Source organism: Budorcas taxicolor, chromosome 2, assembly GCF_023091745.1.
Source record: "Budorcas taxicolor isolate Tak-1 chromosome 2, Takin1.1, whole genome shotgun sequence".
Lineage (NCBI taxonomy): Eukaryota > Metazoa > Chordata > Mammalia > Artiodactyla > Bovidae > Budorcas > Budorcas taxicolor.
Window position 1 is genome coordinate 61916692 of NC_068911.1, and position 227819 is coordinate 62144510.

General features: G+C 38.6%; 1 protein-coding gene across 1 annotated transcript; it reads left to right on the plus strand.

Annotated features, from left to right (window-relative positions):
- The first annotated feature begins 64948 nt into the window (after window positions 1-64948).
- Window positions 64949-197314, plus strand: SESTD1 (SEC14 and spectrin domain containing 1). Its single transcript, XM_052662482.1, has 18 exons — window positions 64949-65081; window positions 113453-113544; window positions 116762-116870; window positions 129597-129687; window positions 133496-133609; window positions 151938-152051; window positions 153179-153276; window positions 158070-158125; window positions 161084-161295; window positions 174127-174249; window positions 182232-182426; window positions 182948-183062; window positions 184525-184684; window positions 189475-189556; window positions 190270-190392; window positions 191186-191377; window positions 194041-194162; window positions 196691-197314. The coding sequence occupies exons 2-18, from the start codon at window positions 113490-113492 to the stop codon at window positions 196818-196820; spliced, it is 2091 nt and encodes a 696-aa protein (XP_052518442.1). The 5' UTR covers window positions 64949-65081; window positions 113453-113489; the 3' UTR covers window positions 196821-197314.
- Window positions 197315-227819: the final 30505 nt, after the last annotated feature.

Sequence of the window (227819 nt, forward strand, 5' to 3'; positions counted from 1 at the left end):
AATGCTAGGGATATAGTACAAAAAAGACAAAGTCTCTGCTCTGGGGAAACGGACATCTAGCATGTGAAAGAGGAGAGAGACAACAGCCAAAGGAGCAAAGATTAATTCTGTTAGTTACAGAAGAAGGGAAAGCTGGGTGATGCGATTGTGTACGTGGACCATGTGCAGACTTAGAATGAATCAACCGGCAAAGAGTCTAAGAATGTGACATTTGCTCCAAGACTCGAATGGGAGTTAGCAGAGCAAGCCTTGCTGGAAGAGTCTTCTAGCAGAGATCAGCTACAAAAAATCCCCAAGGCAAGAACATCGTGTTCAGCATGTTTGAGGAACAAAAAGAATATCAAACTATGTCTGTATCAAATCGATTAAGGTGGAGTGGTGTGTATAAAAATATACTCACGAAAGTTCAATGAGCAGATACATTTATGTGTAGTGGAGGGTATAGGGAATGTGGAGATACTTGATAGCACAGTATAATGAGCCCGGAAAGCCCAGGCTCTGCTGTGATTCTACTTGTTCATACTACCTGTGCTTAATTGGTGGTTGTAGGGAAAGAAAGATGCTTTGCATTATTGGGGCTGCGTTGACTTGAGTTTTGTTGATGCTCAGAAGTGGACCTATTGGAATAGACGTCATCATGAGCCGCACTGGTGTCTTATCCTATCAATTTACGTTGTTACTTTGTATACTAAGTTATTTTGGAAGCTGCTCAATCATGGTGGCTCTTAAAGAGAAAACTGCAATATAAAATTCCAACCCACCCATGAAAAGTTTTGGATATTAAATTTTTGAGACCTATCAGTAACTGTTATAATTAGCTCCTGCTGAAAATCTGTATTTTTTCAGAGCATCATTGCTCTTCATAATTAGTTCTATAATTTCCCCATAGAATATGATCCATTTTATCTGAAGTGCTAAAATCAAACACAAGTAGTTGATCACTGTCTATCTGTAATTTGTATTGCTCTTTATCCAAGAAAATATTAGTTTTTGTTAGCCAGATAGAAATCTATTATGAATGTCAATGTAATTTAATTAAAGCATAATATTAATCATAAGACTATCTTCCAGACTCAAATATGTCCTCAATGATGTTTACTTGTCTAGGACTTAGCTGATGAAATGCAAAAATAAAATTGGATAAAGGCATTTTGGTGAGTAGGGAGATTTAACAAAAGCCTTTCTTAATGAAAAAATAATGTAATAGAAAGTACAGAAATAATTGTACCTACTAAATTACATTCGAAAGACTATCACAGTAAAATAAGTTGTTTTGCTCATTTTATATCTAAACATTAAGTAATATTTATTAAATTTCTGCATTTCATTGCACTGTTCTGTAAGTTAGTTAACAAGACATAGGTCATACCCTCTATTAGTTTTTGCAAATTTTATTCATTTTAATATAAAATACCCGAGCAGTTTTAGGCATTAGAAAACGTTCTGCCATAATCACTATTTTTTGCATAATTTTAATGTATGTAATAGCGTAAAAAACTGAAGTGTATTCTATATTAATGAGGGTGAGTGCAACTTCTTTGGGGAAAGTTGTCCATTTCTTTAGAGAAATATTTTAATGGATCTCTGGTTATGCAAGATAAGGCCCCAAACTTGGTGCTAATGTGGTAATTTTGAGGTCGTGGGCATATTCAGGTAATGAAGTATTACGGAGAGACAGTAATTCTCTCTGTAATTAAATAAAAGTCTGTCTTCCACAAATGTAAAGATTGTTATAGTAACTAATTTGGAACTTCCTGGCTGGGGTTGTACTTGTCCTAGAAACAGAGTTGTCGTCGTCAAACTAAAGAGGGAAAGAGAAAACTTAGCCAATGAGAGGGGCCCCAGCCATGAGAGAGACAGTGACAAGAGAACACCCACAGAGAACCATTTCCGAGCCATCCTCAGAGCATTCGGAAACCGCGCAGCCCCACTAGCGTTCTCCCGGGGTGAGGGCCAGATTACGGTATTAAAGGAAAGAATGACTCCAGAAGGTCGAAGTTGGTGTGCACTCAGATTGCACCCAAAATTGTGTCAGCTGAAATGCTTTCGGATGGAGACAGCAAAAAACCTCAAGCCAAACTGAATTAAACAGTAAATGGGAATTTGGGGCTCAGAAGGCTAAATCTTCATCCAGAGATTGTGTGGGGGTTGAGGCAAGATTCAGGGTACAGGAACCTTCGAGAGATGGTTCTTCAAGTTCCTGCCTTCCCTCAGGTTGGCTGTCAGCCTCAGCTGCTTCTCCTCATTCACACCCAAGGTAAGGGAAGAGGCAGGCTTCCCCAGCAACTTAACAAGGCAAAGGTCATGTGCTGATCACCTAGGCCTGAGTTCAGTTCGGTTCAGTTCAGTTGCTCAGTTGTGTCCGACTCTTTGCGACTCCATGAACTGCAGCACGCCAGGCCTCCCTGTCCATCACCAGCTCCCGGAGTTCACTCAGACTCACGTCCATCGAGGTGGCCAAAATACTGGAGTTTCAGCTTTAGCATCATTCCTTCCAAAGAAATCCCAGAGCTGATCTCCTTCAGAATGGACTGGTTGGATCTCCTTGCAGTCCAAGGGACTCTCAAGAGTCTTCTCCAACACCACAGTTCAAAAGCATCAATTCTTTGGCGCTCAGCTTTCTTCACAGTCCAACTCTCACATCCACACATGACTACTGGAAAAACCATAGCCTTGACTAGATGGACCTTAGTCAGCAAAGTAATGTCTCTGCTTTTGAATATGCTATCTAGGTTGGTCATAACTTTCTTCCAAGGAGTAAGCGTCTTTTAATTTCATGGCTGCAGTCACCATCTGCAGTGATTTTGGAGCCTGAAAAAATAAAGTCTGACACTGTTTCCACTGTTTCCCCATCTATTTCCCATGAAGTGATGGGACCGGATGCCATGATCTTTGTTTTCTGAATGTTGAGCTTTAAGCCAACGTTTTCACTTTCCTCTTTCACTTTCAACCAGAGGCTTTTTAGTTCCTCTTCACTTTCTGCCATAAGGGTGTTACCTGAACTAATAAAGGTGTCAAGGGAACAGGATCACTCCAATTGTTTTAGCTATATCAGGTCTAAGCCCTGTACCTGGAAATGGAGTCAAGCCTGAAAAAGAAAGTCGCTCAACTGTATCTGACTCTTTGCAACCCCATGGACTGTAGCCCGCCAGACTCCTCTGTCCATGGAATTCTCCAGGCAGGAATACTGGAGTGGGTAGCCATCCTCTTTTCCAGGGGATCTTCCTGACCCAGGGATTGAACCTGGTCTTTTGCATTGTAGGCAGATTCTTTACCATCTGAGCCAACAGGGAAACCCAGGAGTCAAGCCTACTGAGGCAGAATAGTATTAAGGGAGCCAGAGAGGATGTTTGGAAGACAACTTTGATGTTCTTTATAAGATCTAACAAGCTTCCTGAACTTTGCCTTCTGGAAGAGTTTCAGGAATGAATTTTCAGTTCAGTTCAGTTCACTCGCTCAGTCGTGTCCCACTCTTTGCAACCCAATGAATCACAGCACACCAGGCATCCCTGTCCATCACCAACTCCCAGAGTTCACTCAGACTCACGTCCATCAAGTCAGTGGTGCCATCCAGCCATCTCATCCTCTGTCATCCCCTTCTCCTCCTGCCCCCAATCCCTCCCAGCGTCAGAGTGTTTTCCAATGAGTCAACTCTTCTCGTGAGGTGGCCAAAGTACAGGAGTTTCAGCTTCAGCATCATTCCCTCCAAAGAATGAATTTCAGGTCCACTCAAATTTCAGTGACTAGTCAAGAAAATTTAGTTTTAATTCTCTTTCCATAGCTGGTATACAGTAAAATCATGTTAAATTTAACAATTCCATTTTCTTGGAGTTAAATAATACCCATTTAAGCTATAGTTTTTTGGGGTTTTTTTTTTTTTTTTTTTTAGTGAAACCTACTATACTTAGAGCTAAGTGTTAATGAGCAATTTGAAAGCATTTAAGAATCAGTAAACTCAAGAATTCTCATGAAGACGGCAGGTGGGTACTGAAGAGTTTGACAGTCTTGGGACAGCACGGGGCACTGGCTTCTCATCCCCACAGACAGAAGCTACGGCACACTGCCCACATATACCAGCTGTACAGCCTGAAAAGAAAGCCCAGCTGGGAGCTGCAAAGGATTTTCCAGGACTCCCTCTGGGCATCCTTGCACCCACACATGGGGCTCTCCCAATGAAATAGCAAAAGTCAGAGCAGCAGGAAGCCTACCAGCAGTGCACAGTTGGAGTGATGCTTCAAGCAGCAAGCAATATTTTCCAGATGTGGAGACTCAGTGTGCTTAGAGATTTGCATGGGAACTATAGAGTAGCTGTCTATTGCTGCTGACGAAAGAGCATACGTATGTGGCTGGAGCCCTTCTAGACGTGAATGAGAGGATTTGGTTTGTATTTGCTTTAGCACAGTGAAGAAAACTAAAGAATAATAAAGGTGAAGTTTTTAAGACTCAGGAGACCCTGGACTCAATAACAGGGGGAGACGGAGACTATTTCACTTTCGTGAAAGATCTCCTTTAGACTTACACTGAAATCTGTCTGGCCAATGCTCTCCTTCTAAAGTCTTCCGTGAAATACACCTGGTAGAAATTTATTGTCTATTTAGCAAGGTCTCCAAAGACATGAGTTTTTGCATTTTAAAGAATGTTAACTCCCTTGATTATGAAAGCCAGAAAAACAGGACAAAGTTGGGTGGCAAATGCATTATGTATGTGAGTTTGTTTTTAATTGATTGATTTGAATAATCTTCATCATGCTGGTTCAGATTGACAGATAACACATGCTATTCTGTAGCTGCTGCTTTAAACTGTATTAGCCTTTTCTGATGGAGCAGGAAATGGCAACCCACTCCAGTATTCTTGCCTAGAAAATCCTGTGGACAGAGGAGCCTGGTGGGCTGCTGTCCATGGGGTCGCACAGAGTCGGACACGACTGAAGCGACTTAGCAGCAGCAGCCTTTTCTGAAAGAAGTTAGTTTTTCACCTGACACCCTGACCTTTGACAGAATAGACTCGGCTGTAAACTCATCTCAGCTGTTGCACCGATTCTCTACCTCAAAAATTCCTGCCTTGCAGGTGCTAAAATCACTACCCATATGCCTCACAGCTTCGGAGAAGGCAATGGCACCCCACTCCAGTACTCTTGCCTGGAAAATTCCATGGACGAGGAGCCTGGTAGGCTGCAGTCCAGGGGGTCCCTAAGAGTCGGACACGACTGAGCAATTTCACTTTCACTTTTCACTTTCATGCACTGGGGAAGGTAATGGCAACCCACTCCAGTGTTCTTGCCTGGAGAATCCCAGGGATGGGGGAGCCTGATGGGCTGCCATCTATGGGGTCGCACAGTGTCAGACACGACTGAAACGACTTAGCAGCAGCATACCTCACAGCTTAGAAGAATTAATTTTCTTTTAAGAAAATGAAGGCAACTTCTAAGAGTTGCCTTCTAAAATGCAAATATTACTGGCAAAACTTATATTTAGCCAACTCACATCTGGTTTATATAGAATGTCTCAAGTTTTAATTTGTTGTCTTACACATTCCATCTGGGGGTGGTACCTAAGATTTTTTTTTCCCCCATTCTATTTGAATTCTTTATATTTGAGTTGCTCCTCCTTCCTATGGGCTTCCTTGTGGCTCAGCTGGTAAAGAATCTCCCTGCAATATGGGAGATCTGGGTTCAGTCCCTGGGTTGGGAGGATCCCCTGGAGGAAGGCATGGCAACCCACTCCAGTATTCTGGCCTGGAGAATTCTATGGACTGTATAGTCCATGGGGTTGCAAAGAGTTGGACATGACTGAACAATTTTCACTTTCATTCCTTCCTATAGACTTGCCTGTAAAATTTTAACACACATTTGCACACACCTGTTCATGCAACCAATCCCCTCAAGTATGTGCCACAAAGCACCATTTTATATTGATGTAATTATAAACTTATTGATAATAGTCATGCATTTTAGCCCTTCTGAGATCAGTGTCACATCCTATTCTTGCTATTCTGTTTTGCCATTTTCTAACAAGAACAACAAAATGTTACTCTGTTACTAGGCAACCGTGGCAATTTTGTATGTGGCCCTCTACTTTCATCATTCTTCCGGCTTCCTTCTTGTGGCTAAAATATAATTGCTTTTCTTCTGAAACTTTTTTCCCATTCCTGGCTGCCATTGTCATCGGATAACTGTCATCCTATTATTCTCACTATTGAATTCAGTGATGAGAAGCCACAATTTGCTCATCCTTCCACAGAATAGAAAATTGACATGTTCTTATGATGCATCTGTGTGCTTTCAGAGAGAGTTCCTCTTTTAGAGGTCACATTCCGAAAGAAGGCTTTCAGCACTTGGCAACCCTCCCTCTCTAATTCGCCTCCTCTTTACAACCCCTATTATAATCCCTTTCTTTCCAGAAGTATGTTTGTGGCTAGAGTATGGTCATGTTTTGTCCACAATGATTACATTCTGACAGAAAGTGAAGCTATTTTGTAGATGCTTCACCATGAATGATGCTCAGTCTGTGAATTGATATACATCAGCAACAATAAAAACAACAATAACTCTGACTTCAGCTGTGGGCCTATTGTGTGCCAGGCACTGCTCAGTGATTAATATACATTATTTGGTAAATCTCCATAAACTCTATGAGATACTATCACTCCCATGGTGTACATGAGGCAGCTGAGATGAAACTCAGAGAGCCCAGATCATACGCTTAGTGGGTAGCAGAACCAAGGTTTCTTAATTGACCATGTTGTTGATTATGAGAAGTAACATCAACTTAATAACAGCTTAAGTATAGATGAAAACTGGAAGATGAATCTTACATTCAGAAATATTAAATTGGAAAAACGTGCACATTAGAACCAAGAAAATACTACACATATGTATGTACTTAATCACTCAGTTGTGTCTGACTCTTTGCGACCCCACGGACTGTAGCCCGCCAGGCTCCTCTGTCCATGGGGATTCTCCAGGCAAGAATACTGGAGTGGATTGCCATGACCTCTTCCAGGGGATCTTTCCAACTCAGGGAAAGAACCCAGGTCTCCCACATTGCAGGCAGATTCTTTTCTGTCTGAGCCACCAGGAAAGCCAAATATATATATATGCGTGTATATATATACATATATATATATATGTATATACACATGTATATATCCCTGGACTAGGACATGGCAACCCACTCCAGTGTTCTTGCCTGCAGAATCCCATGGACAGAAGAGCCTGGCGGGCTGCTGTCCATAGGGTCGCAAAGAGTCAGACACTACTGAAGCCACTTAGCACACATAGTAAATATATACACGTGTATAACGTACTACCATTCTCTTGCTTACAAACTGGAATTGTTTTCCCCTAATTATTGTTCCAAGTAAATCACATAACAGTGCCATCTAATTTCATTGTTTCCCTTCCCCACACCCCAGCTCCCATCTCCCTGCTACCATTTAATGGGGTTCTTTCCAATACACGCATGCCTAATGAGTATTTTTTAAGTTGTGAAGAGGTGCCTTTACAATTAGTAAATCTGGAGTCAACACCCACCTCTGCTGCTGCTGCTGCTGCTAAGTCGCTTTAGCCATGTCTGACTCTGTGACCCCATAGACAGCAGCCAACCAGGCTCCTCCATCCCTAGGATTCTCCAGGCAAGAACACCCACCTCTACCACATGCAAAAAAAATCACCTTAAGGAAGATAATTCTCTGACCTTATGTCTTTGGGTATATTTTGTTTATCCTTATCAAATTTTTGATAGAGATAGATAAATCTATGTGAATGGTTAAGTCTCCCACTAGCCATGACTTCTTTGATAACAAAGTCTTTCTTTATTTATCCAGGTATTTCTCTATAGTATCTTGCACATACTGAAGTAGGTGTTCAATAAATATTTATTTAATCACATTTGTTAATACACTTCTTTTCCCCAAATGGTTAATCACAGCATGCTGGTATTATGAGAACTAATCAAGTAATTTGGGGAGAACTTTCCATTTCTTCCGAAAGCAGTATCACCTCAGAGCTGTGTTTTCACTTGTCCCTTGAGGATTTGCTTCAAGAGGCAAAGACCCTGCCCTTTCTGAAGCAAACCTGCCTTCTCAAAAGTTGGATTTCTACCTTCTTCCTTAAAGAAGAGAGAAGGCACAAATCAATGATGTAGAGAAAGGTTGAGCACAGAGTTAATTTTACTAAGCTTGACTCTTTAGTAAATTGAGTTTTTAAGAAGTTTCATGTAATGAAAAGAACAGATTATGCCTGAGTTCTAGAAAAGAGTTGAAATTTTATTTATCAAAGATGGCACATTAAACTTTTTAAGAAAATAGACATTTTCTTTTCCCCATTTTAAGAAAATGGCCAGTTCAAATGCATAAATTAAGCCACATAAAATGTGGTAGGAGACATCTATTTCCTAGATGCTTCTACTTAGCCAGCAGTGAAACAAACAGAATAGCTTAATTGTGGCATTATTGTTTTGCAAAGGTGCCAGCCTACTAGAAGGAAAGAGATAGGAGATAAGCCTTTAATTTAAATAGGTGATTAGTCATTTAATTTCCTTTGTCTTTTCTTTGTTTTCTATTACATTTCATCTCAGAGTTGTATATAAAGTAAACCTAATTAAACTGAAAGAGAAAAGTGGAGAGATAGCCTGATTGACAAGTTGGGAGAAAAGCTCTACTTTGAATCAGCATTAAAATAAAGACAATCTAAGACTGAACATCAAATATTTGTTTACAGTTTGGGCTTATATTTCATAGTTTTGAATGTTAGGTTTGGTGGAACGAATCAGTGATGTTTAGGTCATGCATCTCTGGATGATAGGCATGTGCATTTTCCTTGTTTTGATACCTAGATTCTCTGTTCCTTATTTGGTAATTTACCTCTTATATCACGCTATTTCAACAATATCAATGTTCACAAATTCCAGCCATTACTAAGATGCAGAATTTCCTTCAAGGGCTATTAATTATCTCTTCCCATGGCAGACATTGTCTTTTATCTAATCAATGTTTTACCCATTTTGTGGGGGTTGCAATTTTTCCTTCCATTTTCAGGAATCATGTTTACATCACAAGTGCCACACTCCCTTTCAGCATGATGATGCCCTTAAACTCTGGTTGGTAAATACATGGGTGGGTGCTATCAGTCCTCAACTCCACACCCAAAGCAAGCATCACTCATTGATCCTTCCTGTTCAGCCTGTTTTTAAACTTGGAATTCAATGCCACAAAACAGACATCTGCTGCTGAAGCAATCTCAGCATAAATCTGTTTGCCAATCTATACTAGACATTAATCTATCCCCTTCCTTTTCTTTAATGTTTCCAAGTGCTGTCTTCTTAACTAAATTGTTTTAGTATTCCTTCTCTACCTGATCCAGTGTCTCCTGCCTTAATATATTTTCTCCTGAATTACAAAGTAATATTCATTCACTAGGACAAAGAGGATTCCTTCATGGAATTTCCAGTAGAAATTCCAGTCTTGTGGTTTGTTTTACACTTTGAAAGCAATGGGCAAAATTTTAATCTGAGAATTTTGTAAGTGAAAACATGGAATCAGAAGTACAAGGTAAACATGCAGTCTTAGATCTTTCTATCTTTGGTATATACTTGATTCATGCCTTCTTAGAACATTTTGAAATCAGTTGAATCGCTGTCCCTCTGATGTTCTTATAATGTGTTCATTTGCTCAGGTCAGAGTATGGAAACTTCTTCAGAGTTCATTTAGCAATGATGCAAACCATGTCAATTTTCACTCATAACAAATTGTGGTGGGAAAAGGACAAATATTTCCAGCACTTAATTTGGAGTTTTATATGTGTTCTTTTCCTCTGCATCAATTTTATCAAAGTTCCAACTAGTTTTATTAAATTTGGCAAAGTCCAGCAGATCCTACTGGAATTGTTGCCGATTCTTTTCTTCCCTTCTTTCCTCCTTTCTTCCTTGTTTCCTTCCTTCCTTCCTTTCTTTCTTATTTTTATTGGGGTATGGTTGATTTATAGTATTATATAAGTTGCAAGTGTACAACATAGTGATTCACAATTTTTAAAGGTTATACTTCATGTATAGTTTTGTAGTATATGTTGACTATATTCTTTGTATTGTATAATATATCCTGTAGCTTTCATTTAAGTAGAAGATGTATTTCCAGGCAAATTTCAGCAAGATGTGGTCAAAAGAGTGCTTTGAGTGGCCAATTACCATGTGATAAGCAGACCTGTCCTGTCACCATGTGGCTGGAAATCTAAATACGAAGTTCAGACAGAAATATGAGAGCTGAAAATGTAGCTTGATCACCTTCACATCCCTGCAGGAGGTATGGGCCATACCTATAAGTGTTATGCAAAGATATAGAGTGAGTAAGATGGGAGAGAGAGAGTGCATGTTAAACATTGGGAAATGGCCACATCGTCATCTCAGAGGGAAACGTTTTCATTGGTAGATTAGCTCAGAGAAAGAGTCTGAAAAGTGGTCTGAGAGGTTAAGAAGAAAAGCAGTAGGTAATGGAGAAAGGGAACTCAAGGGAAAAAGAGCTCCAAGAAGGAGAGAGGGACTCACCCTATAAAAACGTCTTTTGAATAGAAAACGTAATGTATAACAGGCTCAAATTGAGACTATAAAGAAAGGAAGTGCCAAAGAAAATAGAGACACTTGCAGTTAGAATTGTGGGAAGCTGAGAAATGATTTATTGCAATGCTTCCATTTTCATGAGAAATTGAAGGTAAAAGTCATTGAATAAATATTCTTGGGGTGAATTATGAGACTTTGGGACAGCTGCAATGCAGATGGAAAAAAAGAGACAAGCAGGAACAAACAGAAATATTTTAGAGAGCTTTGAAACCCAGGTAAGGCTGGAGACAAATGGCAGTGGCGCCAATTATGTTGCTATACTAGCTTCTCTAACAGCTCGGGGACACACACCAACAGGGAAAGACTAGAATGAATTCATCCTTACTTATAACACGCTGACTTCAAAAAACAGATTGAAGGGGCTTCCCCGATGGCCCAGTGGTAAAGAAGCTGCTTGCCAGTGTAGGAGACACGGGTTCAGTCCCTAGTCCGGGAAGATCCCACACGCCACGGAGCCACTAAGCCCATGCTCCGTAACTGCAGAGCCTGTGCTCTAGAGCCCAGAAACTACAGGTCCTGAAGCCCGTGTGCCCGAGCGCCCAGGTCCGCAGCAAGAGAAAGCAGGGCAATGAGAGAAGCCCGTCCACCAACTGAAGAGAAGCTCCTGTTCCTGCAGCAACAAAACCCGCGCAGCCAAATTAAATAAAAAATACTAAAAATAAAATGGATTGGAAACCAGTAACAGCCAGAGTCAGAACTAAAATTCTATTCAAAAATATCAAAGAAGTATGGAGTATATTTGAAACTATAAGGCAAATAACCTAGATTGTATCACTGACTCTGCCACTAACTAGCTATGTGACTGACTAGCATAAATGACTAGCTTGCCTGCCCTTCACCTTTCTGGAACTGAACCCATCTATAATATGCAAAAGCAGAAATGATTAAAGTCTCTTAAAACTCTAAAGTCTGAGATCTATGAGTCTTTGTGATATTCATTTATTTACTTAACAACTATTAATTATCAATATGTGCCAAACACTGTTTAAAATATGGATTATAATAATGAACAAGTTGTTGAGTTACATTCTAGAAGGAGAAATCAACAATTAACAAGTTAAATATATATAATTGAAAATAGTAACAGGTAAGATGAAAGGAAAAGAAAAAGAAAATACAGCTGACCCTTGAACAACCTGTGGGTTAGAGGTGCTGGCCCTCCACACAGTTGAAAATCTGCATATAACTTATAGTTGGCCCTCTGGATCCATAATTCCTTTATATCCTGGGTTCCTCTGCATCTGCAGATTCAACCAACCAGGGATTGTGTGGTACTGTTCTATTTACTATTGAAAAAAACCTCTGTGTAAGTGAGAACTCACAGTTTAAACCCCTGTTGTTCTTGTTAACTGCAAGGTGAATGGAAGGTAATATGAGAGAAATAAGGGGTAAACTATACAGGCAATGACATTTGAGCAGTTATACCAATGACAAGAAAGAGTCAGCCATACAAATACGTAAGGGAATAAACACTCTAGGCTGAACAAGCAGCTAGTACATAAGCCCTGAGTAGAACTGAGCTTAGTATATTTGGAGAATAAGAAGACCAAGTGTGCCTCACTTCTGTGATATCCTTCCTCCAAATTCATATAACTCCAGTCTAATCATGAGAAATATGAAACACTCAAATTGAGGGGCATGGGACATTTCACCAAACAGCTGACTCAGTTCAGTTGCTCAGTCGTATCTGACTGTTTGCAACCCCATGGACTGCAGCATGCCAGGCCTCCCTGTCCATCACCCACTCACGGAATTTACTCAGACTCATGTCCATTGAGTTGGTGATGCCATCCAAACATCTTATCGTCTATTGTCCCCTTCTCTTCCTGCCTTCAATCTTTCCCAGCATCAGGGTCTTTTCAAATGAGTCAGCTCTTCACATCAGGTGGCCAAATTATTGGAGTTTCAGCTTCAGCATCAGTCCTTCCAATGAATATTCAGGACTGATCTCCTTTAGGATGGACTGGTTGGATCTCCTTGCTTCAAGAGTCTTCTCCAAAACGACAGTGCGAAAGCATCAATTCTTCGGTGCTCAGTTTTCTTTATGGTCCAACTCTCACATCCATATATGACTACTGGAAAAAACCATAGCTTTGACGAGACAGACTTTGTTGACATAGCAATGTCTCTGCTTGTTAATATGCGTTCTAGGTTGGTCATAACTTTTTTTCCAAGGAGTAAGCTTCTTTTAATTTCATGGCTGCAGTCACCATCTGCAGTGATTTTGGAGTGCCCAAAAATAAAGCCTGACACTGTTTCCACTGTTTCCCCATCTATTTCCCATGAAGTGATGGGACCAGATGCCATGATCTTCATTTTCTGAATGTTGAGCTTTAAGCCAACTTTTTCACTCTCCACTTTCACTTTCACCAAGAGACTTTTTAGTTCCTCTTTGCTTTCTGCCATAAGGGTGGTGTCATCTGCATATCTGAGGTTATTGATATTTCTCCCAGCAATCTTGATTCCAGCTTGTGATTCTTCCAGACCAGCGTTTCTCATGATGTACTCTGCATAGCAGTTAAATAAGCAGGGTGACAATATACAGCCTTGACGTCCTTTTCCTGTTTGGAACCAGTCTGTTGTTCCATGTCCAGTTCTAACTGTTGCTTCCTGACCTGCATATAGGTTTCTCAGGAGGCAGGTCAGGTGGTCTGGTATTCCCATCTCTTTCAGAATTGTCCACAGTTTCTTGTGATGCACACAGTCAAAGGCTTTGGCATAGTCAATAAAGCAGAAATAGATATTTTTCCGGAACTCTCTTGCTTTTTCCATGATCCAGCAGATGTTGGCAATTTGATCTCTGGTTCCTCTGCCTTTTCTAAAACCAGCTTGAACATCTGGAAGTTCACAGTTCACGTATTGCTGAAGTCTGGCTTAGAGAATTTTGAGCATTACTTTACTAGCATGTGAGATGAGTGCAATTGTGCGGTAGTTTGAGCATTCTTTGGCATTGCCTTTCTTTGGGATTGGAATGAAAACTGACCTTTTCGAGTCCGGTGGCCATTGCTGAATATTCAAATTTGCTGGCATATTGAGATCAGCACTTTCACAGAATCATCTTTCAGGATTTGAAATAGCTCAACTGGAATTCCATCACCTCCACTAGTTTCGTTCATAGTGATGCTTTCTAAGGCAATCTTGATTCCGCTTGTGCTTCATCCAGCCCACCGTTTCTCATGATGTACTCTGCATATAAGTTAAATAATCAGGTGACAATATATAGCCTTGATGTACTCTTTTTCCTATTTGGAACCAGTCTGTTGTTCCATGTCCAGTACTAACTGTTGCTTCTTGACCTGCATACAGATTTCTCAGGAGGCAGGTCAGATGGTCTGGTATTCCCATTTCTTTAGAATTTTCCACAGTCTGCTGTGATCCACACAAGTCAAAGGCTTTGGCATAGTCAATAAAGCAGGAGTCGATGTTTTTCTGGAACTCTCTTGCTTTTTCAATGATCCAACGCCTGACTAGCATTCTTCAAAAGTGTCAAAGTCATTAAAAATAAGGCAAGATTGTGAAAATATTTCTCAGATATATGTCAGAGATTTGAGGAGACTGAGGTGATGTGATGACTAAATACAAGGTGATATTCTGGATAGGAACCTGGAATAGAAACTGGTGAAATCTGAGTCTGTAGTTTAGTAAAATAGTCTCGCATCAAGGTTAATTTCTCAGTTTTGATAAATGTATTAGGGTGATGTATAAGATGCTGACAGTAGGAAATGCTGAGTGAAGAGTGTAGAGGAACTCTGTTACTCTTTTTGCAACTCATCTGTAAATAAAAAAGTATTTCAAAATAAATTTTTTAAGTTGATATATTAATAACTTGTTTCTTGGCAATAAGACATGGAGGAATTAACATATGTTGAGTATGACCCACAGTTCAAGAAACTAATAAAAATTTGAACTTTTCAATGAAAAAAACAATTACTTGGGTTGATAAGTATAGAAGGAGGAAGACCAGTTGGGTTATTCCTTATCCCATGTGAAAGATGAGGTTGCTTGAACATTAATATTATGGTCACAGTGGAAATGAAAGAACGTCAATGAATTTGGGATATATTTTGGAGGTAGAACTGACAGGACTAGATGAAACATTAGGCAGGAAGGAATTATATAGTCAAGAGTTTAGTTTGGTTTTGTTTGGTTAAAATGCATGTCCTACAAACTCAACTCAAGCATTGTTCAGCCAAGTTGCTGTGAATTGCTATTTATGTCTTCTGTCTGGCTTCTATGTCATTTCCTTTCTTTCTGCTTATCATAGTTCCTTGATTATTTTCACCCTAGAACTTGTTGTTATTCAGTTCATAGCAGGCAGGTGAATAAACCAACTTTTTCCCATTTTAAAATTCTTGAATTAAATTCTAGAGAGAGATTTCAAATATTTAATCCAATTGTTTTGTGTCTAGATGAGGAAATTGAAGCACCAAGAGCCCAAGTAGAATGCTTCAGTGATGGATCCAGAAATAATAACCAATGTTTTTATTGTCAGGTAAGACATACATTTCTCCTCCTTGAATTTACATCTGAATTTGCATCTGAATTTACATCTGAATTTACATCTAAATACATCTAAACAGTATTATAGTCCCAGGTGCAGTAACTGGAACATCTGAGTGCTGTAAAGCATCTTACCCTTAACCACTGAGACTGGAAAGCTGTCATTTTATACCACACCCAAAGCAACTGCTATGAACACTTGATATTTTTTTGTTAATGTAGCTAAGAAATCTTTCGAAACTTTGAATTGGGCAATAAGAGGTATTTCATTACAAACGGTAGGAGATGCCTTGTTCTTACAGATTAGGAGCTCTTGTTCAGTCATGAGTCCATGAAGGGCAGCATGTGACTCTGAATTTCCAGTGCCTCGCTCAGGGTAGATGTCCAAGAAATCCTTATTTCTTGATGGAAAGAATGAATTGAATCGTTGCTGTTCAGTTTGCTACTTAGAAAAACACACTGCATTAGGACTCACAAATCTGGTTCTTGGCTGCCTTTCACTGGTTTAGTCTTTAGGACTCACAATGCCTTTCACTGTCTTTAGATTAACATTAATATTTTAGGTCATGTTGTTCATCTCCATCTTTCTTTGGTTAGTTCTACATAACAACAGTTTCCTCTCTTCCCTGTTTTGTAAAGTTAGGTATCTGTGTATCACCTTCTCTTATCCTTGATCTAGTAAGTGGCTTAATATCTAATCATTTTTTGAATCTGAAGATATATTTGAATATTAATACTAGTCCTAATTTATGAATTAAAAATTGAGAACTTTGTCTTTTTTACAGGCATTAGAGAAACATCAGAAGTATTTAAGGAAACTATTTTACTATGTACATCATTTTCTATATTCTTTACAGAACTATATGGTTCAGTGATCTAAGCTTTGAGTATAAGAACTGACTTTTAAGTCTGTTTCTGAAGCTCATGCTGTAGAACTGATTTCATCTGAAAAATGAAAAGTGACTCCTGTTGAATAGTTGATGTAATGGTGAACATTTCCAAAACCATCTGAAATATAATTTTGAATAGAAGATAAGAGAAAAATAGTCAAATTCCAATTGAGGAAACTGTACTTAAAAGGATATTCTTTAAGGTAAAAGATGAAAATTTAGTATAAAACTTTAAAGAGGAAAAAAATTTCTACTATTTCTAACTGTTTTTGAAATGTTCTGTAATGTCCAGAGAGATTAGACTCAGCCTTAAGGAAAATCTATTTAACTTAACAATAATTTAAAGTGATTTTTTAAATCTAAATAGGGAAAAACTCAAAGGAATAAGCAAAATATTCAAATTCAAGGAACCTATGTTTCCCTGACAACTTTTAGGCAAGTTACTTTATTTTCCTGTGACACATTGCACATCTGTAAAATTATTTGCCAGTAAGGATTTTAATAAAGGTAAGCTTCAGTGTCCGATAAAGTGTTCTGTGGAAAACTATGGAAATCTGGAATTTTAAAATCTAATTTTCCTTTAGAAAGGAAATTAATATCCCACTGGAGACTAGATCAGTTTTTTATTGGCATGATCCTAGTCATAGCTAAGCCAGAAACGAAGAGAGCTGAAATAATTAGACTCAACAAAGCAAATACAAAATACCTAACTGGAAGCATGCAAGGAAATTTATGATGTTTGAGATTTTTCCACTAGAGTGAAACTCAAGATTTGTGGCAGAGTTTGACTCCAAAACCACCAAGTCACACCTAACGGCTCCTTTACCACATAGGAACCTGTGGAGCCCAGCCCCAATTCAGACTAGTCACTTTATGCTCACACTTAATATGTATAGGAGTTTCCACTTTACAATTCATGGTAAAATCATAAAAGAGGAGCCAAGATTTTTTCCACCACTGAGAAGAGTTGGTGGGTGCTAGTTGGTGGGTGCTAGTTTGGTGGGTGCCACCACTGAGAAGAGTTGGTGGGTGCTGGTTCTTAGCAAGCACCCACATGTGGTGTCTAGAGGCTGCTGCAAACCTTAAGTTCCCAAAGGCAAAGGGAGCAACTAAATCATCGACGGTTTGGAGTTCAGCCCCTGGTTTGTAGTTCAAACCATGCTCAAGAGGTTTTTGAGTTAAACAATGGCTAAAGCAGAGTACAGAAGAGAGGAAAGGCTGGTCAAGAAGACAGACTCCAGAGTAATGACTAAAAAGGTTGTTTTATAACATTTTGAAATTTTCTAAATTTGAAAATTCAACCTACAATTGAGCCTTGAACAACACGAGTTTGGACTGCATGGGTCCACTTATATGAGGGTTCTTTTTTCCATTAGTAGGTACTACATTTACCATTAGTAGGTACTATTATATAATTCACAGTTGATTGAACCAACAGATAAGGAGGGCAGACTGTAAATTGCACTTGGATTTCCGAGTGGGCAGAGAGTCTGCTCCCCTAACCCCTATGCTGGTGAAAGGTCAGCTCTGCTTCGGGTACACCAATGGCTTCTCAGGCACTTGGAGAAATGTCTTTGTAAGGTGATAGCTAGAGGCCTTTTAGGGTTCCACTGATGGTTTTGAAGTAAGAACCAGATGATAATATTCTTTTAGTTTCAACTTGTGCTTTTCAGTGTGCATGGTCGAGAGTGGGTGGATGAAAATTTTATAGATGCTTTTGTATCATCTTACAGTTCTTCATTTTATGTGATAAATTGTGGGAAAGCTGTGTGCAAACCAAATTATATTTTAAATGCACTCACTGAGCGTGCTGAACAAAGAGATACAAGCATGTATTCTCCAGTAAAGTCAGCAATCACCCTGCAGTCTCCTTTGTGGGAATCTAGACATTCCCAATTGGGTTTGATTAAAGCTAGGTCCATGTGCCTTATTAAATTCCGCATTTGTGTAGAAATTGTACTTCTTTGATGCAAAATCACTAATTACTTCTTCCAGTTCTCCTTTGAGGTTGAGATAGAAGCATTATTAATCCAATTTTGTTTCTATATATGATTAACATAAACCACTTTGACTCAAATGAAAGATAGTCATTTTCTTTCTATCATCCTGATACACGGTTTTGGAACATATAAATAGGTGAATTAAAAACTGTCAAAAGCTTACCTATGAAATGAGATTTCTGTCTGCTAACACTGTAAAGTTCATTCTTTTCCAATAGAAATGAATGGGAACATTATGTTAAAAATATTTAGAGTATGTGTGTATATCATAGTATTAATACATGAGTTGTCAAAACCATGGCCCACCGGTCAAATCCAGCCCATCATTTGTTTCTGTATGGCTCACAAATGTGTCCATACTCTTTTTAATGCTTGAGAAACTTTGACAAAAGAGTAATATTTTGTCACACATAAAAATTATATGAAATTTAAATTTAATTGTCCATAAAAATGTTTTATTGGCATAGAGCCATAGTCCTTGTTTATATAATGTTTCCACTGCTGCTTTCTTGCCACAAAAGTAGAAACAAATAATTTTGACAGAAACTGTATGACTCGTAAAACCTAAAATATTTGCCAGCTGACCCTTTACCAAAAATGTTTGCTGAAACCTTATATATAATATATGAGATGATTTGCATCCCAATGATAAATAGTCCAACAATGAAAAAGTGTTCATGTTTGATTAAAATAAAATATAAAATATAACAAAGTTGTCTGAGATTGCAATATGTTTAAATTATGTAGACATAGAAAATCTAATATTCTAAAGAGAAAAGATACATGTTGAGATAGTAGGTGATTTAAAATGAAGTTAATTCACCTTTTAATAAAATAAAAATAGTTTATAAATAGAAGTGGATTGAATCTATACATCATTTTCATTTTGGAACACTCTAATTTATGATACAAATTTCTTTTAGCTGTAACTCAAGCAAAGGACAGAAAAAAATCAGTAAATAAATAACTCCAAAATATGGAGAGAGAAATGATAATACAATCAGAAACCCAATTAGTGAGTCACAGTAGAGGAAACATGTTTAGTTAAGTTATTAAATGCCTCCTGAATTTCATTCATCTACACAGTTTTTCATTGTTTGGTTCTATTTTGGAAGTGTGGGCATTCTTTTTGATGACTACAGACTAAAGAAATAATTTTGTATTCTGCTAAGTGTAGAGGGATTTTACAGTGCTACCTGGATAACTGGTGTGATTCCTTAGCCTATTTAATGAGACTGACATTAGGCTGCGGCCATACTTGGGCTTCTGAGGTAGAGCAGCATTCTGAGATAACAGAGTTTAGAATTATATGTATTTTAAGGCAAGGAAGGTTAGTGAATCAGGAGGGGAAATAAGGTCACTTCTTGTTCATTGACTATACTTACTTGAAAATAAATGTTAGTATTTCGTCAATCACACCCTAACTGATCCTTTAATTCTAAATGTCTTGTGCGTGTTCTGGTCTTTTGCTGTTGTTCAGTGGCTAAGTGGTGTCTGACTCTTTGCCACCCAACAGACTGTGTCATGCCGGGCTTCCCTGTCCTCTACTATCTCCTGGAGTTGGCTCAAGTTCATGTCCGTTGAGCCGATGAGGCTATCTAACTATCTCATCCTCTGCCACCTCTTCTCCTTTTGCCTTCAGTCTTTCCCAGCATCAGGGTCTTTTCCAATGAACCAGCTCTTTGCATCAGGTGGCCAAAGGATTGGAGCTTCAGCTTCAGCATCAGTCCTTCCAATGAATATTCAGGGTTGATTTCCTTTAGGATTGACGGGTTTGATCTCTTTGCAGTCCAAGGGACTCTCAGGAGTCTTCTCCAGCACAGTTCAAAAGCATCAATTCTTTGGTACTTAGCTTTCTTTATGGCCCAATTCTCACATCCGTACATGACTACTGGCAAAACCACACCTTTGACTATACAGACCTTTGTCAGACAAGTGATATCTCTGCTTTTTAATATGCAGTCTAGGTTTGTCGTAGCTTTCCATCCAAGGAGCAAACATCTTTTAATTTCATGGCTGCAGTCACCATCTGCAGTGATTTTGGAGCCCAAGAAAAATAAAATCTGTCACTGTTTCAACTCTTTCCCCCTCTTATATGCCATGAAGTGATGGGGCCAGATGCCAAGAACTTAGTGTTTTGAATGTCGAGTTTTAAGCCAGCCTTTTCACTCTTCTCTTTCACCCTCATCAAGAGGCTCTTTAGTTTCCCTTTGCTTTCTGCCATTACAGTGGTACCATCTGCACATCTGAAGTTGTTGATATTTCTCCTGGCAATCTTGATTCCGGCTTGTGATTCATCCAGCCTGGTATTTTGCATGATGTACTCTTCATATACTTTAAATAAACAGGGTGACAGTGTATATCCTTGATGTACTCCTTTCCCAATTTGGAACCAGTCCATTATTCCATGTAAGGTTCAAACTGTTGCTTTTTGACCTGCATGCAGCTTTCTCAGGAGACACGTAATGTGGTCTGGTATTCCTGTCTCTTTAAGAATTCCCCACAGATTGCTGTGATCCACACAGTCAAAGGCTTTCTTGTAGTCAGTGAAGCAGAAGTAGACATTTTTCTGGAACTCCCTTGCTTTCTGTATAATCCAACAAATGTTGGCAATTTAGTCTCTGGTTCCTCTGCCTTTTCTAAACCCAGCCTGTACATCTGGAAGTTCTTGGAATACATACTACTGAAACCTAGCTTGAAGGATTTTAAGCATAACCTCACTAGCATGGGAAATGAGAGCACCTGTCCGGCAGTTTGAACATTTTTTACACCGCCCTTCTCTGGGATTGAAATGAAAACTGACCTTTTCTGATCTTCAGACATATTCAGATTACCTCCAATAATTTACAGTAAGGTAACATATGGCAATAAAGAGAACAGGACTCTCACTGAAGAAATAAGAGTGGCATCACAGGAGGGCCTCAAGGAGACAAGAGAGGCTTGGCTAACCAGAACACCCACAGTAACTAATATGCTAATAAACAGCAAATATACTAATATATAAATAAATAACATGTAAATATTTGATATAAATATATATAATAAATATATAATAATAAATAAAATGAATTAAAATAAATAATAAATATATATAAATATTTGATATAAATAAATAACATGTAAATATTTACTAACAGGCAAATATATAATATGTAAGTATATAAAATATCAATATATATAAATATGTAAATATATTAAGCATGTGAAAATAATCTCTACCTGATTATATAATAAAAAGACACTAAAAGAAAGCAAAAGCAAAATAAATGTCAAAGTAATTTTGAAAATTAAAACAGAATGATATAAATATCTAATATTTGAAATGATTATTCTTAAAACTTCAAAATGCACCTAGAATTAATTGCTTGCTCAATGTAGAAATCTTTCATTTATTTTACATTGCTATTGTCAAATTGCTAAAAGTGTGTTCAAAAGTGTCTTCAGATTGGGTACTTCTGTTTCATAAAATTTGTTTAATGGTGATAATATTATATCTTCTTGCCTTGGTTTTGGCTTTGCTGTTGAAATCAATATTGCTTTTGATAATTCAGATCTTAGATCTTTTTCTAATTTCATACTAGTATTCCACAACATATGCATCTTTTTCTCGCTGTATTTTTCTATTATAGAATTTGCAAAGATCTGTGAAATTTGCTTAGTCATGTCTGACTCTTTGAGACCCCATGGACTGTACAATCCATGGAATTCTCCAGGCCAGAATACTGGAGTGGGTAGCCTTTCCCTGCTCCAGGGGATCTTCCCAACCCAGTGGCTGAACACAGGTCTCCCACTTTGCAGGTGGATTCTTTACCAGCTGAGCCACCAGGGTAGCCTAAGAATACTGGAGTGGGTAACCTATCCTTTCTCCAGCGGATCTTCCCAACCCAGATATCAAACTGGGGTCTCCAGGATTGCAGGTGAATTATTTACCAACTGAGCTACCAGGGAAGCCCCTGTAGCTTATGGTAAATATTCCAACACCAATGAGCAAATAATTTGAGGCTTCCTGATGGCTCAGTGGTAAAAAGAATCTGCCTATAATGCAGGAGACATGGGAGATTCAGTTTTGATCCCTGGGTCAGGAAGATCCCTTGGAGGAGGAAATGCAACCCACTCCAGTATTCTTGCCTGGAAAATCCGATGGACAGAGGAGCCTGGTGGACCACAGTGCAAAGGGTCGCAAGAGTCGGATATGACTGAGCGACTGAGCACAAGAGCACATTTAAATAACTTAGCATTCAGATCTCCTAGCAAAGTTCATAACCCTTCATTGAATTATGCATGAAAATTGCCAATTTAAGGACTCATTTTGCTTCCAAAACTTATTTTTTGGAACGCTATTCACAGAATATTTAGTAACAGTACTATACACGTAAACTTCTTAATTTCTTTCTATTTGCAATAATAACTCATCATGAACAAGAAATGGGGTCACAGAAATAACTTACAACATAGCCCCAGCAGCAAGCAGAAGTGACTGGCTGGATTGTAACCTGGCTACTGCTGTATGTTCCTGTCCTATCCTAATGCTAACCTAAACCTTTGTTTCCTCATGTCGGCATTTCCTGTTCCTTTTGTCCACCGTGATCTCAGTGGCTTGTACGGATCCAGTGATGTTTCCAGGTTGATTTCTCTGCTTTAATTCTCACAGCATAACTGTAGTGCCTGTCCCTGTTTTCTCCGTTTCTCAGGTGATTTTTCTTGGGATTCAGCATTAAGAAAAATATAGATTTCCTCAGAAAGGCTGGGTAGGAATTTCCAGAAGGAAATATGAAAGCAGCCAACCTTCCTCTTTCTATTGATGCATCTTTATTGGGCCTCATAGCTTCCTTACTTAGGGCTTTCTGCTTGCCTTCACAATGTTTTCCAACTGGCCCAGCTCACATTGATTATCACCTCTTTGGGCTGCACTATTATCTCCAGGCTTTTCTTAGATCAGATGCTTATCTCTGGTCCAACTGGTTGCGACTTGGAAGAAATGGGGTCCAAGACCTATAAACTGCTGCCTCAGCTCCAGGTGAGCAATAGGACAGTTTCCTCAAACAGAGTTTGTAGGTAAACAGCACAGTGAGTAATGGGTGTCATGCCATCCCTGTGACTTGCCATAGCTTCCTTTTAGGGAAAATACTGTCTGTAGACTGAAATAACAAAAACCATTGCCTTGTGAAGACAATCACGTGAATTCCCTTGTGAATTCCCTTACCCTCTAGCTCTTTTTGCTGCTCAGCTCCTGTACACATACTGAAGGCCAAACCCAAGGCAGAGCTTAACTTCTGTGCCAAATAAAAGAGAGGAGAAGGCACACAGGATTTGAGTATCTGGGGAGGGAAACCCAGAAGGCAGGAACTAGAGAAGGTAAGCACAATGTGAAGAGAAGGATGCAGGAAAGAGGAACTCTTCTTGGCAGCACAACCAAGGAAGGAACTTCAAAATCAACAAACAAAAAAAGCAAAAGTACGAACTGAGTGTCTTGTTTTTGTCAGGGACATACTCTCTTCTATTGGTTCATTTCCTTCCATTCTTTTCACTCTGCTTTTTTACATTTTTATAAGATGGTGTTAAAATGTAGACTTTTTTTCTCCTCCAAAGTCTCTTTTCTTTCTTCTATGGTGATTGAGCCCCTGACTTTTGGCTACACATATGGCCATCTAGATTAGAAACAACACTTCCCACCTTTCCTTGCAGTGAGGAGGGGTCATTTGACGGAGAGTTCAGGACGGAGGGATCTAAGCAGGAGGAAGGGTCATGTGATAACTTCTGGGAATCATGCCTCAGAGACAGCATGAGTGCCCTTTGCTTTTTTCCCCCTTCATCTCTTTCTTCATCCTACTGCCTGAGATAGAGACATTTCCACCTTCAGCTTTGAAGTTGAGTCCATGCATAGAGGAACAACAGCAGTAATATCTGTGTAGTCTCATGTATTATATACTAAAATATTATATATTGTGCCGTACCAGCCTCAGACAGGCAAATAGACTTTCATTTAACAGAAAAATTGGCTTCTACTTACTTTAACCCATGGTATTTAGAAGTTTCTTCACATACATTTGTACTTAAGTAATGTACTTGCATAGATTTTGCTATAATCCACCCTTTTCACTTAACAATGTATCATACAGTTTTAATGCCAATATTGTTTGTAACTGCTATAGACTGAATGGCTGTGTCCCCCACAACTCATGCTGAAATCCTAACCCCAGTGTGATGCATTAAAAGGTGGGGCTTTGGGGATGTGATTAGGTCACAAGCAATTCTCATGAGTGGGATTAGTGCCATTATAAAAGGGACCCCAGAGAGTGCCTTCACTACTTCCATCATTGACCTTGGCAGCGTCTGGAATTGTGAGAAATAAATTTCTGAAGTTTATAAACCATTCAATCTATAGTGTTTTGTTATAGCAGCCTGAACAGATTAAGATAGTAATCATAATTTTTGATGACTGTTTATAATTTCATCTCATAAATGTGCCGCAGTTTATGTAAGCAATCCCCCCTTATTACATGTTTAAGTTGCCATTAATTAATTTATATATTTAGCTCTTAAAACTCCCTAGTTTTAATTCAATCATCCATACTAGAAACACTACTATATAGAACAAGATGAGGATAATTAATTTTGTGGCTATCCAGTAACCATGATACGAATTATTCAATTTATTTCCCATCCCATTTAGATTTGTGCTGCTGCTGGTGAAGTGAAGTGAAGTGAAGTCGCTCAGTCGTGTCCGACTCTTTGCGACCCCGTGGACTGTAGCCCACCATGCTCCTCTGTCCATGGGATTTTCCAGGCAAGAGTACTGAAGTGGGTTGCCACTTCCTTCTCCAGAGGATCTTCCCGACCCAGGAATCGAACCCAGGTCTCCTGCATTGTAAGCAAGATGCTTTACCGTCTGAGCCACCAGGGAAGTCTATGCTGCTGGTATCTGATATTAAATTCTCATTTCATTCATTTCTGTTTTATTTATTCTGTTCTGTTAATCTATATATCCTTGGGCCAATGCTCTATGTTAATTATCATACCTATAAAGCAACCTAACTACAAATAATATGTTAAAATACTTATGACTTTCTTTTTTCACTTGGGTCAGTCTATTTTTACCCATGTGTCTTATAACCATGATATTCTTTTTAGAGCTGAGTCTGTTATTCAAAAAAAATACTAGTAATAGTGATACCTTGCTTTGAAACAGTATTTATTTCTCAGCTCCTTCAAATGTATTGTTTCAGTTGAGTTCTAAATAGAACTATTATGACATTCATTAGTCAGATTAATCACATTCAACTACTGTCTCCAAAAATTTGAAACCAGAGGATTTTTAAAAAGAGGTTACAATCAGGCTGTCTGAAAATTTTCTGAAATGCTCCTAAGGAGACAGCTGTCAACTCCTTTGGCTGCAGCCTGCAGTGTTTGCTGCAGATTATTGATGGCATTCTGCAGTCAGGTCAGAGCCTGTGAGCCTCTTGCTAACTATGGTTGCAGCTGTCTGCAGTCACGCTGAGCATGTGAGGTCCAGCAGCACAGACCATCAAAAAGCTGTTCTCCGCCTGCTTTAAAAATAAATCCCTATAAAGTAGAACAAGTAATTGATGTTTTGCAATTTTTCTACTTGGGCACTCGAATCTGATCTTAAGTTGATGAAGCATTAGTAGATCTGCTTAGAAAAGAAGTGAAAAGCTGTTGTTTGAATAATAAAACATGAGAGAGACGTTTTAAAAGATTTTCAGTCTGTACTGCTGACATCAGGATGATATACCATACTCAGAGTTCAGAGGACTTCTCAGAATAGCATCTGTTATGTGCAAAGAGATATGGAAAGAATATATTCCATACTTTAAGTGCTTTAACTACCAATAAGATATGGTTCAAGTGTGATAAGGCAAGAAATTCAAGCAATTTCTAAGATCATGTATTTTTTAGAAAAGCTTAAGTGCCAACTAGATTAGCTTGGAAATGTTCCATAACTATACATCTATAAAAATGTTTTAAAATGTTGTAAAGTTACAGCCACTCTAATCAGTAGCAAGAAAGTAAAATGGAAGACTTAAGAAGTGTTGTGTAGCTAACTTTAAGAAATTCCATAGAAATTAACTTTTACATTGAGGCAGATCCAAACAGAAAAATGGATTATGTGGGGATAACAATCAGATTGGAAAGGAATCGTCAAGGGCATTCTTTGAGCCGTGAAATAGTTGTAGCTTAAATCAAGCTGTTTAATATACTTAATGTCAATATATCTATGCATATCATATATGCTTAGTCCTGTGCTTATATTATAAAGTCACAGGAACTTTATGGAAAAAAAAACAAAAGCAAAAATAAGCAGTAGAAAGGTTGCTCTAAGTCAGTTTCCGAAGTTGGTTCCATCAGAACAAATTGCCACAGGATATGAGCACATGTGACATGAAAAAAAGTGTCCCATGCTAATGTATCTAGAGAAACGCTAAAGTGAAAGAAAGTGAAGCTGCTCAGTCATGTCTGACTCTTTGCGACCCCATGGACTGTAATCTACCAGCCTCCTCTGTCCATGGGATTTTCCAGGCAAGAGTACTGGAGTGGGTTGCTGTTTCCTTCTCCAGGGGATCTTCCCAACCCAGGGATCAAACCTGAGTCTCCTGCATTGCAGGCAGACGCTTTACCATTTGAGCCAGCAGGGAAGCCCTAAGTGCCTATTTATATTGCTAAGCACATAGCTATATTGCAGGACTCCTCTGAGCCTTCAATAAACCATGATAGATTGTGCACCTCAAAAAGGGTTTTAGGAGGCAACAGTTTCTCAAACTTGATCTCTACTGAGGTGACCTATTTCAACCTCCTGGAACACTGGTCTGGAGAATGAATCTAAAAAGAAACATGTAGTCATTCAGACTTTTTCCCCAAAAACGTCAAGCGTGCCAAGAGAACAAATGAAAACTTTCTTTGATACCTTGCAGACAGAAATTTGGGGACCCTGATTCTAGGAAATTGTGGAATAAATTTATAATATGCAAAGAGCATATAAAAATTAAAACAGAAGAAGGGAACTCAGGTTTCCATTATAAAGTAGTTCATTCTTTCCATTTGTAAAATTGAACTTTAAACCTCAGAGAGATCTTAAAATAACACCTCATTTAGCCAATTGTCTGATTTTACAGATGAGGAAATTGAGGCCCAGATCAGTAAAGTGGTTTGTCCAGGATTATTCAGTTAGTTAGAACTCTAGTGTGGGATGAGAGCTTGGTTCTTATTGCACTCATTTCGTGTTCTCTTTGGGGGTTTTTGTTTGTTTGTTTGTTTGTTTTAATTAAAACACATAAAGAGAAAAATTTAAATTCTTCCTTTTAGTTCAGGTCAGTTCAGTCACTCAGTCATGTCTGACTTTTTGCGACCCCATGGACTGCAGAACACCAGGCTTCCCTGTCCATCACCAACGCCCAGAGCTTGCTCAAACTCATGTCCACTGAGTCAGTGATGCCTTCCAACCATCTCATCCTCCATCATCCCCTTCTCCTGCCTTCAATCTTTCCCAGCATCAGGATCTTTTCCAAGGAGTCAGTTCTTGAATAAGGTGGCCAAAGTATTGCAGTTTCAGCTTCAGCATCAGTCCTTCCAGTGAATATTCAGGACTAATTTCCTTTGGGATTGACTGGTCAGATATCCCTGCAGTCCAAGGGACTCTCAAGAGTCTTATTCAACACCACAGTTCAAAACCATCAATTCTTCAGTGCTCACCTTTCTTTATGGTCCAACTCTCACATCTGCACATGACTACTAGAAAAAGAAAAACGTTGACTATACAGACCTTTGTTGGCAACGTAATGTCTCTGCTTTTTAATATGCTGTCTATGTTGGTCATAGCTTTTCTTCCAAGGAGCAAGCATCTTTCAATGTCATGGCTGCAGTCACCATCTGCAGTGATTTTGGAGCTCAAGAAAATAAAATCTGTCACTGTTCCCATTATTTCCCCACCTGTTGGCCATGAAGTGATGGGACCAGATGCCATGATCTTAGTTTTTTGAATGTTAAGTTTTAAACTAGCTTTTTCACTCTCCTCTTTCACTTTCATCAAAATGCTTTCTTTACTCAGTCCTTTATTCCACAGCTCTCTCCAGAGTTAATAGTTTTGTTGCCTTTTTATTTTGTGTGCAGGTTTCTGTACTTCTCTAATTTATTCAGAAGTATATTGCTCATCTGTAAATTTATTCAGTAAACATTCAGTGAGCACACACTCTGTTCCAGCCATACACAGTTGGCGTTTCTGCTCTCAGATTGCTCAATCTAGTGTGAGAAATAGAACATTCTATGATAAGCGCCATGACAGAAGCTAGATAAAAACTTACGGACCACATTTCTTGAATTGTGAGAAGTAAAGAGAGATTTTCTAGAAGGGACGACACCTTAACTGAATCTCTCTGGGGGCAGATAGGTGTAAGGTGGATACATAATGGATGGCTGTTCTGAGAGCAGTACAGCTAAAGCAGGGAAAGTGTACAGTGTGTCTGCTGACAGGAGTGTAGCAGGGAAATAAGTTTGGACACACAGAGAAACACCGGATCATGGAAGGCCTTGTATCCAATGCTAATGATCTGGATCTCACATGTTAAAAAGATCCAGCTGGCAGCAATGAAGAGAAAGGATTAGAGCAAAAGAAGGCAAGAGGCTATGGCAGTGGTCCAAGGAAAAAGTGATGAGAGCCTGAAATATGACATGCAAGTAAGAATAGAAAGGGAGCCTCTCCTCTCAAGAGAATGAATGTGGCCTGGAACTAGGAGACGAAAGTGCAAACGGACAGTGGATTGGTGTGCAACTTGTTTTGGAGATAATATCCCAGGATTGTTATTGGACTAGATGATGTGGGCGTGGACCCAGAGAAGGGGGAGTTGAAGATAACTTACAGTGCTGGCTTAAACATCTAAGTAGAATGGCCCTGATCTGAGTTACAGAAATAGGAGACAAGCAGGATTAGGAGAAAATGTTTGGACATGTTAAGTAAGACATTTAAGAGTGTGGCAAGTTGACAATTGGATATATGTGTGTTGGATGCAGAGGAGAGGTTTGGCCTAGAGATATTAATCTGGAAACCCTAAGCATATAGTATAGATACTGTGTTTAAGGTTATTAAATGGACGAGATTCTTTCCAGAGAACAAGCACCAAAAAAAGAGTAAGTTCAAGATACAGAATATGGAGGGCAGGAAAAGAAGAAGGCACCAACCGAGGAGACCTAAGAATGATCCAAGAGACAACAGTGATATAGGATGAGAGCTGAAAGGTCTGTGGATGTATAAACTAAAAGCTCTGGAACTGAGCTATACACAGGTGAAGAAAATAGAGATTTAGGAAGTGCAGGGGAAAGGTACAATTCTGGAGTTGGCTGGGAAATAGGGAAAGATTCAGAGTGGTAGGGTCACACATAAAGTTGACTTGAGAGGGCAGGAAATTGAGGAATTTTTCCCCCTGAAAATTGTGGGTTTTTTTCTCTATAAAATAGAAGCAAGTTTATTTTCTGAAACGAAGAGGGGGTATTGTACTTGAGAGGATTTAACTAGACTAGGGAAGAGTTACAGATAAATGTTGTGGGGAATGAATGAGGGAGTCAGCCACAGTGGTCTCATGGAATGATTGGCGCACATCATTAATGGTCGAGCTAAAATGAAACTCCAAGATGCTAAGGGGGCACTGATTCATTCTTTTATTTATTTATTTATTTGGCTGTAGGGACTTAGCTGCAGCACATGGGATCCTCCCTGAGGGTCATGAGTTTTTTTCCAGTTGTGGCCCACAGGCTTAGTTGCCCCACAGCATATGGCATCTTCCCAGACCAGGGATTGGACCTGTGTCCCCTGCATTGAAAGGTGGATTCTTACTGGTTCATTCTTTTTAAATATGTAAGAGACAAACACTGGCATTTAGGAAAAGAGCTCACTTTTATAGAGAACTGATGAGCTTCTGAACTAGTCTTCCTTTTGGTTAATTACCCACATCACAGGTAAGCCGGGATAACTCAAAACAGCACTCTTCACTTGATACTCCTGTTCCCTGAACTGTGGTCTGAGTGCAGAGCACGAAGTATGTAGACTAAATCCTGTGAACTTGGAGATCAAAGTTAGCCAAGGGTCATAATCTCAGGATAATATATTTCACTGGATTGTGACATTACCTGATCAGATGATTGATATTTTTACCTTCTTTGTTGAATACTATAAACCTAAAAGTTAATCATGTGAAAATTCTTTTCTGATAAGAAGGCTTGTTTTGTTTCTTTAGCTGTAACTAGACGCCAAAGTATAAAATGGAAACATTAAAGAATGTATTAAAGCTTTTAGACATGATCACGTTTGTGAGGGAATTTAAGCAATAAAGAATAAGAAAGTCCACTTAAGGGGGAAACTTGAGACTAAATGAAAGAAATTTTCAAATAAGGCATTAATTATACTCCCATTAAAATCAGAATCTATTGTTTACTATTTAAATAAACAATGTATATATAGATATACATCCTATTGCAACTTTGGGGATCTTAAAAAAGTGGAGAGGCCAGTTGCTTATGGGGCTGTAACACAGTGGCTTGAAAATCAATATTCATCAAAAAAAGACTGTATAAGATAGCAGTTATGAGAACAGGCTGTGGGCTCAGATTGCCTGGGTTCACATTCTATTCATCATTTCTAGAACAAGATCCTTGAACAAGTTATTTAATTTCTCTGTCATTCTGTTTTCTAATCTGTAAAATGAAATTTAAATAGTATATATCTCATTGGGTTTTATGGAAATAAGATAATCCATGATATTTTATAAGTACTTGATAAATGCTAGAATAAACTTTTGAATTTTTTTCCAATTTCTGGACTAAACAATACAGATAGTCTCATGGGATAGGAGATACATTTTCAAACATAAAATTTTAGAACATACATTGTTTATTAAAAAAATATACTGTCAGCTATCAATGAGAGGCAAAAATCCTGTTTCATTTAGTCATTCAATATTCAACAAATATTTATTGACTAGCTCAGTTCAGCTCAGTCGCTCAGTCGTGTCTGACTCTTTGCGACACCATGAATCGCAGCACGCCAGGCCTCCCTGTCCATCACCAACTCCCGGAGGTCACTCAGACTCACGTCCATCAAGTCAGTGATGCCATCCAGCCATCTTGTCCTCTGTTGTCCCCTTCTCCTCCTGCCCCCAATCCCTCCCAGCATCAGAGTCTTTTCCAATGAGTCAACTCTTCCCAAGAGTTGGCCAAAGTACTGGAGTTTCAGCTTTAGCATCATTCCTTCCAAAGATATCCCAGGGCTGATCTCCTTCAGAATGGACTGGTTGGATCTCCTTGAAGTCCAAGGGACTCTCAAGAGTCTTCTCCAACACCACAGTTCAAAAGCATCAATTCTTCAGCGCTCAGCCTTCTTCACAGTCTCTCACATCCGTACATGACCACAGGAAAAACCATAGCCTTGACAAGATGGACTTCAGGTGGCAAAGTAATGTCTCTGCTTTTGAACTGGTCATAACTTTTCTTCCAAGGAGTGAGCGTCTTTTAATTTCATGGCTGCAGTCACCATCTGCAGTGATTTTGGAGCCCCAAAAAATAAAGTCTGACACTGTTTCCACTGTTTCCCCATCTATTCCCCATGAAGTGATGGGACCGGATGCCATGATCTTTGTTTTCTGAATGTTGAGCTTTAAGCCAACTTTTTCACTCTCCTCTTTCACTTTCATCAAGAGGCTTCTTAGTTCCTCTTCACTTTCTGCCATAAGGGTGGTGTCATCTGCATATCTGAGGTTATTGATATTTCTCCCAGCAATCTTGATTCCAGCTTGTGTTTCTTCCAGTCCAGCGTTTCTCATGATGTACTCTGCATAGAAGTTAAATAAGCAGGGTGACAATATACAGCCTTGACGTACTCCTTTTCCTATTTGGAACCAGTCTGTTGTTCCATGTCCAGTTCTAACTGTTGCTTCCTGACCTGCATATAGGTTTCTCAGGAGGCAGGTCAGGTGGTCTGGTATTCCCATCTCTTTCAGAATTTTCCACAGTTTCTTGTGATCCACACAGTCAAAGGCTTTGGCGTAGTCAACAAAGCAGAAATAGATGTTTTTCTGGAACTCTCTTGCTTTTTTCATGATCCAGCAGATGTTGGCAATTTGATCTCTGGTTCCTCTGCCTTTTCTAAAACCAGCTTGAACATCAGGAAGTTCACGATTATGTATTGTTGAAGCCTGGCTTGGAGAATTTTGAGCATTACTTTACTAGCATATGAGATGAGTGCAATTGTGTGGTAGTTTGAGCATTCTTTGGCATTGCTTTTCTTTGGAATTGGAATGAAAACTGACCTTTTCCAGTCCTGTGGCCACTGCTGAGTTTTCCAAATTCACTGGCATATTAAGTGCAGCACTTTCACAGCATCATCTTCCAGGATTTGAAGTAGCTCAGCTGGAATTCCATCACCTCCACTAGCTTGTTCGTAGTGATGCTTTCTAAGGCCCACTTGACTTCACATTCCAGGATGTCTGGCTCTAGGTGAGTGATCACACCATCATGAGTATCTGGGTCTTGAAGATCTTTTTTGTACAGTTCTTCTGTGTATTCTTGCCACCTCTTCTTAATATCTTCTGCTTCTGTTAGGTCCATACCATTTCTGTCCTTTATCGAGCCCATCTTTGCATGAAATGTTCCCTTGGTATCTCTAATTTTCTTGAAGAGATCTCTAGTCTTTCCCATTCTGTTGTTTTCATCTATTTCTTTGCATTGATTGCTGAAGAAGGCTTTCTTTTCTCTTCTTGCTATTCTTTGGAACTCTGCATTCAGATGCTTATATCTTTCCTTTTCTCCTTTGCTTTTCGCTTCTCTTCTTTTCACAACTATTTGTAAGGCCTCTCCAGACAGCCATTTTGCTAGCCATTGACTAGCTATTATGAATCAAATATATTCCAGATGTTTGGCACAGAGGATAAATCAGAGAATAACAACAAAAAAACCCTCCAAATACCCGTGTTGTTATGGAGCTTAAATTCTATCAGGGAGAGATAGTAAATAGAAAATAAACACAGTAAATGAGTAATTTTAGAGTGTGTTGAAAGGTGATTAATATTATTAAAGTAAAATAAAATGTAATGTATAGGGTATTATGAGTGGGGATTGGAAGGTTGAGAATGGACAGGGAACAAAGGAAAGTTGTAATTTCAAGTAAGATCATTGTGATTAAAAAATGGGCAGAGGAACTGAATATTTTTCTGAAGAAGACACAAACACCAAGCAGCCATGAAAAGTTGCTCAGCATCACTAATCATCAAGGAAATGCAAATTAAGACCACAGTTAGATACTGCCTCACACTTATCAGGATGACTATCATCAAAAAGACAGGAGATGTATGTTGAAAGGATCTGGAGGAAAGGAAGGCTTCATGCAGTATTGGTGGGGTTGTTAAGTTGGTGCATCCACTATACGGCAAACAGTGTGGAGGGTCCCTGAAAGATTAAAAATAGAACTGCCATATGATCTAGCAATTTCACTTCTGGGTATTTACCCCCCAAAGCACCAAAAACACTAATACTAAAAGATATCTGCACATTAGCACATATATGCAGCATTATTACAATAGCCAACCCAAGTGTCCATCCATAGGTGAATGGCTAGAGAAGATGTGCAGCACACTTGCGTGTGCACACACTCATACACACACACACACACAGGAATATTACTCAGCTATTTAAAAAAAATGAAATTTGCTGTTTGGGACAATACCGATGGATCCAGAGGGTATTAGATTAAGGAAAATAAGTCAGATAGAGAAAGACGAATATTGTATGATCTCCCTTATCAGTGGAATCTAAAAACAAAACAGATAAACCAAAATGAAAATAGACTCATAGATACAGAGAACAAATAAGTAGTTGCCAGAAGAGAGGGAAATTGGAGAGTGGGCAAAGTAGGTCAAGGAGATTAAGTTGTACAGACTTCCAGTTGCATAATAAATAACTCATGGGGATGTAATATAAGCATAAGTAATGTGTATGGTCTAAACTTACTACAGTGATCGTTTCATAATGTGTATGTACATTCTCAGTCACTTCAGTCGTGTCTGACTGTGCGATCGCATGGACTGTAGCCCACCAGACTCCTCTGTCCATGGCATTTCCCAGGCAAGAATACTGGAGTGGGTTGCCATTTCCTTCTCCAGGGGGTCTTCCTGACCCAGGGATCAAGCCTGGGTCTCCTGTGGCTCCTGCATTGGCAGGCAGATTCTTTACCACTGAGCCACTAGGAAACTCCATTTCATAATGACTATGCAAATGTCAAATCATTATGGAGTATACCTGAAACTAAATAATATCAAATATCCACTTTATTCAGTTTTTAAGATACCAAAAACTAAGTTCTATATAGCTTTTAAAAAAAATTAAGTAATCAGAGTATGTCTTATTGAAATGGTAACATTAAAAAGAAAAAAAAAAAAACCATGAGAAAGTGACCCCTGGGGATTATATAGGTCGCTAGCAGTGCCATAACAAAGTACCACAGACTAAGCCACTTAAACTACAGAAATTTACTTTCTCACAATTCAGGAGGTTAGAAGTCCAAGATCAAAGTGTCTGCAGAGTTGTTTTTTCTGGGCCTCTCTTCTCAGCTTATAGATGGCCGTGTTCTCCCCACGCTCTCACATGGCCTTCAAACTGCATGCCTGTGTCCAAATGTCCTCTCTTTGGTGGATTAGGGTCCACCTTATTTGCCTCATTTTAACTTAATCACATCTTTAAAGGTCCTATCTCCAGTCACATTTTGAGGTACTTTAGGGGGCTAGGAGGCTTCCCAGGTGGCACTAGTAGTAAAGAACCCACTTGCCAATGCAGGAGACCTAAGAGAGGCGGGTCCAACCCCTGGGTTGGGAAGATCCCCTGGAGGAGGGCATGGAAACCCACTCCAGTATTCTTGCCTGGAGAATCCCTTGGGCAGACGAGCCTGGAGGGCTACAGTCCAGAGGGTCGCACCGAGTCAGACATGACTGAAGCGGCTTAGCATGCAGACATGCACAGGGACTTAGAACTTAACACATGAATTTGAGAGAGACACAAACTCAGTCCATAGGAGGGATATTCCACAAAGGAAACAGCTAGTTCACAGGCTCTAAAGTAGGGATTTACAAGAGGTCCTCGAGGAACAGCAGGGACAAGCATGGAGTGGAATGGGTGAGGGTTGAGGGCAAGGCAGTTTGCGTGGGGCGTTGCACACCATTTTAAGATCTTTGTGTGTTACTCTGAGTGAAATGGAAAATCGTGACCTCACTTTCAGTGAGATAGTGACACATTTACTTTATTTTTAAAATTAATTTATTTTTAAATTGAAGGATAATTGCTTTAAAGAATTTCGTTGTTTTCTGTCAAACCTCAACATGAATCAGCCATAGGTATACATATATCCCCTCCCTTTGGAACTTCCCTCCCGTCTCCCTCCCCATCCCACCCCTCTAGGTTGATACAGACCCCCTGTTTGAGTTTCCTGAGTCATACAGCAAATTCCCGTTGGCTGTCCATTTTACACATGGTAATGTAAGTTTCCATGTTACTCTTTCCATACATCTCACCCTCTCCTCCCCTCTCTCCATGTCCATAAGCCTATTCTCTATGTCTGTTTGCCACATTTACTTTATATTCCAAGTCACCGGCTGCTATGTTGAAAACGTACCATCAGGAATAAGAGGAGAAGGGTGACCAGCTGAAAGACTCTGCCATGAGCCAGAAGGAGGCTCAGAGCAGGAGTACAGCAGTACGGATGGTGGAGAATGTCAGGATGCATTTTGATATTTATATATTCATTTATCAAGCATGCGTTGAGTGTCTTCTATTTGCATGGCTGCCAATGGGGCAGAAATGGTCAGAAATGTGTCGAGAAAGATTCATAGGAAAAAAATGAGGTATGAAAGGAAAAACTGCATTGCCTTCTTCAAAGAGAAAGAAACAAGAGACAGAAATGCTTATAAAGATAGTAAAATGTAAAATCATTAAGTGGTTATTAAAAAGGTCTTTTAATTAAATGTCTATTCTATTCAATATCAAGAAATTTGTGTATAAGATGGTGGAGAATGCCATCCCAGTTCATTTAAGCTCTGGAACCATCTATTTCCCCTTACCTTTCAGCTTGTCTCTACATTCCATGTAAAATAAAACTTGACATTTCCCCTTGTCATAATCCAGACATCTGGTTGCAGCATGTGGGGCATTTTTAAGGCACGAGAAGGGGAAGCGCTGATGTGAAACAAAGGGCAAGATGAAAAGGAGGGAAGAATGGGCGGGAGGAAAGAAACAAGGGAGGTTTGGTGAAGGGGATGGGCAAACAAAACTCATCCAGCCCTCATGCCAGGGTCCACAAACAAGCAAACAAACACTAACTTCAAATTGCATTTAGTCAGGAACTAAATGGAAAGGGACGTAGCTGTTACAATCAGGGTTAACAACTACCACACTTTAAAAGCATGATGTATTAATTTGCTAGGACAGCCATTACAAAGCACCAGAGACTATACAGTTAAACGAGAGAAATTTATTTTCTCTCTGTTCTGGAGGCTGGAAGTCTTAAGATCAAGAGGTTGGCCAGGCTGACTTCTGGGCTTTGCTCTTCGGCTTGCAAGTGACTGTCTTGCTGCATCCTCACGTGGCATTTCCTTTGACTCATGCATCTTTTGTGGCCTTCTGTGTGTCAAAACTGCCTCTTCTTATGAAGACACAATTCAATCCATGACAGTACTCATGCAATTTCATTTAATATTTTAAAAATTATTCATATATTCCTTTAATCTGTATTGGAGTTTAAAACTTTAAAAGAATGCAGAGAATGAGATGGTTAGATAACATTGTCGACCCAGTGGACATGAATTTGAACAAACTCCCGGAGATAGTGAAGGACAGAGGAGCCTAGCGTGCTGCAGTCCGTGGGGTTGCAAACAGCTGGACACGGCTGCGACTGAACACCACCAGCAAAGCTTATTAATGAAATATAGGGTAAAATACTTTAGTCTTTAGTACAGTTGCAACAAATATACAATAAACGTTATCTGAACTTACTACCTTTTCATCATTAGGAAACAAAAGTTTGATTAGCAAAATGAGCCTGATTCAGGCCATGTGTTACAACCATAGGTTTTTCAAGTAAAGTACTTAGGTAAACAGACTTAGGTTTACAGTACTTCTGTAAACAGAACAAAGATACAGAATATACTTTAAATCTATAATATCATATGTGAATACATGTATAAATCATCGGAAACTAAATGCATAAATAATTCCTATCATGATATAGTGTGTTCAGTTAGATCCCATTTATTATGTTGTCTTAAAATGTCTCAGAAATAACATTAAAAGGGAATTTTCTACATATTTGGTTTCAAAAATTCTTCAGAGATTGAGAATAATAATTATGTCTATATCAAAGATAGGCTGATAAACTAATTTGGAAGGATCTTAATTCTTTACTAAAACCAAAAGTAAAAAAAAAAAGCTCATTTAAAATACTCTGTGAAACCAGTTCATATTTCTTATCATATTTCATTTTTTTGTGGAGCAGAGGGAATTATAATTTGGGCTAAGTTCTTAGGAATAGAAGTCAAAACATTTATTACATTTTATGGAAATGGAAATGTGTGTTTGAGTATCTGTTATATTTTCTAAAATTTCTTCTCTCAAGTACAAATAGATATTTATCTCCTCAAAAGGTACTGTTAATTTTCCTTTGCCCTTCTCTTTGAAGAAACCTATGGCTCACTGCAAAATCTGATGCTTTGACTTTACAGCTGTTGGAATTTCAATCTCATAGCTATCCTGTGTGCCTGTTTAAACACTTGTTTATAAAGATGTGTTAAAGTAATGGCTGCTACCATGTGTTAACTTCACAGTGGGCAAAGCTGTCAGTCAGTTAGACTGCTCTATTTTTTTCCAGTCTATTTTTTCAAGTTGCAAATTCTAAATAAGTAGTCTGTTAAATTATTTCACATAATTTAAAAATAGCATGTCATTACCATCAACCACCAAAAGTAGAATGATTTAATTTTAAATCCCTTCTCTATTCATTTACTGAAGAAATGATTCTGTGATCAATTTGACCTTTCACCAGCCTAATTGCCAAGTAATTAACAATGATAAATGATTACCATTTGAAAATCTTAACTAATCATTAAAGGATGGCATACAGTTGGTACAAGCCAGGAACTGTTTTCTACAAAATATTAGAAACACTTATTTCACCCATTCAGTGCATACTTTTGAAATGTCTATTATGTGCCAAAATTGTCCTCAAGTTTATTTTCCTAAGCTAAATGAAAGAAATAGATGATGTATTAGAAGGTATTAAGTGGTGCAGAAAATAATAAAAGTAGGAAAGGGAAGCTGGGAATATGTATGTGAGATTTAAAGGGTGCAATTATAAGTAGGATGTTTAGAAAAGATGAGTGAGACATGTGGGCTTCTGGAGGAGGTGCGGCTGACCTACCATCCTGACTTGTCTGGGACTAATGGTTTCCCAGGATGCATCCTGTTGCTAAAACCAGGGCCGTCCCAGCATAGGCAAACCAGACAACAGACCGCCTGAGGTGTGTTTCAGGTAGAGGAAGAAGACAAAGGTTCTGAGAGGAGAGCATGTCTGGCAGTTTCAGCGACTAGTAAGGAGACCAGTGTGGCTAGAGAGGAGATAAGTTCTGTCATGGGAAGGGATCTCATCATTCAGGGCCTGGCCATGGATGCCATGCAGCCTGAACCCACTCCTCAGCCTTGATGCACTCAACCCCAAATGCTGCTGATAAGCTTGCCCGTGTTCTTTCCAGGGGTCTTGCCATCAGCTGTAGAGACTTGCCTCCTCCAAGCTGTGTTTCTTTGAGGGAGCAGCCCGTGACTAATGACTGGCTAAGATGGGACTACAATGGCCTGGCCCCCTGTCCTCAACCTGGCTCAACTCAGCCTGGACCTCCCCCTAAAATTGATCGAGGCCTCATCTGTAACCTACTGCAATTCAGCTTTTCCCTCCACCTCAGTTCCTTACCCTGGTGCCTCAGATGGTGAAGAATCTGTCTACAGTGCATATTCGATCCTTGAGTCAGGAAGATGCCCTGGAGAGGAAAATGGCTACCCCTCCGGTATTCTTGCCTGAGGAATCCCATGGACAGAGGAGTCTAGTGGCTACAGTCCCATGGCTACAGTCCATGGGATCACAAAGAGTCAGACACGACTAACAATTTCACTTTTCTTTTCAGTTCCTTTCAGGTGGGTTTCCTGAGAGCACTCCTCAGTAAGCTTTCCAGCTGCGTCTCCATTGTAGAATCTGTGTCGAACAAACTCAAGCTAAGACAGGACTTGAAAGTGATTTTGAGAGACAAGTAAAACCTCTGAAGGCTTTTGAAAGAAACTGAAACCAGAAATGGTTTCTCTTCTCTCTCTCATTAGTCGTAGAAGACTACAGAACTTTCTTAGTTGCCTATTTCATATTATTCTTCTGAATTTTGTTGTGGTTATTGCAGAGGGTGAGAGAACTGGGCTATAACCCAACTGGAAATTGTAGATTTGCTGAATGGTTGGCATTTCCCCCTTTGTTTCGACATGTGGGCAGTGGGAGGACCAACTCCTCAGTTGATGCAGAGAACCCATATATTTCTAGATGAGTTACATCATACGTTGAATTCCATTGTGTTATTGGGACTGTGGTGGTTGTTTTAAATAAAGTAGGTACACCAAAGTGAAACAAGCAGAAGGGAAATCTTTGCCCTCAAGGATTTGATTCTACTCTCTCTGATCCATTTTATTGAAACTGTTGAATAATAAATAGCTTACCCCAGCATACCTCAGGACCTTAATTTCCTGTGGAGCCAGCAGTAGTAGGTAGTGGTTGGGGAGACGAGGAAATATCAAATGGGAAAACAGTGATCTCCTTTCTAGTCACACACAGCCACTTAAGTGTCCAGCTACCCGGGACACGTATTAGGTGTATTTATTATGTCCAGCATTTTCATATTTCAGGCTTCACTGTAGAGTTTCTAGGCCAACAATAGGCTCCAAATTCATATTACTTGGGAAAACAATGACTAGGAAAATATTAAGTAGGTGGTAGCTCCATTCTTCATCTTGTGTTTGAAGAGGCCCTTTGTCCCACGGTTCAAATGTTGTTTTTAACAAACTTGTCCAGTGTAAAAGTCTCCCTGACATATGAATTTTTCCTGAGGATGTGTGAATTTTCTATATGATTAAAATTTTTTAGAGATGGACTATGGTTAATTGTGTTTATGGTCTGTGTGTACAGTCTTAGCTATTCAGATTCAGAAATGAAAAAAAAAAAGGATGTTTTGCTTGATAAAACATTTATAAAGCTGTGAAAAGTACAGTTCTTTGAAAGTGGATCTGAATTTATTCCTGACTCTAAAACTGCTTCAGGTGTGACAGACTTTAGAGGGGAGAGGTCCTGTAACACAATGAGGTTCTGAAACAATCAAGCAGGTTTTGAATGAATCTTTCACATGAATTTTTAAAAAAATAATTGTATTTATTTATTGGTTTCTGACTGTGCTGCATTGTCATTGCTGTGCAGGCTTTCCTCTAGTTTGGGCAAGCGAGGACCACTTTCTTGTACTGCATGGGCTTCTCACTATGGGGCTTCTTGTTGCAGAGCGGGAGCTCTAGGGTGCATGAGTTTCATCAGTTATGGCTCCGGGGCTTAGTTGCTCTGCAGCAAGTGGGAGCCTCCTGGATGAGGGATTGAACTTGTGTCTCCTGCATTGGCAGGCAGACTCTTTACACTGAGTGACCAGGGAATCCCCTCTTCCACATGAAGTGAATTTAAAAAGTAGATGGTGGTGGGGACCCAACTGCGGATTCTGGGGCTCACTAAATAGATCTACAGCCTCTAGTAAATCCCTTAATCCTTCAGAGCCTTGGCTACCTTATCAATTTAATAGGGCTGATTCCTACTCTGTCTGTCTCTAAGAGAGAACCCTAAGAGATGGAGGTTCTATCCCTGGGTCAGGAAGATCCCCTGGAGGAGAACATGACTCCCCACTCCAGTATTCTTGCCTGGAGAATCCCATGGACTGAGGAGGCTGGTGGGCTACAGTCCATAGGGTCACAAAGAGTCAGATAACGACTGAAACAACTTAGCATGTATGCCTGCTATCTATCTCAGAACTGGGTACACGTATTCATAGATGTGAGCATGACTTGAAACCCATTCTTATTCTCATTACGTGCCTTATTAACCAACTATTTCAGCTGAAAATGATGATGTAGAAGGAAAGGTGAAGATAGGGTAATCCATAGTTGCTTTCCTTTGTACTCCTTCCTTACATATCAGTATGCCCAAAGTATACAGTGGGGGTAGATGCATGAGTACCAAGAAGTGAAATAAAAACAGTGGAGTTAGTTTTGTGCAGTATTTCCACTGTCCTCTTAAGAACAGAATGTGCAAATTGTGTCATTTCTGTGATTCTGCATACGTTAAATGCTCTATTTCTGTTTGAAACTGACATTGCACAAAATGAAGATGAATGGTAAAATGCACAGTAAGTATTAAAAGTTTTGATTTTTCTTTCTGTTGGATGATGTTACATGTCAAACAAAAACATACAAATTGAAAGAGAGAGCAAGGGTTAGGGTTATACTTCAGCAACTTTAATAGTACTTTTTTCCTGCTTTCCAACAAAGAGCCCTTCCTTTTTATTTTGCACTAGGCCCCACAAATTATGTAGCTGGCTTTCAGTATGTGTGTGTCTGTATGACAAAGAGAAAGAGAAGTAGGGAAAGATAAAGAGAGGAAGCACATACGCAAGTGTGTCCACTCAGAAGCTGTATATAAACCTACTATGTGCCAGGTATGTGTCCCTGTATTAGGCTCTGATGCAGAAGTGAAGAACACAGACTACATTTGCCTGCTGAAGAGTGATGAACCAAATTTGACACTTGCTGAAATTAAAAGACGCTTACTCCTTGGAAGAAAAGTTATGACCAACCTAGATAGCATATTCAAAAGCAGAGACATTACTTTACCAAGAAAGGTCTGTCTAGTCAAGGCTATGGTTTTTCCAGTGGTCACGTATGGATGTGAGAGTTGGACTGTGAAGAAGGCTGAGTGCCGAAGAATTGATGCTTTTGAACTGTGGTGTTGGAGAAGACTCTTGAGAGTCCCTTGGACTGCAAGGAGATCTAACCAGTCCATTCTGAAGGAGATCAGCCCTGAGATTTCTTTGGAAGGAATGATGCTAAGCTGAAACTCCAGTACTTTGGCCACCTCATGCGAAGGGTTGACTCATTGGAAAAGACTGTGATGCTGGGAGGGATTGGGGGCAGGAGGAGAAGGGGACGACAGAGGATGAGATGGCTGGATGGCACCACTGACTCGATGGACGTGAGTCTGAGTGAACTCCGGGAGATGGTGATGGACAGGGAGGCCTGGCGTGCTGCGATTCGTGGGGTCGCAAAGAGTCAGACACAACTGAGTGACTGAAATGAACTGAACTGAACTGAGTTTGAAATAATAGGAGAACCTTCAGGTGAAAACAGTCTAAAAAACAGCTGGCCATGTATGTGTGGTGTTTTTAAAAGATATGAAGGTAAACATATCAATTTGAAAGTCATTTTCATAGGAGCAATAGATGTTATAACAACAGTGAAAAGATGAAATATATAAGGATAAACTTTAAGATACCTGTGTACCATTTACATGAAAAACACTACTGAAAGACACAAAAGAAGACTTTAAATCAAAAACATTCTATGTTCTTGATGGAAATAATCAGCATGATAAAAGTGTTAAATCTTCCTAAATTAATCTGTAAATTAAACCTGATCCCAATCTGTATAACAATAAGAATGCTTAAATTTTAGAACTAGACAAGCTGATTCTAAAGTTTATATGTAAAAATACATAAGCAAGAATAAAGAGGAAATTTTAAGAAAACAAGGAAAATGAGAGTAGATTCCCTATTACATAAAAGTACTCTCTGTTTAAAGTACAATAATTAAACTAGGTTGGAGCGTGTTCATCAGTAAAACACAATAGAATGTCCAGAAATAGACCAAAAAATGCAAGGAAGTGATTTTAAAAAAACAGCATTTCAAATTAAGGAGGAAAGTAAAATTATTCAACAAATGGTTTTGCAATGAGTGGATAGCAGTTGGGAAAAAATAAAACTTGGATTCCTACCTTACACTTTGCATGTAAATGAGTTCCAAATAGATCAAAGATCTAGACGTAAAAATAAACCCATAAAGGTACAAATGTAAAACTTGGCAAATTTTGCTTTAAATATCAGCATGGGAAGGGTTTTACAAGTATAACATAAAACACAGAAGCCATAAAGCAATGATTGGTGAATTTGTTTCCATAATAATCAGAAATTTTATAGGAAACAAAACACAACATTACTAACACAAACTAAAATTTGAGAATATATACAACACGTATTAGAAGCAAATTCCTATAATTCATAGGAAAAAAGGCCAACTATTCATACAAAATAGGAGTAAGGGGGGAAAAGGAATGAAAAAGTAGTTTATTAAGAAGGAAATACAAATTACTCTTAAATGTATAGAAAAGATACCAATCCTCACCCAGTTATATACTACATTAGAAGCTACATTTCACTTACCAGACTGGCAAAAAAAAAAAAAAAAAATTATAATAGAATTATCAAGCATTGCTGGAGAGGTTGTAATTGGAATAACCTCAATAAAAGGCAATTTCACAAGAGTCAGTCAAAATAACAAATGCACATACTCTTACTCTTCATAGACAAAGCGAGGGAATTCCAGAAAATCCTCTACTTTGGCTTCATTAAATACACTAAAGCCTTTGACTGTATGGATCACAATAAACTGTGGAAAATCAAAAAAGAGATAGAGATACCAGACCACCTTACCTGTCTCCTGAGAAATCTGTATGCAGATCATGAAATAACTGTTAGAACTGGACATGGAACAATGGACTGGTTCAAAATTGGGAAAATCAAAGCTATATATTGTCACCCTGTTTATTTAACTTATATGCAGAGTACATCATGCAAAATGCCAGGCTGGATGAATCCCAAGCTGGAATCTAGATTGCTGGGAGAAATATCAATAACCTCAGAGATGCAGATGATACCACTGTAATGGGAGAAAGCAAAGAGAAGCTAAAGAGCCTCTTGATGAGGATAAAAGAGGAAAGTGAAAAAGCTGGTTTAAAACTCAACACTCAAAAAACTAAGATCATGACATCTGGTCCCATCACTTCATGGCAAATAGAAGGGGGGAAAGTGGAAACAGTGACAGATTCTATTTTCTTGGGCTCCCAAATCATTGCAGATGGTGACTGCAGCCATGAAATTAAAAGACATCTGCTCCTTGGAAGGAAAGCTATGACAAACCTAGACAGCATATTAAAAAACAAAGACATTACTTTGCCAACAAAGGTCTGTCTACTCAAAGTTTTGGTTTTTCTAATAGTCATGTACAGATGTGAGAGCTGGACCTTAAGGAAGGCTGAGCACTGAAGAATCAATGTTTTTGTATTGTGGTGCTGGAGAAGACCCTTGAGAGTCCCTTGGACTGCAAGGAGATCAAACCAGTCAGACCTAAAGGAAATCATCCCTGAATATTCATTTAAAGGACTTACGCTAAAACTTCAGCTCCAATACTGTGGCCACCTGATGGGGAAGGGGTTACTCACTGGGAAAGACCTTGATGCTGGGAAAGATTGAAGGCAGGAGGAGAAGGGGGTGACAGAGCATCCCTGATACAATGCACATGGATCTGAGCAAACTCAGGGAGACAGTGAAAGCCAGAAAAGTCTGGCGTGCTGCAGTCTGTGGCGTCCCGAAGAGTTAGACACAACCGAGCGACTGAACAGCAATACTCTTAGCAATTCTAGTCCTAAGTACCTATTCTGTAAGTACAAAATGATGTTTATAAAAGATTGTAGTATACTTGAAGCAGACTAAATGTTTAGCATTAGAAGACTGGTTTAAAAAATATATATTTAAATAATGCAATTTAATGTGTCTCATGTGTACTGGGAAAAAATCCCCAAAATCTATTGAGTGCAAAAAGTAATGTGTAGATCAGGGTAATAACATGTGGGGGAAAATTATATATATAGTATATATATAATATAGTGATATATATTATAATTACAGGCTTTCCTGGTGGGTGGCTCAGCAGTAAAATATCTGCCTGCAATGCAGGAGATGCAGGAGACACAGGTTTGATCCCTGGGTCAGGAAGATCCCCTCGAGGAGGAAATGGAAACGCACTCCAGTATTCTTGCCTGGAGAATCCCATGGAGAAAGGAGTCTGGCGGGGTATAGTCCATATGGTGACAACACACACAGCCTACTCTTAGAAGGTTCTGCAAGAGACTATAATCGTGGTTGCCTCCTAGGAGATAAAGTGGATGAGTGTGGGTCAAGGAGAAAAATAGATTTTTTTTTCACTTAAAATTACTTTGTACTTTTGAATTTGATACTATGTATATTACTGGAATCAAGATTGCTGGGAGAAATATCAGTAACCTCAGATATGCAGATGACACCATCCTTATGGCAGAAAGTGAAGAGGAACTAAAAACCCTCTTGATGAAAGTAAAAGAGGAGAGTGAAAAAGTTGGCTTAAAGCTCAGTATTCAGAAAACAAAGATCATGGCATCCGGTCCCATCACTCCATGGGAAATAGATGGAGAAACAGTGAAAACAGTGTCAGACTTTATTTTTTGGGGCTCCAAAATCACTGCAGATGGTGATTGCAGCCATGAAATTAAAAGACATTTACTCCTTGGAAGAAAAGTTATGACCAACGTAGATAGCATATTCAAAAGCAGAGACATTACTTTGCCGACTAAGGTCCGTCTAGTCAAGGCTATGGTTTTTCCAGTAGTCATGTACGGATGTGAGAGTTGGACTGTGAAGAAAGATGAGCGCCGAAGAATTGATGCTTTTGAACTGTGGTGTTGGAGAAAACTCTTGAGAGTCCCTTGGACTGCAAGGAGATCCAACCAGTCCATTCTGAAGGAAATCAGCCCTGGGATTTCTTTGGAAGGAATGATGCTAAAGCTGAAACTCCAGTACTTTGGCCACCTCATGAGAAGAGTTGGCTCATTGGAAAAGACTCTGATGGTGGGAGGGATTGGGGGCAGGAGGAGAAGGGGACGACCGAGGATGAGATGGCTGGATGGCATCACTGACTTGATGGACGTGAGTCTGAGTGAACTCAGGGAGTTGTTGATGGACCGGGAGGCTTGACGTGCTGCGATTCATGGGGTCACAAAGAGTCGGACACGACTGAGCGACTGAACTGAACTGAACATTACTCAGGAAAAAAAAAATTTAGATTAAGAGGGTCAATATTTAAAACCAGTAAAAGATTTGAAATAGGTTAGATCTCTGAGTGTAACGACATTAACATAAGAAAGCGAAAGGCTGTGACAAATATCTATTTGAAGGAGGGAGATGTATCAGCTAGACACTAAAGCAAAATGGACTAAGAAATAGAAAACAATAAAACAGTGTCACAGACAATGAAAGAAAAATGTTTAAAAAGGAAAAGATCTATATATTTGGCTATAAAATAGCTATAATACTTTGTATATTAATATATGCAAAAAAGGATGGCATATTAGAAAAGATCAGTATACTTAACATAAATCAAGAAAAAACAACATTCTAATGGAAAAAATGATCAAAGAACATGAATGGATAATTCCCAAAATAAGAAAATACAAATTTCCAGTAAATGTATTAACTTGTAATTCTGGAAATGCAAATTAAACATAGAGGAAATGTTTGACTATACACTTAGAAAATTTTTCTTAAATTTAATGCAATTCTTGGTGCTAATGGAAACATCTACTGAGACAGTTATTTGGAAAGCCATTTGTCAATATGTATCAAGCAACTTTGTAATTGTTAACAAATTTGGTACTGCAATTTCTACTTCCAGGAATTTCTACCAAGTAAATAATCAGAGTGATATAACGCTAATGTTATTTTACAGCATTATATCTGATGGCAAACGGAAGTTAATCTCAATGTTCATCAGTGGGTCAATGTTCTCAATGTCTCCTTTCTCCAGTTTTAGAGCCTTCCAGTTAAGACTTCCTGCTAGAGTGTTATTTCTAAATTATACAGATAGTAAAAAGAAGAAAAAAGAAGGAGGAGAATCCTTTCAGCACTTTGTTGAATGCTGATAATAGTCCAGACTCCTTGGAAAGTTTAAAGTCTTCTGTGATTTTGTATTGCTCTTCATTTTGGCCCTAATGGTCAACTTGTGTCTTCTGTCCCATGCAAACTGTCCTGTTTGCATAAATCAAAAATAAACTCGACTCACTTGGATGTTTAATGCTCATGTGTTTACTCTGCTTTGAATGATGCCTGAGTCTGCACACTTTCACCTAATCAACACATACTGTCTTTCAAAAACTCAAGTGTAAAGTCTTTCCTGATTCCCCTTCTCCTACCTCCAGCCCCTCCCCCAGCCCCACCAGAGAGAAGTGATCACTCCCTCATCAGTGCTTTATTTCATTTTGTTGTGCACATGTCTTCTCTGATAAGTAAACTGTAAACCACTTGACGTCAGAGAATTCTCTTTCTATTTTCAGGATCTAGTTTAGAGACTAGCAAAATTTTAATAAATATTTGTAGATTTTTGAAAAGAAGGGAATGAGTTATCAAATACTGCATAGAGGGAAAAGAGGAAAATTCGTTGACTATGATGAGCAGTCACTGTTAACTTTGAAAGAACTGTTTCAGTTGATTAGCTGGGAGGCAGCAAGTAGTGAATGAATAGAGAACAAATATTCATTTCAAGTCTAGATGATCTCATTTTTTCCCAAGAAATGTATTATTGAATGGAAGGGGAAAGAAAGACAATAGCTTAAAAGAATTATTTGAATTTTGTTTTGTATAAATAAATAGAAACTTAAGCATGTTTGCAGGCAAAGAAGAAGAAACTACACCCAAATGAAAGTTCTGTCGCATGGCAAGATTAGTCTGATATTAAAATATGAGTATAATGAGTGACTCCATAGTTTATGCATAACATTTATTATTGGTAACTAGGATGAGGAACTTTTGTTGGCTCTGTCATTTTCCCAACCCTTTTCCCAGCCTCCCCCAAAGGAAGAAATACTAATCAGATCAGTCTAACATTTGATGGTACCAGTCAGGTTCAGAGTCAGTGATTATGAACCCTGTGGGTTTTATGTATCTTCTTGCCTACTTGGTGCTAGGTATGTGGCACAAACAAGCTTTCTCTTCCTTTCTTCCTAGCAATATCATATGACTATTTCTATATCTGTTAACCTTTTATATTTTCCATCTGCTCATCTTCTGTAAAATTTCTTCAGATCTGTCCTTTAAATTTACCATATTTTTATTCCACTGTGCATAATATGTGTTTTAACTAATCAACTGAGACTTGTTTAACGGTTGTATTTTAAAAAATTTTTATTGGAATATAGCTGAACTATAATGTTGTGTTAGTTTCTGCTGCAGAGCAAAGTGACTCAGTTGTATGTAGACATGTACTATTTTTTAGATTCTTTTCCCACATAGGTTATTACAGAGCATTGAGTAGAGTTCTATTTCTATTTCGTAAAGTTTTGTCTGTTTTTTTTTTTCCTCCCAAAATGTTTCTGGTTTTAGACGTGAAGCTTCTTGTTACTTACTCACCTTATTTATCATTTTTTAATTTTTCAACATGTTATAGTAAATTTTTGTTTGTTTGGTAACATGAATATTTGAAACTTTTGGGAGACTAGATCAGATGTTTGCTGCTTCTGATTCTCTCATGCATTTTTTGCTTATATATTTCTTATACTGATTGATTTAGTTGATATTAATTTGTGGGATTCTCAAAGTTTTAAACAAAAGATATGTTTCTCCAAAACCCCTCTTCTGTGTGAAACCACATGTACCACTCACCTGGGACCACTGGGACTTCTTTTCAGGTCTCCAGCTTCAGGAGAGAGCTGATCTCCTTTAGGTCCCTGTCTTGTCCCTAGATTGCTTCTCTGGGTGCTGGCAACCAGCACCAGGTCAGTCTGCCTTGGTGGCTTAACACTGCTGTGTTTTCTTTCCCCCATGTCCAATGAATCCAGAAGTACATGGCATTCCCCCTCCTATTTTCTTGTAGACTCCTTCCAATCAAGCTTTCTCCCATCATTCTATCAAACCTGCTCTTCCTTGGGTCGCCAATAGCCTGGTTGTTGCTAATTACACCTGCCATTTCTCAGCCTCATCTTTGTTGCAGTGACAATTTTACGTGTCGCCTTCTCTGGGTCATAGTACCCAGATATTTGGTCAGACATTTATTTGGATGTTTTGGCGAAAGTGTATTGGGAAAAGGTTTACACTTAAATTGGTGGACTTTGAGTAAAGCAGATTGCCCTCCATAATGTGGGTGGGCTTCATCCATTCAGCTGAACCCCTGACCAGAACAAAAGATGGACATTTCCCCCAACAAGAGGGATTCCATAGCAGAAGGTCCTGGGGCTTGAACTGCAGCATCAAGGCTGCTTGGGCCTCTAAGTTACCAGTTCCCTCTGCAAATTGTGGACATGCCAAACTCTGTAATTGTTTAAGCCAATTTTTTTAAAAAACAAACACAATACATACATCTATCCTACCTATGGGTTCTCATTCTCTGAAAACCCCAGCTAATACACTCACCCTATTAGTAGTATTAGATTGAGTTGGTCATTCTCCTCTTTTAAAAATAGTTCTTTACTTGATTTTCATAATAATACATGCTCCTGATATATATATATATATATATATATATATATATATATATATTTTTTTTTTTTTTTTACAGCCTCGTGATAGTTAAGTTTCCTTTGTTGATTCTGGCTCATCTTCCCAGTCTCTAAATGTTGGATGCTCCAGAATGGATAGCGGAGGCTTTAGATCTCTTCTCTACATTTGTTCTCATTAATCTCACCGAGTCTCATAGTTGCGACATTACCTTTACATTGATATACCAACATATTCCAAATGTATGTTTCTAGTCCAGACCTCTCAACTCATATTTCCAGCTGCTTTACTCCAAATTTATGCTTATTATCTGATATGTATCTCAAAGTTAACATTTTCAAAACCAAATTATTAAGCACTCCTCCCTTTCCATCCCCCTCAAGCCAAAGTGCTCCTCCCTACAATTTCCACATAGTAAATATAGAGTATTACTGTTCTAGTTGCTCAGGCCCCAAACCCAAGAGTTATCACTGGATTCTTTTCTTCCTAAACATCTACATCTGGTGTGGAATCCTGGTGCCCTGCTTTTATCTTATAACCAGAATCTAACCACTACTTACCACCTCACCTGCTTTCCCCACACTGTGACAAGCCACAGTCACATCAGTCCTGAGTATCGGGTAGGCCAAAAAAGTTCGCTTGGGTTTTTCCATCAGATATTACCAAAAAATCCAAAGGAACTCTTTATTTTTTTTTTTTTTTAAGATTTATTTATTTGTATTTATTTTTGGCTGTGCTGGATCTTTGTTGCTGTGGGATTTCTGTAGTTTCAGTGAGCAGGGGCTACTTTTGGTTGCTGTGTGCAGGCTTCTCATTGCAGTGATTCTCTTGTTGCAGAGCGTGGACTCTACGTGCTGCTGCTGCTGCTGCTGCTGCTGCTGCGGCTCCTGCTGCTGCTGCAGCTAAGTCGCTTCAGTTGTGTCCGACTCTGTGCGACCCCATAGACGGCAGCCCACCAGGCTCCCCCGTCCCTGGGATTCTCCAGGCAAGAACACTGGAGTGGGTTGCCATTTCCTTCTCCAATGCATGAAAGTGAAAAGTGAAAGTCAAGTCGCTCAGCTGTGTCCAACTGTTAGCAACCCCATGGACTGCAGCCTACCAGGCTCCTCCATCCATGGGACTTTCCAGGCGAGAGTACTGGAGTGGGGTGCCATCACCTTCTCCGGGACTCTAGGTGCAGGCTTCAGTAGTTGTGGCACACAGACTTAATTGCCCCATAGCATGTGGGATCCTCCCAGACCAGGGATGGAAGCCATGTCCCCCGGCATTAGCAGGTAGATTCTTAACCACTGGGCCACCAGGGAAGCCGGAAAATCAACTTTTTAATAACATACAACAACCAAAAAAACTCCCCAGTAAAGGAATAACTTCTAGCTTGATACATTATATCTTTCCTTTCCTCTCCTCCCTGCTCCCCCAAAGGAACTTTTTGACCAACCCAGTAGTTCTCCTCTCTCAGCTGGTCTCTGGGTTTATATCCTTCCCTTCAAGGCACTCTACACTCAGCAGCCAGAATGAGTCTGTAAAAGTACAAACCCCACCTATCACTCCTCTGCTCAAAACTCTGAAGCTTTTGCAGTTTGCTTAGAGGAAGAACCGCAATCAATTCCCTAAAAGACCCAGCACAATCTCTCTCCCTCTCACATTATTCCCTTCCCTCTCTGCTCTGGCAGGTGTTTTGTTTGTTGTTTCTGCTGCTTGAAACACTTTTCGCGCAGAATTCTGCCCTCTTTCAACTTTTCCAGTCTTTCTTTCATGGCTACCTCCTTGGTGACACACCTTCCTGGTTATCTATCTAAAATCCAACATATCTCCCATCCTCTATTTGTCGTCCTTCCTTTATTTTTCTCCATAGCATTCATCTAGCAGCTACACATTTTACTTTACTTTGTCTGTCTGCCCTTCAACTAGTGTATCAGTTCAATGAGGATAAAAATTTTGCTTTATTCACTGCTGTATCCTCAGTTTCTAAAAATACCATTCCTCATAATAGGAGGCACTCAATAAATATTTGTTGAATGAATGAAAAATATTGCTGTAAATACCCATTCTTGGCAAAGGTATGGGGAAAGATGCAATCTGTCATATTTGGGGAGGTAAGTCATTTGGTGCCATATTTTTAGAGGTTTTTCGTTCTGCAGTGAGCCATTCACTCACAGTGAATACATTTGCACCTAGACCTGCTCAGCTTCTATCATTTTCATTACTTGCCTGGCCTGTGCAGTTGTTAAATTTTCCACCCTTGTCCCACAGTTGTTTCTCACTTCCATCTTCCCTTAATTGACCCTCTCGCTGCTCATGTAGCCACAGTAAGAATACTCAGAATTCTTCAAGTAGCATGTTCTTTAGTGCTTCTTAGCCACTGTATATGGGGCTTCCTCGGAGGAGGCAATGGCACCCCACTCCAGTACTCTCGCCTGGAAAATCCCATGGAGGGAGGAGCCTGGTGGGCTGCAGTCCATGAGGTCATGAAGAGTCGGACACGACTGAGCCACTTCACTTTCGCTCTCCACTTTCATGCACTGGAGAAGGAAATGGCAACCCACTCCAGTGTTCTTGCCTGGAGAATCCCAGGGACGGGGGAGCCTGGTGGGCTGCCGTCTATGGGGTCGCACAGAGTTGGACACAACTGAAGCGACTTAGCAGCAGTAGCAGCAGCATGGGGCTTCCTCAGTGGCTCTGTGGTGATACAGGTTTGATCTCTGCATCCAGAAGATCTTTTGGAGAAGGAAACAGCAGCCCACTCCAGTATTCTTGCCTGGGAAATCTCATGGACAAAGGAGCTGGCAGGTTACAGTCAGCTTTTGCAACCCTATGACACCACCCTTATGGCAGAAAGTGAAGAGAAACTAAAAAGCCTCTTGATGAAAGTGAAAGTGGAGAGTAAAAAAGTTGGCTTAAAGCTCAACATTCAGAAAACAAAGATCATGGCATCTGGTCCCATCACTTCATGAGAAATAGAAACAGTGGAAACAGTGTCAGACTTTATTTTTGGGGGCTCCAAAATCACTGCAGATGGTGATTGCAGCCATGAAATTAAAAGACACTTACTCCTTGGAAATAAAGTTATGACCAACCTAGATAGCATATTGAAAAGCAGAGACATTACTTTGCCAACAAAGGTCTGTCTAGTCAAGGCTATGGTTTTTCCAGTGGTTATGTATGGATGTGAGAGTTGCACTATGAAGAAAGCTGAGTGCCAAAGAATTGATGCTTTTGAACTCTGGTGTAGGAGAAGACTCGAGAGTCCCTCGGACTGCAAGGAGATCCAACCAGTCCATTCTGAAGGAAATCAGCCCTGGGTGTTCATTGGAAGGAATGATGCTAAAGCTGAAACTCCAGTACTTTGGCCACTTCACGCGAAGAGTTGACTCATTGGAAAAGACTTTGATGCTGGGAGGGATTGGGGGCAGGAGGAGAAGGGGACGACAGAGGATGAGATGGCTGGATGGCATCACCGACTTGATGGACGTGAGTCTGAGTGAACTCCGGGAGTTGGTGATGGACAGGGAGGCCTGGCGTGCTGCGATTCATGGGGTTGCAGAGTCAGACATGACTGAGCGACTGAACTGAACTGAACTGAACTGAGCATTGCAAAGAATCAGACACAACTGAGCATGAGCCACTGAATTTGTTGTTTCTTCTTTTTTCTTCTGTTTCCAGCCTAGACACTGCCCACTCTTTCTTCTAGACTTAGTTTAGGTGTCAAAGCCTCCTAACGTATCACTAGACACCTTGGCAGCAGCTCTTTTCTGGATCCGTATAATGTTTGTGTAGAATTTAATGATAACTCTAGTGTGTGTTGTATTGCAATGAGTGTTTGATTGGGTTGTGTCTCCCCATGAGACTGAGCACAAACTTAGAATGTCTTCAACCTTGTCTCCAGGACTCTAAAGCAGGGTTGTTGCTGTGGTTCAATCACTAAGTCTTGTCTGCCTTTTTGTGACTCCATGGGCTACAGTAAGTAAACCAGGCTTCCCTGTCCTTCCCTGGGGTTGGCACTACAGATTTGGTTGTCTCAAAAAACATCATTGAATGTCTTTTCCCATGTTTCTGTTCATGCCCACTTTTTTTTCCACCTAAAATGCTTGAAAGTTGCTCGTAGGACATTAAAATGACCATCGAAGCATGTTAGCATAATTTCAGTACAGATCAGATACCTAGGGTTGTTTCCCAGAAGGGTGAGCTGAGTGCCAGCAACAGCTCTTGTGCCAGACTTGCTGCCACACTTTAACTGAAAAAGTGTAAACTGTAATTGTTTTCACCTTAAGAACAGTGATAAGATACTGATAAGATATCTTATCAGTATCTTACAGTAATCAGATTTATTGGCTTATTTGCACATTTTTATATATAAAAGTTAAGGTTTCGGAATACAGTGGTCAACTAGAATTGTGTGACTCCCTTTCTTCAAGTCCCCATAGGGAAACATGCCTTTTATTCTGTTCTTCTGAATCTAAGATAATATTAGTGAGGCACGAACCTAGATTGTGTAACATGTTTTGAGCACTGATCCACAGTGCGGGAATCAAGTAACTCCACACCCTAAGAAGTGACTGTAACCCAGGATGACACAATCTGTATTTGTCAACTTGCCAATTTAAAAAAAAAAAGAAAGAAATTGTTTAAAGGCCCTTTGTTATATAATAATGTTTTATTCAGAAGGAGAGCCAGAAGGAGAGGAAAAGTTGGATTGCTACAAAAGGCAATTCTTTCCATTTCCCACTTTATCCCACAAGCAAATCAATCCTTTGCTTTAGTATTGTTAGTGCCTCCTCCAACTTGATGCAATGGGCCTTCTCCCAAGCTGCCATTCAGCTGCTACAGTCACAGCCGAGTTTCTCCACCTCTCCAGACCAACTGGACAGTGACAGAGTGGAAGGATCCTGGACAATGGCTGGAGATTATTTTTAAATGTGGTTTCCCTATTTTGTTCAAGAACACAGAATTAAAACACACACATACACAAGAAGCAAACACACAGGCAAGAGAGCCTTTTCTGATCATGGAAGAACTGAAGCTAGGAGGGAACACTGTGGTCTCTCGCCTCAGATTTTGAGAGTCCAGAGCAAAACACATTATTTGATTGCTGAGGTAAACGTTGATGCTTGTAGTCAGGCTGATGACTGAAACACACTGAAAAACAAAAGTAAATCTTATGACTTGGACCCAGCTTGTTTTTAACATTCTTTTCTGTCTTACTAATAGTAGGACCTAGCCCCATACTGAAATACCATGTAACAGAAACTAGAGAACTTTCTCCATAACTTAAATAATAATGCCGTCTAAATGAGATCTGATTCTTTCACTATGCAGATTAAACTTGACAATCAAGTGCTTTTACCTCTTCAGCTTTGAATAAAATATTTTTAGATGTAATTTTTTTAGACCTTATAATGCACATAATAAGTAAAAATATTCTGATCAAGCAAAATTGTATTTTTCTATCCTAATCATGAATAATCATGAATCCTAAACATTCAAAACACTAAGATCATGGCATCCGGTCCCATCACTTCATGGCAAATAGATGGGGAAACAAGGGAAACAGTGACAGACTTTCTTTTCTTGGGCTCCACAATCACTGCAGATGGTGACTACAGCCATGAAATTAAAAGACGCTTACTCCTTGAAAGAAAAGCTATGACCAACCTAGACAGCATATTCAAAAGCAGAGACATTACTTTGCCAGCAAAGGTCCATCTAGTCAAAGCTATGGTTTTTCCAGTAGTCATGTATGGTTGTGAGAGCTGGACCATAAAGAAAGCTGAGAGCCAAAGAATTGATGGTTTGGAACTGTGGTGCTAGAGAAGACTCTTGAGAGTCCCTTGGATTAAATCAGTCAATCCTACAGGAAACCAGTCCTGAATATTCATTGGAAGGACTAATGCTGAAGCGCCAATACTTTGGCCACCTGGCTAATACTTTGGCCATGTGAAGAACTGATTCATTGAAAAAGACCCTGATGCTGGGAAAGAATGAAGGCAGGAGGCGAAGGCCACAGCAGAGGATGAGATGGTTGGATGGCATCACTGACTTGATGGACATGAGTTTGAGCAAGCTCCGGGAGTTGGTGATGGACAGGGAAGCCTGGCATGCTGCAGTCCATGGGGTGGGTTGCAGAGTCAGACATGACTGAGCAACTGAACTGAACTGAATCATGAATAAACTGAAGAATTATTGCAGGGTAGGGTTTTAAAGGTGCGTCAACAAACCAGAAAATAAGGTACTTGAATGTATGTTTTTAATATACTGTGATTAACATAATTTTAGTATTTGGGTGGGTAATAAGATATTTCACAAAAACTGCGCTTTTAGTCTGAGGTTTAGAGAGGCACACATCATGCAGTGACTATTCTTTTTTGTCAGTCTGGTTCCCCATTCTCTTCTTTTACTGGTCATGCCTCACCTTTTTTTGAAGGAGACTTCCTCCCATGATGGGAGCTGCCTGTGATGATACCCAGCCCTCCACCCTCTAGGGGGTTGTTCTACCGTTCAGTGTTTGACCATTCATCTGACCCAAAATTTTCACTCCCCTGATGTTATTCTACATGAACAATCCATCAGATAAAGGATACCCACTCAGTGCAAACAGTAGCTCTTCTCCTTATAACCTAAAACAAACTAGTTTGAAGCTGTACAGACTGAAGACAGGCCAGAAAGAAACTGGATTGGGAGAAGGGGCTCTGAGAAAGATGTTGACTTTGATTTGGTTTCTGGTTCTGGCTCAGAAGTCCTCAGAAATGCTGTTCTTCTGTCCGTGCCCTTAAGCTATATCCAGAAAATCCATCATGCCTCCACCCCAGTCCAGTTCAGACTGCCTCTGATACTTGCCACCAAAGAGTTTTGATAGCTATTGGAGCATATACTGTACTGACATTTAATGGTACTGATTGGAAGAAAATTTATTGGACAGAACTATAAAAATTTCATAGCCAGTTTACTGTACTCTATTATGGAATGTATTGTATATTGCCAGAAGCATTTAAAACAATTTGCCTTTAACCTGACCTCCTTTGTTAAGCTCTATTACAAAGTTTATATTAATTAGGATTGACAGTAAATTGATGGCTAAAATTAGGGACTTTTCCTTAGTCTGAAATTTTATTTCATTTTCTATTACTCAGAATACTTTTAAAGCACTATTGATATTCAAGAAATAAACTTGTATCATGCCTAAATTATGCACCACATCTATTTACACACATACAGATGGTACTGCAAATCTTCATACACTTTTAGCTTATAGCAGCTAGTAGGAGAAGGCAATGGCACCCCACTCCAGTACTCTTGCCTGGAAAATCCCAGGGACGGAGGAGCCTGGTAGGCTGAGTCAGACACGACTGAGCAACTTCGCTTTCACTTTTCACTTTCATGCATTGAAGAAGGAAATGGCAACCCACTCCAGTGTTCTTGCCTGGAGAATCCCAGGGACGGGGGAGCCTGGTGGGCTGCCGTCTCTGGGGTCGCACAGAGTCGGACACGACTCATGTGACTTAGCAGCAGCAGCAGTGCAGAGGCCTGGACTCTAGATGTTTCATTAGCTAAGTCTAGTATTAGGTATGTTGCTTAATTTGTCCAGGTCATGGGAAAATGAGGATGCTGGGACAGATGGGGCGGGGGTGCGGTGGGGTTGTCTTCCAGCTTTAAAATCCTAAGATCTCACTAGAAGAAGAATCAGTCCTATTAGAAAGAAAAAACCTGCTGATTTCATAAAAAATAAAACATTATTTTTTACTCTTTCCTTTGGCCTGTTTACATTGTATGAAAGTGTCTTTGGGGGAAAAAAATCCTACCTGATACAAATGAATACAAACTATGCTGACCTTGGAAAAAGTTCTGTTGTCTAAAGGACTCGAAATACATTGGCCTAGATGATGGATGAATAGGTGGCACAACAAAGCTACAAACCAAAACAAACAAACAACAACAACAAAAACAACTCCACTCTTTAAAGTGTTATTTTTATAATTTCAGAAACATGAAAGTACATTTTTCAAAAACCGTATCTTTTTAACTTCCTCAATAAAAGACAGAAGTCTTGCGCTTGGAATTAAACTGTCAAAAACTGATGAAATAAGTACTCGTAGTCATTTTAAGAGTCGGACATGACTGAGCGACTTCACTTTCACTTTTCACTTTCATGCATTGGAGAAGGAAATGGCAACCCACTCCAGTGTTCTTGCCTGGAGAATCCCAGGGATGGGGGAGCCTGGTGGGCTGCCGTCTGTGGGGTCGCACAGAGTCGGACACAACTGACTCGACTTGACTTGGCAGTAATTTTAAAAGAAAATTATTAAAGATCTTTCCTAAAAATTCACTAATGTATTAAATGTACATTATTAAAAATAAATGTTATATTCCTTTAGATTTAAAAATACAATACCTTGATAATTTTTCTAATATTGATTTTGAAATGCTAAATACTCCCAAAGAGTTGCTCAGTGCTGCAGCTTTGGCACCATATCACAGCTTTGTGACTGTGGTTTGTTAGGCAATTCTACTTGCAAGATATGGAAACTCAAACATGTGACCTCAGGGAATAGGGTTTGGTTCTTGTCGGTTGGGTTTGTGAAGAATACATATGTTAATCAGAAAAACTGAAATCTCAGCCATGATATTAGCTTTCCTTCCTAGGAATAACAGGAAAGTTCAACAACAAAGCCTCTTAGGAGGAGAGGGGTGCAGACTGAGTTGAGCTTTATGGAACACAGAATTTGAAGGAGATTCAGAGCCCAGTGTATCAGTAGGAATTTTGTGTATTTTAAGAGCCAGAGTTCTCATCCTGCTGGAACATCCCAATCACCTGAGGACTGATTTAAAAATACAGATTTAGAGGCCCCCTCTGCCAAGATCTGGTCCAATACACCTGGGAATGTGCTGGGAATGTTTTGTTTTTACAAAGACCCAGCTAGAAATAGCTGAGAAAGGAAGAGAAGTAAAGGAGAAAAGGAAAGATATAGCCAATTGAATGCATCATTCCAGACAACAGCAAGGAGAGATAAGAAGGCCTTCCTAAGTGAACAGTGCAAAGAAGTAGAGGAAAACAATAGAACAGGAAAAACTAGAGATCTCCTTAAGAAAACTGACAATATTAAGGGAACGTTTCATGCAAGGATGGGCCTAATAAAGGACAGAAATGGAAAGGACCTAATAAAAGCAGAAGATATTAATACGAGGTAGCAAGAATACACGGAAGAACTGTACAAGAAAGGTCTTAATGACCTGGATAACCACAGTGGTGTGATCACTCACTTAGAACCAGACATCCCGGAGTGTGAAGTCAAGTGGACCTTAGGAAGCATTACTAACTCAGTGTTGGCCACAGGACTGGAAAAACATCAGTTTTCATTTCAGTCCCAAAGAAAGGCATCTCCAAAGAATGTTCAAACTACTATACAGTTGCACTCATCTCACATGCTAGCAAGGTAATACTCAAAATCCTTCAAGTTAGGCTCCAACAGAATGTGAACCAAGAACTTCCGGATGCACAAGCTGGATTTAGAAATGTCAGAGGAACGAGAGATCAAATTGCCAACACAGAAAAAGCAAAGGAATTGCAGAAAAACATCTGCTTCATTGACTACACTAAAGCCTTTGACTGGGTATCACAACAAACTGGAAAATTCTTAGAGATGGGAATACCAGACCACTTTACCTGTCTCCTCAGAAAATTGTATGTGGGTCAAGAAGGAACAGTTAGAATTGGACATGGAACAATGGACTGATTCAAAATTGGGAAAGGAGTATGTCAAGACTGCATATTGTCACCCTACTTATTAACTTCTATGTAGAGTACATTATGTGAAATGCCAGGCTAGATGAAGCTGGAAGCTGGAATCAAGATTGCTGGGAGAAATGTCAACAATCTCAAAATGCAGATGATACCACTGTAATGGCAGAAAGTGAAGAGGAACTAAAGAGCTTCTTGATGAAGGTGAAAGAGGAGAGTGAAAAAGTTGGCTTAAACTCAACACTCAAACAACTAAGATCATGGCATCCAGTCCCATCACTTCATGGCAAATAGATGGAGAAAAAGTGGAAACCATGACAGATTGTATTTTCTTGGGGTCCAGATCACTGTGGATGGTGACTGTAGCCATGAAATTAATACTCTTGCTCCTCGGAAGGAAAGCTATGGCAAACCTAGACAGTGCATTAAAAAGCAGAGACATCACTTTGCCCACAAAGGTCCATATAGTCAAAGCTATGGTTTTTCCAGTGGTCATGTACGTGAGTTGGACCATAAAGAAAGCTGACTGACAAAGAATTAATGTTTTGGATTGTGGTGCTGGAGAAGACTCTTGACAGTCCCGTGGACAGCAGTCTATCCTAAAGGAAATCAACCCTGATATTCATGGTAAGGTCTGATACTGAAGCCCCAATACTTTGACCACTTGATACAAAGAGCAGACTCAATGGAAAAGACCATGATGCTGAGAAAGACTGAGAGCAGGAGGAGGAGGGGGAAACCGACGATAAGATGGTTGGAAGGCATCACTAACTCAATGGACATGCGTTTGAGCAAACTCTGGGAGTTACTGAAGGACAGGGAAGCCTGGCCTGCTGAAGTCCATGGGGTCGCAAAGAGTCAAACATGACTTAGTGACAGAACAAGAAGAAGATTTTGAATGCCCTGCTCTCCAGTTTGCCTAGTTTTGCCCTGTACTTGGTGTCTGCTTTCTGATTAGCACGCTACCTGTTGACTCCTCCAGCTTCTTTACTAAGGGCTCAGCGCCTCACTTCCTTCAAGCCTTAGCTCCAAAATAACCTTCTACTGACACTTTCTCTATTCCTGTGATAGAAAGTTGCACCCCAGCCTCTGGCACTTTCTAGTTCTTTCCCCAGCATAATGTTTATCCAACATTTACCACCTTCTAATACTGTTTGGTATGTTAATTTTTTTTTATTGCTTGTCCCATCCACCAAAATGCATGATCCTTGCAAAAATTTTGTGTATTTTCTCCCTACATACAGTATTCCCAGCACCTAAAATAGGAAACTCTTGATAAGTATTCATTGTGCAAATGAGTGAATGGATGTGCAAATGGATGTTTTTTGTGTAGTCATTTGGCTAATGTTAGCTTCTGCTCACTGGAGATGTCAGTGCCCTTCTCACATGTGGCCACCCTCTCTGCCTCTTTTTGTATCCAGCTTCCCCAGTTGATTGTCTGATTGGGCTGGTTTTTTGGATTGAGTTTTTTCCCAGGTCATTTTGAATGAGTGTGCATTGACTGTTTACAGGTCAGGTACCCTCCCAGGGGTAATCCACAGTGATTCAGGGATTACAGGGCAGGAAAGAGTACTGCCTGGGGCCATCCCTTCAACAGGGCCTGTGGGTGGAGCAGTTTCTCCGAGAAGCCTATTTTGGGGCAGTGAGTGTTCAGCAAATTACCTGACTCAGCTCAGCTTCAGTGTAGGTCTACCTTATCTCAGTGCGTTCTTCAGAAGTTCCAGAGAATGATGCTTGGGAAACATTTGTACATAAAATACTAGGTTATAATGAAGCAAAATGAATGTGAGACGTTATATAATTTTAGGGGAGAAGTTATATAATTTATAATTAAGTTGTAGGGGAGAACTTAGGAATTTAGGAAGAAGTTGCTTAAAGTGCTTTGGGGATTCTCCCTGCCCCTCCACTCCTGAATGCCTTTCAAATGTTATTCTTATTTCACATTATTCTCTGTTTGGCAGGGGATCCTGATACATAAGTTCCAAAGTGATATTTAAGATGAATACATGCAAAAGTGCACACTCTGTCTCCAAAAACAAATTGCACAAATTCAGTTTGGAGGAATATGCTTAAATAGGTATGTATGTGTTAAGGTCCTAGAAAAGGTTTGAGTTTTTGTTTTTAGTTGGCCAAAAAGAACATGACATTTATGAATAGTGCAGGTTGGTAGAAAAATATAAATGTGATATCAAGCTGAATTTTGAAACATCATCATAAGAATGTATAAAGTTGTATTTCTCTCTTTTCTCTTTGTACCTGGAAGGCTGGACTCAATTCTAGACGCCACCTTTTAAGAGGCACTAGAGTATGTTTCAAGGTGAGTGTGTGGGGGAGATGCATAGGGCATGTGTGTCAAGGCTGTGTGAGAAGGCACACGCCCTGTTTGCTGACTTAGGCGGTATAAAAGGCTATGTATGGAAGGGGGCTTGGACACTTCTGTACTCAGTACATCTAAGTACTACATTTACGTTCACTGGATGTTTTAATTCAGTTGTATTCCTATTAATGCTAATGATCTAACATGTTATTATTTTCCTCTTTTAAAGTCAAGCAAACCAATACTTGGAGCTGTTTTGTGCTGGTCCAAGGTCATATAATTGTGTCACGTGAGTGTATGTTCCTCGGTTCTTTGTCTCGTCACGACAAAGATTTGGAGCAATGGACATTAAAGCCCTCGGCGCGTCACAGTTCTTGGGTCTTGGACAAACTGTGTTATAGCTCTTAGGCAAATCAGTGTTACAGCTCTATTTTATTTAGAAGATAGCAGGAGAATCCATCCTCGAAGCGTGAGGGCATGCCAACCCAAAGATTTGAAGGGAAGAGAGTGGAGGATCGCGTGGGAGAGGGGGAGAGAGAGAGGGAGAGAGAGAGAAAGAGCGCAAGCACGCGGGAGAGGAAGGGAGAGAGCGCGCTCTGGCTCCTCCTTTTATATGTTTCCTCCCCCGGGCCTGCCCTGTGCAAACTGGGCTTGGCCAGGAGAGCTGTTTGTTCTGCCTGAAGTCTTCACTCTGGTCCTCGGACCTTCTTTTGTTCTATTTTTGTGGGCTTTTCCCTTCCTTGTCTTTTAGCCACCACCATTTTAGACTCCTTTTCCCTATTCTACCTACCTAACAGATGGAAGTTATAGAACTAGGACCTGACCACACTACTTTGGAGTTTAAATCCAGTGGTGTTTTCTACTAATACCATTGTTACCTACCAAGTTTACAGGGAGACACATTTCAGTTCAAAGTAGGGACTAGCAGGGCTGTTCAAAGATGAACACTATTGTGAGATAGGAGTGGTTCCCTATCATTCAGAGTTCAAGCATATGCTGGACAGCTGCTTTGGAAGGATCTGGCTGTCCCTTCACTTTATAGATATATAAAGAAGGATATGTTTACCTTATTAACAAAATACTAAAAATGAATAGAGCCAAAGGAACTCCAGAGGTGAGGCCTAGTGGATTTAAGTGATTGAGCTATGTTCAATCTGTTGTCATTGGAAAATACAGCACCCAAACACCAGCATTTATAGCCTAATGTGTTTCCTGTTGCAATAGTTGTCCTTTATGTAAGAACTGGGTCCTCACTGTTGTGGAACTAGTGGGTATGGAAAAAGGAAGGGCAGGGATGTTTGGTGACTTACTATAATAGATTGCTTGGCATTATCCTGCTTTATTAAAACAAGCAAAGAATGCCAGTGGTAGTAGGAAAGGGTTTAAAATGATAATCAGAGAATGCCATATGGTAAAGGAAAGAATACTGTGGAAGGTTAAGTAAGGAAGGCAGGGACTGTGATTGCACTGTATTTCCCGCTTGTTGAGTAGATGCTCAACATATATTTATTGAAATGAATAGTAGCATCAGTACTTGAACAAATATTTAAAGAGAACTTTCCTAGTGCTGAGTATTATGCTCTGTCCAAGAGCCAAAACAGAACTAGACAAAAATCTCTACCCTTTTAAGGAATTCCCAGTCTAGTAAGAAAAGACCACCAATCAAAGCAATAGGAAAAATGAAAGCACTAAGGATTATTGTAGAGAATAGATTGAAATTTGCATGAAAGCAGAAAGGAAAGAGTAATTCAGTGTAAGTGTGTCGGGTGAGGATGTGGTTGTGGAAAAAGGACAGGATGTCAGGGAAGATTCCAAGAAGAAAAGGTGCACTATCTTTATTATCTTGAAGGACAGTAGATGTTCACTGGTTAAATGAGGGATGAATTTCAGATGGAGGAAAGCATACAAAGGCACAAAGACAGCCTGAACGTGAGATGTGGTGGGAATTAAAGCTGGAGTTGAAAAAGGTCTGGGGATCAGATCATAAATGACCTTGGATATCACAGTAATTGCTTGAGCCTGATTATCCACGTGACAAGCCTTTGAAAGACTTTAAAGCCGGAAGTTTAGTGTTTTTGAAGCATTCCTAGTAGTCCTTAGGAACAGAAGCAGAAACAGTTGACAAGGCTTGACCTAAAGGGTTGCAAAGAGGCTAAAGTCACGGACACAGATTATCAGTCACAGAAGTAAGAGGAAATATTAATCCTTGGGACTTTCAATCAGAGAACTTTAGTAGAGAGATTTAGTTGCCTAGTTGTTGAAATGGTACTTTTTTTTTTTTTTTCAGGGGAATTAGGTGATACTGAAGTGAGTGGCACAGTGAGTAATAAGTAAGGCCTGAGATTGGGACCACATGCCTGCCCTGAGCTTGTATTAGCTGATGACTCTTTTGAACTGAATTCAGGAAATGACATAAAAACAATTTGCGCAAGAAAACTGGAAGAACAAGGACTCTGAAGTCATTACATTTGGAGAAAAATAACTAGGGGTGGTGAGGATGGGCAAGTAGCCATTGTCAGAGGGCCATTTGTGGATAAATTCTGGACTGCCCAAAGGAAAACAAACGTCCTGAATCCAGCCCTTTCTCGCTGCAAGCCATTCCTTTCCAACTGCCTTATCCTTCAGCTCCATCACACACCTCTGTGTGGGAGAGTCGTCTCCTGGCAGTGGGTACTTGGAACTAAAGGAATCCCAACCAACCTAGGATGACAGTGTCAGAATTTTGGAAATCTTGGATACCATATACATATTTCCGTATGAGGGCAGAGACAACAAATGACTTGCGAGGCGTCAAGTGGTCGTCGGGGTGTCTTTCCTTAAGCCCAGGCTTCCCGACTCTAGGCCCAGTCGTCCTTCCACCACCCCACGGTGCCTGTGGGCTTGGGAGGCGGGAGCTCCGCGCCTGCTAAGGATCACCGGGTGGGCCTGGTGGCTTCGGAGGCCCCCGCCTCGCCCAGCCCCCAACCCCCCAGCCCCAGCCCCAGCGGGACTCCCAGCCCCGCCCCCTTCCCGTGCCGGGCGGGGTCGCCGCGCCGCCGCTCCCCGGGCGCGCGCTGGCAGCGCGGACTCGGGTCGGGCCGAGGGTTCCGGGAGGTCTCGCCAGGCCGCCCGCGCCGCAGCCCCTGGCCTGACGCACAGAGGGGCCGGGACGCAGTTTGCCACGGGCGACCGGAGCCACCGCCGCCCGGGCCCGCTCCGCCCCCAGCCCGCCTTCCTCCCTCCTCGCCCTCCGCCTCCGCCCGCGCCTCACTCGCGTCCCCGCGTCCTTCCCACCGCCCCGGAGCCGCCGGCCCCCAGCGCCAGCCAGGTGAGAGTGGCCGCCGCGCGGCCCGGGCTGCCCGGGCGGGACGACCGCGCAGGCCCCGGGGCCAGGCGGGGAGCGTGGGCGGGAGGAGGCGGCGGCGGGCCCAGCTCGCTAACCCCCGCGCGGCCGCGCGACTGCGGGAGGGGGGCCCCCGCCCCTCGCTCCCGCCGCAGCCCCCGCCGCCACCGCAGACAAAGCGCCCGAGGTGGGAGTCCCGCGGGCAGCCCCTGTCTCCGCGCCGCCAGCCGGGTGCGGCCGCGGCCCTCCGAGCCTGGGCGGCCCGCGTCTCCCCTCCCGGGCGCCCTTGCTCATTTCTGGGTGAAAGGGACCCGAAACGTGCAACAGGTACGGGCGGTGATCATTATTTTCCGGCGGGTCCGGTCCGCCCGGCGTGCGGGGACCAGATGTGGCGGCCGGCTCCGGGGCGAGTCCCCGCGTCCAGCGCCCGCGGCTGGCTCCTTTGTGTGGCCGGTGACCGGCCCTGGCCGGCGGGTGGGGGACGCCGGCCAGAGACCCCCGGGCTGCAGGAGCCTTCTGGCCGGCTCCCTTGAGGCGTGGGGGCTTGGCTTACCCCGGGTATGCGGGCCGGTAACATCCCTCCAGCCTTTGCAGGAGTCACAAAGGGACGGGAGAGCGGGTTGGCAGGGATATCTGGACGTGTATTTATTTTTATATGTGAGGTAGACATGTATTGGAAAGGAACCGCAGTCTGGCAGGCTCTTGAGGGTTTCTGTGGCATTTCACCCCGCGATGCACCATTTGGACATGGCAGCTGCTGCTACGCCCCCGTGGTTCTCCTCTTGGTGCTTTGACATCTTTCTTAAACAGACATCACCTGAGAAGTTGGAAGTGCTGTCGAGTGTTTGACAGGTCTTCCGTCTCTTCACGTTTTGTCTGTGCCAAGTAGACCCACCGTGTATGCTAGCATAGGTTGGCAAACCCTCAAATTAAGATCACCGCTCAAAAATACCCCCATATTGGGGAATATTAACCTGTGTGGTTTACTTTGGCTTGATGAACCTTATTTTCTTAGTTGTGAGAAACTTTTTATTTTTTTACCCCCAAAGAAAGAATACAAAGTAAAGAACAATTTATCTTTGTTTACATACCTTGGGTCGGGCTGTTACCTAGCTGGTTTCATTGGTATGCTATTTTAGTATAACAATACTAAATGGAAGGAAAATATCTTTTTTGCTTTGAGCAATAAAATACTTCTTTGTTCTAGAACCAGGAAGCTTTTATACATAAAACTTTGTGTGGCCAAAAGTTAGCGACTTGTCTTTACCCCATGACCAAATACATGAAAAAATACCCAATCATGAAAAATACCCAAAGGACTTAGAAAGCATTACCCAGCTCTATAGATTGTTTTTATATTCCAAATTCCAGGAAATCATTTTGTTGTATATTTATTCAAACAAGCTAGACTAAATTTAATCTTAAAAATTGGGACTACTCCGTAAATTCCCTAGTATTAGGGAATGAACTGGCTGCATTTAAAGAATTTACCAAGCATTTTGATTTCTGTGTATAATAGTTGGAAGGACCTGGTGATGGACATAGAAATACGACAGCAAAATGCAGAACATGGAAACAGGTAGATCAAGCTTGCGAAGTTCCATCTACTTGGGTTTTAGTTGATTCATGGGTATATCTGAAAACTAAAAGTCCACTAATTTAAAAACAAAGTACTGCGTTTTGACCTAGCTTTTAAAATGAACTCTCTAAAGATTCCTTGACACTCTCTCTACTCCCTAAAAACAAATGATACTAATAAGGATTTTCTTTTGAAGAAATAAACTAATATCAAATTAATCTGATCTGTAAAAAGTTTCTCTGACATAATTAGTAGTTTCACTTTACTAAAAATAGCACTCATCTGTGTAACATCTAACTTCAAAGAGCTTTCATAGCTGTTACAAGCAACAGGAATAACCTCCTGAAAAAAGTAATGTCTTTACTATTAAAAAGTAGGAGAAACTTAAATTTCTACAATAGTTTTATTAAAATATAACTCATATACTGTAGAATTCACTCTTTTAACATGTACAATTCAGTGGTTTTAGTTTATTCATAAGGTACTGCAAACATCATCACTAATTCAAGGAGCATTTTCCACATCCTAAAAGGAAGCCCTCATACCGTTAACTGCCGCTCCCATTCTTCCTCATTGACACTTGGCAGGCACCAGTCTACTTTCTGTCTCTGTGGATTTGCTGATTTAGGACATTTCCTATAAATGGAATCACATAATATGTGGCCTTTTGTGTCTTTCACTAAGTGTAGTGTTTCCAGATTTCATGCATATTATGCGTGTATTAAGATACCTCCTTTTTATGGCTCAATAATATTCCACTGTATGGATATGCCACGTTTTGTCTATCTGTTCATCAGTTGATGGAAATTTAGGTTGTTTCCACTTTTTGGCTGTTATGAGTAATGCTGCTATGGCTGTTCATTTACAGGTTTTTGTGTGGCCTTATGTTTTCAGTGATCTTGAGTATATATTTAGATGTGGAGTTGCCTAGTCCTAAGGTAACTCTATTTGAGGAACTGCCAAATTATTTTCTGTAGTGACTGCATTTTACATTCCCATCATTAAAGTATGAGAGTTACACTTTCTCCAGCCTTATTAAGGGTGTCTTTTTGATGATAGCTATTCCAGTATGTGTGAGGTGGTATCTTATGGTTTTTGTTTGCATTTCGGTAATGGCTAATGATGTTGAGCATCTTTAAATTCTTATTGGCCATTTATATATCTTTGGAAAAAAAGTTTGATTTATAATTTTTCAGTTTATGTTTTTACATGTATTTTTCTCATTTAGTCTTTGAAATAACCCAGTTAAATAGGTTTACTCCTATTTTGCTGCTAGGACACTGATGTTAAAGAGGTTAAATAATTTGTTCATTTTTTAATCTTATGGAGTTAATAAGAGTCAAGGTCTGAATGTAAACTCAGATCTTCTGACTCTGCTTCCTGCATTCTTTCCACTTTATGAGGCATACAGAAGTTAAATTGTGTTTGCAGCTTTGCTTGGTTAATCATCGACAAGAGTAGGGGTAAAATAAATAAATCAATGAAACCAAACAACAAAAAGCAGGTGTCGTGTCCACACTGCCTCATGTTCTCCAATTTTGTTATGCTTTTTCAAATAAATTCTTTGATTTCTCTTATCCTAGTAAGGTAGATATCATTTCCATATTTTCTTTGGGGAAACAAACCTAAAAACAGCTCCTTAGTGGCAATGCTAAACCTAAAACTTATTCACTGAGACATTGCACTTTCTGTTCCCCTGGAGCTTCCATGTTCTCTATTTCTATTTTCCCACTAATTTATACCCTTTAACCATAGAGTAATTGAATGATTTCACAGTTTTCATAAACATTAAGTTATTTCTAGGTTACACTGAAATTAATTTTTATTTTTGGACAGGGCAGTTTGCCAGATTCACTTTGCAGTGTAGGATTACTGAGGTGTGTATTTCGGTTGTTATGTGTTATTTTCTCTGAAATTCTCGTCTCCCTAGAGGGCAGGTAGAGGCCATATGTTATTTATTTGTCGTTCATATCCATTGTCCACCATTGTGCCCAGACATGTAAGAAGGACTCTAACCTTTGTTGGATGAATGAATACAAATACATTTTTTCCACTTGCCCCTCCAAAAAAAAATCCAATAAAAAATAAAATAAAATAAAAATAAAAATTTTTAGAATAAAGGCAGTACAAATTCTAGATAAAGAATTTCTTATCCCTCGCATATGACCTGAAAAATAGTAAATGATAATTAAAACTTGACTTAAAACAGTACTATCTGATGGAAGAAACTAAATGTTCAATGCTGGGTTTAAAAAAATTGGCTGCAGGTATCTGGAGGCTGGCACAAATCCTCAGTGCCCACACATAGGGTTATACTTTGAGTGTGTGTTAGATAAATGAATGCCCAATGAGTGAATAAAATAATTAATTTTGACTGTGATAGCTAGAGGAGATAACGTCAAATGGCTATCAGGTCCTGCTTTTCGTTTGTATATTTTGTCAAATATGATACATGTTAATTATAAAAAATTAAAATAATATACAGGAGTATAGAGTAAAAGCTTTTCCTGGTGGCTCAGATGGTAAAGAATCCACCTGCAGTGTGGGAGACCTGGGTTCAATTCCTGGATGGGGAAGATCCCCTGGAGGCGGGCATGACAACCCACTCCAGTAATCTTGCCTGGAGAATCCTCATGGACAGAGGAGCCTGGTGGGCTATAGTCAGTCCATGCGGTCACAAAGAGTCAGACCTGACTGAGCAACTAAGCACATGTAGAATAAAAGGCAAAAATGTCACTTCACTATTTGTCCACATCCCTTCCTTCACCCTCAAGACTACTCCTGTCACAGGTCACCTTGTTAGCAGTTTGGGGTTTATATTTCCAAATGTACACGTTTGCATTTATGTGTATCAGTTCAGTTCAGTTGCTCAGTCGTGTCCGACTCTGTGACCCCATGAATCGCAGCACGCCAGGCCTCCCTGTCCATCACCAACTCCCAGAGTTCACCCAAACTCTTGTCCATCGAGTTGGTGATGCCATCCAGCCATCTCATCCTCTGTTGTCCCTTTCTCCTCCTGCCTCCAGTCTCTCCCAGCATCAGAGTCTTTTCCAATGAGTCAACTCTTCGCATGAGGTGGCCAAAGTATTGGAGTTTCAGCTTTAGCATCATTCCTTCCAAAGAAATCCCAGAGCTGATCTCCTTCAGAATGGACTGGTTGGATCTCCTTACAGTCCAAGGGACTCTCAAGAGTCTTCTCCAACACCACAGTTCAAAAGCTTCAATTCTTTGGCACTCAGCCTTCTTCACAGTCCAACTCTCACATCCATACATGACTACTGGAAGAACCATAGCCTTGACTAGATGGACCTTTGTTAGCAACGTAATGTCTCTGCCTTTGAATATGCTGTCTAGGTTGGTCATAACTTTTCTTCCAAGGAGTAAGCGTCTTTTAATTTCATGGCTGCAATCACCATCTGCAGTGATTTTGGAACCCCTCAAAATAAAGTCTGACACTGTTTCCACTGGTTCCCCATCTATTTCCCATGAAGTGATGGGACCAGATGCCTTGCTCTTTGTTTTCTGAATGTTGAGCTTTAAGCCAACTTTTTCACTCTCCACTTTCACTTTCACCAAGAGGCTTTGTAGTTCCTCTTCACTTTCTGCCATAAGGGTGGTGTCATCTGCATATCTGAGGTTATTGATATTTCTCCCAGCAATCTTGATTCCAGCCTGCGCTTCTTCCAGTCCAGCATTTCTCATGATGTACTCTGCATAGAAGTTAAATAAGCAGGGTGACAATATACATCCTTGACGTACTCCTTTTCCTATTTGGAACCAGTCTGTTGTTCCATGTCCAGTTTTAACTGTTGCTTCCTGACCTGCATATAGGTTTCTCAAGAGGTAGGTCAGGTGGTCTGGTATTCCCATCTCTTTCAGAATTTTCCACAGTTTATTGTGATCCACACAGTCAAAGGCTTTGGCATAGTCAATAAAGCAGAAATAGATATTTTTCTGGAACTCTCTTGCTTTTTCCATGATCCAGCAGATGTTGGCAATTTGATCTCTGGTTCCTCTGCCTTTTCTAAAACCAGCTTGAATATTTGGAAGTTCACGGTTCACGTATTGCTGAAGCCTGGCTTGGAGAATTTTGAGCATTTCTTTACTAGCGTGTGAGATGAGTATATGTATGTGCAAATAGACATTTACATACCCAGCCATACTTAGTACATACATATATATTCAGTGGTTTTTCTTATACAAAAGAGATCATACTACACATGTTTGTTTTTCACTCAACCTATTAAAGACATTTGCATATGTGATCCCAAAAGATAAACATAATATTTATGTTTCACTTTGTGTTTGCTTTTCTTGACTTATTTGGTATCAAGATTAAGCTAGTCTCTGAGCATGAATTGGGAAACTTTTTTATTCCTCTATGCTCTGGAATATTTGCCCTATAAACGTTTATTGACAGTCACCTAACAATCTTGCAGGGAGGGAAGAGAACTCTAGGACAACCTTTCTGTGATATTTTTCTGTTTTTATTGTTTTATCAGGTTTTGACCTTTATTTTCTGTTCCCTTTTTGGTTAAAGTCCTTCCCCCCAACCCACCCTTTCCCCCAGCTCTGATGAGTAAATTGACAAAAGCAAGCGCCAGTGATTACATGAATCATTGCATGCAGGTATGTGTGCTTTTCTCTTAGAAAGATCCAAGGTAGAGTCCTGCTGTTAGTAATTGTATAGCCTAAGCAAGTTACTTACCTTTTTAAAGCTTGTTTCTTTATCTGTAAAATGGTGATAATCCCTATATCACAGAAATCTTAGAAGTATTAAATGAAATGTGAGCTAATACGTGAGAAATTTCAGTGGTTGGATCCAATAAGAATGAAAAAATTTATACTACTAACCTATAGCATGCTATACAAAGGTACATTGTCACTGTGGCCATTATAAATTGTTTTAGCCTAATACAGATAAATTTAAGGAGAATAGATGGTGGTGTTAGAGACAATTTCTACTAATACATTGGAAGGATCTATAAAAATTTCCAGGCCATTTACAATTTAATTTTGGTAGACAGTTATTTCTAAACACTTGTATGCTTCTGAGGCAAGGTAGTAGGAGAAAGTAGTAGACTAAATAGGCCTGGATTGATTTTGTATTATCACATGTGACTTTGATAAATTAATTTCTCTCAGTGAAATTGAATGAATGTACCTACTTTGCAGGGTAGTCAGAAGGAAAGAGGTTAAGATAGTGCTTGGCGTCTAATAGATGTACAACTGGTTAGTTTTTTCTTTGCATGTAATGAGTGCCCAACAGTGATGAACATGAAGTGTTGGGTTCTGCTATTTTAAGACTGCTTGATGTAGTGGCAAGAACCTTAGTCCCTAAATTAGAGCCTTGGTCCCTAAATTTAGACTGTATATCACACTGACTAGGCACTGACCTTGGACAAGGCACCTGCTAAGCTTCTGTTTCCTCACCTATAAGAAAAGAGCAAGAAAACTGACACTTACTGAGGATCTGTTTTACATACAGTTTACTAAAGTGAAAGTCGCTCAGTTGTGTCCAACTCTTTGCAACCCCATGGACTGTATAGTCCATGGAATTCTCCAGGCCAGAATACTGGAGTGGGTAGCCTTTCCCTTCTCCAGGGGATCTTCCCAACCCAGGGATCAAACCTAGGTCTCCCGCACTGCAGGCAGATTCTTTACCCTCTGAGCCACAAGGGCTTACAGTTTACTAAGTAGATTACAAATCATATTTAATCCTCCCAATAATCTTATAGACATTATTGTCATTTCTCAAGTTTTATAGGTGAAGAAACAAAGGCACAGGAATTAGACTTTCTGAGGTCCACTTGGTGGACTCCCAACCCCTACCCCCCATCCTGTCCACGTTCTTTCACTCATTACAGCTATTTCCTCCTGGGGTGGTAGGGTGTTCCCCTGCATACAGGGAATACCAAATGAGGAACTTTCTGCAAACTGAAATACTAGATGTATTAAAAAGCTAGGCCAGTGTAAGATGAAACTACTTATTTATTAATGATTTCCATTAATAAAATACAAACAGAATTGTTAATGTGTCCTAATGCCTCTGCCTAAGAATAGTAATTTAAGTTTTATAATACTGTGTTGCTCATAATCGCTTTACCTAAATAATTTATTAGGCTTCATTCATTTCCAATTTGACCAGGTAAAGAAGAGGGGGTAGGGAGTAGTTGTAAAGGAAAGGATAAGCTTTATTTTGGTGTTTGATAGTGGTGTGTGTGTCTGTATTTATGTATGAATGCATGTATGGAAGAATTGGGAAAGTTCCCTGACAGTTTGGCATTTACAGAAACTACAGGTTCTTGAAAAGAAGTAGAGAGAATCTGCATTATAATTCATTGTCTGCTAGAGGACTTGCAGAGTCATTTAAAATATGAACCTGCCTTTCTCAGCTGGTTTGTAAAGAGCTATTGATTATATTCTTGAAAGATAGTAATGTCTTTCCTTTTATAGGAGTTGCCATTTTATTTGATAGATTCAGTGATATTGATTTGGCATTTCTGCAAGCCTTGTGCCAGGGATATGCAAAACAAAAAATGCTGTTGGAACATCACAAATAAATTGTGATTCAGTAATAGTATAGAAGGTTTTAGAGATTATCTCTTGAGGCTTCAGATATCATTTTTATTCTATTTGGTAGGAGTGGGAATTCCTATGTTTAGATTAGAGAATTTTTCAGAGTAGGCTTGAATTGCTCTTGGTAAATCTCACTGTTACTGAATGCTTGCTATTTTGCAGAATACGTTGTGTAAGAGTTACCGAACATGGTTCTTGTCTTCAAAGAGTTTATATTTAGTCAGGGAGGCAATGAAGGAGGAAACCAAGCAAAAGGACACAGAGTTCTTAAAGCTTATATCTGCTCCTTGTAAAATCAGTTTTGCTGCAGTGAACTTTGGTGAGACATAGATTCTCCTAATGGATACTGTAAGAAACATCCCAACCCTTGAAAACTGATAGTTGTGTATCTTGTTCTTTCTCTGTATAGTGTTCTCTTTGCTTTGTAAAAATTACTGTTTGATCTTAGTACCAAGAATAGTTCCCCTTCTGAGTACTTTTCTGTTTATCTCCTGAACTGTGAACTGGATTTTCCCTTAGGTGATGGCTGTTAGAAAGCCAGACCAGATTTGTAGCCTACCCCAGAGCAACGTTACAGATTTTATGCTGTATATTTTTTCAGCTTTTTTCTTGGCATCATTTTTGGTGTTTTCCTTATTCTTTTCTATTATTTTATATGTTAATTTCTTATAGTTCATGTATTCCTATAAGTTTCATTAATCCTTTCAGAACAAAGTAGGAGTAAATGTAAATAAATACATGTGAAATTCATGGAGGAACTTATCAAGGCAACCAAATCAATATGACAAATAGGTTTTGTTTCACGGGCCTGCTGAGATTGATAATGATGGCTGCCTGGAGCCCTGCATTAAGAAGTATCAGTAGCTGGAGTCTGTTTCTGTTTTGTAAATAGTGCATTTGTATCATTTATTTTTAGATTCCCCACATCAGCGACATTTCTCTTTCTCTGACTTCACTCAGTATAACAATCTCTAGGTCCATCAGTGTTGCTGCAGATGGCATTATTCCATTGTTTTTAATGGCTGAGTAATAGCCCACTGTATACGTGTACCACATATTCTTTATCCAGTCATCTGTTGATGGTCATTTAGGTCCATTCCATGTCCTGATTACTGTAAAGTGAAGAGTGAAGTCGCTCAGTCGTGTCCGACTCTTTGCGACCTCATGGACTATATAGCCTACCATGCTCCTCCATCCATGGGATTTTCCAGGCAAGAATACTGGAGTGGGGTGCCATTTCCTTCTCCAGGGTTACTGTAAACAGTGCTGCGTGAACACTGGGGTGTGTGTATTCTTTCAGACGATGTTTTTCTTTGGATATATGCCTAGGGATTGCAGAACTATATGGTAGCTCTATTTGTAGTGTTTTTTTTTTTTTTTTTTTTAAGGAACCTCCATACAGTTCTCCATAGTGGGTGTACCAATTTACATTCCCACCAACAGTGTAGGAGGGTTGCCTTATCTCTGCACACTCTCCAGCATTTATTGTTTGCAGATTTTTGATGATGGCCATCGTGAAGGTGTGAGATGATAACTCCTTGTAGTTCTGATTTGCATTTCTTTAATAATTAGACTTGGAGATTCCTAGGTGGCGCAGTGCTAAAGAATCCGTCTGTCAATGCAGGAGACGCAAGAGGTGCAGGCTTATTTCCTGAGTCCAGAAGATCCCCTGGAGTAGGATATGGTACCCCCACTCCAGTATTCTTGCCTGGGAAATTCCATAGGCAGAAGAGCCTGGCAGGCTAGAGTTGGACACGACTGAGCAACTAAGCGCCCAATAATTAGAGAACCAACTTAATGGTTGTGAGGTGGGGGAGGGGAAGATAGGGAGTTTGGGATTGACATGTTCAGATTGCTCTGTTTAAAAATGGATAACCAACTATACGTACTGTATAGCACGGGAAACAGCTGAAATATTACGTAACAACCTAAATGGGAAAATAATTTGGAAAAAATAATAGATACAAGTATAACTGAATCAGTTTGCTGTACACCTGAAACTAACCTAACATTGTTAATCAACTCTACTACAGTATAAAATAAGTGAAGAAGCCCCGAACAAACAAAAAGCATTTACAAATGCAACCAAAAATTTTAAATACTTAGAATATAAAGTACGTTCATGATCTTATAATCAAAAATTTAAAAAGAGGTAGTTGGAGGCAGTGTGAATTTAGTGGGAAAGGCTGCTGTGGCCGTGGAGCACTGCCATCGGCAGAGCAGGAGTAGCGGGGGCCCGAGTGCCTGTTTGCATCTCTGTTACAAAGTGTACCGGGTGCTGGGATAGGCGGGTGGCTGTGAAGTTTATAGTCGGTTTTGCTAGGAGGGACGCGAAGCTGGGGAAGAAGCTGACTTGTTGGGGTTGGTTTGGTTAGAATACAAGGTTTGCGCTGCGTAAAGGAGAAACGAGGCTGGTGGGAAGCTCTAACGGGTAGATGGATGAGATTAGGTTCTTTTAAATCTTCTTAAGTTCTAATTATTGCCCTATGTTATTTCCAGGGCTTTGCCTGAGTTCAGGTCCATGTCATACTTATAAATTTAAAAGTTAATTGGAAAAAAAAAAGTTAATTGAGTAGGTAATTCACTCGTTTCAAAATTTAAAAAGTGTAAGAGAACACAGGAAAAAGTCTTATTTCTGTTCCTCAGCTACTGAGTTCTCTCTGCAGTCAACCATTGTTATTAGATTTTTATGTATCCTTCCAGAAATAGTTTGTGTATGTATGTGAGCTTTCCCAAATGTTTCACACGAATGCTATTTCTATACCTGTGCCTATACTGCTTCTTCCATACTAGACACTGTATTCTTTGCCTTAATCGTTCACTTCTTAGAGGGTTTTTTTAATAGCAGTGCACAAAGAGCTTTCTTCCTTCTTTTAAAAATTTTTTATATGTATTGTTTTGGCCCCACTACTCGGCGTGGTGTGTGGGATCTTAGTGGCCTGCCCAGGGGTGGAATTTGTGCCCCCTGCTGTGGAAGTGCAGTCTTAATCATTAGACTGGGAAGTCTTTTGTTCCTTTTCTGTTTTAAATAAACTTTTTACTTTGGAATAATTTTAGACTTACAGAAAAATTGCAAAAAAGTTTCCATACACACTTCACCCAGTTTCATTTCCCTTTAATGTTGTCATCCTCCTGTGGTACACAGTCAAAACTAAGAAACTGACTGTTTGTTACTGTTTACAGAGTTTATTAGATATCACCCGTTTTTGCATTCTTTTCCTGTTCCGTGAGCCCATCCAGAATACTATAATTGCATTTAGTTGTCATCTCTCCTTGATCTCCTCTCACAGGTTTTCAAGGCTTCTTATGACCTTGACAGTTTTTGGGAGTACTGGTCTATAGACTGTCTCTCAGCATGGGTTTGTCTGATGTTTTCCTCAGTAGCATGGGGCTATGGACTTTGGAAATACTGCAGAGTTGAGCTGTCTTACTCATATCTCCGTGAGGGAGTACTACATGATATTTACAAGACATCGCTGGTGGTGTTTAACTTAGATCCTTTGTATATCGTAGTGTTTGCCAGATTTCTGCACTGTAAAATTGCTGCTTTTCCCTTTCTATTATAGGTGAATTACTAAGCTTAGCCTACCCTCAAAGTGGGAGGGGGAATTAAAGGAATATTTTTTTAAAAATGTAATACTCCTTTAGATGTGTTGAGAGAGTGTGTAATTTCCTCGGCACTGTCTCACTGCAACAAAGATTTGAAACGGTGGACCAGTGTTAACAGCAATGTTAGAGCTCAGAGTTTTATTCAGTAAACAAAGGATAGTATACCCTTGAGGTGTGAGGGCAGGCCGACCCCAAAGGAGAGGCCCCAACCCATCTTGGCTCCCTCTTTTTTAACGTTTTGTCTCCTTACCCCTGAGCCTGTCCTATGCAAATTAGGGCTAGCCAGGAAGGGGGTGTGTTTGTTTCACCTGAGGTTCTCACTCAGATCCACGGGTTTTTCCTTTGTTCCCTTTTCTGGGCTTTTCCCTTTGTCTTTTAGCCACCACCATTTTGGACTCCTTTTTCCTACTCTTTTTCCTAACTACCTAACAAATGGATGTGTCCTGTAGTCAGCTGTTCTCCTTGTTGATGTTTTAGGTTGGCCAAAAAGTTTGTTTGGGTTTCCCCATAGCATCTTATGGGACAGAGAAAACAAACTTTTTGCCCAGCCCAGTATTTAGATGATTTAGTATATCGTAATAGTTAAGAGAACAGGCTCTGGAGCTACACTGCCTAGGTTCAGGCCTTGGCTCACACTAGCTATGTGGTGTTGGGCTGCTTTTATTTGGCTTCTTAGTTTTTCCACCTGTACAATATGAATGTTAATAGCACCTGCCTCAGGATTGTTCCGAAGATTGAAGAGCATATGTGTTAAGTGCTTGGAACAGTATTTGGTGCTGTGCTAAGTGCTAGATAATTTTTTGCTATCATCATTATTAATTTTTTTGTCCTTATAATAATACTGCAACGAGTAACTTGTTATTTCAATGCAGTGGTGGGATAGGCAAGTATACTATAAGATAAATCCCTAGAAATGAGGACTTGTATTTGCAATTTTGATAAATATTGCCAAATTTCTCTCCATAGAGGTTGTAGCATTCTGCACATTCACCCAGAATATATGAAAACATCTGTTTCGATCTCCCTTTTACCAGATTATTTGATCTTTGCCAGTCCATGTATATCACATATTACGAATTCATTTGACCATCTTTTTGTTGTGAAACAACTTGTGCTCCATCGACTAGGAAGTGATAAAAGTTGTTTGGAGGAAATAATTATAGTAACTAGAAAAGGAATAGTTTGGCCCTGGGAGAGACTAGAGGAAGTACTGCTGTTGAAAGGTGGACAGTCTGTGAAGTGGAATACCAAACTGTTGGCCTCTCTTCTGGTGTGACAGCGTGGTGTCTTGATAATTGTTGTGGAAGGAATCACCATCTTACATTTGTAGCCAGTGATGAATGAAGGTGCAAGGGTGGAGGTTGGAAGGAAAGACTATAGTTGCATTAAAATAAAATTGAAAGTTAATCTGACACATTGTTTTATGATATGGATGCTTATTATATAATGATCAGGCAGAAATTAAAAGCAGGTCACGCATAAAATTGTAATTAGCATCATGTTTTAGAGGCTTTTCTTTCTCAGTCTGTTCTCCAGTATGTAGTCATTGCTTGTTGGTAGTTTTTCCCTAATATCATATATTGTGTACTCTTGTTGTTGCTATTAAAATGCTTCCCCTTCCCCCACAACTGCAGTGTTAAAAACGGAAGTGTTAAATCTTGCTTCACATGAGCTGGGTGTACTGTGCGGTGCTTAGTCGCTCAGTTGTGTCCGCCTTTGCAACCCCTTGGGGTGTAGCCTGCCAGGCTCCTCTGTCCATGGGATTGACCAGGCAAGAACACTGGATTGGGTGCCATGCCCTCCTCCAGGGGATCTTCCCAACCCAGGGATCGAACCCAGGTCTCCTGCGTTGCAGGCGGATTCTTTACCGTCTGAGCCACCGGAGAAGCCCTTACGTGAGCTGGATGGGGATGGTAGTGCCGTGATGGTTCTTAGCTGTTTTCCTTAGTTTGAGTTTCCTGTTTTGGAGTCCATCAGCCCAGCCTACCCACTCCAGATTAATAATTTCTTTACCTCTTATGCACTGGAGGCTGCTAGAACTCTGGGGTGAGAGCAGATTGCTGGGAGGTTGCGGCACGGAGAAAATGACCACTGTTCTGAAAGAAAGAAGGGATATTAAACCAGGAGAAGGAAGTAGTGGACACCTTGAAAATGGAATCTGAATCCTTGGAATTTGAGATTCTTGGACTCTGAATAATTAAGGTTAATAGAGTGAGCAGGGCGAAGGAGAGCTCAAGTGACCTGTTAACTCTTTTGACCCGGTTCTCCCAGGCATGGTATCAGCCTTGATAACCATGATATCAGTCAGGAAAACTCAAGCAGTCTTCCTAGTGGCCTCTGCAAAATAAAAACAAAGCTCTCCAGCCCTCAGTCAGCCCAGGTCAACCAAAAGGTGAACATTCCTCCTGACTGCCTTAAACTGCAAACAAGGCTCTTGAAAGGCTGAGCTCAGTGCTTGCTGAAGTCCTTCACCATGTTGGGGCAGCTGGAAGAGGTGGCCTCTGGAAGGAAGGATACTCGGGAATGTAGAGAAGTTGGAAGGCAGGAGAAAGGAACACTTAGAGGCAGCTGTGAAGACAGACGTGGATTTTTCCAAGTTTCACTGGTCCTGGATTATCTTTACTCAAAGACAAGAAAAGCTGTTAGAAATATTTTCTCCTTCTAGGCCAAGCACCCAACAGACAGGCATCGTGAGTTGCAGTGAGATGGAAACTATTACTACTACCTAGAATTTGTATCCAATTAACCTCCAGAATACCTGAAAACTCCATGATTAGGATGGGGAGTGATGCTTTAGGGCATCTGAATTAAACAGATGACAACACTTGGTCTACAGTTTAATTCTGTCTTAAACATACAATTTTTGTTAAAATCTCAATTGAATTAACCTTGTTTTGTACATTGTGATGATACTTAAATCTATCAGTTACTTATACCTTAAGTGTGAAACATTTAAGCAGATGATTATTGCTTTTCTCATTAATACTTGACTGAGATCAGATAGAAAATAAGAGTGCTGGTAGGAGAGGTAATTTTATAATTTACATCTTTTGTCCTGGATCATGCTGGACAGTTGTTATCTTTGGGTGACATTTAACAGTTGAGTGTAGCTTGATGAAGTCAAGCACAGTGTTGGAGCCAGCCTAAGTCTGAATTAGCACAGAGCCTGGCACGCCTTAATCATTCCACATATGGTAACTAGTATCTCCCCATCCAACCTATTTGATTGTTGTCTAATTTATTTTGGAGCACATCATTCAGATATTAGAAAGTGGAAAAAGGTTCAGTGTTGTTTCTTACCCATCTGTAGCAAGACATAAAGAGTTCCCTTTTGTAGTCATACCTACTACTTCCATCGCACCTACCCCCTTTCTCCTTAACACCCGGCAACCATTAATCCAGTCTCCATTTCTGTAATTTTATCATTTCAAGAGTGTTGTATAGATGGAATCTACCAATATGTAACCTTTTGGGATTGACTTTTTTTTTCCATTCAACATTCAAAAATTTTTCCATTAAATTTTGTGGATAGTCATTTGCATTATTCCATATTTAAATAGTTTGCTTTTAATTGCTGAGTAGTATTCCATTGTATGGATGTGCCACAGTTTGTTTAAACATTCGCCCGTTGAAGGACATCTAGGTTGTTCCTAGTTATAGGTTGCTCTGACTAAAGCTGCTGTAAACATCTGTGGATAGTTTTTTGTGTGTGTGTGAACACAAGTCTTCGTTTTTCTGAGAAAAATATAATTGCTGGGTTGCTTGTTTACTTTTTAAAATAAATTTCCAGAATGTTTTCCAGAGTGGTGGTGCTATTTTACATTGCCAGTAGACGGCGTGAGCGTTACGGGCTGAATTTTGTTGCCCCCTCAATTCATAGGTTGAAAGCTTAACTCCCAAACACAACACAAGGTGACTGTATTTGGAGGTACACCTTTAAAGAGCTGATTAAGATTCTCTAGAGGAGGCCCTGGAGAAGGCAATGGCACCCCACTCCAGTACTCTTGCCTGGAAAATCCATGGACGGCGGAGCCTGGTGGGCTGCAGTCCATGGGGACACGACTGAGCGACTTCACTTTCACTTTTCACTTTCACGCATTGGAGAAGGAAATGGCAACCCACTCCAGTGTTCTTGCCTGGAGAATCCCAGGGACGGCAGAACCTGGTGGGCTGCCGTCTGTGGGGTCGCACAGAGTCAGACACGACTGAAGCGACTTAGCAGCAGCAGCAGCAGCAGCAGAGGAGGCCCTAGTCCAGTCTGACTGATGTCCGTATAAGAAAGAGAAATTTTGGTTTTGGACTTCAGCCTCCAAACTGTTATGGCCCTAGCAGACTAATACAGTGAGTGGTCTAGTTTTTTTTCCCTTTTTGCGTCCTGGTCAGCATTTGCTTTTTGAATTTTAATTGTTCTACAGTGATGCTGCATTGTGGTTTTAATTTGCATTTTCCTAATGGCCCACGAGACTGAAAAATTTTACATGTACTTACTCACCATCTGTAGATTCTTTTTGGGAAATGTATGTTCATGTTTTCTGTTCATTTTCCGCTTGAATTGTCTGTGTTATTGTCATTTTACTGTTGAATTTCAAGCATTCTTTCATATATTTCATATACAAGTCCTTTGTCAGATATGTGGTTTTGGCATCAAATCTAGCCTACCTCTAGACCTTGAAAATTGATTCCTAAAGTTTTAGAAAACTTTTTGAAGAGAGAAGTTTTACAGTTTTCTACTTATGTAAGTCCATGATCCATTTTTTGTTGATTTTTGTATAAGATGTGATCAAGGTTTGTTACTTTTACCTGTGCGTACCCAGTTGTTCCAGCATCATTTGTGGGAAAGGCAGTCTTCATTGAATTGTTTCTGAAGCTTTGTCAACAAACAGTTGAGCATATTTGTACTATGTTTCTAGGTTCTCTGTTCTGTTCATTGAGCTGTGTGTTTATCCCTCTGCCAAGATCACAGAATGGCTGCTAACAGTGCAGTTCAGTTCAGTCGGCTGCTCAGTCGTGTCCGACTGCGACCCCATGAATCACAGCACGCCAGGCCTCCCTGTCCATCACCAACTCCCGGAGTTCACCCAAACTCATGTCGGTGATGCCATCCAGCCATCTCATCCTCTGTTGTCACCTTCTCCTCCTGCCCCCAATCCCTCCCATCATCAGAGTCTTTTCCAATGAGTCAACTTTTCACATGAGGTGGCCAAAGTATTGGAGTTACAGCTTTAGCATCAGTCCTTCCAATGAACACCCATGACTGATCTCCTTTAGAATGGACTGGTTGGATCTCCTTGCAGTCCAAGGCACTCTCAAGAGTCTTCTCCAACACCACAGTTCAAAAGCATCAATTCTTCGGAGCTCAGCTTTCTTCACAGTCCAACTTTCACATCCATACATGACCACTGGAAAAACCATAACCTTGACTAGATGGACCTTTGTTGGCAAAGTAATGTCTCTGCTTTTCAATATGCTGTCTAGGTTGGTCATAACTTTCCTTCCAAGGAGTAAGCGTCTTTTAATTTCATGGCTGCAGTCACCATCGGCAGTGATTCTGGAGCCCCCCAAAATAAAGTCTGCCACTGTTTCCACTGTTTGCCATGACATGATGGGACCAGATGCCATGATCTTTGTTTTCTGAGTGTTGAGCTTTAAGCCAACTTTTTCACTCTCCACTTTCACTTTCACCAAGAGGCTTTTTAGTTCCTCTTCACTTTCTGCCATAAGGGTGGTGTCATCTGCATATCTGAGGTTATTGATATTTCTCCCAGCAATCTTGATTCCAGCCTGTGCTTCATCCAGCCCATAGTTTCTCATGATGTACTCTGCATAGAAGTTAAATAAGCAGGGTGACAATATACAGCCTTGACGTACTCCTTTTCCTATCTGGAACCAGTCTGTTGTTCCATGTCCAGTTCTAACTGTTGCTTCCTGACCTGCATGCAGGTTTCTCAGGAGGCAGGTCAGGTGGTCTGGTATTCCCATCTCTGGAAGAATTTTCCAGTTTCTTGTGATCCACACAGTCAAAGGCTTTGGCTTAGTCAATAAAGCAGAAATAGATGTTTTTCTGGAAGTTTCTTTTTCCATGATCCAGCAGATGTTGGCAATTTGATCTCTGGTTCCTCTGCCTTTTCTAAAACCAGCTTGAACATCAGGAAGTTCACCGTTCATGTATTGCTGAAGACTGACTTGGAGAATTTTGAGCATTACTTTACTAGCATATGAGATGAGTGCAATTGTGTGGTAGTTTGAGCATTCTTTGGCATTGCCTTTCTTTGAGATTGGAACGAAAACTGACCTTTTCCAGTCCTGTGGCCACTGCTGAGTTTTCCAAATTTGCTGCCATATTGAGATCAGCACTTTCACAGCATTGTCTTTCAGGATATGAAACAGCTCAACTGGAATGCCATCACCTCCACTAGCTTTGTTCGTACTGATGCTTTCTAAGGCCCACTTGACTTCACATTCCAGGACGTCTGGCTCTAGGTGAGTGATCACACCATCGTGATTATCTGGCTCGTGAAGATCTTTTTTGTACAGTTCTTCTGTGTATTCTGGCCACCTCTTCTTAATATCTTCCGCTTCTGTTTAGGTCCATACCATTTTTGTCCTTTATCAAGTCCATCTTTGCATGAAATGTTCCCTTGGTATCTCTAATTTTCTTGCAGAGATCTCGAGGCTTTCCCATTCTGTTCTTTTCCTCTATTTCTTTGTATTGATCGTTGAGGACGGCTTTCTGATATCTTCTTGTTATTCTTTGGATCTCTGCATTCAGATGCTTATATCTTTCCTTTTCTCCTTGGCTTTTCACTTCTCTTCTTTTCACAGCTATTTGTAAGGCCTCCCCAGACAGCCATTTTGCTTTTTTGCATTTCTTTTCCATGGGGATGGTCTTGATCCCTGTCTCCTGTACAATGTCACGAACCTGAGTCCATAGTTCATCAGGCACTCTATCTAACAGATCTAGGCCCTTAAATCTATTTCTCACTTCCACTGTATAATCATTAGGGATTTGATTTAGGTCATACCTGAATGCCCTAGTGGTTTTCCCTACTTTCTTCAATTTAAGTCTGAATTTGGCAATAAGGAGTTCGTGATCTGAGCCACAGTCAGCTCCCGGTCTTGTTTTTGCTGACTGTATAGAGCTTCTCCATCTTTGGCTGCTATAGGTGTATAATGTCTCGAAATCTGGTAGATTGATTCCTTCTGTTTTATTCTTTCTAAGATTATTTTAGCTATTCTAGTTCGTCTGCCTTTCTATATAAATGTTAGAATAATCTCTAACTACAAAGAGTCTTACCAGGAAGGATTTTGTTGGAAAGTGCATGAAGCCCAGTATCAGTTGGCTTCCCCCATGGCTGAGCTGGTAAAGAATCCACCTGCCGATGCAGGAGTCACAAAGAGGCTGGCTCCATCCCTGGGTCGGGAAGATCCCCTGGAGAAGGGAATGGCAGCCACTCCAGTATTCTTGTCTGGCAAGTTCCATGGACATAGGAGCCTGGCAGGCTATAGATCATGAGGTCACAAAGAGTTGGACATGACTGAGCATGCACAGGCATAGTATCAGTTTGGGGAGAATTGATATCTTTGTTCAGAGAAGGCAGTGGCACCCCACTCCAGTACTCTTGCCTGGAGAATCCCATGAACAGAGAAGCCTGGTAGGCTACAGTCCATGGGGTCGCGAAGAGTCAGACATGACTGAGCAACTTTTGTACTATACACTGTTCCATTTTGGGGGTGATTATAAATGGTGTTGTTCTTCAGTGTTCCATGTTCCTGCTAGTATATAGAATATAGTTGGTTTTTGTGTGTTAATCTTGTACCCCACAACCTTGCTGGACTCATTTATTAGTTCTAGGAATTTTCAGTAGATTCCTTGGAATTTCCTACATAGATATCATCTGCAGAGAGGGGCAGTCTTTTTTCCTTTTTGATCTGTATGCTTTATCTTTCTTTTTCTTGTCTTGCACTGATTAGAGCTTTCAGTGCAATATTGAATAAGATTGGTGAGAATAGTCATACTTGCCTTCTTCTTTATCTTAGGGAAGAACTTATTCAGTCTTTCTCCATAAGTGTGTTAGCTGTAAGCTTTTTGTATAAGCTCTTTATCAAATTGAGTGTGTTCTACTCTTTTCATAGATTTTAAAGAGTTTTATCATGTATCAGTATTGAAATTTGCCAGTTGTCTTTCTTACAACAATTGGTATGATTCTGTGATGTGTTCATGGTATTCCCTTATTCTTTTTGCTCTGTACAGTCTATAGTGATATCCCTAATTCACTCCTGATACAGGTAATTTGTGATTTTTCTGTTTTTGCTCATTTTTACTATTTTTTGAAGTTTTTTGCTCTTCTTTTGAGATATGGAAGCTTAGATTATTGATCTGAGATTTTTCCTCTTCTAATTTATGCATTTAATAATTTTCCCTTCACTTCTTTAGTGATGTTCAGCATTTTTGATACATTGTATTTTTGTTTTCATTTAGTTCAGTGTATTTTTTTTTTTCCCTTGAGACTTCCTATTAACCGCATGAGTTATTTAGAAATGTGTTGTGTAGTTTCCAAGTAGTCAAGAGTTTTCCTTTTATCTGTTATTTCTCGTTTGATGTCTGTTTTGGTCAGAGAAGATATTAGGTTGTCAAAAAAGTAATTGCAGTTGCCACCTGTGAATTTGAAATCCTTTTAATTAGGTGCAAATACATCTTTATTAATGGAAGTAGGAGCCATTATAATCAACACATTGTTGCCAATGAGAAATAAGTTTGTTTATTCTTGTAGCATAAAAATCTGTGCTTCAGGATTCCACGAACTCTTGGAAAGTATTTTCTGCCTCCTGCTGGCTGTGGAAGCATTTTTCCCTGCAAAAGTTGTTGAGATGCTTCAAGAAGTGGTAGTCGATTGGCTAGAGGTCAGGTTAATATGGCGAATGATGCAAAACTTCCTAGCTAAATTTATTCAACTTTTGAAACATTGGTTGTGTGATGTGCTGTCAGAAGTTCTTGTTGAGAAGAATTGGGCCCATTCTCTTGACCAGTATTGGCTGCAGGTGTTGCAGTTTTGGGTGCATCTCATTGATTTGCTGAGCATACTCCTCAGATGTTGTGGTTTCGCTGGGATTCAGAAAGCTGTAGTGGATCAGAGTGGCACCAGACCACCAAACAGTAACTGTGATCTCTTTTTGGTGCAAGTTAGGCTTCGGGAAGTGCTTTGGAGCTTCTTGGTCCAGCCACCGAGCTTGTTGTCCCCGATTGTTGCATAAAATCCACTTTTCATCTCAGGTCACAATCTGATCGAGAAATAGTTCGTTATTGCATAAAATAAGAGAAGACAACGCTTCAAAACGATTTTTTGATTTGCGGTCAGCTCATTAGGCACCCACTTTTCAAGCCTTTTCACTTTTCCAGTCTGCTTCACATGCTGAATGTCTGTAGAATGGTCAATGTTGAGTTCTTTGGCAACTTCTCATGTAGTTGGAAGAAGACCAGCTTTGATGATCCTCTGGGTTGTTGTCAACTTCCTAAGGCCGACCACTGTGCTCCTTACCTTCAAGGCTCTCGTCGTCTTTGCAAAACTTCTTGAACCAACACTGCACTATATGTTCTTTAGCAATTCCTGGACCAAAGGTGTTATTGATGTTGTAAGTTGTCTCTGCTGCTTACAGCCAATTTTGAACTTGAATAAGAAAATTCCTGGAATTTGCTTTTTGTTAGCATCATTTCCCTAGCCTAAAATAAATAGAAAATAGACATCAAGTAGTAAATCATTAGCAAAAAAAAATAAAGCAAGAAATGCACGTTAAAATGATGTATGACATAACCGCATCTATTTAAGAATGTATTTCAATCAAACAGCAAAATTCAACAATGCCAAATCGCAGTTACTTTTGCACCAACCTAATACTTTGTGTGATTTTGGTTACTTTTTAATTTGTTGGGATGTATTCTGTGGCCCAGGATCTACAGTAATACGGTTTATCTTGGTACACATTCCATGCGATTTTGGAAAGAACTATGTATTCTGTTATTGTCTGGTGGAGTGTTCTGTACATGTCACCGAGTCCTGTCGGCTGATAGTGCTGCTGAGTTCTGTAGCCTTGCTGATTTCTCTCTAGTTCTACCAGTCGTTGAGAGACGGATGTTAGTCTCCAACTAAGATGGTAAAGTTATCTGTCTTTTCAGTTCTTCCAGTTTTTGCTTCACATACTTTTTAATTCTTCAGTTGGTACATTTAGGATTGCTGTGTCTTCTTGATGGATTGACTCTTTTGTCATTCAATAACATGCTTGTCCTTCTCTGATCATATTCTTTGCTCCAAAGTCTACTTTATCTGATGCTAATACAGCAATTCCTGTTTTCCTTTGATTAATGTTTATATGATTTATCTTTTTCAGTCCTTTTACTTTCAGTCTGCCTTTATAGTTATATTTGAAGTGAGTTTCCTATAGACATACATAGTTCCTTGTAGACATTATATACTTGAATCATGTTTTTTAATTCACTCTGCTAATATGTCTTAATATATATAGGCTTTTATATATTATGTAGCTTTAGATTTGTTTGGGCTCCAAAATCACTGCAGATGGTGACTGCAGCCATGAAATTAAAAGACACTTACTCTTTGGAAGAAAAGTTATGACCAACATATGCCATTTTATTTTTTGTTTTCTCTTTATCTCCGTATTTTTCCTTTCTCTCTTTTATTCTCTTTCAGAGGGTTAACTTGGCCAAATTTTAGAATTGCATTTTGATTTATCTGTTGTGTTTTGGATTTATCTCTTTATATATTGGATGTTTGGTGTTTGTTGTAGGTATTATATATGCATAACTTATTACATTCTGCTGTTACATTTTACCAGTGAAGTATTAAAACCTTAAATTCCTTTGTATCCCTATACACCCTCCCTTTTATTATATAATTGTCTTAAAGTGTTTCCTGTATGTACATTTAGAACAACATCAGACAGTTATAACTTTTCTTTCAACTATCAAGCATCATTTAGGAAACTCAGGAGGATAAGGAAAGCCTGTTGTATCTACCCACATATACATATGTGTATGTGTGTGTGTGTTATTATTTTTTCTTTTTGCCCTGCTGCATGGCATGTGGGATCTCACTGACAAGGGGTCAAACCTTTGCCCCCTGCAGTGGAAGCATAGAGTCTTAACAACTGGACTGCCAGGGAAATCCACTACCATATTTTTGCTTACTGTTTTCCCTTTCCTAATATTTGGACCTTCCTTCTTTTATTATTTTCTTCTCTTCAGAGAACTTACTGTAGTTATTATTTTAGGGTTCATTTGTGGGGGATGAATTGGCTTAGTTTTTTCATATCAGAAGGTCTTGATTTCTTCCTCATGACTGAAGGACTTGTGACTTGGTGTACATTTCTTCAGGTTTATCCACCTTAGGGTTCACTCAGCTTCTTGAACCTGTAGGTTTCTGTCTCTTGCCATATTTCTTCAAAGATTGGTTAGGCCAAAATTTTGTTGGGGTTTTTCCATACCTTACCATGAGATTTCCAATCTTCCATAAGATTTCCATAAATTTCCATAAGATTATGGAAAAACCCAAACATACTTTTGGAAAAAGTACTTTATGTTAAAAAAAAAAAAGTACTTTATGTAAAAGTACTTCCATACTTTATGGAAAAACCCGAACATACTTTTTGGTCAACCCAGTACTATTTCAGTCACCTCTTGTCCCTTTTTTCCTTTACTTCTGGGATTCCAGTGACACAAATATCTTTTGTTGTAGTCCCACATATCCCTGAGGATCCCTTCATTTATTTTACATTCTGTTTTATTTCTGTTGTTAAGATTGGGTCGTTTCTACTCTCTCCTAGTTTTTTGATTCTTCCTTCTGTCCCCACCATTCTGCTTTGAGTCCATATGCTTAGCTTTTTTATTCAGTTATTGTATTTTTCTGTTCTAAAATTTCTGGTCGGTTCTTTATGTCTTCTATTTCTTTGCTGAGCTCTTCTGTTTCTTTTTCTGAGGCTTTCTGTTTTTCCATTACTTTTGTGCGTAGTTGCTCGTTGAAGCCTTTTCACCATGGCTGCTTTAAGGTCTTTGTCAGATGATTCTGGCAGCTTTCCACGTGGCCTCCACTGGCACAGCAAGGGTGGGGGTGCAGGAATACGGGGGCTCATCATGAGGTGACGGTCTTAAATCCCTCCTTGACGTTCCATGACACTAGTGCCAAACGTGCCTCGTCACAGCCTGGTGAGGGTGGGAGCCTAGGCTTCCCATTCAGCCTTCGCGGGCATGAGTGGGGATGGGGTCATGGGCTTTTGCACAGTGGTTAGCTGGAGTGGTACTGTTACTGCCTAAAAGTTTCTTGTCTTACTAGACTGTCCCTACCTGGTCTTTTGGCTAAAGAGAACAAGCTTTTTTGGGTTTCTTTTCGTCTCTGCCTGTTGATGTTTCTAAATTGTCAGATTTTCAGTGTGAGTCTGAGATACATGAGGCATAAAGAAAACTCAGGGGTCTCCCCATATGACTTGTTCCTCAGGTCTTGAGGTTCCTAGGCAGTCTTCGTTCTTCTCTCTGCCTTTTACAGATTTCTAATATTAGTTTTATGTCTAATGTTTGTAATGTCTTAGGGCTTTCAGTTGCCCTAGAAGAATAGGGGAAAGTACTTTATTCCATCTTCTTGGAAGTGAAACATCCTGTCGTTTCTTTTTAAAAACTTCCAATGACTTCATTGCCTTTTAGATGAATATCTAAGTTTTTTAGTTGGTCAGAGACCTCTCCAGTCCATAAACAATCATAGCTTTTCTTTCCATTTCCAACCACTCCTGTTTGTCTCCAGCACACATCATATTGAATTCTCCCTTCTGTTTTAAACAGATTCTGTACTTACTGTCTTTATGCCAGGAAAGTGAAAGTGTTAGTCACTCAGTCCTGTCTCGACACTTAGTGACCCCTTGGACTGTAGCCAGGCTCCTCTGTCCATGGAATTTTCCAGGCAAGAATACTGGAGTGAGTAGCCATTCCCTTCTCCAGGGGATCTTCCTGACCCAGGGATCAAACCCCAGTCTCCAACATTGCAGGCAGATTCTTTACCATCTGAGCCACCAGCAATGGCTTATACCACGGTCTTCACCAGTTTGTTCGTTGGCCTGAAATGCCCCAATTTTTCATCTCATGGCTACTTTGTAACTTGCAAACTTTGCTACGTGGTTGACTGCATCATCAGTTCTTTCAGAGGATTTGAAGCTGGAATGATTATAAAACATTATATGTTCTATGTTATACTAATTATGTATTCCTTCTAAAGTAAAGTAAGTTATAATTTTAATTGGTAAAATATCTGCATCACCAGCAAATGATTGTGAGAGACTTACTCTGTTGAATAATGGACTTAAATGTTGGTATTTTGAATGATGTTTCTTTTAAAATACAATATTATTAGTGCTAAATGATACTTTAGTATTTTAGTCTGTGTTAATAATTATAAAGACCTGGCCAGTGGTTTTGAATCTTAGCTGCATATTATGGTCAGCTGTGGAAGTTTGAAACCTTTTTCCTAGGACCAAAGTCTAGAGATTCTGATTCAGCTAGCTTGGAGTGGATATTTTTTAAAAGGTCCCATAGTGGTCCTAATACATAGCTGTGTTGAGAACCACTGGTCTGGTCTAGAATTAGATTATCAAAAATGTAAGTGGGCATCAGTGATTTCAGTCACTGTTCAGGTTTTGTCCTGGGATCTTTCCAGTTACGTAGCTTTGAACTTTGTCTTTCAGTGTTTTTACCTTAGCAGAGTTTTAAAAAGCTTGCTGTACCTCCTGCAGATGACTCATGCATGTGAGTACGGGATAAAACATTACATGAAATAGGATCTAGTTTGCAAAGAGAAGATGACACTTTGTGAAAATATTTCCTTAAGTCATTTAGAATTACTAGGTCTAAGATGTTTTTGAAGATTTAATTCACTTTTTTTTCAAACAAAGGATTGTTTTTAGAACAGTGACGTAATGTAGCGTCCTGTTACACAGTCCATTTAAACTAGTTCAGTTCAGTTCAGTTCAGTCGCTCAGTCGTGTCCGACTCTTTGCGACCCCATGAATCGCAGCATGCCAGGCCTCCCTGTCCATCACCAACTCCCAGAGTTCACCCAAACCCATGTCCATCGAGTCAGTGATGCCATCCAGCCATCTCATCCTCGGTCGTCCCCTTCTCCTCCTGCCCCTAATCCCTCCCAGCATCAGAGTCTTTTCCAATGAGTCAACTCTTCGCATGAGGTGGCCAAAGTACTGGAGTTTTAGCTTTAGCATCATTCCTTCCAAAGTCAAATTAATAGTATTAATCTGACTTTGAGGTTTTTTTTTTTTAAGGGAGGGGGATCAAACTAAGATACGTAGAAAGAATATAGTATCTTAGCCTGATTGTAAACAAGGAATGTGTACTAAAACTGACAAATCAGACATTGGTAGTGATTGGGAAGTACAGCAGTCTTGAATGTCCTATGTTAAAATTGATGTAGACATTTGACATTTAGGTAGGTAGTTTGCTTGACTAAAATGGTTAACAGGGCTTTTAATTTCAATAATAAAAGCGGTTACAACTAAGGAAAAGAAAAGCAACTCAAAGGAAGAAAAAAAAAGAGGTCAGTTAATAGAAAATACAGAGGGAAAAAAATAGGATCAAAGACAAGAATTCAATTAACTTTTGTGACAACAAAGCCTTTTCTCTGAGGAAGAAGAAATTAGGCGGTCTAGTTCATTCTTTATTTTAAGGACACTTACTCAGTTTGGCTTATTATGTATGACCTCTATAAGAAGAATATAGAAAGAATTATAAAATAACACTGACTTTTCTCCTACAGTTAGTAATTTGTTAAGTAATAAGGTTGCAGTTTTATATAGGAACTGGTGTGGCTGAGGGGACTACTGCAAAAGAACTGATACTTTATATTTTAATGAATGATGGTGACAAAGTTATTGGTTCATTTTCAAATTAGTGCTTGTCAGGTCTGTTTTTCTAAATGTAGTTTATTCTGTAAATGTAATGTCTTATTTAATGTATATTTTAATGGAGTCTAAGAATTTTGAAGGAAAATAATGAAGGATTCTAGGATATCTAAGGGAAAATCAAGAGAAGATACTAGTTTTTATCATTATGCCAACAGTTTTCTAGAGGCTTGTTAATATCATTATACATATAGATTCATTTCAAAATCTATTTACCATGGTTGTGTCTTGGTTCTTTCTGGTAGGAAATAAAGATGCCAACTCCCATGGGCACTTTTGTCTGGTGAGCAGGCCTGGGGGACATCTTTGTACTCCCAAACCCTGGGGAAGAGTGAGGATTGATTCCTTATAGCCCGTTTCCATTTTTGGCATACATGTCTGGTTACCAGCACTTGCTATCCTTCCAGACTAACTCAGCCATTTGTCTTCCATTTACTGAGTTCCTCTGTGCTCTGGATGCTGTACTTGGTACATGTAGGAAAGCGGTGGTTGCATAATAGAAAGTTAAACTGCCTCAGTCCCTGACATTCTGGAATACATACTTTTAGTAGATGTTAAATTTTATATTTGGAAATGCAGGCTATGATAGAAACATGTAGGAACGGCAAGGCAAACAGGGGTTGATCCCATGCTAGGTCTCCAAGACAGTCTAAGACAAAGTGATCATTAGAAAGCTATTAGAAAAACCAGGAGGGTGAGGTATTGAAGACATCAGTAACAGTCATGATTTTGCATATTTGTACATGATAGTATTTTCTTCATGGGAGCTTTCACATGTATTATTATGTGATTAAGGATCCATTTCTTAAGAGAGTTATTCATCCCTGTAATGTTTATATTGGAAAGGAGGATGAATGAACCAATCTTCTGTAATATTTTCCTTTAAACTTTCTGATACAAAATTATGTAATTGGCTTAGTTTCATATCAGGAAAAGTAAGATTAAGCAGTGATTAGATTTTTTATAGAATTCAGTTTAAATAAAAACTACTGCATTTAAAGCACTTTGACCAAAATGATGTTTCTTGTACATAAGTATTATAGAGGGAAACTATTTTTGGTTTTGTACTGTTTCATGTCTATAAGTTTATTTTAGTCACAGTTCATAACTTAAAAGGCTGTGAACAACAATGTGTTCTTTATCAAACTACAGAAAATAAAAAATTGGAAAATTGTGTCAGATTATTTGTTTTCTAGAGATAACTGCATAAAAGTTAAGTCTAGGGCTTGTTCTGATTTATATAACAAGCAAAAGCATATGTCATCTCCCTGTAAAAGGTATATTAGTCTTAAAATTTCATTTTCATTTTTTGTTAGCTTTTACTGTTCAACATGTAGATAGAGACTTTCTTAACATTTCCTACTCTTGAGGACCTAGTCTAGTCTAAGTAGTTCAGGAAATAAATATGACTTGGTCCTTCTGTCAGTGAATCCCCAGAATGGGAGTTATACTGTGTGATAAGTGTAATAGAGATGTGTTGTTGTTCAGTCAAAAGTAGTGTCCAGTTTTTTGCAGACCCCACAGACTTCAGCACACCAGGCTGCTCTGTCCTCAGTTTGCTCAAATTCATGTTCATTGAGTCGGTGATCCTATCTAACCATCTCATCCTCTGCTGCCGCCTTCTCCTTTTGCCTTCAGTCTTTCCCAGCATCAGGATCTTTTCCAGTGAGTCAGCTCTTAGCATCAGGTGGCCAAAGATTGAAACTTCAGCTTCAGCATCAGTCCTTCTGATGAATATTCAGAGTTGATCTCCTTTAGGATTGACTGGTTTGATCTTGCAGTCCAAGGGACTCTCAAGAGTCTTCTCCAGCACCACAGTTCGAAAGCATCAAGTCTTTGGTGCTCAGCTTTCTTTGTGGTCCAACTCTCACATCCATACCTGACTACTGGAAAAATCATAGTTTTGACTGTATGCACGTTGTCAGCAAAGTGATGTCTCTGGTTTTTAATATGCTGTCTAGGTTTGTCATAGTTTTCCTTCCAAGGAGCAAGCAAATGTCTTTGAATTTCATGGCTGCAGTCACCTTCCACAGTGATTCTGGAGCCCAATAAAGTGAATTCTTAGTGGAGCTATTAGTAATAGAGATATTATAGTATAAGATTAAATATTAGCACTAAGGAACCAGAGAGTGGTTACATCTTCACCCTGTGTATTGTGTCAGGGAAGGGAAACTAAGATAAGATTTACAGAATAAATAGGAATTTCTTTGATTGGATATATAAGGATATTTCAGCATAGATAGCGTATACCAAAGCACAAACAGTGCAAGTGCATTGCAGGCTCAAAGAACTGCATTTGTTTTCTTCCAGGTGAGAAGGGCACAAAATAGAGAGGCAAGGGCATGATCTGGAGAAAACTTAAGTCTATGTAGAAGGGTTGCCATGGAGACCATTTAAGATTTTAGACTAGTGAGACAGAGAAGGCAATGGCACCCCACTCCAATACTCTTGCCTGGAGAATCCTATGGACAGAGGAGCCTGGTGGGCTGCAGTCCATGGGGTCGCTAAGAGTCGGATTCGACTGAGCAACTTCACTTTCACTTTTCACTTTCATGCACTGGAGAAGGAAATGGCAACCCACTCCAGTGTTCTTGCCTGGAGAATCCCAGGGGCGAGGGAGCCTGGTGGGCTGCTGTCTATGGAGTCGTACAGAGTCGGACATGACTGAAGTGACTTAGCAGCAGCAGTGAGACCGAGAAGGCAATGGCTCCCCACTCCAGTGCTCTTGCCTGGAAAATCCCATGGACAGAGGAGCCTGGTAGGTTGCGGTACATGGGGTCGCGAGAAGTCGGACACGACTGAGTGACTTCACTTTCACTTTTCACTTTCATGTATTGGAGAAGGAAATGGCCACCCACTTCAGTACTCTTGCCGGGAGAATCCCAGGGTCGGCGGAGCCTGGTGGGCTGCTGTCTATAGGATCGGACAGAGTCGGACACGACTGAAGCGACTTAGCAGCATCAGCAGCAGTGAGGTGGTTTATTTTGCAAGTGTGTCAAAGAGGAGAGTGCAGAGATCAGGAAATCATTTAGAGGTTATATGATAATTCAATCAATAGTGCTTTTGAAAAGAAGAGATGGATTCGGCAGATTATGTGGCCATTTGGATAGAGGTTATAAGAAGAGGAAAACCTCTCAGGTTTTTGGCTTTGGCTTTAATATGTGTGTGTGGGTGCACACATATGGTTGGGGAATAATGTAAAAAAGCATTATTATCAAATACTACTGTATTTTTACCCAAATAAAAATATTTATTTCAAACTTGGAGAAAAGTTGCAAAAATAATTCAAAGAATTGCCATGTACTCTTTCTTCACCATAGATTCCCCAAGTGTTAACTTTTTACCACAGTTGCTTTTCATAAAGCAATAAATAGTTGGTTTTTTTTCTGAACCATTTGAGAGCAATTTGCTAATTTTGTAGCCCTTTGCCCCTAAATCCTTCAATTTACACTTTACAAAAAACAAGGATATTTTCTTATATAATCACAGTATCATCATCAAAATTGGGAAATTGACATTGGTATAACACTGTCAGTTTTATTAAAATTTTTCTAAATTTCCTAATGTCCTTTTGATTAAAAGAGAAAAAAGCTTGTTTTCTGGGTAAATGGTTCAGTCTAGGATCATTTGTTGCTTTTAATTGCCATATCTCTAATCTCCTTTTAATCTAGAACACTTCCTTGGTCTTTATTTCTTGGTAATAAATTTTTAAAGAATACAGTTTAATTATTTTGTAAAAATATTCCACCATTGGGATGTGTCTGGTGTCTCCTCCTGATTAGATTTAGGCTGTGCAGTTTTGACTGGAACGCTACACAAGTGAGGGCTTCGCAGATGGCTCGGTGGTAAAGAATTCGCCTGCTAATGCAGGAGATGCAGATTTGACCTCCAGTTGAGAAGATCCCCTGGAGTAGGAAATGGCAACCTGCTGGAGTATTCTTGCCTGGAAAAGTCCATTTACAGAGGAGCCTGGTGGGCTACACAGTCCCTGGGTTTGCAAAGAGTTGAACACGACTGAGCAATTGAGCATGTGCTACACAAGTGTATCAGCGAACAGTATCTGAAGGTCCGTACTATTGTTTCATTCCTGGTAGTATAATTTTTTATTACCTGGTGTGATGTCCTCCAGGTTTTTTCACTAAAAAATCAGGTTTTTTTCTTTGTAATTGATAGGCATCCTTTGGGGAGATACTTTGAGAGTCTGTAAATACCCTGTGTCTCATAAAATCTTGCTTAATAATTTTAACAGATGACAATATTTTTTACCTGAGTCATTCTGTGTCCTTCTGATGTGTACTCATAAATCAAGATGTTTCAGGGTTCTTTTGTACTCTGTACAGATTCCTGCCCTGGAATTTGCCATTTTTCAAGGAGGCTTGATTCTTTATAGTAGCAGTAGTAAATAGAAATCATGATCTAGACATTTGTGCTCATTGCTACTGAGAGGTCATAGATTTTAGGCTCCTGTTAGGATCTTCCAGAGGAACAGAACTCATAGAAAAGAGGTATAAGGAGATTTATCACCAGGAATTGGCCATGTGATTAAATTGGCAAATCTAATCTGTAGGGTGAGCTGGCAGGCTGAGAGACCCAGGGAGAACTAAGGTTTACTGGTCCATTGAACTAATATTCCAAGGCCATTAGGCAAGAAGAGATGATATTGCAGGTTAAGTCCAAAGGCAGTCTAATTGGAGAATTCTTTCATGTTAGGAGAGAGTCCGTCTCTTTGTTCTGTTCAGGCCTTCAGCTGGTTGTATGAGGCCCACTGGTGATATGAAGGGCAGTCTGCTTTACACTATTGATTGAAATGTTAATCACATCTAAAAACATCCTTGCAGAAACAAAGTAATGTTTCATCAAACATCTGGCCACTCTGGGCCAGTTGACACATAAAGTCAACTGTCTGAGCCTTCTCAGTGGGCAGAGCTAGGGGACACACATACACATCCCCTATATTAAGTGAAAACTCTGAGTACATACTACTTTTTTCCAGCCGTGATTATGGGCTTCATTGTAATCTCCCTCCCTAGTTTCCATATTTGTAACTCCCTTCTTTGACAGTAAAAATTCTAGGTCCTGTTATCCACAATTTACTTACTTATTTGTTCCATCCTGGAATACACATCGAGCAATTCAGAATTGTTAATCTTTTTTTTTTTTAATATTCATTTGGCTGTGTGAGGTTTAAGATTAGGGTGAGTTGTTGCGTCTCAGTTGCAGCACACAGGGTCTTCCTTGCAACTTGCGGGGTTTTTTGTTGCAGCCCGTGGACTCCCTAGTTGTGGTACTCCCTGGTTGCTCAGAGGCTTGTGGTAGTTCTCTGACCAGGGAGTGGACCACATCCTTTGCACTGCAAGGCAGATCCCTAACGACTGGACCACCAGAGAAATCCCCAGAACTGCTTCTCTTTAACACAGTGAAAAAGCATTTATTGGAATTCAGTGTTCATTTAGGTTTTTTGTTTGTTTTCTTTATAAGCTGAGAGTTTAGCGTTAAAGTTACTTGGATTAGTCCCCCCCCCCCCCCCCCCTGCCCTTTCCTCTTTACTGTGATGTTTGTCAATTCAAATGCCATTAGAGACATCTCTTTTTGTTCAGTTTCTCTTTTAGGGTTGTTTTTTTTTTTTTCTTTTCTGTCATTGTGATTAATTTTGTTATTTGAGTATGCAGATTTAGAGCTTATACACACTGAGAACTATACAGAAAGAGGAGTGTTAGTTTTCCCTCCATTCTCTTCTGCTCCTTTTCCAGTCCTCCACCCTTTCTACTCATTCTCCCTTCCTTCCCATAGGCAGTTAGTCTAAATTTGTCTTTGCACAAGATGAGCATGTACGTGTATATATTCTTCTTTTCTCTCTGTACAAAAGGTAGCACACTGCAGTTATTCTTTTGCACTTTGTTTTTTCCACTTAGACTGTATTATTTCATGGAGATCTCCATTCATTTTTAGAGTGTGACTGTTGTATGGCTTTACCAATTGTTTACTCAGTTCTTACACTGTGGAAATTCATGTTATTTCTAACTGTATTTTCTAATAACAAGTAATACTGAAATGAATAATCTTGCAAAACGTGTTAAAAATGTATCATCCCAGTTATTTGGTATGTTTATGTTTTCTCCTTTTTTCCCCTGTATTAATTTTGTCTGTTTCCTTAATTTAAAGAAGTCTAAGGTTTTGATTTATTTAGAAATTACCCATTTCCATCCTTGTGTTTTGCTTTGGTTTATTGTTCTTGTTGAATGAGGAATTTATTTTTATTATTGTGAGTGTTTATTTTAAATGTAATAGGTTTTCCTCTTTTCAGTGAATTAAATGTATCATTTTTTAGAAAATTGTAATTTTGATTTGTACTTTCCTGTGTCACTCAAAGGTTTTAATAGTTGACAACTAAACATTTTTGGAGTGGAAGGACCCTTTTGTTTTTCGATTCTGTTGGTAATTTGATTTTATTGGACTTGTGATCTGCCTTTGCATCATTTCTTCCGCATTTCTTTGAGGAGAGTATATGATTCCCTTGCCCTGTGCTCTTGGTCATTATTCAGATCCACCTGAGGATGAGTTTACTATCAAGGTATAAAGGTTGATGGGCTTTCCTGGTGGCTCACTGGTAAAGAATCTGCCTGCCAATGCAGGAGACACGGGTTCCATCCCTGGGTTGGGAAGACCCCCTGGAGAAGGAAATGGTAGCCCACTCCAGTATTCTTGGCTTGGGAAATCCCAGGGACAGAGGAGCCTGCAGGGCTACAGTCCATGGAGTTGCAGAGAGTCAGAAATGACTTAGCAACTAAACAACAACAACAACAAAGTGTAATATAGAAGATTTATCTTTTTATGTCAGTTGTTTGCATTCTCAGCTAAATTCATGAGTGTTAGTTTTACATATTACTCAAGTTATTTTTCTGAGTTTTATTGCTTGTAGTTGTACTTTTTGCCTTTGAAGGTAGTTACTGTGGCATTTGATGCATAAGCATTCTTAATTTTATATTTTAATTGTATAATATGGCTGCTAACATTAGATGTTTCTTTTTGCCATGTTTCAGCTGCTTTTTCGACTTGAAATCTTCAGTATCAGGATCACTACTTTTGCTTTTTTTTCTTTTTCTTACTCTGTTTTTTTTTTGATATGCCATGGCCTCTTTAATTTTTAGTCTTTTTGATTTGCTTTGTTTTAGGTTATCTTTTTTTTTTAATTGAGGTATACTTGATGTACAATATTATGTAAATTTTAAATGTAGAACAGTGATTCACAATTTTTAAAGATTGTATTGCATTTATGGTTGTTAAAAAATAATGGTATAGTCTCTATGCTATACAGTATATCCTTGTAGCTTATTTTATACATAGTAGTTTGTACCTTTTAATCCTCCACCCTTATTTTATCCCACCTTTCTTAGGTTATCTCTTGCGTACAGCATTAGTTCCTTTTTGTGAGCTGTATTAAAAAATTATTTTCTGTTAATGATTGTGGAATTCGATCTCAGTTTTGTCATTGCATGTTATGTGCTCCTGTATGCATTGAGCCTGGCATGGGGTCACAAAGACTCGTACACCACTGAGCGCGTTTCACAGGCATTGTTGTATTTTCTTTATTTCTTTGTGATGTGCTTTACTTGCATTTCCATTTTAAAAATGTCTTTAGACATTTGGATTTTTTGTTTTTGTTATAGAAGCGACTTGTGTGCTTACGCCTTTTAAAAACACCCTCTTCCTTGTTCTCATGTTTAACTTTCTACTGTCCTTTATTTTAGTTTTTAATGGTGTGCTTTGATCCTTATCTTATATGCTGTTTCAATAATCAATGAGTTTATTCTGTGCTTTTCTTTTTTTTCTCTTCTCCCTTGTTTTTAGTTGAATTATACCTACTTTGCCTTCAAACCGAACTGCAGATTTGTTTTTGCACTTAGGTTTACAGTTAAATTTGTTAAATCCTCACTATCAGTTTTTGGCTGAAGTTTCCCAGTCACCTACTGGTTAGATCTATCTCAATTTTTAGTAGATTTTTAAAGAAGAGCTTGTGAACACAATTTCCCTGAGTTTTTACATATTTAAAGTTGTTTTTTGGTAGCCTTGATACTGGAAGGACAGCTTGGTTCACACTTTGTTTCCTTACTTACAAATGTGGCCTTGTTCTTTATGTCATTTTTTTTGAGAAATCTGATCCCATTCTTAATTTTCTTGCACTTACAAGTCATTTGATCCTTTTGTTTGAAATTCCTGGTTTTATTTTCCCTTTTATTTTTACAGTCTGAATAGTTTCATTGTGATTGATGTCTTGGAGTTCCCTATAGCAGGTCAGTCTTCTACCTACTGGATTCTTTTAATATATATAATTGGGCCTTTTGTTTCTGAGACACTTTCATTTGGATTATAGTCTTAAATATTCTAATGTTTTGTTTTTCTTCTGTTGGTACTCTAGTTACACATAATTATATCTTTGTCTATCTTTCATTTCAAAAGCTTTCTATTTTTTACTTCATCATGTCATTTTCGTCCTCTTCTTTTACTATTTTCTTCAATGCCTTTTACAGGTTTTATTTGTATTTATTCTTGAGCACCTTGTGATTTGACCTTCAATTTTGATAGAATTTTATCTTCTTCACCTTTTTTTCATTTCTGTTAGCTTTTGTTCATTCTGCTTTTCAGCTTTAAATTTGTGATCCAAAGTGGTTTTTGTTGTTGTTGTATATCAAATTCGTGTTTAAGGAGATAGAGTTGAGCCTGGAATGTTTATTAACATTTTTTGCTTTGTTTTTGATTTGGAGAGGTATTTTTCATCAGCATAATTGTTCTGATTTAATTTTGTATTAGTTTTATATAGATGAAGATTGCTCATGGTTCTGCATTTCTGTGAGCAAGGCTGATTTTCTTAGGGACTTATGAGAATACTAATTTAAGAATACTCCCTCTGTTACTGTCGCAAAGTGCGCTTTTTTTCTCTGTCTGTATTTCCTCTTGTAGGGGAAAGGATTGTGCATCCCTCAGTTTGCCTTGGTGTTCGGTTGATGGGTATCAAGGGAGATTCCTGGGAGTGGGGAGGCTCTTAGGAGGGAGTTCAGGAGGGTGATTGTCTTAGTTTTAGTCCCTGTAATTGTAAGGATTGAAGCCATTGTAATGAATGTAAGCTAAAAAGGGATTTATTGAAAGAATTCTGGGATTTCACCCTATACAGAATGGCAGCTGGGCCTTCTTGAGGTATGAAGCCAGAGTGAGTGGTGAAGCCACCTGCTTCAGGTCACGCAGCTAATAAGGAGCAGAGTTAGGATCTGACCCCAGCTCAGTCTGACTCTGGTTCTTGCTCATGATACCCTGCTGCCTCTGCTTGTTTTCAGGGCTTCCACACACACAGTGCAGAAGTCATTAAAAATGGGAAGTGGCTGCTTTGTTGCCTCCTGCCGAACTTTGTACTAGAAGCAGCGGCCAGTTTAAGAAAGCCCTTTTAAACTTACATCTTTTTTCTGTAAAGTGAATAATTGATATATCTTCTCACTTAAAAAAATTAATTTTGTATTTTGTGTGTCCCAACAGAAAAATAGTATTCTTTCTAATTGCTGTTGCCATCATCTCCCTTCCAGAGTATAGTATTAGTTGATGGCAGACATGATATTGTTTCAATTATCAGAAATACTTACTGTCAAAAGCTTCTTCTTTGGCTATCCAGAGGAGTCTGAAGTTTCTTCTGTGGTTGCTTTGTGGATTCTACAGATCAGATGATCCGCCAGGTGAGATGTGGGTGCCAAGTCAGGAGCCATTTAAATATAGCAAGAAAGAACTAGGAACTGGGAAGTATTTTATAGATGTTAAAGGGAGAAAGTGAGGTGGAGGAGGGGCTGATGATGAATGCTGTGATTAAAGTGGAGATGCAACTTCTGAAAATGAAAAAGTGTTCATGTTAAATAGTGATTTTTCCCAAGTGTTGAAAATAGATAATGAAAACTCACTTGGACTATAAATGTGGTAAAGTTAAACAAGCCATTTCTAAAAGCCAAAATTAAGAGTTGGCTCAGCATAAAGAAGGCTTTATAAAATGCCTCTCTTCATTCATGATCCCGATGGGCCAGGCCCCAAGATGTTTCAGTAAGGATCCCTGAACTAGGTAATTTAATATTCTCTACAGAGTAAATGCATGCTCTATTCATAGTGCTTTGTCAGGTAAAATTATTAAGCTTGTTTTTCCCTTGCTGCTGCTTCTCCTTCCTAATTATTCTGCCCAGTGACACCTAAATGAGAAAGCTGGCAGGATTGTAAGAAGGGAGTTTATTCAACGGTTATTTATTGTGCGTTGGTCATGTGCCAGGCTTTGTCCTGGGCAAACAAGTAGACACATTCAAACGGCCTAGCTAACACCTACTTTAGATTTCAGAAGTAAGTTTTTTGGCTCTATTGACTGTATAGGCAGAACAAATTGTTATTAAATTTGAAACATGCTCTTATGTGTTAATATGTTATACACAAAACCTTTGGACTCTCATTCTTTTCTGAGTCAAACAATATGGTACTTAATTGAGTCTCCACCAAAGAGCTCTTCCTGTCTTCTGACCAGCCATTCTGTTCATCCATCACAGTGAATGCCTATTGTGGACATAAATTTTGCTTTTCTTAATAATTTAATTACTTATAAAAGAGTATGATACAGTGAGAGGGAGACTTCTGAAAAAAATGCCTCCAGTCACAAAGTGAGACACGTATAGGGATAGGAAGTAAGTCTGCACTGCCAACACTGGTGAAAGTAGGCATTCTGCCTGCCTGCCTTCTTTATCTTCGGTTATTGCCTGTGTCAGAATTGGTCTCTTCCTCCTCAGCAGTCTTAGTTGGAGACCAAATACTTAGATCTTTCTACATAAAGAATTTTAGGATATGATGGTCAATATGTGAAATTTTTTTTAAATTATGGGTAGCCTGTTTCCTGTCTCTTGACTTTGAAATAAGGAAAATATTGCTAAATGTAAAAAAAGTTGTTAAGGATTGTGGCTTCCTCTTTTACAGTATTGATAGGTTTAAAGACTTAGTTTTCTTAATTGTATCTTGGACATTTTCAAAGATGTAAGAGCAGAGAGAGTAGTAAAATGAACCACTGTTTACCCGTCATCTGTTGACTGCCAACAGTTGTCAATGTGACCAGTCCTACTCCATGCATATCCCCCTCCCCATCATTGATGCAGATCCCAGTCATATTGTGTTTGTGAATGTTAAAGTGTCATCAATAAAAGATAAGGCACTTGTTTTTAATAAACATAAATTTACTGTCATTACATCTAAAAAAAATGAGCAGTTCTATTTGAGAAATGTTGAAGACCCTCCTTATTCATATCATAATATAGGTCACTGTGTTAAACAAGAGCATGAGAAGTAATGGCACTTAGGCCTTGGATTCAGCATTAGGTTTAAATGCCAGTTTTGCTGCTTGTTAACTGCATGAGCTTGGGCTGGTTAAGCTCTCTTCATCTCACTTAGCCTCAGTTTCCTTAGCTGTTAAATGGAAATAACAGTAATTCTGGCCTCAGAGTTCTGAGTTACAAATGAAGCAGTGAAGGTGAAGTGACTAGAATATTGTTTTATTATTACACATAGAACATTTTCAGTAATACTAGTCTTTTTATTTGGAGATATAAGGAAATGGACCTTATATACCTAGGCTTCCCAGGTGGCTCAGTGGTAAAGAATCTGCCTGCCAGTGAAGGAGACGCAGGAGTTATGGGATCAGTCCCTGGGTTGGGAAGATCCCTGGAGTAGTAAGTGGCAACCCACTCCAGTATTTTTGCCTGTAGAGTCCCATGGACAGAGGAACCTGGCAGACTGCAGTCCATGGGGTTGCAGAGAGCTGGACACGACAGAGCATGCATAAGGAAATACACAGATAACTAATTTCACATTCCACCTTTCAAGTGTAGGTGATGTTTTAAGGTGATTTGCATTCAGTGATACTCTAAGCCTCTGATTTTTATGGGATGCTAAAAAGTCTTAGTATTGTTTTAATTCAGAGGCATATTTTACACTTTTCTCGAAAGCAGATGATTTGTTTTAGGACATATGATGCTGTTGAAAGGAATAAGTATTTAATCTTTACTCCAGTCTTGGATGTCTTTATGTATATTTGTATGAAAGCTTTGAGATACCCTAAGAGACCATTCTTTATTTTTAAAATTGTGTTCATGTATTTATTTCGGTTACACTGTATCTTCATTGTTTTCTGCAGTCGCAGCGGACAGGCGCCCCTCTTCACTGCAGTGCTCAGGCTTCTCATTGCTGCGGCCTCTCGTGCTGCAGAGCGCCGGCTTTAGGCGCACGGGCTTCAGCACTTGCAGCGTGTGGCTCAGTAGCTGTGGCTTGTGGGCTGGAGAGCACAGGCTCAGGAGTCGCGCGGCACAGGGACTTAGTTGCTTCATAGTGTGAGGGATCTTCCCGGACCAGGGATTGAACCTATGTTCCCTGCACTGGCAGGTGGATTCTTATCCACTGCACCACCAGGGAAGTCCAAGAGCCCATTATTTATAAATCTCCCCATAGCTTAAAAATAAAAAGCAGATCTAAATGCCCTTCTGTAGTGCCAGTTTCCTTAAAGTGATAGTTTGGGCAACTGTAAAGTAAAAGTGGTATCAGTATTATTGCTTACACTCTCCTTTCTCCCCTCTATTTAATCCACTTAATCTTTTCTTATTTTACACCATCCAGAAGGTACAATGTTGAAAGAAATTTGTCTTTGTAGCTGAAGTTCTTTCATAGCAGGGTATTCTGCTGCTGCTGCTAAGTCGCTTCAGTCGTGTCTGACTCTGTGCGACCCCATAGATGGCAGCCCACCAGGCTCCTCTGTCTCTGGGATTCTCCAGGCAAGAACACTGGAGTGGGTTGCCATTTCCTTTTCCAATGTATGAAAGTGAAAAGCGAAAGTGTAGTCTCTGAGTCATGCCTGACTCTTAGCGATCTCATGGACTGCAGCCCACCAGGCTCCTCCGTCCATGGGATTTTCCAGGCAAGAGTACTGGAGTGGGGTGCCATTGCCTTCTCCGAGGGTATTCTAATTGTAGTAAAAGTTGGGGATAAATTGTTCAGCATAAACAGTTCAGTTTATAGACTTTCTGGAACAAATTGCTTACATATTTTTAGTTTTAATTTTTAATACTTGAAGTGCACATCATTTTCATTCAGATTTTCCTGATTTATAAAATGTTCAATTCAGGTTTTTAAATTATTTTTTGATAGCTTTATTAAAGTAAAATTTATGGTCATAAAATTCACCCATTCTAAGGTTGCAATTCAGTGATTCTTTAACACATTTTTTGACTAGGGGCTTTTTGCAGAAACTGATGCTTGTGGCTGGTGATTTGTTATGAAAGTGAATATTGAAATGTCTGTGGTCAATAACATTTGGGTAACAAAAGATATAGTAATACATCTCTGATCAATAATATGTTAATAGAGTTAGAGAATCATCACTGCAATTTGATTTCACATTTCCATCACCCCAAGAAAGAATCCTTGTACCCATTGCCAGTCATTCCCCATACCTAACCCAGATCTAGGCAACCATTAATTTGCTTTGTTTCTATGGATTTGCCTGTTTTGGATATTTCATTTAAATGGAATCATACAATTTGTGACCTTTTGTGTCTGGCTTCTTTCACTTAGCGTAATTTTTTTTAGCATAATGTTTTATGGTTCATCCATGTTGTATCATGTATCTATATTTCAATCCTTTTTTAATTGCTGAGTAATGTTCTATTGTATGGATGTACCTTATTTTGTTTATTCATTCAGAATTGATGGACATTTGAGTTGTTTTCATGTCTTTAGTGTTATGAATAATACTGCTGTTAACATTTGTGAGTAAGTTTTTGTGGGGACATTTATTTTAAGAAATTCTTCACATATGTAGAAATAATGGTTCTCTGTTAATTCATGTATTTTTAATTTTGATTTTATTATGTGACAGTATAGTGGAGAGAAGCCCTGTGCAGGGTTTTAGGAGTCTGGGTTTCATGATATTACTCAGCGTTCAATGTTATTACTCAGTGTTAGAACAGTGAATCTGTGTTTATAGATCTCAGTTTCTGCTCTAGATTGAATCTTTTTATCCTTCCCAAAATTCATGTATTGAAAACTAATTGCCAGCATGATAGTATTTGGGTAGGCCTGGAAAATCCCATGGACGGAGGAGCCTGGTGGGCTGCAGTCCATGGGGTCGCTAAGAGTCAGACACGACTGAGCGACTTCACTTCACTTTACTTTTTAGAAGGTGATTAGTACACTTCTAAGAGAAACCCCAGGGAGCTCCCTTGCCCTCCTACCAAGTAAGGATGTAGAGGATGGCCCCGCAAGAACCAGGAAGGGGCCCTCATCAGACGCTGGATCTGTCTGTGCCTTGATCTTGGACTTCTCAGACTCCAGAACCATGGGAGATAAATTTATTTATAAGCACCCCTTTATGGTATTTTTGTTTTAGCAGCCTGAATGAAACTGTGAAAAATAAATTTCTATAATATTTCTATTATAACAGCCCGCATGTACTAAGACAGTTTCCTTATAAGTAACGTGAAAAAGTTGAAGTAGATGCCCTCTATGGTTCTAATCACTGGTTCTGAATCTATTAGTTTTTGTCTGACCTTGGGCAAATTACTTAATTTCTCTGTGCCTCAGTCTCCTCATCAGAAAAAATGGGGATATTAATGTAATTCTGGCTTCCCTGGTGGCTCAGGCAGTAAAGAATCTACCTGCAATGCATATAATTATGTTGTTTTGAGGGGGAAATTATATTCTGGAAACTTGAAATAAATGCCAAGATGTGTTAAGCTACTTGTAGTATGTTTGTTTCCATTTTAGTGTGTTGTACCAAGAAGGCCTCAGTGGGAATGCTTTGGCTGTGGCCTCTGTAAAGAATCAGTGGTGGAAAGCTAAATAGTAGCTGGTGGAGGAAGGAAAACTGAGCTGCTAATAATAGATGCCGTTGAGTGCTTACCATTGTAGAGTGTACTGACCACTGCACATGTATTAGTTCACCTAATCCTGGGTCTGATGAGTTAGATTCAGTGACTATGCCCATAAAAGAAAAGTTAAGGAATTGTCCAAACCACCTAGCTAGTAAGTGGCTGCGTCCTAGTCACACCCTTGCCCTAGGCCATGATGCTTAACACTGCACGAAACCACCTTTCTGGGAGAACACCTCCCCACCTCCCCGGGACAGAGTCCCAGGGCAGAAAGGTGTTCAGTTGGGGAGGACTTTGCTTGGGAAAGATTCCTAGTATTGCTAGCAGGCCTTCTGAGGGCAAAGAGGTACTTGTGTTGCACATAGCTTTCCGTATGTCTTATATTACTTGGCTGCCTGTACAACTGTGATGTGACTGTTTAGTTACTGAACAAGTTAAGGGATTTGCAGTATGATCAGTATTGTTTTTGTGTTTTTGGCTCAAAAATACATTGTAACATACATTGTTGTGTGTGTTTTTTTTAATGGACTTTTTGTCTGATGGAAAACAACTTTCACGTGTTCCACTGGCTTCTTTCTACTTGGGTAATGCCATAATAATTTCCATTTTGTGAACAGTTTTCCATATCTTTAGTTAACTTGTTTTTTAAACTTTTGTTTTGTACTGTTATACATTTTTAACTTTTTTTTGCAGTGTGCTGTTTGATGTACCAAATATTTTCATCATATAAACAAAAATTAGGAACCTAATGATACTTCTGTTCAGTCCGTTAGACAATTATATGTCTGAGTTAGATTTAAAAGCCTGAGATTATCTCAATGAAAGGTATGTATGTCTTTGCAGAGTATAGAGTAGGAACACTTCTTTCTGGGATAAAGGTCAATAGAGAACAGATTTAATGATGACCCAGAGAAATTTTGAGATAAAGAGAGGATGGGAGCTAGAAATACAATCAGGAGTTTGTTATCACGTGCTTCCCCTGATGAATGAGACAGACCTATTCCGCAGCAAGTGAACTCAGTGGACACATCTGTTGCCCTGGGGAAGGAAGTGGTCCAGGCTTCTTGGAGCTCAGTGTGATACAAAAGCTGTGCGTGAAGAGAGTTCACATCAGAGAGCTCTCGTATCAGGTAAAGACTCTCTAGCCATGGGGTACTCTAGAGCTGGGGATGCCAGAAATGTCTTTACTGGAATTCCATCAGCCTCATTCACTTCTCTAAAGCAGTATTCCTTTTGCTGCCCCAGTTTTGGCGAGGAAGGATTTACTTATAAATTAACACAGATAGGAAAAGCCAAAAATTTGAAAAAGTCATACAACCAAGGACCTTCTGAAGCTGAACCTTCAAAAAATGCAGGTTTGCAGTTGCTAAGGACTTGGTAGACTAGCTCAAGAGGTGAGGAGGTCCTTAAAGAACTGAGTTCCCTCGTGTCTGGCTCCTGAGGAGAAGGGGCAACAAGGATGATGTAGGGCACTGCTTGTATTGTTTTTGAGAAGGGTTTTGAAGTGGCAGGCTATCATTAATATTAGCTTTAAATCTTTGGACATTTAAATACAGTGTAGGACTTTTCATGCATTGGACCTTTACTGTAGAATTTTCTTGTCTTTCAAAGTAGGTTATGTTTTCATAGAAAACTTAGAACTTTCTCTGTCTGCTTCATCCCTTTCTTCTTTTCTCCGTCCCTCATGGAATAAACTAGGTCTTGACCCATCTGTAAAAATGTGTCAAACGAGGATACTTCAGGTTTCCATTTTATTTAGAAGAATTACTGTTTTGGATAGATCTGTATTGTTGTGAAAGTTAAGCATTTTATCATTTTCATTTGAAGTGTATCCCAAAAGCTTGGTTTTCTTTCAGAATTGTCAATGTTATTGTAAACCCAGATTAATAATCATACATTGGCACCTACAGTGACAAAAATGACACATGTTTTTAACTGTTGATCTGCTTTATTGATATATTTTTGTAAAGTTGAGTAATGTTTATTTCTGCCTAATTTTACACATGGATATGTGGGTGATGTGTCCAGCTAGGTTATTAATACTTAGTACCTCTGCGTGTGCTTATTTGTTTTCATCTAAGGTTGCTCTTGCTTTGTAACAATAGTTGAAAGTATTTGTAATCTGAATTCAAAGACAACTATAGTATTTCTTCCGGAAATAGAAAGCTAAGGGAGCGAGCGTGCATTCTGGCTTTGTTCATTGCCATTATGTGTCTGCGTGATGTAGACTCATTAGAGATGATTTAGTTAGCCTTCGGCTATCCTAATGGGTTTTCACTGGTTGTTAAAAATGCTCTTCGAAGAATAACTAAATTTTCCAAATAAACTGGTTGATTTATACTCAGTGAAAGAGGAGTTCCAGTGCACCCATTCATATCATCAATTACAGTCTCTTATGAAGTGTAATTTGCCCAGTCTTGATTAAAAGGCCCGAAATTCTCTTTTCCTGCTGCTTAACACATCCTCTGCTGCCCTCTAACGGCTGCCCATTGCTAGAACCCATCGTGGTCCCCCTTACCATCACATAGACCTGCCTTTCTCCAGCATCTGGTGATTATGGAGCTGCTGGATCCCTGGGAAACTGTCCCAGTAGAAGCTGGAAGGAGCTGCTTTGAAGGAAGATCAGCTCATGTGACCTGTGATCACACCACCGGGCACTGATGGTCAGGTAGTTGTGATGATGTTAGGACTCCTAGGCTGTGTGTTTCACTTTGCTGTTTGTCACATGTGTTTGTTCATTTGTTCACTGATTTATCCATTCATCAATGAAATATATTATGAATGCCAAGGACATCCAGAGCATCTGGCCTTGTTTCAATCTAGTAGATGCTTAGTGTAGATTTGTTAAATGAATGAATGAATAAATAAATATGAAAATAAATAGGACAAGTCTTTCCTTTGGGGAGGCAAAATATCACTTTAACTACTTAGTTGCCCCAGCTTTCCTTTTTTTACCTCTTCAAGATCTTGAGAAAGATGTTCAAACTAGAAGACAGATACAAATTTCCATTGAAACCTAGTCTCTCTATATTTTTCAGAATTTCTCAGAATTCATCATCTCTAACTGTAGACGGGCTATTTTCAGATAGGATTTATTTTGCACCCAGGAATGAGAATTTACTTTGATGTTTCTTGCTTTTGGTTGGTGGCAACATGCAGTCATGGTTGCACATTTTCCTGTATATTCACCACTCTCCAAGGCATCTCACCTGCTATGAACTGGCTTTCTGCTTCTTTTATGAATAATAAATTGTGACTTAATTTACCCAGATTGTTTTAAATACCATATATGAAATATGACATGTTTGTGTTAAGCACTTTGTGACTTGTTGAATTTTCTGCTAATTTTTTTAGCCTGCTTCATTTGGCAAGTTTTTTAAAAAAACTTATTTTCCTTGCCACCTTCCATTAACTCATATCAGGTATATGCCTGTCATTGACTTCATTCCTTGTTCAAGAAATATTTCACTCAGATATGTTTAGGTTCAGTAAGTTTCTAGTGAAAAATCAGTGATCTGGCTCTACCCACTGGAGAAAAGTATCAGCAGATACCCCATATTTAACACTTATTATGGTGATAGCAGTGGACAGTGATATTTTGCAGGATTTTCTCTTTATTTTGTTTTGTGTTGTATTAGCTGTGAAGATGTCTTGTGGAATAACCTGAAGAATCTTTTTGGCCAACCCAATATGTTAACTATTTTATGAATTACATATAAGATAACTACAGATAGGCAGATTTGCTTTTTTTTGTTTGTTTCTGATGACTGTGCTAAGGACTTGAAAACTCTTAAATGACTTCTGTAAAATTAAATTTAATTGGAACTAGTAGTACAGAAATCATGACTTTTCATTACCCTCCTCTTTTATGATAACAATGCAAGAGATTGATGGAAAGGAGACTCTAGAAGGGAGGAAGATATAAAAAGTAAACATTACAGCTTTCATCTCGTTGACTGCTTCACATTTTATTCATCAGTTTGGTCTTGGCCCACACATCCAAAACCTACGTTTCTCATTGCTTTAGATTACTTTTTCATCACTTTCAAGATGTTATTTAAAGAAAAGGGCTATTGGACTAAACGAAAATCAGTGTTTTGCCATGCTGAGATGGTTTTGTGAAGTCATGGAAAGTTTAGATGCTGCATCTATGTCTCAGGAGAATGACCAAATGTACTCTTGCTTCTGGATGTTACAGTTTTCCAAGATAAATCTATACCAGAAATTGAACCATCTCCCTTTTGTGCTTTAAGTATGTGGAGAACACAGTGGTGAAAAATTTGGCACTTGTTGGCGTAAAATTGATAACCTGACTTGCAAAGCTCACATAACACAGATTTACTCAAAGGGTCACCTTCAGGTATTATTTCTTATGCCTTAAGAATTCCCGATCTTCCATTTTCTTAGGTACTGATTAATTGTTATTTTTAAGATTTTTAAATTTTTTTATGGCTGTGCTGGGTCTTCGTTGCTGCATGTGGGGTTTCTCTAGTTGGGGTGAGAGGGGCCCATTCTCTAGTTGTTGCAGGCAGGCTTCTCAGTGCCGTGGTTTCTCTTGTTGCGGAAAATGGGCTTTAGGCATGTGGGCTCAGTAGTTGTGGCTCGTGGGCTCTAGAGTGCTGGCTCCTGCACTGTGGTACATGGGCTTGGTTGCCCCACGGCATATGGGATCTTCCTGGACTGCGGACTGAACCCGTGTCCCCTGCATTGACAGGCAGATTCTTTACCACTGAGCTGCCAGGGAGGCCCTGATTTGTTGGGCTTTATTGTGACAAGGCTTCAAATGTCAGTGTTCATTCAGAATAGATAACAGCAGGTTGGAGGGCTGAAAACCCACAAAGAGCAATCAGTGCCATTGAGTGATTGTATATATGACCTACCAAACTCTAAACTGCAGTTTTGCTTCCTGTACTGGTCAAGTTTCTCCACTGACTAAAAGAGAAGTCTGCTCTGGGAACTTAAGCAGAAATGGATTTATTAGGAGAATAACTCACAGAATTTGTGAGGCTCAGAAAAGTAGGAATGACCCAAAGGCAGCTGAGAAGTTGTCTGTGCTTTATACCATAGGAGAAGTGTGGTGAGGAAGCCAGTTCTGTTGATGCTTCTATGACTAAGTTGCTCCTGTATCTTCATTACTCCCTCATGTTTGAAATTCCTTTGTGAGGGCATCCCACTGACGGCCTCGATCAGCAGTTCTCTTTTTTCTAGGTTTCAGGGTGTCTGTAAGTTCAAAATTATTTTTTAAATAATTTTTAGTACGTCTTAATAGTGGGCTTTCACTGCATTGACATTTGCACTGATGATACAAAAGCTAGACTCCATCTTGTTCACTTGGCCTAACGTCACTGGATATTTTCAGGCCTGTTTTATTGGTAAGGTGATGATGTGATATAAGAACAGTGTTACTGGAACCAGATTCCCAGGGTGTAAGTCCTAACATCTCCACTTACTAGGTTTGAGATGTTGGGCCACATTTAACTTCTCTCAACTCCAGTTTACTTTTCTGTAAAATGGGATTAATAATAGTACTTACCTTATGGAAATGTTTTGAGCAGTAATCAAGTTAATACGAGTAAATCAGTGTATGCCTTGTAATAATCACTTGCTAAATGTTAGCATTCATAATCATTATCCAACGTTCACATCTGATCTTTGACAAGCTGGTCACAAGAGAAAGGAGCTTAGACATGAGCCTGAGCTGTCTGGTTCTTGTAGAGCTGAAGAAAAGACTCATCAGATCAAGATACTGATCTAGAAACATGAAGTGCTACTATTTTAGGTTAAAAATGTAAAACATGAACCTTTCCCTCATTCTTCCTACTGTTTGTATGTTAGCCTGGGCTGATGTAGAACAAAAATGAATGACCAAATTGCAAGCAAATATTCAAGGATAAAACTTAAAGAGAACATATCATGTTACTTTGACAACATGTTTTCTTTTGTAGACAGGTGCCAATAGTAGTGATTTTGTTTTTTTTAGTTGTATATGCAAAAGCTGTAAAATAATATGCTTCTTTTAGGTAGTCATGCTTAAATAGTCATTATCTGACAAGTGTTAAGATTACATTTCTTTCTCCAAATAATCTCGGATTTCTTTTCAAAAGACTACATTTTTTTCAGGGCAAGGCTGTAACTTGAGATTTTAGCTTTAGCTGAAAGCAAAGAGCTTGAAATGGAATAGGTTTATAGCAAGTATTTGCTGAATAAGTAATGTTTTGGTTTTCCAGTACTTATAAAAGTTATACTTACACAATATTATAGTCTGTTAAGTGTGCAGTAACATGTCCAGAAAAACAAGGTGTGTATCTTAATTGAAAATATTTTATTGCTGAAAATGGCTAACCATCTTCTGAGCCTTCAGCGAATTTAATCTTTTTTGCAGCGATAACATCAAAGATCACTGATCACAGACCATCATTATAAATTAGTAATAGTGAGAAATAATAATAATGGTGAGAATACTTAGTAATAGTGAGAAACTTTGAAAAGTTGCAGGAATTGCGAAAATGTGACACAACAATCAGGAAATAAGCAAATGCTTATGGAAAAATGGCATCAATAGACTTGCTTAATACAGGGTTACCACAAGCCTTCTATTTGTAAAAAAAAAATACAATAAAGTGAAGCATAATAAAAATGTATGCCTGTATATATTTCATAGAGTAATTATTGCTATGCAGTTGACACTTAACTTTCTGTGTTTTCAGAGAGAAAAATTTATTGGAGGAAGGTTACTGGAGTAAAATGGAGGCCTCAGTAATATTACCCATTCTGAAGAAAAAACTAGCTTTCCTTTCAGGTATGTTTCTTCTTGAAATTGGAAGTGTTTGATGTATAAACTTGCTTAATCTTTTTTCTTTGATAATGCAGAAATCCATTTCCTTTTTCTAGGAAGGTTCTGTTTTAAAGGTATTTCTGAGATACCTTTTACTCAGAATGAATAGCAGTGCAAGCCAACTCTGTCACTTTTGGTGCTTGGCAGGCCAATTTTTATTCTGTTCTGTAATTTGATTAAAATGACCTCCATAAGGTAGATATCATGATGTCTCACTTCTCATATGAAAAATGAAATAATTATTACAGGCTGAGAATAATTGACTAGCCAACATCTAACTTACTGTTTCTGAAATACAAAATAATTCATTTTTGTCATATCCTCTGTCCTAGCTTTTGTCTTCCATCTTTCTAGGAAGAAGAGTTATGAAATATGTTATATGATTTTCTCTTTTTACTACTTGAACTTGGTTTATGCAGGCTTGAATTTACCTTCAGGTATTAACCCAAAGGCTGCATCAACAAAGAAGAGACAAAGAGAAGCTTTGAGATGTTTTACTAGTGTGAAAGCAGTGGTAACACTGGGTGTAGCAACTTTATAGAATTTTGGATCATTGAGTAAATTTGCACATGCTGTAGAATAGGTACTATGGCCCCCCTGTTGAAGATTAGTTAAATTATTTAGTTTTGTTTTTTTTCTCTTATTCTCTTTAGGTTCTATCAGAATTGTCTTGATATTGAGACTATCATGTCTTTTTTCAATGTATATTAGCACTAGATGTATACAATGTACAATGTATATTGTATCTCTGTGATTGGCATGCTTTTTTAGTGTATGTTATAAAGGACAAAGATATTGAATTTCATTGGTAATATTGTTTCTCTAATATGTGTTTCTTTTTTTAAAAAATAAACTTCCTCCCTTATCAGTTGACACTTAGATGTTTTCTCTATTTTTTTTAATGATATGAATGGTGTTGTAGGAAGCATTCTTAACAGTTTGTGAGTTTTGTGCAAGTTCAGCAGTATAAATTCCTCCAAGTGGAAGTGTTAAAGAGAATTTACATTCAAATTTGTGTTACATCTCGTCAGATTGCCCTTCAAGAATATTGTTTCAATTGTTATTTCTTTTCTCCCATCAGTGTATGAAAATAGACCCACAGACGTAAAAAATAGACCCACAGGTGTAAAAAACAAATTTGCAGTTACCAAAAGAGAAAGGGGAGTGATAGTTTGAAATTTGGAATTAAAAGGTACACACTACTATATATGAAATAAATAAAAACAAACTCCTAATGTGTAGTCCAGTGAACTATATTCAATATTTTAAAATAACCTATAAGGGAAAATAATCTGAAAGAGAAGAGATATATATGTGTATAACTAAATCACTTGGCTGTGTGTCTAAAACACTGTATATCAACTATACTTAAATTTAAAAAAAAAAAATGCTTATTTGCACATACTGTTGCAAAAAAGAAATCTTTATCAGTGATGTTTTTGCATTCTTATTACACTTGTCTCTGCAGCATTTGACCTTGTTTACCGTACCCAACTTGAAAGGATGTTCCTTCTTGGCATCTGCCTTCTTTTGCATTTACGCTGGTGATTATTTTATTGTCCCTTACTGAAAGCTAAGGGCATAAGGTTAAATCTAGTGCTAAATGTTAGACCTGTCATCTGCAGGCAATTTCACAGTGGTTTAGAGTGCTACACTTCAGATATGAACCTTTTTGCAGATTTGGTTTAATGCAGGGATAAAGCTTAGCGGTTTTTGAGGAGCAGATGAAACTTTTCTGAACCCAATCCCTCTTGACTTTCTCTACTGACTGTTAATTATTTCAGTCAGTAATATTCAAGCTTTTTGAATAACAGACAAAAACTTTTCAAACCAACAAAGTCCTTCAGGGAATACAGTTTGAAAACTATGGGTGTAGTTCTTTAAAAGAAAAGAAAAAAACTTCTATTCTAAACAAAAAACATTTGCAGTAAGGCACTATTGATTATTAAGTTAACCATTTGAAATTGCCATTTATTGAGATTAAACAAAGTACTTGAATATCAGTAATTTATATGGTTAACCTGATAAAGGATCATTTATGGTTTGTACTTGCTAAATTGTATCCATGTTATTCATAGGCTGGAGAAGGAAATGGCAGCCCACTCCAGTATTCTTGCTGGAGAATTCCATGGTCAGAGGAGCCTGGCAGGCTACAGTCTACGGGGTCGCAAAGAGTCAGACATGTCTGAGCGACTAACACCACACTTTATTCATAGAAATCTTTTTTTTTTTTTCTTTTCATTTCACTTTGTTCAGTTTTTAGTGAAAGAGATCATATAAAATTGTTTCCTTTAGTATTTACTGGCTTTTACATTTCTAAAATTGCCGTAAATGTCGGTTGGGTTAAAAGATGGACTTCAGTGCGAAAACCAGTCATGTGGGAAGCTTTGAAAGAAGCTATGTGTATATAAAGTACTAGGAATATTTTCATGTTTATGGAAAATCAATGAGGACTTGAACGTCTATGAAATACACACATACTCCACTTCCTGGCTTTCAGGCTTCTATATGAGAGCCCATACACTCTTCTTAGCTGGACAGCGCTTTCCCTTTATTGCCTCATGAACAGAGAATCCTATATGACCTTTGTGAGTTACCTCAGATCATTCCACAGAATGCTCTTTTGGCTCTAAATTCTAAACATTTTTCTTAAGTTTTTAACTTTTCTATGAACCATTATACATATATTATGGCTCTTATGTTCTCCAGTTTCTGAATCCCTATTTATAATATTTTATATTTTGTACAGCACAGACTAGCAAGCTGTCATATTTCATACTATTATTTCTTGTGACTTAAAGTTTTTCTTCCTAGATTGATTAGAAATTTATTTTGTTTTACTTGTAAATGCTTACTATGCTGGGCACACAATAGGTGTTTGATGAATTGATTACAATCAGGAGCAGATTGAATGGAAGAAATTAAATGAAATGGTAATTGCTATGTTTAAGTGAAGAGTTCATGGGTGAATTTTTTTCCTCCTATTTTTTTCTAAATTTTGTACAATTTTACTGCACTACTATAAACATTTATAATATATAAAATAAACAGCCATTATATTGTTTTTTACTTATGTCTTAACCTTGAAATTGTTTTTTAACTTTGAACTCAAGTATATATTATTCATGTAGTGCTTCAGTATCTCTTACATGTTAAATTTACATATTTTTTTCTTTAATAGGAGGAAAGGACAGACGAAGTGGCCTCATTCTGACAATTCCATTATGCCTAGAACAGACAAATATGGATGAGCTGAGTGTCACCTTAGACTACCTGCTCAGCATTCCAAGGTGACTCTAAAGGTGTCTTTTCTTAAATTTCAGTATGTTTTCATTTACTTACTAATGATTCCTGCCATTGTTAAGCTATAGTTTGTTGTCTTATTTGCTTTTATTATCAGTGAAATTATAGTCAAAACACAAGAATCAATAATATATAATGCCATAGCAGATGAAATAAAGACATTTTATATTCCTGGAACACTGAATGATAACAGATTTCTAAAATGTATGTGCTGTCACCTTTTAAGGAATACAGAGATTGAGCATCTGTCTGTATACCATGTAAGCTGAGAAAACTTGAATCTTGTATTTAGGAAGCCATTTAGACATAACGGAGCCTCTGGTGGCTCAGACAGTAAAGCGTCTGCGTGCAGTGCTGGGAGACCTGGGTTTGATCCCTGTGTCGGGAAGATCCTCTGGAGAAGGAAATGGCAACCCACTCCAGTATTCTTACCTGGAGAATCCCATGGACATGAGGTTGCAAAGAGTCAGACACGATTGAGCAACTTCACTTTCACTTGCTTTAGATAGAACTATATAGATATAAATATATCTGTGTTTTTTTAATATATTGGATGAAGGCTGTTTGAAGTTAAAACATTTTTTAAAATGTGAAAATGTTTATATTTTAATCCAAACAGGTTGGATTTTAAATTTTTATATTTCTTGGGTGAAGACCAACCTTAACCCTTTGTATATGCTAGAACCTTACCCATCACTACAACAGCAACAGACAAACCCCTCCCCAGCTTCCCTTCCCACATGTGACATTTGGGGGCTGAAGTCGGACTGCACATTAGACTCATCTGGAGATTTTTTTCAAAATTTTTATGCCTGAGCATCCACCTCCAGAGAGTCTGATTCAGTTGTTCCTGGGAATGCTTATCAGAAAAAAAATTCTTTTAAGTTTCCCAGACAATTCTTATATGCAGTCAGAGTTGCAAATCATTGTAGTAACGAGGGCAGAATTTTTATGTGTGTTTGTAGAATGTAGAGGTCGTAAAAGGAACAAAGTTATCTCTTAAATAATGCTGGTAAGCTTCAGATGCATTTTAAACATTTCAGTCAAAGCAGACAATTTTTTATATCTTTTTCCTGTACTTGAATTATTGACATAATAAATTATTTAATTTTAAACCACGTTGCAGAATACAAGGTTAATATTGTGTTTTGGAACAGCTGACTTTAATCCCATCTGCTTCCAATATTGGTCTATAATGTAATGATTCTATTGCTGAATGTTTTTTCAATATTAGGGGAACAGAGGTCTCCAGGTAAAAATTTTCAATTTTTTTGTTTTTGCTTTCTGGAAAGGAAAGTTATCAGACCTCACAATGGATTAGTACTAAATAACCTTGCTAATTCTCTGAGCTGCTGACTGCTAATTTGTATTATTCTTTATTAGATTGTGAACTGCTTTTTAGGTAAACAACACTGGTTAAACATATAACTGGCAAATTATCAAAAAAAATTCATGGTTTCATAGGTGGTTAAAAGTGCTGAGGGAATTAGACACCATCTGAACCAACTGCCTTATTTTCCAGTTGAGGGAGTTGAGACTCAGAAGTTAGTTACTTGCCCAGGATTACACAGTCAATTAGCAGTAGAGCTGGGGTTAGAATCCGCAGTTCTGACAGCAAGCCAGAGATCTTCATACTTCAAATGAATAGAATACAATGTAGTTGCATCTTACCTGAGGTGAGGTTCCAAAGTATAGAATGTAATGCAAAAATGACTGATAGTCAAAATCACCCTTGAAAAATGCCTAAGGAAGAATTAGAGACTTAGGTGAACTATTGTTTTGTGAGCATGCTAGGTTTTCTTCCAGCATTAGAACATGTCATGAAGACTAAGTTCCAGGAGACACAGTTGTCCTGTGGTTGGGTCTGTGATAAAAAAGTGCATGCTGGTGTATACTAGGATCACACTCAGCCTCCCAGGATGCTCATACTATACGAGGCACTGGGTAACTGAGGCTAAGGGACGAGGGGTTTCACTCATGTCTCCTGTCTGTTCACTCTGGGTGTGCAAACAAGAAGTACAGTAGAGGGCAAAAGAGCCTGCACTATTTAAACGTTCTCTTTCTCTCTTTCATTGTTGTATAGGTATGGTGGCTCAGCGGTCAAGAATCCACCTGCCAGTGCAAGACACCCAGGTTTGATCCCTGGGTCGAAAAGATCCCCTGGAAAAGGAAATAGCAACCCATTCCAGTATTCTTGCCTGGGAAATCCCATAGACAGAGGAGCCTGGCAGCCCACCATTTATGGGGTCACATAGAGTCGGACATGACTTTGCAACTAAACAACAATACGTATAATACTGTGCATGCTGAGGCCCTTTAGTTGTGTCCAACTCTTTGTGACCCTGTAGATCGTAACCTGCCACGCTTCTCTGTCCATGTGGTTCTCCAGGCAAGAATATTGGAGTGGGTTGCCCTGCCCTCCTCCAGGGCATCTTTCCGACCCAGGGATCAAACCCATGTCTTTTAGTCTCTTGAATTGGCAGATGGGTTCTTTACCACTAGCTCTACCTGGGAAGCCCACGTATAATAACTATTGCAGTGTAAATTATGAATCAGTTTCTACATACGTACACATACCTACCTGCCAGCTAATAGAGAAAATACAAGTTGAAATAAGGTGAAAGAATTTAATTTAGCAAGACAAAATAGAGATCTGGATACTTTATTTTTGATAATTGTTCTGCTAAATTTTGACCTTCTCAAATATTTGCAAATGGCTGTGAATTTTTAGCCTTCTGCTTTTCTGGACCAACCTCCTATAACTTTGGCTTTTAAAAACATAGTTGACAACTTTAATCAGTTCTTGCTATTTCATTAGTGAGCTCAAGTGTTTTTGAGGTCTTCTTTGCAAGCCTGAAGAGTAATTTATTAGGTGTAATCCTAAAAAGTTGTTTTTCTCCTTCAGAATGCCTGCTATTCAAAACTACTTTTAAATTGTGTTATGAGAAGTTTCAAATATACAGAAAAGTTGAAGGAACTGTGCAGTAAACATCATTACGCCCATCACTTAGAAGCCTGCACCCAGTGTTGTAATGCTTTATCACGTATCTATGTGTTTATCCATCCCCCCAGTGTTGTAATGCTTTATCACGTATCTATGTGTTTATCCATCCCTCTTTCCATCCCAGAACTGTTTTTAAGTTTACCCTATCAGATCAGGCTCAGCCTCAGTCTAGAAGGGTTTTCCTTTTTTTAGTATATCTGCATTTTTTATATTTTATATTTATATTTTTATAAGTATATGTATAACTTTATTTATAGGTTTATATATTTTTTTCCAATTTTGATTTGATTTTTATTTTATTTATTTATTTTTATTATTTATTTTTTACTTTACAATATTGTATTGGTTTTGCCATACATCAACATGAAGCCGCCACAGGTGTACAGGTGTTCCCAATCCTGAACCCCCCTCCCACCTCTCTCCCCATACCATCCCCCTGGGTCATTACAGTGCACCAGCCCCCGGCATCCTGTATCCTGCATTAAACATAGACTGGCGATTCGTTTCTTATATGATATTAAACATGTTTCAATGCCATTCTCCCTCTCCCTCTCCAGCAGAGTCCAAAAGACTGTTCTATACATCTGTCTCTTTTGCTGTCTCGCATACAGGGTTATCGTTACTGTCTCTCTAAATTCCATATATATGCATTAGTATACTGTATTGGTGTTTTTCTTTCTGGCTTACTTCACTCTGTATAATCGGCTCCAGTTTCATCCACCTTATTAGAACTGGTTCAAATATATTCTTTTTAATGGCTGAGTAACACTCCATTGTGTATATGTACCACAGCTTTCTTATCCATTCATCTGCTGATGGACATCTAGGTTGCTTCCATGTCCTGGCTGTTATAAACAGTGCTGTGATGAACATTGGGGTACACGTGTCTCTTTCAGTTCTGGTTTCCTCGGTGTGTGTCCCCACCAGTGGGATTACTGGGTCATGCAATGGCAACCCACTCCAGTACTTTTGCTGGAAAATCCCATGGATGGAGGAGCCTGGTAGGCTGCAGTCCATGGGGTCGCGAAGTTGGGCACGACTGAGTGACTTCACTTTCACTTTTCACTTTCATGCATTGGAGAAGGAAATGGCAACCCACTCCAGTGTTCTTGCCTGGAGAATCCCAGGGATGGGGGAGCCTGGTGGGCTCCCGTCTCGGGTCGCACAGAGTCGGACACGACTGAAGCAACTTAGCAGCAGCAGCAGCAGCAAGGCAGTTCTTACACTGTTGGTGGGAATGCAAACTAGTACAGCCACTATGGAGAACAGTGTGGAGATTCCTTAGAAAACTGGAAATAGAACTGCCTTATATCTGCATTTTTATGTGTGTGACTTGCTTGTTTCTCCAAGCCCCTGCTGTTAAAGTTTAGCTCCGTTCAGTTGCTGATGTCTCTGGACAGCTTCAGCAATATAACTAGCTAATGTGGCCTCTTCTTTATAGGAGATGTCCAAAAGGAGTCTGTCTTTGTAGTGAAAATGTTAGCATTTTGAATATTACTAAAAGTTATTTAAAAATGGAAAGGAACTATTTAGTTTCTTATCTTGAAAGTTAAAGTCGCTCAGTTGTGTCCAACTGCTTGTGACCCCATGGACTATACAGTCCATGGAATTCTCCAGGCCAGAATACTGAAGTGGGTAGCCTTTCCCTTCTCCAGGGGATCTTCCCAAGCCAGGGATTCAAGCCAGGTTTCCTGCATTGTAGGTAGATTCTTTACCAGCTGAGCCACAAGGGAAGCCCTTCTTATCCATATTTTATGCTTATTTTAACGACCAGGGGCAGGGTGTGATACCTACCTATTTCAAATGGGTAACCCAGCACCGCTGAAAATGAGAACATCTCCTGATTCTTTGTCGCACACAGTTTGGCCCTAAGCTTGTGTTTTTGTTCCAGACTCTTGATCAGAGGGGCTGAGAAGAAAGGAGAGGTTCAGGTTAATCACTGACTTCCCAGGTGGCGCAGTGATAAAGAATCCACCTGCCAGTGTAGGAGACACAGGAGATGTGGATTGATCCCTGGGTTGGGAAGGTGCCCTGAGGAGGTCATGGCAACCTACTCCAGTGTTCTTGCCTGGGAAATTCCATGGATAGAGGAGCCTGTCAGGCTTCAGTCCACAGGCTTGCAAAGAGTTGAACACAACCTAGCGACTGAGCACAGTCATGACCTGAATATAAGTTTATGGCCAGGTCTGCGTGAAGTTCAAGGCTAACCCTTACTGCCCCATTTTCTAGAAAAGATTTTTAATGAAAAATAATATAGACTGAAACCGTTGGACCAACCTGAGTGCTGAGTTTTAGGAGAGGTAAATGGAGTTTTTCATTTGTTTTTCCAGCAATTGCTGTACATTTTAAAAATAAACAACATGGTCAGAAATTGAATCCATGATTCAGAAAGCATAATCAAATTCAAGATTCCCTTACGGAGGTAAAGACAAGACATATAAATTAATTTGCAAATCTTTTCATTAAAAAAGTAAATACTGAGATTAGCTTTATCTTATTTCTTTTTATATTTCAAAATTTAACATCAGAAGCATGTTTACCTTCAAAGTATAAAATGAAATTTGTGTCAGTACTATTATACAAAGTATGATAATAGATATTGAGGCTGCCTGCTTTTTAAAAGGGTTTCCCAGGTGACTTAGTGATAAACAATCCACCTGTAATACAGGAGACCTAGGTTCAACCCCTGGCTGGGAAAAATCTCCTGGAGAAGGAAATGGCAACCCACCCCAGTATTCTTGCCTAGAAAATTCCATAGGCAGAGGAGCCTGGAGGGCTACAGTCCATGGGGTCACAAAGAGTCAGACGTGACAAAGCCACTGAGCACGCATGCACATGTTTTAGAAACGTGTGACAAAACATTATATCAGTATTTCTCAGCCATTTTTTGTTATTGTTGTCTTTGTGAGGAGCCCTTTTAAACAGTTTTTCCTATTCACTTCTGCTTGATGTCATAGAGTTCACTGTTTAATCAGTTAGTTATTAGATTCTAAGGTTATGTCTTCTTTATCCCCATGTCCACAATGCCAATAAAAATGATTTGGATACCTTAGGTGTTTCTTATACGGATACTGAAGGAACCAACCAGAATGAAGGCATGGAAACTACCCAAAATACATCATGAAAGGAGCTATAACAGTTGTGTAGTTCTTATTTAGAATAGTGAAATTTTAATTTGAATCCCATATAGGTAGTTTCATAATTTCCAGAATTCTATGGGCTACATATTCTATGCATTCAGAATGAAAAAATATCTTTGGGTATTTTTATTCAAAGAAGATCTTACAGAGAATCTAAATTTATGAAAGAGTTAGAAGTCAGGCCCACAGCCTTTTCTGCTCACCCCTGCCTTCTCAGACTCCACTTCTGCTGCAGCGGCCCCTTACAGAGCACTTAGAGGATGATTTGAATATGTATGCAACACTGATTGGTCATTGGTTTGCCTTAGACTTTAGAAAGCTCAGTATAGTCTGCAAGGGTGCCTTGGATGGCTCTTCTCTATTTCTGTTTTTTATGGGGCATGCTTCTAAGAAAGTTTGAGCCAGTGCCTTCCTTTCCTCCTTAGCAAAAGCACTTCTTGCAAATGAAGTATAATTGTGTTGACCTATAGTTAAGTGCTCTGGACATGCTTTATGCTGTTGATGAGTGCTTTTTTAAGATTAATTTCATTCGTTCAATGACTATTGAAAACTTACATTGTCCCATTTTAAAATGTGAGAGCCAAGTTAGTATTTCCTTTCTTTGCCATGAATTTTTAAATTTGTTGTCTTTTCTGTTCCCTTATGCTTAAGTTCACGTCGAGGAATGGCTTAGCTGTCAGGCTGGGCTAGTACAGCAGTATCCAGGCTAATTTCTCTATCTCCAATCTCTCCCCGATCTGTACACAAGAACAAAATTAATTTCGCCAAAACAACAGTTCTGTCATCCTCAGTTTTATAGACCTCCTCTTTCACACAGTGAACTTTAATGCAATAGTCTGTTTATTTTGTTGATACAAAGTGCAGATATTGTTCACCATGCTTTGTGAAGACAAAAACACTATGTCTGCACTCTCGATGAGGGTCTTACAGTCTTCTCAACTGCTTTGCTGAGACTGTGTGTGGTTTAACCCACTCTTGCAGTTCCTATTTCTTGAGTGCTTACTTACCATGCAAGACACTTTTATAGCACTTGCATTAACTCAGTCTTCAAAATAATGATATTATCTCTATTTCGTGCATGAAAAAATTGAGGGCAGAGAAATTAAGAAATTTTCCCAAATTGATGAGGTTCCTTTGCTTATATTCCTCTTGCTCTGTTTCCTTTTATGTTAATTTTCCTTAGCTGCTTATATAGGTATTTCCCAGAATCTGCCAGCATTTCTTCAGACTTACAGCACTTGCCGTTTCTGACTCTTTAGGCGTTCAACCAGAATGTGTTTAGTGATAATTCTTGAAATTTTCCATTTATTTGTCTTATATTTTAAAAAATTTCAAAGATGTATGTTGCTTCCCTTGTAACATTAAAAAGGGAATGTCAGTGAACAGAGATTGGACACTAACTAAAATACTTGCTCCCCACCTTTTCATCTTTCTAGATGGTCTTAAGCTTCTTAATGGGAGACACTGTCTTATGTATTTTTTCATAGCCCTGGGCAGTACCTCATACTTAGTGATCCATAGCCAGTGGATGTGGGTTTCTGCTCTTATCTGACTACTTCACTTTCTTCAGAGCTCTGTGTTCTCAGGCTGACTGAGCATTCTCACAGCATCTTACGTTTTGTTGGAAAAATCAAACATGTAGAAGTTGCAGCTCAGTAGACGCCATTTTGATGGAAACGACACTGTCTAGGCTCGTCCTGCTTTCCTTTGAGAGCACTAAATTTGAAATGGACCTGAGAATTTACTTACGGATGATAAAGTGCATTAGTTTACTTATGGATGATTGGGATGCATATGTGAAAAGAATATTCTGTACTTAAAGAAAAAATAGGTAACAGGAAGTCATTTAATTCTCATAAGAGCCCTGTTAGACGACCACTGTTATCCTTGGCTGGCCCTGTCTTACATGTAAGGGAGCGGAGGCTTAGAAAGTGTGTGGAATTTAAGTATCTTGATTAAGAACCTGGGGCAAGTTAGGATTTGGACCTGGTGGCCTAACTGAAGCCTGTGTTTCTAGTCACTGCTGTACTCACCTCTGTTACAATCACAATGCCATTGCGATTGAAAACTCTAATAACCATTTACATGTACCCTGCATCTATTACAACTTAGGGTTGACATATAAAGATAACTGTGGTGAACCTAGTGGAACATAATGTAAATCTTTCAGATCTTTTTTGTTTTAACATTTTCTTTCAACCATGTATTCAAGGCACATTTAAAATCATAGCATTTTCTAGGTCTCAGGGAAATTGTCGGTCATGGAATGTCAAGATTGGAAGGTACCTTAACAGTAAGCTAGACCAACATCTTCTATCACCTAGACTAACACTTTACCCATACTTAAATCCTCTTTTAGAAAATGCTGCCAAGTAATTGCCCAGATTAATCTAATTCTGTAGTCACCACTTATAGAAGTTACCTTTCTGTTTCTTTCAAGTTTTGTTTTGTTTTGAAATTGGGTTTTAGGTCTATTCTTCCTAATTGTAGAAAAACTCATTTATATTACAGAAAAAAGCTTCATCATACAAGGGTTTAATGAATGACTTGTCAAGAGTCACACGGAAATTAAGCTCATAAGTCTTCAGTCACTCAGTAAATACATGGGATCCTGTAATGAGTTCCTCATCTTCCTAGATGCTGAGGTAGTGGGTGAACAAAGGCCCAGTCCTTGCGTTCATGGGCCTTATATGCTAATGATGAAACGAATATTATACACAATACATTGGCTGTCCATAAGTACTGTCGAACAGAGCATGGAAGGAGTTGAGGGAGGGATGGAGTGGGAAGGAGTGTGTAGCAGTACTGTACAAAATGATAAGATAACATTTTACCAGAGATGAGTGAAGTGAAGGCCAGGCTGTATAGATAGCTGATGAAAGAGCATTTAAGAAAGACTATTTTAGACAGAAGGAGAAGTAAGTGGAAAGAAAGACGCTGAGGCAGTACTGGCTCAGTGTGCTGCGGGGTCAGTAAGGAGGGGAGTGTGGGTGGAGCAGTTTGAGAGAGAGAGAGAGAGAGAGTGCGGGGGGAACGTCCAGAGGGGCTGGAGTCAGACCTTAGAGGGCCTGATGAGAAAGAAAGCCATTGTTATGTTCTGACCAAGGAGTGGTGTGATGTGTGGCTTCTGACATTTTTAGGGGCCCTCTGTATTTAAAGCAGTGAGCTGGAAGCTTCCCAGATGCCAGTAAGACAATAATATCCTTGCTTTCTGGAAGCATGGTATCTAATGAAGATGGATTATAAACAAGCAATTGTAAGAAAAGCATAAGTGAAATTAGTGCCATGGTGGAAGTATAAGGAGAGCTCTTTGAGGGGGAAAAAATGGAGCCTTTAGTTGTAATCAAAGAAATTAGTAAAGAGCTACAGAATACTGAATCCAGAAAATCCACTGATCGTCTCTTTCTTGCCAAAGTGAATGAACTAGTTTAGGAGCCACTTCTCTTTTAAAAGCTGTTTTAATTCAGCCACCAGACCCTTGAAAGGCTCTAATGGAGTATGAACAACAAGTTAGGGTCTTAATGGATTTTTTTTTTTTTTTTGTATATTGGTCTTAAAACTATGAACATGTTAATAGTAGTATAGGAGTTTACTAATACAGCACTTCAGCTACTCCAGTACACCATTTGTAAGGGATATGATGTGCTTCTAAATCTAAGTATATTCTCATTAAACACAGTTTACACTGTGAGTCTACTTGTAGGATTGAAATTTTAAAAAAAATTCCTTTCAAGTAGTTTGTAGTATCAGTTGGTCTTGCAGTTTTCAAATATGTAGTATCTTAGCACTGTGTCTATTTTCTTTATCTATCTTAGTAAAATGTGAGAAAATTATGATTAAGGCTGTTTTTAAGTACTCTAAAAGATAAATTTAGAGTATTTTATGCCCTTAAGTTCCTACAGATGGTATTTGCAAGCTTCATTACTTTCTTTGTCGTAGTATACAGATTAATTTATTGTGCTTTGAAATATAAATGTGTTTGTATAAAACTTGCTTGTTCAACAAATTGATTGTGCAACCTGTGCCTCAGAGATACAGATGCCAGTGACAAGAAAGTGCCAAATTGTGGGGATGACACATTTTTCTTGGCTCCAGTCCCAACCAGGGAAGGTGCTTCACTGGGAACCGCCACGTATCATAGCTCCCCTTCTTGCAAACTTCCATTCTGCACTCGTAGAGTCCCTGCCACTCCTCTGGTGACCCCTTGCTGACAATTACTCTGTTAGGCTGGTCCTTCTAATGCTTGCATCCCCCCTCAGTCACAGTGGTCTTTCTTCCTACCTGGTCCCACACCTAGCAATTAGATAATCAGAGTTGCTTCCCCAGCAAGTCTTTATGTTGCCAATATGAAAGTGATCATTGTATTCCCTTACCCCCACCCTTCAAGAGTGGTTAGTGGATCTTTTATTTTATAATGCAAAATCCAAGTCACATACCCATCACTTTTTTAAAGTGTTTATTTCAGTGGTTTTCAGTATTTTCACAAGATTGCATAACCATCACTCTAATACTAGAACATAGCCATCAACCCCAAAAGAAAAGCTGTACCCATTGGCAGTCACTCCTCATCCTGTTCTCCCCTCCTCCCAGCCCTTGGTACGCACTAATCTGCTTTCTGTCTCTATGGATTTACCTATTCTGGAAATTTCATATAAATGGAATCATCGAGTATATGGACTTTTGACCTGGCTTTCTTTTCACTTAGCATAATGTTTTCAAGGTTTATCCATGTTGTAGTACATATCAGCACTTCTTTTCATGATTTGAATAATACTCTGTTGAATGGTTTACCATTGCATTCATCAGTTTTTGAAGATTTGAGTTGTTTCAGATTTTGGCTCTTATGAATTGTATAGCTGTGAACATCTGAGGGCAAGTGTTCTGTATGGACATGTGCTTCCATTTGCCTCACCTCTTGAGGTGCCTCTCTCTTCTCTTTAAAGCTCAGCTTCTGTCCCCACTTACTGAAGCACCTGTTCTTCCAGGTCTTTAGCAATATTGTCCTCATTCTTGTTGCCTTACTGTTTCTCAGTAGAATTGGATGTCACTTCTCCAGTAATCCTCTAGAGGTTAGTATGAGTGCTTGGAGAGAGTAAGGAGAATTAGTAAAATTCCATAGACTGTTGGATTTAAATCTCAGGAGAGGTCTCCTATTAACCTTTCCTATAATGTAGGCAATTGGAATAACTTTGGGGAGAATTTTTACTACCAAATCCTTGCTCTGCTAGGCACATCTGCAGTTTCTTCCACTATATTAGAGGGAGGGCAGTTGAGATCCTTGCATTAAGTTGATTTTATAGTAATACAAATAGTAATAATAATAAAGCTATGTAGTTTTCCACTTATGATAGTTTTTCCATGTAGTTGTTGCATTTTACTAGGGCAGGCTTCTGGGAGGTGTTTAGTTGGTACTTGAATAATTGAATATGATGTATAAGCAATAACACATTTTCCACCACTCAGGATTTTCTGGTCAGCGACTAAGAGGCAAAAGTGAGAACAGAGGTGGGTCCGATATGGTGTGTTCGAGCTTTGAATTATTATATACACCAAATTTTTACCTCTTTAAGTTTCTCCCAAAGACACAAGAACCTCATTTCCAATGGTTTAATAATCAGAGTTCAGTTCAGTAGCTCAGTCGTGTCCGACTCTTTGCAGCTCCGTGGACTGCAGCACGCCAGGCTTCCTTGTCCTTCAGCAGTTCCTGGAGCTTGCTCAAACTCATGTCCGTCGAGTCGGAGATGCCATCCAGTCATCTCATCCTCTGTCATCCCCTTCTCCTCCTCAATCTCTCTCAGCATCGGGTCTTTTCCAGTGAGTCAGTTCTTCTCATCAGGTGGCCAAAGTATTGGAGCTTTAGCATCAGTCCTTTCAATGAATATTCGGCGTTGATTTCCTTTAGGATTGACTGGTTGTATCTCCTTGCAGTCCGAGGGACTTTCAAGAGTCTTCTCCAAAACCACAGTTTAAAAGCATCAATTCTTTGGCGCTCAGCTTTCCTTATGGTCCAACTCTCACATCCATACATGACTCCTGGAAAAACCATAGCTTTGACTAGATGGACCTTTGTCGGCAAAGTAATGTTTCTGCTTTTTAAAGGTTTAATAATAGCTTACTTTATTTTCCACCTGATTTTGAAATATCACTTCACAACCTTATACTCTTGGCGGGAAGGAGAGATAAGAAGTACATCCACACTTGGCAGTCATTAGTTACTTATCACTGTGATCCCATTTTACAGATGAGGAGGTTGAGGGGCCAGTGAGGCTATTTGAATGTTAGTTTGATTTTTTTCTCATATTAAGATGTTGAATTTACATGCTTTTAGAGTAATTTTCTCACCAAATTAACTTATAAATTGTCGATGTTTCCTGAAGTGAGAAAAGTAAATTGCATGAGAAAACTGAAAACTGAAAGGACATCCTGAAGAATTTTGTTGATGGTGCAAACCAAATCAAGTGAAATTAATGCTGTGCCATATATGATTCAGCTGTAAGCTTTATTTAGGGTTTTGAAGAATAAAATAGGAAGCTTATTTTAATATACCCTGTAATTTTGTTTTGTTTCAGTGAGAAGTGTAAGGCTCGAGGATTTACCGTGATTGTGGATGGCAGAAAATCCCAGTGGAATGTGGTGAAAACAGTAGTCTTAATGCTACAGGTAATTTTATTTCTGGCTCTCAGGAAGCGGTTTTATTTTACAGCAACAGATTAGATGATAGCGGCAAATGCATTTCGTTTATTGGACTGTGCCCAAGCTTCTAAGCAGTGACCGAGCTCTGAAATGCACAGATGAGTGTTGAATTGTTCAGATTTGATCTTTATAGGTTTTGCTTGAGTAGTAAAATAAATTTCGGCCCTATTCTAAAGGTATGTAAATTACCAAAAATAACATGTCATGTTTAAGTAATTTAAGCATTGAAGCCAGTGAGTCTCAAAATGTGAGGGCAGAGGTTATCAGACTCATCCGGGCACTCTGGCACGCTGTAGTATTTGCATCATCCCACCTCAGGGAGGGAATAGGACTGGGTAAGTCTAAGCTGAGAATTCTGATAGGTTTCTCCTTTCTGTTTCCCTCTTTCCTCCAAAAATCATCCGGATTTGTGATAGTCATATCTGTTTCTAATCTAGAAGAAATGTACTCAACTTTAGCTGTTTCCTTGGGGACTTTAGCAGCTCACAGACAAGCATTTCATAAACAGCTGTGGCTACAGAATCCCTGGTCTGGGTGGGTCATAGTCTTTTGCTTTTATTTCCTTGTGTTCCTCACAGAATGTTTCTGTAATCCCTTGCATGTAGTAGGTACCTAGTAGATACTTGCTGATTTATTATGAGAGTATTGAGGATATTGAGAAAAATACAGCAACTGAGTGAGTGAAAGGGGACAGATTGCCCTCATGTACCTGGGTTTCCTTAGAAGGGCTTGTGTAGAAAGTTAAGGTTAAGTGAGTTAAAGAGATTATCGAATCTAAAATAAAGAAAGTGGAAAGGGCATTCCTGGCTGATTTAGTGATAGCTCAAAAATTAAGTGAATACAGTAAAAGGAGCTGATGGCAGGCTAGTTTGGGGAAGGTGAACATTCGATTAAGTATCAGTGATATTGAAAGAAAGATCAAGAATTTTGAATGACCTGGAAAATGATTAGTAGGTACTTTAGGGTTCTGTGGAAAGGAATATAATTAAAAATTTTAAATGACAACGAGGGAGAATGATTGTTAATGGATTATTTTTTGTTTAAGATAATTAGAAAAAGAATCTCAAGGAATGGGTACTCATAATTTTAGTTTTAATGCTTAGTATGGTTCAGGTGCTATGTTCTAAGCTTGTTATATAAATGATCTCATTTAATTTCATCCTCACAAACTTGGGAAAGAAGTTCTGTTATCCTCAAAAGTCTTCAAGGATTTTAAATAACAACCTATGTTCTTGTGGTGAACATGGGAGAAAATCACAGTTGGAACCTGGAACAGCCTAAGCCCCTTTAAAAGTGTATGTTTAGCAATGGGATGTATCTGAGATGGTTCCCAAATTTTCTGCACAGTACCTTATTCTTGATTGGTTGGCCTAAACCTTCATCATTAGACTCCCTCCTTTGCCTCCAGTGGGTCAGTTTTTAAGGGAACGCAGATTGGTGTCCCATTAATAACTCTTTCTGTTAAACATGTTCCCACCGCTTTTATATTCTAAACCCTGAAGATAAACTCTTCTTTGTACAAATTGTTAGAAACCCATTAATTACAGCCTTGTGTTCTTCCATTCAACTGTGTCACCAGTGAGCTGTTTGGGATCAGTGGCAAGCTTTGAAGAACAATCAATGGATGATTAAATCCCCTCTTGTTTTTTTTTTTGTGTGTGTGTGTTTGATTTCTATTCTGATAGGTGTTTTAACGACTTTTGGATTTTGTTGATAGTTACATTTTCAGAAATTGCAATGGCGTGTTGTTCACTCCTCCTCAGATAGTTTCTGCATACAGAGTTAGTTATGTTGCTTTTATTTCAGAAGGTGCTGGAACCAGCTGTTTGGGAGCCCAGAGTTTAAGTGCTAGCTCTGCCTATACATGACTGGCTTGTTTCCTTTTGTTCCTAACAGCTTTAATACTCAGTGATTTTGAATATTTGATTTCCATAATCATTATGTAAATAAACCTCATTCTACTCTAAATTTCCCACCCCTTCTGATAAAGTTTTGATAGCACTGAGTTTTCTTTTTTAACTTTATTCATAACCCAGTCATTGCAGGGGGCACTAGATTTGTGACATGTCCAGTGAGATATTTAAATTGAAAGGCTTTCTATTTTCCCCTGATCAATAATAATAATACTTATTATCGTATAGCATTATTATTATTCAGTAGTGCTATTTGTGGTCTAGAACAGTGGTTTACCCCTAGAGTTTGTAAACAGAGTTTTGTTTACATATTGTTTATGGCAGCTTTCACACTACGTGGACAGAATAAAAATAGTTGCAACAGAGACTGTATAGGCTTTAAAACCTAAAATATTTTTTATCTGGACCTAGAGAAAGAATTTACTGACCCCTGGTCTAGAATGTTTGGAATGTTATGGTAAAACTTGAAAGTCAGACTGACATGGTTTTTGTTCTAGTACTATTCCTTCAAACTCTGTTCCTTTAGACAAGGTACTTTAGTTCTCTGAAGCTTAGTTTATGCTTCTGTAAAACTGGAAGGATGAGATCCACTTGTTCATGTGCATTCATTTATTCAGCAGAGATTCATGGAGTATCTTCTGTATGCCAGGCACTGTCATAGGCCCTGGAGATACAGGAATGCCGTGATAGATGAGGTACCTGCCATTGGGAAGCCTAGGTTCTGTCGGAGGAGTCAGACTATAAGCAGTTAGTTACATTACTAAGTAATGTAACATCATATACTGATAAATGCTATTTAGAAAAGTAAATTGATGAAAGGGGACTGAGTCAAATGTTGCTGCTTTACGTAGGATGGTCAGAGAAAGTCTCTAAAGAGGAGGGACTATTTGAGTAGAATCCTAAATAAACTGAGAAAGTGCTCCTAGGTATAGGGCAAAGAACATTCCAGGCAGAGGAAACATCAAGGGCGTAGTCTTGAGCTGGGAACAGACCTGTCACTTTCCAGGCGCAGCAAGAAGGCCAGCGTGGCTGTGGTAGAGGAGTGAGCTAAGAGGGGAGAGGCATGTGATGAGGTCTGAGGTCATGGGGCCTTGAGCTGGGCAGGCTTCCTGGCTTTGCTAGGGGTTTTTTATTCTGAGTATGAAAAAATGCAAAACTGGGAGGCCTGCTAAGAGGGTTTCAAAAAGCTGACTTATTTGGTGATATCAGCAGTGTAGGTGGTAGAAATGGGTAGGTTTAATTAAGATGTATTTTAATAATAGACTCTATGGGACTTGCTGATAAGATATATATGGAATATATATTAGCTCAGTAAATGTTAATTTCCATTCTTTAGGTGATGATGTGAATAACTATATCTAGCAAATGTGAAATTGTATTTGTGGAGGTTTAGCTTTGTCTTCTTCTTCAAGTTAATAATCATGTAGAATCTTGGCTTCTTTATATAATGGAATAAGAAGCTTATTTTGTTAGAAAATTGATTTACATTATTGGGAGAAATTCTCTAAGATGATTGTGTTAGACAAAATTTTTTTCATATCATAGAAAAGCCAAATTTAATAATTTCTGAACTAAAAGTTATCTTGCAGTTTAAATATATTCCTATTAGAGATTCAGTAAAACACAAAAATCATTCACATGTGCTGTCTTTAAACATTATTTTCTGAATCAGCTTGTCTTTCAAATATTTCTTTATTGCCTTGTATGTTTTGCAGTTTGCAGCGTTTCTTGTGTTTTATCACTTTAACTATTTTCCAGAGGTCTCTTACTCTGCTCAGTCATGAATACCTAATAATTTACAACTTCAGTAAATTACTAACTTTACATGTATAATTTTTTCTTTTTTTTTTTGTATTTTATAGAATGTTGTTCCAGCTGAAGTGTCCCTTGTTTGTGTAGTGAAGCCAGATGAATTCTGGGATAAGAAAGTAACACATTTTTGTTTTTGGAAAGAAAAGGATAGACTTGGCTTTGAGGTAAATATACTCTATGAAAAAGCAGAAGTGTGCTGTATCTTTAAAAACAGCATTTTGCTGGTATTATTCTGTTTGTTCAGCATTAGATGCTATGCAGTGCTTACACAATGCTCAGCCTAAGTAATGATTAATATTTAGTCAGCATTCTTGTTGAATGAATTATTCTTTGTCAAGGCCACAAATGCTTTCTTGTTTTCATTTTTATTAATCTTTGTGAATTCTTTTGAATAAGTAGAACCTTTCCATTAAAAACATTTTTGGGGACTTTCCTATTGTTCCAGTGGTTAAGACTTTGTGCTTTTTGATCCCTGGTTGGGGAACTGAGATACCATAGGCTGTGCAAAATGGCAAAAAAAAACAACAACAAAAAAAAAACATATATATATATATATATATATATATATATATAAAACATTACCAAGAAGGCATTTAGCTAATACTAGGAAATCCTAGGGAGAAGGCAATGGCACCCCACTCCAGTACTCTTGCCTGGAAAATCCCATGGATGGAGGAGCCTGGTAGGCTGCAGTCCATGGGGTCGCTAAGAGTCGGACACGACTGAGCGACTTCACTTTCACTTTTCACTTTCATGCATTGGAGGAGGAAATGGCAACCCCACTCCAGTGTTCTTGCCTGGAGAATCCCAGGGATGGGGGAGCCTGGTGGGCTGCCGTCTATGGGGTCACACAGAGTTGGACACGACTGACACGACTTAGCAGCAGCAGCAGCAGGAAATCCTAGACATTTAGAAATTGAAGTCAGAGCCTATTTGGTATGATGTCATAATTATTTCTTAGTATCTGGTTTGGTTTTGATATATAAAAAGTTATTCATCCTTCCCTGTTTACAGTATGCTCTCCCTCTTACTTTTCTTGTGTGAAACTTCAGTTGACCCTTGAACAACATGGGTTTGAACTGCACAGGTCTGTTTACAAGTGGAGTTTTTCAATAAGTACATGTTAACCCTCCATATTTACAGGTTTAACATGCACAGATAGAGAGGGCCATTCATTGTACTTTGGCATTTTGTGTAAGGAACTTGAGCACCGTGGATTTTGGTGTCAGTGGAGTGTCCTAGAACCAGTCCCCTGTGGACATTGAGGGAAGGCTTACATATTATTATTGTGGGTCAGAAAGAAGTCTCAAGGTAGAATGCAAATTTAAACAATTCTCTCACATTTCCTTCCACAGCCTATTAATCCCAGCTTCCTAGTTGGAGAGTCCATAGATGTTAACCTTTATGTTAGCTAGAGTGTGGAAGCACTGAAGGGTGCCAACGCCTAACCCAGCCCTGTAAAACCTAGAGCCTTGGAATGTTTCCAAGAGTCACGCAATGAAGACACGTTGTGGACTTTGCCATACAACAATAGTCATTTTTATTTTCAATAAAATCAATGTATTTTTTGCATGAAATATCTTAAAAATGTGTAACATTTTTCCTGCACTTTAAAGTTAAGTATAATATTCATCTATTTTAGTGTACAGTTCTGAGAGTTCTGATAAACGCAGACTGGTCTGTAATCACCACAGTGAAGAAATCCAGGGAATATTACGTCACTCCAAAAATTCATGTTCTTTAGTCAGCTCCTTCTTCCATCTTTAGGCCTGACAACCACCGATCCGTTTTATGTTCTGTGTTTTTTGCCTTTTTCAGAATCCCGTATAGGTAAAATGACGAAGTATGCAGCATTTTACGTTTGCTTCTTTCATATACATATCTGCATCTGGGATTCATCTGTGTTGTTGGGTGTGCTGGTGGTTCCTTTCTTATTGGCAGGTAGTAATCCACTATGTAGATGGACCACAGCCTGTTTATTCATTCCCTGATTGAGGGACATTTGGGATTGTTTTCAGGTTTTGGTAATTACAAGTAGTCACTGTAAATATTCGTGTATAGATTTTGTGTGAAATTTTTTTTAAGAGATAAAATATCTAGGAGTGGGATTATTGGGTCGTATGGTAAGTGTATGTTTATTTACTTTGTAAGAAACTTCCAAACCAACAGTTTTAAGGTGGCTGTATCACCTTGCATTCCCATAAATTGTGTGAAGTTCCAGTTGCATCTTGGCGGCACTTAGTATTATCAGATTTTGTTTCTACATTATAGTTACACCTAGTAGGTGTGTAGATGTTTATCAGTATTGTTTTACTGTGCGTTTCCCCAATGGTTAATGATGTTAGTATATTTTCAAGTATTCGTTAGCCATCCATATACTTTCTTTCATGATGTCTGTTCAACTCTACTCATTTTTTAAAAAGTAATTAAGGCTTTTGAGAATTATGTATGTGTTTTGGATAGAAGTCCTTTGTCAGATATGCCATATGCAAAAACTGCATCTCAATTTGTTGTTTGCCTTTTCATTCTCAACAGCGTTTTTAGAGAAGATTTTTAATTCTGATGAAATCTGGATTTTAAATTTTTTCTTTTATGAATCAGGCTTCTGGTGTCATAGCTGAGACATCTTTGCCTCAGCCAAGGTCACGAAGATTTTATGTTTTGTTTTAGATGTTGTATAATTTTAGGTTTTATATTTAGATCGGTGATCTATTTTGGGTTAATACTTGTGTGAATTATTGTCTGACAGTATATATTTAATGGCTTCAGTTATTTTATGTTTGTTAAGATTTGGTTTTTGAGCCAGTAGATGCTCTACTTGCTGACTTCCTCACGCGCGTGTATTCTCCATGTACTGCGCGTGTGTATTCTGCTTCGGGGGTGGTGTGATCTGCAGCCATCAAGGTTGTTCATGGTGGTGTTCATGGGCTTTTTAGTGTTCTGTCTGCTTATTCTACCAATTACTGAAAGAGGAATATTACACTCTTCCAGCTATGATTGTGTGTTTATCTGTCCTGTCATTTCTATTGGTTTTTGCTTTATGTATTTTGAAGTTCTTACTGAGGTGCCTAGTTAAGATTTCATTACTAAATGCCCTTTTTTTTAATCCATGATGATACGTCTGGTTCTGAGGTACACATTGTCTGATACTACTGTAGCTATCCCAGCTTCTTTTACATTTACAGGGGGGTTTTTTTTTAATAGATTTAGTATAGTTGAGTCTTGTTTTCATATCCAATCTGACAGTCTCTGTCTTTTTAGTGATTTGTGAGACCAATTATATTTAATTAATTGTTAATATGTTTGGATTAAAATCTTCTATCTTGCGAGATTTTATGTAGTTTTTCTTTTTCTGCCTGCTTTTGAATTATTTTTATAATTGCATTATATCTTCATTTAGTTCAGTTTCAGTTCAGTAAGTCAGTCGTGCCCGACTCTTTGCGACCCCATGAATCGCACACAGCACGCCAAGCCTCTCTGTCCATCACCATCTCCCAGAGTTCACTCAGACTCACGTCCATCGAGTCCGTGATACCATCCAGCCATCTCATCCTCGGTCGTCCCCTTCTCCTCCTGTCCCCAATCCCTCCCACCATCAGAGTCTTTTCCAATGAGTCAGCTCTTCACATGAGCTGGCCAAAGTACTGGAGTTTCAGCTTTAGCATCATTCCTTCCAAAGAACACCCAGGACTGATCTTTAGAATGGACCAGTTGGATCTCCTTGCCGTCCAAGGGACTCTCAAGAGTCTTCTCCAACACCACAGTTCAAAAGCATCAATTCTTCGGCACTTCTTCACAGTCCAACTCTCACATCCATATGTGACTACTGGAAAAACCATATCCTTGACTAGATGGGCCTTTGTTGGCAAAGTAATGTCTCTGCTTTTCAATATGCTACCTAGGTTGGCCATAACTTTCCTTCCAAGGAGTAAGCGTCTTTTAATTTCATGGCTGCAATCACCATCTGCAGTGATTTTGGAGACCCCCAAAATAAAGTCTGACACTGTTTCCACTGTTTCCCCATCTATTTCCCATGAAGTGTGGGACCAGATGCCATGATCTTTGTTTTCTGAATGTTGAGCTTTAAGCCAACTTTTTCACTCTCCTTTTTCACTTTCATCAAGAGGCTTTTTAGTTTGTCTTCACTTTCTGCCATAAGGGTAGTGCCATCTGCATATCTGAGGTTATTGATATTTCTCCCGGCAATTTTGATTCCAGCTCGTGCTTCTTCCACCCCAGCATTTCTCATGATGTACTCTGCATAGAAGTTAAATAAGCAGGGTGACAATATACAGCCTTGACGTACTCCTTTTCCTATTTGGAACCAGTCTGTTGTTCCATGTCCAGTTCTAACTGTTGCTTCCTGACCTGCATATAGGTTTCTCAAGAGGCAGGTCAGATAGTCTGGTATTCCCATCTCTTTCAGAATTTTCCACAGTTTATTGTGGTCCACACAGTCAAAGGCTTTGGCATAGTCAATAAAGCAGAAATATATATGCAGGGCAAAGGCTAATAGAATTTTGCCAAGAGAACACAGTGGTCATAGCAAACACCATCTTCCAACAACACAAGAGAAGACTCTACACATGGACATCACAAGATGGTCAACACCGAAATCAGATTGATTATATCCTTTGCAGCCAAAGATGGAGAAGCTCTATACAGTCAGCAAAAACAACACCGGGAGCAGACTGTGGCTCAGATCATGAGTTCCTTATTGCCAAATTCAGACTTAAATTGAGGAAAGTAGGGAAAGCCACTAGACCATTCAGGTATGACCTAAATCACATCCCTTATGACTGTCTTCATTATTGACTGGTAATTTATATCTCTCAACTCTTTCCAGTGGTTGCCCTGGGTTTATCATATGCATCTTTAATTAATGGAGTCTTATCTTCAAATAATATACCATTTAACACTGGTAATCCCTTAGTACAGTATATCTCTAATACTTTCCTCCATTGTTTTCATGCATTTTACTTTCACTATACTGTAAGCACACAATATACTGCTACTATTTTTGCTGTAATATCTTTATAGAAATTAAAATAAAAATGAATTTCATATGTCTTCACTTATGATATTTCCAGTATTACTCATTTCAGCTTTTTGGCTGGTGTAGTCCTTCTGCCTAAAGAACTTCCTTTAAACATACCTAGCATTGCAGGTCTGTTGGCTTTGAATTTTCTTAGATTTTGTTTGCCTGAAAAAAATGTTTCTGTTTCAGGTCTGAAAATTATTTTCAGTTGGTATCGTTTTTTTTTTTCCATTATTTGACTTTTTTTTCTTTCAGCATGTTAACTGTATCACACCTTCTATATCATATCTGTATCATTGCCTTCTCACTTCCTTGGTGTCTGAGAACTCTGCTGTCACTTGTATCTTTGGTCCTCTATAGGTTATATATCTTTTTTTAATCTCCTTAGCCACCTTTAAAATTTTTGCTTCATTTTTAATTTTTAGCAGTTTTATTTGGTGTTAATTCTGTTAGTTGTTTGCTTCACTTCTTGGACCTCTGATTTGACTTCTGTCATCAGTTTTGGAAAATTCTTAAGACATTTTCTTTTCAAATATTTCCTTTGCCTCATTTTATTTTTCTACTCTTTCTAGAACTCCTATTGCATGTATGTTAGACGGTGTGAAAATTTCTCACCGTTCTAGGTTGGTGTTCTATTTTATTTTTTTCTTTTTGTGTTTCAGTTTGGATATTTTCCTGTTGATCTGTTTTCAAGTTCACTGCCTGCTTCCTTAGCTGTGTTGAGTCTGTTGATGAGCCATTTGTAGATGGACTTTATCTCTTTTTATCATGTTTTTGGTTTGTAGCATTTCTTCTGGATTCTTTCTGATGGTTTCCGTCTCTTTGCTGTAATCCCTGTGTGTTTTGCCTGTTGTCTTCCAGATCTTCCATGAGAACTTCAAGCATAAATAATAGTTATCTTAGTTCCCTAGCTAATAGTTTCAGTATCTGGGTCTCTCTTACTCCAGTTATATTATTTGGTTTTTGGTCTTGGCAGTATGTTGCTTCCATTCTTGCTTTTTGTATGTTGCATTTTGGACATCTTGTTAGGACAGTAAAGATTGAGATAAACTGTATTTGTGCCTGTACGTGAGCCCCTCTTGTTTTTGCTGGGCTCTTGGTGGGACAGGGACGGGCTTGAGTTAGTCTAGACAGGAGTTGAACTGGCTCTGGCTGTTTCTCTTCTTTTCCTCAGGGCATGACAGGCTTCAGACTCCTCTAGAGTGGATGTTTGTTTCACCCTCAGCTGTAGATCTTTCTTTTGTGCCTGTGTGTCTCAGAAAAGGTTTCTCTTTGCACGCCGCTCAGCAATAGACTACTGTTACTTGTTAGTCAGTGTTTGTCAGTGGTTCATTTTTTTCTTGTTCTGATTCAGCTTCGGTCTTAGGAATGCTTTGGGACCCAGGGTCTAGAGGGTCTAGGACCCGCTTTCCCAGCTTTAGGAAGACTGGCAGTCTGGGTTCATAATATATCCCTGCCTCCACTAGGATAGAGGGCCTTTCTTTCCCCTTCTCCAGCTGCAGTGGGGTTTTGCGTTCAAAGGGCTTCCCAGGTGGTTCAGTGCTAAAGAATCCACCTGCCAAGAAGGAGAGGTGGGTTTGATCCCTGGATCAGAAAGGTCCCCTGAAGAAGGAAATGGCAACCCACTCCGGTATTCTTGCCTGGGAAATCCCACGGACAGAGGAGCCTGGCGGGCTATGGTCTGTGGGGTTGCAGAGAATCTGACACAATCGAGTGATTAAAAAACAAAACAGCACAGGTCATCCTGTCTCACTGGCTTCCCTCAGCACCTGGAAGTTCTTGTCCCTTAGGGATGACAGAGTTGAGGAATCTGGGCTGTGCTTCAGCTTCCTGCCTTTCCCTTGGTGGTTGCTGTCCCTTACCCCAGGTCTTTTTTGTAATTTCTTACCTCCCTATCCACCATCTTTCTCATGAGTCTCTGAGAGGTCTGTGGAGAAGAATCTGCAGGTACTTTTGAATTCTTCTTGTATCTTTGTTTCCAATAGGTTCAGTACCTTTATAACAAACCACATTTGGCCTTTAGCAATTAATTCACTGGAAAATTTGGCTGGATTCTTAATCTGACTTGTATCATACCTGGTATTTTCCCCAGGTAAGCAAGTGTTCCAGCTCCATTTGTCCTTGAAGGAGGGTCTTTACTGGTTTTCCTGTGGACTTAACTCTGTGATGTGTTAAAAAAATTTCATTTTTCAGATTAATTTGCATTACTTTGTTGTTCTTGTAAGGATTGGAGCAATGCTCTTTCCATCTTTCTACATATCCTAAGCAGAAGACAGATGTTTTGTTTTCCAGTGTTATCTGGCAAACTTTTGTCATGGGCTGATTTGACTGTGATGTAGACTTCCTAGAAACTGTTCGCCAGCAGTGCAAGGGAAGGCAGCCCTGGCTGTTGGATAGGAAAGGTGTTAGCCTAATTGCCAGATGCAAAACTGCATCCCATGGAGGAGAGTCAAAAGTGGACTGAGGGAAGACAGTAAACGCTGAATGCAAGAGGCCTGCATGTAGCCCTGGTGAGCGAGTATTTCATTCAGGCAGGGAGGGCTGCCTTATATGCCAGGGCCATGCAGGAAGTGTTGCTCTGATGGAATGCAGAGTGGACAGAGGCCAGTAGTTCAGAAGCTAACACTGTGAACACCAAGTAAGAGCCGAGATCCCTTTCGTGAGGAACTTGTCACATCCTGCTTAAGTGAGGCATCTGCTCAGAAATGGTATGCCTAGTTGGGTTTCATGCTATATGAATTTGTAATGGCTAAATACCTTGCATCTTAGAGGGTAAAATGGAAGACAGAATTCCTATCTGCCTTGAACTGATATCGTAGATAGTTAGTTTTAACTTAGTTTTAAAACTGTGGTTTTATGGCTTATTGTATCAGTATATTTCTTTCACATATTGAAGAGATCCAGCTATTTTTCTAGCTAGATAAGTAAATAAGCACTAGACACTTATTTAAAAGCCTGATGTCTTAATGAGATGAGAGTAATTTCAAATGCTGGCTAATATACCACCAAACATAATCTGCTCTAAGGGGCAATTCAAAACCAGTCATTAAATGATACTTAGAACTACATATCATTATAGATGTTTGTTTGATTAACAGTTACTTTCCTTGATGTTATTTTGGATCATTTGAGTTGTCATAATTGAGCTTATGTTTTTGTATATATTCTAAATATTTTTAAAAGAATAACTGTTATGAGTACTGATATTCCTATAAGCAAAAGTTTATGTTTTACCTTACTGAATTATTCATCACAAAAATTTATTACCAGCTGTCCACAGTATTCATCAAATAAATATCCGGTTGTCATTTTAATGACAGCTTGTTACCATGATTTCATATTTTCCTGCCTATTATCCTTTCTATTTTTTTTTTTTTCCCCCCTCTGGATGACCTTCCTCTTGTCCAGTTTCCTAGTGTTTTTCATCAGCCATTGAATATTCCTCATCTCAGGACATCTCATTGGTCATCTAAATATTTCTTTATATATTCTTCCTGTCTCTGAAATAGATACCTACCTGTTCCTTGTTAGCAACTCATATTCCAGGGCTTTCTGACCTTCAGTAGCATTATACCTGGTGCTTTGGTACCTTTTGCTGGTTAGTTGATAGTATCTATATAGTCTAATGACAAGGTAGAATTGAAGTAGTGCTGGGATTAATCTTAAATTGAGAAACTAATAATCAAAAGGATCTTATTTTCTCATTCTTTATTGTCATTCATGAAGGTAAATTTTTTTTTTTTTTTACTAGTAATGTTAACCAGTAAGAGCAGTAATGTTAACCACCAGTGATGTTAACCACTGTTCGTCTTCTTGTCTTATTTCTTCTATTACGTCATCTGATCCTTTTTTCTTTTTGAGGCCATACCAGTGTTAGGATCCAGGACCAGACTTCCTTCATGTTTCTGTCGAGAATACCTGTGGTACCATCACTTCTGACTTCTTTCTAGTTTTTGCAGAAAATTATTTTCTTTAGTGAGAAAAATATTCCCCAGCCAACAGATACAACCAAATATTCACATTGAAATAGTATAACGGATAACATACACGTGAATCTGTATTAAGCACTCAGAGACACACTTGCATTTTAGATCTTGCACACACATTTTTAGCATGAATCAAATTTAAAAAGTAAAAGCATCTGAGTGCCTACAGAGTGAAAGTTTCAGTGTTAGATTCTTTGAGAATTTTTTATTAGGGAAGGATAAGTATTTTAGTTATAGATGGAAGAGTAGGAGTAAAGGAGAATTACGTTTTGGGTCTTTCTGTAAATTAGATTGCAGTAAACCTTCATAAATCTTTGATTAAAAACTTTATGATAAATACCTTTTTCCTCAAACTTGTTGAACAGTGGTATGTACTAGTTAGCAAAATATTGTGGTTTAGTTGTTTAATTTGTCTTGTCTTAACCTCTCTCTAACATATGTAAAATAAAGGAAAAAATATTTATGTAGGACATTACTGTTTTTAAAATGTTATGTTTTTATTTCCTTTGAAAGGACTTGGCAAAAGTTTGAAAAACTCTCGTAGGTAGTATTTTTCCCTCCATCTTACAGTTCTTCCATTTTACTCTGGTTCACTTTGCACTTGTTACCAGGTGTCAGATTTCCCTGGAGATATATCTAAAGTTTAAATTTCTGCTTATTAAAGTGATAACTACTTTAAATATAACCAATAACCCTTTTCTTTAAGATTTTAATTATATCTGTACATACTAAGATATTCATGGAGATGAATATTTGAGGATAATTAACATTGGTTGGATAATTAACATTGGTTGTGCTTACTCAGTCGCTCAGTCATGCCTGCCTCTTTGCAATCCCATAGACTGTAGCCCTCCAGGCTCCTCTGTTCATGGGGATTGTCTTGGCAAGAATACTGTAGTGGGTTGCCATTTCCTCCTCCAGGGGGTCTTAACAATCAGGACATGATCCCCACCACATCCCTGAATAGGTGAGATAAAGCATATGCTAAAGAGTGATTTTCATAAGGCTAGAGTCAGGACACCCATGTGACTATAAAATAGCCGTAAGTGAGACACATCCTGCAACTCATTACCTAATGAAGTCATCGGCAACTTGTGAGGTGTGGTTCAAAGAGCACTTGAGGAATTTAGGACTTTCATAGACAGATAAGATTGCCAGAGTAGACACAATATTAGCTAATGTCCTAATCCATAAATTCTAAACTTTAAGATTCTGTTACCCTACTGAACATAAATTTATGCTATTGAAATAGTATGTGTATAACATATAGTATCCGCGTGAATTTGTACTAAGCATACAGAGACACATTTTCATTTTAGATCTTGCACACATAAATAAAATTATTTTAGCATAAATAAAATTTTTAAAAATCCACCAATCATATATCATTTGCATTTCTCTTGAACAAAATCTAAAATTTACCCTTGTTCCTACCGAGATTAGTACCTATTGAAAGAGAAAGTCAGTTAAAGTCACAAGTCTAGCTGTGCGTGAACAAACGCCCAAGAATATCTTTTGCCCATTCCCTAAGATTTAGATAGTGTTTCTGATATGTGAAGTATATTTTTAATAGAATTATATTTTGTAAAATTTGAATTTGAACATTAGTGACATCAGTTCAGTTTAGTTCAGTCACTCAGCCATGTCCGACTCTTTGCAACCCCATGAACTGCAGCATGCCAGGCTTCCCTGTCCATCACGAACTGCTGGAGTCTACCCAAACCCATGTCCATTGAGTTAGTGATGCCATCCAACCATCTCATCTTCTGTCATCCCCTTCTCCTCCTGCCCTCAATCTTTCCCAGCATCAGGGTCTTTTCCAATGAGCCACTTCTTTGCATCAGGTGGCCAGTATTGGAGTTTCAGCTTCACCGTCAGTCCTTCCAATGAACACCCATTACTGATCTGCTTTAGGATGGACTGGTTGGATCTCGTTGAAGTCCAAGGGACTCTCAAGGGTCTTCCTGAACATTCAAATCATTGCAGAATAATAGAAGCTATTTTCTGAAATTTGGTACTACTGATTTTAGTACCAATCTCTCTATAAGCTTTGTATTCCTAACCAAGACTAGTGGGGGTTTTTTTTTTAATGTTTTCCCATATTATTTTCCAAATTATTAAATACTTAAAGGAAGAATTCACTTTTTAAAATTTCCCCTTTTCAAAAATATAAGCAATTTCTTTTCCATTGGAAGTGTTGCTGTTGTCCAGTTGCTCAGTTGTATATGACGCTTTGCAGCCCCATGAATGGCATCACGCCAGGCTTCCCTGTCCTTTGCGATCTCCCTGAGTTTGTTCAAACTCATGTCCATTGAGTTTGTGATGCTATCCAACCATCTCATCCTCTGTCACCCCCTTTTTCTCCTGCTCTCAGTCTCTCCCAGCAACAGGGTCTTTTCAAATGAGTCAGCTCTTCGCATCAAGGGGCCAGAGTATTGGAGCTTCAGCTTTAACATCCATCCTTCCAGTGAATATTCAGGGTTAATTTCCTTTAGGATGACTGGCTTGATCTCTTTTGCTGTCCAAGACTCTCTAGGGTCTTCTTCAGCACCATAGGTTGAAAGCATCAATTCTGTGGCACTCAGCCTTCTATATGGCCAACTCTCACATCTGTACCTGACTACTGGAAAACCATACGGACCTTTGTTGGCAACGTGATGTCTCTGCTTTGTAATGCCTGTCTAGGTTTTTTTTTCCAAGGAGCAGTCATCTTTTAATTTCATGGCTGCAGTCACCATCCACAGTGATTTTAAAGCCCAAGAAAATAAAGTCTGTCACTGTTTGTATTTTTCTCCCCATTTATTTGCCTTGAAATGATGGGACTAGATGCCGTGAACTTAGGTTTTAGAATGTTGATTCTAAGCCAGCTTTTTCACTCTTCTCTTTCACCTTCATCAAAGACTCTGTAGTTCTTTGCTTTCTACCATTAGGATGATGTCATCTGTATATCTGAGGTTATTGATATTTCTTCTGGCAATCTTGATTCCAGCTTGAGCTTCATCCAGCCCAGAATTTCGCATGATGTACTCTGCACATGTGTTAAATAAGCAGAGTGACAATATACAGCTTTGATGTACACCTTTCCCAGTAATACATTAGCTTTTTTTTTCTTTATACCTTTTGATCCCCTTAACACATTTCTTCACACCCCGCCCCACCTAGTAGTTCTCTGTATTTATGAGCTTGTTTTTGTTTGCCAACTTAGATTCCCCATATGAGATGCTATTTATCTTTCTCCTTCTGACTTAGCCAGAAGGTAAAGAGGTTTTGGAGAAACTTCCATGCTGTTTTTTTATTTAGATTTAAAAAAATTTCATGTTGGGTTGGTTTTTGCCATACAGTAATGCAGATCAGCCATAATTACACAGACATTGCTTCCATTTCCTCTCCTCCTCTCCCACCTTCCCTCCCTCCAAGTCATCACAGAGCTTCAGACTGGGCTCCCTGTGCTACACAGCAGCTTCTCACTCGCTGTCCATCGTACACCCAATAGTCTGTGTATATTGATGCCACTTTCTCCATTCGTCCCACTCTCTTCCTCCCCTGCTGTGTCCACAAGTCCATTCTCTGCCTGTGCATCGCCTTTCCTTCCTTGAAAATAGGTTCAGGAATATCATTTTTCTAGGTTGCATATATATGTTAGTATAGTAGATTTGTTTTTCTCTTTCTGACTTACTTCACTATGATAACAGGCTCTAGGTTCATCCGCCTCACTAGAATTGACTCAGATTCGTTCTTTCTGTGGTTGAGTAATATTTCATTGTATATACATACCAGATCTTCTTTATCCATTCATCAGTTGATGAACATCTAGGTTGCTTCCATGTCCTGGCTCCTGTAAACAGTGCAGCTGTGAACATGGGAATATATGTCTCTTCTTTGTTTACGGCTTTCTCAGAGTATACGCCCACTAGTGCAGTTGCTGGGTCATATGGCAGATTTATTCCTCATTTTTTAAGGAATCTCCATACTGTTGTCCATAATGGCTGTATCAGTTACATTCCCACCAACAGTGTAGGAGGGGGTCCCTTTTCTCCACCTCCTCTCTAGCATTTACTGTTCGTAGATTTTTTGATGATGGCCATTCTGACTGGTGTGAGGTGATACCTCACTGTTTTGGTTTGCATTTCTCTAATAATTAGTGATGTTGAACACATTTTCATGTGTTTCCTGTCTGCCCATTTTTGAATTGGATGTTTGTTTTTTGCTGTTGAGTTCTGAGTTCTTTATACGTTTTTGGATATTAGCTCCTTACCAGATATATGATTTCCAAGTACTGTCTTCCATTGAGTTTGTTTGCCTTTTTATTTTGTTGATGGTTCCTTTTGCTGTGCAGAAGGTTTTTAGTATGGTGCAGAAGGTTTTTAGTATGATGCAGTCCTGCTTATTTATTTTTATTGCTTTTACTTTTGGTGTCAGATTAAAAAAAATCAGTGCCAAGACCTCTGTCAGGGAGTTTACAGCCTGTATTTTCTTCTAGGAGTTTTAAGGTTCCAGGTCTTATGCTCAAAATTGAGCTATTTTGAGTTAACGTAAGCTTAACTGAGTTTAAAATCTTTCTAATATTATCAATTGACTAGTTAGGTGGAAATCTATCAATCATTTGGAAATCTATCAGTCATTTAAGATTTATTACTAAGCTGGAAATTATAAATGATACGGTGGTTTTACTTAAAAGAAACACTTGTCAATAACAGAAACTGTAAAATTCACTGCTAGTTGTTATATAACAACTTAATAAGGAGCGTAAGAATGGTAATAATCCTAAAAATTTAACTCAGAGCAATTATCCTGATGAATAAATTGTACTCATTTCACCAAAATTATTATTTATCATAATGTCTTTAGTACTCTAAAAATTATGGTAAAAAAGATAGTATATAATGTGATTAGAGCAAATTTGGATCTTCATTATGGCGACTGAAAGACTTTCTACACAAAGAGTTGTCTACCAGGTTAGACAAACCTGTACTCATATAATTGCTTAAAAGGAAATATAAAAAAGTATAAAAGTAAACCAGCTAATTTTTTTTTTTTAGTATAAAAGTAAAATTTCAAAGATCAGGTTATAAAAATAATTCCTCCCTCTGTTTGTGCTGGCATAATACCACTTTTCATCCTAATTTATGTGTGATTTTATCCAACATGAAAATAGATAATTTTAAAGATGATTTACGATTCATTCTGTCTTACGTAACTATTTTCAAATTAAAGATTATGAATTCCATTTGTAGATAAGTCAAAATTGGTCTTTTTACTTTGGTATATGTTAAGATAGTATTATGAAGTTCACTTTGATGCAGTATTTTATAATAGTAATGGTTTAGTGAATTTCTTTTTTAAACTTAAACTCATTGCATATTATTTCTATATTATATTCTGGACAAAGCAATAAAATTGCTGTATAATGATACAAGATTTTTGTAACTGGGAAGTGCTGCTTTAGAGTGATACAGTGGATTATTTTCTGAGATGTTCCATTCCTCTAAGAATGGTATTAAGTAATTTTTGAAAAATGAAATGTCAAATTCATGGTTCCATCTTCTCCACAAGTAGACATTGTTTGATTTTTAAGAAGATTTGCTTTAGAGCTAGCAAAATGGGACTTTTTATTAATTAACCATTTTAGAGTAGATGAAAATGTCAATAGATATGGAAGTTTTATAGATAATATAAAGAACTTAATAGATAATAAGATAATAGATTATAAACTTTATAGATAATAAGAACTGATAATAGTATGTCTAAATGAATGTTCTAATACTGTTATGTACTTGTATCTTTCTATGTGTTAATCAGTCGTGTCTGACTTCTTTGTGACCCCATGGGCTATAAACCTGCCAGGCTCCTGTGTCCATGGGATTATCCAGGCAGGAATACTGGAGTGGGTAGCCTTCCATTCTCCTTCCTAACTCAGAGACTGAACCCACGTCTCCTGCATTGCAAGCGTATTCTTTACTATCTGAGCTGCTAGGGAAAGTCTGTGTCTTTTTGTGTCTTTTGTACTTAGTATTAGAATTTTCAGCAGTTGTGTCATTATTTATGTGTTTTCATATTTTGAATCTTAGGGTAAAAAGGGGTCACATATAATGCATGTGACCTCAATATTTTTTGAACTCTTATTTTCTAATTTTCTTTTTAATTTTGGTGATCATTGCTTTGGAGGACTAAATTTTTATTTAATTATTTTTATTTTCCTCTTTGCCAGGTAATAAAACATCTCCCATAAGATAAAATGACTCCCTGATTTGCACTGTTTTATATTTTAACTTGTGTGCAGGTTTGGTGTATTAGTGATTTCTTTAAGAACTGTTAAGAAAAGGGAATATAGGAAATTTTCCTAGTATAAATTTTTGAAATGTAAGAAGCTGCAATGAATGGTTTTAGAGAAAATAACCTAGCATGGGAATCCAAATTTGTCTTACCACATTGATTTGGAAATGTGTTAGGTTTTTTTTTTTTTTTTAATATATAGATTATTTACTTTCTAATCTGTTTCTGTAATTTACTAAGGTCCAGAGATCTTTCTCTAAACAATTTCCTTTTTTAAAATTAGGGTTAGGGTTAGAATTAGCATTCTAATTTCACCTCAGACCTTAAGCCTCACTTCCCCATGCTCAGCCCTGAAAAATGTAGTATCATATTTTTGCTTGTGTATTTGAAATTACTATGTTTGTGAAGTCACATTCTTCTGTGATGGTTTCTGTCACTTAGAGTTCAGTTTGCTGTCTGTTAAAAGGTGATTTGACCTCTTGGAAGCAGTTGTCTGTATAGTTTATGTGTTGCATTCTGGCAAGTGGTGTCATTTTCCAAAGGCAGTTGAAAACAACACCAGCTGTATGCTGAGAGGAAGGCTTCTCCTTTCTTCTTAGGATGACACTCCTGACTCACTTGAAAAGAAGATTCTTAGATACAACCATTTTCATACAATAAGATTCTTTCCTACTGTTGCAGACTTCTCCTAAAATGTTGTTTCCCTCATTCTCTTTGAAACATATGTTATGCAATAAAATAAAAACAGTTGTGGCTTTTTTGCCAGCCTCCTCTGCACTTTCTCCTCACTCTCGCCATCTCAGTAAAAATGAGATTATTGCAGCGGAAATGGAGATATTTCACCACGGTAGATAGTTCTCTAAACTGTTAATTTGAAGTGATGGTGGTTTTGAGTCAGATCACCTGACTGTTTAAACCTTTGTTTTTTTTCTTGACTTTGTTTCGCTTTGAGATGCCTTTGCTGTTGATACAATTTGGTGTATCTATATAGCAGATCGACTGTTTTCACTTTGAACAGCCACCAGTGAATTTTAAAAGAATATGGATACTATAAACTTTTTTGTAGCGATGGAGAAAATTTGTTTTATGCAAATTTCCATAATTATCGTGTTCTTTTGTTTACATTTGTTTTGCATAAATAAAAATATCATAATAGCAGTTCTCTTAGCCACTATTTAAAAAATTATATTTAGTAAGAGATAGTATAATCTCATGGAGAAGGAAATGGCAACCCACTCCAGTGTTCTTGCCTGGAGAATCCCAGGGATGGGGGAGCCTGGTGGGCTGCTGTCTATGGGGTCGCACAGAGTTGGACACGACTGAAGCGACTTAGCAGCAGCAGCAGCATATTCTCAAATATATTTTGCATCATGGAAGAAAGTGAATCTGTACTCATTACATTTAAATTGATTGTTAGGAAAAAAAAAGAAATATTCAGAACATATAAATTCGCAGAAAATAACTGTGAATTTTCCCTTTGGCGTTTGTTGTTGATAATTGCTAAGTTGTGTCCTACTCTTTGAGACACCATGGACTATAGCCCACTAGGCTCCTCTCAGGAGGATTTCCCAGGCAAGAATATTGGAGTGGGTTGCTATTTCCTTCTTCAGGGAATCTTCCTGACCCAGGGGTCAAACCCGCATCTCCTGCATCAGCAGGCAGATTCTTTACCACTCAGCCACCAAGGAAGTCCCTCCTTTTGGCTTACTAAACTTGAAATCTGTTGCTAATGAACTTTAAGGTATTTAGGAACTACACCTGCAAATGAACTTAATGTATTTAGGTGTATATAGTGAGATTAACCAGAGTGGATAGAAGATGACAACTGCTGTCTTCACTGCGCAAGATAGGTTATTTATTAGAGAAAATGACCCAAATTAAATGTATAGGATGACAACTCATTAGAATTATGACCTCTAAGACATCATAGATAATTTAACGCAGCTGCCTTCTTTGGCACATGGATAAGCCTGGAGTGAATTCCTTTAGGTTGTTTTCTACAAGTCAGTGAATTTGTGGCAGAGCTAGGACAGAAACCTGGAATAATTGGCTCCTGGCTTAGTATCCTTCCAATTATCATATAATAATGTTTAACCTAGGAAAGGGATTTGAAATCATTTGGGATATCCTGGTAAAGCTTTTGGCCCTCTGTGCTACCATGACCAAAGAGAAAACATTTAGATTTAGAGTATTTTCAGTAAAGGTTTTAGAAACAAACTGGAAAACTTTTAATATACTTCTTTTTATAAAAACGTGCAAAACTCTCTGGAATATTATAGAAGTAATAACCTATGGCTGATTTGTGTTGAGGTTTGACAGAAAGCAACAAAATTCTATGAAGCAATTTTCCTTCAATAAAAAAATAAATTAAAAAAAAAAGCTCATTTACTTTGTAGAAGCATCTTATTCATCCTTATATTCCCAGCTCTGGAACATGTCACTTCTAATAAATAATACTTCTAATAAATAAATGTAGCGTCCACTATGGAGAAGGAAATGGCAACCCACTCCAGTATTATTGCCTCAAAAATGCTATGGGCGGAGGAGCCTGGCGGGCTACAGTCCATGGGGTCGCAGAGAGTCAGACACAAAACAGTGAATGTTGAAAAAATGAATAACGTATCATTAAAATGTTAAGTTATAAGGGCTACATGATACCAGTTTCTCAGGAGATATGTTTTCACTGTTTGAATATTGTGCCAAATAAGGGAAGATTGAGGGCAGGAGGAGAAGGGGCGACAGAGGATGAGATGGTTGGATGGCATCACCGACTCGATGGACATGAGTTTGAGCAAGCTCCGGGAGACAGTGGAGGGCAGGGAAACGTGGCGTGATGCAGTTCCTGGGGTCACACAGAGTCGGACACGGCTTGGTGACTGAACAACAACAGCTAAAGGGACTGACTTTTATACCAAGAAATTACTCACATTGGTAAGAGTTTGAAAAGATTTAAACTGAGCTGCTAGTCTCTTTTTTTAAAATGAGATTTTAGAAATAGATTATGGTAGCTCTTTTCTTAAAAGATATTGACAGTTTATTGAATTGCTTTTAAATGCTGTTATATTATTAAATATTTATATAATATTTAATTATGTTGGAAACAGTATTGGATATTAACACCTCATCACTTTTCTTGACATTAATAGTGGCTCATTAAGTGGTTTTTATTTCTTTCTTTTTTTTTTACCTTTATAGGTTATTTTAGTATCTGCCAATAAATTGACTCGTTATATAGAACCATGCCAGTTAACGGAAGATTTTGGTGGGAGTCTCACCTATGACCACATGGATTGGTTAAATAAGAGGCTGGTTGGTATATTACAATGAGATAACATGTTATTACATATAAATAAGACATATTTTGATAGCTATTTCATTTTAATCCACTAAAATGTAGATTGTTTTTCATTGTACAAAACCAAAGAAATATAACATGTACGTGATAGCATTATGCTTGAAAGCAGATACTCTGGAGACAGACTCACACGTGCTAACTATTACTGGTGTCATTAGTAGCAGTATTAAAGTTGTAAATCTTTTGAGTTGAATAATAGCATAATTTTCTGAGAGATAATCTAGTTGATGCACCATTTTCAGAGAAATATTTAGACGTCAGTTTGAGTTGAAAAGCAAGGTTAAAGTTTTTATTTCTGAAAATATATCTTTCTCAGGACAGACTTTGGAAATCTGCTATTCTGTACACGAATGCATTATTGTTTAATTGAACAGCTGGGGACTAAAAGAACAGGTTTAAGTTAACGTAGTTTAGACTATATGCTAATGTTTTGGAGAACAATGAGTTAATGGATATTTCAGAATGGATAACCAGTTCTTTTTTCACCATATTTTGAATAATGATATTAGACAAATAAGTGTCTATTTTGTTATAAACAGACTTGCCCAAATCCCTTTTTAGAAATATTTTAATAAATCATGTTAAGATTATAACTAATTTATTCTTCTGCTACATGCTTGTATATAAAACTTTTAAACTATTACATATAGTCAGAATGATTAATAGAATAACATAAAGAAATATTCTTTTAACTGAAATTAGAGGCTTAGAACTGGTCTAAATAATGTTCATATAGTGAAAATGATTGTTGGTGCAGATGTTTCTTAAGGAAACAGGAATAAATATAAACTGATCTGATTGAGAAATAAAATAATTTCTTAATGTATTTAAATTATAAAAATTCCTTATCCATTAAAACTATTCACTGTTTTAGAAAGCAGTGTTGTTTCTCAGTTGTAAAAAGCAGGTGGTTTTTGTCTTTTACATTGCTGGGCTCTAGTGATTGACTTGTGAACTCTGATATCCAGAGCTGGAACCAGAATCCCGCCTGGCTAATTATGTTGCTGTTTGTTGGAAATCTTTCTGTTCATATGAACTTCTAAGGTTATTCTTAATATGTTAATAAAATCTCATATTGTAGGTTTTTGAGAAGTTTACAAAGGAATCTACATCATTATTAGATGAACTTGCATTGATTAACAATGGAAGTGATAAAGGAAATCAGCAAGAGAAAGAAAGGTAAGTGGCTTCTTGTTGTTCAGTCAGTAAGCTCTTGTTTTTATTTGTTTGTTTGTTTTCTTGTCTGACTCTGTGACCCCATGAACTGTACCGCACCAGGCTTTCCTTTCCTTCAGGATCTCTGGGAGTTTGCTCAGATGCATGTCCATTGAGTTGGTGATGCCATCTAACAGTCTCATCCTCTGTTGCCCCTTCTCCTGCCCTCAATCTTTCCCAGCATCAGGGTCTTTTCTAGTGAGTCAGCCTTTTGCATCAGGTGGCCAAAGTATTGGAGCTTCAACATCAGTCCTTCCAATGAATATTCAAGGTTGATTTCCTTTAGGATTGACTGGTTTGATCTCTTTGCTGTCCAAGGGACTCTCACGAGTCTTCTTCAGCACCACTATTCAAAAGCACCAATTCTTCGGTGCTCAGCCTTCATTATGGTCCAGCTCTTAAATCTGTACCTGGCTACTGGGAAAAGCATGGCTCTGATTGTACAGGCCTTTGTCGGCAAATTCCATCCATGGAATTTTCTAGTCTCAGCTTTTTAATACCCTGTCTAGATTTATCATAGCTTCTCTTCCAAGGAGCTAACATGTTTTAATTTCATGGCTGCAGTCACCATCTGCAGTGATTTTGGAGCCCAAGAATATAAAATCTGTCACTTGTTTCCACTTTTCACTCATCTGTTTGCCATGAAGTGATGGAACTGGATGCCATGATCTTAATTTTTTGAATGTTGGATTTTACACGAGTCTTTTCACTTTGGTTTTTCACCCTCATCAAGAGGCTCTTTAGTTCCTGTTCACTTTCTGCCATTAGAGTGGTATCATCTGTATATCTGAGGTTATTGGTATTTCTCCTGGCAGTCTTAATTCCAACTTGTGCTTCATCCAGTCTGCATTTCATATGATGTATTCTGCACATAAGTTAAATAAGCAGGGTGACAGTATACAGCCTTGACATACTCCTTTCTCAGCTTTGAACCAGTCCATTGTTCCATGTCCAGTTGTAACTGTTGCTTCTTGTCCTGCATACAGGTTTCTCAGGAGACAGGTAAGGTGGTCTGGTATTCCCATCTCTTTAAGAGTTTTCCAGTTTGTTGTGATCCACATAGTCAAAGCTTTGCCATAGTCAAGAAAACAAAAGTAAGTGTTTTTTCTGGAATTACTTGCTTTTTCTGTGATCCAGTGAAAGTGAAGTCACTCAGTCATGTCCGACTCTTTGCGACCCCGTGGACTGTAGCCCACCAGGCTCCTTCCATCCATGGAATTTTCTAGGCAAGAGTACGGGAGTAGGTTGCCCTTTCCTTCTCCAGGGGATCTTCCCGACCCAGGGATCAAACCTGGGTCTCCCGCATTGCAGGCAGACACTTTACCGTCTGAGGAACCAGGGAGCCAGTGAAAGTGAAGTCGCTGAGTCGTGTCCGACTCTTGACGACCCCATAGACTGGGGCCTACCAGGCTCCTCTGTCCATGGGATTTTCCAGGCAATAGTACTGGGGTGGATTGCCATTTCCTTCTCCAGGGGATCTTCCCAACCCAGGGCTTGAACCCGGGTCTCCTGCACTGTAGACAGATGCTTTACCGTCTGAGCCACCAGGGAGCCAGTAGATGTTGGCAATTTGATCTCTGATTCCTCTGCCTTTTTAAAATCCAGCTTGTACATCTGGAAGTTCTTGGTTCATGTACTGTTGAAGCTTAGCTTGAAAGATTTTGAGCATTACCTTGCTAGCATGTGAAATGAGCTCAATTATACGGTAGTTTGAACATTCTTTGGCATTGCCTTTCTTTGGGATTGAAATGAAAACTGACCTTTTCTAGTCCTGTAGCCACTGCTGACTTTTTACAAATTTTCTGACATATTGAGTGCAGCACTGTAACTGTATAATCTTTTAGGATTTGAAATAGCCCAGTTAGAATTCCATCACCTCCGTTAGCTTTGTTTGTAGTGATTCCTCTTAAGGCCCACTTGACTTCACACTCCAGGATGTCTGGTTCTAGATGAGTGATCACACTGTCCATGGCTACCTGGGTCATTTAGACCTTTTTAGTATAGTTCTCTGTATTCTTGCCACTTCTTCTTAAACTCTTTTGCTTCTGTTAGGTGCATATGATTTCTGTCCTTTATTATGCCCATCTTTGCATGAAATGCTCCTTTGATATTTCCAGTTTTTTAAAAGAGAACTCTAGTCTTTCTTATTCTACTGTTTTCCTCTCTTTCTTTGCATTGTTCACTAAGAAGGATTTCTTATCTCTTCTTGCTATTCTCTGGAACTCTGCATTCAGTTCGGTATAGCTTTCCCTTTCTCCTCTGCCTTTCACTTCTCTTCTTTTCTCAGCTATCTGTAAGGTCTCTGCAGACAACCACTTTGCCTTCTTGTATTTCTTTTTTGGGGGAAGGTTTTGGTCACCACCTTCTGTATAGTGTTACAAACCTCCATGCATAGTTCTTCAGTCACTCTGTCAGATCAAATCCTTGAATCTGTTCATGCAATTACTTTATTTTCACAAAGCTATAAGTTATCTGTTAAAAGATAACCTCTGTTAACCTCTGTTAATGCAAGCCAAGAGAACTAAGGTAAGCACGTCTCCATCAAACTTAGCATACAAAAGTTGTGTTAAATTTATTTTTTAATTCTTGAGAATTTGATTACATGTAAAATTTATTGATTTGAATCCAGGTTTCTTTACAAAAGAGTTTTTTGTTGAATATACTTACTTTTTTCTGACCCTGTGTATAATAATTTACAAGAAATATTTTCAAACTGAGAGACTTACCGTCCTTTTTAGAGTTTTACTTTGCTTGTAAAGAGTACAGAAAAGCTTGCAGCTTGAAATAAAATCATTATAACCTTATTTAAATACATTAGCACTTAAATGTCTATCTTGTAGAACTCCTGTGTCCTTGTAAAATTTGTGATATTCATGAGTTCAGCTTGGGGAGTTTATAGTGTTTTATGACACTGGATGAAGTAATTGTTCATTTGTATTATCTAAATGTAACTACCTAGATGTATCATTTTAAGAGATTTCCATTGAACTTTTCAGCCTTAACAACTTGCAGACAAGTTTCCTTTCCCCAGGTGAAAAGCACTGTAGGAAGCAAATTAATCCTCAGTAATAAAGTAGTCACTAGACAGTAATTTTTCATTAGGAAATTTGAAAGGATCAACACTTACCTTGTCTGTCTCTTTTGAATCTGACCTTATAAATACAATGAAACTTTGACCAAATGCATTGTTACTCTGTTAATCCAAAATAGTCCAGACTGATTAAGTGAGATAAGGTAAGGTCATAGTTTAATGCCAAATCTTGATTTAAAACAAAGTAAAACAAGTGGTTTGAAGATTAAGTCTAAAGTTGGAACTAACATTTAGTAACATTCCTACCTTAGAGACCATATAAAAATGTAAGTGTAAAAATTTTACATATATGTAAACATGCGAGTATGTGTATAGATATCACACACATGCGCGCGCTATGTAATTGAAAATATCATGCAAGTTACTTGACAAAAATTTGCCAAACCTCTTTATTTCTGAATAGTCTAACAGTAAGTCTGGTATTTCTCGGAAACATGTTTTTTAGGTAAGACATCCTTTGAGGGCACTGGTAGAATCACCGTGAATATTGACAGAATACAGGCTTCCCAGGTAGTGCTAGTGGTGAAGAACCAGTAAAGGAGACGTGGTTTCGATCCCTGGGTGGGAAAGATCCTCTGGAGAAGGGAATGGCAACCTACTCCAGTACTCTTGCTTGAAAAATTCCATGGACAGAGGAGCCTGGCAGTCACAAAGAGTAGGACACAGCTGAAGCAACTTAGCATGCACACATCGGTTCTGAGAAAGTGTTGCAGTAAAGAAACCTGTTTAATTGCTTTCTTAAAATTTCCTGTACTTACATGCCACTGGAACCCTGGTTTTTTTTCCTACCTAATTGTAATCTCGTTCAGTGTTTTGGGAAACACTAGGAAACCATGGCTTGTGACTGCAGGAAGTGTCCGGTGAAATCTCGTATTTGCCAATCTCTTCCCAAGGAACTCAAGTGTTATTACATAGTCTCTTTTAAACTCCATACAACAAAATCCCTCTTGGAAATTTTCATCCCTTATTTCAGTCCTTAGGAAGCACCTGGGCTATACAAGAGGGGAAGCCCTAGATCAGCTGACAAAAGTGAAAGGTACAGAGCTAGACCTGTTATAGTAGCTAGACCCCAGGCTTTGCTTTGTCATGTATCTTTCCTTTATCATCTCCACTTACTGTATATGTTTAAGAAAATGAAGGCCATAGTTCAGCTGCAAATGAAATGTGATTAGTACAGGGAAGAGAGCACATGTGCTAGGGGACACACATACGATTATCAGAGGCTATTTGCAACTCTCAAGGATTGCTATAGCTAAGAAACTTTTGATTGGAGGATGGCTACATGCATGTTTTCAATGTTAATGTTCCTGGGTTGCTGTATAGTGACAAATTTCAGTTTAAAGCGTGTATCCAGTGGAACATAGCAAGATGGATTCCTCTGATATACTTGAAATAATACTGTAGTTAATAGCAATAAATTGTAGTTTCCAAGTATTGTATTTTATTATTTATCACATAGATGTTTCTTCGGCTGCTACTGTTTAATTAATCTCTAGTGGGCTTCCTGATGTTTAAGAGAAATTAGCCTGGTAGGCCAATATACTTCACATTTTCATACTTACATGTCCCTGTTTTGGTAAGTATATATAAAGGATTTCCTTACGTTATATATTAATAAATAGAAATACATGTAGTTTTTAAAAATTACTCTTTTGGTGCTTGCCAGGTCTGTGGATTTAAACTTTCTTCCATCAGTTGATCCTGAAACTGTTCTTCAGACAGGTAAGATGAGGCAGTGTATTCATTACTGATAATCATAATCCATTTAATCAGCCATATATTAATCAATAAGACAAACATGAATTGAGTACATACTATGTTGTAGAAACTCAAGAAATTTTTCAAACTACTCTTTGGTTTAAAAGTATATTAATATACTGTATAATATTAAAAATTATTAATAATGATCAATTATCTTGAAATATTTGAATTTATTTATCTGTGACTTGAAGATAAAAACTTCTGTTTCATTGGGTTGCTATGAGGATTACTGAATATGGATTATGTTGCTAACATTGTATTTGTGTACATTTTCATATTTCATTCCCATAACAACTCCTAGAAAAAATAAGCATTATCTTCTCTGTTTGTATTTGAGGAAGCCAGGGCTTATAGATATTAAAAATCTCGCTCAAGATGAAATGATTATTGAGCTCTGTCACCATAAAGACAAGGTGTAGATCCAGAGCCGCTTGTGCTGTACAGTTATCTGGGTGAGAGCATGGAGCGCCAGCAATGGCCTTGCGCAGCGTGCGTTCGCTTGCACAGAGCTGCGTGATGGGTATATCCCAGCCCAAATAGTAGTTCCACACTTTCTGGAATGCGTTGGAATTTTTTCCAATGAAAATACCTTAATTTTATTTATAATGTAATTTTCTAGTAATAGGGCATAATTCTAGTCCTCTAGCAGGTAATGTTTTAAGCACTTTAAGTGCGCTAACTCATTTATCCCTCACTACAGCCCAGTGAAGTAGGTACTCTTGTCATCCCAGGGTTAAGGTGGGGAAACTGAGGCAATACGATTAGTAACTTATGCAGATTACAGAACTGACAGTGCTGAATTTGGTACTCGAGCCGAGGCAGTTTGGTCTCTAACTGTGCTCTTTGAAACCATTATATAGTGCTGCTTCGGTAATGGAATTGATATCCACAAGGAAAAGATTAAAGGTAGCAGTCATCAAAATAGAAAAAATAATATGTATTCTGAACTTAATGACTTTTATGGGTATATATATGTAAAGAATGCATGTGTGTGTGTGTGTGTGTGTATATATATATATATATACACAAAGACTTTGTGTAAGTCTTTAAAACAGATGTTTTTCCAATTATAAATTATGATGAAGAGTAAAGAAATAAATTCTGAATATCTTTATTGTATAGATTCAGTTTTCTTGAGTTTTTCAGTATGATTTGGGTCTTACTTCCTGAAAGAACAAAGAAATAATTGTAATCTGAGTAACTGCATGTTTAGACAGTAAAATAGACTGTCAGTAAAAATATTGCTTTAGATTAAAAATATCTAATATGATGTTTATATTTAACATTTTTAAAGTTGCTAAAGCCATTGAATTAAGAAACTTGTTACATTTGTATTTTAGAATTATTTTTATATGTCACTGAATCCTTTTTGTTTGTTATTGGCTCATAAATCAAAGATAGAAAATATAAAATGGAGACATTTAAAACAATCTTGGATGTTTTTCAGAAATTGGAAATATCTCTAAATCATAAGAAAAAATGTTTATATTATTTAAAGCCATTTAAATTTAGGACACTTTAATAAAATTGAAGAGGAAAGAATTTAAATGTCTGTATTTTTGACTCCTTAATAATAATTATAGTTGTATTATCCTAGAATGTACAGTTTATTCACTTTTAAAATTGTTAATATTATACATAGAGCTTTAGATGTTGCACATTCTATAATTTTAATTTCTTTTGCATGAGTTATTTTTCTCTACGAGGTAGCTGTAATCAAAGAACACTGAATGCAATTTTTATACTAGTATAGCCCCCCGTGATTCACAACAGTTAATATGTTGTAGAGATTTATATAGAGATTATTTGAATATTATTTTGTACCAGTAGTGAAGACTTTATCCCTTTAATCATTCATTTGTTACACACCAACATTTCTCTAAGGTGCTATGGATTAAGGGTATGAATTAATACTGAAATCCTACAACATATTGCTTAGTATTGTTTAGTACCATCAGACAAACATGCTAATTGGTACCATCAGACAGGAAGTCCCAGATTGTAATTGTGCTCTGAAGGGAAAGAGTGTTGGATGGCACAGTATCCTGAGCAGTGAATCCAATAATAACAAGAATGTGATAGAAAGATAGTTAGAGCTAGAAAATATATATGCCGTATGTATACTATATGCTTACTATGTAGTATGACGTATATGGTATGTATGTATTTATGACACTGGTCTTCCCCGAGTTACAGCATGGTTTCATCCTGATAAACCCATAATAAGTTGAAAATATCATGTTGAAATGCATTTAATACACCTAAAGTACCAAGCCTCATAGCTTAGTCTAGCCTACCTTAAACATGTTCAGAATACTTACATTACCCTACAGTGGGGTGGCATCATCTAAAGCAAAGCCTGTTTTATAATACAGTGTTTAGTATCTCATATAATTTACTGAATAATGTACTGAAAGTGAGAAACGGAATAGCTGTGCGATTACAGGATGGTTGTCAGTGTATCAGGTGTTTACCCTCATGGTTGTGTAGCCGACTGCAAGCTGTGTCTCACTGCTGCTGCCCAGCATCACAGAAGTGTTACACTGCATGTTGCCAGCCCAGAAAAAGAAAAAATTCGATTTTGAAATATGGATTCAACATATGAATCCAACATTGTAAAGTCAGAAAATTGTAAGTCAGACCATCACTAAGTCAAGGACTGTCTGTATGTGATACAGTTATGACACAGAACATAGTGTATAGATAAACTAAACAGTGTGTACCCATATGTGTGTGTATACATGCAGCTTTCCTGTTTATTTCCATAGAAACTGAAAAATTGCTTTTTAGTACTTAAGACCTGTTAGGTAGACATAGGCAGGTATGTTCTAAAACTAAGGGACTAAAATTGAGAAGATTGAGAAATAAGATTTGGATTTCTTTATGGATATTAATTGTAAGTATCTTTCATTTGTAAAGGGCATGAATTGTTATCCGAATTACAGCAGCGTCGATTTAATGGCTCAGATGGAGGGGTCTCATGGTCTCCTATGGATGATGAACTGCTTGCACAGCCACAGGTTATGAAATTATTAGATTCACTGCGAGAGCAATATACCCGCTACCAGGAAGTTTGTAGGCAACGAAGTAAGCGTACACAGTTAGAAGAGATTCAGCAGAAGGTGATGCAGGTAGGTGTCTGTTTTGAATATATTAAATTCTTTTTAAAATCTAATTTTTTTTTTTGTAATTCCTACTCTGTACCTGATTTTATACTAAGCCTTATTTACACTATATAGAGAGCTTTAGCTATGTCAAGCCAGACATTCAAACTATTTTTACAATTAGTTCAGTTTAATTCAGTTCAGTCACTGAACTGAATTAGTCACTGTGTCTAACTCTTTGCGACCCCATGGACCGCAGCACTGCAGGCCTCCCTGTCCATCGCCAACTCCCGTTCACTCAAACTCATGTCCAACCAGCCATCTCATCTTCCGTCATCCCCTTCTCCTCTTGCCTTCAATCTTTCTTAGTTAGCATCAGGATCTATTCCAATGAGTTAGTTCTTTGCATCAGGAAGTATTGGAGTTTCAGCTTCAGCATCAGTCCTTCCAATGAACACCCAGGACTGATCTCCTTTAGGATGGACTGGTTGGATCTCCTCGCAGTCCAAGGGACTCTCAAGAGTCTTCTCCAACACCACAGTTCAAAAGCATCAATTCTTCGGCACTCACGTCCATACATGACTACTGGAAAAACCATAGCTTTGACTAGACGGACCTTTGTTGGCAAAGTAATGTCTCTGCTCTTTAATATGCTATCTATATTGGTCATAGCTTTTCTTCCAAGCAGCAAGCGTCTTTTAATTTCATAGCTGCAGTCACCATCTGCAGTGATGTGGGAGTCCAAAAAATAAAAAAATAAAGTCCAAAAAAAATAAAGTCTGTCACTGTTTCCACTGTTTCCCCATCTATTTCCCATGAAGTGGTAGGACCAGATGGGATCTTAGTTTTCCGAATGTTGAATTTTAAGCCAACTTTTTCACTCTCCTCTTTCACTTTTATCAAGAGGCTCTTTAGTTCTTCACTTTCTGCCATAAGGGTTAGGTCATCTGCATATCTCAGGTTATTGCTATTTCTCCCATCAATCTTGATTCCAGCTTGTGCTTCTTCCAGCCCAGCGTTTCTCATCATGTACTCTGCATATAAGTTAAATAAGCAGGGTGACAATATACAGCCTTGACGTACTCCTTTCCCTATTTGGAACTAGTCTGGTGTTCCATGTCCAGTTCTAACTGTTGCTTCTTGACCTGCATACAGATTTCTCAAGAGGCATTTCAGATGGTCTGCTTTTACCATCTCAAAAATTTTCCATAGTTTGTTGTGATCCACACAAGTCAAAGGTTTTGGCATAGTCAATAAAGCAGAAGTAGATGTTTTTCTAGAACTCTCTTGCTTTTTCGATGATCCAACAGGTTGACAATTTGATCTCTGGTTCCTCTTCCTTTTCTAGTTCCAGCTTGAACATCTGGAATTTCATGGTTCCATACTGTTGAAGCCTGGCTTAGAGAATTTTGAGCATTACTTTGCTAGCGTTTGTTCAGTTCAGTTCAGTCGCTCAGTGGTGTTCGATTCTTTGCAACCCCATGAATCGTAGCACGCCAGGCCTCCCTGTTCATCACCATCTCCCAGAATTCACTCAGACTCACGTCCATCGAGTCCGTGATGCCATCCAGCCATCTCATCCTCGGTCGTCCCCTTCTCCTCCTGCCCCCAATCCCTCCCACCATCAGAGTCATTTCCAATGAGTCAACTCTTCGCATGAGGTGGCCAAAGTACTGGAGTTTCAGCTTTAGCATCATTCCTTCCAAAGAAATCTCAGGGCTGATCTCCTTCAGAATGGACTGGTTGGATCTCCTTGCAGTCCAAGGGACACTCAAGAGTCTTCTCCAACACCGCAGTTCAAAAGCATCAATTCTTTGGCACTCAGCCTTCTTCACAGTCCAACTCTCACATCCATACATGACCACAGGAAAAACCATAGCCTTGACTAGAAGGACCTCAGTCGGCAAAGTAATGTCTCTGCTTTTGAATATGCTATCTAAGTTGGTCATGACTTTTCTTCCAAGGAGTAAGTGTCTTTTAATTTCATGGCTGCAGTCACCATCTGCAGTGATTTTGGAGCCCCCAAAAAATAAAGTCTGACACTGTTTCCACTGTTTCCCCATCTATTTCCCCATGACTGCAATTGTGCAGTAGTTTGAGCATTCTTTGGCATTGCCTTTTTTTGTGATTGGAATGAACACTGACCTTTTCCAGTCCTGTGGCCACTGCTGAGTTTTCCAAATTTGCTGGCATATTGAGTTCAGTACTTTCACCACATCATCTTTTAGGATTTGAAACAGCTCAACTGGAACTCCATCACCTCCACTAGCTTTGTTCATAGTGATGCTTCCTGAGGCCTAATTGACTTCGCATTCCAAGATGTCTGACTCTGGCTTGCTGATCACGCCATTGTGATTATCTGGGTCATGAAGATCTTTTTTGTGTATTTTCTTTGGTGTATTCGTGCCACCTCTTCTTAATATCTTCTGCTTCTGTTAGGTCCATACCATTTCTGTCCTTTAATGAGCCCGTCTTTGCATGAAATGTTCCCTTGGTATCTCTAATTTTCTTGAAGAGATCTCTAGACTTTCCCATTCTATTGTTTTCCTCTATTTCTTTGCGTTGATTGCTGAGGAAGGCTTTCTTTTTCCTTGTTATTCTTTGGAACTCTGCATTCAAATGGGTATATCTTTCCTTTTCTCCTTTGCCTTTCACTTCACTTCTGTTCAAAGCTATTAGTAAGGCCTCCTCAGACAACCATTTTCCCTTTTGGCATTTCTTTTCCTTGGGGATGGTCTTGATCCCTGCCTCCTGTACAATGTCATGAACCTCTGTCCATAGTTCTTCAGGCACTTTGTCTATCACATCTAATCCCTTGAATCTATCTGTCACTTCCACTGTATAATTGTAAGGGGTTTGGTTTAGACCACTGAATGGTCTAGTGGTTTTCCCTAGTTTCTTCAATTTAAGTCTGAATTTGGCAATAAGGAATTCATGATCTGTCAGCTCCGGTCTTGTTTTTGCTGACTGTATAGAGCTTCTCCATCTTTGGCTGCAAAGCATATAATCAGTCTGATTTCAGTATTGACCATCTGGTCAATTAGTATTGACATTTAAATTATTTCTACAGTGATGATGTTGAGCACTCAGCTTACTGTATCAGAATGAGCTTCAAAAATAACTAGTTATTGGGAACCTCTGTTGTGGTCTTTGTAGTCTTGTAATAAATAACATTTTATTGTTCACCATGAATTTTATTTTAAATTTCCAATAACATTGTTTTTTTTGTTGTTGTTAATTTGGACGTTATGAAGAGATTTTCTATCCTACTGAAATGATGATGTGTGATATGTTAACTATAATATTATTTCATTACTGTATGGTACTGATAGAAAATATGAAATATATTTAATACTTAGTTTTATTTCTTTTTAAAATTGATTTTTGTAAGTAGGCTAAAAACACTAAAAATCAGTACTTAGGAAGATATTTCTATATTTAGGCTACATTTTGGATTTTCATCTGCTGAATTATTAAGAAGTGAATCTTAAATTTTTCACTTTGCAAATCCAGATTAGAAGTGTCCCAGTGTTTTTAATATAGATTCATTCATTAGATAAGTATTTGTTAAGTATTTACTATATAAAACACCTTGTGGTTTTTCTGGAGGACATGAATTTGGGTTTGCTATACTAAGCTTAAGAGCGGAGAGAGTGTTGGGTGTCCCGAGGGAATGACCGCAGTGCTGTGGGCGTTCATAGGTGGATCATCCCTCTGGTAGCAGGACATCTGGTAAGACTTAGTGGGAAAGGCAGTGCGTGAGCTTATCCCCAAGAAGGGGTAACCTCTACTTCAGGTTTTAAAGGAGAATTAGCATCCTGTGGAGGAGAAAGGATCACGTTAGTAAATAATAACAGCATTAAATCCCAGGATCTGCTGAAGAAAAAGGCAGCTGTAGGTCCCAGGAAGTGTTCGGCCCGTAATCATGAAGCATGGTCCGTGAGCTTGAGCTGAACCCCTGTTCCTCCATGTATTTGCTGTGTGATCCTGGTCACATTTTTATGACCTGAACCTGTTTCACTTCCTTCTTTCTTTTTCCTCTTCCTCTCTTTCTTTCTCTTCTGTCTTTCGCATATAAAACAGGGATAACAGGACCTCTTTTGAAAGGTTTGTTGAAAGAACCCAGCACTCAGCAAATGGTAGCCATTTTATTTATTCCCAGTAAATTAGATTCTAGTCTAGAATTCTCGTTCACCTGTTGGAAAACTTGTTCTGTGAAGGGCCAAATAGTAAGTGTTTAGGCTGTTTGGTTCATATAGTTTTCTTGCAGCTGTGGCTGTTTAACTGCTGTTATAATGCATATTCATTATGTAAACAAGTGTGTTTGGCTGTGCTCCAGTAAAACTTTATTTATAAGAACAAGTGGGGACTTGCTTGACAGTCCAGTGGTTAAGACTCTGTGCTGCTAGTGCCCAGGGCACCGGTTTGATCCCTGGTCGGAGATCTAAGATCCTGCATGTCATGGGAGCGGCCAAAATAAAAAATAAAAAGTAAAAGTAGATTATTAAAAAGTAAAAAGAAGTGGCAGGCTAGAATTGTCCTGCAGGCAGCAGTTTGCTGACCCCTGACTAGAGCATTAGGGAATCACGGGGAAGAAGGCTTGAGAGGAAGGATGGGATTGGATCATGGACGATCTTGAATTCCAGGCAAAACGATTTAGGCTTTATCTCATGATAACTACATACAAACTGAAGATTTCTAAGCATGTGTTAATTATATATAACTTTTTCTATGTGACATATTCATAAATTAAAGATAGCTTTTATTAAACTCAGGTAAACTTTAGCTAAGTAGCTGAGAGTAGCTTTGAAACCCATAAAGATGGAATAGCATAGCAGTATAAAGTGCCCTGGTCACCTGGGTATGCCTTCTACCATATCCAGGTTGTGTGATCTTGGGAAGGACATGTACTTCTCAGTGCCCTCGCTTCCTCCTCAGTAAACTAAGGAAAACAGCAACAGTAATAATAATACCTGCTTAATAGGGCTGTTAACAGAGATTAAGAAGATTTAATTTAATAAATGTTCAGTGCTTGGCACATAATGAGTTTTTATTACTAATAGCATTTTCTCACCTATTAAAAGAAAATGAGTGTCTGTTATACAGTAGTGTGACATTGTGCCCAGTGGAATGTAATGGTGAGTAAAAACAAACAAGGTCCCACTTTTTGGAACATGGTTACATAATTACAGCAATAGTTGTAAAATTGCAACCATGCCAAGTCCCAAGGACAGTGAAGGGAGGAAGGTTGAGAAAGAAGACAGTATCAGAGATGAAGCATTTCTGACTTGCAAGACTTCATGGATGGTGGTGTTCTCTAGTTAAGGAACATTGGACAGGGCTTGGGTTTATGTGCAGAGGGAAAAGGGGTGGAAAATCATGAGTTTGATTTTAGACATGAAGAAGGCTGAGCGCCGAAGAATTGATGCTTTTGAACTGTGGTGTTGGAGAAGACTCTTGAGAGTCCCTTGGACTGCAACAAGATCCAACCAGTCCATCCTAAAGGAGATAAGCCCTGGGTGTTCTTTGGAAGGACTGATGCTAAAGCTGAAACTCCAGTACTTTGGCCACCTTATGTGAAGAGTTGACTCATTGGAAAAGACTCTGATGGTGGGAGGGATTGGGGGCAGGAGGAGAAGGGGACGACCAAGGATGAGATGGCTGGATGGCATCACGGACTCGATGTGCGTGAGTCTGAGTGAACTTCGGGAGATGGTGATGGACAGGGAGGCCTGGCGCGCTGCGATTCATGGGGTCGCAAAGAGTCGGACACGACTGAGCAACTGAACTGAACTGAACTGATGCTTCACATTTGCTTGATACGCTCTTCTGCCTGGTTTGACCTCACATACATCTAGAAATTCTCTCATGTAGTTTTTGGAAGTCAGCCTGGTTGGGAATAAGTGTTAAATAGTCACATGCATTTTTGGCCTCTTCAGACACTTATCATGGTGGATTTTAAGAGCACATCTCCAAGGTTATACTTTGCATATAAACATAACCATTTGAGAGGTCACATTGATAAGGATTGTACATGAAACTGTGTTTGCTTTAATATTCATATCAACTGAGCAGTAGGTCCTGATTGAAATTATGTTTTATAAACCCATTTTGGGAAACCACCATCATTAATGCATTTAAATACACTTGTGTACTGGGACATCAACCTCCGTTTGCATCATTTTTATTAGAAATAGTCAAACATTTATGGTGTGCTTGTTCCTGATGGTGCATTCTAAGGGAAATTACTTTCAGCATACATTAAAACTATATGTACATGTGACTGTGTAACTGAGTTTGTGTGTGTGTGCATGCCAAAGAGATGTCTTTGCTCTACTTAAAGTTTATTTTTAAATTTATGGCCCTTTGAAAGTCTCTGCTGATGAGTTGTTTTTCCCCAGTTATCATGATTTATTTTAACCTGCTTGTTTTGTTTCTAGAGTTTACATGTTTTCTAGAGTTTTAAAGTTTAAATGTTTAAATAATATTGTCTTACGTTTTTAAAAATAATGTACATTTTAACAGTTAAAATTTTTGAGTTATTTTCATTCCATCCTTATTTTTAGAATTTAGATATTTTCAGTGAAATAATTGATCACTTGTTTAAAATACATAAAAGCTATTATATAGCTTTTATATTCGCAATACATTGTAATAAATGAGAAGCAGATGAGTCCCCTCAAGCAAATGGAAACTTATTTCAAAGTGCTTACATGCACTTACTTAAAACTTACTTAAATCCTCTTACTTCAAACTTACTCTTTTTTTTTAGATTTATTTATTTAGGGGGAGGGTGTTATGGAGAGTCTTCATTGCTGCAGTCGGTCTTCTTCTAGTTGCAGGGAGCTTGCCGTGTGCGAGCTGCTCATTGCAGTGGCTTCTCTTGTTGCAGGCAAGGTCAGGGTGCAGATGCTTTAGCAGTCGCAGCATGTGAGCTCACAGGCTCTAGAGTGTGGAGTTAGTAGTTGTGGCGCTCAGGCTTAGTTGCTTTGCGGCATGTGAGGTCTTCCCGGACCGGAGATCGGACTGGTGTCCCTTGCGTTGCAAGGCAGATTTTTAACCACTGAACCACCAAGGAAGCCCAAAACTTTCTCTTCTTCTCTCCAGTTTTTAAAAGCATAGAATAAATGATAACCCTGTATGCGAGACAGCAAAAGAGACACAGATGTAAAGCACAGACTTTTGGACTCTGTGGGAGAGGGAGAGGGTTGGATGATTTGGGAGATTGGCACTGAAACATGTATACTATCATGTAAGAAACGAATCGCTAGTCTAGTCTAGGTTCGGTACAGGATACAGGATGCTTGGGGCTGGTGCACTGGGATGACCCAGAGAGATGATATGGGGAGGGTGGTGGGAGGGGGGGTTCAGGGTTGGGAACTCATGTACACCTGTGGTGGATTCATGTCAGTGTATGGCAAAACCAATACAGTATTGTAAAGTAAAAAAAAAACACGAAAAAATAAAGAAGACCTAAATAAATGGGAAAAAAAAATAAAAGCATAGAATAAAACAGTTCAGGGATTTGCTTAAGAAATACATGGATTTTATTGTAAAAATGTAGATGTGAGACAATGTTTATGAAGAGTGATAAACAGAAGGAACTTTTTCCTTCAGAACAAGTGAGAAAAGCAAAGAGACTAACACTGTTCATACCATCCTCTGTGCTCAAGTATCTTATGTATAACGACTGTAATCGGGACAACAGTCCTGTACAGTAGGTAGCGTTGACACATCTTAAATGTGATGGACCAGAGTCTTTTACCTCTTAGGGGCAGAGCCAGACTTCAGATTTCAGAGTCATGTTCAGTGCTTTTTCCAGGCCAAACTGCTTATCTGTCTCTCATGAAAAAGTGATACTTTGCATAGGCTGGTGGACACAAACAGGAACCTAGTCCCCTGCCCCTTCAAAACCAGCTCATACAAAAGATTGAAGCAGAGAAAGTGGAGATGTTGAGGAACATTGTATTCTAAAGAGCATCTGCTGCCAGGGGTTTGCAGATGAATTTAGGACTCTGAAAGCATGAATTTAACAAAGAAAATCATGGCAGTGAGTTATTCCAGTGAGTCAAAAATAATACTTAAACTTCTTTTGTTTTTGAGTTTTTGCTCTCTAGTACTAAAACCTTGTAGAAAAGGTGGAAGCTATGAATATATTAATATTTAAGATACTAGGACAAAAAAGGGGGTAGGCACCAAAAGATAAATCCCGAAAGAATGGCATTCACAATTTATTTATTCTAATATTTAGAAACACACCTGAAGAGATTTCTGTTTTGAACTTGGTGGAAGTATTTTGAAAGCAGTAGTCAGCTATGTAGAGTTCAAAACCAGAAACAGAAAGCCTGGCTGGGAGGTTACCACAGGGATATCGGTAAGGCCTGAAGCAGGCTTAGATGCAGTTTTATTTTGAAAGTCAAAACAACAGGATTCTAAGGGTATCAGATACACAGGATGTAAGAGAAAAAAAAGGAGCAAAAAAATGACTCTGAGGGATTTTGGCTTGAGAATATTGCTCCAAATTATAACTTTAAAATGTGTAATTTATAATAATGCTTTTAAAATATTCTTATTATGTAGGAAGTTTCAAAATTAAAAAGAAATAACAAGAGTAATCACAAGAATGTTGTTTTTATTTGGATTTGTTTGACATCCAGAAATTAACAGTGCAAGTTCAGACAAATCAGAAGCATCCAGGCCCTTGGAAATGAAAAACAACTCATTTTAAATCAAAAGAAAAATAAACCGTTCAGTAGAAAATGTAAGACCAAAATCATCAGCATGAGATGAATCTTGAAAGATGAAAAAGAGGTCAGGAAGAGAAGGGGCTCAAAGATTTCAGGCAGCAGAACAGCCCATATTAAAGCAAGACTAGTGACAGAGCATCGGAGAAGGCGATGGCACCTGCTCCAGTACTCTTGCCTGGAAAATCCCATGGACGGAGGAGCCTGGTGGGCTGCAGTCCATGGGATCACAAAGAGTCGGACACGACTGAGCGACTTCACTTTCACTTTTCACTTGAATGCATTGGAGAAGGAAATGGCAACCCACCCCAGTGTTCTTGCCTGGAGAATCCCAGGGACGGCGGAGTCTGTGGGTTTGCACAGAGTCGGACACGACTGAAGCGACTTAGCAGCAGCAGCAGCAGTGAGAGAGCATGGCACCCTAGAGCACTGAATGTACAGGGTGGGCTCGGTTAAAGGAGGGAATGGTGACGCATAGACAAGGGCCCACTCTCCGTGGCGTCGTATGACATCGTAAGACATGCCAGCTAGCCACATTGCATCCCGAATGCTACTCAGAACCACACTGGGAGAGAGATTTCAACAAAGATGAGTATACAGTCCACATGAAAAGATTTTTATTTAGTATGTTGTTCTGCTTTTCCCCTCTGGTTGTTAACAAACAGTAAGTCTTACTCTTTTTTTATTAAACCAGTCTATGTTAGAAAAATATAAAATCAAAAAGTAAATCACATCTACTTTGTTTCCAGAAAACTTTCCCCTAATTTTAGTCAACTTAGTATCATACACCTAGGAACTTACCAACATTTTTATGCTCTTAACTAGTTTTTTTCTTAGTTACCATCTCTAACCCAGTTTTGTAATAAACATAAATGATTTCAAATTAAATGTAATCATTGCTACATTATTTTGCTTGACTATTTACCCATCTCATCTCTTCCATTAAAGTTGAAGTAGACTGAGGGCAAGAACCCCATTGCAAGAGTTTTTTCAAAATGGCAAAAAATATTTTGGTTGTTAGATACTATTTCTCCCAGAGCTCCTGTGTAGCTGTTTCTCAATAAATTGCACTAAGAATCTCAGAAAATAAAAATTATAAACAAATTAAAGCAATAGTATATATATGTTGTGAAGTTTATTTTCAATTAAAACTTTCATGACTTGAATGTTTCATACCAAAGTGTTTTAGAGAATAATTTTATAATATATATTAGCCATTAACATTATAAGATCATTGGACCCAGGATGTCATTGAAAACATTTTCTAAGAAAACAATAGAGGATTGGAGAAAAATTCTGTTGTATAACTGCTGTATAATATTCATGTTTAAATTACTTGGATGCTCAACAGAGACCTGGAGCTGTGAAAACAGGTGTAATAGTTATTTGATGTAGGACATTACCTGCTTAGCTCTTACTGTTTGTTGGTTGATTGGATGGTTTGGTTGGACAAATGAGAGAGCAAGAGGGTGAGGCAGGCAAGGAGGTTGGCCTCCTTAAGAAAGAGGTTTAGAGACACTGAAAACTATAACAACTATAGCCACATGAAAGTGAAAAACCCAAGAGAGAAATTACTTGTATTCTATGAGAATCAACTACAGCACTTAAATCTGGAGTAACACATGAAAATGAAATGCATGTGAAAAATTAATGAAAGGAAATACACATGATTATTCGTCAGGTTGAGGTTGTCATTATTGTTCAGTCGCTCAGTTGTGTCTGACTCTTTGCAATCCCATGGACTGCAGTATGCCAGGCTTCCCTGTCCTTCACTATATCCTGGAGTTTTCTTAAACTCATGTCCATTGAGTCGGTGATGCCATCCAGCCATCTCATCCTCTTCTCCTGCCTTCAGTCTTTCCCAGTGTCAGGGGCTTTTCCAATGAATCAGCTCTTCACATCAGGTGGTCAGAGTATTGGAGCTTCAGCATCAGTCCTTCCAATGAACATTCAGGACTGATTTCCTTTAGGATTGACTTGTTTGATGTCCATGCTGTCCAGGGCACTCTCAAGAGTCTTCTCTAGGACCACAGTTCAAAAGCATCACTTGTTCGGCACTCAGCCTTCTTTATGGTCCAAGTCTCACATATGCATCTAACTACTGGAAAAAGCATGGACTACTGCATGGACCTATTGGGCAAAGTGATATCTCTGCCTTTTAATACCCTGTCTAGATTTGCCACAGCTTTTCTTGCAAGGAGCAAGTCCCTTTTAATTTCATGGCTTCAGTCACCATCCTCAGTGATTTTGGAGTCCCAAGAAAATAAAATCTGTCATTGTTTTCCATTTTTCTCTCTTTCCCATGAAGTGATGATCTTTGTTTGGTGAATGTTGAGTTGTAAGCCAGCTTTTTCACTCTCCTCTTTCACCTTCATCAAGGGTCGCTTTAGTTCCTCTTCATGTTTTGCCACAAGGGTGGTGTCATCTGCATATCTGAGGTTACTGGTCTTGATTTCAACTTGAGCTTCATCTAGCTTGGCATTTCACATGATGTACTCTGCATATAAGTTAAATAAGTAGGGTGACAATATACAGCCTTGACGTTACTCCTTTCCCAATTTTGAACCAGTCCGTTGTTCCATGTCTGCTCTGACTGTTGCTTCTTGACCTGCATACAGGTTTCTCTGGAGGCAGGTATGATGCGGTGCTTTTATATAATTATTAAAACTACATAAATTCTTAGATTTTAAAATAAATACATATTAACCTGGTAGTAGCTATGGAATGCACTATAGGTCTGTGCTAAGATAAGCCTGTCTCACTGAGTCTCTAGTATTACTTTGCTGTGTGTGTGTGTATGTGCATGCGTGTGTGCATGCTTGCCTAGCTCTTAAGCATGTTTGACTCTTTGCAGAGATATCCTTATTCATTTCTGGGGAGCTATGCTAAGTTAAGATTTAGGACATAACCATGTATCTGTTGTTGAATTTCTGTTTTGAATTTAGCTTACTAAATAATAATTTAGCTTGGTAGAGCTGGGTACTATTTTTTTCTGTTAGAATTACTTCACTGTGTCTATGTAGTTTTAGAGTATATATGTTTGTGGGTAGAGTAAGCAAAACCCAGTTTTCTTCTGCATGCAAATTTGATCTTCTTCTTCTGCATGAGATTTTGATCTTAACTGTCTACCTCTATTCTCTTGAAAACTTGATGAAAATTACAATGTCAGCTGTGTTATTATGTCAGCAACATTGCTTGTAATAAAAATTATTCTGGATCTGGATTGGAAGATCTGTTAATAGCTTGATGGAAGGCATAACTTTGCACATCTTTGATCTCAGTGACTTTTACAATGGGCATGACACTTGTGTGGTGTGAGGTTTTAATAGAGTGTCTCCCATATCTATCCCATATGGAGCTCATCTCCTGAACTGATGGACTGTTTCAAGGACTTAGCAAAAGAGAAACACCCAACGCTGCTCTTTTGGCAAACTGTAGTCCCCTCCCTACATCTTTCTGAGTAGACTTGGTGCCCATGGGACTTTAGATGGTCTTTCAGACCCCTAGAGTGTATTGCAGCAGTATAATTCTACTGGTTTTAATTTTCAAAGTGAGAACAATATTTTACTTTTTATCAGTTAATTCATTCTGTTTTTTCAGTACTTTGGAAAGAACTCTAGATGATGAGTCAAGAAGACATGTGACTCTTAGTTACTAAATAATGAGTTCTATTACCTTGAACAAGTCACTTAATCTTTCTGAAAGTCACTTTTCTTATTAGATAAAAAATTTCACAAATGTCATTATTGATGGCCCTTCCTATTTTAAGTCCTGTAGTTCTCTGATTTTCTTATCATCATAAGTTAGTTTTTAATCCTATCTTATGGGAGCATCCCAGATTTTTTTAACCTGGCAGATAATCAGGTAGCTGAGAGCCTAAGATGCTCTAGTGTACATTTTATCAAATGTGAGTTTGGGAAAGTTGTCCCATTATAGCTGTATAGTTCTGAAAGAAACATTTACTATATACAATAAAATACAATGTTCAATAAAACAATTTAAAGAATTTTAAATTCAAAACACTTGAGAAACTTTGGGAGGGGTAAACCAATTAGAATGAAAGCTTGAAAAGTTTTTGATTATTTTAAAATTTCATCTCAACTTCCATTCATAGGTTGTGAATTGGCTTGAAGGGCCTGGATCAGAGCAGCTGAGAGCTCAGTGGGGAATTGGAGACTCCATCCGGGCTTCCCAAGCCCTACAGCAGAAGCATGAAGAGATCGAGAGCCAGCACAGTGTGAGATCCTCTTTCCTCCGCAAGTTGCAGCGTTGTCGTCAATGATGATTTATAGCATGTGTGGTCCTGAGTGACAGGTTGCTATATGCTTTGGTTTGTGGTCATAAAGTACAGTATGGTTATCAAGTACATTGATAGCACTTGAACACTCTGTTCATATTCATTAGATGTTTGGTTTTGGTTTTCAGTTTAGAAGCACAGTTCATGTGAAATTGTAAAAACTACAGTAACAGAAGAAAGAGGGATAGAACATAAATAGAACCTTCATCTGTAGTCTTGAATTTTAAAAGTATTATCTCAGGAATAGGAGCTGTAAGTTAAATACAAATCATTGAACTTTTTTTTTTTCAGCATAAAAGGAAAAAAATCATGTTGGAACCTATGAAATGCATAAAATAGTTCCATTCAGTTCAGTTGCACAGTTGTGTCCAACTGTTTGCGACCCCATGAACCGCAGCACACTGGGCCTCCCTGTCCATCACCAACTCCTGGAGTTTACCCAAACTCATGTCCATTGAGTCAGTGATGCCATCCAACCGTCTCATTCTCTGTCGTCCCCTTCTCCTCCTGTCCTCAATCTTTCCCAGCATCAGGGTCTTTGCAAATGAGTCAGCTCTTTGCATCAGGTAGCCAAAGTATTGGAGTTTCAGCTTCAACATCAGTCCTTCCATTGAACACCCAGGACTGATCTCCTTTAGGATGGATTGGTTGGATCTCCTTGCAGTCCAAGGGACTCTCAAGAGTCTTCTTCAACACCACAGTTCAAAAGCATCAATTCTTTGGTGCTCAGATTTCTTTACAGTCCAAATCTCACATCCATACATGACTACTGGAAAAACCATAGCCTTGACTAGACGGACCTTTGTTGGCAAAGTGTCTCTGCTTTTGAATATGCTATCTAGGTTGGTCATAACTTTGCTTCCAAGGAGTAAGTGTCTTTTAATTTCATGGCTGCAGTCACCATCTGCAGTGATGTTGGAGCCCCGAAAAATAAAGTCAGCCAAGTTGCCACCGCTTCCCCATCTATATGCCATGAAGTGATGGGACCAGATGTGAAGATCTTAGTTTTCTGAATGTTGAGCTTTAAGCCAACTTTTTCCCTCTTGTCTTTCACTTTCACTTTAGTTCTTCTTCACTTTCTGCCATAAGGGTGGTTTCATCTGCAAATATTTAGATTTTTCAATTATAGAATTTTATTTTTACGTCGCTTTCATGTGCTAATTAGGAACATTGCAAAGACAATGTGTATACTGTGGGCCCTTCCGTATTCACAGGTTCCACATGCTTCTGAGGAGTCAACCAACCAGAGATCGAAAATACTAAGGAAAAAAAATCCTTAGATAAAGAGCAAAACTTGAATTGCAGTGTTTTAACCAATAGGTGGCGCTGCATTGTCACCTTGACAACAGGTTGGTTGATGCAAGATGCACACATTAGCTTATGACGTTTAAGACGTTCTAATATTAAAAATTTTCTTTTCTCTTGGTAAATAAAAGCACATTAAAGCTTATGTTGGAATTGTTCAGGTCTTCTGAAACGGAAAGATTTCTAGTATATTGACTGCTTAATATGGGTAAAATTTGGAGAAACTTAATATGCCAGTTTGGGTTCAAGCAATCTGTTAAATACTAAATTTTAGATTCTTTATAAAAACATAATTCAGGAATAAACTAAAACAATCCCAAATCAATAAGAATTTTCAGTACTAATATATGGAAAATCAAAATCCTGCTAATATGTAGTTCAATCTTATTAGTAGTAAATATTAAATAACTACTAATATTAGTAGTAAAATCCTACTAATATGACAGAAAGTGGTCCAGTGGAGAAGGGAATGGCAAACCACTTCAGTATTCTTACCTTGAGAACCCCATGAACACTATGAAAAGGCAAAAAGTTAGGACACTGAAAGATGAACTCCCCAGGTCAGTAGGTGCCCAGTATTGCTACGGGTGATCAGTGGAGACATAACTCCAGAAAGAATGAAGGGATGGAGCCAAAGAAAAAACAATACCCAGTTGTGGATGTGACTGGTGATAGAAGCAAGGTCCAATGCTGTAAAGAGCAATATTCATAGGAACCTGGAATGTTAGGTCCATGAATCAAGGCAAATTGAAAGTGGTCAAACAGGAGATGGCAAGGGTGAACGTCGACATTCTAGGATCAGCGACTAAAATGGACTGGAATGGGTGAGTTACACTCAGATGACCATTATATCTACTACTGCGGGCAGGAATCCCTCAGAAGAAATGGAGTAGCCATCATGGTCAACAAAAGAGTCCAAAATGCAGTACTTAGATGCAGTCTCAAAAAGGACAGAATGATCTCTCTTCGTTTGCAAGGCAAGCCATTCAATATAATACTAATCCAAGTCTATGCCCCAACCAGTAACACTGAAGAAGCTGAAGTTGAACGGTTCTATGAAGACCTACAAGACCTTTTAGAACTAACACCCAAAAAAGATGTCCTTTTCATTATAGGGGACTGGAATGCAAAATTAGGAAGTCAAGAAACACCTGGAGTAACAGGCAAATTTGGCCTTGGAATACAGAATGAAGGAGGGCAAAGGCTAATAGAGTTTTGCCAAGAAAATGCACTGGTCATAGCAAACACCGTCTTCCAACAACACAAGAGAAGACTCTACACATGGACATCACCAGATGGTCAACACCGAAATCAGATTGATTATATTCTTTGCAGCCAAAGATGGAGAAGCTCTATACAGTCAGCAAAAGCAAGACTGGGAGCTGACTGTGGCTCAGATCATGAACTCCTTATTGCCAAATCCAGACTTAAATTAAAGAAAGTGGGGAAAACCACTAGACCATTCAGGTATGACCTAAATCAAATTCCTATGGTTATACAGTAAAAGTGAGAAATAGATTTAAGGAACTAGATCTGAAAGACAGTGCCTGATAAACTATGGACGGAGGTTTGTGACGTTGTACAGGAGACAGGGATCAAGACCATCCCCATGGAAAAGAAATGCAAAAAAGCAAAATGGCTGTCTGGGGAGGCCTTACAAATAGCTGTGAAAAGAAGAGAAGTAAAAAGCAAAGGAGAAAAGGAAAGATAGAAGCGTCTGAATGCAGCGTTCCAAAGAATAGCAAGAAGAGATAAGAAAGCCTTCCTCAACGATCAATGCAAAGAAATAGAGGAAGAGAACAGAATGGGAAAGACTAGAGATCTCTTCAAGAAAATTAGAGATACCAAGGGAACATTTCATGCAAAGATGGGCTCGATAAAGGACAGAAATGGTATGGACCTAACAGAAGCAGAAGATACTAAGAAGAGGTGGCAACAATACACAGAAGAATTGTGCAAAAAAGATCTTCACGACCAAGATAATCACGATGGTGTGATCACTCACCTAGAGCCAGACATCCTGGAATGTGAAGTCAGGTGGGCCTTAGAAAGCATCACTACAAACAAAGCTAGTGGAGGTGATGGAATTCCAGTTGAGTTATTTCAAATCCTGAAAGATGATGCTGTGAAAGTGCTGCACTCAATATGCCAGCAAATTTGGAAAAGTCAGCAGTGGCCACAGGACTGGAAAAGGTCAGTTTTCATTCCAATCTCAAAGAAAGGCAAGGCCAAAGAATTCTCAAACTACCGCACAATTGCCCTCATCTCACTCGCTAGCAAAGTAATGCTCACAATTCTCCAAACCAGGCTTCAACAGTATGTGAACCGTGAACTTCCAGATGTTCAAGCTGGTTTTGGAAAAGGCAGAGGAGCCAGAGATCAAATTGCCAACATCTGCTGGATCATGGGAAAAGCAAGAGAGTTCCAGAAAAACATCTTCTGCTTTATTGACAATGCCAAAGCCTTTGACTGTGTGGATCACAAGAAACTATGGAAAATTCTGAAAGAGATGAGAATACCGGATCACCTGACCTTCCTCTTGAGAAACCTGTATGCAGGTCAGAAAGCAACAGTTAGAATTGGACATGGAACAACAGACTGGTTCCAAATAGGAAAAGGAGTATGTCAAGGCTGTATATTGTCACCCTGCTTATTTAACTTCGGTGCAGAGTACATCATGAGAAATGCTGGGCTGGAAGAAACATAAGCTGGAATCAAGATTGCTGGGAGAAATATCAGTAACCTCAGATATGCAGATGACACCACCCTTATGGCACAAAGCAAAGAGGAACTAAAGAGCCTCTTGATGAAAGTGACAGAGGAGAGTGAAAAAGTTGGCTTAAAGCTCAACATTCAGAAAACAAAGATCATGTTATCTGGTCCCATCACTTCATGGCAAATAGATGGAGAAACAGTGGAAAAAGTGTCAAACTTTATTTTTTAGGGCTTCAAAATCACTGCAGATTGCAGCCATGAAATTAAAAGACTCTTACTCCTTGGAAGGAAGATTATGACCAACCTAGATAGTATATTCAAAAGCAGAGACATTACTTTGCTGACTAAGGTCCATCTAGTCAAGGCTATGGTTTTTCCTGTGGTCATGTATGGATGTGAGAGTTGGACTGTGAAGAAGGCTGAGCACCGAAGAATTGATGCTTTTGAACTGTGGTGTTGGAGAAGACTCTTGAGAGTCCCTTGGACTGCAAGGAGATCCAACCAGTCCATTTTAAAGGAGATCACTCCTGCGTGTTCATTGGAAGGAATGATGCTAAAGCTGAAACTCCGATACTTTGGCCATGTCATGCGAAGGGTTGACTCATTGAAAAAGACTCTGATGCTGGGAGGGATCGGGGGCAGGAGTAGAAGGGGACGAAAGAGGATGAGATGGCTGGATGGCATCACCGACTTAATGGACATGAGTTTGGGTGAACTCCGGGAGTTGGTGATGGACAGTGAGGCCTTGGTGGTGCAACATAGCGTCGCAAAGAGTCGGACACGACTGAGCGACTGAACTGAATATGTAGTTCTTTATCAAGGACTGTCAATAACAAGTTTTCTTGATTTTTTGAATACTAGGTAAGCACAACTGAAAAATTATTGAAGTGTAGGAAATGAGTGTATGATAATAACGATTTAAAATAATTTTAAAGTATTTCATTCCAATCTTAAACCTAATTTTAGCTTTTCATCCTGATGATTACTTCTCTTCTAGTATTTGAACCCCCAAGATCGATTCTTACCTACTGTCTTATTCCAAATGCCATATCTTGGTGGTGGTTTGTTTTTGTTTCATGTATATATTTGTTTGGGGGTGGAAGGGCTATGAAATGATCATTTTCTATGCAGTTAAATGTTTTTGAGAGGTAGACCAGAGAATGACCATAACTGAACTGAATGTAGCCTGTTCATCTAAGGTTGCAGGAATTTTATGTTCCCTTATTTCCTAGGAAGGAGCATTTTAAATAAAGTATATGTGTGATATATATTTACATATATTTATGTGTGTGTATATATTTATTTATATTTGTGTTTATATATATGGATATATATAGTTATTTTTCTGTATCTACGGGTGCCACATTCTCAGATATGGAGAGCCAAGAATGAGGCTTGAGCATCCATAGATTTTGGAACCCCTGCAGTAGTCCCCCACAGATACAAGGGACAGCCATATGGAGCAGGTTTTCTCGACCTTGGCATTATTGATTTATTTATTGATAAATCTTTGTTGCTTTGCCCTCCCTGCAAAATAATGAAGGAACTATGTCTGAACCACTCCACTACAGTCTACAGACTGTGTTGCTTGTGCAAGGCTTTGCTTTTGCAATGATCTCTGTTATCAGCTGGAGTATTTCTGTTGGTGTACAAATACTGTATTTTACATTGAAAACAAAATATATGCTCAAGATATGTGCATTTTAATATAAATTAATATAATAAATAATATATAAATTAATATAAATTAACATTTAAAAAATCTTCCCTTTGGCCATACTTTATCTTCTCAATTCCCATTCTTTTTTTAACTAACTCTGATCAGGATTTATGTCCTTCCCACTCTCTCAGAATTTCAGTCCTTATCCTATTGGACCTCTCAGTAAATTTTAGTAAAGGTGACCACTTCTCCCTCCTTTTCTACGTCTTTCCTGAAACACACAGCTCCTTTCTGGCCTCTTCTGCTCAGTCTCTTTCCTCTCATTGCCCTCTGAATTTAGGAGTGACCCAGGGTCCAGCTTTCCAAAGGCTCTTTTCTTCTGAACTAATACTCTTTGTGTTTGGATAATTTCATCTAGTCCCATGCCTTTAAATAACATCTGTTGGCTAATACTTTGCAAATTAGTATCTTCAGCCTTGACCTATACCCAGCTGCAAACAGTTTCATATCTTTCAAGTTTACCGAATTTGGTGATGAGCTCTAGTGGTTTTCTGGTGGTGTCTTTAGGATATTTTGTGTAGAGTATCATGTCATCTGCAGAATGTGACACTTTTACTACTTCTTTTCCAATCTGGATTCTTCTATTTTTTTTTTTCTTCTCTGATTGCTATGGCTAGGATTTCCAAAACTTTGCTGAATAAGAGCAGTGAGAATGAGCATCCTTGTTTTGTTCTTGATCTTAGAGGAAGTGCTTTCAGCTTTTCACCATTGAATATGATGTGAGCTCTGGGTTTTTCCTTTGTGGTCTTTCTTATGTTGAGGTTTGTCCCCTCTATGCCTAGTTCCTAGAGAGTTGTTTTTTTTTTTTTTTTTATCATAAATGGATATTGAACTTTGGTCAAAAGAATTTTCTGCCTCAATTGAGGTGATCATACAGTTTTTATTTTTTAATTTTTTGATGTGATGGATCGTACTGATTGATTTGTGGATACTGAAAAATCCTTGCACCCCTGGGATAAATGCCACTTGATAACAGTGTACGATCTGCTTAAAGTATTGGATTTGGCTTGCTAGTAATTTGTTGAGGGTTTTTTGTGGGGTTTTTTTGGCTCGTTGCAAAAGTAGGTCTTTAAAAATATGTTTATTGTACTTGATTTACAGTGTGTTAGTTTCTGCTGCGCAACAAATTGAATCAGTTATACATGTACATATATCTGCTCTTTTTAAGTTTATCCCCCATGCAGACCATTATAGAGTGTTGAGTAGAGTTTCTGGAAACTGTCATGAATGGATGCTGAATTTTATCCAAAGGTTTTCCTGCATGTGGCCTTCATTGCTGACAGGTGAATCTGACGGAGGAAGCAGAGTATGGCATGAGCATAGGCTGTGCCCTGGGAGTGGTTATAGCCCCTGACGCAGTGCAGAAGTGAGGACAGGAGGCTCTTGAGTGCTAGACTCATGAGCTGAGAACATGCTGAGGTCTGTGGATGGGTGAGCCACATGGGGCTGTAGGAGCCGGCATACTAAAGGGTGTGAATGGGAGAGTCAGTAACTGGTGGTCAGAGAGGGGGCTGTACGAAGTACATGATATTAATAACAGATTTTGTCTCTGCTGGAGTAGGTAGCTGAGGTGTAGCTGAGGGCAGGATAGGTGGAAGTGAGGGAGGGCGTCAGGGAACTAAGAGTGCAGTGTTGGTCGGATGTCTGCACGGTGAAAGTCAGGAAGAAGGCTGACGCTGACAGGAAGGCTGAGAAGTCTGCCCACTGAGATGAGGGCACGCAGCAGGAAAGGTTGGCAGAATGGAGTCCGACAACATGCACTTCGCAGGAGATGTGGTTTTTGAGAGGATGGAAGTAATGGTTTGGAAATAGGAGTGAGGAGTGAGGCAGCCATCTCCCTCACCTCCAGGCTTGTGGTCGGTCACCTGTGGACACAGCAGCAGCAGTCAGCAGAGCAGCAGGGCTCACTGCTCTCTCTGAGCATGATGGGTTTCACAGAGAACAGGAGAGAGAGGGAAACATTTAGAGGCCAGCCATGAGGAAATAGATTTTGCTGTTGGCAGGAGTTATTCCAGGGATCTCAGTGAAAGCATTTGAATGCTGGGACTTTTTGTCCTCAAATTATTTTGATTAAAAAAAACTCATATGTGTTACTTAGTATATCTGGAGATACTGTAGAATGTAGTGTATTCTTCAGGAGCTGATTTGATCCTTAATTTACTTTGCAACATCTCTATTACAGGAATGGTTTGCAGTTTATGTGGAACTTAATCAGCAAATTGCAGCACTCTTAAATGCTGGGGACGAGGAAGATCTTGTGGAACTGAAGTCGCTCCAGCAACAACTTAGTGATGTTTGTTATCGACAGGCCAGTCAGCTGGAATTTAGGCAGAATCTGCTACAGGCAGCTCTTGAATTTCATGGTGTTGCCCAAGATGTAAGTGACTACTCTGATTGCTTTTCTTTGCTTCAGATTATCTGAGTACTTATCTGCACATCATTTTTTCAGGTTTGCATGTCTCTTAATTATTTTTCTGGAACAGTAAAATTTACTGGTGGGGGAAACAAGATAGACTTTTTATTTATTTTTTTTCTAATTTTATGTTACATTATTCTGCATGCAACTAAACTTTTTTTTTGTCTAGAGTGTCCCAATGTAATTGATAGATTTCATTTGGATAGTGTTTTGATGTTCATGTGTTATAACATAGATTGAAATGAAAGTTTCAACACTTCTCTGCATTCTGCTGACCTGGACGTACTGTCTTCCTGGTGCATGCATCTGTGTGTTCTGTCTTTCAGATAACGTGAATTCTAATTATGTGTCCTTGTCTTTTAACAGCAGAGTTTTTTCAAGTATAATCGTGGTAACTTCATTAGCTATAAACCTCATTAATCATTAAACACTGTAGATGCTGATTATATCAGGGTTATCTCTTTGGTGTCCCTCTGCTTTAGTTGTCTCAGCAGTTGGATGGCTTATTAGGGATGTTGTGCGTAGATGTAGCACCAGCTGATGGAGCATCGATTCAGCAAACTTTAAAACTGCTTGAAGAGAAGCTGAAAAGTGTTGGTAAGCAGATTTTAAAAATGCTGAAACATAAGGGTTCTTTTTTAAAAATATCATTACCATGGTTAGACAAGTCAACTTATACTGATCTAATTATAATCATTTACAGGGAACACAGGAAAAATTAGTATAAAAGATTTTAATCCCCTTAAAGGGTGTAATTTATGCCGCAGTTACTACCTTTCGTTGGTGGTCCGTCACCTTCCGGCATAAGGCCTTCGGCCTCTCTGGTTTGCCCAGCCGAATCTACAAGCGCTGTGTCTTGCATATCCTAGCAACGGTTACCTGTAGTGCATGCATGACTGTATTTAGCTGTGGAGTGTTCTGTGGTAAACCCTGTATGCCCCACACTGTGTTTTATGCAATGATCTTTGTTGTTGCTATATCCTAACCTTGTGAAAAGAATAGTCGGTTTGGTTCTGTGCATTTGTCTCTCCAAACAGGGAATATTGCCAAGGTTACATACTCTCCAAGGAGAGGATGGTTCAGTTTTATTAAGCTAGTACCCTTACTTGACACCATAGCCCTGACTTTTACTACAGGTGGAAAATATAGAGAGGTTTCCCAGGTCATGACCGGGAGAAGTGAATAGTGGCTGTGAAAATGGGGGGTGGAGGGTGTGTGTACCGAGTGGGACATTGGGCGAAGGGAAATGGAGTAGAGGAAGCAGAAACTTAAGGCAGCGATTTAGTGGAAAATGGTGGCATGTGGTGGAACCAATTTAATTAATTTTGGAAAGGACTTGAGGGAATGGGTTTGAAAAATCATGCTTGTATTGCCATTTTACTTGCTTATAGTCTTTGTTATTTTAATGGATGATATAATTACATGTTTAGTATCTAATTTGCCAAATGAAATTTACTTCAAAAATGTCACAAGTTTTCTTGAGCAGTGTTTTTCCTTTAAAAATGGTAAAGGAATTCCAATATACATACCTCATTTAAAGTCTTATAAATACATCCTAAGTGTTGCTTCTTGTTGAGTATAAGCTGACAGCACCTATATTCAAAATGTTCAGTGTCCTTTTCAGTGAGAACACAGTGCTTGACTGTTTGAATGTCTTGTGGCTCTGATAGATTTTTTGAACAAAGCATTTGCCTTCTCTTATGTTCTCCTAAAAACTGAACTATGTAAAAACAGAAAGGAAAGAATTGAAAATCTTACTCATCAAGACAGGAATTCTCACCCTTTCTACTTGCAATTTTGAAAAGTAATTAGTTATCTACGGAAGTTCACCTTTTAGAAATTCTCTTTAGAGAGAATTTGAATGAGAGGGAGCTCCCATTTGAGCCACGTTTAAATGGGTTTTATTGATTGAAATATCCAAAGGGCTCCAGACCAAAGTAGTTTAATGTACAAAGCTGTTATCCTAGCAATTCAAGTACAGTATCTGCTGAGAGGATTTAATTAAGGGAGGGAAAGCTTCTCTTGTTTAAGAGATTAAATCTGGTAACTTTTGTTTTAGACGTAGGATTGCAAGGTCTGCGTGAAAAAGGTCAAGGTCTTCTGGACCAGATCTCCAATCAGGCATCCTGGGCCTATGGAAAGGACGTGACCATTGAGAATAAGGAAAATGTGGACCACATACAAGGAGTGATGGAGGACATGCAGCTTAGAAAACAAAGGCAAAGTTTGACTGTTCATGTTAATTTTTGCTGAGACAACATAATATTTATTAAAATGAAAATTGATATATTTTCCATACAAAGTAGAAATTCTTACCTGTTACATAGTAGGCATGTAGTAAGTTTTTGGTAAATGTAATGGTTATTGTGTATAATTGTACTAACAAATAATGACCATTCATGTGATGGGTACCTTTCGCCTTTTTACTCAGTGATAAAAATTTCATTTCCATTCAAGTGCATCACATTCTTTATCCCCAGTATAGCCTGTGACTTGTCTGTATTTTAAGACTCTGGAGAATCTGGCGTTTCCATTTGCATTTAGTTTAGAGTTGCTGTTAAATTTATCATACATTGATCTGTTTCTTCATCTAAGCTTCACACAAATTGTCGCTCATCCATTGTTCTCATATTTGCTGTAGAAGGATTTGACAGTAAATTCTGGGTAAGGTAATGTTTAGTTTCATTTGTTATATGGTAGAACTAGATATGTAAAGGGTTCTTTGAAAACTTGCAATAGCAGTTGCAGAATATTGCAAAATAAAGGATTAAATTAATATATGCTAGTACATACAGGCTATCATGGTTGGATGAAATTTTTGTACACTTAGAAATTTCAAGGGCATCAACAAAACCTCACAGAAACTTCCCTCTGCATCACAGACAAAACAGTCAGTAGATAGAAATTCCTTCTATCCTCATAGCTGCAAACTTTATCCATTTCATTATTTTCATCAGAAGGATGAAAAAGCTCTGCTTTTACCAAAACTGTGTATCCCCATGTGTCCTCACTAAGTCAGTTCCCGCTCTTTACTCTAATCCCTGCCTTTCATTCAAATGCTTTGTTATTGTTCAGTCCCCAGTCATGTCCAACTCTGCGATCCCATAGACTACAGCACGCCAGGCTTCCCTGTCCTTCACCATCTCCCAGAGCTTGCTCAAACTCATGCCCATTGAACTGGTGATGCCGTCCAGCCATCTCTACCTCTGTCATCCCCTTCTCCTTGTATCTTTCCCAGCATCAGGGCCTTTTCCAGTGAGTTGGCTCTTAGAGTCAGTCAGGTGGCCAAAGTATTGGAGTTTCAGCTTCAACATCAGTCATTCCTGTGAACATTCATGGTTGATTTCCTTTTAAGAGTGACTGGTTTGATCTTCTTGCTTTGTCCAAGGGACTCTGAAGAGTCTCCTCCAACAGTATCACTTGTTCGGCGCTCAGCTTTCTTTATGGTCCAGCATTCATACATGACTACTGGAAACACCATAGCTTTGACTAGACCGACCTTTGTGGGCAAAGTCATGTCTCTGCTTTTTAATATAATGTCTAGGTTTGTCATAGCTTTTCTTCCAAGGAGCAACTGTCTTTTAATTTCATGGCTACAGTCACCGTCTGGAGTGATTTTGGAGCCCAAGAAAATAAAGTCTGTCACTGTTTCCACTGTTTCCCCATCTTTTTGCCATGAAGTGATGGGACCAGATGCCATGACCTTCATTTTTTGAATGTTGAGTTTTAAGCCAGCTTTTTCACTCTTCTGTTTTACCTTCATCATGGGGCTCTTTAGTTTCTTTTTGCTTTCTGCCACAAGGGTGCTGCCATCTGCATATCTGAGGTTATTAATATTTATCCTGGCAATCTTGATTCCAGCTTATGCTTCATCCAGCCTGATATTTTGCATGATATACTCTGTATATAAGTTAAATAATCAGGGTGACAGTATGCAGCCTTGATGCACTCCTTTTCCAATTTTAAACCAGTCTGTTGTTCTGTGTCTGGTTCTAACTGTTCCTTCTTGGCCTGCATACAGGTTTCTCAGGAGACAGGTAAGGTAGTCTGGTGTTCACTTTAAGAATTTTCCACAGTTTGTTGTGATGTGCACAGTAAAGGATTTAGCATAGTCAATGAAGCAGAAGTAGGTTTTTTTCTGTTGCTTTTTCTGTGATCCAGTGGGTGTTGGCAGTTTGATCTCTGGTTCCTCTGCCTTTTCTAAATCCAGCTTGTACATCTGAAAGTTCTTGGTTCATGTACTGTTGAAGCTTTGTTTGGAGGGTTTTGAGCATGACCTTGCTTGCATGTGAAATGAGTGCAGTTGTGTGGTAGTTTGGACATTCTTTGGCATTGCCCTTCTTTGGGATTTGAATGAAAACTGATTGCGTCCAATCCTGTGGCCCCTGCTGAGTTTTCCAAATTTGCTGGCATATGGAGTGCAGCACTTTCATAGCATCATCTTTTAGGAATTGGAATAGTTCAGCTGGAATTCCATCACTTCTGCTAGCTTTGTTCATAGTGATGCTTGCTAAGGCCCATTCTACTTTGCACTCCAGGATGTATGGCTCTAGGTGAATGATCACACCATTGTGTTTGTCTGGGTCATAAAGATTTTTTTTTGTATAGTTCTTCTGTGTATTCTTGCCACCTCTTCTTAATACCTTTGCGTCTGTTAGGTCCGTATCATTTCTGTCCTTTCTGGTGCTCATCTTTGCGTGAAATTACCACCTCCTCTTCAAACCGTTCTTTCTCTCCTTTGAGCTCTCCTCCTTGACAGCTGTCATTGAAGATCTAATCTGCATTCATACTTCCTCACTGTCTCCAGTTTACTTTTCAACCCTTCTTTGTCTGACCGCTCCCCTCACCACTTCACTGAACTTGCCCTTACTGGTGTCATCAGTGACTGTAATTGCCACATGTCAATAAACCCTTCATCTTGCTCAAAATCCAGGGAATACTTTTGGTTCTGACATTGCTTGACCACTCTGAATACCATTAGGGACAACTGACTCTTTTTTTTTTTCCTGTTTGAAACTCCCTGACAACTTTACATAGTTTAAAAACACTTTTATGATTCTCCTGGGCCCTCTGTTTCTTCTTGGTTTTCTCCACTGATTTCTTGTCCTCTAGCTAATTTCACTGCTTTCAGGGTTTGTTCTGAGGCCAAATCCTCTTCTCACTCATTGTCGTCTCCCCAGACAGTCTCACTGCTTTAATGACTTTCTTCAGTATGACCATGATTGGGTAGTTATGGCTCTGACCCAGATCCCTCCCCTATACTTTGGACCTGTAATTCCTCTTACCTACTGAGCACATCCACCCGGGTGCCCCAGACGATACTTAAAACTCCCTTGTATGGATTGGAATCATTGTCCTCCAAAACTGGCTCTTATCCTTTAGTTTCCTGTCTCAGTTAAAAATACCATCAGCTACCAAACTTGGGATTTATCCAAAGGATTTACCCAAATCGTTCTCTTTCTCGTCTCTTACAGCCTCCTCGGATGCCCGAGTTCTGCTGCCTCTGAACCCTTTTTTCATGGTCTTAGCTCTGCCTGCTTCCCTCCTTGCTCCCCTGCAGTCTGTTGTGCACGAGTGCCGTCTTTGTAAATCGCTCCTCCAGCTACCTGACTTCTGTGGGAACCCCTCTCAGTTACTTCCTGTTTCCTCAGATGAAGTTCAGTCTCCTTGGAACAGTGTAGGAGACCCTTCATAATCCAGTCCTGTACAATCTTACCTCCTTTAACTTTCCTACAAAACCACACACTTATTTTCCCTTTCCTGAAGGCATCATGCGGTTTCAAGCATCCAGAGTACTTAGAATACTTCTTCCCTCATTTTCTGCCTAGTGTATTCCTACTTATTATTCAAGACTCTGGGGTACTTATCCTTGGAAGCCTTTTTAGATTTCTTAGGCAGGTTTTTACTTCTTCCTCCCTATTCTCGTATAGCTCCACATCAGTATTTATCACACTGTTTTTTTTAAAAGTCCATCTTCCCAAGTGGGACCATCTTAATAAGTAGAAACCATGTCTTGTATTTTCAAGCACACTGTCCAGCACCTGAAAATATATGTTAAATATGATATTCATCATTGATGTGTCTTACCTTGTCTTTTAGCTTCCGATTTTAAAAATATATATGATCACTTCTCTTCAGTCCCTTGTAGGATTATTTAACCAAATTGCCCTTTAAAAATATGTTATAGATTGTGTTGATGGCATTCTGGTGAAAAAAAGAAAAAAGTAGCCTTTGACAATGACTTAGCTATCGTTATCAAGCTTCCTTAAGAATATCAGCTCTAGTGGAGCCCAGTGTCTCCTGGGTGGCTTGTTAGTGGTGTTCAGTACTGCCGTGAGATTCTCTCCTTCCCATCTGAAGTACACGGAATTGCATGGACATAAAGGGGATGGATCAGAGCTTAATTGATCAAGTCAGCTTAAAATTTTAATCTGTATGTTATCCAGGGAGACCACATTAAAATCTAAAAATACTCTGAATTGTGTTTCTTTCTATCCAGAGATCAACAGAATTTTTTTTTCTTTCTTAGGAGCATAGATGGGAGTTTTTTTTTTTTTTTTTAATTCAAAATTAGATATTACTCTGGTAATGTAATATAATGAAAAGTTTTAAATTTTTTTTATTTCCTTGGGGCATCATTCTCTAAACTAGTATTTTAGAAACTTTATGTTTTTGTCTTCGAAGTTTGTTTAATGCTAATTGGCAGTTAATATTTCTTCAGGCTTTAGTGTACTCATGTGTTTGTGCTTTGCTTCAGTATTTTGTACAATCCATACAATAGTCAAGAGGGTTTATGATTCAGTATCTTTCAGGTATTTTGAGGTTTTAATGGAACACAGATACAGATATCCTTAAAATTCTTACAAACCAATACAAAATAGTTACAGTCTCCATAGTGTAAGACTAAGTATTTTAATACACTGTAAAATATGTTGTGCAGATTGGTGGTGTTATACTAGTTATCCACAAGACTGAAATGTTTCCCTAAATTCGTGTTTGGGTTTATTAGATGTGAAGACATGGTAGATGTGCGAAGATTAAAGATGCTCCAGATGGTACAGTTGTTTAAATGTGAAGAAGATGCTGCCCAGGTAAAGATCAGTCAAGCATATTACGTACTTGCCTTTACTTAGAAAATTGATTTCACCTAACTGTAAACAGAAGTGTTCTTTTCATGGTCCTAAGTAAATTCATTAAATCAGATTCTCATTTATCCTGTTGAAGTAATAAAGTTTTATATTTCCAGTAATCTTACTGGTCTCGTTTGACTTACTTTTCAATGAAATGCTCTATTGAGCTAGAAATTGGAATTATTTATTATTATGATTTGGTTGTCAGTTATATCCCAGGATGAAGGCTGGTATAGTTTATTGCCTTTTAACCCACAAGAGGGTTTTGTAGCTAGATAAACAGTTTGCTCTTTCGCATAGTCAATATCAAAAAACATAGTTACAACTTAACATAGAAGAAACTTAGAATTTTAAGTTGTAACATTAAGTCTGTAATGCGATTCCAGTAAGATCTATATTACATAAACACATGGATTTTATTAATATAAATCATGTGATGTTAATTTTAAATGAGTACTTGTCTTTAATAGGTCTTGTCTTTAGATTTTAAAAATTTTAACGAAGAGGAGAGATCATTAATCGTTAATTCATGTAACTTGGCACTGAAATAAGCTATTATGGTTATAATAAATAGGTTAATCACATGATAGTAATCTTTCTTTTTATTAATATGGTATTTTGACATACAAGGTAAAAAGTTATGACTCCAGGTTGACTGACTTATGTTCATTCAGGCAGTAGAATGGCTCAGTGAACTTCTGGATGCTCTTCTTAAGACACACACCAGATTGGGGGATGACGCTCAGGAAACGAAAGTTCTGCTGGAGAAGCATAGAAAATTTGTTGATGTTGCACAGGTGCAAAACTGGTTATCTTCCTTTTCTACAAGCTCAGTGTTAAAATAGTTTTCTACATGTTTGTAATGTAACTTAGCCCTCCAAGTCCAAGAAGATTAGTTATATTAATCCAGGAATATAGAACTAAGAAAATGTCAGCTGATGAATCAAAACTAGCCTATATAAATCGGAGAGGGTTTAAGTTTTCCTGAATACAGGTTCTGTAGCTGCCTCTGATTTATGATATATTAATATAGTATGGTAATTTTAAGGCAGTAATCGTTCATTTGTAAAAGTTACTATGAAGTGTAAGTTAATATCAGTAAATTGGAAACCCTAGTTTCTGCATCTCAACAGTGTCAGTGTTATAACAACATGATTTTTTTTCATGTGAATAGTATCTTAATTTATTTTCCCTAATTACTGAGTTCATGTTGTTAACAGTGTGGTTTCCTATGTGGAATATTAAGTGCTCCTTTCCACCCATTTGTTTTAATTAATGGGTGAGCAGATTTTTTTAAACTGATTTCTTTCTTTGTTTTATTTTTTTATTTTTGGGGCTGGTAAAATTGAGCAGACTGAGAGGAAAGCCTAACAAGAAATAAACGTAATAAAAATTAACTGGAAGTACTGCTTCCCCTTAATTATTTATGCAGGCAGCCAACTTGTAGTAAGTAGTAAGTGCCAGTGGACTCATTCATTATTGACTTCTAGTAGTGTTACTTGCTTGCAGCTGCAGTCCTTCTGTTCACTTTCCTGTCCCTCTCTTTAGGATTCTGTTGTTGTAACTTTGTGTCCACTCTCTCTTTTTCAGAGCACTTACGACTACGGAAGACAGTTGCTGCAGGCCACCGTGGTGCTGTGCCAGTCTTTGCGCTGCACCTCTCGATCATCTGGGGATACGCTTCCCCGGCTGAACAGAGTGTGGAAACAGTTTACGATCGCATCTGAAGAGAGGGTGCATAGGCTGGAGATGGCTATTGCCTTTCACTCAAATGCCGAAAAGGTTCGCTTTCTTAAAAAATGTAGTTTCAGTCGTGTTCGTTATGTATGTTTACAATGTGTTTACCTTGTAATTTTATGATTATTCTGTTCTTTAGAAATTTATATGCATTCCATTGTTTGAAGTTTGTTTAGGTATAACGTCTTAGAAAGTTCAAATCAGATTCTTGGTAAGCCGTACCAAGGTTGGAGTACTGTGGTTAGAGGAATTGAAACCATCCAGCAGTCTCTGCTCAGCACCGTGTCTCTCCCCGCCAGACCTGATGCCCAGAATGCACTGTCTGTCCTTTCAGGTGTCATGATTCCCACTGTTTCATTATGCCAAGAAAGGAAACTGCTTCACAAACACTACCAATTGTCATAAATTTTTTAAAAGGTCACCTTGTGATTTTGATAATCTCTTGAGACTCTCCAGGTAAAATTACAAGAGTAAGGATAAAAATGAAACCTTTTTGTTTTCATGTGTTATCTTTAAAGAATCATTCTAGAATTTATTATTTAATGAATTCATTAATCCCAGAAACTAAAAGTTAATGTGCAGTATTTTATTTGGGCAAATTTTCAATAGAACCTTTTTCTCAACTGCACAGTGAAAATTGATAGCATCCAAGTCTTATATTTCCATTCCAAAGAGGAGCCTTACTAAGTAGTTAACTTTGTTTTGATTTCTTAATGATGAAAGTTTATATGTAGGGGATATTCAACGCAAGTTAAGTTATGAGAAACCTAAGATAGCCTTGGTCTGTAGGACAGAAGAGATACTGCCAGGAGCCTCAGGAATTAAGCAGTTTCTGTTTGTGTTATGCAGTACATCTGTTGGGAAATGTCCACATTAACTCTTACTGAGCCAGTTACTAGACTCTACAGGTCATTTTTGTAGTGTAAGATGGGCTGACTGTTGATGAATGAAAGTATCCAAATGGCTTGACTTATTTATGTATTGATTGTTTCAGTGAAAACTTTTTATTGAACTATACTACTAACATAGAAAAATGTGCAGCTCAAATGTTCTACTCACTGAATTTTCAGAGTGAGGATGCCTGTGTAATCAGCACACTATTCAAATAAGAGAATGTTACCAGCACCCCAGAGGTTGTTCTCCATCCTCTTTTAGTCACAATGCTTCTGCTGGCCTCCCCAGTGTGACCACTGGCCCAATCTCTTAACACCACTGATAATTTTTTAGGATACTACTCTTAAAATGTATCTGCAAAGACATTTAGAAATCTAGATCTCTTTAAGAAGTTATGTAAGAATGAATATATATTAGTTGCTCGGTTATGTCCAAGTCTTTGCAACCCCATGGACTGTAGCCTGCCAGGCTCCTCTGTCCATGGAATTATCCAGGCAAGAATACCAGAGTGGGTAGCCAATCCTTTCTCTAGGGAATCTTCCCAACCCAGGGATCGAACCTGGGTCTCCTGCATTGTAAGTGGACTGTTTACCATCTGAGCCACCAGGGAAGCCCAAGAATGAGTATGATTGAGAATTTTTTCACAGAATATTAATATTCCTATTTTTTCTGGTACATGGCTTTTATCATGCTTATAATAAACTCTGCTTAAGGTTATTTTATTATGTCAACTTACGTAAAACCTTTTGTTATTAGATGTTATTTTTCTCTTGGTTGGGTTCTATTTCATACCAGCAAGCCACAACTATAAGCAAACTGCATAGCAAATTATAGTGATTAGGAAAATATTTAAATTAAATCTGGAATTTTATTATATGAAAATATCCTTTATGAGTAATGCCAAAATAAACATAATTGGATTCAGAAAAGTATGCAAACAAAGTTGCAAAAATAAATTATTTTTATTCTGTCTCAAATTTTGCAGATTTTTTTCTTGGAGGTAAATTTTTAAAATTAGTAGTATTGTTTTAAATCTAAAGTGTATCTTCGACTGATAGCACATCTGCATTTGAGGCTAGACACACTTCAAGAGCTCACTAACCATATGTACCTAGTGGCTACTATGTGGGTCTGTACTTACAGCCTTAACTATTACAAATCACAGCAATTTTTTCTTTCTTTTGTACCATTTAAATTTAAATAGTGATAATTAAGGAAAAAATAATATCAAGGACTTTAGAAATTCCAAATTTGAATTAAAACCATATCTATTTATATTTTGTTTTTTAGTTTATATCATGTAACTCAAGTCAGCAGATCTGTTTTAAAAATAACTGTGAAGTTTCTAGCTAGGGAATCACATTGTTATGTGTTTGTACTCTGAGTATATGTTGTTATGTGTTTATATATATTTTTTTCATTTGTGAAGTTTGTAAGCTCTTTGAGGTCAAAATCTGTTTCTTATTCATATCCCAAGCCACTACATAAAGTGAGTATTCAACAAATAGTTAATTAATGTATGAAAGAATACTACTTCTTAAGCACAGTTTCAGTTTAATTCCAAATAATAGTCTAGTGGTTTTTTTTGGAAATCACTATAGAACTCTTCTTATTCCAATTATAATATTATTAGTGTGGGTTATGTGTTTGATTTTGTTTGAATTTCTTGAGTCTGCTTTGTCAGTAATCAGTCTTCTATAACATACATGAAGATTCTAAGAACAGAATAGAAACACCTTCAATCTACTAAATTTTAATGAACTTGGTTGCCTTTCTGTGTCTCTTGATTGATGTTGCACTTTTATTTGTTGCAGATTTTACAAGACTGTCCAGAAGAGCCTGAAGCTATTAATGATGAGGAGCAGTTTGATGAAGTTGAAGCAGTCGGGAAATCACTTTTAGATAGACTAACTGTTCCTGTAGTTTATCCTGATGGGTATGCTGCATGTTCTTACAATTTGTGCTTTTATCAGTAAGGTCTTAAAGTAATATCAAGAGAAGAAAGTCTGTTTCTAAAAAGTCCTAGTAAATTAGCTTTGGTTCACATATTCAGTATCTGTAAGAAATTAGTTTAAAATGAAAAGAAATCCCTACTGGGTTTTTAACAGTGGCAGCAGTTGGTACTTGCTGCTATCAAATGTATTGCCCTCAATAGCTTATTGTAGAAGAAAGATCATTGACTAGGTTGACATACTGGGTTCTAGCCTTGACTGTGATGATAAGGAGTCAGGTAACTTTGAACTTCATTCAGGGAATGGATGGGGAGGGGACTATTTAGTGTGCTCAAAATATGTACCTTATGTACCCAGCGCAAAGCTAAACATTTCACCTATAGGCTTTTGACCAAACAGTGCTAGGCCAATACAGTTATTGTGATTTACAGATGAAGAAACTGAAGCTCAGAAAGATTAAGTAAGTTGTCAGGATATCACAGCTTCTAAGTGAAATTAGAACATAGTTTCAGGTCTGTCTGGCACCAAATCCATTCTCTTTTCCACTGTGCTATGTAGAGTCCTAATTTCTTCATTTGTAAAATGATGGGGCCATGATTTCCACATTCCTTTCCATTTCACATAGTTGATGATAAAAACAGGAATTAACCTCTTGCAAATAAATGGTCCAGTAAATGAATCATAGTAGCTTTATCCCCAGGGAGCTAGATCTTCTCAATGAAAACAGTTTGGTGGTAATTCAGAGGATATTTAACTCAAACAATAGAGAAACCAAACCACTGAATATAAGTATCCTTACATTGTAATATAGGGCTTTCCTGGTAGTTCAGTGGCAGAGAATCCGCCTGCCAGGGCAAGAGACATGTGTTCAGTCCCTGGGTCGGGAAGATCCCCTGGAGAAGGAAGTGGCAACCCACTTCAGTATTCTTGCCTGAGAAATCCCATGGACAGAGGAGCCTGGTGGGCTAGTCCATGGGGTCACAAAGAGTCAGACACAACTGAGCAACTAAACAAAAATGCCAACACTGTAATATAGTATAGTAGGTGTGATTGTAGACTCTGGAACCAGATTTGTTGGGTTTAAATCTCAGCTCCACCACTTACTAGCTGTGACATCTTGGGCAAGCCACTTAACCTTTCCTGTGCCTCATTCCCTCATCTAAAAATAGGAATATATTTTCCATACCTCCTTGGGTTATGTATGAGGGAGTTAAATGAGCTAAATGTATATAAACTACTTAAAATGATTATCTCACACATGATAAGTGCCACAGCTAATGTGTCATGAACTTCAAAGGATTATTTGGAATTGATATTGAGAAGATATAATGTTATTCATCATCTATACATAGATAATCTCTAGTCATACCTAAACTTGAATAATCAGAAGTAGCTTTTAAAGTCATGTATATCTCCAGTGTGTAAAAGAGAAAAAATTCTAAAAGTTTTCTAAATCCAGCTGGTAACAGTGTAAGTAGGGTGCTTCTGGTTGGTCCATTCCAGGACATCACTCCACCAAAACCTCATTTCTGTGTTTCACAGCCAGTTGTCACAAAGTCAGTCTCATTCTACTCAAGTCCTCCCAAGAGCATCTCCCCCTGGTACTTTTGCATGGGCTGCTTCTCCCCTGTTCTACAAATAGTTCATGTGTCATTTTCGTTTTTAGAATGGAAGAGTCAGTTAGTACTGTATATTCAGATTTCATAACTTTAATATTTGCAATTATTATTCCATTCCCTTTTATGTGGTAATTTGTTTATACTATGTAAAATTTGACAGTGAGCTTAGTCATGTTTATCTTTTGTACCATTCTCCTAGACCAATAAAAGAAATAAGGTGGTCTCTCTGGATTCCCTGCTTGAAGACCCACGTTCAGATTCTTTTTTTTCCACTGTGTGATTGTAGTTCAGTCATTTGTTTTTCTAGGTCTTAGCTTTCCGATCTGAAAAGACAAAGAGCTAAACCAGATTATTTCCAACAACTCTTTGAGCTCTAAAAGATTCTATGACTCTGAATACTGTGTCTTTGCAAATAGGATAAAATTAAATGATTTTGCCTATTAATGTCCCAAATGATGGCTTACCATCGAACGGATGTTTTACTTGCCAGCTATATTAAACATCTGATGACCGTAGTCCATGGCACTGAAGTACTCATACAGATTTTATATTTGTGTATCTATGGCTGCCGAGGTGAAAGCAGAACGTTGTTGATGTTGCACTGTTTGTTTATTTGTTGCATTGTTTGGTTTATTGAGATTATCATAAGTATACGTGATAGGATATTTATACCATTAATATATATTTTTCCATTTTAAAAAATGTTTTATGCCATTTTAAAAAATGTTTCTCCTACCGAATTGCTACTCAAAGATAAACAGTATGGTCTGCAAATGAACTAACGGCATATCACGTAGGTAATTTTTATGGTAATTTTTGCTTCCTTTTGCATTCACTGCACAGTCAATGGGTTTGTATTAATCTGATGGAGCTTTTTCTGTTTTGATTTTTAGAACTGAACAGTATTTTGGGAGCCCAAGTGACATGGCTTCTACTGCAGAACACATCAGAGACAGGATGAAACTAGTTAGTCTCAAAAGGCAGCAGCTGAGACATCCAGAAATGATGACTACAGAGAGCTAATAGCTGCCTTCTTCCCAGAGACCTGCTGTTCGTAATACCGCATGTCGTCAGCATACTCCAGCGTTAGCTACAATACGTTAAGATGCATTTCACAGCCAGGATAAGCCTCATTTCTTTCCATTACACATTTCTCTCCACATGTTAACACCTTGTAATTACCAAGGCAGAATTGTTTAACATGCTTTGAGATCATAGACTCCAAGTATCTTAAAAGAAGGAACTGTAAACATTGCACTGAAAACCTGCTTTAAAGCTTTACCTGACCTGTCAGTTTGTAGATGAACAACTGATAATAAGCTTTGAATGGTGCTAATAAGAGTTTAGAAATTCTCTCTATAAAAAATGGTTGCCCTTCCTCCCCAGGTGATGTAGTAAATTTAGACTATAGCTCAACTGTTATTAGTAGACAATGGTGTCCTCAAAATTTTGCTTTGTAATTCTCCTTCAAATTTGATTATTTTTATTGTGTCAGTATGAAGAAAAACCTTCAGATTTTTGATATATCATATTCATTAAGACATTTTCCTATTTGTATTGATAATGTATTAAAAGTTGTTTGTGCTTAATAAAAGGCTTCTTTTAAACACCTTATTTAATTTGGTGGTTATATCCTGTTTCCAAACATGAGTGCCTTAATTAAAAGGGCATTCTTAGGCTTATGAGGATGGTTTAATATTTGTTTTTTCATGGTGGTTGCATGTATTTTAGCCAGGAAATTCATATGTAAGCATGTATATATAATAAATAAGCATGTTTTATCAAAAAAATTATTGTGAAGAAAAGTTTAAATCTTAGTGGAACACTCTCATTTTTCTCTTCTTCAACTTGAAAAATGTTATCTAAATTACTAACTGTTCTGAAAATATTTTGTCTTTGGGAGAGGAGGGCTGGGAAGAGTAATCTTTCAGAAACCAAAATATCAATTGTTAATAACATTTAATTTGTCATGGTAGACTAGATGCAAGATTCTGGTGTAGAATAATAACAAAAATTGTACACATCTTTTAGAAATTAAACATATAAAATGTTAATGCTTTTAAGTTTATATTAAGTTTAAATGGTAAAATACATATAATTTTGTGTTCATCTTTGTTTCAGAAAATGTTTTTAAGAAAGATTAAAAGCAATTTTATAGTCTGTGATCAATGCAAAATTATGCAAAGCATGCTCTTTTCTTTCCATTGTCTACCGAAATGTCCATGTATCTTCCAGTGGAAAAAGCTCCTTCTGAGCCTGCTGGTTTTTCCAGCCTTCTTCACTGCCAGACTTCTTGCAGAAACCCATATGCATTGCCGCTGCATCCTCAGCACTCCCTGCTCAGCACCTTGCAGTCTGGCTTTACAGAGCTCTGCAGTGTAGTGGTTTGCAGTGGGCTCCAGTTACTGAATTGAATGATTTTTTTCCCAGTTTGCATTCCTCTCTCCTCCTCTGCCTCTGCAGCATTCCTACCACGGAGCAGCCTCTCCTACGGTGTTTCCTCCCTTGACGCTGTTACCTTCTGTTGTAACTCAGTCTAGTCACATAACTGTTACTTAAAATGCATCTACTGAAATGTGCTCTCTCAGATTCTGTCTTCAGAATGATTCTGGATGTATCCTGTCCTTAGGGTATCTTAGTTATCCCAGTATCCTGTGTTATGTATCTGGTCCGGACTTCTCAACCTGTACTTTCAGCTACCTACTTGACATTTTCAACTTGGGTGAAGTTATTTATCATATTTTTTTCCCCTTTCTCAGAGTAATTTTGGTTTGAGATACAGTCCTTCTTAATGGACATGCCAGGAAATCTGGGAGCTACATTCAGCTGCTCCCTTTTATGCCGCCACTGCTTCTGAGAACATCCAGAAAGGCTTTTTCTTTATTTGTTAATCCTTAGTCTTTTAGGGTTTAACTACTACGCGTATGAACGTCTGTGATTCTTCATTTCAGTCTTCATGACGGTGCTAACCACATGCCACAGTTGTTTATGTCTGAACCTGCTACGCTATGAGCTCTTTTGAGGGAAGGAAACTTGTGGGCCTGACTTCTCCCATTCCCGGCATTTTGCTCATGGCATAATAGTTACTCTGGAAAAGCCCCTGATGCTGGGAAAGATTGAGGGCAGGAGGAGAACGTGACAGAGGATAAGATGGTTGGATGGCATCACTAACTCAATGAACATGAGTTTGAGCAAACTCTGGGAGATAATGAAGGACAGGGAAGCCTGGCATGCTGCAGTCTGTGGGGTCACAAAGAATCAGACATGCCGTAGCAACTGAACAATAATAGTTGCTCAGTTCCCCTGGATGTCTTTTGTAAGGGTTAGTAATAATTCCTCTTGTCTTGTAGTCTGAAGTATGTTTTAAACAGATTTCCTAAAGTTAGAACTGACTAAGAGAATCTACTCATCAGGAAGTCATTTGATAGTTTTAGATACTTAGGTAATTGAGATAGTTGTACTCAATATCTATTTCTCATACTGAATTTCACAGAATTTTTTATTTTTTATTAAGACTTTGCCAGAAAGGAACTGGATTGTAAGTAAAGAGACTCTCTAATTCTACCATCAACTCCCCTACTTACTGTCAAATGAGTTAATTTTATGTGCCTTAACCTGTCCTGCCTACAGCAAGAGTGAAGTAAGGCACATTTGGAAATATTTGTGGTTTGAGTATTTCAAGTGAAGATTATGCTTTTAACACACAGTAAATATTGTTGCTTTTCATTTGTAACTTTGCTCCTGCTTTCTATATGTGTATCCAAATACCCATATACATAGTTATGAATGAAAACCAGCAATGCCCTAGTATGATTTTTCTTCATAGGATCATAGTTCACTAGAATACCTGTGAAGGAAGTGACTTCAATCTGTTTGAAAAGACAAGTTCTTCATAAATCATAAATTAACATTGGCCTGCAAATAGAGAAAGAACCATCATTTTTAATTGGTACAATATAGGCTACAACTCGGACTTCCCCAGTGGCTCAGCAATAAAGAATCTGCCTGCGATGCAGGAACCACAGGAGACAACGGGTTTGATCCCTGGGCCAGGAAGATCGCCTGGAGGAGGCATGGCAACCCATTTCAGTAATTTTGCCTGGAGAATCCCATGGACAGAGAAGCCTGGCAGGCTACAGTCCATAGGTCACAAAGAGGTAGACACGACTGAAACGACTTGGCACGCGTGCTACAACTTCCGCATTATCTTAACTCATCTCAGGGAGTTATTGAATGTTAATTAGGCTAGCTTAATTTTTTTGTTTTGCTTTGAGTTTTTCTTTTGTCTTCATGTCATAAATTTGCTCCTGTGTAAGCTAAGTATCTATGGACAGTTTAGGCATCTATTCACACATGTCTAACCCAGCAAAATTATGATGTGAAGATGATAACTTCCTTTCAGATAAAATTGACTGTATTCCAGTCTTCATTGTTGGTCACCTGATTCTGCCACGGTAACTCGTGGGTGATAAAATTGCTCAGTCTGCCAGCTAAGACGTCGGCAGTTCTAGGCTTTCTTGCTGTATAGAGGATTGGATGCTTCCCTCACGTTATAGGTCTTTAATTTGGCCAGTGCTCCGAAGCATTACCTGGTATTAACGTGTGTGTTTCACTGTCAGTTGGTGTGTGGGGTGTGCTATTTAGTGTATTAGTAGTGCATTCTCCTTAATATGAATATGGCAGTTACTTTTCTGATAGTGCTGAGTAAATCATACATAAGCCCGCTATGAAGAATGGCGTGATTGTGAGATTAGTTGAACCTGTCTCTGTACTGGCTTTGTTTGAAGAAAGACTTCATGATTCTCTATGACATTTTAAGTTCCTTGCCAGGAGGATTGGAAATTACTGTGTACTTTTCCCAGCCCCACAGGACCATGGTAAAGTACTGTGGTTACTAAAAACTGAACATAACTGTAGTTGTTAAAATCATCCCCATCTTGAATCTATTGAAAACACTATAGGAGATTAACATTGGTAAATATCAGTGACAAGAGATGTATGTTTGAGGTATATTTGTTTAAACCTCAAAAGGAAATATTATCTAGGGTTAAGAAGGTGGACTAGAATATAGCTGACCAGTTAACCTAATTAGCAAAACTTAGCTAGAGTTACCTTTCAGTTAAAAAATAAAGAGCTCCAGTTGGGTGTGGAAAATTTCGCTCCTGGTATATGTAGAGGGGCAACAGTCACCTTGAGGGAAAAGGAAGTGCAGGTTTAACACCTGACATTAGTTGACAGGTGTGTGCTGCAGAAAATCTAGGTTTAGCCAAGAAACATAAATAATGGCAAGAATAGTTCAGGAAAGGTTGTAAACTTAAGCTAAAATAAGAACTCTAGTGAATATAATGAAAAGAGGTGGAGTTTAAGTACTTCAGAATCTGGTTTTGGCATTTACTAACCTGGGTGAAAAATCATTAAACTTCTCTGAACCTGTAAAATAGAGAAATGATATCAAGTAATTTTAAGAATGAAGTATAATTATATTAAAAGTCTTGAAAAATAAAATGTTATTCAAAATGGATGGATTATTATCTTTCCAGAATAAAATGAGGAGCATTCTTTAATCGTGTTCTTGTCCCAGATGGCAAGCAGGGGGTTTTGGGGGAAAGGGAACCTTGTCTGCTCACCTCCCAACACTCCCATTTCCCCTCCGTTCTGTATACTGACAATACTGAGGGTGGGGCCAGTGAGCTCTGCAGTAAACAGCAAGACTTTTAAACCTGACAAATTAACCCTGTTGTGGCAGGATGATAGGCCAGCCAGATGGAGGACATGGGAGGAGTATCTTCTACTTTGAGGTTAACAGGACATGATACAGTTCCATTGAAAAGTAAGAAAGTAAGTAAAAGTCATACTCATGATCTTAGTGAGTCAGCACCAACCTATAGAGACAAGAGCATGAATCTGACCACCATCGGTGCTGTAATGGTTAGAGAAGAGCAATCCTGGTAAACTTGGGCAGTGATGATAAGAGGAAAGGACTGGTCCTGTAATAGAGGCTGATAGAACTGCGGGTGCTTCATGAAATAGCATAAATACATGGGAATGTTGAATATTGAAAAAGGCTCATGGGTATGATGCCGAGTAACATGACTGTAGTATTTTAAAGCAGACTTGAAACATGGCAAGACTAGTCCATGCGCTTGAGGAAAAGGCAGAGCCTGTGCTAGAACAGGAAGAACTTAAGAGATCACAGGAAAGGCCAGAACTGTAACTACACACTGTGAAAGCAGTAAGTAAAGTTATAAAAGAACCAAGATTATTTCTGTTAGAAAATTTTTAGGAGGCAACACACATGATACCATAGGTAATTACACAGAAATTCTTGTGCTGTGTGCTCAGCCACGAAGTCATGTCCAGCTCTCTGTGACCCTTTGGAGTGGAGGCTGCCGGGCTCCTCTGTCCATGGAATTTCCCAGGCAAGAATACTGGAGTGGGCTGCCATTTCCTCTCCCAGGGAATCTTCCCAACCAGGGATCAAACCCGCCGACGCCTGTTTCTCCTGCATTGGCAGGCGGATTCTTTACCACTGAGTCACCATAACTAAAAATAGTTAACCAGCTTTCAATAGTAGAGTAGCATTGTTATGAATCTTAGGTCAGGCTTGTGGAATACTAAATATTTCTGACAAAAGGCTATAGGAGTCTGAAGCCATTCTTAGTGATCCTCACGGTGTCCCCTTAGAAGTATTTACAAGTCAGATGCCATCTCTATATGGTGTCTCCAAATGTGTCATTCCTGGAGAGACAGGAGGCTGACTCCGATGTCCTTCCATTGACTAGCAGGGACCTGTTCGCTTTGATGAAGCCTTACATCGTGTTTTAGGTCTCCACATCTTTTCTATTACAGTTACTCTGGTTCTTTTTTAGTATTAAAAATCAGTAAAAAAGTGCTTGATTTTTCCCTTTAGAATGTTTTTTCATCTTAACTGTTAGTCTCCACAACCAACAAAGCAGATGGAAAATCACCTTGACAATTTTAAGTCAGCATAGATCCAAGAACTGATTACTTACCTCACACAGTTACCTCACACAGGAATATCCTTTCACAAGCTCTTAAGTTTCTAAGTTGACACTGTTGGGAAGAATTTATGATTATGAAATCAGTAATGAAATTCTCAGCAGCATTATTTTGTAAGCAGTGTGCCCTAAATTTTTTCCCCAACAGTTTTATTATAAAATTTTTCAAGCATATAAAAAAATTAAAATCTTATAGTATACTCATCACCCAGATGTTAGTTAGCATTAACTATGCTTTGTCACATATCTATCCATCCATCAGTTCACCAATTCAGATGGTTTCTGATGCATTTTAAATTGAAGAAATCTACACACTTCCTACTGAATACTTCAGTCATTAGCTAGAATTCAGTATATGCTTACAATTTCACTTTCATTTAAAATTTGGCATACAATGAATGTGTAAGTCTTAAGTGTGTATCTGCTGGGTTTGGGTAAATGCATACAGTGCTATCAAAATATAAAATACTATTAAAAAATTCCCATGTTGCATTTCCAGTCAGTCCTCTACTCACCCACATCCTCCTCCGCAGGCAGCCACTATTCTTTGTTCTACCTTAAATCAGATCTTGTGTTCTAGATCTTTGTGTAAATAGAGCCACACAGCATGTGTCTTTCTTGAAGGCTTCTTTATTTACCATGTTTTGGAGATTTATCCACGTGGTCGTGTGTATTAATAGTTAATTCCTTTTCTATTGCTGAGTAGTATTCCATTGTATGACTGTATTACAGTTTATTTATTCATTTTCCTATTTATAAATACCTGGGCTGTTGGCAGTACTGGCTATTGTAAGTGAAGCTGCTATGGTTATTCTTAACATAAGTCTTATGTGAGCATAGGCTGTCATCTCTCTTGGGTGAATACTTAGGATTAGAATTTCTGTGTCATAGGGTAGTTTTGAAAGAAACTTCCATATCTTTTTTTTCAGTGTGGGTGTGCTGTGTCCTGGGTTTTCACTATATTTTGAATGTGTAGAAAACTGTAAACTATTTTTATGACCCATAATCTGAAGTATTAGAAGTGGATTTGGAATAGAAATGGCATTCTTCAGAGTTGGCAGTTAGTGTTGAAGGACACAAATGCCTGTCTGCCCAAAACAGCTCCCCACGTGGTACCTATCCCTGAAATTTTAGTGTAACTCCTTGAATGATTAAAGTACTTAGCCAAGCATGGTGATAGTATTAGCTAGAAGAAACAGCATTGGTTTGTTATATTACTAACTTTTGCCACCCGTTTTCAGTAGGCAAAGTAAGACTGATAACAGAAAAGATTCATTCTGTGGAAGGGGTATTAAAGAACATGTCCTACTGGTTAGTCCCAGGTACAGCAGTGTGAAAGAGAAGCATCTGGACGGAAAATCCCCCAAACGGTGGTCAAGAAACCAGAAAACGGGGTGGGGAGAATTCTACCTCACAGTTGTGCTTAGGAAGTAGCTATGTTTTTGCAGGACATTTTAGCCTTTACAAATCAAATCATATTTTCAACATTGTCTTTTTATTCAGTCCCACCCAGCTACAGTTATTTCACACCCCTGGTGACTTTTATCCACTTTGTCTTACCCTTCTCACCTGTTATGTTACATACAGCAGTTACCTGTACAAGCCTGTAAAATTATAACCATATGTATGTTTCCATTGCTTGTGTTCAAAGATATTTATGTATGGTCCATTCAGTCTTTCTTATTTGATTTCTAAGGGCTGGGATATTTGGCTTCTACTGTAAATCCTTATAATGTTCCACACACATTGTAAATGCAATAAAGATGTTAAAAACTAATTAATGGCAACAGATTTGGTATGTATTTCTTTGATGTGTTATCACTTTGGACAATAAATTTGGTTTCTGTTACTAATGACCTTGGATGACATCCAGGGAGAATTAAGTCTTACTGGTCTCTATAAGATAATCTGATGAATTCTGCATTTTTTAAATCATTCAAATTAGATTTTTTTACGTTACTTTTTTTTCCTATCAATATTCTGTAAAATATTTTATTAAGACAAAAATTCAACTCCTTTGTTCTGAAATTACCTGGAGTCTCAGAAGACAGAGACTAAACACACTTCACCTGTGCGCCTCTTTCCCTTGTCAAAGCTCCCATCCTGCCTTCCCACAGGCTTAGCACAGAAACTCGGGACTTTCTGTAAGTCCCACGTTGTCAGAAATTGTTAGGTTCTCATCACAATGGTAGTGGTCAGATTTCCTTTGTTCCTACCAATAAGTCCATTTTTAAGACTGCGAAGGAGAGAGTGTATTTGGGGTTGGGGAATGCATGTTAGAAGAAAGTTAGCTGTACTTCATATGACACATTCATATTATGCTGAACATAATAGCGGCTCCAGAATGGCTGCCAGGAATTCAGAGTTGCCAGAATTTGGAAGTTGGCAAGCCTTGTTGGATGAAGTATATTTGAGTGATAGTTCAACATATGAGCAAGAGATATATATACATATATATGAAAAAGTTCACTTTCCCAACTAGTGTCCACCCCTGCCTCTAGATTTCCCTTTAGACACGATGGATTCACAGAGTTGTTCCACATTCTGCATAAAATCTACACAAAAGTATTCTCATAAACATAAACTCTTACGAGAAAGTTAAAATGAGAGGAAGAAATACCCAGTTTTTGCCGGGACTAGAGATAGTATCTAACAACAGCAACAGCAAAAAAGATGGAAAAACTGAAAGTGAACAATAAGCAAAAAGCTAGTTTGTGACCATGATTAAGTAAAATATAATGGTTAGCAAACCATACTCCCGTATTAAATAGTCTTGTACTGTACCAAACCATAACTTACTTACCTGGAAGTTTCTAACTTCCACTTAAAGTGTCTAATCTTGAAAAGATTTAATTGTAAATATGTTTATAAGAGTAAAAAATTGACAACAACCCAAAGATTTGAATAAATTTATCCTGTAAGTTTAAAATATTGTTACAGAAATATATTTTTTGAAATTAAAATATTGGAAAGGTATTTATGGTATATTATTGAGTGGGAAAAGTTCCAAAACTATAGAAATGTTATAACCCATTTAAAAATGAAAATAACTATAGAACTTAAATAAGTTATCTTTGAAATGTGGAATTGATAGATCATCATAATTTTCTTATGTTTGTTACTTTTCTGATTTTTCTGTTCAAATGGGTATTTTTAAAGATCTTCTAAATAGAAAATGCCTAGCAAGTATATTCTGAAGTATCTGTTGCAACAAGGTGAAGTAGGCAAAAATAGATATGAAAATCAGGGAGGATGGAATCTTTAAACTCAGTATACTCTTTATTTTTAAATGCTACAAAAAGTACATCTCATTGAAGTCTTAGTATTGGAGATATGTAGACGATAACATCATGGATTTAAATACTTTAAGAATATGTGCATTAAAGTCTGCTTACATCCCTCTCTTCAGGTCTGTTTCAAGCAAATTATTTTGTATAGGACAATGCTCCATTTTAGGAATGGACAAGCAAAAAAAATACTCTGAGAATATCAATAATAACTCTGTTGCTGCAGGTTGGTACTAATGAAGCCATGCCTGTATTGGAAGGGTCTCGTTCCTCTATCCCAGGATGATGAGTTACTCCAAATCCCTCAAGATAAATGTCTATTCTTAGTCAAAGACTGGAAGAGAACATGAATGAGTCAACAGCAGACTTTCCTATCTTTCTAACCCATTTTATTCTTTATCTAGAACACTCTCAGAATAGGACTGTTGGCTGTACCCACTTGTCTACACAGTTGAGTCTGCAGGGGAGTCCTATAGAGATGACAGGGCCAGGCTTTCCTTAGAGTGTTCTGTTAGAACTGGGGACACATTTTCCCATAAGAACAATTAAAATGCAATAGGTCTTCTTCAGCTACACTGTGGATTAATCAAGCTACTCAGTTGGATGACCTGGAAATTTAGTTAGTATTAATTTTATCATTTGTTGCAAGTTGTGAACTGACCTACCAGTAGCTTTTTAGAACATATTTATTAGTTGGAAACTGATTGTGGTCAACTGTCCTTTTTTGCTTTATTCCTTAAAATTCTGTTAAATATCAGAATAAAGTATAGTTATTGTTTTTAAATAGTATCTTAGGAAATAAAAATATTAAAAGTAAAACTGCCTGTAATGCAGAAAATACACAGTTAATGTTTGATGCCCTCCCTTAACCTAACAATATTATGTACCATTACTCAACTTTAATTTTCTGCTGTTTGTGGTCATTGTAACATAAAAATTTCCCTTTATTAATTTTTCCCACTGTTAGTCAATAGCTGTGTAATATTCAATAATAAATAGATACCATAACTATTATTACTATTAGATAAAATGTTTTATTTCATTCCTTTTTCTTTCTTTCTTAATGCTTTGATAAATAATGCTACAGTGAATGTCCTTGTACTTAATTGTAATTGTGTCTACACTTGAGATAGATTCCTTAAAGTAAAAATAGTGGATTAGAATGTATCCATATTTTAAGGTTTTTGATAGCTGTGACTGAATTGTTTTCCAGAAGCAAATTTATGCTTTGCATCAAAAGTGTGCATTTCATGGGTTTCCTTCTCGCATGAAGTGTTATTTATAAAAAGTCTTTGCAAATTTTTGAAAAAAAATTTATTTTGTATTTCTTTAACTGCCATGATGCTGAAAATAATTTAATAATTGGTATTATTCATTGTATTTCCCCTTAATGACTTGCCTGTGGTTTTTGTTGTTGTTGGTTTTTTGTTTTTGGTTTTTTTTTTTGTATTTTTCCTCTGGAGTTTTAGTCTTTTTTTCTTATTTGTTCATAGAAAATTTTTATATAGCAAGGATAATAATTCTTTACCATATTGAAACAGTATTGCTCCTAGTTTGTCATTTTTTTTAATCTTTATGAATTTTGATGATGTTAGTATGTTTATTTTTATGGTGAAATCTAACCAATCTTTTTGATTTCTTACATAGCCTCGAAGCATAGAAAAACCCTCTCCTTCAGCTTAATTTTTTTTTCCTCTTGTAAAGTTTTATTTTTCACTTTTAAATCCAAAAGCAATTTTGATGCATTATGTGAGATAGTGATCTAATATGACAGATTTTCCCAAACATCAACTGTTGTCACCATTATTATGGAATAACCTGGCCCTCCCACTGATTTCTGATACTTCTGTGAAAATATATTGAGTTCCTAAGTGTCCTGGGTCTGCTTCTGAGCTTGCTGTTGTGTTCCATTGATTGGTATGTCTGTCTTTTGCCAGTCCCACACTGCCTTTAAGACTGCTTCCAAACAAAACAAAAACCAGACGTTCCTTGTAGGAGCATTACAGAAATTAGCTCTTTCCTACTGAAAGAATATTTTTGTGACATAAGTTAATAAAATCCCTGGCTGAGTGTAGGTGTAGGTGTCAGCAAATTTAGGGGGATGAAGACGAAGGGCTATATGCTTAAAGATGATTAAGACAGAAGGAGGTAAGTGAAGAGCAGTAGCTGAGAAGTGTATTACTTGAATGGGCACAGTACGCAACATGGAGGGAGAAAACAGGATGCAGAATTCAGAGAATAAAAAGTATAAGATAAGAAATACAAAACAGCCAGAAAATAGTGAAAATGGAAGGGTCGGAGAAAATGGAGAAACAAGATGAAGTTTTGCAAGAAGAGAATAATGGCTGTAGTATTATAGGATAAATATATGAAGTATGTTTGCAATAGTATATTTCTATATAAAATGTAAAATACAAAACAAGGCCCAACCCGTGGGGTAAATAGAAACATACAGGAACAGCATGTTGTATCAACATTGATGACAGATGAATCAGACTGAGACAAGACCCAGGTCCTTAGACTGTCCTTAGAGAGCTGGTTCTCTCATATGATCAGATTAATAGTAAAAAGAATTTGCAAATGTAGCGCTTACCTGGATATACTTGAAATACTTGAAATTATTAATTTACAGTTGATCCTTGGAAAACATGGGGGTTAGGGGCACCAGCCTTCTGCTGCAGTTAAAATTCCACATATAATTTTACAATGAAACCTCCATATGAATAGTTTCACCTCTGTGGATTCAGCTAAGTGCTGATTTTGTAATAGTACATATTTATTGAAAAATCTACATGTAAGTGGACTCATGCAGTTCAAACCCATGTTGTTTATGGGTTAACTGTATACTTTTTCAATTTGTAAGTTTGCTGTGGAGTTATATAAGCTTTGACTCTACAGTTTAAAGCCCGTGTTGAACAGTCTTGTTTTTGATGTTGGATTGACATGAGTTAAACTTCATAAACCTTATAATTTTGGGTATTTAATGTATCTAGGTCAATTTCCTTAATAAAATGAGATTAGTAACAGAAAATACCTGAAAATGTTTCTCTGGTAGTTACATGAGATCATAAATTCTTTAATAGGTAAGTTGACATATAAGCAGCACCCTATGTTGAAAATTTTATCTGTAAACTTCCTAACTGCAAACTCCTTGAGGGCAGATACTCCACCTCCTTCCCTGATGTTTTGCTGTGCCAATAACACATTTGATCCTTTAGAGGGCTTTTCCTTCAGGGATAAAAGTGTGATGATGGGAAAAGAGAGGGCACAACCACAGGTTTGCTTTCTGCAGGCCCACTCTCTGAATGTAAAAATGCCATCTCTTCTTGTCAAGAGTCTCCTCTAAATGCAACTTCATCAAGAACGGGCTGTCGTTTTAGCATCAACTAACACATTAGGATAAGAGCCCTCTGATGTGGACTAATAACCAGTAAGGGCAGGAGTGGGTAGCACAGAGGCTAGGGGCCCATTGCAGGTGGTGGGCAAAGGAGACCGGAAAGGAACAGATTGAGAGGGTACAAAAATGAACCTGTATCTTTCACGTCCCCATGAGCTACTCTTATCTATTTTATTCTGCAAAATTTTAACATCCAAATGTACTTAGGAGGTGGAATTCTGTGAAGAGGATCTAAATAAAATGCATCCTACTTATTCTTCTGGAGCATACATGCTGAACCACAAAGCTTCCTTCCAATTCCTTAATCTCAAATTTTTTTTTTTAAAGAAATGTGTTTAAGTTCCTGCTTGAGTTTGATTAAAATGTGCCTTTGCTTCAGCTTTGTTACTTACTCAGGTCTCCTGGCCATGAAGGAGGAAATTAAGGAAACTATTCAAATTAAGGAAACTATTATATAACTTGGATGTCTTCAAGCTTAGCCACTCTGTGGATACTAATGGCAAGAGGAGTGTCACATTGCATTGAGTGGGTGAGTGAAAGTCACTCAGTCATGTCTGACTCTTTGTGACCCCGTGGACTGTACAATCCATGGAATTCTCTAGGCCAGAATTCTGGAGTGGGTAGCCTTTCATTCTCCAGGGGATCTTCCCAACCCAGGGATCAAACCCAGATCTCCCACATTGCAGGCAGATTCTTTACCAGCTGAGCCACAAGGGAAGCCCAAGAATACTAGAGTTGGTAGCCTATCCCTTCTCCAGGGGATCTTCCCTACCCAGGAATCAAACTGGGGTCTCCTGCATTGCAGGCAGATTCTTTACCAGCTGAGCTACCAAGGAAGCCCCATCCAACCTCTTATTTCCCTGAAGATATGGAGGGGGCAGGCTGGTGCAGCAGAACCTCTAAATTCTGTGTAGGAGAAATGAGCCCCCCAAATACCTTTGGATTTGAAAATCAATAGGGAGTATGTTTAGGAAAGCTATAGAAGTATAGGGAATGGAAAACTCGCTCTTAAATGACATACCTGCAGACTCACTCAACCTGAAAACCAGCAAAAAAACCCATCAGGTGGAAAAGTACATAGATCATAGGTAAAAGGGATTCACTTACTAATCCTGAAGTATCTGCCAGAGAGTAAAGAACCAGTTGGGATGCCCCCTTTGGACTGAGACACTAGTGGGAGCCATTTTTTTGTGACCCCAGGTTATGTAATGTCAGCACTGGCTGGCAAAATAGTAAAGTTCTCTCTCTAACCTGTTAGTGCCAGTGGACATGCCACACTGAGGGCACCCCCCACCTCTGCACCTCAGCTGGGCCTCACAGCCAGCCAAACAGTAGCCTTGCCCACCATCATGTGCAGTAGCAATGGCTGGACCCTGCAGCTTGTCTGAGGTCCAGCCTCACTGACCAGGGCATCACACCAGTAGCTGTGTCTTCATCACAACAAGAAGGCACATAGAACCCACAGAGAGGATGCCTCTTGAGCACCTGGCTCTGGTGTAAGTAGGATTGTACCTCTAAACCCTCAGGACATCTAAATTAAGCTACTCCTTCAAGACTAGGAGAAATTGCTGATTTACCTAAATCAAAGGAGCAAACACACATTTAGGTAAAATGAAAATACAGAGGAGTATTGTCCAATAGAAAGAACAAGACAAAACCTCAGAAAAAGACCTAAATGAAATGGAAATAGGCAATCTACCTGATTAAGGGCTTCCCTGGTCGTGCAGAGGTTAAAGCATCTGCCTGTAATGTGGGAGACCTGGGTTCGATCCCTGGGTCAGGAAGATCCCCTGGAGAAGGAAATGGCAACCCACTCCAGTATTCTTGCCTGGAGAATCCCATGGACGGAGGAGCTTGTGGGCTACAGTCCACGGGTCGCAAAGAGTCGGACGCGACTGAGCGACTTCACTTCACTTCACCTGATAAAGGATTCAAACTAAGGGTCATAAAGAGGCTCAATGAACTCAAGAGTGGATAAACACAGAACTGCAACAGAGATAGAGAATGTTGCTGTTGTTCAGTTGCTTAATTGTGCCTGACTCTTTGCGACTCTGTGGACCGCACCGCACCATGCTCCTGTGTCCTCCACTATCTCCCGGAGTTTGCTCAGATTCATGTCCTTTGAGTTGGTGATGCCATCTAACCATCTCACTCTCTGCTGCCCCTTCTCCTTTTGCCTTCAGTCTTTCCCAGCTTCAGAGTCTTTTCCAGTCAGTTGGCTCTTCACATTAGGTGGTCAAAGTCTTGAAGCTTCAGCTTCAACACCAGTCCTTCCAGTGAATATTCAGGGTTGATTTTCTTTAGGACTGACTAGTCCCCACAGGGCTAGGGACACTCAAGAGTCTTAGAAAATACAGAACAGAAGTTACAACTATCAGAGAAAGAATTCCATTTACAGTTGCATCAAAAAGAATAAAATACCTAAGAATATATTTAACCAAGGAGGTGAAAGACCTGTACACTGAAAACAATACAACATCGATGACAAAAATTGAAGACAACCAAAATAAATGGAGAGATTTCATGTTCCTGGATTGGAAGAATTGATAATTATTAAAATGTCCATTCTACTCAAAGTAAATCTGTAAATTAAATACAATCCCTATCAAAATTCCAAGAGCATATTTCACAGAACTAGAATGAATAAATCTAAAATTTGTATCGAACCACAAAAGTTGCCAAATGGCCAAAACAGTCCTGAGAAAGAATAAAACTAGGTATTATGCTCCCTGATTTCAAATTTTACTTTATAGCTATAGTAATCAAAATAGTCTGATGCTGGCACAAAAGCAGATAGCTCAATGGAACAGAATTGAGAACCCCAAAGAAATTCACACATATATGGATAATTGGTGACAAAGGAGCAAAGAGCTTACAATGAAGAAAGTTCAGTCTTTTCAATAAATGGTTTTAGGAAACTGGACAGCTACATGCAAAAGAATAAAACCTAGAAGCCTATCTTACAGAATATACAAAAGTTAACTCAAAGTGGATTAAAGATTTGAATGTACTACTTGAAATCATTAAATTCCTAGAAGAAAAACACAGGCGATAACCTCATTGACATCAGGCATGTGGCTGTGACTCCAAAGGCAAGGGAAACAAACAAACAAATGATACTATATTAATGCTACTGGAGATCAGTGGAAAAATAACTCCAGAAATAATGAAGGGATGGAACCAAACCAAAACAACACCCAGGTGTGGATGTGACTGGTGATAGAGGCAAAGTCTGATGCTGTAAAGAGCAATATTGCATAGGAACCAGGAATGTTAGGTCCATGAATCAAGGTAAATTGGAAGTGGTCAAACAGGAGATGGCAAGAGTGACATTCTAGGCAAGAACGTCGACATTCTAGGAATCAGCGAATTAAGATGGACTGGAATGGGTGAATTTAACTTAGATGACCATTATATCTGCTACAGTGGGCAGGAAACCCTTAGAAGAAATGGAGAAGCCATCATAGTCAACAAAAGAGTCCCAAATGCAGTTCTTGGATGCAGTCTCAAAAACGACAGAATGATCTCTCTTCATTTCCAAGGCAAACCATTCAATATCATGGTAATCCAAGTCTATGCCCCGACCAGTAACACTGAAGAAGCTGAAGTTGAACGGTTCTATGAAGACCTACAAGACCTTTTAGAACTAACACCCAAAAAAGATGTCCTTTTCATTATAGGGGACTGGAATGCAAAAGTAGGAAGTCAAGAAATACCTGGAGTAACAGGCAAATTTGGCCTTGTAGTACAGAATGAAACAGGGCAAAGGCTAATAGAGTTTTGCCAAGAGAACGCACCCTCTTCCAACAACACAAGAGAAGACTCTACACATGGACATCACAAGATGCTCAACACAAAAATCTGATTGATTATATTATTTGCAGCCAAAGATGGAGAAGCTCTATACAGTCAGCAAAAACAAGACCGGGAGCTGATGTGGCTCTGATCATGAACTCCATATTGCCAAATGCAGACTTAAATTGAAGAAAGTGGGGAAAACCACTAGACCATTCAGGTATGACCTAAATCAAATCCCTTATGATTATACAGTGAAAGTGAGAAATAGATTTAAGGGACTAGATCTGATAGATAGAGTGCTTGATGAACTATGGACGGAGGTTCCTGTCATTGTAAAGGAGACAGGACTCAAGACCATCCCCATGGAAAAGAAATACAAAAAAAGCAAAATGGCTGTCTGGGGAGGCCTTACAAATAGCTGGGAAAAGAAGAGAAGTGAAAAGCAAAGGAGAAAAGGAAAGATACAAGCATCTGAATCCAGAGTTCCAAATAATAGCAAGAAGAGATAAGAAAGCCTTACTCAGTGACCAATGCAATGAAATAGAGGCAAACAACAGAATGGGAAAGACTAGAGATCTCTTCAGGAAAATCAGAGATACCAAGGAAACATTTCATGCAAAGATGGGCTCAATAAAGGACAGAAATGGTATGGACTTACTCCTTGGAAGGAAAGTTATGACCAACCTAGATAGCATATTAAAAAGCAGAGATGTTACTTTGCCAACAAAGGTCTGTCTAGTCAAGGCTGTGGTTTTTCCAGTGGTCATATATGGATGTGAGAGTTGGACTGTGAAGAAAGCTGAGCGCTGAAGAATTGATGCTTTTGAACTGTGGTGTTGGAGAAGACTCTTGAGACTCCTTTGGACTGCAAGGACATCCAACTAGTCCATCCTAAAGGAGATCAGTCCTGAGTGTTCATTGGAAGGACTGATGCTGAGGCTGAAACTCCAATACTTTGGCCGCCTCATGCAAAGAGGTGACTCATTGGAAAAGACCCTGACGCTGGGAGGAATTGGGGTCAGGAGGAGAAGGGGATGACAGGATGAGATGGCTGGATGGCATTACCGACTCAATACACATGAGTTTGGGTGAACTCCTGGAGTTGGAGATGGACAAGGAGGCCTGGCATGCTGAGACTCATGGGGTTGCCAAGAGTCGGACACGACTGAGCAACTGAACTGAACAGAAGCAGAAGATATTAAGAAGAGGTGGCAATAATAAACAGAAGAACTGTACAAAAAAGATTTTCACGACCCAGATAATCATGATGGTGTGCTTACTCATCTAGAGCCAAACATCCTGGAATGTGAAGTCAAGTGGGCCTTAGGAAGTATCACTATGAACAAAGCTAGTGGAGGTGATGGAATTCCAGTTAAGCTACTTCAAATCCTAAAAGATGATGCTGTGAAAGTGCTGCACTCAATATGTCAGCGAATTTGGAAAGCTCATCAGTGGCCACAGGACTGGAAAAAGGTCAGTTTTCATTCCAATCCCAAAGAAAGGCAATGCCAAAGAGTGCTCAAACTACTGCACAATCGCACTCATCTCACACAGTAGTAAAGTAATTCTCATAATTCTCCAAGCCAGGCTTCAGCAATATGTGAACTGTGAACTTCCAGATGTTCAAGCTGGTTTTAGAAAAGGCAGAAGAACCAGAGATCAAATTGCGAACATCTGCTGGATCATTGAAAAAGCAAGAGAGTTCCAGAAAAACATCTACTTTATTCACAATGCCAAAGCTTTTGTGTGGATCACAAGAAACTATGGAAAATTCTGAAAGAGATGGGAATACCAGACCACCTGACCTGCCTCTTGAGAAACCTGTATGCAGGTCAGAAAGCAACAGTTAGAACTGGATATGGACGAACAGACTGCTTCCAAATAGGAAAAGGAGTATGTTGGGAAAGATTGAGGGCAGGAGGAGAAGGGGATGACAGAGGATGAGATGGTTAGATGGCATCATTGACTCAATGGACATGAGTTTGGGTGTACTCTGGGAGTTGGTGATGGACAGGGAGACCTGGCGTGCTGCGGTTCATTGGGTCACAAAGAGTCAGACACGACTGAGCAACTGAACTGACTGAGTATATTAAAGTAAAAATTTCTACACAGCGAAGGAAAACTGTCATCCTAATTAAATAAGGCAGCCTACTGAATAGAAGAAGGGGTTAATATCGACAATATGTAAAGACATCATAGAACTCAACAACAACAACAAAAACAACCTGATTAAAAACTGGATAGAATATCTGAATAGACATTACCTTTCAAAGAAGAAATACAGATAGCAAACATCACTAATTATTAGGGAAAAGCAAATCAAAACCACAATGAGATATCACCTTGTACCTTAGGGTGGCTATTATCAAAAAGATAAGAAATAACAAATGTTGGAGAGGATGTGAAGAGAATCCTCATACACTCTTTTCCATGGAAAACAGTATGGAGATCCTTCAAAAAATTCATAATAGAACTATCATATGGTCCATTTATTCCACTGTTGGGCATTTATCTGAAGAACATGAAGACACTAATTTGAAAAGTAATATACACCACTGTGTCCATTGCCAGAAGCAACAGTTAGAACTGGACATGGAACAACAGACTGGTTCCAAATGGGGAAAGGAGTACATCAAGGCTGTATAGTGCCACCCTGCTTATTTAACTTATATGCAGAGTACATCATAAGAAACGCTGGGCTGGAAGAAACACAAGCTGGAATCAAGATTGCCGGGAGAAATATCAATAACCTCAGATATGCAGATGACACCACCCTTATGGCAGAAAGTGAAGAACTAAAGAGCCTCTTGGTGAAAGTGAAAGAGGAGAATGAAAAAGTTGGCTTAAAACTCAACATTCAGAAAACTAAGATCCCATCTGGTCCTACCACTTCATGGGAAATAGATGGGGAAACAGTGAAAACAGTGTTAGACTTTATTTTGGGGGGCTCCAAAATCACTGCAGATGGTGACTGCAGCCATGAAATTAAAAGACACTTGCTCCTTGGAAGGAAAGTTATGACCAACCTAGACAGCACGTTAAAAAGCAGAGACATTACCTTACCAACAGAGGTCTGTCTAGTCAAAGCTATGGTTTTTCCAGTAGTCACATATGGATGTGAGGGTTGGACTATAAAGAAAGCTGAGTACCAAAGAATTGATGCTTTTGAATTGTGTTGGAGAAGACTCTTGGAGAGTTCCTTGGACTGCAAGGAGATCCAACCAGTCCATCCTAAAGGAGGTCAGTCCTGAATATTCACTGGAAGGACTGATGCTGAAGCTGAAACTACAGTAGTTTGGCCACCTGATGCAAAGAACCAACTCATTGGAAAAGACCCTGATGACGGAAAAGATCAAAGGCGGGAGAAGGAAATGACAGAGGATGAGATAGTGGGATGGCATCACCAACGTCATGGACATGAGTTTGAGTAGGCTCTGGGAGTTGAGGATGGACAGGGAAGCCTGGTGTGCTGCAGTCCATAGGGTTGCAAAGAGTCGAGCAACTGAACTGTGTTCATTGCAGAATCATTTGTAAGTCAAATATGGAAACAACCTAAGTGCTCATTGCTAGATGACTGGATAAAGAAGATGTGAGGTGTAAATACACATACCCAATGGAATACTACTTAGCCTTAAAAATGAAATCCTGCCATTAAATGAAGCAATGTGAAATAAGTCATATGAAGAAAGACAAATACCATATCATTTCACTTATTTGTACAGTCTAAAAAAGCAGGCGAGCATGCAAATAAAACTCAAATATGGAAATCAGATTAGTGGTTATCAGAGGGGAAGAGGTTTGTGGGGGTGAGCAAAGTGGTCTCACATTGAGAGATACTATTTAGACTTGTGATTGCTTTGAAATGTAAACATGCTTAATTAAAATGCTGCATACCTGAAACCTATGTAATAATAAAAAGTATGCGTATAAGCATAAAATCTCAATAAAATATTGACAAAATGAATTCAGTTCAGTTCAGTTGCTCAGTTGTGTCCAACTCTTTGCTACCTCATGGACTGTAGCATGCCAGGCTTCCTTGTCCATCACCAACCCCCAGAGCTTGCTCAAACTCATGCCCATCGAGTCAGTGATGCCATCCCACCATCTCATCCTCTGTCGTCCCCTTCTCCCCCGGCCTTTAATCTTTCCCCAAGTCAGGATCTTTTCCAGTGAGTCAGTTCTTCTCATCAGGTGTCCAAAGTATTGCAGCTTCAGCTTCAGCATCAGTCCTTCCAATGAATATTCAGGACTGATTTCCTTTAGGATGGACTGGTTGGATCCTTGCAGTCCAAGGAACTCTCAAAGAGTCTTCCCCAACACCACAGTTCAAAAGCATCAATTCTTTAGCACTCAGCTTTCCTTATGGTCCAATTCTAACATCCATCCATAACAACTGGTAAAAGCATAGCTTTGGCTATACGGAACTTGTTGGCTAAGGTCTTTAATATGCTTTTTAATATGCTGTCCAGGTTTGTCATAGCTTTTCTTCCAAGGAGCATCTTTCAATTTCATGGCTGCAGTCAACCATCTGCAGTGATTTTGGAGCCCCCAAAAATAAAGTCTGCCACTGTTTCCACTGTTTCCCCTGTTTCCCCATCTATTTGCCATGAAGTGATGAGACCAGATGCCATGATCTTAGTTTTTTGAATGTTGAGCTTTAAGCCAGGTTTTTCACTCTCCTCTCTCACTTTCATCAAGAGGCTCTTTAGTTCCTCTTTGCTTTGTGCCATAAGGGTGGTGTCATCTGCATATCTGAGGTTATTGATATTTCTCCCAGCAGTCTTGATCCCAGCTTGCGCTTCATCCAGCCCAGAATGAAGTGTAAAAAGTGTAAGTATAAGTGTAAAATTTCTCAATAAAATATTGGCAAACTGAATTCAAGAGCACATTAAAAGGATCATATATCATGATCAAGCAGGGTTTATCTCTGGAATGCAAGTATCTCAACTTATGCAAATCAATAAATGCAATACACCACACTGATAGAATGAAATATAAAAATCATATGATATTCTCAACAGATGCATAAAAAGCATTTGACAAAATACAACATCCTTTCATGATAAAAGCTTTTAACAAATTGAATATAGATGGAATATACCTCAACATAATAAAGACCATATTTAACAATCCCACAGCTAACATAATCTGTAATTGGCAAGCTTACCACTGGCACCACTTGGGGAACACAGCATGATACTCAGTGATGAAATATTGAAAACTTCTCTGTTAAGTTCAAAACCAAGGCCATGGTGCAGACTCTCACCGCTCTTATTCAACATAGTAGTGGAAGTCCAACCATAGCAATCAGGCAAGATAATGGAAAAAGAGAAAAGATTTCAATTGGAAAGGAAGAAGTGAAAATGTCTCTGTTGCAGATGACATGATCTCGTGCACAGAAAGTTACAATAACTCCACCAAAAAAAAATTAGAAGTAATCAATAAATTTAGTAAATTTGCATGATATAAAATCAGCATACAGAAATCCATTCCATTTCTATACATGAACAACAAAACATGAAAAAATAATTCTATTTATAGTTACATCAAAAATAGTAAATTTAACCGAAGTGAAAGATTTCGGTTACACTGAAAACTGTAAGACTGAGTGAAACTGAGATACAAACAAGTGGAAATATATCTTGTGTTCATGTATTGTAAGAATTAACATTGTTGAAATGTCCAAAATACACAAAGCCCTCACTAGATGTAATGCAATCTCTATCAGAATTTTAATGGCTTATTTCACGGAAGTAGAACAAATCTAAAATTTGTATAACTCCAAAAGACTCTGAATAACCAAAGCAATCCTGAGAAAGAAGGACAAACCCAGAGGCGTCACATTTCCTCATTTCAAACTATATCATAAAGGTATAATAATCAAACAGTAGACCAATGGAACACAGTTGAGAGCCCAGAAATAAACTGTCCCATATATGATCAACACACATTTGACAAGGAAGCTAAGAAGATTCAGTGGGGAAGGATAGATAGTCTCCTTAAGAGTTGGTATTGAGATAATTATATGCATAAAGATGAAGTTACACTCCTACCATACACCCCTCACAAAAGTTAACTCAAAATGGACTAAAGAGTTAAACAGAAGACCTAAAACCATAAAAATGCTAAGAAAACAGAGGGAAAAGTCTCCTTGACATTGGTCTGGGCAATGATTTTTAGATATGGCACCAAAAAAAAAAAAAAGCAAAAATTAAGTGGGATGACATCAAAATGAAAAGTTCCTCCACAGCAAAACAAGCAACCAACAAAATAAAAAGACAGCCTATGAAATGGGAGAAATTATGCGCGAAGCATATATCTGATAAGTGGTTAATATAAAAAGTATGTAAAGAACTCATACGATTCAATAGCAAGACAAAAACAAGCCCTATTTAAAAATAGTGAAATTGAATAGACATTTCTCCAAAGAAGACATACAGAGGGCCAACAGGTACATGCAAATGTGCTTAGCATCTCTAATCAGGGAAATGCAACACAGAACCGCAATGAACTATCACCTCACACCTGTTAGAACAACCATCATCAAAAAGACAAGAGAGAGCAACTGTTAGCGAGGATTTGGAGAAAAGCAAGTCCTTGTGCACCACTGGTGGAAACGTAAGTAATGCAGCTAATGAAAGATGGTACGGAGGCTCCTCAAAAAATAAAAAACAGAGCTACCAAATGACTCAGCAATCCCACTTCTGGATATAAAACTAAAGGAAATAAAAACCAGGATCTCAAAGAGAACTTTAGTCCCATATTTATTGTCTTACTATGCGTAAGAGCCAAAATCTGAGAACAACCTATGTGTCTGTCAATGGATGAAGGAATAAAGAAGACGTGGTATATAAATACACACACACACACATATGCACGTGTGTGTGTGCTAAGTCACTTCAGTCGTGTCTGACTCTTTGTGACCCTACAGACTGTAGTCTGCCAGGCTCCTCTGTCCTTGGGATTCTCCAGACAAGAATACTGGAGTGGGTTGCCGTGCCCTCCTCCCCAGGATTTTCCTGACCTGGGGATTGAACCCACATCTCTTATGTCTCTTGCACTGATAGCCGGGTTCTTTACTAGTACCTCCTAGGAAGCCCATATGTGTGTGTGTGCGTGTATTAATATTATTCAACCATGAGAAAGAAGGAAATCCTTTCATTTGCAACAACACAGATAGACCTTGAAGGTATCATGTTAAGTGAAATAAGTCAGAGTAAGACAAATACTGTGTGATATCACTTATATGTAGAATCTAAAAAAAAAAAAAACAACAACTCCAAATTCATAGAAACAGAGAATAGATGATAGTTACCAGGGACTGAAAGATAGCAACAATTGGTTAAAATGTGCAAACTTCCACTTAGAAGATGAATACATTCTGGGGATCCTATTGAGAAATCTATATGCAGGTCAGGAAACAACAAATAGAACTGGACGTGGAACAACAGACTGGTTCCAAATAGGAAAAGGAGTACGTCAAGGCTGTATATTGTCACCCTTCTTGTTTAACTTCTATGCAGAGTACATCATGAGAAATGCTGGGGGGAAGAAGCACAAACTGGAATCAAGATTGCTGGGAGAAATATCAATCACCTCAGATATGCAGATGACACCACCCTTATGGCAAAAAGTGAAGAGGAACTAAAAAGCCTCTTGATGAAAGTGAAAGAGGACAGTGAAAAAGTTGGCTTAAAGCTCAACATTCAGAAAACAGATCATGCATCAGGTCCCATCACTTCATGGGAAATAGATGGGGAAACAGTGGAAAGAGTGGCTGACTTTATTTTTTGGGGCTCCAAAATCACTGCAGATGGTGACTGCAGCCATGAAATTAAAAGACACTTACTCCTTGGAAGGAAAGTTATGACCAACCTAGATAGCATATTGAAAAGCAGAGACATTACTTTGCCAACAAAGGTCCATCTAGTCAAGTATATGGTTTTTCCAGTAGTCATATATGGATGCGAGAGTTGGACTACAAAAAAGGCTGAAGCTTTTGAACTGTGTTGTTGGAGAAGACTCTTGAGAGTTCCTTGGACTGCAAGGAGATCTAACCAGTCCATCCTAAAGGAGATCAGTCCTGGGTGTTCATTGGAAGTACTGATGCTGAAGCTGAAACTCCAATACTTTGGCCACCTGATGTGAAGAGCTGACTCATTGGGAAAGACTCTGATGCTGAGAGGGATTGAGGGCAGGAGGAGAAGGGGACGACAGAGGATGAGATGGCTGGATGGCATCACCGATTCGATGGACATGAGTCTGAGTGAACTCCGGGAGTTGGTGATGGACAGGGAGGCCTGGCGTGCTGCGATTCATGGGGTCGCAAAGAGTCGGACACGACTGAGTGACTGAACTGACCTGAATGCACAACATTGTAATTATGGTTAACAATATTATATATTGAAATTTTCTTAAAAAGTAAATCTTGAATATTCTCAAAACAAAAGAGAAATGGTACTGATGTGATGTAATAGAGGTGCTAGCTTTTGGTATCATGGTAATTGTTTTGTAATATATAAGCACATTAACACATTGCAGCTCTTAATTTACACAGTATTATCTGTCAAATATATCTCAGTAAGCCTGGAAGAAATAAACAATTAGAGTAGTATATCTCTAAGCCTAAAATTTGTGACAACTCAAAGCATCTTTAAACATCTCCACAGAAATTATAAATATTTTTTCCAAGGCACCTTTTAAAACCTATTAACACAGTTTCCTCTATGATATACCATTGGCAAGAAGAAGGAAGTGGTGTGTTAGTAATTTCACAGATTAAACCAAAGTGTGATAGATTAAAGAAGGTTGGAAATTATTAAAATATGTTCTTAAAAACTCATGTAAAGGCCAAAGTGAGTGGATTCAGATATTCAGAGAGTCACTCTATGTTTAAATTTGGTCTTATATGCCTTTATTTTAAATCTGTATTAAATTTTCTATCTTTCTAACATAATCCAATGATAAAACAAGTAAAGATAGACTGAATATTCTGCATACTAGTAAAGTTAAAAATGAATACTAAATACAGCTATTTCCTCTCCCCATAAAATTTTTTTTTCTAAAGCATCAGTGAAGTACATGGAACAAGAAAATGCAAGGAAATCACATCTTATTTTAATTATTTACATTTACCTCTGTAAAGTATGGAGAAATGAATAAAATAGAATTAGGAATCTGAGAAGTTGAAAGTACACAAAATAGATTTTAAACAGACCCGTTGGAAAGCAGATACTTTATTTTATGTTTTAGGTCCAAGAAAGATGAATATCAGTGCATAATTCATATAAATGGCTATACAAATCATTAAACAATCTTATAATATATGTTACTAGAAAAATTGATTTCCATTCTTCTATGTAATTAATCCTTAATGCGATTACATTTTAACAAGTACAACAAAAAAAAGAACTTTGACAGAAACTCAAACCAGTTTTATTATCACATTAATTTACATCTGTGCAGAAAAATGTTCTAATGCTTTTTCACCTTGATTTGGAAAATTCTTTAAAAGGGATTTTGTTTCCAGGACATTTTAGTTTGGTGTTATTTCCTGTGTTATATGACTTTCTGGCCATATTGCTTCATGTGTATATTTTATCTTTAGTTTTCTAACAGAGAAAGCTGAGGATAGAGATGTTACTTTGTACTTCTCTTGTTGCCTTTTAAGGGTGCTTGGTTTTCTGACTCAGAGAACTCTGTCCAGGAAATGCTCAATCTCTGTGGACTAGCTGAGTGATGGGTTTGTATGGACACCTATATAATTTTTGATCTAACATTAGGATAGAACTTACTCCCTATGGCATTGGAGCAAGAGAATAAGAGGGAAGTGAGTTCTAGACTCACTTGCTTCTTGAACTTGAATAAGCCACTTAACTTCTCTTGCCTCAATTCTCCAACACATATGGCAGAATTGACAGTCCTGCCGACTGTAGTACAACCATCCTTTTTCTATCCACAGGGGATTGCTTCCTGGACCTCCCGCAGATACCAAAAGCTGCAGATGCTTAAGTCCCTTACAGAAAATCTTCAGATATGGAGGGCTGACTGCAGGAGGCTGTTGAGAGGTCCAACCAGATGAATTGGTTATGCGTTTTACAAATCTAAAGGGAGCTAATGAGGATGGGGCCTATAAAAAAAGCAGAGCCTGTGCACCGTAGGTATTCAAGAAGCCCATTTAACAGTGAGGTCTTCAACTCGCCACAGCAGAATTTAGACTACATAAATTGCTTTTGAAATCTGCCCTTTGTGAGGATGGAATTTGTGATAGGAAACTGGTTTGTTTAGGGTGGTGTGAGCTGTGGGGGGTGGCGCACAAATGACCTGCTCCTTTTGTTTCCATTTTTGATTTCCAGGTTTCTGTGAGTTTCTCTCATCTTGCTTCCTGTTTTTCCTGAAAGCCTGAGTATATGAATATCTTTTTTCCTGCAGGTGTTGGTAACTGCTTTATCCTTCCGGACATTCTCAGCAACCATTGCCTTTCATGTGGCTTCTAGGACTGCAGTGAATGATGTAGTAACAGAAACCAGGATAACGATAGTGATGGACTTCTGTGTGAGCGCTGGTGTGAGGCATTCTTGCTTGGAATGGGGATCCAGATCTGAAAATCCATACAGTAAATTTTTAGAAACGCGGGCAACTGAACTTTAAAAAGTATAATCTACAAGGGAATTCTGTTAACAGTGACTTTGTCATTAGTGAAAGTGAAAGTGTTAGTCACTCAGTTGTGTCCAGCTCTTTCTGACCCCATAGACTGTGTAGCTCACCTCTGTTCATGTAGGCTCCTCTGTCCATGGAATTTTTCAGGCAAGAATACTGGAGGGGGTTTTCTTCTCCAGGGGATCTTCCTGACCCAGGAATCAAACCCAGGCCTCCCACATTGCAGGCAGACTCTTTATGGTCTGAGCTACCGGGGAAGACTTTGTCATTAAATTGATAACCAATAAACTGTCAATATATGGTGAAACATCACCTCATACAACTGAGAAAGCCCATTTCAACAATATTTAAGAGTATTGTTGCAGATAACATAATCATCTGAACACATATGTGTATTATGTATTTTATATATATATATATAAAGCTCTTTATGTTTTAGTTCTTTAAGTTCTTTATGTTTGAGTCTTTCTTAAAACATCATTTTAAACGTTCTGTTTTTAACTCTTTGCATACTTCCTGCTTTGAATCCATGGGTGCTACCATTCTGTTTAGGGTATCTGATTTTTATGTCCTAGAATTTTGTATTATAGTATTTTTCCTTCCTTGGCAGAGTTATAGCTGCATGGAGAAGTGGCAGGTCACTCTCAGTGTCACTGCTGGGCTCCCAAGCAGCTGGAAGGACTGCTGCTCTTCAGGCTTCCCCGGGGATTACTCTGGGCTGGAAATTCTCAGCCTCAACTGGATTTAAGCAATAGTGAGGACAAAATAAGAGAAGTGTAATTTTCCAAAATCAAGTTGACTAAGACTGCTGTCTTCTCATTTACTCACCCTCCCTTCTGAAGGGTAACTCTCTGGACTCTTCATTATGTTAACAAGAATTAGAGAAACTCTGCTATGTTGAAGCCTGGGTGCACAGCTCAATGTAGGTAGAAAGCCTTATTAGTTTAAATTTTTAAAATAAACTTTGTACATAAAAGCTTTTCACTGATTAAATAAAACTTTTCTGGCTTGAAATATTATAGTGTCTCCCACTGAGAAAGAAAGTTTTGCCAGATCAGTAATAGCCACATATTTGCTGATTATTTTAACTGCAGTCTATACAAATGTTTGACAGTTTTGCAGATCAAACATTGTTCTGTTGCCCTTCAGTCGCTAAGTCATATCTGACTCTCTGCGACTCCATGGACTGTAGCCAACTAGGCTCCACTATCCATGGGGTTCTCCCCGCAAGAATATTGGAGTGGGTTGCCATTTCCTTCTCCAATACATTGTTCTAGATAGAGAATTTTAGGAAAATGTATACATGATAATTGAACAGATATTGCTATCATTTCACACACTATTTTGGTAAACCATGCCTTAAAATTATAGTAAATACAGCCATCTTTGATCTTTGATCAAGTTCAAGTTTTCAAACTTTCCCAAGTTTTGTTTTGCTTTGTCTTTCTTAGTACTTATAGAAGGAAATTTTACTGGATATTAAAGTTGCTTGTTTATAATTATTCTTCCAGGTCATATGGAGAGGCTAAGCATTATGTCATTAAACATGTTAATTATAAGGAAATCTATGGCAATCAATGTACAACAGAGTGTAAAACTGTTAAAAAGAGTCATGATGTTTCTTAAGTAAATCGTAAGTGTCTATAAAGAAACATCCCAAAGGGGCATTGTATTGGCATTTGTGTTTGGGGTGCTATGGAATTCATCCTACCTCTGCTTTCACTCTTGACTCCTACACTCTCCATGAAGAGTTTTTAACAACATTAAAGAAGTGTTAAGTCAAACGATGCCATTCTTTAGATGAAAACCTTGCAATAATGCCCCATCTCAGACTGAAACCCAAAGTCCTTACCTGAGTGTAAGAGCAGGGTTACCACATAGTTTATAATCCAGACAGAACTCTTCAGAGAATGGAAGGGGCCAAAGAGTAATTATTCCAGGGAAGCAGGCATAAACATGATTATCCCAAGCAAACCAGACCTTACTTGGCAGATCTCACGTTCTATCAGTGTCCTCTTCCCTCACTTCTCAGCTCCAGCCACATTGACCTACTGAGAGGTTTTCAGCTATAACAAGTGTGGCCAGCTACCTGGAATGTTCTTTGCTGAGATGTCTTCATGCCATGCTCTTTTAGGCTTAATTCTTGCCTCTACTCACATCTCATGTCTTCAGAAGTTTTCCTGACTCCTTCCTAAAGTATTTAGTATCCCTCTCCCCCTGTTCACACTCACCTTCTTACTGCCTTATTTTTCTTCATAACCCTTATTACATCCTAACATAATTGTGTAAGTATTTTTGCTTGTGTTCTAACTGGTTCTGTCTCCCCCACCAGAAGGTAAGCTGTATCAGTGGATGAACTTTGTTTCACCTATTGCAGTGAGCCTGGCATCTGGAACAGTGCCTGATACCTACTAGTTATTTAATCATACTCACTGAATCAACAAATGATTATCTACATAGAAGAATAAGTTGACAGCTAGGATGGAAGATTTTTTAAGAGCATGCTTTAATTTACTTATGGATATTAATTAAATGACAGTACTTATAATCTAAGAAATAAATGAGTGCTGCCAGGGAGAATATTACATAATACAAATAATGAGTTAGGGAAGATTTTGTTGAAAGTGAATGATTAAAGATGGTATTCTAGAAATGCTGAGTCACTGAATTTTTTTTTTACCATTTGATTATACTGACATATTTCCTCCCTGGTAATGCACATTTTATGTCTTTCTAAGGTATTTAATCCATCTGAGTTGCCTACCATGTTATAATTCAACTTAATTTTAAAACATTTCAAATTTTGTGGCAGTTACTAGATTTAAGAAATCCCTTAACAGACATTGTCTTAGAAATGGTAATGCATGACTATCAGAACACCACTGATGTGCCAGGCATAAAGTGTTTTTCAAATGTTATTAAACGCTCCCAACAGGCCAATTTGACCGAGGGACAATGCCAAAGAATGCTCAAACTACTGCACAATTGCACTCATCTCACATGCTAGTAAAATAATGCTCAAAATTCTCCAAGCCAGGCTTCAGCAATACGTGAACCGTGAACTCCTTGACGTTCAAGCTGGTTTTAGAAAAGGCAGAGGAACCTGAGATCAAATTGCCAACATCCGCTGGATCATGGAAAAAGCAAGAGAGTTCCAGAAAAACATCTATTTCTGCTATTGACTATGCCAAAGCCTTTGACTGTGTGGATCACAATAAACTGTGGAAAATTCTGAGAGAGATGAGAATACCAGACTACCTAACCCACCCCTTGAGAAATCTATATGCACGTCAGGAAGAACAGTTAGAACTGTACATGGAACAACAGACTGGTTCCAAATAGGAAAAGGAGTACGTCAAGGCTGTATATTGTCACCCTGCTTATTTAACTTCTATGCAGAGTACATCATGAGAAATGCTGGACTGGAAGAAACACAAGCTGGAATCAAGATTGCTGGGAGAAATATCAATAACCTCAGATATGCAGATGATACCACCCTTATGGCAGAAAGTAAAGAGGAACTCAAAAGCCTCTTGATGAAAGTGAAAGAGGAGAGTGAAAAAGTTGGCTTAAAGCTCAACATTCAGAAAATGAAGATCATGGCATCCAGTCCCATCACTTCTTGGGGAATAGATGGGGAAACAGTGGAAACAGTGTCAGACTTTATTTTGGGGGGCTCCAAAATCACTGCAGATGGTGATTGCAGCCATGAAATTAAAAGACGCTTACTCCTTGGAAGGAAAGTTATGACCAACCTAGATAGCATATTCAAAAGCAGAGACATTACTTTGCCAACAAATGTCCATCTAGTCAAGGCTATGGTTTTTCCTGTGGTCATGTATGGATGTGAGAGTTGGACTGT

Coding starts and splice junctions, on each gene's coding strand:
- SESTD1 (XM_052662482.1), top strand. CDS start 113,490: ATGGAGGCCTCAGTAATATTACCCATTCTGAAGAAAAAACTAGCTTTC. Junction 129,688..133,495: donor CAGTAGTCTTAATGCTACAG/GTAATTTTATTT, acceptor TGTATTTTATAG/AATGTTGTTCCAGCTGAAGT. Junction 183,063..184,524: donor AGAGAAGCTGAAAAGTGTTG/GTAAGCAGATTT, acceptor CTTTTGTTTTAG/ACGTAGGATTGCAAGGTCTG.